General features: G+C 47.8%; 1 protein-coding gene across 2 annotated transcripts; it reads right to left on the bottom strand.

Moving 5' to 3' along the window:
* Positions 1 to 146,494: 146,494 nt before the first annotated feature.
* On the bottom strand, positions 146,495 to 255,010 carry SIAH1 (siah E3 ubiquitin protein ligase 1). 2 transcript variants are annotated; one of them, XM_069607049.1, is made up of 2 exons: positions 254,877 to 255,010; positions 146,495 to 148,311 (listed from the first exon to the last, which is right to left on the bottom strand). In XM_069607049.1, the coding sequence occupies exon 2, from the start codon at positions 148,307 to 148,309 to the stop codon at positions 147,461 to 147,463; it is 849 nt and encodes a 282-aa protein (XP_069463150.1). In that variant the 5' UTR covers positions 148,310 to 148,311; positions 254,877 to 255,010; the 3' UTR covers positions 146,495 to 147,460. The 2 variants fall into 2 exon arrangements, with proteins under 2 accessions (XP_069463150.1, XP_069463149.1); XM_069607048.1 differs by lacking the exon at positions 254,877 to 255,010 and adding an exon at positions 199,501 to 199,907.
* Positions 255,011 to 288,358: the final 33,348 nt, after the last annotated feature.

Genomic DNA, 288,358 nt, shown 5'->3' with positions numbered 1-288,358 from the left:
GCATCCTGTGGCAGGGAATTATTGATGTGTGGGGGAATTATGTTCTTGAGAGAGCGAGTAAAAAAAATATTTTTTTTAAAAAAAAAATATTTTTTTTTTTGGGTGGGGGTTTGTGTGCACCCACCATGTTTCCAAAAATTTCACCCACTTCAGGGGCTTCGAAGAGACTGGGCGGCAGTGTTATGCGTGTTGTCTCGTTCGTGTCCTTGTCGCCATTGTTAAGTTCCTGCCTTTGGACGAGGCGTCGGCGCAAAGCAGGGATGTAGGCCTACTTGTGCAGCTCCCGCAGGAGCAATCAACACATGGACACCTTTGTGGTATAACGGTGCCCCGGAACTGCCTCCGCGGAGCGGGGGCGGGGCCTTTATTCAGACGCCTTGCGTCACTGCGTAGCGTGACGCAAGGCGGATGCAACAATAGTCTTTCTTAGAGGAGAGTGAGCCAGGTGAGGCTCAGACCAACCGGCTTGCTCGATCTAGACTCAAGTCTGTGTGGATGCATTGAAGGCAGCATCTTCCTGCCATCCGTCTCGTCCTCGAAAATGTTCAATGCCCTCTGGGTAATCATGAACACACGTAGGGGAGTCGCCCGAATGAACGATTCAGCAACTAATTTGATTGCCCAGTTTTAGCTCATACTAGGTCCCATTCCATATGCTGTTTTAATCACCACACAGAATGTAAAATGTAATACACAGTGTTTATCATTTTGTACAAAAAAGTAATAATTTATTACATAGGCCATTGGTCCTACGTTCACACAATAAATACATAAAAAAACCACATGAATACATATATCAATATGGGAGATGTATATATACATCTAATAGTATTTTAGTGATTTAATCATAAAACGAAAGGTGACAGAAACAATTCTATAGTATGGAGGAAAGCGGGCACAAAACACTGTCTTCCTGGCCCTATCTGGCTAATAAGTCACAAAAATCCTCCAAAACATAGTGTCACCTAATACATATTCTAAAATTGGTTATGCATGACAAGAATTGTACATGACTGAAAATACACATCCCAGGTCGACGTCCATGGTGGCGATGTTAGACTACGTAGCATAACTCGTTGGTACAGAGTGATGCAAGGGACGTTTCGGCAGGACATCAGTTATACTGCCTTCGTCAGGACCCCAAAGGAGATGGAGCTCTGTAGATGTGATAAAGAGTTGACTTTACTATCAAAAAATAAAAACATATTGTAAGATCAGCGCCTAAAAAAAAAAACGGCTGCTGGGGAAATGATATTATCGAAACTTGAAGCTAAAAGGAAAAACCTCCACCAACGCAACACCAAACTACTGTGTATAAACAAAAAACCAACACCTACCCAGTGTGGTGATATCTACATTGAGAGCAACCTCCACCTAAAAACGGTGAAGGGCAAGAAAAAAATTAAAACAACCAATGAAATAAAATCCCCAACAAGGTTGTGTGTGGTGGTACTGTGCCCAAAAACCGGGGTGCCAAGTGCCCCAAAAGACCGAACCCAAGGCTAAAGACTCTGCAGTACCCCAAGACAGTGTATATAAAAAAAAAAAATGCCCTCTGGGTAATCTGGGTCGCGGGAGCCGAGAAGACCTATGTCTTTCTCATCCCGCGGCTAGCGCACCCTGTGGCAGGGAATTATTGATGTGTGGGGGAATTATGTTCTTGAGAGAGGGAGTAAAAAAAATATTTTTTTAAAAAAATATATATATATATTTTTTTGGGTGGGGGTTTGTGTGCCCCCACCGTGTTTCCAAAAATTTCACCCACTTCAGGGGCTTCGAAGAGACTGGGCGGCGGCGTTACGCGTGTTGTCTCGTCCGTGTCCTTGTCGCTATTGTTAAGTCCCTGCCTTTGGACGAGGCGTCGGCGCGAAGCAGGGATGTAGGCCTACTTGCGCAGCTCCCGGAGGAGCAATCAACACATGGACACCTTTGTGGTATAACGGTGCTCTGGAACTGCCTCCGTGGAGCGGGGGCGGGGCCTTTATTCAGACGCCTTGCGTCACTTGCCTCGACCAGTACATCCACAATATAATGGTTTGTACTGGTTCTGTTCACAATTTGAGACTAATAAAGCCAATGGTGACTTTACAAGCCCTGGGAGGCAGCAGTCAGTCCCAGGGCATGGAGTCTATGTTTGGGGGTCGCTACGACACCTCTGGGTTACTGCACGGAGGGTGCTGTGTAACCCACATATCAAAAACACATGAAACCCGGGGGGGCGCTGTTGCGCGCAACTAAAATGGCCTCCTGATTGGAGTGCTCCGATCCCGAGGACATTCTTATCATAAATTAATCCTGTTTAGGGCCGCAAAGATAGGAAGCGACTACATCTGCTGTTGCCGGTATTCCTACTGCACGTTGTGTGCAAATCCTGTGTGAAACCGCGGAGGCGCGGCTGAGTTCTGAACTCCGTTTCGCGGGGCGGCCCGCTCGGCTGCCTGCAGGCCACCCCTGAGATCCGGAAGAGTCACACGCCAGACCGAGGCTCTGCGGACGCCAGAGGCCCGTGTGGGGTAGGGGCGCTGGTCCCGGCGGCGCTTCCTTGATACGCGGGCCTGCGGGCAGACCGTGTGTGTTGGTGCCGAGGTCCCTGCAAGACGAACATTGGCTGCTGCTACTGCCCACCTCCCGAACAATGGCTAGGTCGACGCGCGGTCTCCCACGCAGGGCCCCAGCCAGTTCTGTGGATCTGCCGCCGATCGGGTTCTGACTGGTGTTACGAAAGCAGGTGAGGGGCTTGAAAGTGCACGGACCAGTTGCATCGGAATCTATATACAGAGTTAATATCCTTCTATCCGTCAATCAGAGACGCTGATTAACGTAGGAGAGCACAATACATCCGTAGAGGGGACTTTGCGCTATATTATACCGGCAAAACCTCTGTGCTGTTAACTTGAGGGTGCTGCTCCTTGTTTTGTCACTGGGAGGAGGCCTGTACATTTCTACTGATCCTTTAGCAGACCTGCACCATTGGGAAAAGTATGTGATCCGCGGCAATTTGGCTCCCTATCTCAGCTGGCCAGACTGCGCCACAAGTGGCTGGACATCAGTTCCCATGGATGAGCGCTAAAGGCGACCCGACACACTACCAGTAATCCGTTGGAGGGTCGTGAAGAGGCTGGCTGCTGGCGTGAGTGGTGGTAGTCCTCCATATATAAGGACACGTGCGATCAGAGGCGCTGCTGCTGCGCTGCATCTCAGCCCCAGACCCACTGTGATACTTTGGTTGGCAGCTCCTATAACGGGCATAACCCCCGCCTGTGAATCACCTTCAATCTACATTATCAGGCAGGATACATGGGAATATTACCGCATGCTAGCTCACCCCGGAACCCAGGCAACAACGACTCCTTTGGGTCTTGAGAGTCGATATACCGGCACTCATTGTGTACTGTAACAGAACCAACTGCACGAACGATACTATACCATCGTGTGAGTCTGGCCTGACCCACGTCATCGGTCCTTGCTCTGTAAAGACGGCTCATGGGTCGATACGCGGAGAAAAGCGCAGGGGGGAAAAAACTGGCCCGATGGACTCCTTTGCCAGCTCCCAACCTCAGGGGACGCCGGCAGCCACAACCATGGAAAATGACATGCTTGCTGAGACGGGGCATGACGCCAGAGAAGACTGTCTTATGACCATGGTGCAGAACGGCTTCCTAGCTGTGAATGTCAAGTTAGACGATATTGTTTCGAACATCAGCTCCTTCAAGGCTAGGGTGGACAAGAAAAGCTCTCGCATTACAGAGGCCGAAAGCAGAATCAGTACTAACGAAGATGCGATAACACAGCATGGCCGGGACATAGCACAGCTTAAAGGTGAACTGCGCAACACTTAAGCAAAATGCGAGGACCTTGAATCTAGATCCAGGAGAAACAATATCCGTGTTGTCGGCGTTCCAGAATCCTTTTGCAAGGGCCCAATGGAGAGACAGGTAGAGGCCCTGTTGAAAACCCTTCTGGGAACGGAATCCTTCTCTGACCATTTTCTGGTTGAGAGGGCTCATCGTACACTTGCGCCACCGCCCAAGCCTGGGGCACCACCGCGCACGATCATTGTCCGTCTCCTCAATTATAGAGACAGAGACACGGTGCTCAGGCTTTCCAGGGAAAAGGGCTCTCTGCAGTACGAAGGCAACAAAGTCCACATATATCCTGATTTTTCGACAAGCATCCAGATGCAGCGCAGATCCTATGAACAGGCCTAAAAGCTCTTGAGATTGCGCCGTGTCCCGTACGCCCTCATCTTCCCGGCGAAATTGCGGATCCAACATGGAGGCAGATTGCATTTCTTTGAGAACCTGGCGGATGCCATTTCGTATATTGAGTCGTCCATCCCCATGCTTATGGAAGATTATCTACGAGATCGAAATAGGCCCCCGCGACGGGGGATGACATCCCGGACTCAGCAGACTGAATTGAGATTATGGAAACATCCTGTTCAAGTCATGTTGCTGACCCTCCTGGGTATAACGGCCCCAGCTGTTATTGTTTTGGAAAAGTTGGGATCGTGAGCCTCTACTGATGGAGGCCTGGCGACTGCGAGTAGCGACCCTCAGGAACGTTCCACAGGTTATGAGGGAAGGGATACATCATCAGGTTGGGGTTGATGGTGAGGGTGGGGGTTGGGGAAGGGCACAAATGGTTGCCAAATGGTTTAAAATGCAGAGTCAGGTTGCAGCAGGTACGACAGTTACGGTTTGTGGCACGGAAGCAAACTACTTCACTCATTGACATTGACATTATACTACGGTACTGAGTGACAAAGTTGTAAGTGTTAAACTCCTTTCATGGAACATACGAGGCTTGAACAACCCAATTAAATCTAGGAAAATCGCAGCATATGTTACTAGACATAGCCCCCAGATTATACTGTTGCAGGAGATGCACGCACTAGGGCAGGTTTGCTCCAACTTCCTGTCTAGGTGGGGCCCTCTGAGATATTACACCGAATACTCCTCCCAATCTAGAGGAGTCCTCACCCTAATACATCCGAAACTGGGCTTCCGCACTCATGACGTTAAGATCGATCAACAGGGAAGATATGTGTTGGTATGGGGAGAGTTGGCAGGGCGAAATATGGTTTTGGTTAACACGTACGGCCCCAACTTGGATGACCCCGAATTCTATAATGCTATGCATAATATGTTGATTGAAGCTGAAGATAGTGCGGTGGTCTGGGGGGGTGATTTCAATACAATCCTTGACACATCTCTTGAAAGGTCTACAACGTCATACAGACCCTTAACCCGAGCCGCATTAGCCATACGACAAATAATGCAACAAATGACTATGGTAGACATCTGGCGAGAGTTACACCCCCTAGAGCAGCGCTTCACATTATACTCATCAGTGCATGATTCAGAGTCTCGATTTGATTACTGGTTAATGAGCTCCACACTTGTGATTATGGTCCAGCATTGTGAAATGTATCCCCGCACCCTCTCAGATCACTCCCCTGTGTCACTTACTCTTAGTGTTGATGAAGCTGTCCCCAGGGCCAGATGCTGGAGAATGCCCCATGCCCTGCTTAGAGACCCGAATGTCTGCGAATCATTGCGTACTGAAATAGAGGAATTTTTTCAACTAAACGAGGGGTCGGTGAAACGGTGCGCCACATTATGGGAAACATTTAAGGTGTGGGTTCGGGGTGCAATAATGGCTAAAACCACAGGCTTACTTAAAACAGTTAGACAAGAGTTGGACACCACAGAAGCCAAACTCAAGCTCCTGGAGTTTGAATACACCTGTACACATAGTAAGGAGGCCCTTCTAGATATCCACACAACATTGGCAGACTTTAATAAACTTGCTGCAAGGGAGGTACAGTAGATGGCTGCCCCGATCCGAGCTCGTAGATACGGGGAAAGTAATAAAGCAGGGAAACTTCTGGCCCAGACGCTCAAAACCGAGCATGGTCACCCCCCTATAGCAGCCATCCAGGCGCCTAGTGGGGACATAGTAAATGGTGAACAAGAAATCAATGACATGTTTGCTGCATTCTACAAAACATTATACTCTAATAGAGACACCAAAACTAAAGAAGAAATAGCAAGTTACCTGCATGTTATTGATCTCCCGACCTTGACCTCTGATACGTGCATGTTATTGGATACCCCCATAACACTAGATGAAATTACGGAGGCAATAAAAGCGTTAACCTCTGGTAAGGCCCCTGGTCCTGATGGACTCGGCGCCGAAATTTACAAAGAATATCATGACGTACTCGCCCCTCTTTTGCTGACAGTTTGGGAAGAAGCAATGGAATGTGGTATACTACCAGACACCATGCGAGAGGCAGTCATTACTGTTCTGCTTAAACCTCGTAGGCCCCCTCATGACATGGGGTCATATAGACCCCTTTCACTTATTAACACAGATGCAAAGATTTTTGCCAAAATCCTGGCCACCAGACTGCTGCCCTATATGCCCATACTGGTGGATCCCGACCAGGCGGGCTTTGTACCAACGAGGTCTACTGCTCTCAATCTGCGCAGACCCTTTGGAGTAATGGCACATATAGATCCGGCGGCAGATGCGGTTGCGGCCTCCGTTGATGCCGAGAAGGCGTCTGATTCTGTCTCCTGGGTCTATCGGTTTCAGGTCCTTGACAGATTTGGGTTGGGAAGCTACTTTGTCAACTGTGTTAAGCTATTGTACACCTCCCCGGGAGCGAAAATACTAACTAATCAAACCATGTCGTCCCTGTTTCGTCTGGGTAGAGGCACAAGACAGGGCTGCCCCTTTTCCCCAATCCTTTTTGCGCTTACCATAGAACCCATGGCTGAATATGTCCGACAAAACCATGCATGTAGAGGCCTTCGCATGACTGGGAAACCGCAAATCATCTCCCTATATGCGGACGATACCCTATTATACATTAGGAACCCGGAAGTAAACCTAGGGCCAATCATGTTGGAGGTTGAGACGTTCTCCGAATACTCGGGATGCAAGATCAATGTATCCAAGTCGGAACTGTTCCCGCTCACGCCCAGTACTAGAGAAATGTCGGACACACACGGATTTTAATGGTCACCTATACATATCCGATATTTGGGGATCATGGTTTCAAAAGACTGGAGCACACTGTACATGGAAAATCACTGTGAACTTTTACAATCCCTTATAGCTAAACTACAATCCTGGAACATGCTCCCCTTATCCCTATATGGGCGAATATCCTTACTTAAGATGACTGTGTTACCCAAACTCCTATATTTGTTTTGCAATATACCGATCTGGCCGGGCAGAGCCTTCTTTAATAAACTCAACACTCTAACCACCACTTTTGTATGGGGAGGGAAGACGCCTAGGTTGAAATGGTCCAAAATGACAGAGCCCTTTGAAAAGGGTGGGATTGCTGCCCCAGACTTTGAACTCTATTACTTAACATCTCAGGCACACTTTGCGAGACACTGGTTTGACCCGGAAGACACTGCTCCACACATTCCCCTGGAAAGATTTGCAGCTTCCCTTATAGAACTACCAGCGGTCATGTTGGATCTTAAACGAAAAGAGCCATGCAAATATGACCCTGTCAACGCCACTGTACGCGCATGGTCTATGATATGCAATAGGCTCGCCCTTACAACCCCGTATGGTCCAGAAGTGCCATTATGGAACTTCCCAGGCATAAGCCCCACGTATGATAGGGCCCTCCAAGGTGCTTGGGACCCACAAAAGCAATTTCGAATGCGAGATATGTTTCCGGAAGGGAAATACTGTGCTCTTGACGATTTTATTGGGCCGGTGGGTGGAGATCACCTTAAGCGATTTCAGTTTCATAGAATGAGGGCTGCCTTTGCCGCTAAATGGCCCTCGTTCCCAGAGGAACCGGCCACACATGAATGTATTGCAGCCATGACGGAACCGGGTGGACATAGTAAAAGTCTGTCTGCGCTGTACAGCCTTGTTCAAACACACTCCAAGTCAAGCAATGATATTAAAGGGAACTGGGAACGGGACCTGGGGGTGGAACTGGGTGAAGACACGTGGTTGAGATACTGCCAGTTGACCAAACATGTATCCATGAACTCAGGGATTCGACTCATTCAGTTTAAGGTTCTTAACAAGCTACACTATGCCCCAGCTAAGTTAGCCAAATTTGTACAAGGTCACACAGGAAAATGCCCTAAATGCGATGCCCCTGATGCAGACTCTTTTCATATGTACTGGGCCTGTCCACCGGTCACTGCATTCTTGGGGGAGGTGGCGGAGATCCTGGAAGACATCACAGCGATACCTGCCACACCTTCCCCACTGAAATATCTCTTTGGGGATATCGGTAACGCCGCTACCACCACTAGACGATTATTTAACTTGGCATGTGTGGTTGCAAAACGTAATATACTGAAATGTTGGAAATCAATACATCCTCCAAGGCGGCTGGACTTCTTGAAAGACTTGTCAATGATTAACGAACTGGAGGAACAATTTATTATAACGTTGCCATCGAGATGCCGTCCCAAAGATATATGGGCACTGTTCAGGCTATATTTATGTAATATGATATCTGATGGAGAAGATAATCCGACGTCGCCACTCTAGTACTGTTATGCAATGTGAAAACGTGCAACCTATACTGTTAATATGTATCTATGTTGTTGTGATCGATGTGCTTCGCCAACTGCCAACCAGTTTAGTACTGTTGTAACTCTCTGAACAAAAATAAAAATTATTAAAAAAAAAAAAACACATGAAACCCTATGGGGAAAAGGACCCCATAGCCCATAGAACACATACAAAGTCAAAGTAACACCTCAAATCATGACTAAGAGTGGGAGGAAAAGAGTCTCACTCTTAGCAGGAGAAAAAAATAAACCCCAAAAATCCAGCAAAGCTGCTGGGGGACTCACTGGGTTTGGGAAATTAGCCTTTACAGAGAATTCTCCCTAACAGTGTATCAACCCGTCACTACATGCCGGTGATCTTGTCAGTTTTGTTTTTTGCTGTTGTGTGCTTCATTGTAACTGTCCAGTAGATTTTGTATGCTGACATTCCTTTGCATTTTGGCACTTCTAGTCTTCCATTAAAGATGGAGAAGACAAAGCTACAATCACACTTGTTTTGCTTAACATGAGGATGTAAATGTTGTGTATGGTGGCATTTGTGTACTTCTCAATTCATAGCATCAATATTATTTTAGCTCTTTAAAGACATGTATTAACATCCATTTGTAGCAACAAGAGATGAGAGAACATGTCATAATGTTTCCAATGTGCAGACTGGTCTCAAATCCCAGATTCATCTCGTAACTGGAGTGCAATTCTGGGCAAATCATGTTATCTTGGTGTGCCTTAAGTGCAAAAATTGCGATGACAGATTGCGGGGTTTGTGGAGGCAGGGGGATGCAGAAATTGGTTGTTTTGCATTTTCGCAGCTGAGGGAGGATTGCAGGAATGGGTTTGGTGTGTGAGGGCTGGGGATGCAAGAAGCTAGGTAGGGGTTTATGCTATGGAGAGTATGAATGCAGGGAGCCAGATACAATATTTTGCCTATAGAGCTTGTGTTTTGCTTTTTGAATCAAGTCAGATAATTGGCTCAGCTCTACCCGTGAATTTTCAGCTCCCATACCTCTACTTTGGTAGTTCTTGTTTCATACTGTATTAAGCTCTCTAAAAATGAAAATGTGGGCGTAGTGGCACTATGGGAAAGCAAGTAATGCAGTTAAATGCCCCACCTGCCTGCACAGTTGTGCAACTTGCCTAACACAGGCCTGAAATTAGACATGATGGTTCTCCGAGTTGGCTGGTGGGCCCAGTTTTTAATTTGCAGGCAGAAGCAAGTGGTCAGGTACCAATGCCACACTACCACAACATGTAGTATTATGGTGTTCCTTTGTGAAGGGGTAGACTTGAAAGCTAACATATGTAGTTCATGCCTTGCACAATCTATTCAACTACTAGCACAGTCGAGGAGTTTTTCTGAGGGCGAGTACAATGAAATTATGGGATGTTTGAAACTTAATTTGACATTGCCTGCAAACAAGCTTTGTTTGCAGTAAATGTCAAACAAAAGTTGCACTGTGCATGGCTGGCCTCCGGGTGGCAGCAGTTTGCCAAACATTAAGTGGAGTTATGGTGACATGCACCATTTTACAGAATGTGCTAGTCAAACATTTATCATCCATCGCCATGGGTCGAGTGCATTTCTCTTACATCAAGTAGGAACATTAAGTTACTCGACCTGCAGGTCTAGAGGGAGTTTAGCCCCTTAACTCCTGAGGGTTTTCCCTCCCAGTGCTGGGCCCTTTTCTGGAGATTTCAGTATGTTATAAGGTATCCATCAGTTTTGTGCAAGGTAGGTGATTTTTCCCTTTTATTTGTAATACGACCTGCTTGGAAGGAATGCTAGGGTATGAAAGCTCGTTGGAAACCAAGAAAGGCATACATTTCTTCAAAATTCTAAGTTCAGGAAGGGGTGATTTGCGCAGGTCTGGCAACAACTATGTACCTAATATGTCTATAATTTGGGTCCTAATTGGAAAAGTGAGTGGAAAAAGGATATGTGCTGGACATGTTTGGAATGGTAACGTAATGGCTTGGTATGAAATGATAGTTTATTTATATAGCGCTTATACACAATGTGTTTCAAAGCGCTTCACGGCAAGGGAGGGAACAACGGAAAATACAATGACATTCTTACAGGCCATGAACAACAAGAATGTGAAATTAACTATCATACTCGGCCTGACGACATTTCAGATAGTGCAAGAGCTAAAACACAGATAGGAGGGAAATGGGAAACAGACGGGCGACTACCGTACAGGCCTGACGACATTTCTGGTAGAGCCGGAGATTAACAAGGGGTGGGAGAGGAGAAAGGAGGGAGAGGAACAAAACAAGCGACTATCGTACTAGGCCTGACGACATTTCAGACAGTGGTGGGGGGGCTATCATACTAGGTCCAGGGACAATTCTGATGGATTAAGTGCATAGAAAAAAGTAAGGGAGGGTGGGAAGAGAGAGGGAGAAGGGAGAGGAGGAGAAAACAGAGAATAAAACAGTGAGAGAAAAAATAAATATATAAATATATAAAATGCAGGTGCCAACCTTGAAGCTGTATTTCTGTGAGGTTCCAATACATCTGAACTTCAAAACTGTAATGTTCAGCCAGTGGGTCTGCATCACTGTTCTCATCTGAGGCTGTTCCTGGTATCACTGTTCTCATATGATGCTGTTTCTGTCAATATTGTGAAATGCAATGAACATCTACGTTCCCCCGGCTCATCTATTTGGGAAATCACACATGTATGGTAATGTTTCAGAAAACAAGCATTAACACGAGCCAAAAACTGAGCCATGGTACGCAGGATTTTTATGCTGAAGGACTAAACAGACGTATTTGGCATTTGAAAACAAGAAAAAGTATGTGGTGAAGAATGGCAAGCATACATTTTTGAAAGAGCACAGGCAGACCTTTTGATGGATAGGTGACTTGTGCAGGTTAGAAAAGCGCAGTGTGCCTAAAGCAGCGACTAAATGTAGGTCACATTTGGGAAATGAAAGGGCTGTGTAACAAAGTGCAGTAGGAAATGGGTAAAAAGGTTCTGAAAACCAAGAGAAAACAACAAATGTCCTACCTTCCCACGTTCCCACAGGTGTCCCGACGAAGACGGTACCTGACGTGTCGGTGAACTTGGCGAAGTGTGGGAATCCCATGCCCCCCCTTATTCCTCGGGTTCGTGAATAGGGCCGTTGCTACCCTTGGCACCTTCCTCTTCCATATTTATGAAATAATGGCCCTATTCAGGGAACGGAAAACACCTTGGGGAAGACTTGCAATCTGGACAAACCCACAGATTTGGGTCTGGGGTGTCGCAGCCACCAAGGAAAATGGGAAACCCCATACATTTCTGAAAAGAAGACACCCGAGGAAATCCAACGGGGTCTCACTTTCGCTAATGACCCTAAAAGGTATTACCCACAAGGCCTAGCAAACTCCAAAAAGTGGTGAAAAAAACACAATTGGCAGACAGTTGCACAAGGAAACCACCGAAACACACTGGCAACAACACATATCCTACCTTCCCACGTTCCCACAAGTGTCCCGACAAAAATAATACCTCACATTTGTCTGTGCACTTACCTGGGCGCAAAGGCAAAAGGCTAAACCACTGGTACACCAAAGGGTCTAGGAAGAGGAAATTCTTACGGTATTTGGTGTTGTGGACGACCCACAGATTTGGGCCTGGGGTATCGCAGCCATTAAGGAAAATAGGGAACCCCATACATTTCTGAAATGAAGTCACCCGGGGGATCCAAAGAGGTCTGACTTTCCCTAATCGCCCTAGAATTTATTACCCACAAGGACCGGCAAAGCCCAAAATGTAGGGGAAAAAAACTATTGTCGGCATTTGCCAACAGTGAACCACTGAAACAAGCCAGACAACAACACATGTCCTATCTTCTCACGTTCCCACTGGTGTCCCAAAATAAATGGTACCTCACATGTGTGGGTGCGCTTACCTGGGCAGCAAAGAAAAAGGGTATACTATCCCCAAGCCCAGCCACGGTCCGAGGGAGCCCCGGCAGGGTCTGCATCACTCACGGGAGAGAAAAGCTGTAACTGAGCCCAGCCAGAGGTCCAGAACGGCCGGGGGTGCTGCCCCTGGCCTTGGGTGTCTGTCTCCCATCTGGGTTGACCATCCCCATGCTCAGCAGTGATCCAGGTAGCCCCGGCAAGGTCCACCTCCCTCCCCGGAGGGAATAGCTGTAAGGCAGTGCAGCCCAAGCTCCAAGACGGTCGGGGGTGATGTCCCTGGCCTTGCATGTCTGTCTCCCATGTGGGTCGACTGTCCCCCAAGTCCAGCGGCAGTCCCAAGGAGCCCTGGCAAGGTCCCTGTCCTTCTCCTGAGAGAAAAGCTGTAACGCGGCACAGCCAGAGCTCAAGGACAGCCGGGGGTGCTCCAGTTGCCTTTGGCACCTGTCTCGCATGTTGGTTGACCATACCCAAGCCGAGTGGCAGTCCCAGGGAGCCCAGGTAGCGTCCCCATTCTTTCCTGGAGGGAAAAGCTCTAATGCATGCCCCGCCAGATGTCCAGGACGGTTGGGGTGAATTCCCCGGCCTTGGGTTCCTGTTTCTCATTTGGGTGGACAGCCCCAAGCTCAACGGATGTCTAGGGGAGCCCTGGCGGGGTCCTCTTCCTTTCACGGGGGGAAAAGCTGTAATGGGCTAGAGACGCCGCTAGGGCTCCCGGGACCACCGATGGACCTGGGGGCGGTTGACCCACATGGGAGACAGGCGCCCCATGCTAGGGACATCACCCTCGACCATCCAGGAGTTCTGGCTGGCCTCCTGGACTTGGGGATGGCTGCCCAACATAGGAGAAAGGTGCCAAAGGCCAGGGACATTACCAACAACCATCCTTGAGTTCTGGCTGGCCTGCGTTACAGGTTTTCCCTCTAGGGAGGAATGGGGACCCTGTCGGGGCTCCCTAGGACCGCTGCTGAACTTGGGGATGGTCACCCAACAAGGGAGACAGGCGCTCAAGCTCGGAGGCAGCACCCCCCCTGCCGTCCCGGAGCTCTGGCTGGGCTGCGTTACAGCCTTGGACCCTGCTGGGGCACCATGGGACAGCCGCAGAACTTTGGGATGGTCGACCAACACGGGAGGGAAGGTAGAAATTCAGTTTTCCCCCTTTTTCGTCATGCAGTTTCATTATTGTTATTGTTATTGTTATTTTGCATTTATATAGCGCCTTATATACCATTGGTATGGTCTGAAGGCGCTGGTAGGTTGAACGCCCTTGGGGAACCGAAGTTCAGATCAGTAGAGGGAGTAGAGAGTCAAAGGTGCGTGTGGGCACCATGTATGTGTGCAGCTTGTGCGGTATTCGTGTAATAGCTGCTTCTTAGCGGTAGGTGTGGTGGTTGAGGGGTCAGGGGTATGTGTTCGTTCTGGCAGGATTAATCCAGACCGGATGTGGCTGCGTTAGGCCTGAGGAGAACGCCTGGCTGGGGGTGTGTAACCAGCAGTGTTTACATAGAGTGATGTGGAGTATGAGACGGAATGTTGGTATGAGAACAGTTATACCGAATGGTGTCATAGTATCTCTGTGTTCTAGTTGAGTGGTGGTGTAAAGGAGAGAGTAAGCATATGGTGGGTTATATGGTCATTCAAGTGTTTTCTAAAATGTTCTAAGGAGGCTATTGGGAACACTTCTAAATTCAACTTTCACTATGAGGCTATTGGGCACACTTCTATAGTCAGTTTTCACAAAAGGCTATTGGGGACACTTCTAGGTTCAACTTTCCACAGAGGCTATTGGGCACATTTCTAAATTCTACTTTCACAGAGAAGCTATTGGGGACACTTCTAAAATCGACTTTTCACAGCGGCTATTGAGGACACTTCTAAATTCAACTTTCACAGAGGCTATTGGGCACACTTCCAAATTCAACTTTCACAGAGGCTATTGGGCACACTTCTAAATTCTACTTTCACAGGGGGTATTGGGCACACTTCTAAATTCAACTTTCTCAGAGAGGCTATTGGGCGCACTTCTAAATTCTACTTTTCACAGACGCTATTGGGCACACTTCTAACTTCAACTTTAACAAAGAGGCTATTGGGGACACTTCTAAATTCTTTCACAGAGGCTATTGGGGACACTTCTAAATTCAGCTTTAACAAAGAGGCTATTGAGGACACTTCTAAATTCAGTTTTCACAAAAGGCTATTGGGGACACTTCTAAATTCTACTTTCACAGAGAGGCTATTGGGGACACTTCTAAATTCAACTTTAACAAAGAGGCTATTGAGGACACTTCTAAATTCAGTTTTCACAAAAGGCTATTGGGGACACTTCTAAATTCTACTTTCACAGGGGGTATTGGGCACATATCTAAATTCAACTTTCTCAGAGAGGCTATTGGGCGCACTTCTAAATTCTACTTTTCACAGACGCTATTGGGCACACTTCTAAATTCAACTTTTCACAAAGGCTATTGGGCACACTTCTAACTTCAACTTTAACAAAGAGGCTATTGGGGACACTTCTAAATTCTACTTTCACAGAGGCTATTGGGGACACTTCTAAATGCAAACTTTAACAAAGAGGCTATTGAGGACACTTCTAAATTCAGTTTTCACAAAAGGCTATTGGGGACACTTCTAAATTCTGCTTTCTTGGAGAGGCTATTGGGGACACTTCTAAATTCAACTTTAACAAAGAGGCTATAGAGGACACTTCTAGATTCAACTTTAACAAAGAGGCTATTGAGGACACTTCTAAATTCGGTTTTCACAGAAGGCTATTGGGGACACTTCTAGGTTCAACTTTAGCAGAGAGGCTATTGGGCACACTTCTAAAATCGACTTTTCACAGAGGCTATTGAGGACACTTCTAACATGCTAATGATCCTATTTCTATCTAGATGCGACGCAGGCTAGGGTTCAGAATTCTAGGTGTGGTGCATGTTAAGAATACCAATTTTTATCTAGATGCGGTGCAAGCTAAAGCTCAGTTCCCTACACGTGTGGCACTAGCTAAAGTTGGCAAGTAAGTTCATGTGCATCGTAAGGCAGTATTTACAATCCATTTACAGTGGTCGCAAGTCTTCCTAGGTATGTCTTGATTTAAGTCTATGGCAGTCTATGCTATGGAAGGTAAGGTAGAGTGACAGGGGCTTTCTGGAGTAGAGTGATTGCTCTACACCCCACCCATGCCATACTCACAGTTTTGTTGGTGTCTGGCTTCCTTAGCTTCCCCTGCGGACACCTGCAGACACGTCCTGGAGCCGCCAATGTAGGAGCCGCCCTTTGCCCCGGGCCCTTAGCCGCAAGGGCTGCCGGGCAGGGGGCTGCCCTGGAAGGGTCAGACAAAAGGGGCCAGCAAGCCAATCAGTCCACGGGGGACGGCTGGGGGCGGGAGGAGAGGGGAAGCAGGGACACGGGGCGGACAACGCTGCAGGCAGGGCCCGGGGGGCTCAAGCACGAAGACAAGGCCCGGATCACGAGGCCCAAGAGGGTCGGGGTCTCACCCACGCTCACCTGAACACGCCCGGATGGAAAGGCGGTCGGGAGCTGGGACGGCGACTAGGTTCGCCGGCTGCCTTAGAGCAGCCAATCACATCACGGGGGACGGCTGGGGGCGGGAGGAGGGAGGAGAGGGGAAGCAGGGACACGGGGCGAACAACGCTGCAGGCAGGGCCCGGGGGGCTCAAGCACGAAGACAAGGCCCGGATCACGAGGCCCAAGAGGGTCGGGGTCTCACCCACGCTCACCTGAATACGCCCGGATTACACCCATTCTTCTTGTTCATTCAGGTATTTGTAAATATTGGCTACTATGCTTTTCGAGCCTGTGTTTGTTGTAATAAATTGTTCAAATGGTGTTAGTTGTCTTGTGGCAGGCTCTTTGATTTTTGGGGAGCTTAGCCAGTGTTTCAATTGGGTATATTTGAATCTGTCCCTCTCTGTCAGACCTATTTCCTGTATGCATTGCCCAAACGTTTTAAGTGTCTGCCCCTGAAACATATCCCTTATCTTCTGGCATCCCATTTCCAATATGTGTCTTTTTGCATTCCTTGTAGAAATTCTGGATTTCTGAACAGTGGGTAAAATGGGGAAGGTTTTACCAAAAGTGCTCCCCTTTCCGTTACTCTGTCCCAGGTCTCAACCCCTACCCCCCAGTATCTCACCGATCCTCGCATTCTGGTGTATCTTCTTTTTTTCCAGTCCGCGGTATCCCTTGTAGGGGGTACTCGCAATCACCCTGTCTGTCTTGCCCATATTTTGTGGTGGTCTTCCCTTAGCCATTCCCTGATGACCCGTAATTGTGCCGCCTCATGGTATCTAGCGAAGTGTGGGAATCCCATGCCCCCCCTTATTCCTCGGGTTCGTGAATAGGGCCGTTGCTACCCTTGGCACCTTCCTCTTCCATATTTATGAAATAATGGCCCTATTCAGGGAACGGAAAAAGGTTTTCGGGATTCTAATGGGTAATGCTTGGAAGTAGTACATTAGTCTCGGTAGTATCACCATCTTTAGTGTCGTCCTTCTCCCCACCATGTTATCGCAAGCGGGTTCCGTTTCATCAGGTCTGTTTTCATTTTTCCAGTAGCTCCGGGTAGTTTGTCCCATACGTATCTCCTGTCTTGTGGCCAATTCCAGTCTATTTGTTACCTGTGGGTCCACTGACAAATTTAGCATCTCAGATTTTTGCCTGTTTATTTCTAATCCTGAGATCGCCCCAAATTCTTCCAATTTTCTCATTAATATCGGTAGTGAGTTTTCCGAGTTCGACAGGGCTACTAACATATCGTCTGCAAATGCTATCATTTTGTGTGTTTCCCCTGCCATTATTATCTCCGTCAGCTGATCTGATTCCCGTATCCTAATTGGTAAGGGTTCTAGATATATAGCATAGAGTAGCATGGATAGTGAACACCCTTGTTTGGTGCCACGTCTTAATTCTACCTTGCCCGATACTAAGTCGTTCAGTGTTAATGCAAATCAATGGTGTCATATACTTAGCCTATACCGTTTTCAGATACTTTGTCCCAAACCCCATATGCCTCAGTGTGTTAAATAGCATTGACCATTCGACCCTATCGAAAGCCTTTTCGGCATCTAGAGATACCAAGATTGCTGGGTAATTGGTTATTCTATTAAGTGACAAACTCTGAGTATTGTTGAATGTGTGCCTGGATGGTGTGATGACCAATTGATCCTGACCTATTAATTTAGGAAGGGGATGAATCAATCTGTTAGCGAGTATCTTGATGTATAATATAACATCTATCTTTATTAATGCTATTGGTCGGTATGACCCTGGGGTTGTCGGGTCTTTCCCCAGCTTATGGAATACTACTAGTTTTGCTTCATTCATAGAGGAGGTTATATTTCCCTTAATTGTAAATGTATTACATCATTCATAAGAATTGGGCTTAGTATATTCCTGAATTTCTTGTAGAAACTGGCCGGGTATCCATCCGGGCCCAGGTCTTTGTTCTTTGGAAGCTCATTTATTGCCTTGTTTCCCCTCTTCTTCTCTTATGTCCTCATCTAGTAATGCCAGTTCTACTTCAGTTAACTGCAGAAAGGGGAGATTTGCTAGGTATTTCTCTTGATGTACACCTCCGAGGGGTTTTCTGATGGTTACAACTTTTTATAGTATTCCCTAAAGATTTCCCCCATATCTTCATTTGTTGTTTTCTCCTGAACCTGGCTGTCCCGAAGTTTTATTATAGTTTAGAACCCCTTCTTTTCCTTTAGTTGTCTGTCCACTTTATTAGCTTTTACATAGTACCACTGTTTCAGGTATAACAGTGCCTTCTCCGCCCTCTTCATTCTAAGTGTCTCTAACTGTCCCTGAATATGTCTTAACACCTTCTTTAATTTATTATTTGGGCTTTCTGCCATTTCCTCTTGAAATATCCCTTAGGTTCCCTTACAGGTCGTTTTCCCATTGTCTTCTCTGTTTCTCTTTCCCTGCTTTGATTGCTATGAGGTATCCATTCGTAACCGCCTTGTATGCATTCCATCATATTTCCTGTGCCACTTCTCCTGAGTCGTTCTCCCTGAAATATTTCTCAATCTGTTCCCTTATTGTTTCACACCGAACTGGATCATACAGAAAGTCTAAGGGGAAATTCCAATTCCATAAACCCCCCTTTCATTCTTCCACACTTCAATTTCCCTTATTTTCCCTAGAAAGCCTGGTGGAAGTCCAAATGTAGTCTATCCTTGAATTGGAAAGGGTGTGAATCCCTGCTCCTGGCCTCTAATTTCCCTTTGTACATCATGGAGGGCCAGTGTAGCCATCTTTTGTTTTAACGCTTTGGATGGGGCTGCTGTTTTCTGTGAGATGTTCCCACTCCTGTCCTGGGGCCGGGACCCAAGCTATATTGAAGTCACCCGCCAGTATGATATCCCCTTTTCGCAAAAATCTCAAATTTTGATAGGACTTCCCTGAAGTACCCATTTTGTCCCGTATTTGGTGTATATAATGGTGCTAAGGTGACCCCCTGGCCCCCCAGGTCTACATTTAGAAATATGTATCTTCCCTACTTGTTTGCTTCCGAGTCCAGTACTTGTGCTCCCATTTTGTCATGTAGTGCAATTAGCACGCCTACCTTTCCCCCCCCCCCGCGTTCGCTTGGTGTATTTGTGTGTATCCCCTGATTTTGTATTTCCCTTTGTCTGCTTTTTTAAATGCATAGCTTGGAACATCAATATATCTGCTTTTACTCCCCGTGTGAGGTGTTCCGCCTTTTTCTTTTTGACTGGAGTATTAAGTCCCCTCACATTGTACGTTAGTGTTTTTAGCTCCTTCATCAGGAGTTTTCTTCTCCCCTCCTACTGTCCACTGCTCCATGGCTTTCATTAGTTTCACTTCTGGACACCCCCTTCCCACCTCTAACCTCTCCCCTCTCCCCAACTTAACACCCTCATCCCCCAACTCGAATACCTACCTCCAACCCCCCTTCCGCTGAGGAGGGACCAAGTTCCTATGAATGCTCGGACGAAGTGTCTGTTGCAACTGGCCCTCGTATCTTCCCAGAGAGATCTTTGTGGGGATTACTAAATCCCACTCGCAATTCCAAGTTATGCCACTTCTTTCCTTTCCCCCTGTGCCGCATCCTATGTTACATGATATTGTCTTACCCCTTCCTCCTGGGTAATTTCTTTGTCACCAACTCCTCCTCGACTTGTAGCCTTCTGTTCAGCTTACTCTTATTTCAGTGTCCTTTTCCACTCATTGCGTTGCCTCTATGTCCCTTTCTTGCCTTTCCTTGAAATTGTTTTCCATTCCCATGGTTTCTGCGTGTTGCTTTCGCCCCTTTGCTGTTCCTCCATAATCCCTCCTTCTTCCGTTTGCATGTTTAGGATCTGTTCGCCCTCCTCACTCGTTGTTATCCTGTGGGTTCGCCCCTCCCATGTGAACAATAAGCCAAAGGGAAACATCCATTTGTATCTTGTCTGCTTCGATGTTAGGAATCTCACCACTGGCCCCATCTGTCTTCTTTTTAGGAGCGTGCTCTGAGATAGGTCTTGGTACAAGTGCTCCTCATTACTGTTTGTTCACAACTGCCCTGCTTCCCTTGCTTTCGTCAGGATCTGTTGCTTCTGGGCATAAGATGTTACTGCCACTAGGAGTGGAGCCCTCCTCTTTTCTAGCGTGTTTGTCTACTGCTCGCCTGGATCGGGAGGGGTATATTGTTCCCTCTGTCTGTGCTTCTTTTCTCTGATTATTGTCCGGAGTATTTCCCTACTGTTGCGGTCTGAATCCCCCGTCTCTTTTCATTTGCTTGATCCTCCCTCCACTAGCTCTCTTCGCCTACTTCTTCCTGTTTCCTATTTGGCCTGTGGGGGAGGGGAGGTGGATAACAGGGCCCCCCTCTCCTGTTGTTGTTTTTGCCCTGTTGTCCCCTCCTGGAGTTTATTTCCCTCTATGTTGCCCCTGTTGCCCTAAGACTGTGGGCTTAGTCCTCCTTTCAGGCTGAGTTTCTTAGTGGGGCAAGATTTCACCGCCCTGCTTCCTCCTCCTCCTCCTGTGACGGCTGACCTTCTTTTGTCTCTGATCACCCTTCTTTCCTTCCTGATCGCTGGGTCGCCTGGTTTATCTCTTCCTTTATCCCCCTTCGATTCTGGCTCCTCTGCGCACACAGAGCGTTGCCTTAAGCTTTGCTTTCCCCCTCACTCACTGGTGCTTTGTCTCCTACCGCTCGGGGGGGGGGGGGGGTGAGGGACGGCCTCGCCGTTACTCTTCCAGATTCTCTGCTGTGTGGTTCTGAGGTGCTCCTTGTGTCGTGGCAGCTTCGCCACACGTCCTGTACGTTCTTCACACCTGCAAGGCTGCTGCTTTGCACCGCTTGCCGCTGCTGTGTTCCACTCCTTTGCTATACCCGCTCCCTCACTGGGCATACCAGTTGCACCACAGGTTTGGCGCCACCTGCTTCCTCCTGCCACCTTATGCCAGCTGCTGGTGCTGCGGACCGGGGTGTTCCTGGGCAGCGGGATTCCCTTGCGTGGTTCTTTGCCGCGTGTTCTTTTGGCCCTCGGAAGGGTTCGTCCTGCTGTCTGTTGTGGAGGAGCTGGGTGTCGTTTCGTGCCATGTTATCTGCAATTTAATACTCCTTTTGTTGCGGCCCGGTGGGGAGAGACGTTCACACACGTCCTCCTCCAGCCGCCATCTTGGAATCCCTCTGACTTGGACATTCTTATCAGCTGTTTTTAACTCTGGGCAATTACTAGCGTTCTGTTAATTTCTAGAACAGCACTTGTTGCTAACTTTTTTAGCACTTCAGAGAACATTTCATAGTATGTGTGTTCTTATTGATTCTATTGGGTGGGACTTTGCTAGTGTTTTGCAAAAATGACTGGGGCTACATTTTGGTTCCCAATTTATTTTGTTCTCGTCTCCATTAATGAAGGTAGTCAACCTACATGTTTTGGAATCAGGGTTGGATTGGTACAATAAAGTCCTGTGTCAAACTGGCCTGAAATGGCTCCCAAAAGTCACACACGTTGGTCTTGCATTCCAACTATATTGTTATATAGGCCATCTGAGCCTGTTTGCATATTTAGAGCACTGAGTAGAGTAATGACTTTGCAAGGCAATACCATCATACTGTACTTACACTTTCTTCAGAACTGCATTTAATTACTTCTGGTATTGATTTATGGAAGTTTGATGAGGGCCCGCTATGACTCGTGTGAAAATCACCTAGTGGTCTCAGCAGAGAGGGGAAGGATTGTCTTGGTATGCAACACATTGATCTTTGGTAAGCATTGTGAGGATCTATCAGCACTTGATTCAGAGAAAATGCTATACTCAGTGACACAGTGCTAGCATTTCTCAGAAGAACTGACATATTTTGTCCTTTATCAAGACATTTTCTACACTTCCCAGCGGTTTTGTTGTACTTGTAATGGGCAACCAATGCACATTTGTTAACCGTTTCACCAGAGGGCCAAAGACCGGAATGGGAACAATATTTGAACTCCTCCTTCTTCATGGGCAAGTATTATGGACACTGGTGGACAGTGTGAGATACTTGTATTGCTGTAGTTGACATCCTGGCATTGGAGTCTTGTTCTGGTACCTTTCACAGAGTCTCCATCCAAAATAACTGACAAGTGACTGGTATGTCCCAAAACATATCAGGTTTTGGAAAGTACCAGCCTATTTTCAAATCTCCTCATTTTCATTAAGAGCCAACATTTAATTTGCAAATTGTGTTGGGGGAAGAGCCAGTCACAAGTTAGGCAATTGGTACATCCATTTAAAAACAGCACCCATCTGCCCCCAAAGAAGGCAAAGCATTGTGCCCCCTTTGTTTTATTATTTTGGTGGTGGTTGGGGCCCGTTTGGCTTTGGAGGGCCCACCACAAAAATTTGCTGGTGGTTCAGTGGGGATTGCTGGTCGAGGATCGAACAAGCCCTCACTTGGCCAAATCGGGCAAGTAATACTCTTGCAAGACGCAAAATTTACGCTAAATTTACTGATGAGGGCGGCGCACGTAGCGTAGCGCAGGGTCATACTGAAACATCCAATCACGACTAAGGGCATTCATGCAGGCAGGCAGCCAATTAGGCACACTGTGCATTCAGGCCATTCACTTCTCTCCAGACACTCACAAGGTATGTATATTGGGACAAGTACCGAGCCATTCAACACTTCATTCTGCATTCATACCAGTTTCGGGCAGGGCTGTCTCAGTCATTGCGCCAAACACCAGGTACTAGACACCCACAACATAGAATGCATATTCGTCGCTCACTCCATTCACCCAGGTCCCACCCACAGGCATGCCCACAACATACGATCGTTGAGAAGGCTCCAGCCATTCTTGTTGGCACTTCCCCACACTACCATATATGGAACTTCCACCCAACAGCCAGTCAGGGGGAAGGGACAGAGGCAGGGCTTCCTGGGACTTCGGGAAGATCAAGGTAACAGGTGATGGAAGGCAAGAGGCCATGGGGGCCATTTTGTCTCCATCAGGAATCTACCGATTCCAATGACAGGGCCAGGGCATCCCAAAATAGAGGACGCTCAGGGCACCAGTCATTTCAGCACGGAGCTGCCACCAGCCCATACCCTGCTCTGTGGGTCACACACAGGTGCTCAAAAACATACACTAGGGGCACTGGGTTGTATCTCATGGGTCTGTTCACCAAACCAAAAGAGAGAGCTGCACCACGAAGAGTCGCACATGAACTCCTGCGTGGAAAACACGACAGAACACACGATAAAAAGCAGTAAAGGACAAGGATACGGAGGCCCTGTTCCTCCAATGCATTTCCAGCATCACAGTCGCCCCCCTCAGACTGAGGTTAGGGTGCCTAATCGCCCACGAGATAGACACCCTCATCCAGACGGTCAACATACCTTCTGGAAAGGCCATCTGCATTATCGTGACTCTTCCCTGGTCTGTGCTCTATGGTGAAGTCTAGCCCTTGCAGGCTAATGGACCACCTGAGCAGTTTCGGATTTTCACCCTTCATCTGCATAAGCCACTTCAGGGGCTTATGATTGGTTTGGACCTTGAAGGTAGACCCGGTAAGGTAGGGTCTAAAACGCCTAAGGCTCCAAACTATACTAAAACATCCCTTTTCAACAGTAGCCCACCTAAGTTCTCTACCCTTGAGTTGTCTACTGATGAATATGATCAGATGTTCTCTTCCTTTGTCATCTAACTGGGACAAGACAGCTCCAATTCCGGTGTTGCAGGCGTCAGTTTGAACGATAAAGGGCTTGCTGTAATCAGGCGCACCCAGCACGGGTGCCCTACACAGACTTTCTTTCAAGCCATCAGAGGCCCTCTGACAGTCTTCGGTCCCATTAACCTTCCTAGGCTATTTGGGCGAAGTCAGAGCTGTCAGGGTTGCAGCTATGGTTCCATAGACTGCCATGAAATTGCGATAATACCCAGTGAGGGCCAAAAAGGCTCTCACGTGGGTTTGAGTAGTGAGAGTCTCCCAGTCATGTACGTCCTGTACTTTACTGGGGGAGAGGTTGGATTTGACCCCCTCCTACTTCATGACCAAGATACGTGACATTCCCCTGAGTTACCTGGCACTTGGTGGCCTTAATAGTGAGGTTAGCCCTTTTGTAGGCCTGCGACACCTTATCCAGATGAGTCAAATGCTCTTCCCAGGTGGAACTGTAGACGGCAATGTCGTCTAAGTAAGCCACACAAAAGGCTTCCAGCCCACTGAGCGCATGGTTGACCAATCTCTGGAAAGTGGCAGGGGCATTCTTCAACCCAAAAGGCATGACCCTAAACGGGTAGAGTCCCTCTGGTGTTGAGAACGCTGTCTTTTCCTTGGCATGGTCTGTCAGAGCTATTTGTCAATAGCCTGAGTTAAGGTCAAAGGTGCTCACAAATATGGCAGCACATATGGTGTCCACGAGCTCATCAGCCCTGGGCTCTGGGTGTGCGTCAGTTTTGGTGACGGCATTGACTCCTCGGTAGTCCACACAGAACCTCCAATCCTTGGTACCTGCCTGGGAACTTGCCTTGGGGACAAGGACCATGGGACTGGACCAGGGACTGGTTGAGGGTTCAATAACACCCAGATCCAACATCTTGGCGACCTCAGCCTGGATGTGGTTCTTAACAGTATCGGACATACGGTAGCACCTGCTTTTGACAAGCACACTGTCACCAGTGTCGATCTCGTGCCTACACCACGGTGTAAGGCCTGGCGTCAGTGAAAACAGAGAGGCATACTGCCGGAGCAAAGCCCTGCAGGCCCTCTGTTGCTCTGCTGTCAGATCGGGAGAGAGATGTACTCCCTCCACAGAGCCATCGTGAGGGTTGCTATGCAGCAAATCAGGAAGGGGCTCACTCTCATCCTCTTCTTGCCCTGAAGCTAGCAAGAGGCATGAGACTTTGGCTCGCCTGTGGAAAGGCTTGAGCCTGTTCACATGGAACACCTGAGGGGCCACCCCAGAGGCTTCCATGTCAACCAGATAATTGACCTCACCCATCTTGGAGATTATCCTGTAGGGTCCAGTCCATTTATCAGCCAAAGCCCGAGGCTTGGTAGGCTCCATCATGAGGACCTCCAGTCCCGGAGTCCAATCTAATTGCGATGATTTAAGGTCATGCCAGTACTTATTCAATTCCTGGCTGGCGTTAAGATTCGCTGTTGCCTGACCCATCATCTGTGTCATCCTCCGTCTGAGGCCTAACACATATTCCCCCACTTGCTTGGCGGGACCTGGAGGGGTGGCCTCCCAACCTTCTCTGATCAAGGCAAGGGGCCCCTCTCACGGGATGTCCAAAGAGTAACAAAAAGGGGCTGAAACCAACACCCTCTTGAGGTACCTCTCTGTAAGCAAACAGCAGGCATGGCAGGAGAAGATCCCACTTCTTAGGGGCTCTTCTAAAGCACCTAGCATGCCCTTGAGAGTTTTATTAAATCTCCCAACCAGACCGTTGGTCTGGGGTGGTAAGAGGTGGAGAACTTGTAGGTTACTCCACACTCTTTCCACATGGTTTTCATGTAACTCGACATGAAGTTGGATCCTCTATCAGAGACAACCTCCTTCGGGAATCCAACACGGGTGAAAATGCCCAGGAGAGCCCTGGCAACCACCTTGGCCGTAACCGTCCGAAGGGGTATAGCCTCAGGGTACCTGGTGGCATGATCGACAAAGACCAGGATGAACCGATGTCCAACTGACGTGGGAGGGTCAAGGGGACCGACGATGTCGATGCCCACCCTCTCAAATGGTGTGCCAACCACTGGAAATGGTTGCAGTGGGGCAATGACCCTGCCTCCAGTCTTGCCAGACAACTGGCAATTTGGGCAGGTCCTGCAGTGGGACTCCACTTCTACTCCCATCCGTGGCTAGTAGAAATGGGCAGAGAGCCTCTGCTTAGTCTTCTTGGTCCCAAGATGACCAGCTATGGGCACCTCATGCGCCAACTGCACCAACCTCTTGCAGGCACCAGGTTTAGGCTTAGTGGGCTCACTAACAAGGAGGTCACCCTCCGAATTAATCCGGAATGTCCTAGGCACTTCTCCTTGCGCCTGGGACAGGGCCTGTTTCCTCAGACCCGCGAGAGAGTGGCACTCTCTCTGTCCCTTACAGAAGTCCACCCGGGAGGGTCCCCCTTCAGCTAACAAGCATTGAAGGTCGGGATGATCCTGCGGGTTGAGAGCCTCTCCCACAGGAAAGTCTTCTGGCTCTTCTCCCACAGGAGTTGAGATGGGATTCACCACTGGCCCCAGCCCGTCCGGAGCATGGATCCCAATGGGTGCTGTCGGAATAGCAGGAAGAGCAGGGGCTCCCTCCACAGAGGTGGCCTTCTTACTTTTCCGTTTCCTTCGCGCCTTGGGTTTCCCCGTCAGCAAGGGTACCGGGCTCACAGCCGGACCCTGTGTGACCTGCAATCGGGTGACTGCCACAGCAGCCATGGGTAGACCATCCGTGATCATCCCCAACGTGACCAAATCGTTTCCCAACAAAATGTTCGCAGGCACGTTGTCCTGAACCAGGACCGGAAGCTTCGCTGTCTTGTCTCCAATCGTAATGTTGACTAAGGCTACAGGCGATAATTTGGGAGGCCCACCAGCTAACCTGGTGGTTCTCAGAGGAGCACCTATAAATTCCTCTGGCTTGAGCAGGGTTCTGTCCACCATTGTCATGCTTGCCCCAGTGTCTCTCAAACCAGTAGAAGGCTGGCCATTCAAGAGGACACTTCTCAAAAACCTACAAGTGTTTTGTGGGATAGTCGCCAGTACTTGTGCGTACTGGTCCCAGGCCCCAAGGGACACTAAGGAAATCTCTACGGGAGCACCGAATGTGATCCCGGTAGAGGAGGGGAGGACAGTGGCCTCCACCTTAGGTACGGAGTAGGGATAGGTCAGGCCTTACCCTTACACTTGGGGTCATCCTTTGGGTGGTCCAGAGCCCCACAGTCCCAACCAGTGCCAGGAGTGCAGGGTACGGTACTGGAGCCACTGGGACCCTGCTTTGCAGCAGGCGGACCACTACTCTTACTCCCACCCACAACAGACTTATCCCCACTAGGTTTTTGGGTCTTCGGGGAGGAAGGTTTTGGTTTACCCGACTGTGACTGCTTTTGGGACTCCTCAGCTTTCTGAGAGGCCCCCTTTGCTTTGTCCTTGTCCTTCCCACTGGAGTCCTTAGGGGACACCTGGCGGGGGACCCACTTGTCAGCCAACCTAGCCAGCTTAAAGGGGTCCAAAATGTTCTGGTCAGCAACATACTGACGCAGCTCTGGTGAACAGGCTTCCGAAAAATCCTCAAAAAACAAGAGGCGAGACAATTCAACAAACGGTTTCACTTTGTAACCATCAATCCACCCCATCATGTTCATGTGCGCAGCACTCAACCAGTCAATCCAAGACACATTGGGCCTCATTACGAGTCCGGCGGTAAAACCGCCTGGTTACCGCTGGACTCGTATTACCATTCCGCGTCCGTGATTCCTGGAATTACCGTGGCATTACAACCCCGGTTTTCCGGGAATCACGGAGGTTGAATGGTGTCAATACCCATTCACATCGAGTCCTATGGGACTCGATGGGAATGGGGATCATGGAAACACCGGCAGCATCTCGTAATGCTGCTGGTGTTTCCTCGTCTGCCTGCAGGCGGGCGGTGTTAAACCCGCCAGGTCAGACCTCGCGGGAACATCACCTCCCGCCTGCAGGAGTTGTGATCGCCCGGCATGGAAACAACGCGGCGGCGGGTTTACCGCCACCGTTGTTTCCATACCGGGCGATTTGTAATGAGGCACATTCTCTCATTTCTTAAAATTCCTGAATCGTTTAAGATATTGGGTAGGCGTCTTGCCAAACTTGGCAATCAAAGCAGACTTCATGCACTCATACTGACCCCTTTCTTCCACACTTAGTTTCAGAATACAGTCATATTCAGTTTGAGGCACTCTGCTTAACAAACACTTAGCCCAATCTCTCTTATCAACCTCATGAATTGATTGCACAAGCCATTTCAAATGCTTCAATCCATTGGAGCATATCAGAACCCTCCGCATACACACCAACCAAATCTTTCATAAACTTAGTTGCTGGGGACCTGACACTCTCAACTGGTTAAGCTGAAGTATCCACTCGAGCTTTCTCTAGCTGGATTCGCTGACATTCAGTGTCCTTCTCTTTGAGTCCAAGATCCCTATTCTTGAGTTCCACTTGCTGTGCCAACTCCTCTTTCTTAAGCTCAGCATCTATTTCCAACTTGCGATATTCAAAGGCCAATTTCATCCTTAATAACTCAAGCTCCAAGGAAGTGCTGGGGTTGGAACAGAGGCAGCAGGAATGGTGGCATTCCCAGAATCAGATTCGGCGATAACCCCCGGGGTAGAGTCCTCATTGGTTGCATCCCCCCCTTCAAGAGTTTCACAATCAATCTGGTAGTCCACCAGGGCAGCTATCAGCTCCACCCTAGACTTATCCACAAAGTCTAATTCCCTGGCTTCACAAGCACTCTGGAGAGCCTCCAAGGTCATCCGAGTCAATTTACCATTCGCAATAGATTCTATTGCTTGTAATGCAGTTCTCTTGTACACGACTAAACCTTAATTTAACAAAGTGCAGATATCCTTTGTAAGTGGCACGGTTATACACTGATTCTTAAAACCATAAGCATCCCACCGATGCCACCAGCTGTCAAGACCAGAGAGGGCGGCCTGCACTTCCGCTCTCTATATGGCAGAGGGGAGGCACAGAGACCCCTGCCAAGATTCTCTATTATTGGTACGTGGTCGAGCAATCAAGGCCTAGCTTCTCAGGAGGTGTGCAGGCTGGTTCTTAAGTACAGTGTAGTCCTCAAGCACCCACAAAGGAATGTCCACACACTGTATCGCTTAAAACAGTCTTTATATAATTAATATTCAAGGTCACGTACACCATCACGATAACTCACTTTGTACTCAGAAATCAACAATGGTAAATATATACAGTTCTAAAGTGGTACCACTAACGTTATTAGATCTCATTAAAGTGCATACGGTCAGAATGGCACACAGATCAAATAAAGAGCAAACCAGCAGTAGAGAAAGGAAGGAAAGCAAGATGGTTGAGCAATTCGCAGAATACTGGCCCCGTTTACCTAGACACAGTTCTGTGTGGAGATCCCCCCACTTGGGCAACCTGTAGAAGAAAGATACAAGCCCAGTCCATATATTGTTCACACTAGACTTTCCAATATTTCTGCAACCCCAAAGTACCTGGTGTTGTAGCGTTCCTCGTCATGGAATCAACGGCCCTTCTTGAGTGTCCTCCCTTTCAGGCAGGAGTCACGGGATGCCGAACGTCCGATGGAGAACAGGTCGAACTACGACGGTGCTTGTTGACGGGGAAGCGTAAACGTCCTGCAAGGAAGGAGCGTGCGGGGCACCTCGGTGTCGATAGTTCTGGACCGCAAAGAGTTGGAAGAACTGTGGCCCAGCAAGGGCGTCGAGTTGTCGGCGTCTCTGTGGTCTTTGGGTGGCGGGAAACCCACCGGTGGATGCTCCTCGGTGCGTCGACGGACAGGCCTTCTCCAGCAGGATACAGTGGCGACGTTGCGGAAGAAAGCGTCCTAATGTTCGAAAGTAATTTTTATGCAAACGGGAGCACGGCGGCTCCAGTCGGCGACGGACGTCGTCAACACTGGCGGGTAACAGTCCGAACGCTTCTCCTTGGAGTTCCGCATCAGTCCCTGTATCGGGTCGGCAGCCTGTTGAAGGTCTGTCTACCAGGGAGCTTAGGCAAAGATCAGCTGTGCACGATGGTCCCTCGTAGCTCAGGAAGAGGCCGTCTTACCAGGTCCTCTCTGGGTCAGTTCTTGGAGGCACACAGCTTTCAGATTGTGAAGGAGAGCAACAGCAATTCTTCTCGTCCAGCAGGGCTTCAAGATCAAGCTCAGTTACTCCAGTTACTTGTCGTGGACTTCAGCTTCTGAACACGATTCCTAGCAGTGAGAGGTCCCCAGATATACTGTTGATCCCCCATTCATTCCGCAGGGTCATACTGAAACATCCAATCACGACTAAGGGTATTCATGCAGGCAGGCAGCCAATTAGGCACACGGTGCATTCAGGCCATTCACTTCTCTCCAGACACTCACAAGTTATGTGTATTGAGACAAGTACCGGGCCATTCAACATTCCATTCTGCATTCATACCGGTTTCGGGCAGGGCCGTCTCAGTCATTGTGTCAAACACCAGATACTAGACACCCACAACATAGAATGCGTATTTGTCACACACTCCATTCACCCAGGTCACACCCACAGGCGTACCCACAACATACAGTCGTTGAGAAGGCTCCAGCCAGTCTGGTCGGCACTTCCCCCAAACTACCATATATGGAACTTCCACCCAACAGCCAGTCAGGGGGAAGGGACAGAGGCAGGGCTCCCCGGGACTTCGGGAAGATCAAGGTAACAGGTGATGGAAGGCAAGAGGCCATGGGGGCCATTTTGTCTCCATCAGGAATCTACCGATTGCAATGACAGGTCCTGGGCATCCCAAAATAGAGGACGCTCAGGGCACCAGTCATTTCAGCACAGAGCTGCCACCTGCCCGTACCCTGCTCTGGGGGGTCACACACAGGTGCCCAAAAACATACACAAAGAGAGAGTGGAGTCAAAGATGACCCGAGGTCATCATCAATACTGCCAGCATGTTATTGGGTGTTTAATACTGCACCAGTTCACCACCTTAGTAGTCTCAAAGCGTATAGCCTTGTGTGAGGTGTGAAAAACCAGAGGGCGTTTCACAGCCTAGTCCCCTGGAATCCCATAATCAGCTGGCCAGGGAAAGGCCATCTCTTTTGGATCCTGACTGTAGGGGTGGATAAGTGAGGGAGGGTCACCTGGGTAGAGGGTCCTCAGGGAGTAGGGGAGAAGCACCTAATGGTGCGACATGGTATCCCCCTTTTTCCACAACTCATCTAACCCCTATCCCTGTTTATGTTTGGGAAACTACAAATCCCATAATTCCTCCCAACTTTGACTTGACAAAAGTACTGCACAGAGGAAGATGAGGAATTAGATCAGAAGGGTTACCTCCCCTGACATGCATTGGCCCTGTCCCTCTAATGAGGCCAGGCAGAGTCAGGCATGTAGGACTGAGCGAGGCTGGGTACAAGAAGGAGCAGCTCTTCTGAGGCTGATGCGAACCAGGCTGTGGAAGTTGGAAGGCCAACAGGCTGATCAACAGTTGAGAGGATCGAGAATCGAGAGAAAGACAGGCAAGATTTCAAAGCTTTTGGGAAGCCATAAGTGTTTGAAAAGCAGAACTGAGCGAGCGGAGGAAAGAAACCTTCAAGGCAAGTGGAAACAAGGGAAACACTTACCTACAATAGAAGTGGACTAGTCACAGCTGGCCTGGACTTCCACGACAGGGGACCAGTGAAGGAACCTGGTTCCCTTCAACAAGCGCCCCTGCCAGAAGCAGCAGGACCGAGAGCTCATCATCATCATCATTTAGCAGGTGAGCCTCAAGAGTAGTGCAACCCTAGGGAAGCCTCATCCAGGGAGAAGAGGTCTGGAGAAGGGGTCAGGGACCACAGGCTGCATACTCATACGTCCCCACTTATATTCACGCAGGAACCGCACTGCCCATCACCGCAGTTCCGCACACAGTCGCAGAGGGAGGAACAGACAAGAGGAGTTTCATCCCTGGGAGGGCTGCGACCGGGCTGTCCCCGCAGCATTCCAATACTTTATGAACGATGTGCTCCGTGAACTATTGGACGTGTGCGCACTCGTCTAGATCGACGACAACCTCATTTACTCAACCACCAAGGAGGATCATGTCAAACATATCCGGGCTGTTTTAGAAAGACTTCGACAACATCGGCTGTACGCCAGGTTTAAGAAATGCTTCTTTCACGTGACAGAGGTTGAATTCCTCGGGTTTATACCCACACCGTGAGGGGTACACTTGGACACGCACAAAGTAGATACCATCCTCCAATGGCCCTCACCAACTTCCCCGAAAGGTGTACAAAATGTGCTCAGGTTCACCAATTTTTTATCGTTGGTTCATCCCACAATTCTCCCAGATTGTTCGCCACATCACATCTCTGCTGCGAAAGAACAAACCATTTCAGTGGACCACAGAAGCAGAAGAAGCCTTCCAGACGCTAAACGAGCTTTCACATCAGCACCCATTTTACGGCATCCCCGACCCAAATTGCCATACGTCGTCGAAACCGATACTTCCAACGTAGCAATGGGAGCGGTTTTGTCTCAGCGAGATCCCGAAACAGGACAATTACATCCCGTGGCTTTAGGGTCTCGTAAGTTCTCCGCTCCCGAATTGAACTATGCAATCACAGATAAAGAACTGTTAGCAATAAAAGCATCATTCAAGGCATGGAGGCATTACCTTCTTGGAGCCCGGCACACAGTCACCATCACTACGGACCATCGTAACCTACAATATCTGAAAACCGCAAAAGCACAATCATCACATCAACTTCATTGGGCTCTTTTTTGCAGAATATGACTTTGTCATTACCTACAGACCCGGAGTACGCAATGGAAAAGCGGACGCCCTATCACAAATGAGCGAAGATGAAAAGGCGTTCACCACACCAGACCCTGTGGCAATCATTCCTGAAGAACAAATTCTGAACACGATTGCAGCAACTGCCACTTTGGACAACCTAACAATTGACCTCCAACACTTGATGAACCAATCAGAACAGCAGGAATGGCTGTCAAGAGGAGACCAATACACTATTGTGAATGATCTACCATACTTTCAAGGGAAACTGTACGTTCCGGATAAAGACCTGCAAAACCAAATTATAGAAAACTAACATGACTCTTTAATAGAAGGACATCCAGGAATGGCTAAAACTCAAGCAAATTACTGGTGGCCCTCTTGGCGAAAAGATATTGCCTAGTTCATCTCAACCTGTGGTGTTTGCGCTCAGCACAATTCTCAAAAACAAAGTCCTGCAGGCCTTCTACGTCCTTTGATGGTGCCCCCAGCGCCTTGGCATATGCTGTCTATGGATTTTATTACTGATCTTGCCCCGTGCAATGTATACAACACCATGCTGGTCATCGTGGATCTGTTCTCTAAGATGGGCCATTTCATTCCTCTAAAAGTGGTCCCTACGGCCTCTACTCTGGCCACTGTCTTTTTGGAACAAATTGTCGGACAACACAGATTCCCATCAATATTGATATAAGACCGCAGAACTCAGCTTGTCTCAGCTCTTTGGAGGAGGTGTTGCAGAATCACCAAAATCGACATTCGATTGTCCACAAGTCCTCATCCCCAAACCGATGGCCAGACCGAACGGACCAATCAAACTCTAGAGCAGTACTTAAGGTGCATGTTACAACAAACCGAAGATACCTGCAAGGACATACTCTGGTTGGCCGAATATGCATACAATTCCATCCACACCAGTACAGGACAAATGCCTTTTTACACAGTATATGGTCGACATCCACGAACATCTGTTTTTGATTCGCTTGAAGCACTGGAGATGCCAGCGCAACAACCTTACATGAAACCATCACTCGAGTCCTTAAACAGGCAGCAGAACATTTGACCAGAGCCAAAGAAAAGCAGAAACAGTTTGCAGACCGACACCGAAAGGAGGCTCCAAAAATTATCAGGTCGGGACAAGGTTTGGTTAGCTTCCAAAAACATTTCTCTGAAGGGGCCACAAATCTTCCGTCCCAGGTACCTAGGACCCTATTCCATCAGAGCCATGATCAACCCTGCAGCCATGTAATTAGAATTACCGGCCCACATGCGGATCCACCCAGTGTTTCATGTCTCCCTTCTAAAACCATAGAGACCAGGTACGCAGATCGATACTCCACCGGATCCCGAAATAGTTGAAGAAGAACCAGAATACGAAGTTAAAAGGATCCTAGACTCTAAGATGGTCCGGTCCAAGCTATACTACCTTATAGACTGGAAAGGTTATGGACCCCAAGATCAGACCTGGGAACCCAGTGAACATGTCCATGCGCCACGATTAATCAGGCAGTTCGATCTCAATAACCCAACTAAACCAGGGCCAGCGGGGGTCCCCCCTTGAGAGGGGCCTTGAGAGGGAGTGCTGTCATGGCCACAGCCCAGAACACAAAAATCACACCATCTAGTGACGGAGGCAATAGATCACTTGACTCACTTATGTCCCTTTGGGACTCAAACACAGGGGCCATGTCTGGACTCAGTCCTGGCGGCTTTGGCGCCAGGCTCATATAGAGATGTGAGCAGGAACACTTTATTTCAGTGTAGGAGTGCTTTTATTTTACTTCAATGCACACTTTATTTCAGTGAAGGAGTGCTCGTATTTTACTTCAGTGCTGAGTGCTTTTATTTTACAAGAACTTTCCAGGTGCCGAAAGCCTTTATTCCAGAGAACATCCCCATGGGCTGACTCTTTGGGCGTGGCTCCCCAGGCCTGGTCTTCAGGTGCTGACTCATCGGGTGTGGTAGGGGGTGGCAGCAGGCAGGCCAGAGCTACTGGGCGTGGCTGGGAACAAGACTATATAAACCCACAGACCCCTCAATCAAATGCTTCACGTTACTTTGCACCTCCATGCAACGTGATGCTCACCGTTGCCTGGACCAGCTGCTTACCTCGTGATTCTGCAACAACAGCATCCTTATCTGGACCCTGGCTTACATCTCACGGCAACGCTCCATCTTCTTGTCAGATTCCGAATCGACGCTGCAGTACCGGCGCTCTGTCCCACAAAGCCGAAGTCCTGAAATGAGAAAAGAAGTCAAGACAAGGTTAGAACTCCCGAAAACACCCAACCCAGGGTCGCGCTGCATTTAAAACCCAACGCGCACCCTAAGGAACCATTAAAGGCTACTTACCAGCTGTTGGACCATCTCAGTCCCGCTCCTCCGTACCGCCGGGTCTGCTGATTCTACCGCAGCTACTGCCGGCACCGCTACACCACCTGCAAAGGGAGAGAGAGCAGAGATGAGAGACATTACATACAAAGGACAAAGAACGAACTTTACAAATACAATTAGAACAGTCGGAAGACAAGCGGGCAAGTGGAAACAAGGGAAACACTTATGTACAAGAGAAGTGGACTAATCGCAGCTGGCCTGGACTTCCACGACAAGGGACCAGTGAAGGAACTCGGTTTCGCTTAACAAGCGCTCCTGCCAGAAGCAGAAGGATGGAGAGCTCATCATCATCATTCAGCAGGTGAGCCTCAAGAGTAGTGCAACCCCAGGGAAGCCACATCCAGGGAGAAGAGGTCTGGAGAAGGGGTCAGGGACCACAGGCTGCATACTCATACAACCCCCCCCCTTATATTCATGCAGGAACTGCACTGCTTATCACCGCAGTTCCCCCACACAGTCGCAGAGGGAGGAACAGACAAGAGGAGTTTCATCCCTGGGAGGGAGGCGACCATGGCCCAATGCCTCAGCGGAGACCAGGTAAGCGTAGGAATTGGCTAGTGAGGGCAGCAGCTCTGACCTGGCTTTTAGGATAAGAAGAGGACCCCTGAACCCATTCTGCAAAGATCCTAGAGAAACCTGAGGGAGCCAAGCATCCTGTCCAGCTGTGAGACCCATGAAGAAAGCCGTGACATGACTGAAGGAGGCCTGGCAACCAAATTCTGCTGTGTCCTGGAGGAGCCCTTTCTTGCTCGTGATCTTTAGCAGTCCTGTAAAGGAGCTACAACCCTTAGAATGGAGGGACCATCCATTCCTGATGTTTGCTCAGTGCTCTGCCAAAGGAAGCCTTCACAAGTGCCCTGGAACCGTCCTGTGGCTGACCAGCTTTGATTTTGGGCTACCGTGCTACCGTAGTCACCGTTCTGAGTTTCGGCCTGAAACCTAGAGGATCTTCAGCTGGCACAATGAGACTGACCTCCACGGAATTTCGGTATCCTAGAATCGAGGGGACCCGAGATAGGAGGGAAAGTCTGACCGCGGCTGCTGAGTCGTTTTGTGTCGCCGTGCTGCAGTGACCACCATCCAAAATAGATTATCTTACCCAAGTCCAGTCCTGAGAGGGGTCCTGCATCGAGTTTTGCTGCATTCTTCAATAGAGTCCTTGCAATAGTGAAAAACACCAACCAAAGATCAGCTCCAACCTGCAAACCCTGTGAATCAAGGACTGCGACTTTTGGTGGGAAAAGCAACCTTGGACCCTCTTCCTTTGTCCTTCCAAGTCTGGGGAAGAATCGGAGTACAGGGGGTAAGTTACAGAGCTTCTAACCGACCCCTATACTCCCATTATAAGTCGATGGGCTTATAATAAACACTAATTCTAACATTATTGGCTTTGCCATTGCTTGCTTGTGCAAGACATCTGACTTTTGGGGCTACTTTTGGCATTAGTCGAACTTGTATACTAACCCTAATAACCCTTCACTGGACCCCAGAGACCCTACCTGCATTTTTTAATGCTTCATAACTTCTGTGGAGCTTTTATCTGAACTATTGGGCAAAAGGCCCCAGCCAATTTAGGGCTGGACATTTTTTGTTCAGGATCATCTCTGTGGTCCTTGTGAGCATAATACTATTGTAACCTTTCCTTTGCAGGAGTTTCTGATGTGTATTGTGCCCTATAACAAAGTGAACGTATATATGTATTTAGTTTAAATGTCTTGTGTGATAACCACTTGCTAGTAGTCATTTTTCATACTGTTTCTGGCCAATAAGTAATAACTGTATTTGTATACATCTAGTCTAAGTGTAATCTGTGATTCCCATTGTGTGACCTCATTGTGGACCCTTCACAAGCTCACCCCCTCTGAAGATCCTAGCCTAGACCGCCTGTCACTGCTACCAAAACTGGTTTGGATACAGCGTCCCAGAGATGTTCCTGTCGCAATATAGGTTGGCCTTCTATACATCTGTCCACCAGGCCAGAGTATAGAAAATCAGAAAAGGATCTGTATTGGGTACCACTGTGTAGATCACTGGTGGTGTGTGCAGATAATACTTAAACAGAACAGACTCCAACCTTTCAATGTCCAGGCAAGTGAACACCATTGCGTCCTCCGTCGCTTATCATGCCAAGCTTCTTAATGCAGCCAGACCTTCCCTATCTAAAGATAACTACCTCACCATAGCCAGAGCCATAATCTGGTCCCGACTTGACTACTGCAATGCCCTCTTTGTGGGCACGTCAGTAGAAAACATTGAGAAGCTCCAAACTATCCAAAATAGTGAACTTTGTGCTGCCATTGGCATTCCCAGAAGAGACCATATATCTGCTGCCAGGAAACAGGTCCATTGGCTACCCATCAAAGAGCGCATCATCTTTAAAACCCTGGCTCTCACCCATAAACGTGTTAACCACACAGCCCCTCAACACCTTACTCAAAGAATACACAGAGCAGCATCTCCCAGACCAACCAGAACACCCTATGTCAATCCGCTCACAGTGCCCAAAATTAAACAAGCCAGAGCAGGTGGCGCTAGCTTCCCATTCATCGCGGCCTTGCAATGGAACTCCCTTCCACCTCCCCTAAGAGCCAAAACCGCCCACCTAGACTTCCGCAAAGCCATCAAAACACTTCTGTTCGCCTGATCCTATTCAGATGACTGAGCTTATTCTATCCCATGTAACATTCCACATGCCTACACGGAGCTATATGCATGTAACTAGTACTGTTTGCTACACTTTACACTGCTATATATGCTCCATGTAACTAATTAATTTCCTGTAACAACCTAACGCACCACATGTAATGTTCCACACGATAACATAAAGCTGTATGGAAGTCATTTATATTTGTACTATGTTTGCCACATGTTACTCTTATATGTATGCTCCATGTAATTACGTCATTTCCTTGTAATAGCGCCTCGATGTCCCTGGGCTGTTTGTGCGCTTTATACATTTTAAAAATAAATAAACTAAATAAATAGAACACTATACTTTTTCATTGCCTTGTAGAAACAAGTCACCTACTGTACTAGATATCATAGAAACAATCACTTTCGCCACTTTAGGTGCCTCCAAAGTGGATCAGTTAAGAAAGTTGTGTGCTGACAGAGGCTTGACAGTCTCTGGTACTAAAGCAGAGTTGGTTGTGAACATTCTGCATTTTGAAAGAAATAAGGTTGTGCCTAAATTAGCAAATGGTCCTGATAGTGGAGCTGGAGATGGACCCAGCAGCAGTAATGCAGTTACGTCCACTGCAGTGGCTAATCTTGAAGATGAGGAGGAATAAAGTGCATCCTCTGAACCTTTGGCTGTCACCACCTCAGATGCCGTGGTATTGTTCAATTTGAAAAATGAGAAACTTAGGCTCAAAGAGAAAGAGCTTGAGTTTAATGTGGACAAATTGGAATTTGAGAGGGTTGAAAAGCAGAAAGACAGATCACCAGCTGGTGCTTGCCAGGATTCAGGCTTCACAAGGTTCTTCCATAGGATCTGGAGATGGTTCTGTGTTCTCTTGACATCCTAGGTTTCCAAATTATCTTTTAAGTATGTATGAAGAGAAGAATGACAATTGACTGGCTTGTAACTTTTGAGTGTGCATGTGAGGTACAAGGAGTGAGTGATGCTGACAGGATTGCATGGTTGATCAGCAGACTGCCCCCATTCTGACTGCAGTGCCATTATGAAAATGTCAAAGGCTGATAGATTAGACTCTGTGAAACTGAAGCAATCTCTTATCCTCTAGTTTGGGAAGACTCCTGCCCAATACTTGAGAACGTTTAGGGAGTACAAGCCAGACCAATCAGGGTAGTGATCGCGGCGGTCAAGACTAGGTCTCAAGAGGGGTGAGGGTGACTGAAAGCCTGCAATGAGCACACAAAGCAAGGACACTTACAAACTACTCCAAACAGGTGTTATATTAAAAATATATACACATTTATTCCAAGGCCTTTAAAACAATGACCGTAGCGAGAAATCACAATACAACTCTAGTAAACCAACACATACCGTACCAATACAATATATATACAAATACAAACAAGTCTCAAGCGTTAGATGCACGAAATGTGTAGTCCACCTAAAAGGGAAGGAAAACAGGCAGTGCGAAATAATGCTTAGACCCAGTCCGCCTTCAGAGGCACCTAACTAAAAGGAAGTCCGAGCCCTACGAAGAGTGGAGCCTTGTGCTCAAAAGTACCTGCACACGCTGGTGCCAACGGGCAAAAGGGGAGTCTCTTCGAGGGAAATCAGGCAGTTCAGTTTAGTGCACAAATGAAGAACAGAGTTCCGCGATTCAAGCGCAGCCTCCACTGTGGGCAGAAGCAGAGCGCGAGTACGGAAAGGCGTGCTGTTTTGACACAGCGGGGAAAAGCTATGGGCTCCTGCAGGAGGGCGACCAGTTCCTAGCTATGCTACTCACCGGTCCCCGATGCAAGCAGACCCAGGCTTCTCCGCGTCAGTTTCAGTCGCTGGCAGGTTCAGGAGAGCAGGGGACGTCTCGTCGTCGTGTTGAGTCTGCAGCAGCAGAGTTGAGTTGAAGATGTCCCAAACGAAGTGAACCCGCACAGTTTCTTACCACAGCAGGGCAACAGAGCGGCTGTGTGTATCTGAGCCAAATGTACACTACTCACTTCAGACCTGGGAACGCCAAGTGTACGAATCGTGTGAGAGTGACAAGGACTCGAAATACTACACAACCTGGCGGCGGTTACAGAGCAAGACTCCCGTGAAGGCTGGTCAGTCTGCTGGATGGCCCAGAGACGCTTCCGAAGGCTTACGAGCAGGAGATGGTGAAGATGCCGAGAATAGCTGTTCCCGCTATTCCAAGGGTCGAAGTACCAGTACAGGCCTTCTGGTTCGATCAAAGGTAAAAAGGGTTTCACAAGGCGACAGCAGTGCAGAGGAGCAGTCCTTCAGCGGGTCACCAGCGATTCCTCGGTTCAGCCTCTTGGTTGCAGGATACTTGGCTCCTGTATTCCTTCGTTCGTGAGAACTCAGGAGATCGACATGGTAGTGGTGTTTCCAGCCCCCTCTTATCCACGGTTCCCTTCGCGCCAAAACGGAGGGGACCCAATGGGAGATCCGCTTATCAAGACTCACACCATTCGTGGACCTATCACGGACCACGGTGGTCCCAGGCATTCACACCACCCTAGACTCTCTGGCACCCAGGATGTGTATTGGGACCAGACATCCCAGCCCACATCCTGGAGGCACACACCAGGCATGTAGAAACCCGCGAAAGCATCCGTGTTTTGCGGGAAAGTACATGCCCAAATAAGGAAGGCCCCGGGTCGGCTCGACCTGGGGAAGGTGAAGGGAGCAAGACGGTCAGCGGACAGGACAAAGGAGCCTCGTGGTCTGGCCATTTTGGGAGCCAGGCCACCATTTTGGGCTAAGCGCGAGAAACGTGCATAAAACGCCAAAAGGAGCTCAAAAAACGATCATTGCAACCATTCCCGTCCGTGAATCGCTTGCACCGATCAGTTACAATCCAAAAAGAGTATCTAGGGCCTGTAGAAGGCTAGAGACCTAAGAGAGCAGTAACTTAGCTTACAGTGTCCTCTTGTGTCATGTTGCACGAAAGCCGCAACATGATAAAAGAAACTACGGAAAACAGCGTTTCCCGGTACTGACTGTCTTAAGGGCATGTCAGTTTCCCCGTAAGAATGGAGCGAAAGCCCAGAGGAGTGCGGCAGAAGGCTGCACTTCTCTGGCAAAGTCGAGAGCAAGGTGAAAAACAACAGCAAAACGTTAAGGGGTTGCCACATGGAAGGAAAATTACCCACAATTACCAAATCTTTCCTAACAGCTGGGACCTAATGTGTGGAGATTGCAGGGGCAACTGCGTGGCTAGCTGTTTCTGGTAAACCTTAAACAAGGCATAAAATAAGCAGTATTGCATCACAATTTGCGATACGATACCGCTGGTTGCGTTTTAATTTTAGAATCATGTCGCAGAAACTGCAAAATGATTTATGGCACTGAGCGCAGAGCTTAAAAGGCACAGATTACAGTGCCTGTTTAATTAAACTCTGTGCTAGGTGCAGTGACAGTGTGCAGGCAGCAGGCAGAAGCTCCCGGGCTGAGCTAAATACATTGTATCAATGTATGAGCCCAGCCCGGGGGGCGGCGTCGAAGTCATGCGGAGAAGACTTCAGCAGGAGCACTCCAGCTCCACTCACAGAACCGGCTTCAATCCGAGGTAAGGAGTCATGCTGGGGTGCTTAAGTAGAGGGTGGAGGAGGAGGGTGCAGGCCTTCTGCGAGCCCCTTGTCTGCAGGGCTGGGTGTTAGCAAGTGGCCACGGCTAGGAAGAAATATTTTGCCTGCCCGTTCGTGCTTGTGGCACTTTCAAACACTAGACTGAAAGAAAATTGAAAATGCCCTCTGCAAGCAGGCTACGTTATTACTGCAGGCCAGGGTGCTTAGAAAGTGGCTGGAAATAATATTTCTCCCGCCCGAACGGATGGGAGAAATATTATTTCTGCCACTTTCGAAGCACCCAGGCCTGCAATAATAACGTAGCCTGCTTGCAGAGGGCGCTTTTAATTTTTTTTCATTCTCGTGATTAAAGGTGCGACAAGCGCTTTAATCACGAGACTGAAAAAAAAATGAAAATGCCCTCTGCAAGCAGGCTATGTTATTGCTGCAGGCCTGGGTGCTTAGAAAGTGGCTGGAAATAATATTTCTCCCGCCCGAACGGATGGGAGAAATATTATTTCTGCCACTTTCCAAGCACCCAGGCCTGCAGCATACTTGCCAACATTTTATGGCCAAAAAGATGTAGGATTTTTCAAGTTTCAAAACTAATGCTTTGCATAACAATTACATCACAGGAAAATACAAAACATTGTTGGCACCACTGGAGCGTTCTAAAATACATAACCCATCCAACAGCACAAGATGGAAAGATGTTCAAATGTTAAAAATGTATATTTCAGAACTTAAGTTAACACCAATTACCTACCTTCACAGAAGGTAATCACACAGAGCTGGTAGGCAACGTTTGCCACTGCTCAGCAGCCCAGGCAATACATATTTATTCCTGCAGTACAAGATAAATAACTGAACAACATGGAGACTGATACCCTCCTCAGTCTGATATGCAGATGATGTGTGATGGTGGCACGCTCTGCCACTTGCCTTCACTGGTGGTTCACCTAAGGCCTGTGCCGGCCAGAGTGCAGGGCAAAGTCATGTAGCTGTCAGGTCACTGGATTGGTCTGAGCCCATCACTCAAAGTAATCACTTACCCGCCCACCCCACAGACAGACTAATGTGTTGCATGTTTTGTCCTGGGCCGGTCTCAAGCAGCCTGCCTTGGAGTCACATAAATAACCTGCCCCTGTAAAAAGCAGTAGGATATGTCACCCACATCTTTAGGCAGTAGGACTGCTTTAAAAGCAGTAGCCTAGTGCCTAAATCAGTAGGGTTGGCAAGTACGCTGCAGTAATAATGTAGCCTGCTTGCAGAGGGCATTTTTAATTTTCTTTCAGTCTAGTGCTTAAAAGTGCCACAAGCGCTTTAATAACGAGACTGAAAGAATATTTAAAATGCCATCTGCAAGCAGGCTATGTTGTTGGCCTACGGTGACCAGACGTACCGGTTTTGCCGGGACTGTCCCAGTATTTGGTGCTCTGTCCCCCTTTATCAAGATTATGTTCCCATTGAAACTGCAGTGGTCTCTTTTTTTGTAGTAAGTCTTTATAGCTTGCAGGCAGGAATGCACAATCTCGCACAGAATACATGCTTTATTTTACAAATTACGATATTGCTGGTTTGTAATAAATGTATTATAATATGTGTTTCTTTGAACAGCAACACTATTGTATGTCAGATAACTGCAGTTTTAAAGCACACTGCTATCCATATAGATAATCTGATAGAAGACTGTGACATGCCAACATTCTGGGACCAGTTTCAAAAATAGTAATAACATATGATGACATCACAGTAGATGTCACATCAATTTTACCCAATGAAATGACAAAGAAATAATCTGGGGGGGTTAAACGGCCAGGCAGCAGGAAGTTGAAACAATAATACCCACTGAAAAGCTATAAATCCTATATAAAGCCTATGTCAGCAAGTGCCTGCTGTGGAGGAATCGCTGTGAAAAGGCAACAAGGTGATAACACTTCTGTATACCTCAAGGGAAGTGACGGCCGGAAAGGCTCCCGCAAATGCAGATAAGGCATTAAGCCCAGAACAAAATTATATATAAATTGCTGTGTTATTATATAACACTGCAACCTGGCAACATGGGTTAGTTGCTGTGGACATCCTTGAGGCTCATGGCCCTTATCAAATGAAAAGGATGAAAGGCCCGGATGCTGTCCCTGATTGCAGGGCTTGTTGTTAGCAAGTGGCTGGCAGTAATATTTCTCCTACCCGTTCCGGTGGGACAAATATTTCCAGCCACTTAAGCACATTGCTGTGGGTAATCAGTTGCTGTTTGTCTGTTTTGTAGACATTGGAATGTGTCTGTAGAGGACGATAACAGGAAAGAGTGAACCTTCACACTGACTCTGACAACAAACGAAGAGTCACCAGAGAGGTAAGAAAAGCGTAGCCCATCCTTTTATACTAAAAAAACATCTTTTGTGTTGGTGCCATAGGCAGCGCCTAACAAGAATGGAACAATATTTAAAATGCCTTTTGCAAGCAGGTTGTATTATGGGGCTGTCACTTGTAGTCTTATATTCAGGGTGGTGCAAATACTCCCCCAAAGATGGTTGCTTCGAGTGATTTGTGTTTTTTGCAAATAAACAACCATTTTGTGGTTCTTGAAACACTAAACAAATGTGTACTAATTAGAGCTTGGAAGGTATGTGGTAAGTTGCTGGCAAATTCTGGCTTCACTGCTTAACCAAACCGTGTGATCCTGGGCAAATCATTTGATCCAACCCAGCCACACCAGTGCGCTGGCAAGAACAGAAATGTGCATTATTTATCCTTAGGCAGTGTTGGTGGCCTGATGGGCCTTACATTGCACAATTTGCTTCTAACTTGCCACTCAGTACTTCAAACTCTGCCGTGGAGTCACAAAATGCAGTGCGCCTGTGCGCCATAGGTTTAGCGAAGAGATTTCTGACCTCTTGGGCACCCTGATGATTTTTCTGTTGGCTTTTAGGTGTCTGGGACGGCACTACCTCTTTAGGTCACTTATTTTGATCTTTTAAATCATCTCCGTTTTTGCTGTCTTGCAATAAACCAGACCACAAATGGTTGATTACATGTTAACTTGCTGGGCCTATTTGTCTTGCAGATGAAACTTTATGGCCCTAGTAACTGCTGGTGCTGCATCAGGACCTCAATGACCTGGGCAGACCAAGAGACCGGCATCTAGCCATTTGGTTCTGCAGAATAAGATAACTAATGTCCCCAATTTGTCATAAACTCATTGTAGCTGCTGTCTTCATCTTGGGCAGTTGCTTGTGACTGTTTTATGCCAAACACTAGTTAAATGAAACTTGATAATAAAATAAAAGGACACATGCACAATTGCGTCTTTATTGATGTCTTGTTGAGATGGACACTGCACTATGCACCACTAAGTGCTGCCTGACCCAGCTGCACAGAGCGTTGAACTGAAAAATGTTTACAGAGCTTTTTTTTATCAAATCCATTTGTAGTCCATTCATGCAGTGAACCTTTACATTTTACACTCATTGCACAAATGTATTACTTCAGAGGTACATAGAAATGCTGTATTCTTGCTAATTGTATGTTTTGGAGCAAAACTAACTTCTGGTGACATTTAAAATAGGAGTACAAAATTGCTAATCAAATAGGTTTATTTGCTAATCAAAAATATTTTCATTATCAAATTCTGCTAATCAATTTTTGAAAACTAATTTATGCCTTGTTAAACCATAGAAAATATAAGATATCTTTGTGCTATCCCCCCTAAATATTGATATTTTCTAGATAAAATCTATGATATTGTTAATAAAGCTATTCATAAATAAATGCATGAAATTCTTCATTCATAAGTGCATTCCCTATTGATCCTGGTTGAACAGCCAACACGTGTTTCGACAGAAAGATCTTTCTCAAGGCTGTTTACGTACAAGATCAGTAAATTCATTGCATTCCTTAAAACCAAACATAGAAAACTATAATTATAAATACATGATATTGATTTTCATGCCAATACAATTGAAAGCAAAAGTACATACCATTGATGAGTCGGGGGAGGTGGGAATGCAGAGGAAACAAAGTAAATATATGAACAAATTGGTTGGTTAACCACATACATTATGTTCATATTGTTATATACTATTAGTGTGTGGCCTCTCATGCAATATCTACCCCACAAGTGATCTTACATTCTTGCAAATGCTATTTCTTTAGCACATAAATTGAGTACAACTAAATATATATATGTTCAAACTGTAAATTGTCAGATTTTATCCCATTATTAAACCGCTGTGGGCAGGGTATTTGTGCACTCACAATAGTTATGCTATAATGCTTAAATGCTCACCCTTGTTTGTAGGGGATGCATGCTTGGATGATTGATACCCAACACCCCTCTTATTGTGTGAGCATGCATGGATTAATAACCTGGTGCCATTGCTCACCTATGCTCTTTCAGCGTGATCTGCAATAATCAGAACATGTACCATTACGCCTGTACATGACGTATGGGTGTTCTGTCACTTAGACCAGTAATTAAAAATGTATAAAGGGCATACCGTGTTATACATGAATGGTAGATATCCTTCAGAATTGTAAATGTAACTTCTGGTCAAAAGTATCAGATTACAGATTTTCTGGAAGCAAAATGTTTCTGGCTCCTGCAGTTATTAAAAGCCAATTGTTAGATAAACCTCTCTGTGGGATACGCTCTTAATATAACTATCAAGTCTATATAACTATCATATAAAATACCGGTTAGTGATAAAGGGTGTAACATTCACAGGCATCAGATTTAAATCTATTACAATATAAAACACTTGAATCTTCCTGGAGACTTTTCAAAAAGTCGAAAACAGAGGCAGATGGAAGGAGAATATCCCGCCTGCCTTACCTACAACATCTGCAGAGGTAGTTGGAAGTGTCCCTATTCGTAGCTTGGAAGAAGAACCCCCAGAACACCTTGAATCCTACGGGCCTCCTTAGCTGACTAGTATACAGGTAGAGGAGAGTCCCAGGAGAGAAAGAAGTATGGGCCAACAGAAAAGGAAACAATCACGGTTAGGCTTACGGATAAAGGCCCGCTTCCAATGGGAGGATTCTCCTCCCGTGCAGCACAGGATTCACAAGGAAGGTGGGTTACTGCAAAGTAAACTCACAGAGCCCACCAGAGAAACCCTTGGGAGGTTGGAGATTAACTCAGGTTGTGGGGCCCATCTTCCTACAGTTGGTATGTGACATTCCCCTGGTGATGCATCCCAGTGTCAGGATATCACCTGTGTGGTCAAACACACATTCTTGCTGGCCCATGATGAGGGTCCCAGAAGAAAACCATTGTAGGATTCTCACTCTCTGTAACCAGGTTGACAGGGGTGAGACAGGAATTCAATTCCTCAAGAGTTCACTTTTAGGAGTGAACTCATTCCTACCAGGGACAAGGCCTAATTTGATTAGCCCCTTCACTCTGGAGACCACAGGCAATAGGTTGCAAATTATGATTGCTGATCACAATCCCACGTGCCAGTGTGCCAACCCACAAGTAATGACTGCCAAGTCAGTCATTGACACCCTACTGTATGACAGTCCAAGAGGTAGCTGCTCTGCTTTGCTCAGTAGAGGTCATACCCAATGGAGGGATGGTGGGGTAACCTGCCAAGTTGACACTGAGCTGTCATCCACAGGATGGTCTAATAGAGTCAGTTCTCTCATGAGTTTGATTGGCACTCTGTGAGCTGCAGAAAAGGAGGTGGAACCTTCTCCTGTCAAACCTATTCTGCAAATCCCTGACCACCTGTCAGTGGCTTGGACCTTGCCATGTTTCACAGCTTGACAAGGTAAACAGAAGGCCTTGGTGGACTTGTCCAGGTTACCATACATTTTCCTATGAATAGTATGAAGGATTCCATCTTGAGAGATAGAATGGGAGCCCTACTTATGGCTATAGTATGGGGGCCAGAGAAATCTGTGTGTCAACCTGCCCTGTGCCAAAGCAGCCCTTCTAATGGCTTAAGTGAGGGTGACCTAGTGTCTCTGCACCTGACCCTACATCAGCAGTGTGAGCTGGAGATTTTGCTGAGCCAACCTCACACCTTGTTGTCACTGACACCCTTTATAACAGGTTGGTGTAAACCAGACTGTTTTCTGGTAGTGAGTGAACCCACCAAGTTTGGGTATTGTGGTGACTTAGAAGCAAGAGAAAGTTTGGACAGTTGGTGTGAGATCCAGCCTGTGTTGGAACAAAGAGTGAGTGCAGAGTCCAGATCTGAGGATCTGGAGGGGGTATACAGGTAAAGCCAGTTTTGGATTCTGTAAGGGCACTAGAGCTCAGTGTTCTGTCCCCATGGCAGAGACACACTCTTCACTAAGAGGTAACACCTTAGTGGCTCAGCGCTTTACTGAAAAGTACAGCTGCTGCAATTATCTCTCTGCAGGGTATGGCAACATATCCCTTGCAGTCTATGCTGAGGAGGCGACAGCAGTTTCGGCATTTCCAGAGCCTTGGACTTCTGGTTTGGTGGCTGCAACTGACACCTGTCAAATGAGCTTAGCCCCTGTTCTGAATGGGAAAATAGATCTCAGCAATACATATCTGGATGACATGACAGATTCAACCCCCACTTGGAAGGAACTGGGTCTAACTCAAGAGACTGGGTGTCATGACCTTCATCAGGCCAACTTGTTCAGGAGGACAGCCAAGTGTCGAACTGAACAAGAGCCAATGGCCTTCCTCAAGCATGAAGTTGGTGTATGTGGGGACAAGATGCAACCTAGGTAACCCAGTGGGCTGATAGCTTTCTGCTTGCATGCATGCCATCATCTTCTGGCAAGCATTTTTATCGAGCCCGTAGCTCCGAAATACTTTTAGCATCGATTGTTCTATTCCGTGCATAATTGCACTGGAGTAACTGCATCAGCTCATCTTTGCCATTTTCAAGGGTTCGACCACGAGGATTAAACCATTACAAGATGGCTGCCGCTGCATTGTGAATTACTCCGACACTCGGACGCCTTCCAAGTAGCCTATTGGCTATTGGTCTATACTTTATACCCAATCAGAGCGCGCCACCAGAACCCCTGCCAGCTACGTTACAGCTCCTTACGAACAACAAAGAACATCCTACTTGTGACCCCTGGAACTTATTCACACAACCGCGTTCATGGTAAGCACTGTGACAGCTGCTGAATGTATACCGCAATACCGTACGCTCTACCAAAACCCTCCGGGGGCCCCCTAAATATTGCTATATCTTTGTCTCTCAGTGCCAAGCATTTTTTGAATGCAGAGAAAGTGCTCACCTTCTAACTTTATACCATACTGCCTTCACTGGACTGTAACTGTATTGCTTCCACTGCACTTTGCTTTGTCTGCTAACTAATTGTCTTGTATCAGTCACTTGCCGTTTCAACCAAATACTACATTGAGCCTTGTTGGATGACTGCTGCATAATATGTGGCCTTGGGCCTGTGTGACTAAAGGTTAGATAGGCGACTGCCTGCTACTACTTCTGTATTCATGCCCACATACTAAGTCTAGCAATATCAGCCATAGCACGTTTGCTTATCACCTGCTGATCACTATCTGCTACTCTCGCACCTACCCCCTTCCCAATGTAGAGTCTAGTCCTGCCTGCCCTGCATCCCTATGTCAGCATCATAAACATTATATCTCAACACTAAAGAACTGTTAAAGTGCGCTCATAGTGGCACCTCTGATTGTAACTTGACTAGCTTGAGCCACGCACGCCCTCTTGTCTTGGAATCTTATGGTATATCCTTCCTGAATTGTTGAATTGCATGGTGTATACCACATCGCGCTATGACACCTAATTTGATGCAGCTATTTTTTGTATGATTGTGCTTTATCGACATACTCTGCTGGCACTATACTGTATACCAACACTGTACTGCTTAACTGTATGCCAACTGTATGCTACATACTATGACGTTATGGAGCTGCTCTTATTAACTTAACTATTTAGCACGACTGCATTACAACCACCTAGACATTTTCCAACTCTGGTTAACTACTACTAGCATACTAACTAACCTGGTAGTGTATATCCTTCATACCATGGCAGACCCTGCTTATGGCATTACTGCACCCGGATTTGCTAAATATTCACAATGAAATACCCAACCCACACCAACAAAACTGTGCTTCGTCCAGTCTATGTCAAGAAAACTGCCATGTTCAGGCAGCATAAAACCTTCTACCTTCCTACCCTACTTTGACCAACATGATATAAAATTTAAGAACCCAATCGAACACAGACCAGTTAACGACCAACCACTAACGCCTGACCAATGGATAAAACGATATGCCTCTAAACCCACACCTAACCTACCCTGTCCAACTGCAACCAGAAATCTCTAGATTCCCTAAAGGAGTTCATTCCGTACCTGATAGTCCTCATCGAACTACTACTAAACCTATACCTACAGGACAGAAACATGCTCAATCAGAAACCTCAATCAGAAATATCAGACTAGGCTATAGATTCCCCAAAGGATGTAATTCTGTAACTACTAGTCCTCATCTAACTACTACTAAACCTATGACTACAGGACAGAAACAGGCTACCACCACTAACAGGACACCTAGTAAAATGACCCACCTAAGTAAAAATCCTCAAGTAACCAAAGTGAACACGGAGGACAACGCCCTCACCATCAAAGGAGGCCTTATTAATGACAGATCATTAACAGCCCATGCAAGTGGCATTATCTCATACTTATTAATGACCTCGACTTCTTAGCCATTACGGAGACGTGGCTCCAACCTACATCTGGTCCCCTGCTTTCACTAGCTATTCCAGACCAGTACACCATTATTACGCAAGACAGATCTTCAGCCAAAGGTGGTGGTGTTGCCTTCATCACAAAAGCCTCCTTAGGCCTCAGGCAGACCCCCTACCCACACCTTCCCTGCTGGAGAACTCCTCTCAATCGTAATACCATTATCTCTAATGCAAACTATAATGGCTCACCTGATCTACAGGCCTCCTGGCCCTCTATCCTCCTTCGAGGAAGATATAACACTACTCCTCACAGCCAACTCCAAGCTAGCCTCACAAATCTTGCCCTTAGGAGATTGTAACCTAGGACTTCACTACTCTAAAGATGCCAACACATCAGCTATCAGCAATAGTATTGCTGAATTAGGCTTCACACAACAGGTCTCCCAACCAACCCCCAACAAAGGCAGACAGCTAGACTGGATCACATATACTAACTGCATCATTAACATCCTATCCAACCAGCCCTGCGCTTGGACCGACCATCATGCCATCCTCTTTACCATACAAAAGGGCACTAACCCTAACATTGACAGACTACTGGCACCTCCCAGACTAGCTAGAAATATGCAGAATGTAACAGCTCACAAGCTACTCCCACTTCTTCAACCACTCACTAACTCTTCTACCTTTAATGATCCCAATGAGGACCCCTCATCTTGTGGACTTTTACAATGCAACAATACCCAACGCTATCAACAAAATCGCACCTCAGAAAATGCGAAAAGCGAACCCTCGCTCTCACGTGAACACATGGTTCACCCCTCACCTAAGAGTCCTGCAAAAACACAAAAGAGCCGCCGAATCCATTTGGAAAAACCTCCCTCCTCACAATAGCTTCCTCCACTTATAAGACTGCGATCTTCCTAGCAAAATGTGATTCCTACAATGACCGGATTCATAAAGCCAAATCTAATACAAAAAAATTGTTTAGCATACTTAGAGAGTTAGAATCCCCTACTGCACCACCTGGCCCATGCTCTAAAGACGTCACAACATTCAAAAAGCTCTCTCTGACAAGATTGAGCTGCTACAAAAGAAAATTGAAACAGAAAAATCTAGCCTAGTCACAACCTATCCCAAACCACAACCCATGCCCCCACACCTGAGCAAACTGACCTGTTCAAATTCTCTACCCTTAATATCAAGGACGTTGAGGACATAATCCGAAGCCTAAAACGCTTCAGATACCTGGGTGATGTCTGCCCACCAACAATTATTAAAGAGACAGCAAAGGAACTTGCTCCCTCCTTTACCTTGCTAATAAATGCCTTGTTTACAACCAATACAGTAGCTACACTTAACTAAAGGACGCTTGGGTCCTGCCTCTTGTAAAGAAACAGTCCCTAAACCCAAATACACCGACTAATTACAAACCCATCACCACAGTGCCCTTCCTACTAAAAGTTCTTGACAGAGCTGCCTACTTACAGATTCAGCACCATTTGGAAAGTAAAAGCTAACTAGGGTTACGTCAATCGGGCTTCCGACCAAGGCATGGCACCGAAACAGCTCAGCTCTGATAGGTCTAGGAACACAAATAGAAACCATAAATGATAAAGGCAACCTTACCCTCCTTCTATTACTAGATCGATCAGCTGCCTTCGATCTGGTTGACCACAAAACCCTCTGTAACAATCTCTCTTCTGCGGCCCCGTTCTCCAACGACGCCACCACCTGGATCCAGTCTTTCCACAGTAACAGAACTACAAGAGTGTTTGCCCCGACAGCATCTGCCACACCCGCCCATGTCACACGTGGGGTCCCACAGGGCTCTTGTGTCTCCCCCACACTTTATAATATATTTACAAAGCCTCTATTCGACGCCTTAGACCACTTGAGTGTCTCATACACTAATTACGCCAATGACACCCACATTCTAATCCCTATCTCAGTTCACACAACATGACAGACTCCAGACAACTCAATGACATGTACTTAATCATCCAAGCATGGATGGCTAAACATGTACTCTGCCTCAATGACAACAAGACAGAGTTACTCCTTGTAGGAATATAAGCCAGACTTAACAGATTAGACAAACAATTCAACACTTTCAACATTGATGGCAACAACATCAAGGTTTCGAAGGATGTTAAAACCCTAGACATCTACATTGATTCGTGCCTCTCTTTATCAAGATAAATCAACACTATTGCCTCCCCTACAACCTCCACCTGCAAGCTCATCAATGCTTGTATGCCATTTCTGACCACAGACAACTGTATTACCCTAGCCAGGGCCCTGGTCTTAACCAAACTAGACTATTGCAATGCCTTATACTTAGGCACCAACCAAAACAACTGAAAAATTACAAATTTACCAAAGCAATGTGCTTAGAGCTGCAACCAACTTTCCGAGAACACTCCACATCTCAGAGCAGTGGTGTAGCGTTCGTTAGCTCTCAACCAAAGAATCAAATTTAAAACCCTTTCACTTACCTTCAAATGCTTGAATAATCAAGCAGCCATGTACCTCTGTGACAAATTCAAACATCATACAACGAATCGACTGACCAGATCGTACCAAGGTTTAAGCTTCAAAAGGCAGGCGGCAGAAGCTTCCTGGTCCTAGCAGCCAAAACTTGGAATGCCTTACCCCCAGCCTTAGAACAGAACCATCCTTCCACAAATTCCAAAAGAGCGTCAAAGCCTGGCTCATTATGAATGAAGACTAATCACCCCCTCACTATTCCAGTATCCCTGCACAAACCTAATTTCAATCTCTGCTAAGCATGCGTCTTATGTTATGTTACTTTGCATTTATATAGTGCCTTATGTATCATTGGTATGATCTCAAAGCGCTGGTAGGTTGAACGCCCTCGGGAACCGTAGTTCAAGTCAGTTGAGAGAGAGAGTCATAAGGTGCGTGGGTGCGCCGGATATGTGTGCAGCTGGTGTGGCACTTGCATGATAGCTGCTTCTTAGCGGTAGGTGTGGTGTTTGTCATGATCTCTGCTTCCAAAAGGTCAGGGTTTTCCCAACTCCCTTGGAAGCAGATCCATAACCCAGGTTCCGAGTGCCAACCAGTCCCAATTGGGACCTTTTGGACCCAGTCCTGGCGCCAGTGGCACCAGGCTCATAAATATGCCCAGTCCCAGCGCTGGAAGCGCCGGGCTCATAATGCTTGGGTGGACTTACCTTCAGCAGACCATGCTGCTTACTTGCCTGCCAGTTGAGCCTCTGATCCTCTTCTGTTTGGAACTACTTTTCCTGTTGGGTGGGGCTGGAGCCACTCCCTAGATTCAGAACACTGGAACTCTTCTGGAAGGCAGGAACTCTTTTCTTACCAGGAACTCTTTTCTTACTTAGGCGTGGCTGTGGAAGGAGACACCTAAGCACTACAGGAGGCTATTTAAACCACACCCGGTGGATGAATCTTGCTTTGCGTTATTCTGCAACCTCTGCAGCAGAACGCTCATCGTGTCTTCTGCATCCGGTCCTGGGCCTAAGGAAAAAGGCTTACCATCCTGAATCCAGTCTTCAGCAACACCTATAAAGACAAGAAAGAACAGGTTAGCATTCCGGCATCTGAAAGGCAAAGGCTTACCTACTCTTCGTGCGCTCCGGAGGTCTTCGGCGCTGCATCCCGCATCTGAAAGACAAAACAAGGTGCGTTTAAAGACATTGGGGAACTTTAATACTCACGTGCCATTACTCCTTTCCACATCTAATCCAGTGGGTATTCCGGCACCCTGCAGCCGCTCCGAACTCGTACCTGCAAAATAAAAAGACAGTTAGAGCGCATAGTGAAGCAGGCAACAAGCGCTTACTTACGTGCTTCCAGGCGCTTCTATTCATTACACGGGCTCCATCTTCAACTCACTTCAGCCCGTCATCCGCCATCGCCGGAACCCTGCAAAACAAGAGACATCATTACTAAAGACTTTAAAGACATTTGAATGACTCGAAACTTACCGTTCGTGCAGTAAACGACGGACAGCAGTCCTCTGAAGTCAAGAGGCCTGCGCTACCTATCCAGTGAAGAAACTGGTTACAGCACCCTGCCCCGAGGCAGATGGAGAGCTCGGCATTCACTTACCTAAGGTGAGAGCGTTAACCTTTGGGGGTCTACAGGAGAGGAGAAGAGGAAAGAGATAGGGACACCCCAATAACCCCAGTTCATTAACCCCATATTTTCTATCTGCAGACATCTTACTCTACACGTCAGGCATACAGTGCACAGAGGTCCAGCCCAAAGAGCCAACCGGGTGCTACACATCACCTTTGAAGATACGGTAGTCGCCCAGTGAAGACCGGCGCCTCTGCGAGAATCAGGTGAGCGTTACAGAACGCAAAGCCTACCGCAAAACTCTCGCCCAGGCGCTATGGAAACCTCGGATACTGACCCCCCTAGCCCGGTTACTTGGGGAACTAAGGGCAGAAGTGCATGCAGCTCGTCATGAAACGAATGCTCTAAGAAGGGAACTAATTATTTCCAAGGAGAGAACAGACAATCTTGCTAGACAAGTGCTACAGTCACAAGCCGGACAGACCCCGTTACCCGCATCAGGGGCAAATCTTCCTTCAACATCCTCTATGAATCCAGTGCAGATCAACCTACCTGGGAATGTACCTCTGGCTCCGCCCGAACGATTTTCTGGAGACCCAAAGAGGTTTGCAGTATTTATCAATCAGTGCCGGTTGCACTTCTTATGCCGGCCAGCAGCCTTTCCAACTGATCAAGCAAAAGTAGCTTTTGTACTTTCGTACCTTAGTGGCAATGCGGCAGACTGGTCGATCCCTCTAGTTAATCAAGATGATCCGGTTCTCCATGATTTTCAAGCCTTTCAGCTTAGTATGGAAAAACTGTTTGCAAGACATTCACAGGGGCAGGCCTTGGACAATGAGCTTCTTTCGTTGCGACAGGGTAATCAAGACCTTTTGGCTTATATTGCATCTTTCAATAGACTAATAGTGGAAACTCAATGGCCTGAGGACAAAAGGATTACGCTGTTTTATAGAGGTCTACGTGGAGAGCTCAAAGACGTTTTAGCCCAAGTAGTGAATCCCCCACAAGACTGTTCGGATTATATAGACTTGGTCGTTCAAATAGATCACAGGCTGCAGAACAGGAAGGCCGATCGTTCCAAGTTTGATGCTCGAGTATTTTCCAAACCGCCAACTCCTTCCAAAGGAGTAGACTCCGGGGAACCCATGCAAATAGGGGGTCTGAAAGGTCCTCTAACACAAAGGGAGCGGGAAAGGAGGAAACAGTTGCAATTATGCCTATATTGCGGAAACTCAGGGCACTTTCTTCGAGACTGTCCGGTGAAACCTGCCAAGAAGGCAGTAGGAGCTGCAGTTACCAAAGTTACAAACTCTGAGCAGGGAAACGACCTCGCCCGACAAGAATAGAGGTCCTCTTGCCGAGCGTGAAAACCAGTTCCGTGACCTCGCATTTCGTGATACCTATGGTCCTCATTAGCCCTGATAATCCGGATCGATTACATGCAATTGAAGCTTACGTCGACAGCGGTGCCATCGGCAATTATGTGGATCATGAAATGGTTTTGAGGATGAATCTAACTCTTTGTCCCAAGGCTGTAAAGGACGTCATTACTACGGTGGATGGTACGGAGATAGCCTCCGGGCCAGTAACGCATACCACTCAAGAGGTGACGCTAGTAAGTCAAGATGGACACCATGAGAAGATCGTGTTCGATGTGATCAAGGCCCCTCAGTTTCAGATTATTCTAGGAATACCTTGGTTAGAGAAACACAATCCTCTGATCGATTGGCGAGCAAGAACGGTCCAGTTTCCAGAATGTGTCTCTACTTGTCACCCTCCACCTGGTGTTGCACTGGCCGCAATTTCTTCAGAGACTCCCCAGTTACCTCCCGAATACCTAGAATACCAAGATGTTTTCCGGAAGGATCAGGCTAACTCTCTACCTCCTCATAGGTTTTATGACTGCCAGATAGACCTGATACCTGGATCTACTCCTCCTTGTAGTAGAATTTATGCCCTCACCGAGCCTGAGAACCTTCACCTTCGACAATACCTGGATCAATACCTGGCAAATGGGTTTATTCGTCCTTCCAAGTCCCCTGCTTCTTCAGCTTTGTTCTTCGTTCCAAAAAAGGAAGGAGACCTTAGAACTTGTATCGATTATCGCTCCCTGAACCAGATCACCGTTAAGAATAGATATCCGTTACCTTTGATCCCTGAACTCCTGGACCAAGTCAGAAAAGCATGCATATATACAAAGCTGGATCTTAGAGGAGCTTACCACTTGGTACGAGTAAAAGAGGGCGATGAATGGAAGACGGCCTTCCGCACCAAGTATGGGCTATTTGAATATCAGGTCATGCCCTTCGGACTTTGCAATGCCCCGGCCGCCTTTCAATATTTTATGAACGATGTCCTCAGAGAGCTCATAGATGTATGTGTTGTTGTTTACATTGACGACATCCTCGTTTATTCTTCATCGGAATCTGAACATCGGAAACACGTGAAAATGGTCCTCGAAAGATTGCGTCAACACAAACTTTTCGCTAAGTTGGAAAAATGTGTTTTCAACGTGACTGAAGTTGAATTCTTGGGATTCATATTATCACCTGGCGGAGTGCGTATGGATTCAAAGAAGGTCGATGCAGTTCTCAAATGGCCATCACCATCCTCCGTAAAAGGTGTGCAAAGCATGTTAGGCTTCGATAACTTATACCGCAGGTTTATCCCCGAATTCTCTCGAATAGTCCAGCCCATCACTGCCTTGTTAAAGAAAAACAAACGTTTTGAATGGTCTACCGAGGCGGAACAAGCTTTCCAGGATTTGAAGACTAAATTTATCTCTGCACCAATCTTAAAACACCCTCGCCCCGAACTCCCCTACATCGTGGAAACTGATGCTTCAAGCCTTGCCATGGGGGCAGTTCTATCACAAAAGGACCCGGTAACCAATCAGTTGCATCCCGTGGCATTTTGGTCCCGCAAATTCTCGCCTCCTGAAATCAATTACACGATTACTGACAAGGAACTTCTGGCTATCAAGTCTGCCTTTAAGGCTTGGCGGCATTATCTGCTGGGGGCCCGACACACCGTTACTGTGATTACGGATCACCGAAACCTGCAATATTTGAAGACCGCAAAAGCCCAATCCTCTAGACAACTCCGTTGGGCATTATTCTTTGCCGAGTTTGACTTCATAATTACCTATCGACCTGGTACAAAGAACGGTAAAGCCGATGCCCTTTCTCGGATGGGAGTGGAAGAACACTTGGTCAACCCTAAACCTGTACCAATCATTCCCGAACAAAGAATTCTGGGTGTAATCGCCACAGAATCCATAGAGGAAGTTAAGGATAAGGCCAGGCAACTTGTAACTCCAGCAGACATACAGAATTGGCATCTGCAGGGAAAGGACTTTGCAGTAAAGGACAACTTATTGTATTTCCAAGAACGATTATACCTACCCAGCACAGATTTACAGAAAAAAGTAATCTCTTGTTATCACGACTCTTTAATGGAAGGCCATCCCGGTATAGCCAAGACCTCAGAAAAGATCAAGCGCTACTTCTGGTGGCCGTCTTGGAAAAAAGATATCAGAGACTTTATAATGTCCTGTGGAGTATGCGCCCAAAACAAGAGTCAAAAGGAAAGACCAGCAGGCCTCTTACGCCCTATTGACATCCCACCTCGCCCTTGGCATACGCTTTCTATGGACTTCATCACCGATCTACCTCCATGCTCCGGATACAATACGATTCTAGTAATCGTGGACTTATTCTCCAAGATGGCGCATTTCATTCCGCTCAAAGGCTTGCCAACAGCAGCAACTCTGGCCCGAGAATTTCTCGAAAATATCGTCCGACTGCACGGTTTTCCTTCGGTTCTAATTTCGGATCGAGGTAGTCAATTTATTTCTCATTTTTGGCGAAGTTGCTGTCGGTCGGCTCAAATTGATGTGAGACTATCGACCAGTCACCACCCTCAGACCGACGGACAAACCGAGAGGACCAATCAAACTCTGGAACAGTATTTACGGTGCATGCTGCAACAAACTGAAAAAACTTGGAAAGATATCCTTTGGATAGCCGAGTATGCCTACAATAACTCTGTCCATTCGGGAACTGGGAAAACCCCGTTTTTTCTTTTGTACGGCAGTCACCCTCGAACCTCGGAGTTGGATCCCCTCCAAGATCTTGAAACACCAGCAATAGACTACCTGCATTCTACAATCACCCAAGCCTTTAAGGAAGCTGTTTCTCACCTTCAAAGGGCTAAAGAACAATACAAGAAAGGAGCAGATCAACATCGGAAGGAAGCCCCTCACTATCAAGTAGGGGATCAAGTCTGGTTATCCACCAAATATCTATCTCTAAAAGGGCCACGCACATTCAACCCAAGATACCTTGGTCCCTATTCCATCACTACCATAGTAAACCCAGTAGCGGTCAAGTTGGACTTGCCCCCGCACATGAAGATACATCCGGTCTTCCACGTCTCTCTATTAAAACCCGTGCAACCTCAAACCCGACTAACCAAATCTCCAAAACCTATCCTAGTGGATGGAGAACTCGAGTTTGAAGTCAAAAGCATTCTGGACTCCAAGATCTCCAAATCTAAACTATTCTACCTAATTGACTGGAAAGGCTACGGCCCCCAAGAGAGATCCTGGGAACCTGCTGAATATGTCCACGCTCCTCGCCTAATCAAAAGATTTCACCGAACATTTCCTGACAAGCCAAAACCCCCGGAGAAGCCCGGTTTGGGAGGGGCCTTGAGGGGGGGTACTGTCATGATCTCTGCTTCCAAAAGGTCAGGGTTTTCCCAACTCCCTTGGAAGCAGATCCATAACCCAGGTTCCGAGTGCCAACCAGTCCCAATTGGGACCTTTTGGACCCAGTCCTGGCGCCAGTGGCACCAGGCTCATAAATATGCCCAGTCCCAGCGCTGGAAGCGCCGGGCTCATAATGCTTGGGTGGACTTACCTTCAGCAGACCATGCTGCTTACTTGCCTGCCAGTTGAGCCTCTGATCCTCTTCTGTTTGGAACTACTTTTCCTGTTGGGTGGGGCTGGAGCCACTCCCTAGATTCAGAACACTGGAACTCTTCTGGAAGGCAGGAACTCTTTTCTTACCAGGAACTCTTTTCTTACTTAGGCGTGGCTGTGGAAGGAGACACCTAAGCACTACAGGAGGCTATTTAAACCACACCCGGTGGATGAATCTTGCTTTGCGTTATTCTGCAACCTCTGCAGCAGAACGCTCATCGTGTCTTCTGCATCCGGTCCTGGGCCTAAGGAAAAAGGCTTACCATCCTGAATCCAGTCTTCAGCAACACCTATAAAGACAAGAAAGAACAGGTTAGCATTCCGGCATCTGAAAGGCAAAGGCTTACCTACTCTTCGTGCGCTCCGGAGGTCTTCGGCGCTGCATCCCGCATCTGAAAGACAAAACAAGGTGCGTTTAAAGACATTGGGGAACTTTAATACTCACGTGCCATTACTCCTTTCCACATCTAATCCAGTGGGTATTCCGGCACCCTGCAGCCGCTCCGAACTCGTACCTGCAAAATAAAAAGACAGTTAGAGCGCATAGTGAAGCAGGCAACAAGCGCTTACTTACGTGCTTCCAGGCGCTTCTATTCATTACACGGGCTCCATCTTCAACTCACTTCAGCCCGTCATCCGCCATCGCCGGAACCCTGCAAAACAAGAGACATCATTACTAAAGACTTTAAAGACATTTGAATGACTCGAAACTTACCGTTCGTGCAGTAAACGACGGACAGCAGTCCTCTGAAGTCAAGAGGCCTGCGCTACCTATCCAGTGAAGAAACTGGTTACAGCACCCTGCCCCGAGGCAGATGGAGAGCTCGGCATTCACTTACCTAAGGTGAGAGCGTTAACCTTTGGGGGTCTACAGGAGAGGAGAAGAGGAAAGAGATAGGGACACCCCAATAACCCCAGTTCATTAACCCCATATTTTCTATCTGCAGACATCTTACTCTACACGTCAGGCATACAGTGCACAGAGGTCCAGCCCAAAGAGCCAACCGGGTGCTACACATCACCTTTGAAGATACGGTAGTCGCCCAGTGAAGACCGGCGCCTCTGCGAGAATCAGGTGAGCGTTACAGTGTTTGGGAGGTCAGGAATATGTGTTCATTCTGGAGGGTTGCCACCCAACTGATTTCTGGCTGCGTTAGGCCTGAGGAGACGCTTAGGCTAGTGGTGTGTGCTCAGCTAGCTGTGCTTAATTAGGATGTTGAGGAGTAAGAGGCAGGTGTTAGTATGAGAACAGCTATACTGAATGTGTCATAGTATCATTGTGTTCTAGTTGAGTGGTGGTGTATAGGAGAGAGTAAGCATGGTAGTGTGATATGGTGGATTTAGTTCCATCGACTCCGTTCGTTACATCCACTCCATCCGTTCCGTCAGTTTTGTGGACTCTATCTGTTCCATCCACTCTATCCGTTCCATCCACTCCATCCACTTCATTCGATCTATCCACTCGATCTTTTTTATCCGCTCTATTCGTTCCATCTACTCCATCTGTTCCGTCCACTCCATCTGTTCCATCCACTCCATCTGTTCCATCCGCTTCACCTATTCCATCTGCTCCAACTACATCTTTTCCATCCACTCCAGTACGCTACATTCGTTCAATCTGCTCTATCCGTTCTATCCATTCCAACTTTTCATTCAACTCCATCTGTTCATCCACTCCATCTGTTCCATCCCTTCTACCTGTTTCGTCCCTTCTACCTGTTTCATCCCTTCTACCTGTTTCATCCCTTCTACCTGTTTCGTCCCTTCTACCTGTTTCGTCCCTTCTACCTGTTTCATCCACTCTACCTGTTTCGTCCACTCTACCTGTTTCGTCCACTTCATCTGTTCCATCTACTCCATCAGATCGATCCAGACCATCTGTTCCCTCCGCCCCATTTGTTTCACCAACTCCAACTGTACTGTCTACTGTATCCGTTATATCCATTGCATCTGTTCTATCCATTTGATTTGTTTGTTCCATCCACTTCATCATCCGTTCCATCCCTTCGGTCCGCTTCGTCCCTTCGGTCCGCTTCGTCCCTTCGGTCCACTTCATCCGTTCCATCCATTTTGTCTGTTCCATCCATTTTGTCTGTTCCATCCACTTCGTCCGTTTCATCCACTTCATCCGTTCCATCTACTCCATCCCTTCCATCCACTTCATCCACTTCATCCGTTCCATCTACTCCATCCGTTCCATCTACTCCATCCGTTCCATCCACTCTCCCATTCCAGCCACTTCACCCGTTTGAGCTACTTCACCCGTTCCATCCACTTCGTCCCTTCCATCCACTTCGGCCGTTACACCTACTGCATGCGATTCATCCGCTTCATCCGTTTCATCCACTGCATCCATTTCATCCGTTTCATCCATTGCATGTTTTATTTGTTTCATCCATTTTATTTCTTTCATCCACTTCATTTGATTCTGTTTAGCTTATCCGTTTTAATTTACAGTGGCAGTTTTAGTTTTCCATTTTTCACGATTGGGTCTCGATGCTTTTTTGATTCAGCAACCTTAAGTTGCTGTTTATTGTTGCTGTTTATACTGTTTGTGTCAAGAGTCGATGTTTAGGGGAAGAGCCACGTTTTCAGTAATTTGCAGAAAGACATGAGGTCTTTAGTGAGTCCGATGTGGGGTGGAAGTGAGTTCCACAGAGTGGGGGCCAGGGCTGAGAATGATGATCCACCTAACCTAACTGTGTTGGTTTTTGGTATCACTAGGAGGCGGGCAGATCTTGATTTTAGCGTGCATGGTGGATGGTAGGGTCTTAGTTTGTCCTGTAGATATTGAGGTCCGGTTTTATGCATTACTCGGTGCGAGATGCATAAGGTTTTGAAGGTCACCCTTTGGCCAACCGGGAGCCAGTGCAGAGTTTTGAGAGCTGGGGAGGTGTGATCCCTTGGGCCAAGTGCTAGTAGCAGTTTGGATGCAGCATTTAGTGCTCTTTGTAGTTTTGTCAGGTGGTACGCATGGACTCCGAGGTAGAGGGAGTTAGCATAGTCTAGTATTGACATTACAGTTAATTGGACCGCAGTGAGTCTGTTGGGAAAGGAGAGGTATGGAAAAATGCACCTAAGAATTTTGAGGTGGTAGTGGCAGGACTTAGAGACGTTGTTGACTTGGTGCGAGAGGGGTAAGTCAGAGTCGAGAGTGCATCCAAGGTTTTTTTACTGAGGTTGAGGTTGTCTGGGAATTGCCCATGGCAGGTGGCCAGAGTAGAGGGTGCGGAAGAAGTTTGGTGTTGCCACACACCATGTTTTCGGTTTTGGAGGGATTTAGAAGGAGATGGTTTGTGGTCATCCAGTAGTCAATGTCAAGGACGCGGGCAGCGAGGTCGGGTTGGCAGCTGTGTTTTGAGATTAGGAGTTTTAGGATTAGTTGGGTGTCGTCGGCATAGTTGTAGCACAGGATATTGTGCAAGCGGATTATTCATGGGAGGGTGGCCATATAGAGGTTGAAAAGGAGGGCTGATAGGCACGCTCCTTGAGGAACTCCGGTATTAACTGGTCGGGCGGCAGAAGTAAAGGAGGAGAGTAGGGTTATTTGGTTCCTATTGTTGAGGAAGTATGCTATCCACTTGAGAGCGATTTCACGGATTCCAAGGGAGTGAAGGTGGTCGAGGAGGATTGAGTGGTTGATTGTGTTAAAGGCGGCAAATAGGTCAAGAAGGATTAGTGCAGCGCATCGCGCAGAGTCTGCAGTGTTTTTAAGGTCATCCCAAATTGAGGCTATGGTGGTTTCGGTTCCATGTGGGGGTCTGAAACCTGATTGAGCGGGGTCTAGGAGATAGGCATTTAGTTGGGAGTAGGCGGTTCAGTCAATGAGTTTAGCAAGGAACCTGGTGTTTGAGATGGGGCGGTAGTTTTTTGGGTCATGAGAAGGTTTTTTTAGAAGAGGCTTGGCATGAGCAATTTTGAACGAGTCAGGAAAAATTCCTGAGGAGAGGGAGTCGTTTATGATGGTTCTTGCATGTTCTCCTGCGCAGGTAAATGCAAATATTTCTTTGAGGGATGAGGCTGGGCAGGGGTCTAGCGGGGATCTGGATGGTTTGCGGGCGGAGAGATGTTTGAGAAATTGGTCAGTTGATATTGGTGTGAAAGAGTCAAAAGTCGGGTGGGTTGCAGTTGTGGGTGGTGGGTGGATTGTGAGGTGGGTGCAAGAGGGCCAGTTTGTTGATTAGAGAATATGTTCTTTCGAGAGCAGTGGTGTGGAAGTGGAGAGAGAGTGAGTCACAGAGTGATTGAGAGGGGCTCGATTGGGTGGTGGTACATGATGGTTTGGTGAATTCAGAGATGATTTTGTGGAGTTCTTTGCTGGGGTTTTCACAGTTCAGGATTCAGGAGTTGTAATGGACTTTTTTTGCTTTCCGTATTTCGGCTTTGTAGTGGCGATGGTGCCGGGCCAAGGTGGATCTGCTCAGGGTGGTTTTGTCTTTCCGCTATTTGCATTTGAGGGATTTATATAGTTGTTTTGCGGTCTTCAGTTCTGGTGTAAACCATCTAGGAAAAGGGCCAGGGCGAGTGGATGGGGGTGACCAGGATTAATGAGGAACGGAGCCATGAATCAAAGGCGTCAGAGGTTAGGTGTTCATTGCGGGGGAGTTAGAGGGCAGAGACTGAAGGAGCGCGTCAGCTAAGTCGGGAAGGATTTTTAGTTTCTTCCAGCATTTGCATAGATTTGGAGGTTCTGGTTCGGGTAGGGGGGCGGGTGAGCGAATGATGAAAGACAATGAAGTGATCGGACCAGATGATAGGGATGGGGGGGTTTAGAGGTATCTGGTCGTGGGAGCTGAAGATGGCATCAAGGGTGTGTCCTTTATAGTGAGTAGGCCCGTTTATGTGGGTATGGAGGTTAATCGCGTCTAGGCAGTTGACCAGAGAGTGGTTCATAGGGTTGGTGGGGATGTCAAGCCAAATATTGAAATTTCCTAGAATGGTGAGGGTGGGATGGTTTAATTGGATGGTGGCTATCGAGTCGCAGAGGTTGTTTGAGAATTGTCTGTCGTAGCCAGGAGGTCTGTAGATGATTAGGAAGCTGTGGGAGAATGAAGGGGGGAGGGACAGTTTTACGAGAAGCGATCCACAGGAAGGGATGGTTGGTTGGCTGTCGATGATTGAGGCGGAGAAGTGTGACTTGAAGGCGATTGCAACTCCTCCTCCTCTAGAGGGTCGGTTTACTGCGATGAGGGAGTAGTCAGGGGGGAAGGCTTCATTGGCAATAGGGGCAAAGTCGTCAGAGAACCAGGTTTCCGTGATAAAGACTAGGTCTGGTTTGTCAGAGGCGAGGAGGCCAAAGATGAGGTCTGTTTTTTGCTACAGATCGGGCATTAAAAAGGATGCATCTTACTTCGGTACCAGAGGATGATGTGCGTGTAGCAGAGCTGGAGGATGGGAAGGGAGGGGCAGTGGGTGGGAGGGGTGGTGGTGTGTGGAGGCAGGTGAAGGGAGAGAGTGGAAACTGGGGTGAGTGGGTTGGGGTGGTCGATGGGTAGGCAGGTGGTTGAGGTGGCGGGTGTGGGGGGGTAGGTGTTGGACGGGTGTGTGGGGTTGGTTGGTTTTGGGTCAGGGGTCTTGAAGGTGGGTGTAGGGGGTTAGGACTTTCAGTTGTGGTTGCTGAGAATTCAAGGGAGAGAGGTTTCAGGCAGGGTGGTGATGATCGAGGTTGGGAGTTTGAGGAGGTGTTCGTGGGAGGAGTGGTGAGGAGTACTGAGCGATTGAGGGAGACCTGGTACGTTTTCTCTTCAGGGCTTTTGTTACAGTTGGGGTGTGAGAGAGGGTAGGAGGGTGAAAGGGATGCGGCTACTGTTCTTGCCAGGGCGAGACGTGCAGTTTTTAGGGAGGGGAAGTAGTGGGTTCGCAGGGGGAAGTTGGTGGGAGTTGTGGAGGGGAAGGGCGGGGGGCGAGTTGCAGGGCTGGGTGTGCTTGGGAGGCTGGGCGGGCCGATAGTTTGAGGGGCTAAGGGTGTGGGTATGATTATAGAGGGTGGGTGGGTGTAGGGGATGGGAGGAGCAGGGGTCTTGGGGTGGTCAGCTCGCCATCGGGCTCCTCTTGCTTGGCGTTTGGATAGGGGATGGGGTAGGGGGGAGGCTGGTCTGGAATGGGATGGTTCTTCTGGCTTAAGGGTTGGATATGGAGTGGGCTGAGGATGTGGTGGAGGGCGGGATGGTTTGGGGCAGGGACGGGAAGTAGGGAGAGAGGGAAAGGAAGACCGTGCACATTATCCAATGTAATGTTGCTGCAATTGCTAACCACACTTTGTACAAATGTCCTACTATGTAAATATGTGCATCTGTAACTAACTGTAAATTGATTCATGTAATTTGAAAATAACGTATATGTAACTTCAAGAAATGTGCCCAGATGGCCCAAGCTTGGCGTGCTATATGCTATATAAATACAATACAATACAACCTCTTGTCAGTGAAGTACTTCATGTACAGAACTGGGCAACCCCCACTACCCAAGCCCAAGTGAGGACTTTACTGGGCCTCACTGGGAAACACAGGAGAGCAGTTGAAGCCTATATCAATATAGCTGTCCCTCTGACTGCCCTCACTACTCATAGGGCACCTAAAGAGTTCTTACGGATCCCCGAGTGTGAGAAGGCATTCACTGGCCTGAAAGAATCCTTAGGTCAGGCCCCTGGTTTAAGGGCACCTGATTGGAAGAGACCTTTCCTAGTGCAGACAGATGCCTATGACACTGGGATGGTTGAAAAACATTAAGGTGGGGAACATCCTATATGTCTAATCAGCTACCAGTTTAGTAGAGAACTTAGATGGCCCTAGGTGGAGAAGAGTTGTTGTTCCATTGTATAGTGCCTTAGGAAGTTGAGGTCCTACCCTCCATGGGACTCACTTCACCGTATATGCTCTCCCTAAGCCTTTGAAGTCGTTGATAGATGTTAAGGGAGAGAATCCAAAGAAGCTCAGGTGGTTCATGAATCTGCAGGCCCAGAACTCCACTATTGGGCACAGCCAGATCCCAAATGTAGCAATGTTGAGGGCTGTCCAACAGGGATAACAGACTGGAACAGAGGACCCATTCAGGGGTTCATTAGTTCCCCCTGTCCCTTAGTCTAGGGGGCAGGGGTGCATGTGTAGGAAAGATTTAGCTTTACTGCACATTTCCTTCCATCTTTTGCTTTCATTTTTTAATCTGACCTGTACTTTTTACAGTGAAGCCTTAAGCTTCACTGCACTGGGTTTGCTCATTTGTCATGGGGAAACAGACCTGTCCTTCAAGCTGTCAGTACTGGGAAAACTTGTTTCCCTTAGTCACGTTACGGTGTTACTACTTTTGGATCCCTTGTGGTAACGTTTTATCATTGTACAATGCAGCTTACACTGCAGTACAATGGGAAGCATTTTGTTTTGCTCTAGACTAACACTCAGAGAATTTTTGGTTACTCTATGTGTGCTAAAAGGATAAGCTGGTGGCAGCAGTGACCTTTTCCCACTTTTTTGGAATTGTAGCCTTACTGTGTTTACTGCATGTGGCTACTGGTCAAATATGGACGTGCAACGAGATTTTTTGCTTGTCCTTTTGCCATCTTGTTGTTTAGCCTTGTTCCTGGCCTGAGAGACCAGGAAAATCCATATAGGGACTTCCAGTGCTCGGGACAGCAGAAGCTTTTGGCAGGCTACTGGAGGGCTGTGTGCGTTTGCTGGCAGGATGTGGGCTGTGAGTGTCTGGTCCCAATCCACAAACTGGTTTCAATGTGTCTGAGTGGTATGCATGAATGTTCCCGCCAGTGGTCCTGATTGGACCACTGCTGGGGTGTGCGTGTGTGTGTGTGTGTGTGGGAGGGGGGGGGGGCTTGTCCTGCTATTGGCTAGTGAGAGCAGCAGCCCTTACCTGGCTTTTAGGCTAAGATGAGGACCTCTACACTCATTCTTCAGAGATCCTGGAGAAACCTGAAGGAGCCACGTATCCTGTCCAGCTCCGAGACCTGCAAAGAAACCAGAGACCTGACTGAAGGAGGTCTGGTGACCAACTTCTGCTGTTGTCCTGGAGGAGCCACATCATGCTCATGATCTTTAGCAGTCCTTCAAAGGAACTGTGACAATTGGAGTGGAGGGACCATCCATTACTGACATCTGATCGGTGCCCTGCCAAAGGAAGCCTTCGGAAGTGCCCTGGAACTATCCTGTGGCTGACCGGCTACCATGCTGCCGGCGTCACCGTTCCAACTTTTGGGCTAAAACTTGGGGGATCCTCAGCTGGCACTGAGACTGACTTCACGACATTTCGGCATCCTATCATCGAGGGGACCCGAGATAGGAGGGAAACTCCGACTGCTGATTCCTTTTGTGTCATCGTGCCTCGGTGACCACTGTCCGAAATAGCCTACCTGACGTGTGTCCAGTCCTGCAACAGGTTTTTCTGCATTCTTCAATCAAGAGTTCTTGCAACAGTGAAAGACACCAACCGGAGATCAGCTCGAACCTGCAACCACTGTGAATAGAGGACTGCGACTTTCAGCGGGAAAAGGAACCTCAGACTCTCTTCCTTTGTCCTTCCAAGTCTGGGGAAAAATCGGAGTACGGAGGTAAGTTACAGAGCTTCTAACCTACCCCTATACTCCCATTATAAGTCAATAGGCTTATAATAAACACCAAATTCTAACATTATTGGCTTTGCCATTGCTTGCTTGCGCAAGACATCCGATTGTTGGGACTACTTTTGGGAATTAGTCCAACTTGTATCCTAACCCCAGCAACCCTTCACTAGACGCCAGAGACCCTACCTGTATTTGGTTTTTCCTGCTTCATAACTTCTGTGGAACTTTTACCTGAAGTATTGGGCAAACGACCCCAGACAACTCAGGGCTGGACAATTTTAGTTAGGGATCATCTCTGTGGACCTTCTGAGCATAATACTAATCTAACCTTTACTTTGCAGGAGTTTCTGATGTGTATTATGCCCTATAACAAAGTGAATGTATATAAGTATTTAGTTTAATAGTCGTGTGTGATAACTCTACTTGCTAGTAGTCATTTTTCATAGTGTGTTTTTGGCCAATAAATAATAACTGTATTTTTATACATCCTGTCTAAGTGTAATCTGTGATTCCCAGTGTGTGACCTCATTGTGGACCTTTTACAAGCTCACCACCTCTGAAGTTCTTAGCCTAGACCACCTGTCACTGCTACCTAAACTGGTTTGGCTACAGCTTCCCAGAGTTGTTCCTGTCACAATGTAGGTTGGCCTTCTATACATCTGGCCACCAGGCCAGAGTATAGAAAATCAGTCCTAACCAGCATCATGTACGTCTCATCTTTAACCTTGCTAGAGGAAGGGCTAAGCTGCAGGAAGCCATTAAACCCAGAAGTCTCAGGAACCACCATGCTGACCTGTGGGTGGAGTTCAGAAATTGGAAACATATATGCCCTAGGTCTCGCATCCTGTCATCCGTTAGAAAGACTTTGGCACAGACTGTGTTCCATTAGAAACCCAGGAAAATCAATCTTGCAAGACTTCCTCCAGTTTACAGACAATCCCAGTTTGAAAAAAAGCTGAAGTAGCAAATGCATTTGTGGAGCTGCTTTCTGAGGACAGTGACTTGGGGAGCCTGTCATCCAAATATGGATAGACATGGACTCCTTGAAGCCTGAGAAATTATATTACATGTGAAGACTCTTGGCGATGAGCTCAGCCCGAAAGGGAGGAACTGCTACTGAAAATGTTCACAGTATTCACAGTGTTGAGGTCATATTGGTATATAAAGGTACGCATCCTAAAGATCCACCACACCGAGCCAATCATCCTTTACAAGGGAGGAATGGATTTGTGTGGGCATGATGTTTAATCTTCCCCAAGGAACGTAACTAATTAAATCTGAAGGGTTTAAAATAGTGTGCAGGCCAGCCTGGTTGGATGTTGGCACTGTAAAGATGCAGAAGCCCGTTCCCTCTTCTACCGGAAGGGCACGCTCTATCACCCTTAATTTCAGACGTTTCTGAATAGAGTGAGGGACATCCTGTCTGCTGGGGGGATGGAATGGGGGAAATGGCAGTCACTGACAGAACCCAAGGGTCTTTTGTGACAGTCTGCCAAGCCTCTAGGTGTAAAGAGATTCATCCCCATACTGGAGTCGAGTACGACCATACCAAACCATAACTTGGGATTTTCATGAGAAGGAGGTTGTATTGGTCCCCGAGTTGGAGGCTGCTGAGAGAAATATCCTGAAACAACCCTTTGACCACCTTCTGCACACACCAAGGGCCGCTTGAGGAGCGGTCTGGCTGGTGAAACTTTTGATCTTGAAAACCCCATAACGGATTTGTACAGAAGTATGATTTGGATGGTAAGCAGACTTCACAGCTGGAGGTTTTGTGACGACAGACAGCAATTTTGCCTTCAAAGTGCTCACCTTGGTTTTTGCAAACTCTTCATCAGTAGAGCTGTGGAAGAGTTCTTTACCCTCGAAGGGAAGATCCAGATCCTTCTCTTGGACCTCCTTCTTGAACATAGTTGCATGTAGCCACGCCTGGAGGGTGACATCAACACTAATCAGAAGGCCACACACTGAAGTGTTAATAAGATGTGCAGTGGCCTCAGACAGGCCCTGAGCCAGAATTGTCGCATCTGATAAACCGGTTTTGACGTGGTCAAGGTTCTCTGGGGGAATGAACTGTTTGAATTCTGAAAGCTCCTACAAGAGTTTTAAGTTGCTGCAGCCAGCACTGCTTCGGTATTTGCTTGACAGAGCTGGAGGGCTGCATATGCAAAGACCCCCTTCCCCAAACTCTTATCCTTCTTTGACAAGATTTGTGATGCTGAGGACGACGATGCCAAGGGCTTGGAATGGAGGGTAGCCGCTGTCACCACCGTAGAAGACGGAGTGGACATGTAGTTAGGTGAATTTCATCAGACACTTTTAGCATGTATCGATCATCTTTTTGTTTATGTGTTGGCCTGTGTGTGGAATTTAACAAACTTTCTTGGGCTCTGCCAAAATATTGTATTATAGTTGTCATTTATATAACGCCTTTTTCCATTATTATAGTCTGAATGTGCTGGTGATGGCAACGCCCTCAGATATTGAAGTGCCGGGGGGGGGATGGAGGGGTGGATAGATATATATATTTTTTTTGTTGCCAAATAAGGCTTAGCAGGACTGTCTGGGCTGCAGTAGAGAGCAAACCATGGGGTCAGATATGTGGATGGGTGCTGAGAGGACTCGGGAAATGGCGTAAATACTAGAGACTTGCTATACTTGAGCATGCCAGAATTTGTCATAGGTCTTCACTGCATTGTGATGTCAGAGGTGGTGTAAGCAGGCAGAAAATTATGTAACCAAATTTGTCATAGTCGTTGCTGTATTCTCATATGTGTAGGTAGCCATGCCTGCAGCACATGTCCACCGGAGTGGTGCGTTATACGTACCTGGCAGATTCAGTGGTGATTTGTTGTTGGTGCGCCCAATAACGTAGTGGCTTCCTCTGTCATTTCTTGCGGCTGCAATAAAACAGTTAGCGACAGTCTATACTTCAACAAATTGTAACTAGAGGACCACGGGCTATAATTAGAGGCTCTTCTAGGTGGGTAGCATGGCAAATCTACCCAGATGAACCTTGTCGAATGTTATCGTTACCATGGGCGGCCACCCTATATTTCATCCATGCAAGATAACCACCCATCCCTCAAGACCTTCCAGTGTGATTCCAGGCTATTTCTTCATTGCCTTTACAGAGTAATGCACAAGAAGCCCACACAGGGCCTTCTGGGGCGATACATGGCCATGGCACATAATTCCTTCCATGACAATGCCCCGCAGTACATCCCAAACTGTCTCAGTGCAATGGTGGTGGTGTTATATCCCAACCACTGAGTGCAATTTGCCCATTTTCCCTGTACATGCCAAGTGCAGTGACTAATCAATCTTGTGACATTTCATAGTATGAAAAAAGAGATGAAGGCCAGCGATTCAGCTGGAGGTGCTTGTGAGAACCAAGGTCATGATTGGTGTTTGATAGCGTGTGTGGGGTCCGGGCCGCCGCAATAGCAGTCAGCGCCGCCAGGTGCTGCGAGGTCAGGGCTGCCATGAAATCAGCCAGCGGCACCTGGAGGTGAATGTTCATATGCTTGGATTAGGAATTGAAAGATTAGGGACAGGTTTTAGGATAATGCAGCAAAAAGGCAAGTTTTGAGGACTTTTGAAGGAAGAGCATTCCAGATGGTGGGAGCTAGCATAGAGAAGACTGAGCCGCCAACTCTGGGGGAGTGGGTAAGGGGGAATAGCGAGGAGGAGTGCTGAGCCCAATCAGAGGTTTCAAATGGATTGTGTCCTCCCACGTATTCCTCATTTTATGATATCTTTGTTTCCAGCTTCGGCTGCTTTGGAAAAAATGGTCTCAGCAGAGCGCAAGGTGCGTCGAGACAGTTGATTCAATGTCCCTCGAGGACTTCCATCTCAACTGATGTCATTGTCTAGTACATATCCTACACGCAGCTGGCATGGGCTTCAGTTCTGTTTTTCCACAAATGCGATTGCTTCAAGAATTACGGTGCGCTTCATTTTTCTTCAAAAAGGTTCCAAAAATATCTCGTCTTCAGCTCCGAATATTGGCTTCAAAAAGTGCCTAAAATGAGGCGCCAAAATGTCCATCACAGACCTGCATAAAATATGCATCTGGTGCCTGTGCGTCAAGCATGTAACCGCTGTCAGTCGATGACAGGTAAGGCCTTAAAAAGAGCATAAAGCTAAACTATCAGTGGGTAGGATTGTCCCAAAATCCCTGTCCACTCCTTTGAAATTTGGGTTATCCCATGAGTCGAGAGATTCCTCTCTTCATAATTTTTTTTTTTTTTTTTTTTAAACAAACCCATCCAAGGAACAGACACTTGTCATCAAAAAAAATCAAAGAGAAGGCATAGATCACCTTCTTCCTGCTGCTCCTTCTCAAATGAAAGGAGCGTAGTCTGCCCGACCACCTCCAAAGATAAGTGGGAACTCTTAGGAAGAAAATGGTTAAAATCTTTGAGGAACAGGCCTTGACCTCTTCGAATAGCCATGTTATGGTTAATGACAAGCATAAGGCCAAGGCAAAATCCTGTGCGCCCTCGAGCCCGGGTTATAAACTCGAGTCTTCGAGTACTTGACATGACGAGAAATCATCAGAAAAAAACGCCAAATCAGGTGGTGTGTGCCTCGAAGTGCAAGGTCAAATCATCGACACTGTTGAACATACTTTTTTGTCCTTTTATTTTTACACGGGGCCACCGCATGTGACCGAAGCCCTGCCTTCCTGAGCTCTGCCCCACGCATTGCCCTTCAGTCCTTTTCTATCGCCAGGTCTAGGACCATTTAGCAACAATAGAGGATACTTATTAGAGGGGACGGCGGGTGGGCGTATGGAGGAAAGGGGACTATGGTCTAGAAGTAATATAGTCACTACGGTGAGTAACTTTGTCCTACTCCTACGTCTCGTCCCCTTTCCTCCATACTTGTGGGAGATTCCCAAGCACTGACCATAGGTATTATGGGTGGATGGAAATTTCCCTTATTGGAACAAATTCTTAAAAACAGCCTAGCCAATTTGGGCATCGGCCCGAGAGCTCAGGCCAAGAAAGTAATGTCTTCAAAAAGCCAAGGGGAGGCCCACATAGCCACCTTGGCAATGGACTCCCAAGGGACATATTTTTGGAAGGCAAAAGCAGCCTTGCACAGACCATATGTGCATGCATGCCCTTTGGTCGTTGAAGGCCTTGAACCTTATAGGCCTTGGAAATACACAAAGCTATTTAACGGGAGATGGATGTTTTTGAAGCTGGTTTCCCCTTGGAGTCACCAAACATAACAAAGAGTTGTGAAGAGCTTCAGAGTTCACTCGTTCTATCGAGGTAGAACTTCAGAGCTCGTCTTACGTCTAGTTTGTGTAGAATCCTCTCGGCATCAGAGATCAGGTTCTGGAAGAAGATCGGGAAAGATATTGACTGGTTCAAATGGAATTAAAAAAACACTTTAGGAAGGAAGAAAGGGTGAGTGCGAAGCACAACCATATCCTTATGGAAAGTTAGGAACGGATGTTCCACAGAAAGAGCTTGACGCTCACTTGACGCCTTGCAGATTTTACCGCAATCAAAAAGGATACCTTCCAAGAAATGTACTCATCTTCAGTAGTGATGATGGGTTCAAAAGGTTTATGACATACAGCCGCGAGGATCACGTTCAGATCCTATTTGGGGTGATGGGCCCGAACCGGTAGAAAAAGATGAAGACCTGCAAAGTGTCTTTTGATGACTAGATTAGCCAGCGAAAAAGAGCAACTGTCTAGACAGGTAAGACGCAGTGACGGACAGATAAGTCCTGCATGATAAGACCTGTATGCCAGAGGCTGCAAGATCAGATACAAAAGACAAAACAGTGTCAATAGAAGCATGCAAGGGATCAAGCTCTTTGGCAAGACACCAATGACAAAAACAGAGCCACTTGCTCCTGTATTGAGCTCTCTTAGAGGGCTATCATGCCACTTGAATTATACACATGTTGTCTTCTGAGAGGTTGAACTGCGCTAATAATCGGAACTCAGGCATCATGCTGCCAAGCTAAACGATTGTGGGTAGTGGTGCCACAACTGGTGATTGCTCTGGTGAAGAAGGTCGGGAATCTGCAGCAACCTGGTCAGAGAGGACACCAACAGGTGCTGCAGTTCCAAAAACCAGAACCTGGCTGACCACCAAGGAGCTAGGAAGAGGAGAGTGCAGTTCGACGCACTTCTGAGTTTCCAAAGTGACCGATGAAACAGTGACAAAGCGAAAGCGTAAGGTTTCTTGTTGTCGCACGGGATCTCAAGGACATGCCCCAAGGAAGACACTCCGAGCCTGTTCCTGGAAGCATAAAGAGGAGGTTTCCTGTTTGATGATGTCGCAAAGAGGTCCACCTCTGGAGTACCCCATTACCCCATTGCCCCATTGCTGGAGGATCTTGGTGAGAACATCTGTGTTCATCTCCCACTCATTTCTCACTGCAGATTGGTGGCTGAGGGAGTCTGCAGTCACATTGATGTGACCCAGCATGTGCACAGCTTGGAGCCAGACATTGTATTGAATAGCCCAATTCCAAATTTGGATAGCAAGGTCCACCAGGAGGGGAGACTTGGTGCCCCCCCTGTTTGCTGATGTAGAACATTGCTACGGAATTGCCAGTGCGAATTCGAACCACACCGTTGGTGATAGAGGGTTGAAAAGCCTTGAGCACCAGAAAAACTGCCAGGAGCTCCAGGTAATTGATATGGGACCGCCTGTCTTGAGGCGCCCACAAATCGTACACCTCAAGGTGACGCAGTGTCGCAGCCCAACCCAGAAGGGAGGAGTCTGTAGTAACAGTTACTTGTGGGCAGGGCTCCTGGAAGAAGGTCCCCACTGAAAGGTTGCTGGCGGATGACCACCACTGAAGATCCACCGTCATGCAGGATGGGACTGGAATCATCTTGGAATCTGGTTCTGTAGCCTGCGACCAGCATCTCCGAAGAGCAAGCTGAGTGTGCCTCATTTTCAGGCGTGCAAGAGTTAGAGCCAACACGAGTCTCTGGAACCACAAGGCCAACATGTGGGAGTACTGCAGGAAGAGCCGGCACGTGGTTGAAAGGTCCGCAATCCTGTCCTCCATCAGGAAAACTCTGGTAACGACAGTATCCCAACGGAAACCCAGAAAGATCAGGTCTTGAGTGTCCGTCAGACAATTTCCGCCAGTTCACCAACTGTCATGATCTCTGCTTCCAAAAGGTCAGGGTTTTCCCAACTCCCTTGGAAGCAGATCCATAACCCAGGTTCCGAGTGCCAACCAGTCCCAATTGGGACCTTTTGGACCCAGTCCTGGCGCCAGTGGCACCAGGCTCATAAATATGCCCAGTCCCAGCGCTGGAAGCGCCGGGCTCATAATGCTTGGGTGGACTTACCTTCAGCAGACCATGCTGCTTACTTGCCTGCCAGTTGAGCCTCTAATCCTCTTATGTTTGGAACTACTTTTCCTGTTGGGTGGGGCTGGAGCCACTCCCTAGATTCAGAACACTGGAACTCTTCTGGAAGGCAGGAACTCTTTTCTTACCAGGAACTCTTTTCTTACTTAGGCGTGGCTGTGGAAGGAGACACCTAAGCACTACAGGAGGCTATTTAAACCACACCCGGTGGATGAATCTTGCTTTGCGTTATTCTGCAACCTCTGCAGCAGAACGCTCATCGTGTCTTCTGCATCCGGTCCTGGGCCTAAGGAAAAAGGCTTACCATCCTGAATCCAGTCTTCAGCAACACCTATAAAGACAAGAAAGAACAGGTTAGCATTCCGGCATCTGAAAGGCAAAGGCTTACCATCCTGAATCCAGTCTTCAGCAACACCTATAAAGACAAGAAAGAACAGGTTAGCATTCCGGCATCTGAAAGGCAAAATCTTACCAACTCTTCGCACGCTCCGGAGGCCTTCGGCGCTGCATCCCGCATCTGAAAGACAAAACAAGGTGCGTTTAAAGACATTGGGGAACTTTAATACTCACGTGCCATTACTCCTTTCCACATCTAATCCAGTGGGTATTCCGGCACCCTGCAGCCACTCCGAACTCGTACCTGCAAAATAAAAAGACAGTTAGAGCGCATCGTGAAGCAGGCAACAAGCGCTTACTTACGTGCTTCCAGGCGCTTCTATTCATCACACGGGCTCCATCTTCAACTCACTTAAGCCTGTCATCCGCCATCGCCGGAACCCTGCAAAACAAGAGACATCATTACTAAAGACTTTAAAGACATTTGAATGACTCGAAACTTACCGTTCGTGCAGTAAACGACGGACAGCAGTCCTCTGAAGTCAAGAGGCCTGCGCTACCTATCCAGTGAAGAAACTGGTTACAGCACCCTGCCCCGAGGCAGATGGAGAGCTCGGCATTCACTTACCTAAGACATCTTACTCTACACGTCAGGCATACAGTGCACAGAGGTCCAGCCCAAAGAGCCAACCGGGTGCTACACATCACCTTTGAAGATACGGTAGTCGCCCAGTCAAGACCGGCGCCTCTGCGAGAATCAGGTGAGCGTTACAGAACGCAAAGCCTACCGCAAAACTCTCGCCCAGGCGCTATGGAAACCTCGGATACTGACCCCCTAGCCCGGTTACTTGGGGAATTAAAGGCAGAAGTGCATGCAGCTCGTCAGGAAACGAATGCTCTAAGAAGGGAACTAATTATTTCCAAGGAGAGAACAGACAATCTTGCTAGACAAGTGCTACAGTCACAAGCCGGACAGACCCCGTTACCCGCATCAGGGGCAAATCTTCCTTCAACATCCTCTATGAATCCAGTGCAGATCAACCTACCTGGGAATGTACCTCTGGCTCCGCCCGAACGATTTTCTGGTGACCCAAAGAGGTTTGCAGTATTTATCAATCAGTGCCGGTTGCACTTCTTATGCCGGCCAGCAGCCTTTCCAACTGATCAAGCAAAAGTAGCTTTTGTACTTTCGTACCTTAGTGGCAATGCGGCAGACTGGTCGATCCCTCTAGTTAATCAAGATGATCCGGTTCTCCATGATTTTCAAGCCTTTCAGCTTAGTATGGAAAAACTGTTCGCAAGACATTCACAGGGGCAGGCCTTGGACAATGAGCTTCTTTCGTTGCGACAGGGTAATCAAGACCTTTTGGCTTATATTGCATCTTTCAATAGACTAATAGTGGAAACTCAATGGCCTGAGGACAAAAGGATTACGCTGTTTTATAGAGGTCTACGTGGAGAGCTCAAAGACGTTTTAGCCCAAGTAGTGAATCCCCCACAAGACTGTTCGGATTATATAGACTTGGTCGTTCAAATAGATCACAGGCTGCAGAACAGGAAGGCCGATCGTTCCAAGTTTGATGCTCGAGTATTTTCCAAACCGCCAACTCCTTCCAAAGGAGTAGACTCCGGGAAACCCATGCAAATAGGGGGTCTGAAAGGTCCTCTAACACAAAGGGAGCGGGAAAGGAGGAAACAGTTGCAATTATGCCTATATTGCGGAAACTCAGGGCACTTTCTTCGAGACTGTCCGGTGAAACCTGCCAAGAAGGCAGTAGGAGCTGCAGTTACCAAAGTTACAAACTCTGAGCAGGGAAACGACCTCGCCCGACAAGAATAGAGGAGGTCCTCTTGCCGAGCGTGAAAACCAGTTCCGTGACCTCGCATTTCGTGATACCTATGGTCCTCATTAGCCCTGATAATCCGGATCGATTACATGCAATTGAAGCTTACGTCGACAGCGGTGCCATCGGCAATTATGTGGATCATGAAATGGTTTTGAGGATGAATCTAACTCTTTGTCCCAAGGCTGTAAAGGACGTCATTACTACGGTGGATGGTACGGAGATAGCCTCCGGGCCAGTAACGCATACCACTCAAGAGGTGACGCTAGTAAGTCAAGATGGACACCATGGGAAGATCGTGTTCGATGTGATCAAGGCCCCTCAGTTTCAGATTATTCTAGGAATACCTTGGTTAGAGAAACACAATCCTCTGATCGATTGGCGAGCAAGAACGGTCCAGTTTCCAGAATGTGTCTCTACTTGTCACCCTCCACCTGGTGTTGCACTGGCCGCAATTTCTTCAGAGACTCCCCAGTTACCTCCCGAATACCTAGAATACCAAGATGTTTTCCAGAAGGATCAGGCTAACTCTCTACCTCCTCATAGGTCTTATGACTGCCAGATAGACCTGATACCTGGATCTACTCCTCCTTGTAGTAGAATTTATGCCCTCACCGAGCCTGAGAACCTTCACCTTCGACAATACCTGGATCAATACCTGGCAAATGGGTTTATTCGTCCTTCCAAGTCCCCTGCTTCTTCAGCTTTGTTCTTCGTTCCAAAAAAGGAAGGAGACCTTAGAACTTGTATCGATTATCGCTCCCTGAACCAGATCACCGTTAAGAATAGATATCCGTTACCTTTGATCCCTGAACTCCTGGACCAAGTCAGAAAAGCATGCATATATACAAAGCTGGATCTTAGAGGAGCTTACCACTTGGTACGAGTAAAAGAGGGCGATGAATGGAAGACGGCCTTCCGCACCAAGTATGGGCTATTTGAATATCAGGTCATGCCCTTCGGACTTTGCAATGCCCCGGCCGCCTTTCAATATTTTATGAACGATGTCCTCAGAGAGCTCATAGATGTATGTGTTGTTGTTTACATCGACGACATCCTCGTTTATTCTTCATCGGAATCTGAACATCGGAAACACGTGAAAATGGTCCTCGAAAGATTGCGTCAACACAAACTTTTTGCTAAGTTGGAAAAATGTGTTTTCAACGTGACTGAAGTTGAATTCTTGGGATTCATATTATCACCTGGCGGAGTGCGTATGGATTCAAAGAAGGTCGATGCAGTTCTCAAATGGCCATCACCATCCTCCGTAAAAGGTGTGCAAAGCATGTTAGGCTTCGCTAACTTTTACCGCAGGTTTATCCCCGAATTCTCTCGAATAGTCCAGCCCATCACTGCCTTGTTAAAGAAAAACAAACGTTTTGAATGGTCTACCGAGGCGGAACAAGCTTTCCAGGATTTGAAGACTAAATTTATCTCTGCACCAATCTTAAAACACCCTCGCCCCGAACTCCCCTACATCGTGGAAACTGATGCTTCAAGGCTTGCCATGGGGGCAGTTCTATCACAAAAGGACCCGGTAACCAATCAGTTGCATCCCGTGGCATTTTGGTCCCGCAAATTCTCGCCTCCTGAAATCAATTACACGATTACTGACAAGTAACTTCTGGCTATCAAGTCTGCCTTTAAGGCTTGGCGGCATTATCTGCTGGGGGCCCGACACACCGTTACTGTGATTACGGATCACCGAAACCTGCAATATTTGAAGACCGCAAAAGCCCAATCCTCTAGACAACTCCGTTGGGCATTATTCTTTGCCGAGTTTGACTTCATAATTACCTATCGACCTGGTACAAAGAACGGTAAAGCCGATGCCCTTTCTCGGATGGGAGTGGAAGAACACTTGGTCAACCCTAAACCTGTACCAGTCATTCCCGAACAAAGAATTCTGGGTGTAATCGCCACAGAATCCATAGAGGAAGTTAAGGATAAAGCCAGGCAACTTGTAACTCCAGCAGACATACAGAATTGGCATCTGCAGGGAAAGGACTTTGCAGTAAAGGACAACGTATTGTATTTCCAAGAACGATTATACCTACCCAGCACAGATTTACAGAAAAAAGTAATCTCTTGTTATCACGACTCTTTAATGGAAGGTCATCCCGGTATAGCCAAGACCTCAGAAAAGATCAAGCGCTACTTCTGGTGGCCGTCTTGGAAAAAAGATATCAGAGACTTTATAATGTCCTGTGGAGTATGCGCCCAAAACAAGAGTCAAAAGGAAAGACCAGCAGGCCTCTTACGCCCTATTGACATCCCACCTCGCCCTTGGCATACGCTTTCTATGGACTTCATCACCGATCTACCTCCATGCTCCGGATACAATACGATTCTAGTAATCGTGGACTTATTCTCCAAGATGGCGCATTTCATTCCGCTCAAAGGCTTGCCAACAGCAGCAACTCTGGCCCGAGAATTTCTCGAAAACATCGTCCGACTGCACGGTTTTCCTTCGGTTCTAATTTCGGATCGAGGTAGTCAATTTATTTCTCATTTTTGGCGAAGTTGCTGTCGGTCGGCTCAAATTGATGTGAGACTATCGACCAGTCACCACCCTCAGACCAACGGACAAACCGAGAGGACCAATCAAACTCTGGAACAGTATTTACGCTGCATGCTGCAACAAACTGAAAAAACTTGGAAAGATATCCTTTGGATAGCCGAGTATGCCTACAATAACTCTGTCCATTCGGGAACTGGGAAAACCCCGTTTTTTCTTTTGTACGGCAGTCACCCTCGAATCTCGGAGTTGGATCCCCTCCAAGATCTTGAAACACCAGCAGTAGACTACCTGCATTCTACAATCACCCAAGCCTTTAAGGAAGCTGTTTTTCACCTTCAAAGGGCTAAAGAACAATACAAGAAAGGAGCAGATCAACATCGGAAAGAAGCCCCTCACTATCAAGTAGGGGATCAAGTCTGGTTATCCACCAAATATCTATCTCTAAAAGGGCCACGCACATTCAACCCAAGATACCTTGGTCCCTATTCCATCACTACCATAGTAAACCCAGTAGCGGTCAAGTTGGACTTGCCCCCGCACATGAAGATACATCCGGTCTTCCACGTCTCTCTATTAAAACCCGTGCAACCTCAAACCCGACTAACCAAATCTCCAAAACCTATCCTAGTGGATGGAGAACTCGAGTTTGAAGTCAAAAGCATTCTGGACTCCAAGATCTCCAAATCTAAACTATTCTACCTAATTGACTGGAAAGGCTACGGCCCCCAAGAGAGATCCTGGGAACCTGCTGAATATGTCCACGCTCCTCGCCTAATCAAAAGATTTCACCGAACATTTCCTGACAAGCCAAAACCCCCGGAGAAGCCCGGTTTGGGAGGGGGCCTTGAGGGGGGGTACTGTCATGATCTCTGCTTCCAAAAGGTCAGGGTTTTCCCAACTCCCTTGGAAGCAGATCCATAACCCAGGTTCCGAGTGCCAACCAGTCCCAATTGGGACCTTTTGGACCCAGTCCTGGCGCCAGTGGCACCAGGCTCATAAATATGCCCAGTCCCAGCGCTGGAAGCGCCGGGCTCATAATGCTTGGGTGGACTTACCTTCAGCAGACCATGCTGCTTAATTGCTTGCCAGTTGAGCCTCTAATCCTCTTCTGTTTGGAACTACTTTTCCTGTTGGGTGGGGCTGGAGCCACTCCCTAGATTCAGAACACTGGAACTCTTCTGGAAGGCAGGAACTCTTTTCTTACCAGGAACTCTTTTCTTACTTAGGCGTGGCTGTGGAAGGAGACACCTAAGCACTACAGGAGGCTATTTAAACCACACCCGGTGGATGAATCTTGCTTTGCGTTATTCTGCAACCTCTGCAGCAGAACGCTCATCGTGTCTTCTGCATCCGGTCCTGGGCCTAAGGAAAAAGGCTTACCATCCTGAATCCAGTCTTCAGCAACACCTATAAAGACAAGAAAGAACAGGTTAGCATTCCGGCATCTGAAAGGCAAAGGCTTACCATCCTGAATCCAGTCTTCAGCAACACCTATAAAGACAAGAAAGAACAGGTTAGCATTCCGGCATCTGAAAGGCAAAATCTTACCAACTCTTCGCACGCTCCGGAGGCCTTCGGCGCTGCATCCCGCATCTGAAAGACAAAACAAGGTGCGTTTAAAGACATTGGGGAACTTTAATACTCACGTGCCATTACTCCTTTCCACATCTAATCCAGTGGGTATTCCGGCACCCTGCAGCCGCTCTGAACTCGTACCTGCAAAATAAAAAGACAGTTAGAGCGCATCGTGAAGCAGGCAACAAGCGCTTACTTACGTGCTTCCAGGCGCTTCTATTCATCACACGGGCTCCATCTTCAACTCACTTCAGCCTGTCATCCCCCATCGCCGGAACCCTGCAAAACAAGAGACATCATTACTGAAGACTTTAAAGACATTTGAATGACTCGAAACTTACCGTTCGTGCAGTAAACGACGGACAGCAGTCCTCTGAAGTCAAGAGGCCTGCGTTACCTATCCAGTGAAGAAACTGGTTACAGCACCCTGCCCCGAGGCAGATGGAGAGCTCGGCATTCACTTACCTAAGACATCTTACTCTACACGTCAGGCATACAGTGCACAGAGGTCCAGCCCAAAGAGCCAACCGGGTGCTACACATCACCTTTGAAGATACGGTAGTCGCCCAGTCAAGACCGGCGCCTCTGCGAGAATCAGGTGAGCGTTACACCAACAGCCCAAGATGGAACAGGAGCTGAAGGAGTGGCTGAAGATTGGCTGTAGCGGCCTGTGGGCAAGGACTGCGCAGGAGCCAACCATCCAAGTATGGATATACATGAATCCCCTGCAGTCTGAGGAAAGCTGCAATGATCGACATAATCTTCCTAACGGAAGCACACGATACTGGAAGTGCCCCGATCCCACGGAGAACCGCAGATATTTACGATGCAGACTCCAGATCAGAATATGCATGTATGCACCCCGAAGGTCTACCACGCTGAGCCAATCACCCTTCCGGAAAGAGAGGACTTTATCTGGCAGGGCATAATCATCTTGAATTTCTCTTGGGGTAGAAAGAGATTGAACTTGGAGAGGTCAAGGATAGTGCGCAGGCCAGCCTGGTTGGGTTTGGCCGCTGTAAACAGATGGGAGTAATAGCCCTCCCTTTGCTCCCTCAAGGGAACAGGTTCCACTGCTCTGAGATCTAGAAGTTTTTATACCTCAGCTCTGAGGGAGGGCGACCCAGGCTGCCAGAGAGGAGGGTGAGACGGTGGAGTGCGGGGGAGGGGCAAGTGGAAGCCCGCCCAAGCAACAGACAAAACCCATTGGTTTTCGGTGATGGTCTGCCACGCCTCCAGATGAAGCGAAATTCATCCTACCACCCAACTCTCGTGTGACCGATGGAAAATATAATGTAGATGTTTTATCAGCAGAGAGACCACACGTTGCTGAAGAGGAGGCTGTTGGCCAAGAGAAAAACCGGCCACCTAGGCATTGCTGTTTACAGCAGGGGCCGCCAGCTGGCACTTTAGCCCAGCACGCACATTGGTCCTGAAAGCCTCTGAAACCAGAGAAGGACCTCAACCTCCAAGTATAATGTGCCCTTGCTGGTATTTTCGCAAGGACTGACATTGACTTGGCAGTTTAAGTGCTTGCCTTGGTCTTCATGAGTTCCTCATCCATGGAGGAGTGGAACAGTTCTTTACCCTCGAAGGGGGGATCAAGCACCTTGTCCTGAACTTCCTTTGAAAACTTTGTAGCATGCAGCCACACTTGGCAGGAGAGAACTACTCTGACCATAAGACCCCAAGCGGAAGTCTCTTCGTGATGGGCCGCATCCTAAGAAGATCTTGCACCAGAACCCGGGCATCAGATAAGACGCCCTTGAAGTCTTCGAGCGTATCAGGAGGAACACATTCCTGAAACTATGCAAGCTCCTTCCACAGTTTGACATTAGCTGCTGCCAGGATAAGCTCCGTATTAGCCTGACGCAGCTGAAGAGCCAAATTGGAAAAAGCCTAATGGCGTCAAGAAGCTTGTCCTCTTTGGAAAGGATCTGAGATGGTGCAGTGGAGGATGTATAGGCCCCCTTTGACTGGAGCATAGCTGCTGCCACCACTGTTGAAGAGGGGAGCGGGTGAAGGGGGCGTGGCTTGGCAGCCATGCGGTAGCAGCAGCGCTTCAAAGCTCCCGAGAGATCCTGAAGGCATATTGATCACGCTGGCTTGAATTGCTTAACAAAAACTGTGAAAACGCAATGAGGTGGTGTCTGAAGGTCCGGTGAGCAGTTGGGTTGATTTTCAGGTAATCAAAACCAATCCCATGGTCAAAACCAACCTCAACAGAACCAGGCGTTGAACCAAAGTGTTCCGAACCAAAACCAGGGCGGGCAGGGCCAACAGGGAAATGATCAGAGTGGAGGACACCGAGGGAGAAATGGGAATATTTTTGATACACAGCCAAACACGTATTATAACAGCAGCGGTGAATACACATCGGACGATGTGTTATTTTCACAATAGGACAGCCCACAGCCGGGGTCAGAATCAGTGTCTATTCCCGTGAATCAGAGAGGACCCTACGTAGAAATGAGAGTCGGGAATAAGGAGCACCGTTTCCTTGAAGATACAGGGGCACAAAGGTGTTCGATAGACCACCACTTGGTTCCGGAGATCCCACTGTCGGGGCAAAAGAATGTTTCTGTAGGGTTCGCAGGTACACCAGTAATTAACCCCGTGTTCGAAGCTGTCCCAATTACAATAGGACCATTTACGGAACAGTGTCCATTTCTTCTGAAAGAAAATTGTGGGGAGAACTTGCTAGGATTAAATTTGTTGAGAAAATTGGGGGCAGTTATATATTGTACGGCAGATGGGGTGTTCCTCACGATTTGGCCTCAAGATGCACCGGTGACAGAATTTATGTCAGAAGCATTACCAGAAGAGCTAAATAGTGTACCAACCTGTCTGTGGGCAATGTATGATAACAATGTAGGATGCTTGAAAACAGAGCCAGCAAAAATAATTTTGAAAGAAGGTGTTACATTACCACAAATTCCCCAGTATAAAATTTCCGTTGAAGGTGAGAAGGGATTAAAGAGTATTGTTACTGACCTGGTGAGATTGGGGGTGGTTGAAGAAATTGCAGGTAGCACGTGCAACAGCCTGATTCTTCCAGTTTACAAGAAAGGAGGCAATGAAGTACCATATAGTTTCATAATTGATCTGCGCGCATTGAACAAAGTGGTAGACCCACAATTCCATTTGGTCCCAGATGTCACAACAATACTGACAATGATACCGGCCACTGCAGAATACTTTAGTGTAGTTGATTTGAAGAACGCGTTCTTTAGCATTCCAGTGGATAAAATCAGTATATATCTGTTCGCGTTCACTCTAGGAGGTCGATCATTCACATTCACACACATTCCACAAGGATACACAGAAAGCCCGAGCATTTACAGCAGGGCACTAAAGGAGCAGCTAGATATGCTAGAACTACCAACAGGTTGTGCACTCTTGCAGTACATAGATGACTTGTTACTAGCTGCTGACACAAAAGAGATCTGCAAAGAAAGTACTATATTACTATTGACACACCTAGTGACCCATCGTCACAAGGCAAGTTTGAAGAAATTCCAGTATAATCAAAAGGAGGTGTCTTATTTGGGTTACCTACTTTCGGAAGAAGGGAGAAGATTAACACCAGAACGTATAGAAAGTATTTCTAGTATGCCTATTCCAAAAACTCAAAAAGGAGTGAGAGCTGTAATAGGCATGGCCTCTTATTGTCGGCAGTGGATCAGTAATTTTGCGTTGATTGTGAAGCCGATGATAAAATTAACTAAAAAGGATGCAGTGATACCTTTACAGTGGGATGAGGAATGTCAGAAAGCGTTTGAACAATTGAAAGTTGCATTATCTTCTGCGCCAGTTTTAGGCACACCAAACTACAAAAAAATATTTAGACTATTTGTGAGCGAGAGTGAAGGATGTGCATTGGCGGTTTTGACACAGGAACAAGGTGGAAGAAATAGGCCGTGCGGCTATTATTCTTACGCGCTGGACCCTGTTGCGCGCGCACTACCACGATGTTTGCGATCTGTTGCAGTGGCTGCTGCGTCAGTGAAACAAACGGAAGGAATGGTATTGGGGCATATTGTAATTCTGATGGTGCCACATGCCATAAACGTTCTATTAAACAGAACACAGACGCAACACCTCACCTCTGCTAGACCAACAAGATAGGAGCTCATCTTGTTTGCACCCCACATCCAAATTATGAGGTGTAGCACATTGAATCCTGCAGAATTAATGCCACTGCCCATAGCAGAAATTGGTGACAACGAATCACCACCCCATGATTGTTTAATGGTCACTGAAGAAGAGACAAAGGGAAGACTTGATTTGAGCGACACCCCACAGAAAGAACCAGATGGAGAGTTGTTTTGCGATGGCTCTTACTATAAGCTATCACTACTCTAGAAAGGAAAGTAAAAGAATCCCATATGATTCAGCACAAGCCGCAGAAATTATAGCCTTGACTAGAGCTTGTGAACTCAGAATTTGAACGTGAATATTTATACTGACAGCGAGTATGCCTTTGGCGTGGTTCATAACTTTGGCCGACTCTGGGCTGAGAGGGGTTTCTTGACATCACATGGGGCCAGGATTGCGAAACAAACAGCCACTACTGAATGATGACAGTACAGACTGAGGAAGTACCTTGTATGATAGAGAATGGAGTTGCCACAGTCAAAGAAATGCAGGCTGAGGCCACGACCGAAGAGATTCAGGGGTGGGCTGAGGGCTCTGCTGAGTTAGATTTGGAAGGATGTTGGGTGGACAAAGAGACCAAGAACTGGATGTTGACAAATTGTTACGTAACCGCAATGGTTACAATGGCGCATAGCCCTACCCACATTTGCGCGAAGAAGATGGTACAGCATTTATCCACAGTATGGAAAAATGAGCACATAAAAAAAGAATGCAGAAAGGCTAGTGCAGAATTGTATTACGTGCCTGAAACACAATGTAGGGAAGGGAACCGTGACTCCAGTAGGTAGTTTTGGCCCACCCTCTATGCCATTCGAGGTGATCCATTTTGATTTCATAGAAATGGAAGGTTGTATACGAATTGTTCGTTTTACAACTGCTCGAATGACAATTGACCTTTTCACAATTGACTGAATTGTGAAGGTCAATTGTACCATATATGTGGGGGGAAACCCCCCACCCAACGCCAAACCCCCCAAAACCTATATATATATATATATATATATATATATATTGGGTCAATTGTGAAAAGGTCAATTGTGACCCTTTAAATTAGGTCAATTGTTCATTCGAACAATTGTAAACGAACAATTTGGGTAATACCAAATGGAAAGGTGCCAGAACTACAAATATGTGTTAGTGGTGATTTGTGCATTTAGCAAGTGGGTGGAGGCATATCCTTTAAAAGACTGTACTGCCATGTCAACGGCAAAAGTAATGTTGAAAGAGTATTTCTCCCGGTTCGGGCTGCCCCGTGTCCTGTGGTCAGGTAACGGCCCACACTTTGTGGGCGCAGTAGTACTACAGATCTGTGCAGGTCTGCAGATTAACAAGCGATTCCACAGCTCCAGGCGTCCGAGTTCCGCCGGACTTGTTGAGAGACATAACGGTATCTTAAAGTCAAAGATAGCTAAAATCTGTGCTGGGAGCAAGTTGAGTTGGGTGGATGCATTACCCCTAGCGCTATTGTGCATGCGCACGTGTGTGCAGGCTAAAACTGGGCTCTCCCCCTAGGAAATTATAATGGGGAGATCAGCAAATGTATGGTGCGTGCCTCAGCCCAAAAGACTATGTGAGGTAGAGCACCCTGTGTTAAGCACGTACTGTGGCCTTTTAATGCAGAAGTTGCGTTTGATTCATCAGCAGGTGCAGGAGGCGTTACCAGTGCGATACACCGGACCGGGGCACACGCTGGAGCCTGGAAGCTGGGTCCTGATTAAAAACTTTCAACGGAAGACGTCATTAGCACCCAGGTGGCGCGGCCCCTAACAAGTACTTTTGGCGACACAGACAGCCATTCCAGTGGACGGTCGCAAGGCATGGATCCATGCGACACATGCCAAAAGATTCCCAGGACTGCTGACAACTTCCGACGAGACCAGAGAAAGGAAACGATCTTGGAAACGAAAGAAACTGTTGCCAGTCCACTGCCACAGCATCAGCCTGAGCGAGAAGTGAAAGTTGAAACAAAGCCTAAGCGAGAAGTGAAACTGGAAACAGAGCCTGAGGAGGCTGCCAGGAGGGGGAAAGGGCGAAAAGTGCCCCAGCGTTGCTCAGCAGAAACAACATCACCGCCGAGCGGCACAAACTCTGCATTGCAAACACAAGCAGAAACAACGCGTGTACCCCTTTGGCGCCCACCAGCTTCTGCAAACGCACCAAAGCCAAAGAAAGAAACTATATCATTGCCACGGCGCTCATCGCTACCCATCATTGTGCCGCAGGCTGACACTGAGCCTGATACTGGAAGTGCAACTGCACTATTCACGGATCATACAATACCAGGAGTGAAACGGTATAATTTGCGGCCTCGACAGGCAAAGTGATCCACAGATCTTTGGTGCTTTTCTTTTGCCTTTGGTTCCACTCACGGACGGAGTAGGAACCAGGGGCGTAGAGGAGAGAAGTGTGAGAGTTGTGCAAGTCGGACAATTCAAGACTCACAGCTCCTCGGTGCGCTTATAATAAAGTACATGTGTCAGGAGCCAGACCAGGACAAGCTGGATGCAAATAGTACTCTGTCAATAAAGAACTGTTCAGAAATCGTCTGAGCAGTGAGAGAAAGAACAACTAATCTTGCTCGGAGTGGATAAGTGATCTAGGCTGTGAAAGGGCTGACAGAATTGAACTGCAACATTTTCATTGAACTTTTCTGGCATCAAGAACAAGAGACATTTGCGACGAACTTTGCCAGCAAGAAGAAGGACGATTAACAAATCAAGACCGGTTTCAGCCTCCTCCTGCACCCCTACTGAAAAGATGATAGTTTTAGAGACTGTAAATTTAGGGAAAAAGCATGGTAAAAGGAATAAGGTACTGATTTGGACATTGGTCCTGTGTTCTCTAAGTATGGTAGTACCAACAATAATAGCTATTACACTATGGTTCCTGGAGTCCGCACACCCATTAGAAACACTTTTGCCAAAAGCAGCTACTGAAAGCTCAGTTCATGTAATCACTGGTACTTTGTCCCCAATGGAAGAAAGACAGAGAAGGATATGGCAACAATACATTGTTGCTCATCATGAACATGACCCATGCGGTTTTAAAGAAAAAAGATTGCTGGGTTTGTGCCCATTTACCACAGCACGGTGGGAAAGGGATAGGCTGGTATGTACAACCGTTATCATTGGTTTATTCATGTGAAGTATCGTTGAGTGCAATGTTCTTTGGGAAATGGAACAAGAGTAATACGGGTCAGCTACATGAGACCAATATGAATGAATTTGAGGAAGTGATCATGAGACCTGTGGGTTGTTCCATATTCCACAAAGCTTGCGTGTTTTCACCAGATCCCATGAGGAAGAATACACGAAAGACAACAAGACTAGATAGATTACATAGGCAGAATAGACCGAACCCGCCAGCAGAAGAAACATCAGTAATGACATTTCGAATGAGGGATGAATGGAATAAAGATGCTGTGCCCCCTGCCTATACAGTGGATCACAGCCCTAAAACTGCTCCCCTATGTGTCAAGAAAAAAGGTTCCTATAAAGTAGGAACGTTTAGCAGCTGCCTGAACACAGTGGTTTTAAACCATGAAATAGAACCTGTGTACGTAAGGGACCCCGTTTACTTTATATGTGGGGAAAAAGCATATCCATGGTAACCTAGGAACTGGGGAGGTACATGCTACCTAGGTCTACTGTTTCCAGGAGTGTTCCTCTTGGAAACAGCAGAAGTAGCCAGACAAACAAAAGGTAGAACTAAAAGGAGTAGTGAAGATGGAATGATAGCAATGCATGTAGCCAAATCGTTTATACCATTCTTGGCCCAAATAGAAAATTCCTATAATATAAGAAAACTGTCTAGAATATTAAAAAATACAATAGATTCAACAACGGATATTTTATTCAATATGACGTTAGAAGAGAAAGGAATAAGACTAATGGCACTACAAAACAGGATGGCTCTTGATATAATATTAGTTGATCGTGGGGGAGTTTGCAAACTTGTAAAAAACTGCATGCTGTGTGTTTATAGATGTTAATGTTAAAGGTCATTTGTACCGCGCACTATCACCACCGGAGTGGTCCCCTGGCGCTCTGGCGGCTCTGAAAGAGGGGGGTAGGGGGGGTTAGTGGGTGGAGGCTGGAAAAGTGCAAGATTGCAGTGATGTGCTGTTGGCAGCCTCAGCCCGGTGGTTCCGTCGGCTGGGCCTGGGGTGTATGCGGCCGGTAGTCGTCTTGTGCTGATGTGCGAGTCTATGTGTTTTTTGTTTGGTTGTTGCAGTGTAGTGAAGTTCGTGCGGTTTGCTGCGCTAGAAGTTTGTGGTTGTGTTTGGTTTGGAGTTTGAGAGGTGTATGCAGAGAAGGAAATTGTTAATGGTATTCGTTAGTCATCTCTATTTTGGACTGAACCGGTTGGGCTCGTGTAATCTTACCCGACGGGATGCTTGTACACCCTGAGCCTCAGGAGGTACGTGCCTGTTTTTCCATTCAAGGCCGTTTGAGGATCTAGCTGTCCCCTCCGCCCGCTCCCTTAATAACCTTGCATGCTCCTCACCCCCTCCACATGACTTGCGCCGATTCTAGTGTCCATACACCCGGTTGTGTGGTGATTGGTGGTATCTTGTCCGTTCCACAGCCCCGTGGAACCTAGTTGTGGCTGTAGAGGCGGTGGGGGATGGTAGGGTTGGCTGGAGTAGTTGTATCCGTTTCTCTGGGTCTCGCGGGTGGACCCCTGTGTCCAGCGTCAGCCCTACTGGTGCCCAGGGTACTTTTGTCAGTTCTAGGGTTTTGTCAATGTCCTTTTTTGATGAGTCGTTTGTCTTATTGTTGTTTCGGTTTTATTCTCCGGTGTTGAAGAGGCAGGTTTTTAGTAATTTTCTGAATTTAAGGTGGTCTTTGGTGTTCCTTATTACTTTTGGGATGTTGTTCCAGGTTTTCGCAGCTAAGTAGTAGAAAGTGGTGCCTCTGAGTTTCTTCTTGATGTAAGGTTTTTGTTCCAGTCAGATTTCGTTGGTTGACCTGAGCGGTCTCGTTGGCTTGTAGATTGTTATTTTTTTTTGTAGGAATTCTGCTCCTTGTCCGCTGATTGCCCTGTGCGTTATGCACATTGTTTTGAAGATGATACGCTGTTTTACTGGGAGCCAGTGTAGTGTTTTTAGGGCCGGGGTGATGTGGTCTCTTCTGGATAGTTTGAGGAGTAGTCTGGCTGCAGTGTTTTGGATCCGTTGTAGCTTCTTCAGTAGGTATTACGGTATACCGAGGTAGAGGCTGTTTGCATAGTCGATACTTGACATGATGAGGCCCACGATGGTGAGTGTTTTGTGTGTGAAGGAGAGGAAAGGTAGTATTTTTCTTGCCGTGTGGAGGAGGAAGAAGCATTTCTTGACTGTTGCGTTTATTTGCGGTTCTATGGTTAGGGTGTTGTCCATCAGGACTCCCAGATTTTTTACTACCTTAGATGGTGATGGTGTAGATCCCATTTCCATTGGACACGGGATGGCGGTTTCCTTCTCTTGGTCTTTGGATATGATCATGATTTCGGTTTTTCCTGGGTTGATTTTCAGGTTGTTGGCATTCATCCAGTTGAAGACTTCTTTTAGACAGTCGGTTAAGTTTGAATGATCGGCTTGGGTGTCTTCGATCTGGTCATGGATTTCCCAAACGTTCTCAACCTCGTGATGGCAAGAGGAATGACAGGGACTGGTGGGAATGCATACAGGAGTAGAAATTCCCAGTCCACATGAATGAGTCTCCCAGACCTCCTTGGAGGAAATTCCCTGGAGCAGAACAGGTTGCATTTCCTGTTGATAATGGATGCAAACAGATCCACTTGAGGGGGATCTCCAAAGGGTGACGATCTCACAAAGGACTTCCTGGGCCAACTCCCGCTCGTGTGACTGCTCTGCCTACTCATAGTGACCGCTGCAGTGTTTTCTTCTCTGGTAGGTGGACAGCCGACAGACTCCTTCTTGAAGATCCCAAAACTGGAGCTGCATTGCCTCTCTGCACCTGCACAGTGGTAGTGATCCTGCACTTCTCTTGTTGAGATAATGCATGGCCACTGTGTTGTCTGTCATTATCAGGACATTCTTCCCCCGCACAGAGGGCAAAGTGGCCATCAGCGCCAGACTGATTGCCCTCAGCTCTAAACATTTTGTGTGTAGTCTGGACTCCGATGGAGACCAACGACCGCCGATTTTCATATTGTTTGCATGTGCTCCTAACCTATGAGGAAGGTGTCCATAACTACTGCAATCTCTGGCCGGGGTTGCCAAAAAAGGTTCTTCATTCATTGCATTCTCCTTGCAGGCCCACCACAGGAGATCCTGTGCAACGTTACTCAGACCTGAAGTAGGTCTGTCATCCTGCCTGAGAACTGTGACCATTGGGATCCGAGGGACCACTGGAGGGATCTCCTCCTTAGACATCCTCTGTCACCAGGAAAATGCATGATGCCATGAGACCAAGCAACCACAGAAAGCCAGTAGAGGTTGGGCATTTTTAAATGTCATGACCACCTGCAGAATATGTTGAGCCCTCACCACAGGGGCAAAGTTTTCCCAGCGGAAGATTTCAGGACTGCTCAATAAATTGAAGCTTTTGGGAAGGTGTCATGTGGGACTTCTTAAAATTGAGGGAGACGGTGTAACGCTCACCTTAGCTCTGCGGGGGCACCTGGAAAACCTCCTCTGTCGGCAATCTGCGCTTGGGCTCACTGGAGGAACTGGACCTCTGGGCGTAGTTCTAGGAAGAATGCACAAGAAGGTGCAAGTAAAGATGGTGTTGGGTAGAATCCTCCGCCCAACATGTACCCCCCCTGACCTCCCAACCTCCGGGGTCTGTGCTCCTGTTTTAGTGAGAAGCGAAGCTATCCATCCTGCTATTTACTTAACAGGGGCGCAGTTGGTATGGAGCCAGTTACGTCACTGTCTGTGGAGTATCCCGCCCAGTCCTGCTGCAGCGTGAATAATGTCTTTGTATGCGCCTTTTGTGCAGTTACATACACCAGTTGTTGCCTTCTTGTGTGTGTTTTATAGCTTGTTTGGTAGTTAGCCACTCTTATTATTTTGCTGTCTGCTAATATCTTAAGGAGCAGATGCTGATGTCCTATGGAGCGCTACTACAACGTAGTGTTTGATGTTGCTTTCTGTTCCTTAATTGTTCCTCAATTCCACCAAGGTGGGCTGCGCTTTGTAATGCCTTTCAACGGCGCTGACATGCTGCTTTGTTGTTAGTGGGCGCTGTGTTCTTACAGCGCTGGATGTGACTTTCACCTGATTGGCGACAAACAGAAACTGGAGAGCTGCTGTTCTTTGAAGCATCCTAATAACCCATTAATGGCTGCCCATTAAAAGTTTATCAACCCATGAATCTTACATGGCGCCAAGCAAGCCATGCATGAACCCAGCTTTTCCTCCTAACCACTTGTAACCCGGCCCACGGCCCCCGGTAGTACTTTGGAGCCCTCAGATTGTGTGCCCTCCCTACTACTGGTGCGCTGGGACTGGGGCAGGAAACAGGACCCATGGTGCTAGGGCCTGTGGTCGTGACAGGCGGCCAGTCTGTGGAGAGTGTGGCAAGTGCATCTGAGATGTTCCAGAACCTGTTCGGGAGAATGAGCCCTGATCAGCCAATCGTCCAGATAGTGATAGATGCAAATCCCTCCCCTCCCTAGATTGTCTGCCACCACCGCCATCAACCTGAAGACACTCGGGCGGATGTGAGCCCAAAATGCAGAACACAAAACTGAAAGTGCGAACTGCCAATGGCAAACCCCAGGAACTTGGGATGCATGGGCGCATGCAAGTAAGCATCCTGAAGATCAAGTGAGACCATCCAATCCTGGAGCTGGAAAGCCTGGAGAGTCTGCAAAAGAGTTAACATCTTGAACTTGTCCTTCCTAAGGAACTTGTTCAAGTCTAAGTCCAAGATGGGTCTCAATCCTCGGTCCTTCTTGAGGGGGGATTAGGAAGTAAGGGGAGTACCAAACCTTGTTTCCCCCTCTGCTACAGGTACTGGTTCTATAGCACCTTATTCCTACGTCCCATCCCCTTTCCTCCATACTTGTGCGACATTCCATCCTTCGCGACAGGACCGGAGCACTTTTGTAAAAAAAAGCATCCAAAATGTTGCTTATTTTTTACGCAGGGCCACGGCACTTGGCTGTAACCCCGCCCTCCTGAGCTCTGCTCAGCACATCGCCCTTCAGTCGTTTTCTCCGCGTGGTCAGGGCTGGATGCACTAGCAACACCGTGAATTTTTCTTTTTATTCCCTTTGTCCTTCCTGCTCCGGTTCCACAGTCATCTTGTCCTCTGTCTATGCTGGAGCGTCTGGGATTCCTGTCCTGTTCTTCCCGCGAAGGCCAGCGATTCAGCTCTTTGGCTGGAGGGTCTAGGCCTGGAACATCGCTGGGACTCGTGTTTCTATTGCGACTCCCTCGCCGTCCGGGCACTCCAGCGTCGTCTTCTTTGGTGGGAGGAGGTGTTTCAACGCGTTCCTCCACCACATTTGCAGCTCTTCCTCGACGAGAAAAAGAAATTCCCAGTAAATTCTTTACTTTTTAGGGCACCCCAGCCAAGGGACTCCTTTCCGGGGTCTCCCAGGACCAGGAGGGGCTCAATTAGCTCTTCTGATGTTCCCTGCTTGGGGGGCTTAAGTTCAGCCCAGTTCTTCTGTGGCTCTGGTTACCGGGGTTCACCCCGAGGTCTCCATTTCTGGAGTTGCGACTCAAGGCCCCTTTTGATGGAGCTAAAACATGCCAGGTTAAAACCTGAGGTTCCTCTTCTTGGCGCTAAATCCGAAAACGGCAGAACCAAGGGATCCTTTTTGAGACTCCTGTCGGTAAGATACATTCCACAACCTGCCCACGCTCAGGCTTGTGGTGGTACCGGTTCGGTTGAGGGGGCAAAGAAGGCGGTCACGCATCACAGGCCTTCCACTAGAGGCCAATTCTGGGCCAGTCCCTAAGGTGTCGAGTAAACACCCTAGATCTGCCAGTACCATCGCTGCTGAGGTTCCTTGTTTCAAGGCTAAGATGGCCCACAAGGCCCTTGACTCCCCTGAGGAGCCTATTGCCTCACTTGCTCCTGTGACGCAGTTCACCTCGGGCGTTGACAAAAATGGACCACGGCTGCTATTTCGAATGCCTCCTTTACAGCAACAGTGTAGTTCGTGTTCACACTGACAATTCGGTGGCAATGTTTTACATCAACAAGCAGGGCGGCACCAATTCTCTCCTTGTGGATCTTGCGATACAAATTTGGGACTGGGCCATCCATCAATAAGTTTGGCTCCAGGCTGTACACATCCCAGGTCACATCAAGCTGGCCGCAGATTCACTGAGTCACCAGTCAGCAGCAGTTACAAACGGGAAACATACAGAGTTTAACTCGACCCTCTTTGCAACCAGCTGCCATTATGACCCAGTGAAGAACAATATTCCAAAAGAGGAGTAGATCAGAGCTCGTCGAAACTGTACTGGGACCAATACCTTCGAACAAGAATGTAAAATCCTTTACCACAGACTTAAAGAGCGAGGGTACAAGGCCAGGCATATCAAAGCAGCTTCTGAAAAAGCACATAATACAACAAGAGAATCAACTTTGATACCTAGAAAACAAGGCCCAAATAATAGACCTGATACAGTAAAATTCATTACTACGTACTGCAGCAACAATGGAACCTTGCGTGCAATCCAACGGAAAAATTGGCATCTCCTTAAACTAGATGAACATATCAGTAAGTTTATTGATGATCAACCTACAATTATCAACCGGAGAGCCAGGACCCTCAAATCGAACATTAGCCCATCCATGCTGCCGGAAGAAGACAAACCCCGAACTTCAACTTGGCTACAGACAACACCTCCAGGGTTCAGAAAATGTGGGATATGCACGATGTGTGAACACGCACATGAGCAGACTAACACATTTTCAGACAGTTTTGGAACAACAACAATGATCAAAGACAATATCAACTGCAAATCCAAATTTGTTGTGTATGCAATCATCTGCACATGCCATAAGATCTACGTAGGAAGGACCATACATGAACTAAGGGCACGGATACGTGAACATCTCTCTACAATAGGCAGCCAAAACCCTACATTGCGTCTTGCGGTACACTGGCAAAAACACAACCAAATGGACGACAAATGCAATATCAAAATTATTGGACTGAGAAAAATACGTCCTGGTAGACGTGGGGGCAATCAGGAACTGCGACTCAGACAACAGGAAGCACGTACCATATGGCACTGGAGAGCCACCTCGTGGGTCCGAATTCAGACAATGAGATGGGAGCCTTCCTGTGACAAGAACATACCAGAGCCTCTACTGCTGGGCTATATTTATTTGAATATCGTTGTAATTGTGTTATATATCATTCCAACCTAATGTTAAGTTACGAAGAAGCAGGACTCCTATATACACCATCTGCCCAAGTAAACTATATAATTCCGTACCTTATAATATTACATACTGCCTTACTGGAATATGCACTCTCCATGACCCTTGGATAGTGTATACCATTACCTTCTTAAGGCAGTATCTTAGTAGATTTCTGGAAATTATGGTTCAGCCCTTACTAACTCTTTTGCAAACTTCGCTTCAATAATGTAGTTTGTGTACATGTGTTACCAAATAGAATGCCTCGATTCCTGCACTCGTTAACTGAGTGCATCAACCCTGTACCTTATAATATTACATACTGCCTTACTGGAATATGCACTCTCCATGACCCTTGTATACTTTATACTAACACCCTGTTAAGGCCTTACCTTACTAGATTTCTGAAAATGACATTTCTGCCATTACCAACTCGCCACAAATGTCCTTTCTACAAATGCATATGTACACGTGTATTACCAAATAGAATGTCTTGACTCCTGCACCCCGTAAACTGAGTGCAATAATTAATCAGGAATGAGCCCAATGCCATATAATGATCAGTAACATAACATTTTGACTCCTTAAACATGGCGCTCTGCTTTCCTATGGCATCAATGGCGAGCAAAGGAGGACTGTGGTTACCATGGTTTCCTTTTCACAATACAAATCTCCAGCACGACATCTGCTTCTTTGTTGCCGACGCTGACGCTTGAGAAAGGATTCACCTCTTGCGAGGTAAGCCCTGAGCCACTCACAGCATCTGTATACTTATTATAGCCGGCACCTTACACACAGCACCCGCCGCACTGCAATCAATGCTGCGCGTATGCCGCCGCTTTTCTTTTAAAACTCTTGCAAATATAATTGAGGGGAAACCAAATGTGTATAAGACGCATTGCATAAGGTCTCCTAGCGCCTATTTATGAATGGTTCACACATTCAATATATAAATTAGAGCATCAGCCATTTGTGAATCACGGGAAACGTGATGGACGCCCATCCCGTGATTTAGCATGCCGAACACGAAGAGAATACTTTGGCCTATTTGACCACTTTTCAAATTAAAATGCTCTATTGCGCAGTTAAAGACATACGGACTACCCTCCGTTTTCAATGATTTATCAATGTAAGTGCAGGGTATGCAACCCTAAAACTACACCCGCGTAGAAAAAACCATGGCACTGCTGCACAGTAACCTATTTTATTTACTTGTAACGCTTTCAACTAATGCAATCACCCTTTCCACAGGCGGGATTTACCCCATGAACAGGGCAACCAACAAATTGCAAATCTGACCAATATCTACATGCATTAGGTAAGACTCTATTCTCACTGATGAGGTAAGGAACAAGTTACTTACCTGTAACTGTTGTTCTCCAGCATGGGTCTGGCATGGATTCACATGCTCATGAATATTCCCCGTCGTCAGGCTGGGAATCCTCGGTAAAGAAAAAACCAGTATCAGTTTCGTTTCTGATCTGTCTTTCGTAACCAATCACTGGTCTCTGCGTCATACTGACCACAGCCAATGACTGCCCTCTACCTAAGCACCGCCTCTGGCAGCCATCTTCAGATTTTGGAAGCACGTGAAGTGGCAGTATGACCAAGTGAAGAGCCGCAGAGGGGTAGGCGGGAGGGTTTGCATGTGAATCCATGCCAGACCCATGCTGGAGAACAACAGTTACAGGTAAGTAACTTGTTCCTTCTCCAGCATGGGGTCTGGCATGGATTCACATGCTCATGAATAAAGAATACATAGCAGTACACACATGCACAACCACGGGAGGTGGCAAAGGCTCAACATTAAGCATTACATCAAACTCAACATTAAGCATCTTACCTCCTCACCAGGCTCACCTCAGGCGAACAGGTTGCGCAGCACTGCTTGGCCGACCCCGGACTCCTCCCTGGAATCCCGATCGACGCAGTAGAATTTCGTGAAGGTGTGCGTCGACCTCCACGTAGCAGCCCTACATATGTCCAGCAGGGGCACACCAGAAAGGAACACCGTGGTAGCTGCGATCGCTCTGGTGGAATGGGCTCTCGGACGGCCAGGCAGCGGTCGGTTTGCCAACCGATGACAGTACATGATACAGCCGGAGAGTCATCTGGAAATGGAAGCCTTCGAGAGAGCCTTCCCCTGATTGACAGGTCCAAAGTTCACAAAGAGTTGTGACGTCTTCCGAAAACACTTCGTGCGGTCCACGTAGAACTTCAGCGCTCTAGCCACATCCAGCGAGTGCAAAGTCCTCTCAGCCGGCGACGAAGGCGACGGGAAGAACACAGGCAACACCAAGGGTTCGTTGAGATGGAAGTCCGACGGTACCTTGGGCATGAAGGAGGGGTGCGTCCTGAGCACTACCCTCGTGTCGTGAAAAGTCAAGTACGGGGCCTTGCAGGAAAGGGCCTGGATCTCTCCCACCCGTCGTGCGGAGGTGATGGCCACAAGAAACGCTGTTTTCCACGACAGAAACTTCAACGGGGCCGAGTGCAGAGGCTCGAACGGAGGTCCCATGAGCTTGGTCAGCACCACGTTGAGCTCCCACGCCGGGGCCGGAGCCTTCACCGGCGGGAACGATCTGAACAGTCCCTTCATGAACTCTTTCACCAGACGATGAGACCACAAGGACGCCCGCCCCGTGGTTCTGGTGTATCGGGAGATCGTAGCAAGATGAATCTTGATGGACGCGTGTGCCAGTCCAGCTTTGGCCAGCGTCAGCAGGTACGGCAGTACCTGGGGAGCCGTAATCCGTAGAGGGTTAATCTTCTGTGCGTGGCACCAGACAGAGAACCTCTTCCATTTGTGTCCGTAGCATTTAAGAGTCGAGGACGCCCTGGCCTTTGCAAGAACCTCTCTGCAGTCGGCCGGTATGTCGTATCCTCCAAACTCTAGCGCTGCAGGAGCCAGGCCTGCAAGTTCAGCGATTTCGGGTCGTGGTGGAGGATGGCGCCTCCTTCCCTGGAGAGTAGATCCGCGTCCACCGGCAGCTTGATTGGCGGGGACGTTGACAAGTCCAGAAGGTCCGGGAACCATATCTGCCTCGGCCACGCAGGTGCGACGAGGATCATCCTGCACGGTGACCTCTTCAGCTGGTTGACGAGCCGGATTAGCAGTGGCAAAGGAGGGAACGCGTAGAGGAACAGGCCCTCCCAGGGGAACGAGAAAGCATCGCCCATGCTCCTCGCCTGGGGAAACCTGCTGGCGAACCTCCGGCACTTGGAGTTTGTCGCCGTCGCGAACAGGTCGATCTGGGGTGTGCCCCACCGTCGGAAGAGGCGATCCACTAGATCCTGCCGTAGTTCCCACTCGTGGCACGAGCGCAGCTCCCTGCTGAGTGAGTCGGCGATGGTGTTTTTTATCCCTGCCAGATGAAACGGCACCAGAAACATCCTTTGGGCGACGGCCCAATGCCACAGGTCCTGCGCCTCCTTGGACAGTGCTGGGGACCTGGTTCCGCCCGGTTTCCTGATGTAAAACATGGTGGTGGTGTTGTCGGTGAAGATCCTCACCACCTTGCCCTTGAGGGACGGAAGGAAGGACCTGAGGGCCCAGAACACTGCACGGAGCTCCAGGACGTTGATATGGAGGGACTTCTCTGTCGAGAGCCAAAGGCCTCTCGCGTGTAGATTTTCGATGTGCGCTCCCCACCCTTCCAGGGAAGCATCCGTGGTCACTGTCTCCTGGTGGTCTGGGGTCTGGAAGTCCATGCCCGCCGTCAGATGCGCGCGGGTGCCCCACCACCGGACCGCACGGCGGAAACTCTCGTCGAGTGTGATCCTCTCCTGGAAGCCGCCCGTCGTTTGGATCCAGCGCGCGTCCAGGAACTCCTGCAACGGGCGCTTCCGGAGCCTGCACATGGGAATGAGGTAGATGCAAGAAGACATCATTCCGAGGAGGGACTTGATGGACCTCACCTTGGCCGCGTCGGAAGCCAACATCCGCTGTACCTTGCCCAGGATGGACCTGGTCATTTCCTCCGACGGGGAGGCCAGAAGGGACACTGTGTCGAGCTTCGCTCCCAGAAACAGTGCGTTTTGCGCGGGTACCAGGTGGGACTTGGCGTAGTTCACGGGGAGAATCCCAGGTCCGTGAGAAATTGGACGGTCCTTGCCGTGTGCTCCACGGCGAGCTCCCTCGTCTTGGCCCGGATGAGCCAGTCGTCCAGGTAGGGGTAGACGTGGATCCCCTTGCGGCGCAGCTGCGCCGCCACCGGTGCAAGGCACTTGGTGAATACCCTGGGTGCCGACCGTAGTCCGAAGGGGAGGGCTTTGAACTGGTAGTGACGCCCTTGGACCACAAACCTGAGGAATTTTCGGTGCCCCTTTAGGATGGGAATATGGAAGTAGGCATCCTCCAAATCCAACGACGACAGGAAGTCTCCTTCCTCCAGCTGACCCAGGACGTGCTGGAGGGTGACCATCCGGAACTTCTGCGCCTTGATGAATTTGTTCAGACGTCGCAGGTCTAGGATGGGGCGCCATCCTCCCGTCTTCTTCTTCACGAGAAAGTATCTCAAGTAAACTCCGGAGCCCCGAAGCCTCTTTGGAACGAGTTCGATGGCGCCCTTGCTGAGCATCGCCCTTACCTCCAGGAGAAGCTGAGGGACGTGAAGCTCTTTTCTGGCCACGGGGGGGGACGCGCGGGCACCTTCTTTGAAACTCGAGTTCGTGGCCCCGGGCTAAAGCGTCCAGCACCCAACGGTCGGTGGAGATGGACTCCCACACGCTGACGAAGCTCGCCAGCCGGCCTCCCACCGGGGTGCATCGGTGGGGGCCCGACCCCACGGTCGGTTCAAGCAGTAGAGACAAAAGGAGTGTTCGTCCTCCTTAAAGACGTTCTGCAGCTGGCATCCAGGGCAGACCCTGAACAGCTTTCCGGGCGTCGAGCTTCCCTTCTCCTGGGCCATGTCCGGGCCTGAGAAGCTTCTGGAGTCCTCCAAAGCGTAGCTCGACGAAATCTTCACCCTTGAGGGGCGCAGACGAATCCGACACGGGTCCCCGTTGATCGGATGGAGAGTCGGTGGAGCTTGAGGCTCTTTTGACCGAAAAAACGAAGTTTTTGAGCAAAAAACGTGAAAAAATAGCACTAACGCTCGAGAGCAATAGCACGAGGATCCCAACACATGAACGTGCGGTAAAAATCTGAAGATGGCTGCCAGAGGCGGTGCTTAGGTAGAGGGCAGTCATTGGCTGTGGTCAGTATGACGCAGAGACCAGTGATTGGTTACTACTACGAAAGACAGATCAGAAACGAAACTGATACTGGTTTTTTCTTTACCGAGGATTCCCAGCCTGACGACGGGGAATATTCATGAGCATGTGAATCCATGCCAGACCCCATGCTGGAGAACGTAGACTGACAATGTCAAACACTGCATCATGCAGTAAACTTAGTACTGCTAGATGTCACCACATAATGTACCATTTCTCTTTTTCTCCTCACTCCCATTTTATCTGATTACCTACAACAATCCTTCCCCTACCCCCTCCCCTACTTCTCTGTGATACAATATATGTTATAAATAATCTGTATGTATATCTGAATGTTTGCTCAACCTTGGATATAACTTTGCCATTTCTTTTTTTGTTTTTATGAATTTGTGCTGTTCACCATTACAATTGGAAACTTAAATTATTTACACGATTGCCTTTTCTAGCCCTGATTGAAAAAGGCGAGTGTCGCCGAAACACACGTGTCTCAGAAAGGGCACACTTAATACACTCTGAATTTCTCACAATCTTTGTGTGTGGACTATTATTGATTTTTGGCGCTGCAGTTTAGGTGGAGATGGGTTCTTTGAGCCCTGAACACATCTCATACGAATGGGAGATGAACAGCAATGTCCTCTCCTACATTTTCTATCAATGGGGCACTCCAGAGGTGGACCTCTTCACAACTTCTTCAAAAAAGAAACATCCTCTTTATGCGTCCAGGGACAGGCTCGGAGCATCCTCCCCGGAGGACACCCTCGAGATCTTGTGCGACATGAAAGCTTATGCTTTTCCTCCATTGCCTCTGATCCATCAGTCGCTCTGCAAACTCAGGAGCACATTGAACTACACACTACTGTTCATAGCTCCTTGGTGGCCAGCCAGATTCTGGTTTTCCGAACTACAGCATCTGTTGGTACTTCCCCCAATCAGATTGCCGCATATTCCCGACCTGCTTCACCAGAGTAATCACCAGATGCGACGGCACCCCTCCCTCAATCGTTCAGCTTGGCGGCCTGGTGCCCGAGTTCAGATCGTTAGCACAGTTTGATCTGTCCAAAGACAATATGTGCATTATCCAAGCGGCCAGGAAGCCTTCTACAAGGGCTCAGTACAGGAGCAAATGGCTCCGGTTTTTCCATTGGTGTTTAGCTAAACTGTTCAATCCCAGGCAAGCCTCAGTTGACACTGTACTATCTTTTGTGTCTCATCTGGCCGTTTCTGGCATCCGTGTTCTGTCATGCAGAACTTACTTATTCGCTATTGCGGCCTACCTGTTCATGGACATCTGTTCCTTTTCATTGACCAATCCAGTCAAAGGACATTTTGCAGGTCTTCATCTCTTCCCGACGGGGCGTACCCATCATCCCAAATGGGATCGGAATGTGGTCCTCACTGAGTTATACCATAAGCCATTTGGACCCATTGCCACTACCGATTCATATACCTCTCTTGGAAGGTTGCTTTCTGATTGCAATAACATTGGAAAGGTGAGTAAGCGAGCTCAAAGCTCTTTCCGTGGAACATCCGTTTCTCACTTTTCACAGGGATAAGTTTGTGCTTTGCACTCATCCTTCCTTCCTGCCTGCCTAAGGTGGTTACCAATTTTCATTTGAACCAATCAATCTCCTTACCAGTCTTCTTTCCTAACCCAGCATCTGATGCCAAGAGAGTTTTACACAACTTGGATGTCAGGCGAGCCCTGAACTTTACCTTGATAGAACGAGGGAACTCAGAAGCTCCTCACAACTCTTCATCACATTCGGAGACCTGAAAGGGAAACCAGCTTCCAAAGCAACCATCTTCCACTGGATTGCCTCAGTATCCAGTAACATTTTCGAAAACACATTTTCGAAATGCCATTTTGTTGAAACAAAATTGGCGAAAAAAAAAAGTTTTTTAAAAATGTTTGGAGGGGGGGGCAAACACCCCCCCATTTAAACAATAAAATAAAAAAAGAAAAATTCCCCAAAAGAATTCTCGCCATTTTGGCGTTGAAAAAATGGCATTTGAAAATGTCACTATACACCGGATTACCTCACGTATTTCAGAAGCTTATAGCATTCAAGGCCTTGAACCTCTGAAAGGCATCCATGCACATCTTGTATGGCTGCTGTTGCCTTCCAAAAGATTGCCCCTTGGGAGTCAATCGCCAAGGCGGTAACGTGGGCTTCCCCATCAGCTTTTTGTAAGCATTACTGCTTAGACCTGATTCGGCCAGGCTGTTCTTAAGAACTTATTCCAGTAAGGGAGGTTTTTCCATCCACCTGTACTACCTGTGGTGTGTGCTTGAGAATCTCCCACAAGTATGGAGGAAAAGGGACAGGAAGTAGGAGTATAACAAAGTTACTCACCATAGTGACTACCTTACTACTAGTCCATAGTCCTCCTTTCCTCCATACGCCCACCCGCCGTCCCCTCTAAAAAATATCCTCTATTATTGCTTCAATGGTCTCAGACCTGGCTATAGAAAAGGACTGAAGGGCGATGCGCAGGCCGGAGCGTAGGCGGGCAAGGTTACGGCCCCCACTCCTTATTTCCTGTAAGGAGCGGATCCGGAACTTGGACAGAGCAGTTCCTCGGTGGATGACCCAAGGCTTCTTTAGAAAGGGAATGCAGTAATCCCTGGGAAACCATTTCCAATACCCATGCATCGGAAGTAATACCCTGCCATTCTTTCATATGCTGCGAAAGTCTGCCTCCCACTGGTGTCTTGTGGACTAAGGTCTCAGAGAGGTTTTGAGGTGGCTGATGGTAAATTAGCCGTTGCCTGGGCAGTCATAGTACCTCTTCTCCATCGACCACGCGGGAATCTTTTGACCTCTTTGATTTGTCAGTCCTCTCCTAAGTGAGCAGTTATAGCGAAAGGATCTCTGTCTCCAAGTTGTTTCAGTGGGACGAGTTTTTGGTTGTCTGATTGCAGAACCAAGGGATTTGGCTGCTGCTTTGGAGGTCTGCAGCTTCTCCAAGCTCTCGTCCGCGTTGCTGCCAAATAAATGTGTGTCGTCAAAGAGCATGTTAATAAGTCTGGACTGCACATGTGGAACAAAACCAAACTCTTAACCAGGAAAATCTAAACATTACAGTACTAGCCGCCATATCCCTGCTGATACGGTCAGCAGAATCAAGACCAGTCTGGACGGATTTGCACATTGCATCCTTGACAAGGTTTAGTAAGGAACAAGTTACTTGCCTGCCACTAGTGTTCTCCAGCATGGATTCACATGCTCATGAATATTCCGTCAGACGGAGAATCCTCAGTAAAAGAAGAAAAAAAAATCTTTCACTTACAAAACTGTACTTCTCCTTTAAACCAATCACTGGCCTCTGGGTCATACTGCCTCCATCCAATGACAGTCCTCTCTCCAAGCCCCTCCTCTGGCAGCCAACTTCAGATTTGGTAAGCACATAAAACGGTAGTATGACCATAAGAGCCGCAGAGTGGATTTCACTCAATGACTAGTTCCGGCAGGCAATAGTATGATGGAGTGTTCGCTCCAGCATCGCCAAAGGCACAGGATTCCAGAACCCGCTATACCAGGAGACAGTCACCACGGACACCTCCCTAGGGGGATGGTGAGCACACACCAGATGTCTGCATGCCAGAGGCCTGTGTCTGCCAGAGGAGAAGGATCTTCATATCAACATCCTGGAGCTCCAGGCAATGTTACAGGCCCTCAAGTTGTTCCTCCCGTCCCTGAAAGGCAAGGTGGTAAGGATCTTCACAGACAAAACCACCATGTTTTATATCAGGAAACAAGGGGTCACTCGATCCCTGGCGCTCTCCAAGGAGGCGAAGAACTTGTGGTGATGGGCCATCGGACAGGGGATGTTCCTCATCACTTCAAATGGCGGAAACCCTGTGCCAGTGATGTCCAACACCATTGTGATGGCGTGATCAAACACTAAATCACCTTCCTAGAAGAGAGCAATTGCCTCAATCTTCTTATCATTGGTGAGGAACTCCAAAATCAAAACTGGACCCGGCTTATATCACAAGTATCTGGGTAGGATTGCCAGTGTGTTGGCCACCTTGATGGTGGATGCCGTGGTGTAAATCACCTTCCTTCCCATGGCATCCATCTTCCTCTCGCTGTCTAGAGGGACCGAAGAAAATGAGGTCAGGTTAGCCGAGCATTTCCTCAAGGCCACCAAAACCACCTAATCCGGCGATGGTTGCAATCTCAGGCACTTGGGTGCAGATTCCAGCACCTGGTACTTCTCCAGCCTATCCCGTTTTTACGCTCACCTGGCTCCCACAGGGGCGTCGGTCGGACCCAGACAGCTGCGGTCTCCACCCACATGATGCGTAGTGCAGTGATGACTGACTGGATCTGCCCTCCTAATCTTGTCTGCTTAACCCGTAGAAATATTCTCCTGCAAGTGGAGAGATGGATTTAGCCACTTGAGGATTCAAGTGATGGCACCCCCACAGTCCTCCCCAACTAATCACCTCTGAAATGCCCTCACAGCAATCTCACCTTATATTCTTGAAAGATGAGCTCTCCATACTGCGTGGATTTGCAGTGGCGTGTCGATTCCAGTTACTTCACTGGTTTGAAGGCTGGGGAGAGTTCCGGAAAGTATTGACTCGGAGGTTCCTGGTGAGGACCATTAAGTATTAAGTTCATAGAGTTCAATATGTTCACTCTTGTTCCCCCCTTCCTTGTCTTGCAGCTGGCTCGCGAAAAGATGCTCTTGTGGCAGCTGGTGGCGCTGAGGTAAGAGTCTGTATTACCCAGCGCTGTCCTGTAAATGCTGCACGTGGAAAACGTGTTGTTTTGTCTCACCAGCATGAGTCACAAAAGGATGCCTCCGGTGGTAAATCAGGTAAGTATATGGTGGTAAGAATTATATTTGTTGGTTCCCTCGGCTCACCTTGTGGTCTTCTTTTGTCTCCTAGGTGCCGAAGTTCGGCGAAGAAATGATGGAGGCAGCGCCGACCCGAAGGATGCTGTGAAGACTGGTGAGTATGGCACGGCGCCGCAGCTGGAGGTGCGGCGCGTGCAGAAATGTTCTTTACAGGTCCGGAGACGAGATGGATCCAGAATCAGGTGTGGAATAGAAATAAGTTCGTTTTCTAGCCTTGTCCCTTTCTTTCCTCTTTGTTTTAGGAGCTCTGGATTCGAGGCGGGCGTGGCAGAAGACTGGATGCAGGCTGCAGGCACGGTGAGCATTACGCTGCTGGATGCAGAATAACACGAAGCATGTGTTGCTGGTCGGGCGTGGTTTAAATAGCCTCAAAAGTAGTCCCAGGTAAGAAGTCCTAGAACCACACCCGAGTAAAAAAGAAATAGTCCCTGTAGAAAAATAGTCCCTTTCAGGCTTCATGTTGGATTGGAGTCATTTGCAGCATGGTCTGCCTCAGGTAAGTAATGACTATGAGCGTGGGGCCTAAGGTTCCAGGACTGAACCCAGATTGCCCCTTGCCGGGGCTGCTGAGGTTTTACTAAATGTCTAGATGCCTGCTCCCGGGGCTGATGGGCTTGGTCCGGATGCCTTGGGGTAGGCATCATGACACCCATTTGGAGAGAGCCATGCAAGCATTCTTCATGAGGGTCAGGCCCCCCTCCCACTCGTCATCCAGAAAGGGCATCGCCATGATTGTCTTCCTCTTGGCTTTGCGCCTCTGCTACAAGAAACCCTCCTTCCTGGTTTCTTCAGACACTAGCTGGAATAGCTTGGAGACTCTGGTGATCACGGAATGGACTGATCTCATCCGGTGGGGTCGCCCTAGGTGGCATATCCAAGTGGGGAGAACCACCACAACAATGTCATTCTGTCATGGCCGTAGCTGTCCCTGTGTCTGGGTCCGCTGGGGGAAAGGGAGCCTGACGCGGATGTGGAGGCTGAAATGGGGGTGTCGGATGACAGCTGATCAGGGCCTAGGGGACCATTTGGAACCAGGAACAGTGGCAGCCTCTTCTGGGTCTCCAACACCAAGGTGTGAAGGGTCAACAGAATGACCAGAGACATCCTTCAGCTCAGCTGGCAGGAATGGAACACTAGGTGTCACAATCTATATACCTTTCTATTCCAAAGGTTTGGTGTTCACAGTCCCTACTGCAGATATCAGATAAACAACAAGACAACACTAACCTGGTCCAGTAGAAATTCGTAGAGAAGAATGGAAAGCTCACCTAACCTCCTCTCCCCGCGCCGGAGAAACCCAGGTCGAGGAGGGGAAGTCAGGGAAACCCTTGTGGGGGAAAAAACCCTGTTGTACCAGGAACTGAAAAGAAGCGATGGGCGAGTCTTGATTCCCAGGAGTGACTTCGGGAGTTGGACTTGCGATCGCGAACTATCCTGAAGAGAGAAACCAGATGGTGTTTAGAAAAGGGAGAGGTTGCTGCAGTAGGACTCTGGTGAGCGATATACCTTTAAATCTGAATGTCTGTTGAGGGGGTGTAAGACGGCTTGCACGAAGGTTGTATTCTGTTCAGCGCGTGGTAGAAATTAACTCCCTGTCCTTGCAGAAGAGACTGAAGAATGGAGAAAGATTAGTTTTGGTATGAATGAAAGTATGTTGTATGCTGGGGGGGGGGGGGTACAGAACTATACGTACTGCAGAGTGTAGAACCAATGCCTTCGGTGTAAGTGTATGGAGAGCTGGTAGGGAAGAGGACCACGGGTAGAGGAGTCTAATAGTGAGAAAAGGGAGAGACGGTTGAAAGATTACAGACAAGCTGAGTATTCGAGGGGTAAAGAGAGCTAGACTTGAATTACGAACTCACGGAGCGTTGCCTCTGAAAACAGTAGCAACGCGCTGGACCGAAGACGCCGCCGAAGGAAATCCATTCTGCGAGGTTGGGGGCGGAGTCATCCGACACTCTCGGATTCGGAAGGCTGGAGCGCTGCTTTTCCTTGCTACCGCCATGTTGGAGGGGGTAGAGGCAATGCATGAAATTCGTCTCCACCTGTGCCAGAAAGTCCACGTGAGCCGCCCCCTAGAGGGAGCGGACATGACAGTATGCCCCCTCCGAAGGGCGACGAAACCCGGTTTACCAGGATGTAGCCGGTAAAACCTGCTAACCAAACGGGGAGCATGAACCGCTGAGGCGGGTTCCCAAGAACGTTCCGCCTGAGAATATCCCTTCCAGTCTATAAGAAACTGTAGCACTCCTCTTCTATAGCGTGAATCACAGATCGAGGAGACTTCGTATTCTGGTCCTTCACTTGTCAGGACCGGAGGGGGAGTTCCCTTCTTGGACACATGGAATCGGGATTGTACGTCAGGCTTCAACTGAGAAACATGGAATGTAGGGTGTATGCGTTTCCAAGAAAAAGGGAGACGTAACTTGAAAGCAGCCAGGCCTTTATTTTCAAGAACCAAAAAGGGTCCAAAGTATCTTGGCGATAATTTTGAAGGTTTCAAACTCTTGGGGAGATATTTACTCGACAACCAGACCTTGTCACCAACTTGAATGGAAGGTATGGGACTCCGATGTTTGTCGGCTTGTATCTTATAGCGTTCATGAGCATCCTTTAGAGCTACCTGTGCATTTCGATGTCCTTGTTGAATGGAGGTGATTAACCCGTCTAAATCCGGAAAGGAAGTATCCGTGGGAACAGTCGATGGGTACACCTCTGGATGAAATCCAAATGTACTAAAGAAAGGACTAACACGTATGGTGGAATGAACCGCATTATTATAGGCAAATTCTGCTATAGGCAGTAAAGCCTTCCAATTATCTTGTAAAGCTGATATATAACATCTTAGATATGCTTCCAGGATTTGATTTAAACGTTCAGTCTGGCCGTTGGTCTGAGGGTGGTATCCTGAACTGAGCGCCCTTGAGATCCCTAGTAAACAACAAACATGTTTCCAGTACTGTGACGTGTATTGTGGTCCTCGATCCGAGATAATGACCTCCGGTAGTCCGTGGAGTGAAAAAATGCGTTCCACGAATACCCTGGCCATAACAGGTGCAGATGGAACAGATGGGAGAGGGACGAAATGCGCCAATTTGGTCAAAGAGTCTATCGTCACCATGATGGTATTACAACCCTCTGACCTTGGTAAATCCACGATAAAGTCCGTTGATATTATTTGCCAAGGTTTCGTAGGAATATGGGTTAGGATAAGTTTGCCAATAGGAGAAATCCTTGGGGTCTTGGTTTGTAGACACACCGGACAAGACGCGACATAGTCCATTACATCCTTGCGAAGTGTCGGCCACCAGAAGTGCCGTTGAATTTGTTCTGTAGTATTGAGAGTACCTCTATGCCCGGCTGCCTTGGAGTCATGACACATTTTAAGTACCTCTAATTGTAGTTCTTGATCGGGAAGGTACATCTTGTCTTCCCTGAAAAGAAGACCCCGATCAGCAGTAAGTCCTAGTTCTCGCAGGGTATCGTCCTGATCCAAGTCTAGATTTCTCGTCCTTTGTGCTACCTTTTGAAGAAAAGAATGGACAACAGGCACTGTGACCAGGTTGGGAAACATAGGTTCAGGCTGAAAGGGAGCTCCTTTTAGTGGATTACTGCGGGATAAAGCATCCGCTTTGAGATTAGTCTTGCCCGGTATGAAAGTGAATGTAACCCGAAAGGGTGAAAAAAAATGCGCCCATCTAGCTTCTCTACTATTGTTAGTTTGGGCATATTGCAGTTCTCGGAGGTTGTGATGGTCGGTTCTTATTTCAATAGGAAATAATGCTCCCAAAAGCAAATGACGCCATTCTTCAAAAGCCCTCTTGATAGCGAGCAACTCTTTCTCGAGAACCGTGTAATTTACTTCTGCCGGGGACAGAGTCTTCGATAGGTAAGCAATGGGTCTTTCGAACCCCCTGGCGTCCGGTTGTAACAGAACCGCTCCAATACACTGGTCTGAGGCATCTGATTCCACTATGAATCTGTGAAGCTGATCCGGCATTGCCAAGATAGGAGCTCTAGTAAATAAGGCTTTTAGCTCCTGAAAGGATTCCTGAGTTTCATTTGTCCACCGAAACACAACCCCTTTCTTTAGCAGATGAGTGATGGGTTGGGTGAGGGTAGAAAAATGAGGAATGAAGCACCTGTAGAAATTCGCAAAGCCAAGAAATCGCTGTATTTCTTTAACTGACTTGGGGGCTGGCCAATCAAGGATAGCTGACACCTTTGAGGGGTCCATGGAGACTCCTTGATCGGACAGGATATACCCTAGATATGCCACTTTGTCTTTATGGAATTCGCATTTCTCTAATTTACAAAAGAGGTGGTTCTTCTGTAGTCTGTGTAAGACTTCTTTAACATGAATGACATGGTCTGCAAGGGTGGATGAAAATACCAAAATGTCATCTAAATAGACAATGACAAAATGTAGGGCTATATCTGCAAAAATGTGGTCCATAAACCTTTGGAATATTGCCGGGGCATTGGCTAATCCAAATGGCATTACACTATATTGGAAATGACCAAATGGTGTCCGAAAGGCGGTCTTCCATTCGTCCCCTTTTCTTATGCGGATGAGGTGATAAGCACCGCGTAGATCCAGTTTATTGTAGAGGCTAGCTCCTCTAAGCGCTTCCAAGATATCCGGGATAAGCGGCATGGGATACTTGGACCGGCACTGTGATCTTATTTAATCCTCTGAAGTCAATGCAGGGACGTAACTCGGTTGTGTTTTTTTTTGGAATAAAGAAGAGTGACGCCGCTGCAGGAGAGGTGGATTCCGTGATTAAGCCATTTTCTAGATTTGTCTTCAGATATTCTTTCAGTGCCTCTTTTTCCTTGGCGGACAATATGTACATGCGGCCAAAGGGAAGAGGACTATTCGGAATCAGATCTATACAACAGTCATCTCTGCGGTGAGGTGGTAATTCGGTGAATTCTGTTTTTGCAAAGACCTGGTGGAATTCCTGATATTCCTGAGGAAGAGTGTTTACTTTGTTAAGAATCTTATTTGTGACACAAAAAGACTCTTGAGAGTGCTTGTTCTTGGAGGTGGAGGTGACTAAGTTATGGCAGTTGTGAACACAATGTTCTGACCCCAAAAAAAGAGTTCCAGCTCTCCAGTTAATAAAGGGGTTGTGAAATCTCAGCCATGGCAATCCTAAGATTACAGGATAATGTGCAGTCTTGATTAAATCTAATTTCAGGATCTCTTGATGTGCCGCTATAGTCATCGTGAGAGGAGAAGTGTGGTCTTTTATGGGACCGGAAGTAAGAGGGCTACCGTCCACACTCTCAACTGGGATCATTAATGCCTTGGGTACTTTTGGAATCCCCTGTTTAGTAGCAAAGGTGTCATCCAAAAAATTTCCTGCGGCTCCGCTATCGATAAGTGCGGGCACGTTTTCCAATCTTGTGCTACCCCAGGCTAGCGTAACTTCAAGTACTATCATCTGATTTTCTGTGGATAAATCTTGTTGAACCCTGGGAATGCTTTGAAGGGAACTAGTAACTCTGGAACCCTGCACCGTCGTTCCCCTTACGGTCGGGCGCTGGCGTTTCCCGCCTTCCTAGGGGGAGTATGGGGACATTCCTTAACCAAGTGAGAGCTCTCTCCACAATACATACAAAGACCCTGAGTACGCCTTCTGGTACGTTCACCCACAGATAAAGGACCTCTAGTATTGCCTATTTGCATCGGCTCCTCGTAAGGAACTGGTCTAATAGGAGACAGGGTACCTTTGGTGGTTTGTCTGCTCTTTCCTTTTCTTCTTTCCTTCTGTCTTTCTTGCAGTCTATAGTTTAATTGCATAACCAGTGAGATGTATTCCGCCATGTTATGTGGACGTGGGGCTCGGGACACCTCGTCCTTTAAATCCTCAGGAAGTCCTCTTCGGAATATGGTCATCAAAGCTTCATCGGCCCATGCCGTGTCAGAAGCTAGTTGCTTAAAGCGTGTGATATAGGAAAGGAGACCCTGACTACCCTGTTTAAAATCCAATAACTTTTCTTGTGAGGCAATGGTTATCTCCTGTCTCCCAAATATACTCTTTATGCTGTTACAAAAAGCAGGGTAGGAATCAAGTATGGGATTGTTACTGGTAAACAAAGGAGTGGCCCAAGCTAACGCAGCCCCTGACATTTGGGCAATCATATGGCCCACCTTGTCTCTATCTGTTGGGAAAAAGGCTGCCTTAAAGGCGAACTGTACAGAACAGGACTCAAGAAATTCCTTGACTGCATGGGGATTACCATCGAAACGTCCTGTGGGTAATGGGCCAGGAGGTACTTCCGAGCTATGGGCTGCTCGACCCACCTGTTGCCTCAAGCTGGTATTCTCTAGCTTCAATAGCTGTACCTCGGATGACAGGGACTGAACCGCTGCCATTAATTGTTGTATTTGTTGTTCCATAATGGATCCTCTGATTCTGTCAATAAAGACTGTGAGGCCGGTATATAATTGAAAAATTTCAGGCGTTGCTAACTGTCACAATCTATATACCTTTCTATCCCAAAGGTTTGGTGTTCACAGTCCCTACTGCAGATATCAGATAAACAACAAGACAACACTAACCTGGTCCAGTAGAAATTCGTAGAGAAGAATGGAAAGCAGACCTAACCTCCTCTCCCCGCGCCGGAGAAACCCAGGTCGAGGAGGGGAAGTCAGGGAAACCCTCGTGGGGGAAAAAACCCTGTTGTACCAGGAACTGAAAAGAAGCGATGGGCGAGTCTTGATTCCCAGGAGTGACTTCGGGAGTTGGACTTGCGATCGCGAACTATCCTGAAGAGAGAAACCAGATGGTGTTTAGAAAAGGGAGAGGTTGCTGCAGTAGGACTCTGGTGAGCGATATACCTTTAAATCTGAATGTCTGTTGAGGGGGTGTAAGACGGCTTGCACGAAGGTTGTATTTTGTTCAGCGCGTGGTAGAAATTAACTCCCTGTCCTTGCAGAAGAGACTGAAGAATGGAGAAAGATTAGTTTTTGTATGAATGAAAGTATGTTGTATGCTGGGGTGGGGGGGTACGGAACTATACGTACTGCAGAGTGTAGAACCAATGCCTTCGGTGTAAGTGTATGGAGAGCTGGTAGGGAAGAGGACCACGGGTAGAGGAGTCTAATAGTGAGAAAAGGGAGAGACGGTTGAAAGATTACAGACCAGCTGAGTATTCGAGGGGTAAAGAGAGCTAGCCCTGAATTACGAACTCACGGAGCGTGGCCTCTGAAAACAGTAGCAACGCGCTGGACCGAAGATGCCGCCGAAGGAAATCCATTCTGCGAGGTTGGGGGCTGAGTCATCCGACACTCTCGGATTCGGAAGGCTGGAGCGCTGCTTTTCCTTGCTACCGCCATGTTGGAGGGGGTAGAGGCGATGCATGAAATTCGTCTCCACCTGTGCCAGAAAGTCCACGTGAGCCGCCCCCTAGAGGGAGCGGACGTGACACTAGGCCCCACGCCATCGGCATCCTCTTCCATATCCTTGTGGACAGTGTGTAAGTACTCCAGATCATCATCCGTGGACGATAATTCCATGGCCTGGGAGGGCTGTTCTGGGGCCTCCTCACCCCCCACTCACTCCTTTATTCCCCCCCTGAGGGGCTAGAACTAGGTTCTGAGCTGTTCCCCTTTCCGGCATGCGAGCAGACTTTGTCAGAGTCACTCCAGGAGTTTTGTGCCTCGGCGGCAGGGATACCTTCAGTGATGTGGGGGCTACCGTCTCAGGGTCAGCCCCCTTAGCCAGCGTGAGCGCAGCCACCACCAACTCCATCGTCGACAAAGTTTTATCCTGTGCCAATTGGGCCTTCTTGGGCAGTTAGGCCTTCTTCACCTCCGTCCACAGCTTCTCCTGCAGTTTAGCCAGGTTGGATGATTTCCTTTGAGGACGAGCTAGATTGCCATCAGGCAATTGAGGCAGCGGGTGATTTTGATCACGCCCTGTACACCTTGGGACCCGCTTCCGCTGCGAACCCGGTGGACTCAGACTTCCAGTTCTTGGCTTTGTCGTGGGCCCCCACAGATGCGGCATGCTCAAAAGTACTTGGAAGACCACTCCTTGGACCAGCCGGTCCCGGTGTGAGGCATGACTCAGCTCGGAGCACGGGACAGACGCCTTGGCATTCAGCCACATCGCCAGTCTACCATGCCTATCCCTCATCTTCTTGGAGAAAACCAACCCGAGGCATATCTCACACTCCACTTCCTTGTGGTCCAGATGCTGACATTAGAGGCATTGCAGGTGCTTGTCCTCAAACACATTCCATATCCCACACTTGCTGTATGGCTTGAAGAGGGGCCTTCCCTTCTCCTCCGTCATGGTTGGAGAGCGCGAAGTAGGCCCAACAGCCTTCTGGAATCTTCAACGATCTTTGCTCTTGAGGGGCACTGAAATTCACCAACAACAGATCCCCACTGTAGGCAGATGGAGCAGAGAGCACATAGGCTCTTTCGAAAAGAAAAAAGAAAACATACAATTAGCTTGCAGAGCAAACTGGAGGACTACCCAACACTGAAGCGTGCAGTAAAAATCTAAAGATACTTGTATTTTAATTATGTTTTATAACGTGCCTTAATCCAAAGCACTGCACATTTTAAAACAGAATCCGGTACAATAAGAAAATGGTTAAAAAGTTACACAATCAAATCCAGATAGCAATCATTCAGAGGTGTGGATTTTCAGAGAAGCACGAAAAAGAGTAGGCCGTGATAGATCGAAGTGAGAGTGGAAGAGCATTCCAGTTAGGTCAGCAAGCCACTGAACAAAGTGGAAGCAAATTGGGCACACGGAGGACAAGGAACCACAAGTCTAGAGAGCGAGGAAGACCATAGAGATCTGGCCAAGGTGTAGAAAGATAAAAGCACAGCGAGTTAGTTAGGCACAAGTCCATAGAGGGATTTCAAGACCAGACAACATTTTATTTGGCAATAGAAGGGAAGCCAACCAAGTGTAGCAAGAGGAGGCGATGGAATCACAATAGGTAAGAAAAGAGTAACCGAATAGAAGAGTTCAAGACTAACTTTAGTGTGGCAAGACGAGAGTTTGGAAGACCAAAGAGTAGTAGAACAGTAAAAGAGTCGAGAAAATCAGTGAAGAGATTAGGCGTTTAGATGCCTAGAAGGTGAGAAAGCGACGAACTGTACAAATATTATGAAGGTGAAACAGCATGAGTGTGAGGTGAGAGAAATATGGCAAGAGAAATATGGTGAGAGAAGGAGGGATTGGAATCAAAGTGGAGACCAAGATTACAAGCAGTATTAAAGATTGGAAGATTAGAGGGAAGGAAGAATAGAACCTCCACCTTCCCTGCATTAAGAGTGAGAAAGTGAAAGGACATCCAAGATTTAATAGCAGTGAGACAGACTGAGGGTGTGGTGGATTTCAGGAGTAAAGGAAGAGAAAGAAAGAAAAAGTTGCGTATCATCCACATAGAAGTGATGTAAAAGACCAAAGGAAGGGATAATAGCCGCAAGTCATGAAGTGTACAACGAAAAAAGGAAGGGGCCTAGGATTGACCTTTGGGGTACCCCATGGTCAAGGGGGAAGATGCAGAGGTTTTGCCCACCCATGAGACAGAAAAGGTCTGATTGGAAAGATAAGAACTAAACCAAGATAAAACAGAACCCTTAAACCAAAAGAAGAGAGTGGGGCCAAGAGCAAAGAGTGATCCACGGTGTCAAATGCAGCAGATAAATCAAGAAGAATGTTTAGAATATCCAGCCAAGAGAAGGGAGTTGAGGACAGAAATCAGGGCAGTTTCACTACAGTTGAGAGGACGAAAGCCAGATGGAAATCAAGGGAGAAGAGAGACTAACAAAAAGATGAGATATGAGAATACACAAGATGGTCTAGGAGCTTTTAAAGATAGGGTGGAAATTGGACACACAGGATTGCCTGTAGGTTTTTAAAAAAATGGGAAGTAGTGAGGCAGACGTCAAAGAAAGAGACAAGTTAAGGAATTAGAAGAGGATTGACCTTAGATATGATAGCAGAGGGAATTGGGTAGCAGTAGGGTGGGCTTTAATACATAAGAAAAGAAATTCAGTGTTGGAAATAGGAGCAAAGTGAGAGATAAAGGCAGAAGGGGTAGAAAAAGAGTAGAGGTTATGTGCCTAGAGGAATGGAGTCTTCAGTATCTTGACAGAGCGAGCACCTTCGATGAGAAGAAATGAGCAAAGTCAAGAGAAGAGACAGTTAAGGGAGTGATCGGGTGTGGGTGGAGATAGAAGGCGTGCAAGAGTTGAAACCTAGGATGGGCAGATTGAGTATGAAGAAGATCAGAAAAGTAGACACTTAGAGAGTAGACGGTTGTCATAGAGAGTGTGGTAAGAGAAATAAGAGGAGTGATCCAGTCCAGATTTAGAGTTGATCCACCATCTTTCAAGTCACCAGAGAAAGCGATACATAGAGTGAAGGTAAAGGGAAAGCAAAGGTTGAGAAGGGTTTCATGTAGGATGGAAAGCAGATGAAGAATAGAGTTGATCTAGGCAGAGAGAAAGATGAGGAAATGGCAGAAGCCACCTCATCAGCATTAAGAGAGAAGGAAGTCTCACAGAACAGGTGAGAAAGAAAAGTGTAGTGTTAAAGCTGCGTTGGTCACACCGAAAAGATGTTTTTTTGGAAGAGAGGGAAGGAGGGAGCTCTGAGGAATGGAGGACAAAACAAAGTAGATAGTGATCTGATAAGTAAACAGGCAGAGCTAACCCAGAGGAGGCAGTAAAGGTTGAGAGGAAAATTAAATTGAGAGAAGAACCAGATATGTGCATAGGCGGGGTCACAAGAAGCAAAAGTAGATGGGAGTCAAAAACAGAAGGAATGGGAGTAGTGGAGTTTACAGAAGAGAGGTGGAGATTAAAGTCGCCCAGTAATGCAAGAGGAGTGGGAATAGGCAAGATATGGGATAGGAGATGATCGATATAATTATAGAAAGAGCCAAGGAACAAGTTACTTACCTGTAACTGTTGTTCTTCAGCATGGGTCTGGCATGGATTCACATGCTCATGAATATTCCCCGTCTTCAGGCTGGGAATCCTCAGTAAAGAAAAAAATCAGTATCAGTTTCGTTTCTGATCTGTCTTTCTTAGTAGTAACCAATCACTGGTCTCTGGGTCATACTGCCCCCAGCCAATGACTGCCCTCTCCCTAAGCCTCTCCCCTGGCAGCCATCCTCAGATTTGGTAGCACGTAAAGTGGCAGTATGACCAAGTGAAGAGCCGCAGAGGGGAGGGGAGGGAGGGTTCGCATGTGAATCTATGCCAGACCCATGCTGGAGAACAACAGTTACAGATAAGTAACTGTAACGCTCACCTGATTCTCGCAGAGGCGCCGGTCCTGACTGGGCGACTACCGTATCTTCAAAGGTGATGTGTAGCACCCGGTTGGCTCTTTGGGCTGGACCTCTGTGCACTGTATGCCTGACTTCAAGAGTAAGATGTCTTAGGTAAGTGAATGCCGAGCTCTCCATCTGCCTCGGGGCAGGGTGCTGTAACCAGTTTCTTCACTGGATCGGTAGCGCAGGCCTCTTGACTTCAGAGGACTGCTGTCCGTCGTTTACAGCACGAACAGTAAGTTTCGAGTAATTCTATTGTCTTTAAAGTCTTTAGCAATGATGCCTCTTGTTTTGCAGGTTCCGGCGATGGCGGATGACGGGCTGAAGTGAGTTGAAGATGGAGTCCGTATGATGAATAGAAGCGCTTGGAAGCACGTAAGTAAGCGCTTGTTGCCTGCTTCACGATGCGCTCTAACTGTCTTTTATTTTGCAGGTACGAGTTCGGAGTGGCTGCAGGGTGCCGGAATACCCACTGGGGTTGATGTGGAAAGGAGTAATGGCACGTGAGTATCAAAGTTCCCCAATGTCTTTAAACGCACCTTGTTTTGTCTTTCAGATGCAGGATGCAGCGCCGAAGGCCTCCGGAGCGTGCGAAGAGTCGGTAAGCTTTTGTCTTTCAGATGCCGGAATGCAGTGTGAAGACCTCCGGAGCGCACGAAGAGTAGGTAAGCCTTTGTCTTTCAGATGCCGGAATGCTAACCTGTTCTTTCTTGTCTTTATAGGTGTTGCTGAAGACTGGATTCAGGATGGTAAGCCTTTTTCCTTAGGCCCAGGATCCGATGCAGAAGACACAATGAGCTTTCTGCTGCAGAGGATGCAGAATAACGCAAAGCAAGATTCATCCACCGGGTGTGGTTTAAATAGCCTCCTGTAGTGCTTAGGTGTCTCCTTCCACAGCTACGCCTAGGTAAGAAAAGAGTTCCTACTTTCCAGAAGAGTTCCAGTGTTCCGAATCTAGGGAGTGGCTCCTGCCCCACCCAACAGGAAAAGTAGTTCCAAACAGAAGAGGATCAGAGGCTCAGCTGGCAGGCAAGTAAGCAGCATGGTCTGCTGCAGGTAAGTCCACCCAAGCATCATGAGCCCGGCGCTTCCAGCGCTGGGACTGGGCACATTTATGAGCCTGGTGCCACTGGCGCCAGGACTGGGTCCAAAAGGTCCCAATTGGGACTGGTTGGCCCTCGGAACCTGGGTTATGGATCTGCTTCCAAGGGAGTTGGGAAAACCCTGACCTTTTGGAAGCAGAGATCATGACAGTAACTTGTTCCTTCTCCAGCATCGGGGTCTGGCAAGGATTCACATGCTTGTGAATATAAGAATACATAGCAGTACACACATGCACAACCACGGGAGGTGGCAAAAGGCTCAACATTAAGCATTACATAAACTTAACATTAAGCAACTCTTACCTCCTCCTCACCAGGCCCACCTTCAGGTGAACAGGTTGCGCCAGAGAGCCATCTGGAAATGGAAGCCTTCGAGAGAGCCTTCCCTTGGTTCACAGGTCCAAAGTTCACAAACAGCTGTGATGTCTTCCGAAAACTCTTAGTTCGGTCCACGTAGAACTTAAGCGCTCTAGCTACATCCAGCGAGTGCAAAGTCCTCTCGGCCGGCGACAAAGGCGATGGAAAGAAAACTGGCAACACCAAGGGCTCGTTAAGATGGAAGTCCAACAGCACCTTGGGCATGAAAGAGGGGTGCGTCCTCAGCACCACCCTCGTATCGTGAAAAGTCAAGTATGGAGGCTTGCAGGATAGGGCCTGAATCTCTCCCACACGTCGTGCGGAGGTGATGGCCACAAGGAACTCTGTCTTCCACAACAGGAACTTCAACGTAGCCAAATGCAAAAGGCTCAAATGGCGGCCCCATGAGCCTGGTCAGCACCACGTTGAGCTCCCACGCCGGGGCTGGAGCCTTCACCGGCAGGAACGATCGGAACAGTCCCTTCATAAATTAATTCACCAGTCGATGAGACCACAAGGACGGCCGTCCTGCAGTTCAGGTGTATCGGGAGATCGCTGCCAGATGCATCTTGATGGAAGCGTGAGCTAGTCCAGCTTTGGCCAGCAACAGTAGGTGCCGTAATCTGTAGAGGGTTGATCTTCTGTGCACGGCACCAGACAGAGAACCTCTTCCACTTATGTCTGTAGCACTTGAGGACGCCCTGGCCTTTGCAAGAACCTCTCTGCAGTCAGCCGGGATATCGTACCCTCCAAAATCTAGTGCTGCAGGAGCCAGGCCTGCAAGTTCAGCGACTCTGGGTCGTGATGAAGAATGGCACCTCCCTCTCTGGAGAGAAGATCTGCGTCCGTCAGCAGCTTGACTGGTGGGGACACTGAGAGGTCCAGAAGGTACAGGAACCAGATCTGTCTCAGCCACGCCGGTGCGCTGAGGATCATCTTGCACTGGGACCTCTTGAGCTGGCTGATGAGTCGAAGCAGCAGCGGCAACGGAGGAAACGCATACAGGAACAGGCCGTCCCAGGGGAACGAGAAAGCATCGCTCATGCTCCTCGGCTGGGGAAACCTGCTGGCGAACCTCTGGCACTTGGAGTTCGTCGCCGTCGCAAACAAGTCGATCTGGTGTTTGCCCCATCGTTGGAAGAGCCGATCCACTTGACCCTGGCGTAGTTCCCACTCGTGGTACGAGCGCAGCTCCCTGCTGAGTGAGTCGGAAATGTTTTTTATTCCTGCCAGATGAAAGGGAACCAGAAACATCCCCTAGGCCACGGCCCAGTGCCACAGATCCTGGGCCTCCTTGGATAGGGCTGGGGATCTGGTGCCTCCCTGCTTCCGGATGTAGAACATCATGGTGGTGTTGTCGGTGAAGATCCTCACGACCTTGCCCTTGAGGGACGGGAGGAACGACTTGAGTGCCCAGAACACGGGGCGGAGCTCCAAGATGTTGATGTGGAGGGACCTCTCCTCCAGGAGCCAAAGGCCTCTTGCGTGGAGATCTCCGGTGTGCGCACCCCATCCCTCCAGGGAGGCGTCCGTCGTCACCGTCTCCTAATGTACTGTGGTCTGGAAGTCCGTGTCCGCCGGGAGTTGTGCATGGGTGCCCCACCTGTGAATCGCCTGCCGGAAAACCTCGTTGAGAGGGCTCTTGTCTTCGAAGCTGCCCGTCGCTTGCATCCAACGGGCGTCGGGGAACTCCTGTAGAGGACGCATCCGTAGCCTGCACAGGTGCACTAGATAGATGCATGTGGACATCATTCCGAGGAGGGATTTGATGGATCTCACCCTGGCCACGTCTAGCAGGCGCTGCACCTTGCCTAAAATAGTCTTCGTCCTTTCCTCCGACGGAGATGCCAAGCGTTCCACTGTATCGAGCTTCGCTCCCAGAAACAGTGCCACCTGCGACGGAACCAAAAATGGGATTTCGGGTAGTTGGAGAAACCCAGCTCCGTGAGTAAGCGGATGGTCTTCGCTGTGTGCTCGACAGCGAGTTCTCTTGTCCTTGCACGGATGAGCCAGTCATCCAGGTAGGGGTAGATGTGGATCCCCTGCAGGCGCAGCCGCGCCGCCACTTGTGCTAGGCACTTGGTGAACATCCTGGGTGCCAACTTCAATACAAATGGCAGAGCTCTGAATTGGTAGTGGCGCCCTTGGACTACGAATCTGAGGAACTTTCGGTATCCTTTTAGGATGGGGATGTGGAAGTAAGCATCCTCCAAGTCCAACGACGATAGGAAGTCGCCCTCCTCCAGCTGTCGCAGCACGTGCTGGAGAGTGACCATCCTGAACTTATGTGCCTTGATGTATTTGTTCAACTGACGTAGGTCCAGGATGTGGCGCCAACCGCCTGTCTTCTTTCTGACTAGGAGGTATGTTGAGTATACTCCGGAGCCCCGGAGCCTCTGGGGGACGAGCTCGATAGCACCTTTCAGCATCGCCTTCACCTCCAACAGCAGTCGAGGGACGGGATTTTCCTTCCTGGCCACGGGAGGAATGCGGGGACACTTCTTTTGGAATTAGAGTGTGTGCCCGTGGGCCAGGGCATCCAGCACCCAACGGTCGGTGGAGATGGACTCCCACACACTGACAAACTTCGCCAGCCGGCCTCCCACCGGGGTGCTTCGGTGGGGGTCCGACACTACAGCCGGTTCAATCTTGCTTGGAGGTGGCCTTGCCGCCTTGGCCTCCTTGGCGACGACGCCGAGATCCTCCTTGCTGGATGCCACCTCTGTAAGCCTCCTGGGATGATGAGCGGGCCGCCTGGCGGTACGTAGAGGAGCCACCGCCTGATCCCTTGGAGGCCCCCTGTGTGCCTCCGGCGCTCTGAAAGGGCCGTCGTTGCTGAAGGACTCCCAGGGCTCGGGCCGTCTCTGTGTTGGCCTTGATGGCCTGCCGCGATTCATCCACTGTTTTTCCAAACAGGTTGTTGCCGAACGGCATGTCCAAACCCTGGTCTGCACATCCTGCCAGAAGTCTGTTGCCTTGAGACAGCCTCGTCATCGAAGGCAAACACCGTTGCTTAACTGGTGAAACCCGGTGTTGGCAATGTCCGTTGCCACAGTTATGGCGTGGTCCGACACCATCTCACCTTCCTGCAGAATCTCCAGGGCCTCCGCCCTCTTGTCCTCTGGTAGAAGTCCAGTAGGGGGGGGCTATCTTGTACCATAGCTCCCTGTCGTAACGGGCCACAATCGCTATGGCGTTGGCCGCTTTAATTGTCGTTGCTGCCGACGAGATGACTCCAGAAGCTTACCCGGGTTCTTGGATTTCCTCTTCCGCGAACCAGAGCGTTGGCTCGTGGTCGATGGTGCCGGTGAAGGTGCACCCTGCCTGGCAGCCGAAGAGCCCAACAGTTTGGCGCTCCCAGTGCCCACAGATTCACGGTGCTTAGCCTTCTGTTGTCCTCACAGGACTTAGAAGACCACTCTGATCTTTTCTTCTTCTCACCTGCTGGGCCCTTCTCCAACCAGCTGGCGAGGCGGGAACGACGATCCCTCATGGCCAGTTCCGATAGGTTCTTGCAGAACCACAGTCCTTCTCCATGTGCGTCTTGTCCTCATGAAGGCAGTAGAGACTCGTCCTCCTTGAAAACATTCTGTAACCCGCATCCAGGGCAGTTCCTGAACAGCTTGGATCCGGGCGTCGAGCTTCCCTTGTCCTGGGCCATCTCCATGGTAGGCCTCATATCTTCTGGAATCCTCCAAGAAGCGTAACTCGATGAAAACCTCACCCATGAGGGTCATAGAAAATTCCGAAATGGGTCCCCGTTGATCAGAAGTAGAACTGTGGAGCTTGAGGCTCGATTTAACCGAAAAATGAGAAAATCTCTTTGAAAAAAGCACGAAAACGCAGTGAAAGCTCGAGAGCTATAGCACGAGGACTCCCAACACTTGAACGTGCAATACAAATCTGAGGATGGCTGCCGGGGGGAGGGGCTTAGGGAGAGGGCAGTCATTGGCTGGGGCAGTATGACCCAGAGACCAGTGATTGGTTACTACTAAGAAAGACAGATCAGAAACAAAACGGATACTGATTTTTTCCTTTACCAAGGATTCCCAGCCTGACGACGGGGAATATTCATGAGCATGTGAATCCATGCCAGACCCCATGCTGGAGAAATGCAATAGCGCACAGTGACGTAAAGATTTTTCAAAGGAAGAGTAAGAGGGAATAAACAGATTAGTTTTGTCATTTGCCATCTTTTTGTCATGTTTGTCGACATGGCTCTCATTTCTTCGAGGGGTTCAAGGCTGCAGTGTTGAATACTTTGAAGACCTTCCAGGATTTTGCGGCATGAAATGGCAAATTTTGCGGCACAAACCTTTATCTATTGCAGCATTTTTGCGGGACATTTTGCATTAACTGGAGGGTGTAAGATTGCCACATTGCAGGAAATAGGCAGAGTGCAAGGCTACAAGAGAGCCAGGGTATCATTATTATGTATCTTTTGTATTCATTTAATAGGAAAGAGTCCCAGATGTCTTTGGCTTGGCAGAAAAGTGTTTGATTTGGCTCCATTTCGGGTTTAATGTTCATGCCTATTTAATAGTATTAACTAAATTGATCATTATCAATTGTAATGCTGAAAATATTCCCCTTCTATGTTCTCCAATCCCCCCCAAACACCCACACACCTGTCTCACCAACTCTCCATCACAACTTACATTCCTTAACCTCTCACTCTGTCATACACATACTCACGTGCTATGTCACACTGCCAAGACACAATTTGCACTGCCCAGCCCCTGCCACACTCCAAATCATATTCCCAATTCACACCTTTACACTCTACAATTCCTCCCGCAATATACAGTCCTTCATTCTTTTGTGCTGCTTCTGCATCTTGCATCCTTTCTCCCATTCTATCGCACTCTTCCCTCATCCTTTTTCCCAATCTGCAGCTCACTGCCTCTTTCTGGTCAACCACTTCCTCTCTGCTTTCTGTCTCACTGACCACACACTCCCTCTACTTTCTGTACCTCTGCTCGCTCTCAGATTTCTGGCCCACCGCCTCACTGCTTCCTCTGCTCTCTTGTCCAGCGCTTCCTCCTCTGACCCACTGCTCTCCCTCTGCTTTCTTGCCTATCATTTCACATCTTACCCATCACTCTCCCTCTCTCTCATAGTGAGACTTTTTTTTGTCTTTTTTAAATGTAGATTTTGACCCAGTTCCTCAAATAATGGGGCATTTAAAAAAAAAGAACGGAGAATATGCTATTTTTAGACAACCCATTTTTGGAAATGAGCAGGTCACCTTATTCTCACTGGTGACCGGCGCATGTAGCACAAACTGTGTGCTGGCCAGCTGCCTTGAATGGTGTTCTGGGTTGTTTGACCGAAGTGTAATTATTTGCGGCGGAATTGACCATAGTCAATTTCGCTGTGAATTGATTTGCACTTCAGCCAAACAACCCAAAATGTACCTTTCACCACCACCCCACCCCCCCCCCCCTACTTAACTGCTTGGTCGCTGCTGCTTCCCCTGCAACCCTGCGGTGCCAGATCCGTCCCTCTAACGCGGGTCGGATCCGACTCCGCAGGGTCCCTTTTTCATTATTTTCTTTTTTTTCTGTCCCCAACTCCAATTTTGAGGAAAAAGGGAAAAACACTTCTGCAACCACCCTAGACCAAAAATACTGAACATGGGGAGCGGGTGACAACCTTGCAACACATGTTCAGTATTTATAAAAATTGATCGAATAGTACTGGACGAAATAGGTCAAATTGTAACATTCAATAGATTTTTGTCATCAAAATGGGCAGTACTTTGAATAGAATCGCTCTCCCAACAGTGTTCTGCAAGCTCCCAGTGCCTTTCACAGGGACAGGCCCTCCAGGTGCCTGCCGCTGTAAAATGCGACCCAAAAAATGCATTTTTATCCTGTTTGAGGAACAGAAATGCAAGCAACACAGCAGCGGTTCATACCTTAAAAGAAATGCATGACAGGGTCAGTAAAGACCGTCATGCAGTGGCAGCCCCACATCCCGTGCGCGTAGGGGTGCCTACAATTTCTGCAGATTTAAAAGTGCATCTTGCTTGGAAATGAGGAATGCGCTTTTAAATTGACAGAAACGCCATTTTTATTAGATCAAGGAGGTGAAAAAAGCCATCTGAATGGGTGCGCATATAAAATGTGCCCATTCATGTGTCCCTTGTGGATTGGGCTGCACTTTTTTGGGGAGCAAGTGATGAGATTTGTTAGCACATTTCATTTCATGTGTAAAAAAAAAGTTGAGAACCTGGCACCACGAGTATTTTTTTTAAAACAGTAATTTTTGCAGATTACTTAAAGTAAAACAAATTTTTTTTAAAATGCTGTTTTTGCACAAAACAGCCGTTTTCACGGCATTGTACGGGATTGCAAAATCGCTATAAGCTGGAGGGTCTGCTTTGAGCATTTTAAGTCTGAATCTCTGCCATTCAGTCGGTGAGGCTGTTTTGGTCAGGTAAGTAACCCATTCCGGGGAGGAACTCTACGACAAAGATGACGATTTCTTCGTCCGCCTTGAGGATGACTGGTGTGAACCACTTTGTGAGCAGGACCTTTTAGCGTTCTTCCGATAAGTAGAGAGACCTCTCAACTCGGAGGATCACTTTTTAGATAGAGTTGTGAAAGCGGATTTATGACACCTACATGCAGCTAACTTCCCTCTATGCTCTTTCAGGGCTTTCACTGTCATCAATAGGCAGGACTCATGAGTGGATCCTAAACACAGACACACCTAATGGGGGTCCATAAGGGACACTTTTTGAACCCTGATTTCTGAGTTAATGATGCTGACACCATTCTTTATCATTGAACTCTAAGGTTTCCAGTCAAGGAACCAAAGCGCACCAATTTCCAAAGCAATAGCTCTAACGGAAAAAAATAACTGAAGCCAACAGTCACTGCACACGCTATATACTAACCATGACGTCAACATCGAAACAGAGGCCTTCGAGGGACATTGAGCCGGCAGGCATCAACATGCAGCGGCCTCGGCTGCAAAAAATTCCTAAAGCAGCTAAAGCTGGATATGAAGATATCATAAGATGGGGAATACGTGAGAGGGCACAATCCATTCACAAGGGTAATTTGAGTATGTAATGGGCAAATCAAGTTTAATAACTTGTCTTGCACCCAATTGTTTTAGTTGACACCAAAGAGATTTCTGCTAATCCTTTCCAAGGCTGCAGTCACGTCAAGAGAGGAAATGTGGTTTGTTCTGCTTGGCTTAAGTTCTGAATGGAAGAAATACCTCTGAAACTCCCGGGAATAAAAATTGTGTTGGGCCCCATTATGATAATTATAGGTAGACATTATTGATCACTTATAATGTATGTGGAAGTTACATTGCAACAAGAAAGTGGCCACTTACTATCAGCCTTGATATTACGATGGATCATTTTACTTGCAACACAGAATTAACTTACCATTTGATCACCATGAGATGGACTAATATGAAACAGGATACGAGAATGAACATTTGCAAATATTGCCTATCATGAACCGTGCGGTTGTCTTAATACTGATACACCAGTGCAACAACTTGTAGGCAAACTGTTAATCTTAATTTAATCTTAATTGCAATAACGTTTCTGGTGGTAATCAGAACATGACTAAACCTTCACTAAGGCGGTTAGATAGAAATTGTGCTAGAAATACTCATGGAATCATTGAAGGGAGTAGTTACCTAGAGCCAGACAAGTTATTACTAATAAAAGAGTAGGAACTAGCAAGGATGAAACTTACCAAAACAAAAAAGGCGACGAGTGGAAGGGTTTGAATGAATCTAAACCTCAGGCATTGCTCTGGGCAGCCCTCCAGAACATCGTTCTTCACCTGCCAAGCCATTACAAAAGGGAAAAGACCATGTGAAAATCAGGCTTGGTCTTACCCCAAAACGTACAGTCCAGCCCTAACTGCTTGGTCACATCCCTTCTGCACGAGACCACAAGCATCCCAAGACATGTTCCAGCCGGTCGGTCCATCCAACCATACATCCTCTCTTGTTTTGCGTAAGGATGAAACTTAAACAGGAATTGATAACCAATTAATTGTCACAGCTAGAAATCTTACACCAATTTCTCTAAATAGTTCTTCAAACATATGCTCCGGTATTATTACAACAAGTCTGATCACTTGGGTTGATACTCCATATTAGCAAATATAAAAGTTAGCTTCAGACAAGAACTGGGAACCATTGAGCAGCAACTTAACTTGATGCAATGAACAAGTTAGCTATAATGTGGATAATGTTCTCCCAGGATTCTCCACTAAAGCCATTGAAAGCAGATTGGCAAATAGGAAAAGGGTGCTTCCGACTTGCACCCATCAATTCAGTTTTTCCTATCTGCCTCCCACTGCCCCATTAATGACACCCCCCCTTTTTTTTCTTACAGAGCCACGCATAGCACAGCCAGTGGGGCAGGAGGCCACTACACATTAGTTTATAATAGAATGGCAAAGTATTTGGCATTTACAGATCGATTCACTGCTTTGGATTTGGTGAATTGTCAAAGGCTGTGGAGGAACCTTCCTGCAATGAAGTTGCCTTCCAAGTACTGGTCATTCTGGTAGCAATACTGGACAGAAAATTGATTTTTATTCAGGCAGCTTGGCCATTGTGAACGTTGGTAATTTTGATTACTTAGGTATTCAGAACTTATTGGGTCACATCCCATTGAAATCATGACAAAGGCATATTTGTTAAAGGTCAGATCTATTGCTCAAACATCTATCCAAGCTGTGGCAAATTCTATGGGTAAACCTTACTAGGATTGCTTCAATCAGCCCTAAGCTTTGCACTGGGAGCTGGGTATTGAATATAAAGGAGATCATATCACTGATGCCCACGGTCTACTAGGGTTTTAAGTTTGGGGTAACAAAGCTGCCAGTTTCTCAAAACAGAGATCATGGGTTGTCAATATAAGGAACAAGTTACTTAGCTTTAACTGTTGTTCTCCAGCATGGGTCTAGCATGGATTCATAAGCTCATGAATATTCCCCGTCAGGTTGGGAATCCTCGGTAAAAGAAAAAAAAATCAGTTTAATTTCTGAACTGTCTTTCTCCTATAAACCAATCACTGGTCTCTGGGTCATACCGCCCCCAGCCAATGGCTGCCCTCCATCTAAGCCCCTCCTCTGGCAGCCATCTTCAGATTTGGTAGCACGTACAGTGGCAGTAGGACCAAGAGAAGAGCCGCAGAGGGGTAGGCGGGAGGGTTTGCATGTAAATCCATGCCAGACCCATGCTGGAGAACAACAGTTACAGGTAACTAATTTGTTATTTCTCCAGCATGGGGTCTGGCATGGATTCACATGCTCATGAATACATAGCAGTACACCTATGCTCAACCACGGGATGTGGCAAGGCTCAACATTAAGCAATTCAACAACTCAACATTAAGCATCTCTTGCTTCCTCACCAGGCTCACTTTCAAGCGAACAGGTTGCGCAGCACTGCTTGGCCGACTCTGGACTCCTCCCTGGAATCTCGGTCGACGCAGTAGAATCTCGTGAAGGTGTGCGTCAACCTCCACTTAGCAGCCCTGCAGATATCCAGCAGGGGCACAGCAGACAGGAACGCCGTAGTAGCAACGATCACCCTGGTCGAATGGGCTCTTGGACAGCCAGGCAACAGTCAGTTCGCCAACCAGTGACAGTGCATGATGCAGCCGGAGAGCCATCTGGAAATGGAAGCCTTGGAGAGGGCCTTCCTTTCGCTCACAGGGCCAAGTTCACAAACAGCTCTGATGTCTTCCGAAAACTCTTTGTGTGGTCCACATAGAACTTCAGGACTCCAGCCACATCCAGCAAGTGCAAAGTCCTCTCAGCCGGCAAAGAAGGCGACGGGAAGAAAACAGGTAACACCAAGGGCTCGTTGAGATGGAAGTCCGACGGCACCTTGGGCACGAAGGAGGGGTGCGTCCTTAGCACTACCCTCTTCTCGTAGAATGGCAGGTACGGGGGCTTACAGGAGAGGGCCTGGATCTCTCCCACTTGTTGTGCGGAGGTGATGGCCACAAGAAACACTGTCTTCCACAATCGAAATTTCAGCGAGTCGGAGGCTCGAATGGCGGACCCATGAGCCTGGTCAGCACTACGTTGAGCTCCCACACCGGGGCCGCAGCCTTCACCGGCAGAACAGTCCTTTCATGAACTCCTTCACCAGGCGGTGGGACCACAGCAATGACTGCCCCAGAGTTCTGGTGTAGCGGGAGGTAGCCGCCAGATGACTTTTGATGGAGTCATGTGCCAGCCCCGCCTTGGCCAGCGACAGCAAATACAGCAGCACTTGAGGGGCTGTAATCCATAGACAGTTGATCTTCTGTGCACAGCACCAGACAGAGAACCTATTCCATTTATGTCCATAGCACTTGAATCGAGGAAGCCCTGGCCTTGGCAAGTACCTCCTTGCAGTCCGCCAGGATATCATAGCCTCCGAACTCTAGTGCTGCAGGAGCCTGGCCTGCAGGTTCAGTGATCCTGGATTGTGATGCAGGATCACGTCGCCTTCCTTGGATCATCCTGCAACTGGACCGTCTGAGTGGACCGATAGTCGCAGAAGCAACAGCGGGAATGCATAGAGGAACAGGCCGTGCCAGGGTGAAGGAGAATGCATCCCCCATGCTCCCTGGCTGGGGAGACCTGCTGGAAAACTTCCAACACTTGGTGTTCGCTGCCGTTGCAAACAGATTGATCTGGGGATTGCCCCACCATCTGAATAGGAGATCTACCTGATCCTGCCAAAGCTCCCACTTGTGTCAAGAGCGCAGCTCCCTGCTGAGTGAGTCGGCGACAGTGTTCTTCCCTCCTGCCAGGTGAAAGGGTACCAGGAACATCCCTTGGGCGACCACCCAGTGCCACAGATCTTGCACTTCCTCAGAGAGCCAGGGGATCTGGTGCACCCCTGCTTCCTGATGTAGAACATCGTGGTGTTGTCTGTGAAGACCCGGAACACCTTGCCCTTGAGGGACGGAAGGAAGGATCTGAGAGCCCAGAATATGGCCCAGAGCTCCAAGACGTTGATGTGCAGCTCCCTCTCCTCCAGGAGCGAAAGGCCTTGCGTGGAGCTCTCCGGTGTGCATGCCCCATCCCTCCAGGGAGGAGTCTGTTGTCAACATTTCGGTGCCCCACCACCAGATAGTTGTCAGAAAGTCTTGTTGAGGGTGATCTTGTCCTCAAAGCTTCCCGCCACTTGCATCCAATGGGCATCAAGGAACTCCTGCAGCGGCCGAATCTGCAATTTGCACAGCCATACGAGGTATATGCATGACATCATGCAGAGCAGGGACTTGATGGGACCTCACCCTGACAACTTCCATGGTCAACAGTCGTCGTACCTTGCCCAGGATGGCCTTTATCCCCTCTGCTGACTGTGAACCCAGCCGTGCCACCGTGTTGAGCCTGGCTCCCAGGAACAGGGCATCCTGCAATGGCACCAAGTAGGACTTTGCATAGTTTATCGAGAACCCAAGTTCCGTGGGCCAGGGCATCCAGCACCCAACGGTAGGTGGAGATGAATTTCCACACACCGACGAAGTTCGTCAGCCGGCCTCCCACCTGGGCGCTCGGGTGGAGGCCCGATGTCCCGGCCGGTTCAGACCTGCTTTGCCAAGGCCTTGCCACCTTGGGCCCCTTGGCGATGATGTCCACCAGCCTTGCTGCGGCCCCTGTAGGCTTCCTGCGACGAGGAATGGGCCGCCTGACAGTACGACAAAGAGCTGCCGCTGAATCCTTGGGAGGCACCTTGAAACTTGCTTCCGGAGGTCCAAAAGGATGGCCATCGCTGATGGAGCTTGCCCAAGGCATTGGCCGCCTGTGTCTGCCTTGATGGCCTGCAGTGACTCGTCCACTGCCTTGCCGAACAGGTTGTTCCCGTCGAAGGGCATGTCCAGTACCCTGGTCTGTACGTCCCAAGGGAAATCGGTGGCCCTGACCCAACCGCGCCAGCGAAGGCAGACATTGTTGCCCATCTGGCAAAAACCGATGTCGGCGATGTCCATGGCTACCGTGATGGCGTGGTCAGAAACCACCTCGCCCGTTCCGTCGTCGCCACCGTCACCCGTCATCTCAGTCTCCATCGCATCCCTCGGTAGAGGGGATGGAGGTTAAGGATGGAACGGTGGAGGCGGGCGGATTCTCCTCCACTTGTTCGGAGGGCTCCCCTACGGTCCAGGCACCGCTGGATCGTACGACGGAGGTAAGGGGAACCTTGTCCTCTGTGCACAGGGTGTGCAGCGCCATCAAGAGGTCTTCCGACCTGTCCAGCGGTTGTGGCGGGAGCGTCCGCAGAGGCGTGGTATCCTCTGGTTCCTCATCAACCTGCCATTCGTCGGCTCCACCCTCACTCTCCACATCCGCCTCGTCGGGATCCTTCCCGCAGGCCCAGACCTCTAACCTCTTGTCCAGGACTGACTTAATGACAGACAGCTCTTCCTCGGAGGAGGTATCGGAGTCTGCTAGGACTCCGCACCCTTACCCCCGTCCTCAGCCCGGGGCTTCACAGGAGTCTTTTCGATCGGTTGGAAAGACAATGCCCTCCAGGATGGCAGGGAAACTCTAGGCCTGGAGGTGGTCTCCACTGGGGTCGCTTACGCAGGCTTTGCCAGGGACGCCACGACTCCCAACACTTGAACGTGCAGTAAAAATCTGAAGATGGCTGCCAGAGGAGGAGCATAAGTAGAGGGCAGTCATTGGCTGGGGGCAGTATGACCCCAGAGACCAGTGATTGGTCATTAGGAGAAATCCTTTTCAGAAACGAAACTGAAACTGATTTTTTCTTTTACTGATGATTCCCAGCCTGACGACGGGGAATATTCATGAGCATGTGAATCCATGCCAGACCCCATGCTGGAGAAGGATAGGATACCGATGCGTTAGAATGTAAAGAAAAATCTTTTGACATTTGAGAATCCAACCCTTACTTTTAATAGGATAGGTTTACTTAAAGGTAAGCCAATGGCAATTTGATAAATGGAGACCTACAAGAGAGGAACATAAAGACCAAATCCATGTTATTGGCCTCTTTGCAAGACAGAGTATTATAGAACTGACCCATAAGCTCCCTACGTGATTCTGGCTAACTAGAATACGTTTGTATTTGCTTTCCAGTCAAACAATTTCATAATACACCAAATCACCACTGCAATTTTTCACAGGGATGGGCAACTCCTGGGAAGAATGTACCAGTTCGCCCTACAAAAAGATGGTGTTTTCTTATTCTGTAAGGCTTACAGACAAACCAACAAAACCATCAGCAAAGTTACTCACCATAGTGACCCTTGCTCCCAAGTCCATAGTCCCCTTTCCTCCATACTTTTGGGACATTCCATCCTACAGGACGGGAACATTTTGAAGCATCAAATAACTTTACACTGGGCCACCTCATATGGCTGTAACCCTGCCTTCCTTAGCTTCGCGCCGTGCATTGCCCTTCAGTCTTTTCTATCGCCAAAGTCAAAGGACCATTAGAAAATAGAGGAAACTTATTAGAGAGGAAGGCGGGCACATGGAGGAAAGGGTACTAGGAGTAAGATAGTCACTATGGTGAGTAACTGTTATACTCCTACATCCAGTTCCCTTTCCTCCATACTTTTGGGGATTCCCAAGCACTAACCAAAGAAACAGGAGGATGGACATTTCCCTTACTGGAACTTGTTTTTAAGAACTGCTTGGCTAAACTGGGCATCAGCCTGGGAGCTCAGGGCAAGAAAATAGCATCTACAAAAAGCCAAGAGAGGGCCGCGTAACCGCCTTGGCTATGAACCCCCAATGGACATTTCTGGAAGGCAACAGCAGCCTTTTTGCCTCAAACCAAAAGTGCATGAACACCGTTTGGGGCCTGAAGGCCCTGAACTGTATAAGGCTCAGATTGTAAAAGCGATCAATCGTGAAATGGAATTGGGTCCACAAAGGTAACAGTTGTGGGGAGCTTCGGAAACCGTTTGTTCTTTGAATATAACAAACTTTCGAGCTCTCCTGACATCCAGGTTATAGAGCGCTCTCAGCATCTGAGACCAGGTCAGAGAGAAAAAAAAACAAAAATAAAACAAACAAAAAAACAGTAAGGATATTGACTGGTTGATGTGGAACAGATGATTTTTGGAAGGAAAGAAGGCTGAGAAAGCACAACCTTATCCCTGTGAAAGGTCAACAACAGGTGTTCAGCAGAGAGCTTGAAGCTCGCTTATTCTTCTAGCAGATGCAACTGCAATTAAGACCACTTTCCAGAAAAGAAACTCGAGCTCTGTAGTGGCCAGTAGTTCGAATGGTTTGTGACAGAGTATGGACCACGTTTAGATCCCATTTTGAGTGAGGAGGCCTGACCGGCGGAAAGAGGTGAAGGAGATCCACAAAATGCCTCTTGATACTGCATTTGTTAGAAAAAAAGAGCAATTATCCATTGAAAGATAAGCTGCAATGGCTGAAGATAAGTTCTGCACAATAATGCACGCAAGGTCAGATCTTAATGACAGGACAGTCAACAGAAGCATGTAGGGGATCAAGCTGTTTGGCAAGACACCCAGGACGAAAACAAAGCCATTTACTTTTGTACTGCACTCTTGTAGAAAGCTTATGTGCCGCCTGGATTATGCACATATTATCCTCTGAAAGATTGGAGACTACCTATTCCAGGCGAGGAGGCTGTTGGCTGAGAGAAAAACCAGCCACCTTACTGCTGGGGCCTGACAGCCGGAGCATCAGATCGGCACGCACAGCAATCCTGAAAACCCCTGAAACCAGAGAACGACCGTGTTTGGGACCATGATCTCTGACTAGAAGGCACCTTTGCTGGAGTTTTCACTAGGACCAACAGACTTGGCAGTTTGAACGCTTGCCTTGGTCTTCGTTAGTTCCTCATCCGTGGAAGAGTGGAACAATTGCTTATAGTCAAAGGGGAGATAAAGCACCTTGTCCTGAGCTTCCTGAGAACTTTGTAGCATGAAGCCACGCTTAGTGGGAGAGGTCTACCCAGACCATGAGGCCTGAGCAGAAATGCCCACATGATGGGCGCAGCCTCCAGAAGATCCTGTGCCAGAAAGTCCTCCAGCCTAACTACAGGAATATATTCCTGGAACCTAGTTCCCTCCACAGTTGGCAGTCACCAGGATAAGCTCAATGTTAGCCTGACAGCAGCTGGAGTGCCGAATTGGAAAAGACTTTCTTTCCAATGGCGTCAAGAAGCTGGTCCTCCTTGGAGAGGATTTAGGATGCTGAGGTGGAGGATGTAGAGGCCGGTTTGGACTGGAGCGTAGCTGCTGCCACCATAGTCGACAAAGGGAGATGCCCCCCCCCCCCCCCCAGACCTTGCGGGCCTCTGCCAAAACATCCTTCTGGAGAGCAGGCCGGTGTGCTCCTGTGTCGACTTAGTGAAGGCTCCAGAAAGCTCCCCCTCCTGTGGAGCTGGGACCTTGGGTACTGGGATGTCCAGGATACGGTCTTGGCAGGCTCAACTAGAGCAGGGTGGCTCATCGCTGTCCTGGTTCACCTGGTCCTCATCCAGTGAAGCAGGAGCAGAGGACTGATCCACTGCATGTGGCGCCTCAGGCCCTAAAGTGTTGTTTGGTGTTTCTCTACCAGAGAAAGCAGAGGAAGAGGTAGGGGAGGTTCGGCAGCAGGTGGAGGAGGCAGCACCAACGGGGCCTGCGTAGGATCTGCCGGCACCGGAGGAGGTACAGGTGGCCTAGGGTAGATTTCTTTAAACAGATCCTTAAAGTACGCCTTCATGGGATCAGTGCATAAGCGTCTAAAACATCCCAAAAAAAAAAAAAAACTCAGATGAAGGTCTAGGCGCTGGAGTGGACAGAGGCCGCTCAGAAGGGGCATACCCCCATGAATGCAAGGAGGATGGTTGCCAGGATGGACCTCCACCAATTGGATCCACATAGCTCAAAGGTGCAGACGCAGGAGGGAGCAAGACTGTATGAGGCAGCGGTGTCCGAGCACACCAATCCATTGGAGGGCGGAACAGGTTTTTATTCTCCACAGAGCTTGGAAAAGGCTGCTCTGCACCAGCCCCAGCGAACGTTGGTGTAAGAGAGGTAGTTAAAATGGCCCCCTGTGGTCTGTGGAGGTTGAAGCAAGGAACCTCGCCTCGGCAGAGCAGGTACTGACATATCTAGGGTGACACCTTAGGGACTGCCGAAGAATAAGACTCAAGTGGGCGTGACCACCTTCTTTGCTCCCTCAGCAGAACAGGTGTCACCACGGCCTTGAGTATGAGAAGGGTGAGAGTTGTACCCTACAGCCAGGACCTTCAATTGTGTTCCCTCAATTCTGCCGGTGTTCGATATAGCCCCAAAAATGGGGACCTCTGGTTAACTCCAGTACTTTGGGCCTCGAGCCAAGACTCCGTGCAGTTGGTTCCTGATGTGGAAGCCTCAGGGTGAACCCCAGTACCAAGAGCCCCAGAAGAACTGGGCCCCACTTTAGCCCGCAAAGGGGGAACCTCAGAAGACAATCTGGTTTTGGCAGCCCCACTGCAGGGGGTCCTCTGAGGAAGCTCTGGTGCACCTATTATGCCCCTTGTGAGACACCTCAGGGTTATCCCTGGTAATAGAGCTACTCGAGCCCCTCCCGGTCATGGAAGACCTTGGGAAGGAGTCCCCTGGCCGTGGTGCCCTAAAAAGGAAAGCGCTTACTGGTCGTTTCCTTTCTTCGTTGATGAAGAGCTGCAAATGTGGTGGAGGAATACGTTGAAACACCTGCTCCCACCTGACAAGTGGACACTGGCGTGCACGGACGGAGAGGGAGTCACAATAGAAGCAAAAGTCCCAACTGTGTTCCATGCCTTAACACTCTGGGCAAATAGTGAGGAGTCGCCCCAACTAAACGACGTTCACAGGATGAACAGGACACGAATCCCAGACACTCGGCATAGACGGAGGACAAGATGACCATGGAACTGGAGCAGGAATGAAGGATAAGGGAATAAAAAGAAAACCTCCCAGTGATGCAAGTGCATCCAACCCAAACCACACAGAGAAAAGGGCTGAAAGGCGATAGGCAGGGCGGAACTCAGGATGGTTGATATTTTATTTCTATCGCGCTTGTACACAGGTGTTTCAGAGTGCGACTAGGCAAGGGAGGTGAACAGGGGAGAACAAAACAGCAATCTTACTAGGCCTAGTGACATTGAGAACACTCATGTGCATGGGAGAGGGTGGAAGTGGGGGGGGGGGGTGCATGGAAGGGGGGAGAAGTGGAAAGTGCGAAGCAGAGGAGAAACAGATAAATAACAATAAATAAATAATAAAAGGCAACAAACAGTGGTAATGCAGCAAGCAATTTGCAAGTGCTAGGTGTGACGGCTACCTACATTGGCCCCGTGTAAAAATTGAAAAAATTAAATTTGATGCTTTTTAACAAAAAGTGCTCCGCCCCATCCCAAAGGATGGAATGTCCCACAAGTATGGAGGAAAGGGGACGGGACGTAGGAGTATGGGGGATCTGCGGTAACCTGATGGGTCGGACATGGTGCTGAAGCTCCAATAACAAGAACCTGGCTGGCCAAGGAGCTATGAACAGCAGTGTGCAGTTGGAGGCACTCCTGAGCTCCCAGAGCGAACAATGAATCAACGGCAGAGGTAAGGCATAAGTCTTCATGTTGCCCCACGGAATTTCAAGCACGCCCGCCAAGGAAGATGCTCCGAGGCCGTCCCGGGAGGCATAGTATGGTAGTTTGTTGGTTGACGTTGCAAAGAGGTGCACCGTTGGCGTGCCCCATAACTTGTGGTTTGCCATAGACTGGCTGCTCAGGGAATCCACTGCAACATTGTTCCAATGTGCATGGCTTGTAGCTAGACACCTGGTGCCCCTGTTTGTTCACATAGAACATAACCATCAAATGGTCTGTGCGAATTCACACTACCTTGTTGAAGGAAGGCCGGAAAGCTTTCAATGCCAGGAAAACTGCCAAGAGTTCCAGGTAGTTGATCTGTAGACAGCCCAAGACAGGATGTCCCATATCGTAGACTGAGATGACTCAACGTAAATGCCCCCCCCCCCCCCCCCAACCCACAAGGGAGGAGTCTTGTGATCATGTCCTGCGGTGAACGCTCCTGGACAGAGGTTCCCACTGAGAATGGCAGATAAGTAGGTGCTGCAAGACATGAATGCCCGAAGCTGTGAGGTGAGACACGAATGACAGAACAGTGTCCACCATAGCGTGCCTGGGGTCAAGCTGTTTAGCTAAGCACCAGTGGCAAAAATTGAGCCATTCACTCCTATATTGTGCCCTTGATTAATGTGCATATTGTCCTCGGACAGATTAACTGCACTAAAGATCTGAATTCAGGCACCAGGCCGCCAAGCTGAACAATTGTGGGGAGGGGTGCCACATCTGGCGATCGCACTAGTGACGCAGGTTGGGAAACAGCAATCTGATCGGAGGAAGAATTGACAGATGCTGCATTTCTGAAAACCTAAATCTGGCTGGCCAACAAGGAGCTATGAGCAGATTGCAATTCAATTCATTCCTGATCTTGCAGAGTGACCGATTAATCAGGGGGAGTGGAGGAAATGCATAAGCCTTCATGTTGTGCCATTGAATCTCAAAAGCGTCTCCCAGGCAGGACACCCAGAGAGTCTTTAGATGCATTCAAAGGAGGTTTCTCATTTCTAAAAGTCGCAAAAAGGTCCACTTCTGGAGTGCCCCACTGGCAAACAGAGAGAACATCTGTGTTCAATTCCCACTAGTAACTGGCTGCCAACTGGCAGCTGACGGAGTCTGCAGTTATATTGATGATACCCGGAATGTGTACAGACAGGAGCCAAATGTTGTGCTGGAAGGCCCATTCACAAATCTGTATGGCTAAGTCCACAAGGAAGGGTGACTTGGTGCCAACCCTGCTTGTTGATGTAAAACATCACCACAGAATTGTCTGTATGAATGCGGACTACCTTGTTCATGATAGACTGTTGAAAAACTGAGCGCTAGAAAAATAGCCAGGAGTTCCAGATAATTGATATGAAACTGCCTGTCCAAAGGTCAAATCTTTGGAGGTGAAAAAGCATCGAGCCCCACCCCAGAAGGGAGGAGTCCATGGAAACCAGTCACTTGAGGGCAGGGCTCCTGGAAGGAGGCCCCCACTGAAAGGTTGTCAGTCAAGACCATTGTAGATCCACCGTCATGCAGAACGCAACTGGGATCATCTTGGAATCTGGGTCTGAAGCTTGAGACCAAGAGCTCAGAAGATCAAGCGGAGTACACCTAATCATCAAACGTGCAAGAGGTAGGGCTAACACACAAGAAGCCACAAGGCCCTGAAGTCTCTGGAACCACCAAGCTGACATCTGCGAAGACTGGAGGAAGAGCCAACACGTGGCCGATAGGTTTGCCATCCTGTCTGCTGTTAGTAACACTTGGTACTGATCGTATTCCAACAAACCTAGGAAAATCGGTCTTGAGAAACCGTCACGGAAGATTTCCGCCAGTTCGACAACAGCCCAAGGTGGAACAGGAGCTGGAGGAGACAGGAGATTGATCAATGCAGTCTGTGGGCAAGAACTGTGCAGGAGCCAATCTTCCAAATATGGGTATACATGAACGCACTGCAGCCTGAGGAAAGCTGTGATGACCAACATCTTTCTGAAGACACGCTCTGCCGAGCTGAGTTCAAAAGGGAGCACACAGAACTGGAAATGTTCCCCTCCTAGGGAAAAACGCAGATATTCCCGATGCGGCCCCCATATCAGGATGTGCATATATGTGTCCTGAAGGGTAACCACACTGAGCTTGTTGCCCTTCCGAAGAGAGGACTTTATTTGGCAAAGCATGATTATCTTTAATTTCTCTTGGGGCAGAGAAAGGCTGAACAGGGAAAGATGAGGATAGCGCACATGCCAGCCTGCTTGGGTTTAGGCACTAAACAGACTGTAGTAGAAACCCTCCCATTGCTCCCCCGAGGGGGAACAGGCTCCACTGCTCTGAGGTCTAGAAGTTTCTGTACCTAAGGAAGGGCGACCCGATCTGCTGGTAGGGAGGGAGGGTTGAAGGGTGGGGTAGGAAGCGACAGCTTGCCCGCCCGCCCGAGCGAGCGAGGGACAAAACCCACCGGTCTTTGGTGATGGTCTGCCATGCCTCCACATGAGACTATATTCGTCCTCCCACCGGAGTCTCCTGCGACTGACAAAAAATAATTGAGGATTTGTTGGCAGGGAGACTACCTGTCCCTAGAGAGGAGGTTGATGGCTGAGAGAAAAGCTGGCCACCTTGCCTCTGTTGCTTTCGGCCCCACCCCCGGCCAACCTTCAGAGATGGGTATGGTTAAAGGGCTTGCTCTTAGGGAGGATCCCCCACTCTCCAAGGACCAGGCGGTGCCAGTTATTGGGTGATGCCCCCTCCCACCCCCATCCGCAGCTATAGTGCCTGTCCCTAAGGTGATGTCCAATTTAGGGGTATTGTTGGGATGGGTCTTTCCTAGACTCCCTCCCTGGCTTCTTTATTCCATGTATGCTCGCTTTCTGTTTCCAGCGATGTCTTCATCTTTCCTAGTCGTTTCCATCCGATTCTGAAGCGAATAGCCAAGTTAAGTAGTTTTCAGAATTTGAGGCTTTTCCAAGTTTTTGCTGCCAGGTGGGTCAATAACTCCCCTACTCCCACCCCACCCCCCAGTTTTTTTCCTGGTGTACAGTTTTGGTTCTAGGCGAATGTGGTTGCTTGATCCGAGTGTCTTGATGGTAAGTAGATGCTATTTTCTTTTGTAGGAATTCTGCTCCTCGGCCACAGATCGCCAAGCATGCATGAAGGCGTCCAACTTCAGACCTGAAGTGCAGGCACAGGTCCTTTGGCAAAAAGGTTGCCCATCACCTGAAGCGTATTAAATCAGACACAGATACAGACAGGGCCATCAGTTCACAGAGACAAGGACACAGAAAGGCATACCTAACCTATATGCATGTTAGTGTAGTTGGACTAATTATGTAATCATGGGTCATGGATATTTTATTACACACTTTAAGCACTGTACTTTTATGAAAAAAAATTCCTTTTCGAAATCAACTTCGAAAATGAAATTCTGTCTGGGACACAAATTGCCATTACTCAGTAAACTAGGAGGGCCAAAGGCTGTTCAGCTGTATATGGAAACAAGCCTTAGGAATCTTGAGTTTAAACCAGCATTCCAACAAGTGAGAACCGGGAGGCTATAATAAATGTTTGTACCTTGCCTCCATTAAAAAGGTTTTCACATTTCACGAATTCAGGAACATTATGAAAGATCAGGCAAGGTTCTTGCATTTGCATCACCTTTGTATAGGCGTGTTATAAATGCCGTATCATATCATCCGGCGTGTGTGTATAAAATAAAAACACAGGCAACGAGGTCAGTGTAGTATCAGATAAGGATGATGTGGTTCTCACCACTAATCGGTACAAGGTCACCGTCCGATGGCTTCCAGACCCTACACTCGGAGTGAGGCGCCCAACAGACTAGTTTGTTCTTTTCAGGGACCAAGATCCAAACAAAATGTGCCGTAGTTTGGATGAATTTTATAGGGTATTTGGCGAGATGTTGCCTACTTTGGAGAGGATGATGCATACCCACTTAGATTATTTGGTTAGACTATTCAAACATTTTTTACTTTGATACAGAAACCCATTAAGACTAACGTCTGCACATTTTCATCACAACTGCTAACCAAGATTAGACAAGATCATGCACACAAATTGCAACACAGTGGGTTTCATTAAGGGTTATGGTAATATACTGAGTACTCTATACACGCTATATTGGGCTTCTGTCATCATAATGCTTTCCCTTTGCCTTTTGAATTTCCTTCTTGTATGCGCGAATGTGCTTCTGGAACATTGTTTTTTTGTCTGGATTGTAATCTTTCCTCCATTCCGTTTCCATCTTTTTGTTTTCTTTTTTCATGGTGCTTAGTAGTGGGGTAAACCATTTTGCCATTGCTCTTTTTTTGATGGTGTGAATGGTTTTTCTGGGGCCATCTTGTCGATTGCATCTGCAATCCATTTGTGTAGTATCTCCGTTTTCCCGTCTAGGTCAGCTAGGTCTAGTTCTGTTGTTGAGGGCTTGGTTAACTCCAGTTGTTCGAATAGGTTGCCTTTTTTGACATCTTTCCAGTTTCTTTTTGTGGTGGCTGTGAGTTTGGGAGGTTGGATGTAGACTTGAGTAGGCAGAGTGATTACGAATGGGATGATGAGATGGTCACTCCACAGTATTTGTATCGGCAGTGCCATGGTGATGAGTTGTTCCTCTGCGAATATTGCGTCCAAGGTGTGTCCTGCCGAGTGAGTTGCCCCTTTTACTAGTTGTCATAGTTTCATGGTGGCGAGTTGTTCAATCAGTGAGTTTTGGGAGTTGGCATGACTGTCTTCGAACCAGATGTTGAAATCCCCCAGTATGATTAGGTGTTCGTGGTTGATGGCTATGTTGGTTATGGCTTCTATGAAGTTGTCGACGAAGGATGCATCATAGGTTGGGGGTCTGTACACCAGGATGAATGTGATGTTGGTTTTTGGGCTAGTTGTTAGGTGTATGACCATGGACTCGCAGTTGGGGATGTTGAGTGGTTCGTCTGTTCTTATTTTCAGCTGCTCTTTAAATGCTATTGCGATGCCTCCTCCTTTTTTGTTTTTCCTGTTTATTTGAAGGCATTTAAAGTTTGCTGGAAGGCAGCTTTGGAGTGTGATTTTGTAGTTGTCGTCCAGCCAAGTTTCTGTGATGAAGAGGATGTCGATGACGTGGTCGTCGAGTAGGTCGAAGATCTCTGTAGAGTGTTTTGACATGGATCTTGCATTTATTAGATTGCAGTGGAGTTGGTGTAGCTTGGTTTGCCCTTTTTTTGTTAGGGTTGTTTTCTGATCTTGTTCAGGAGCAGGTTTCAGGCGTTCGAGTAGTACTTCTAGGTTTAGCCTAGGGTTTTTGTTTTCATCTGGTTCATCTTCCAGGGGACAGGGTTGGGGGTTCTTCTTGCTTTGGTGATGTATGGTGTTATTGCTTCAGTTGTGTGCTTGTTGTATCTGGTGGGGTTTGTCCTTCGTGATGTTGGTAGGTTGTTCAGTGTAGTTGGTTTTGGCGTCGCGTTGGTTTGATCTGGTGAGTAGGTCTCAGTGAGGTATGGAGTTAGGTAAAGGGATTTGTCTCTTCTTTCAGTGTTGGTCCGATCTTTGAACCCGTTTGTGGGGGGTGTGTTCTGTTGTTGCGGTTCTTAGTTGAAGTTTCGGGGTGTTTGTTCTTTCTTCTCTTCTTTCCCTCTGGGTGGGTCGTTTGCGCAGCATTGTACGATTCCGAGTTGTTTTAGTCTAGTTGTTGTCTTGGTCGGGGTGTAAGGGTAGAGTTGAGGGTTGTATAGTTATATAGTTGGGTTCTAACAGTGTCTCTCTTTAGTCTCCGTCTCCCTTAGCGACAATGCAAATTTGGGCACAGCGGCCCCGCTAGGTTTGAGACACCTGTATAGTGGGAGAGAGGTCCGTCCAAGCAGTCCGGACAACAGACAATGCAGTTTGGGCACGGCTGCCCAGCCAAATTTGAGACAACTGCATAGAGGGAGAGAGGCCTATCAATGCAGTTTGGAGAACAAACAATGCAATTTGGGCATGGTGGCCCTACTAAGTTTGCGACACCTGTATAGTGGGAGAAAAGCCTATCAGTGCAGTTTGGAGAACAGGCAATGCAATTTGGGCACGGCGGCCCTTCTATCTGCTAAGTTTGAGAGACACCTGTATAGTGGGAGAGAGGCCCATCAATGCAATTTGGGCAAGGCGGCCTTCTATCTGCTACGTTTGAGAGACACCTGTATAGTGGGAGAGAGGCCTATCAATGCAGTTTGGAGAACAGGCAATGCAATTTGGGCACGGCGGCCCTTCTATCTGCTAAGTTTGAGAGACACCTGTATAGTGGGAGAGAGGCCTATCAATGCAGTTTGGAGAACAGACAATGCAGTTTGGGCACGGCGGCCCTGCTAAGTTTGAGACACCTGTATAGTGGGAGAAAAGCCTATCAGTGCAGTTTGGAGAACAATCAATGCAATTTGGGCGCGGCGGCCCTGCAAGGTTTGAGACACCTGTATAGTGTGGGAGTGGCCTATCAGTGCAGTTTGGAGAACAGACAATGCAATTTGGGCACGGTGGCCCCCTCTATCAAATGCAGTTTGGGGCAACGAGGTTAGGTATCTGGTGTAAAGCTGTACCTCTCCCAACCCCGCCCCTCCTACCTTCCTGGTCCTTGTAGTCACTGGTTGACGGCTGGCCACTGGGGTGGCTTCCCCTGCAGACACTTCCTGGAGTCGCCTCTGTTGGAGTCGCCCTTGGCCTCGGGGCCCTTAGCCGCTGGGGGCTGCCGGGCAGAGGGCTGCCCTGGGGGGACCGGTGATAAAGGCTGGAGGGACCAATGAGAACGGTGCTGGGAGAGGAGGAGAGGCGTGGGTTTAAACGTGGGTTAGATTATGTTATGATCGCAGTCAGAGCAAGATCTTATTGCATGCTCAATGGGGAAAGGGAAAATGGAGCCTATGCTCCCTACCAAGCATATGCAAATGCTGTGCCTCTGCTCTCACCTCCATCCATTTTTTTTTTAGCTGACCGAAAGTTCACTGCAATCTAGGGTTGGCTACTATTAAATGGGCTTGATGTGGCTCCAAACACCCTGGAGTTCCACTCCCTGACAATTGCACTGATCGATCTAGCCCACTGCCCTCAACCTCCAATGCGGTTAAATCATGAATACTGCTGTTCTCTATGGGCAAATGTTAAGTTCCTATAGCGGACGCCTTTCGCAGGGGCAGCTTTGTGTTCAAGTTGAACAGACAATTTTACTTGGCGCCTCCTATGCCCCAGCGAGTGTTCTAGCAATTCGAGATGTATGGCTGAACGGCACCTCACTGTCATAAATTAAGTCTTATACGCACCCAGCCTAAGAGGATTCCCGCCTCACACACCAATATAAAAAAGGTTTATAGCAGGACTCTGAAACCTCCAAGAAGGCCAGACTGATTCTATTCCAGAGAAAGCTGTGGTCAAAATTCCATCCTCAGTTAAATGTGCCCATATTTTCCCCTTCAGCTTTCCTATATGTAGAATCTGGCAGTTTAGGGGGTTGGGGAGCACGTAGAGTGGCTTTGCACATAGAGTTTCTTGGGCATGGTTTTACACACTGCTTGGACTCCCCAGGACACAGCGGAAGGCTCAAGGCTGACCATGAGCACTTTTGTCTGGGTTATCAAAACCCTAGGCGTGTAGACAAACTAGTAATCCAGACAAACCTGCTTTGCTCCCTTTTCAGTGATCTTTTGCAAACTTGGCAAATTCGAATTTCTGACATACAATCCCACCCAAATGGTGTTGGGGCTCAGGGAATTAAGAGCAAAGGCTTTGGCGCACAAGTTTTCTTGGGCATGGCTTCAAACATGCCCAGGGTCACCATGTAGTGAGTAATTTCCAGACATCCACCCACTTCCCCTGTGTAAAAGAACACCTCTCCAACTATTTTTCCTCTTGGCGCTGCAAGCTATACAATACAGATGGATCCACAATAAATTCGGTCCAATTGTACACCTAGCTCTTTTACCTTTTCATGCATTCCTGTGAATCTCATCTATTCTTCGCCCTCATCCCAACTATCTACCCAACTTTGTTTCCCCTACCATTACTGAATGTTCGATCATACTCCTCCTTTGCCTCCGACAGGAAAAGCACTTAAAAGCTGCAAATTATGGCAGGAGGAGTTCTACAAATGCACGATAACATAGCATGACTTAAAGCTTTGACAGGTCAAAGCTAAATATGAAAGGTCCCTGTTCTCGGTGAAAAGATTTCTCATGTTAACTTTTAGAATACTGACTTCTCTCATTGATACGATCGATATACATTTCTTATAGACAGCTATGACAAGGCTCTTAATCGCTCAATCCTTGAGGCTACATGTTTGGAAGCCTGTTAAAGCACTAAGGTTAAAATGAATCTCAGATATGATCTATTGGTTGCCAGTCAAAATGGTGTGATTTGTTGGGCATTTACGCATTCTGTAACAAGGAGGTAGGATACACATGGTTTGTAACTGAAGGATCCTGTACGGGAGAGTAGATCCTAATTGGAGTTGGCATTGGCTTGCGCTATCCCCGAGGACCCCCTCTTCCCCCCCTCCTGCTGTCCCTCTTTGCAGTCTTCTCACACATTCTAGGTCATACCGGGGAGCTTGAAAAAGAAGTTGCACAGAACATTAGTTGTTGCCAAGTATGGAAATGTAACTGGAAACAGTCTTCAAAGGACTGGAGTGACTCCAACCTCAACCGCCAAGGAGAACATAGTTGGCAAAAAACAGAGTGGTGGGGATAAGCTACAAATCAATGTGGGCAGCTTTGAATTACCCTTCCATCTAAACCCCTGCAGCTAGAATTCCTCATTTTTTTGTCTGCACCCCTTCCTTAGTGTTTGGTTGGGTTCCATGTGTCATTTTGATTACTGGGATGTTATATGCAGAGTGTAGATGAGGTACAGTTTGGAGAATGCAATGCTTTTCATGTGCTGCAACTCCAGAAGAGATGCAAGTCACCTTTGAAGGTAGCACTGCTTTGGGAGTTGAATCTCTCCTTACACTCATGCAGCCTGGGAGCAGAAGGTAGGTGCCATAAAACAGACTTGGTTTGTTCCATTGGCAAATATGCAAAATCCTAATGACATTTTATGATAATTCGACTTCCTCTTGTACTGCAGGGGTAAAAAAAAGCATTGCAAAGGTGCTGCGGCACAATCTGTGGTAATTCTACCTTTAGTAATACTTCTGCGGTCTTACAACTTTCAGACTGATAAACTCGTCTTTTTTAAACTCAATTTGAGCATCCAAAGCATCTGCATTTACGCTTACATTTTTGTTATCCGTAGGAACATGCAGTAAAACTTTTTTTGCATCTTCACTTACACCATGGAGTATCTGGAACAATAATTGTGAAATAAGTTTCTAATTGTTACACTATGGGTCAGGCTCTAACATTTTTTTTATAAAGTTGACCATACAAATCAGGGATTTTTTTTTTAAAACACCCCTTGTTCAGCATTTGCCAGCCTCTCCTCAATTCTGCTGGCTGTCTTCTTTAAAGAGGTTGTTTTCTTATTTACATTAAATGCCTGTTCCGAAGCAGAAACTGAATAAAAAACAATTTTCCAACTCATACAAATGATGCATTGTGTTCTGAATTCTATGTCGATATCCTACCAGGTTCTCTCCGCCCCCAAAGAAATCATACAATTACAAAGATCCTAGAATGGAAAATTGGCAATAATCAGACATCGGCAGATCACTGAAAAAGTAGGTTGTCAATTAAAATACTGAGTCGTAAGATTGTAAAACCTGAATATAGAAAAATAAAACGGATTGTTAAAGGGCATACAGGTTGACAGGTTTAGATCTACAAGTCATTTTCTGAATAATAACTTCAATACATAGACTGTTCTCACAATAAGGTAGATACAGTGTTCGTGAAGGCTTAAACCAAATGTGGAGTAAAAACCATACTTCATTTAATCAAATATGAAAAACTAGCTTTATTTTTGACAAGTGCTTAATCCATGTACAAACCTTTGGTGCCTTGCATACCAGCCAAAAAAAAATAAAAAGTATACAATTTAACAATTCAACTCAAACTGCAGCAAACAAATAGAATTTAACCAAATTAAAAAAAATTACTTAGATGCTCGTAAGGAAGATAAGAGTTTATTTAAAAAAAAAATTAAAAAAAGAAAAAAAATCATGTTTGTGTTAGGCCTTCAGGACCCTAATAAAAAAAGAATTTAGAGTCCAAGCATTTGAACTCAAATTTCAAACGTTGGACGCTTTCTGCAAACCAAAAAAAAAACACAATCTTGCATGTTTTCAGTACAAATAGTTGGGTTAAATGTCCTCATTGGAATGGCTAACTTGAAAAAATGAACATTACAGCATCTCTCGAAGACAGTACGTTTGCTGAACAATGCTGACAAATTAAGAAAAAAGGGTTGGCTACAGGGTTAATTGATGGACATGAGCCTTCATGTTTTGCTTACTACGTGTGAAACCCAAGGAATGTTCCAACTTTAAAAAAAACTAAAAAAAAACTGAATGTTTGCTTTGCCCTTTTCTCAAGATCACTAAATATTCAAGCATTGGAAATTGGCTATAGAAGTAAAATAGTTTAACAATGCAACCTTGTTAAAAATAACTTCGAGCTAAGAGTTTGCAGTTTGACAGGTATTACTTTAATGACAAATATAAAAGATCTATTAACATCTAAACTGAGACTTGATTTTTGAGCAAAGAAGAATGTGTAAAGAAACCATGTCTCATGCCGCAAAGTAAATTGATACAAGAAAACAGTTGTTAGTCAAACCTTAAGCCACTTTGCAAGTACCTCAATGTATTAACGTCCACCTCCTATTATTGTACCAAACTGTTTGCAGTCAATCACAATCTTTAGCTAACAAAATGTATGGAACATCAATTTATGCTGAGTCAATTAAATTCATCTGCCTCGGATGTCTGGACATTAACAATGTAACTGAGTTTGGTAAAAATGGGACACGAAAGAAAAAAGTATCAACCACAAGATATGATGCACAACAAATAAATGCATGTAATCAAATATGGAGGCACAAAGAATAGATCTGCGTGTGAGAAGAAACCTGAATTACAGAAAAGTCAAATTTATTGATGAAAAACTGGAAGTTGATACAAATGAGATACACAAACTGTACACAAAACAGCAGCAAATACTATGTAGTGAATTACAAAAAGGGAATAGGGAGAAAAGCAATGGCTAGAGGCCACTGAAAATGGCTTGTGGGGGGAGAGGGGGGAAATAAAAAATACACAAACGGCATCCTTTACACTGTACAATCTACAAACACAATTCCGAACTATTTTACATCATTTTCTGATTTAGACTTCTTTTTAATAGAAAAGACGCCCATCTCAGGGTACATATATTTATAGCAATATATATATATTTCAGTGGTTTACTGTTGATTTTAAATATATTAGTGTTACTACATGCAACTGGTTCCTGTAACCGTCTTACCTTTCGTTACCCTTCATATGCCAAACGATATAGCAAATAGTTTGTGCCAGGCAGTAAATGTCAATGACGGTTAACTTGATTTAAATGCAAGGAGTTGAACACTGGCCTGAAAACAGACTGCCTCTTCAGCACATTGATATTGTCACGTTAATGCCTAAATTGCCATTTTCTGCAAAGAGTTGTGCAATGCTGGTATCAAAGACAAGGCAGTCGCTATTCATTATAGCTGTAGCAATTCCTTCATGAATAGATCGAGGTGTTGCTTCCCAAGTCAATCGTCGCCTATGACCATTAAGCTCCAACCGATAAGCAAAATTTTCAGCTTGTTTGCGCGTTCCTATCAGTTGTACAATTGCAAAGAATTGCTGGTGTCCATCATATTTCTCTTGTTTCTCCAAAACCAACATGAAATGAAAGCCAAAGCAAGACTGCATCATAACCCAGTCAACTGCACCAGGAAGGTTAATGTCTGTAGCAAGAAAAACAATATCCTCTCCTTGTAATGTTGTAATGGACTTATGTTGATGCATAAGATGTGGCATTACTGCATCCAGGGAACCCTGCCACTTGCAAGAAGCACCAGGACAAGGACACGAATAAGGCCTGAATTCACAGAGCTCTTCATGATCCGCTTTTTCTGTATGTGGCAAGGTTATTTCACATCCAGAAGAGGCATATTTGCATGGAAATAACACCGAATTGGCAACCTTCTCCATAGCCAAGTTACGAATAGAGCCCAGTGGGCCCCTGCAAGTCGGACAACATGTAAGTTTTGGTCGACAGTTGCTACAAACCAAATGACCACTCTGGCACTGAAGAATGGGAGGTAAGACATAGTCAAAACACACCGGACACTCAAAGAGGCTAGCCAAGTCATTGTTGGATGCTGTAGTGCCAGTCAGAGCAGGCACTCGCTGAGATGGTGTACACTTTGAAGTACCTGTAGGAAGTGCTGTAGCTGTCTGCCGGCTCATTTCTGTACAAACGAAAGAAAAACAAAAACATGACTACACAGGAGTCTACATGAAACACGAAATTATCAAGCAATGGTTGAAAGAACAGTGATGGCGGTTAACACCCAAGCATACGTGTGTGTGGAATTCAAAAGTGCAGGGACATGCCAATCTAATCATCTTGCAATTCAACGTGTAAAAGACTTGCCAGATACTATCTATAACGTAAATCTCTGCAACCATGCCACTGTATTAGGCATGGCTGTGAAGCCCTGTTCCTGTGCTTCTAAAGTATTTGTGGTTAAAGGGCTTTAAGCACAGCAGATGCAAAGAAATTAGATCATTGTGCCTGCAAGTTATAAATATGGAGACATTTTTGGTGCAAAAGTGGAACAAGCACTGATGTAAATTGCTAGCCAGTCTTATGAATAGAAAAGTCTCGCTCTTTAAAACAAAGCAGCGGTTGTGCCAAACTTCGAATACATTTACTGCTCTAAACTATTTGGTGGCGTATTGCATAAATGTACCTGAATTGAACTGCTTCCAATCAGAGGCAAGCTACAAACACCTGTCACCTATGTGAAATTGAATTTCAACAAACCGATGCCTATTCACAGACCGGTTGACTCTGATTTGTATTACTTGCAAACCCAAGTAACACACAAAACAATTAACATTTTCAATGTCATTGGGCGCGTGAACTAAAACACATACACTGCAAGGGACATGGACTGTGTTCCCATAACCATAAAATATGTTCCATTTAAAATACACATTTTCCCATGCAAACTGCAGAGCATGAAAACCTGCAAAGGTTTATTTCAATCTTGTTTTGCATATTTACGTAGCACACTATGGAGCCATGGCATAATCTTAATGACAAAAGGATAACGCACGGAGCAAGTGTTCTGTAATCATTTTATTAGATATGCACAATTAAAATTGTGGCAAAGAGGTTTAAACATGTCATTTTGGAAGGGCTCATTGCACACAAAAAAAGGTTCGACATTTGCTTACAGAACTAGTACATTTTAACATGAACATTTTAATGTGATCCATTAAAAGTGAAGCTGGAAAACCTGCAACCTTAAAAATGTGACAGCAGGAAAGGATAAATGCTTAGTCATGAATGTCAGTCCTACGAATCAGATGCCATTGGTTGCAACTTTAAGGCTTACACATTATAATCTGAAGTTTAAACCATTCATATTTTGAAAGTTCAAGATTACTACAATGGGCTAATAACCTCACCTTTAGGAACAACTGTTAAACAGCAGATAGTAGCTGGAAAGGGGACGCCACTCCTCTTTGGAGGCGTTTCCGAGAGCATTTGAAATGTAAACATTTTGTAAACATACGGTTATGCCACACAAGGAGCTCACAATGATGGGCAGCAGTTTGAGACATGTGAGAAATGAATGACACCCAATAGTGAGTATAGGCAACCAAGGAAATGAGGGTGGTTCGGATGCGCATAAGGTGTGCTTTAACCTGTGTGGGACTTGCAAACCTTTTAGAAGCTACAGAAGCACCGAAGGTCAGGTCCCTAAAAACATTTTTTTTAAAGGCAGATGGCGGCAGAGTGCGTATGGCCCAGATGGTTCACAATCTGAAATGCGTGGGTGAGAAAACAAGCAGCTAAATGCCAATGAGAGTAGTTCAGTCTATGGGCCGAGAGTTGGCACTTGGTTCCAACTCTTGTAATGCCTGCTTCAATAACGAGCTGAACTTCTTTACGACGAAGCAAACTGCTTTCAAATACCTTCCACATATTACAGTACATCTGCCAACGGGTCTAAAATTTGAAGAAATTCGTGAATTTAATCTTTTGGAGGCTGAAATAAGTCATCCGACTCATTATGAGAACATGATAATTTTTTTCCAATTAAGCCATTCAACTATATCTTTGCTGGTGAAGTTTAGGTTATCTTCAAGGGTTTTGGCACAGTGCACATCAGCCTGTGCCACCCCTTGTATCTTTGGCTAAGAAAAGTGAACCCATCAAAGCACATATTTGAGGCATCCTTTTATAGGAGGATTTCAAATGCTTTACCTGTAACCTTAAACCTATGATAATGGGGTTAACAAGGATTGGTATGTATAACCTCACCTGTCCCCCTAGCTGACCAGTGCAAGCGACACCACAGTTTCCTTGCACACCAATGGCTATTCACACATTGCTTTAACATTTCAAAGGAGTATGATACTAGGGCTGCATTACAACAATTTTATTGCTAATAGTGGGAAACGGTCAATGGTTCGACCATACCATCTTAAAGTACACTCCCTACAGAGAATAAACAAATGCTAAACAAAACTGAAAGCATTTTAGTATGCTTCTATTTGGGAGTATAGAAGACACGATTACCAGTGTTTTCACTCAACCAGCAAATGTGAACAATAGGGGCAGATTTATTAAATCTAATGTTTAACACACCACAGTATTAGGAATTGAGCCCTAGATACTCTAGGTCGACCCACAACAATACTGTTGTCCAATAGTAAGCAAGGTACTAGCTAGGGGTGTCACAGTATTGATTTTATGGCAGTACGATAACCTTCTTGCCAAATGACGGTATATCATGGTTAACGCAGTATAGCAGGAGGAGTTAACTAATCTTAAATATTTTCTAAAGATCATAAATGTCAGCATTTTAAAACTTGTCTCTGCACATTTTTAGCTGATCCTCCAGGAATCTAAGGTGGCTGCATGTTTGGTCTTTCATGGCGCTCACTCGTTGATCGCCTTAAATGTAAGAGTGACTAGTGGAAGTGTTAAAATTCACATTTTGAGCAATGAGCTTGCTGCTCAGTCACAGGTCATCGCTTTGAAAAAAAAATCTGCCTCGACCTGCATTATTTTGGAACCACATGGCATGGGCATCATGACCCCTCGCAGCGATCAGTCAAAAGTTTGTTTTGATAAGTGTTATAAAAAAAATCACATGTGTGGTCTGAAAGCCCATGTCAGTGTTTCTTTTGTCAAAATGTCATAGTCAACACACTCACCGAAATGTTGCATATTGATCAAATCACTATATCTTGTTTACCATCTGCCTGGTGTATTATAAAGGTCTGATGTTGGAGTCACCACTGACCATGTAATCCTAACATGACAGCGTTCAGTGGGCGCTGTTGATTTCTTTCTCGATTCTTACAATACATGATTTACCTTCTTAAAGAGTGGCACAAAAACGTTTTGAAAAATGACAAAGTTAAAATACATAACGGCACAAATATGGTCTAGACCACCACAACACCATCATTGCCATTTTCCCCCCAGGTCTGAACGCATTAGGACCCTTGTCATGTGAGTTGAGACAGAGGAATGCTTTCATGGGTGGTGTCAAATCAAGGATAGACCTGAGAAATCCCTCACCCCCATTGCTCTGGATACTTCAAATTGAATGTAGAATCTGTCCTGCCTGCTTGAGACCAGTGCCATATGCAGAAAACAGGGGAAGGATCAATCGAAACAACAACTCTAGTGCCAATGTGTAAATCTACGCAGAGGACAGTTGGGGGTGCAGGGCAGTTCATAAATTAGCACAAAGCACCGATAGCTTTGTAGGCTGTATTAACACTGGGCCTAACATTTTGTGGACATGCATCAGAAGGGCATCCAGTTCATTCTCTCCCCCTCCCCCCCATGAATTCTGGGATGTGTAGTTCCCCCATCTTTCAAATTAGTGGTAAAACTACAAATCAGCTGATCTTTAACCCTACTCTGATCACAGAGAAAGAGCGGTCACAGCATCAAAGAACAAGTTACTTACCAACTGGTAACGTTCTTTCGATTGGATGTTCCTCCATCGTATTCCAATCGAACATCCAATCGAAAGAATGTTACTAGTTGGTAAGTGTCCAACGTATTCCTCATCTTAGACTCCCAAAGCAGTATGGGCAATTTCTCTGGAGGAGGTAGATTTTTTTTTCGATACCCTCGATGGCTGAACATAGTACTGCTTTACCAAAATTCAGCTCCTTAGACTGAAGCATCCAGGCTATAGAATTTTAAAAAGTATGCAGCGAAAACCAAGTTGCTACTTCACAAATGGACCTTATAGGAATACCTCTTTGTAGGGCTGTCTAAGAGGCGATGCCTTTGGTGGAATGAGCCCTTAGACCTTCTGGTGGGTCTTTTTGTGCTAATCTGTAGCATTCTGAAATACAAAGCACAATCCAGCGTGATATTGTTTGCTTTGTCACCGACTGACCCAATTTCCTTCCTTTGTAGCCATTTATTGTCGACTCCAAACTTAGAAAGCCTAGAGATGTAAAAGCTTAAAGCTCTTTTCAGATCCAACCCGTGTAATCTTTCCTCCTCCTTACTATCATGAGGTGGAGGATAGAATACGGGTAAAACAATTTTCTGACTTAAATGAAAATCACATACCACTTTTGGTAAAAATTAGCGTTTAACCCTCAACACAACTCTGTCCTTATGGAACACAGTATAGGGAGGCCCAGAAGACAGTGCCTGCAATTCGTTCACTCTTCTTGCAGATGTTAAAGCAACTAGAAAAGCAGTTTCCCATGTCAGTAATCTTTACGGACAAGTGTGCAAAGGTTCAAAAGGAGCACACATTAAGAATTATAGGGCCAGATTGAGATCCCAAACTGGTACTTGAAATGGGAAAGGAGGAAACATTAGTGAGTCCTTTTAAAAATTGCACTCCCAAAGGAATTTTGAAATAGGAGCATTCTTCCAACGAGCGCTTGAAGATGGAAAGCGCCGCAAGGTAACCTTTAATGGTTCCAACATTTAGACCTCTATGTGCTAGAGTCAGGAGGAAGGACAGTACTTCCAGAATAGAACATAGAAAAGGATCGACATTCTTTTCTATTCACCAGTTGCAAAACTTTTTCCAACGGCAACAGAAGAGAGACTTTGTTGCTGGCCTTGCCGAAAGCAACACCTCCATGACGTCATCTGGAAGGTTCCAATCCTTGTATCTCAGCCTTTCAGATACCAAGCATGAAGGTTGAGCGTTTTGACCTCTGGATGGAGAACCTGACCCTCCATTTGAGAGAGAAGGTTTTCTCTCTGAGGGAGACGTACTGGGGATAGATGGACATGTCTAGAAGGTCCGGGTACCACATTCTCCTGGCCCAATCCAGGGTAATTAGGATCATGCGGCTCCCGAAGGGTCTTCAGTCTCCTGAAGACCTGAGGAATGACTGGAATCGGAGGGAACGCGTACAATAGTGGGAAATTCCACTCCACCACGAACGCGTCCCCCGGGGCTCCTCTCGGGGGAAATTCCCTTGAGCAATACCTTTTCGCTCTTCCAGTGGATTCTGGTGGCAAATGGGTCCACTTGAAGGGTGCCCCAAAGGGCGAAGATCTCTTGAATGACTTCCTGAGCCAGTTTCCATTCACGTGACACTGTGCTCTGCCTGCTCAGAGCATCTGCCGTCATTCTCCTCCCCGGCTAGGTGAACTGCTGTTAAAGAGAACTTCTTGAATTGCCCAATACCAGAGCTGCATTGCCTCTGCACAGAGGTAGTGACCCTACACCTCTTTTGTTTAGATAATGACGTACTACACAGTGGCCATGCATTATCAGGACATTCTTTCCCTTGACAGATGGCAGGAAAGCTTTCTGATTGCTCTCAGCTCCAGAAGGTTGATGTGTAGTTTGGACTCCGATGGAGACTGACCGCCGATTGTCAGATCGTTGGCATGAGCTCCCCACCCCCTAAGTGAGGTGTCCGTCACTACTGTGATCTCCAGCCATGGTTGCCAAAACTGTTATCCTTTCAGGATATTCCCTGAACAAGTCCACTATAGAAGATCTTGACGAACCTTGTTCGGAATCTGGAGACGATCCGTCATTTGACCTGAAAACTGGGACCATCGAGTCTTTAGAGCCCACTGAAGGGATCTCATTCTCGGACGTGCCTCCGGCACCAGGAAGATGCAGGGAGCCATGAGGCCGAGTAAACTTAAGTCGTAGGCCTGATGATTTTGGGCATTTTGGAATTTGGAAACCATCTGAAGAATGTCTCGAGCCCTCGACCTGGGAGGCGAGCGCTTTCCCAGGGATGCATCTAATACAGCTCCTATATATTGGAGCCGTTGAGGTGTCATTTGTGACTTCTTGAAATTGAGGCAGAAGCCCAGTCTGTGGAGGAAGTGGTAGGTGACTTTCAGGTGATCCAGAGCCTGTTGGCAGAACGGGCTCTGATCAGCCAATCCTTCAGGTAGGGGTAGACGTGAATCCCCCTCTCCTGAGGTGCGCTGCCACCACTACCATCAGTTTGGTGAAGACCCTCGGGTAGAGGTCATCCGAATGGCAGGACTCGAAACTGATAGTGTGAGTCGCCAACTACGAACCTCAGCTATTTTCTGTGCTTGAGATGAATCGGCACATGAAAATAAGCATCCTGGAGGTCCAAAGACACCAACCAATCCTGAAGTTGAAGGGCCTGAAGGATCCGAGAAATGGTAACCATCTTGAACTTGTCCTTCCTGAGGAAGTTGTTGAAGTCCAGGAGGGGGCTCAGTCCTCCGTCCTTTTTTGGGGATCAAAAATACGGGGAGTACCATCCCTTGTTCCTCTCCGCTGCAGGTACTGGCTCTATACCACCTTTCCCCAGCAGGGTTAGAAATTCCTGCTGTAGGAGCGGGTCTGAAAAGGGTGGCTCCCCGGTGGATTGCTTTGAGGCTGCGTTAGAAAAGGAAAGCAGTAATCTTGGGCTATTATTTCTAGAGCCCAAACATCTGAAGTAATGGCTTGCCATTCTTGCAGATGCTGTGACAGCCTGCCTCCTACAGGTGTCTTGTGATGCAAGTCCTCAAAGTGGTTTTTTGGCGGTTGCTGCAGCCGCTGATGGCAAGAGGCTGTAGCTGGCTTTGCACGTTTTCCATGTCCAACGCGAGTGGCCTTTCTCTGGCCCCTTTGACTGGCCATTCCTCTCGCCTTTCCATATGAGGAGTAGTAACGATAGGATCATCCCCTCCAAGATTGACCCAGTGCACGAAAAGGCTGAGGTTGCCTAATGGCAGCTCCCAAAGACTTGGCAGCTGCCTTTGAGGTTTGCAACCTCTCAAGGTTCTCGTCAGCCTTGCTGCCAAAAAGGCAAGACCTGTCAAAGGACATGTTCAGGAGACGGTTCTTCCAACTTCCATAACCATGCAAATCTGCACGCATTACCGTGCTAGTGCACATGGACCTGCTCACACTATCTACAGTGTCCAATCCAGATTCAAGGGATTCCTGCATAGCCTACTTTCCATCTCCAACGATGGCTAGGAATCCTTCCCTTTCGTTCCCTTCTGGTATGTGCTCCACTGGCATTGCAATGCACTCCCAGAGTGTACGCAAACCTTGCCAAGGCACATGTGGAGTTGGCTGATTTTAACGCCATACTCCGAGCTGAAAATACCTTCCGTGCCCAGCCATCCACACGCTTATCGTCCCTGTATGGAGGGATAGAAGGGTACGCCAGTTTGTTAGAAGCTGTGGCTGCCTGTATGACCAAATTCTCGGGAGTGTGATGTTTAGACAGATAGCCGGGGTCGCTACTGGCAGGGCGGTATTTTGAAGTAAGGGATTTATTCACTGGCGGAATAGAATCCAGAGTCTCCCAATTTTCTGCCACCTTATTTTGCAAGGCTACGTGAAAAGGTAGTATTGGGTCTTCAGTAGGACCATTATCCAATATGTCTGTTATATCATCTTGGATGAATTGGGCTGGAGGTCTGGCCCATTCTAAATAATCTATTACCTTTGTCATTAGCTCACGGTATGATGGACTGGCATTTTCTCCAGGTTCTGGCCTACCAAAGTCATTTTCAGGAGATGTATCAATACCACTTGCATTGTGTAGTGATTCAACCAAATCCCTCATCCTGCTTTCTTCTGAAATCAGGCATTCTGGGACATTTGGGGTGCCATAGTCCAGCCAAAAAGGTAGATTCTCATCAGATTTCTCCTGTTCCTCAAAAATTGAGGTCAGAGACTTTAACTCCTTTCTAGGAAGAGGTTTGAAAACCTTTTCTGGGAGAGGTGGAGGAGGGGTATTAATGGGTCCTGAAGGCATTACAGGTCTTGTAGCCTTCTCTTTCCCTTTGTCTGGCTGATTTTGCCAAACTGGAGGTTTTGGCGCCGAGGGCTTCGGGGTCGACAAAGGCGATGTAATACCAGTCTTCGAGGGCGTGGTGGCGCCCTTCGAAGACTTGCCCTTTAAGGTGTGTTCGGTCTCGGTGACCTCGAGCGGTCGACTCGAGCAGCTTTTCTCTTTCGGCGCCCTAGAAGTTTCTCTATCCTTCCTCTTTCGATCACCCGTGCTCGAGGGCGTGCGAGTGTCGGAGCGACGACACTCCCGGCCAACACACCGAAGACTTCTGCGAATACACAGTGCCTATGATTTGCCAGCACTCTGGATATGGGTGAAGCATATTCCACAGCCATCAGAATCATCTTCTGCCAATTCACATTGCCGTTAAGTCTGAGTCGCAGTATGACATCTTGTAGGATTGTCATCCTGAAAATGTGAGGTTTAACGACTAGTCTCATTTTCGGTGTATAGGAAGTAAGTGGAGTGAATTCTCAATTTCCTCTGTTATGCCCCCCCTCCCCAAGCTGTGCTGCTAATAATAATTTAGCATTTATATAGCGCTACGAACCCTGAGGTATCTGAGCGCTGCTTATGATTACCCACGGTGTGTGGTGCTCATTTATCTACCTCGGAAGGATAAAAGGCCGAGTTTGGCCTTGCCGGGATTCGAACCTGCATCAGCAGGCTCGCGCTCTACTCGGTGTGCTATCGGACCAGCTACTTCTGCATCTACAACTTAGAGGCAGCAACATTTGTCAGTTTGGTGTAGTGGCGTTTGGCTCCCTCCCTAATACCCTAGTGAGCTGCCTCCAATATCAACGGGTCGGTCGGAGAACATCCCCATACATGGTTGAATGTAGTTCCGCTTCCTACTATGGGGAAGCTATAAGAGGGACCCTGGGGTTGCAGGACATGGCTTTTGAGCTGCTGTAACTTGGTGGCAGTACTTCTGCTCATCCCCTTTGCTGCCTGTAAGAGGGGGCGGGGGGGTTCTTGATGGCGTCCATGTGACTAGGACTGCTCTCCTTAGAGCTATTGTGTGTGGGTGATTTGAATATCTCTGTAAGCTTCTTGGGTGAAGCCATATTCCTTCTACTATCCCATGTGAACAGAAAAAAAACAAAAAAAAAAAAAAACCACAGTCCCATTAAATGGGCCAGTGATGTTCATGCCATGCTCGATTTTTGCCTTTCATAATGCCTAAACATTTTTATTTAAGTTTTTCACCGTTGGGTACTTGCATTGATGTAGCAAATTACAGACTATGTGCAACGCATGTTGGTAGACCCACATAATGACAATCATGCACCAAAAACCTATTCGAGTAGCTGCATATTTTAAAAATCTCAAAAGTCTAATAATCTTAATAGCTTGGATAGCAGACTCGAACGTGTGGTTTCTGTTGGGAGGGGCTGCAGTTTGTGTTACTCCAATATGGCAGATGCTAGATAGGGAGAGTTGTGTCTGTGGGATTGATCACCTTAGGAGCAGCCCAATGCACTACGCCGACTGTCAGTGCAACCTTCGAGTTGTGGTGGGCGACATTAGGGTTTCAGCTTGTTCCATCTTTAGTGACTGGGTTAGTTCTTGCCTCCAATTCGAGGAAATCGTGGGGTAGGAGAGGAGCCAAAACGTGATAGTGGAAACAATTACAGCAGTGTGAAGTATTTGCAGCCAAGAGTCAGAAATAAATATGGATGAAGCAATAGCACACCATCGTGAGATGTGTTGAAAACCACCTGCAGCACCTGGTCGTTCAATTGCCATTCGTAATCGTCCGCTCCCAGCCTGCTGAGTCGGTCTGCTTCCAAGTTTGCCTCCCCTGGGAGATGGACGGCCCAGGAGGTAGATGTTTTCCAGGGCCCATTCCCACATACTGACCGCTAGGTTGCACACTGGATGGGACCTGGCAACCCCACCCCCAACCCCCCCCCATCCCCCCTGCTTGTTGACATAGTATATGCTGGTGGAGTTATCGGTCTGGATCAGGACAGTTCTGCCCTCGATGAGCGGAGAGAAGGCCCGGAGGGCTAGCCAAATGGCTCCGAGCTCCAGCCAGTTGATGTGCAACTCCTGCCGGGTCCAGTCCATGGATGCTGTGGGTGTCCAGAGTGTCTCCCCAGCCCTCTAGGGAGGAGTCCGTAGTAATAGTAACCTTTGGAGCAGACTGCCGGAATGGCCTGCCTGTCCACAGATGGAAGTCCTTGGTCTACCACGTGAGGTCCCAGTGGAGAGAAGGCGGTATGCTAACCAGCTCCGCTTGGGAGCCCTTCTCCTGATTCCATGAGGCTGCGAAGTGCAGCTGCACTCTCCTCTTCCATGTGTGGCACAGCCAAGAGGACACTGCCATGATATCCAGTAGGTGCTGGTACCACCAAGCCAAAGTCACTGGTCTGGTAAGGAAGTGCGTAGAGGCCCTCTTGATGGCTGTAATCTTGTCCTCAAGAGGGGAAAAAACCTCTGCCCTGGTATCCCAGATGAGGCCCGGGAAGGTGAGAGACTGCAGGGGCTGCAGCCGATACTTGAGGTTCATTGTAAACCCCAGGTCGTAGAGTGTACTCCTAAGTGCAGAGGAAGTGTGGACAACCCCACCCGGTGATCTCTCCCCGACGAGCCAGTCCTCAAGGTACGGGTAGACATGGTGGCCTTGGGCCCTGAGGAGGGCTGCCACTGCATTCATGAGTCTGGTAAACACCCTGGGGGCTAAGTTGAGGCCAAAGGATAGCACCTTGTACTGGAAATGATAGCCCATGATCCTGAAGCGTAGGAAGGAGCGATGGGGCTGCCAAATCGGAACATGTAGGTAGGCGTCCTTCAAATCCAGGGGGCACATACAATCTCCCTTGTCTAGTGTCTCTGCAATGAGTGCTGGCATAAACATCTTGAATTTTTGAAAAGGGAGAAGTTGAGGGTGGAGAGGTCCAATACAACTCTCAGGTCAGCTGGGTTATTTTGTATGGTGAAAAGCCTGGAATAGAAGCCTAATCATCAATGGGAGACTGGTTCTTCCACTGTTTGGCTCTCGACGAGCGATCGGATGTCAGAGTTACCGTCCCAATCTGTGGGAGGGGAGGAGAGCATAGGAGGAAAGGAAGGTATAGGTAGGCTGTAACCAGTGTATACTACCGAGACGAACCAAGGGTCTGCAAAGTTGTGGCGCCAGAAGTGCACGCGAGAGGCTAGCCTGCCCCCCCCCACTGGAGACACTTGGACTCTGAGGGACGCGTCACGTCTTTTTGCTCTATGAGGCTGCTGCTGCTTAGGAGGGGGTGGGGGGGGCTGGAAGAAGCCCTTGGCTTCCCCCCTTTTTGTTGCATGCGCCAGTGTCGAGTCGGCAGGCGGTCAGGTTTTCTCGACCTCCGTCCCTGGAATCCCCGGAAACCACCAAACGCACGCCCCTTATCGGAGCGCTGATGCGAGTGGGTGTACGCCTTGGGCGTGGCTTTCGTAAGTATAGACAGACTTTGCGGTTTGCGAGCTGTTCTTCTCCAATTCCTCGTTGGTGGTAGAGTAGAAGAGGTCACTACCCTCGAAAGAAAGATCCAATATGTGATCCTGGACATCTGGGGTTAAACTTTGTAGCCCGAAGCCAGGCCGTCCTCATGTCCGTGGGAATGCAGAAGGCACAGCCAAGAGGTGACTATGTGGGCCACTGTGGACTCCATGTTGTCTTGTGCTACCAACTTAGCTTCTCCTAGACCTGCCTTAGCGTGCCTGGCTCTTCGCCAGGAGTTCCAGAAGGAAGTCCGATATTTCCCGCCACAACCTCTGGCTGGCCGCTGCAAGCATGGCATCCGCGTTGGCTTGACACAGATGCACAGGCATTGGAGTACAGCTTTTTCCCCCCGTACGCCTACAAGATCTTCTCCTTGCCTAGCAGCGCAGAGGATGAGGTAGACAAGGACGACTGAGGCTTAGAGTAGAGTGATGCCACAGATCACCAATGAGTGCAGCTGGGGGTGCGTTGATAGCAAGAGTGTATCACCCTCCATCTGTCTATACTTGGCATCAAGGCGCTGTTTAACAGGCTGAGCCGAGTGTGGCTTGAGCCAACCCTTCTTGGTCAGAGTGACAACATCCTTCTGCATCGGGACATCCGTCTTGGTAGGGGGGACTTCGGGAGAGGACGTCTGCCAAGACTACCTCATCGGGCTGTCCTTCCTCGGGATGAGGAAGGCCCAGATATTTATTCTGCCAAACTTACAAGCCTGTTGTGAAAGGCCTCGCGGAAGACAGTGTGTCAGGGTCCTCCTAGTCTGTATCCGCCTGGTCCACTGCGGGAGGAGGGGTGCTGGGCGCAGTGGGCTGCAGTGTGGAGACCAGAGGCTGCTGTGGAGGCTGGCTAGGAACCGGCTGCACTGGGGGCAGATTCGAAGGAGCCAGCAGCGGGGGTTGCGCTGGGGCCTATGGTGCTGGAGCCATGGGAGGAATGACTAGGCACCGGTGAAGTGACCAAGTCCCTGGCTGCACCTGTAAAGTCCCCAATTTGGGGGCGAGTTCACATCAGCCCCAAAAACCTTTCGAAGACCCCATCCTCTGAGGCAGAAGAGACAGGTGATACTGATCGAGTGGCTGGGAGCTGCTGGGGCCAGAGCTCTCCGTCTGGGTTGCAGGGGGAACCTGCCCTGCGCTACGGATGGATACACTGTAGGCCACATACCTGGTTGACACCAATCCCACCATGAAACTCGTTCACCTGCCTGCTCTGTTCCTAGGAGTGGCATCGGACGAGCACCCATGTTGTCTGGCATGGCAGTCATTTTGTCGGGCTGCGTGCCAGTCGTAGTGCATGGCCCTCCGGACACTGCCTCGCCCAAGACTCTGTGTTTGAACATGAGGCCTATCCTGCACCTCAGGTCTAGAAGGCGTATTACCCTCGGCACTGTAGCTGGTAATGCTGCTTGTAGGCGCCCCTCGGACATGGAGCCTGTACTAGGGCATAGCCCCTCGGGTGTAAACCCGGTAGAAGAACCTGCGGCCCCTCAGCACTGATACAGTTAGGGTCCGAAGACCACCTCAGCCATAAGGCCGGTAGCAGGGTTAGCCTTGGTGCATGAGCTGGTAACAGAACCCGAGAGGTACCTCCCGCTTGGGCGTTTCCTGGAAAATAACAGCCCCCCTTTCTGCCTCGATCTCTGCTGGACCAACAAAGTCATCTGGAGGCGACGCTTCGAAGAGTTCCCTCCACCTAGCTAGCCTGTTCTTCAGTGCGCGTGGAGTCTGAGTCGCACGCGGTGCAACCTTCCCAGCCGTGGTCAGGGCCAAGGAAAATGAGGCAAAGAGCGTGGGGAGTCAGAGTCAGACGTGGGAAAGAGTCCCTCGCAGGCTGGACACCAGCTGAAACCCGGTGAAGTCAAGATGCGCGGGGGCGGGTGGAGGAGAGGTTCGGGGGGGGGGATGAGGAAGGGGGTTGGACAGGCAGGCAGGAAGCGCGGCGTCGGAGGACCAAGTACCGAGATGACAGACAAAAAGAAAAATCTGGGGTAGAGCGTGTGGAGTTACATGGCAAGGCCAAACCCAGGAGCACTGGTGAAATCGGCCCACTTTGGTCGATGCAGAAAAGGGGACTGAAGTGGCGCCAGTGGGCAGAGTCAGGGTAGCGCATGCTCCCAGGTCCACGCACCTCTAAATTTAAAGGGCAAGAAGGTTTTTAAGGGGGAAAAAGGTTCTGTCTCCCGTCCCTAGGAAGGGACACCCATACAGTATGGAGGAAAGGGGACGGGACGCAAGAGTAAAATCTCTGAACCAACCACCAGGTTGCAAATACCAACGCAATTCTTCAGGGTGAAAGCATCACAGTACAGGTCAGCCAAATGCAGACATCCTTGTGTAAACCTAGTAAGGCGTCAATCTCTTTGAAGCAAACTGGGAAGAAAGATCCCAGAACAGCATACAGCATGCATCACGGTAAAAATAGTCAGGCCCAGACGATAGTTCAAAACCACATGGAGCAAATATTACAGAAAAAAATAGCATGGTGCAATCTCAGTCCAAAACCAGTAGGGAGAAAATATGTCAGCAGTTGCTCAGTTTAAGGTTGGTAGGGGGGAAAGTCTAGATTAAACCAATAGTGAGCAGAGTTCGGTTTATACACAAGGCACGCTGGAGGACGAGGAGGAGGCGGCGGAGGAGGAAGAGGGGGGGGGGAGGGGGGAAGAGAGTGCCATGATATTTGGGGCAAAGGCAATTACCTGGTCAGCGATCAGGCCAGTGTCTAAAGACAGGAGAGAGCAACACAGGGCAAGGGCAAACAGTCAATGCAGTCAATAACCTCCATGCATGTAATATGAAAATCTAGCAACTTACCACCCAGGAGTAGCGCACAGCAAGCCAGGAGAGGGTTAGAGGGGCTCAGAGTTGTGGGTCAAGACTCCAAAAATTCCTTGCCAATAAAATTACATTTCATGCATGCAAGAACCCAGCAGGTGGCCTCTATCATTCACCTGGGGTCCCCATACCTTGCAAAACCGACCCAACTACTAACATAACAGAGTACGCCTTTTCAAATGGCCGAATGCACCAACTACACTGTCCACAGCTGCCATCTAGGTGGCAGCACTGCACCAGGGTAATCCCAATTATGGGTAATCTGCCATTCAGGCCTGATGGAGAAGGTGGTCTTTTGGGAGAGCGTGAAAGGGGGTTGGGGCAGAGGGTAGGTGTATAGAGGGGACTGGACCACCTAGTTGTTGAGTCTGCCTGCGAGTGGGGTGGGGTTTCAGGCTGCTTGTGCCTTCTCTAAGTGATCAGAGGGGGGGGGGGCACCCCCAAAGTCTAGCCTGCACATTGCTCGATTGTGTTTTGGCTACATGATCCAGGCTTGTATGGGCTTAGACTTTGAGAATGTTTTTTATAGCATTGATGAGGCAAATATGATTGTCTTTCAATGCATGTATGTTTGGGAGTTAAATGAGCTTGAACCAAGAGTGCGTCACCTTTCCATTCTCGAAAGACAAGATGCAATACTCTGCGGTTACCAATGGATGTCGGGCCATATGCAAGACATGCGATTCTAAGCAGATTAACAAGCATCAGAACAGTACTTACCTTAACCCCATATCTCCCTTTTAAAAGGGAAACTTAAGTGTTTTTTTCAGCAGTTTGGTATGCCATTGCTTGCTCAAACAAGCATCCCAAAAGTGGGAGGAAACTTATTCACTAGAACCTCTTGTACTCTACCCCTTGAACTCTTCACTGGACCACACCCCCCCACAGAAGCTCCACCAACACAACCCAAACTAACTTTTTAGTGTCTTAGTGCAGCATCCTAATACTTACCTTTCTTTGCAGGGGGTCTTACGTATTATGTGTCATGTATTTACTTTGTGTGATATTACATGCTAGTAGTCATTGTTCATAGTGTTATATGGCCACAAATAAATATTTTCATCACTGTCTAAGTGTGCTCCTTGACTTCACTGTGTTCTCATTGAGGGGCCCTTAACAGGCTCAACCTTCCGGAGACATAGCCATGACCACTCGCCTAGCTACCTTCAACTGGTTTCGCTACAGCTCCCAGGTGTCCCCGTCAGTAAACTAGGTGGGCCTCCTATACATAGGTCCACCATGCCAGAGTATAGAAATACAGTCACAACAGGCATCCTACGCATTAGGGAGGGACAGCCCTACAGCCAAGGGGTGTACGGGCACTTTAACCCACTAAAATTGACAAATATGCCCCCAATATTTTTTATATGTATGATACATTACTCACTGTAATCGTATTTCTGATGCTTGTATCTGCTTAGATTCAAATGCTATGCATAGGCCGACATCTAGTGGAAGCTGCAGAGTATTACAGTTGTTTTCAAAACTCGAAAAGGGATGTTGCCAATAATACCATCCCTAGTGTGACGTCCACTGTACCCATGGTCCTTCACGCGTCGAGGTCCCTCAGATAGTTTTGTTTCGGACAAGTAGTACGAGTGCAGGTGTATCCAAGCAGATAAATATCAGAGAAACTCATAACATCTATGCACATTTTCTCAGGCGAGGAAGGGTGGGCGCATGTGAATCTAAGTAGATACAAGCATGCAAAATACGATTAGAGTGAGTAATTAATCCCTTCTGAGGCTTGGGGCATCTGCTTAGATCACATGCTATGCATAGCGAGCAGTGTTAGGAGAAGGTGGTGGGTTGTGAGAAGGATCAGCGGCAAATAAATATTTTAGAACCGCTCGTCCCATCTGCTTTGGAATGCGTGTCAATGCAGTAGTGCAGAGTGAGTGTGTACTGAGCTCCATCTAGCAGCATTTGCAAATGCGGTCTAAAGGGATATTTGCGATAAATGTCATACTAGCCCTGTGCTCCTTGTGGAGTGAGCTCTTGGTGTGAAAGGCAGTGTCTTGTATGATAATGAATAGCACAGTTGTATGCATCTGACAAACCTGGAGATGGCATTTTTGGAAATGCGGTCTCCTTCTCTGCCTGGTGCTACGGAGACAAACAGTTGTTTTTTCTAAGCAGTCTGGTCTTGTTTACGTAGTAAACGACCGCCCTCCTCACATCCAGTGTGTGGACTTTTATCTCAGCTGAGCTAGATGGGTTCTTCAAGGCAGCCGGCAGCTCAATGGATTGGTTCACGTGGATTTTGGAAATGAATTTAGGAGAGAACCCAAGCTATGTACGTAAAACCAATTTGTCCTGGTGTATGACAAAGAAATGGTCCTGCACCGACAATGCTTGCAATTCACTAACTCTTAGTTAGGCAGAATCCTGTGCAGTTCCCTTATGGAGCACTACAGAAGATTAAGACTACAGGTGAGAGCAATAAATCCCCTTTGGTATCAGTCCGTACCACAAAGATTTAGTTGGTAGCTGTGGCTGACCCGTCAGATTTCTCTCAAGAGGGAGAAGAGTAGAATTCAGGGTTTACACAATAGGCCTGCAGTTCTATGGCACAAGGAAACACTGACCAAAGCTTTGTATTAAAAAGTAGTTACATATTTATTTTATACACTAATAAAAAGACATGTATCACAGTCATCAAGCAAGTTAAATTAAGTCAAAGTAAAAATATACACACTCCCAAGTTAAATTGTAGACCAAGTGAACCAGAGTGAGAACTGTGCAAAATGGCACAGTGAAAACCACACACAAGGGATACTATAACAATTCCTTACAAGGGAGGGAAAGGGCGTTCCCCTTGGATTCTGGTTGGGGAAACCTGGATGCGAAGTCTGGATGCGAAGTCTGGGTATAGTGCGTTTAGGATGGTGGTGAATAAGTCTATATGAGGGTGACCACACGGAAAAGATTGTGTTAAAGGTCCTCATTCATTTTCCACTCGTGTTGTTCGGGTAGAGGATTTCTGCTCACTTTACTTTAAATTGGGCAAACCATGGACCCGTAGGCTTGAGGGAGCAACAACAAGAAAGACCAACAACAAATCAGAATTTTAAAGTATCAAAACGCACAGTAGTGGATCCAAGATGGACACCAGCACTGAGTAGACGTGCTGACGGCTGCTCCAGGGCTCTGAGGCCTGACTGCCGGGGACCCCCACCAGAGATGCAGTGATCCGGAGCCTGGCGGCAGTGCCCCCAGTCACGCAGCGGTGCAACGGGGGTGTTTCGTGCAGAAGCCATGTCAGCGCTGGATTGTGCGGGAGAGCGCCCTATTCGTGAGCCCCCCCACGAGCGAGGAGAACAGACGATCCCGGCACGGAGGATGGAGCTGCTGGGGGCTGGGCCGGCGAGTGGTGAGGTGCGCTCCGGGAGGCATCTGTGCTCTCGGGTGGGCTGCGGAGGTGCTGTGGCCAGGCGGACCCGGCGAGAGGCGGCAGGGATCGCCAGTGCTATCATGTGAACCTCCCCCACCTTGGCAGGCCACAGAGGTGTTGCGGCCGTACTCAGCGAGTGACAGCAGGAACTGGTGGGTGCACGAGGAGCTCGGGAGTAGTGCACCCTGAGCAGCTGCAGTGCTACGCCGCTGGGAGTGGAGGTAGGAGACGCCGGCTCCCTGGCTGGAGGGTGGCGGGTGCGGGATCCGGGAGGAGAGCAGAGGGGCACCACAGGCCTGCCCCCCCATATTAAAGCGGGAAAAAAGGAAGAGACTTTTTTCATCTCCCTCTCCGCACTGAGCAAGTGCAGGCCAGAGACATTGGGCAGAACTCGGGGGAAGGCCAGCCCCAGTGTGAATTTGTTGCTCCTGCACGCACCTTCAGTGGTCTAAGTGCAGGTGCGTGGCGCTGCGGGCAGGGCCCCCCCCCCCCAACCCGATAAAGAGAGCTGCTCCCCAGGGCCCTGGAGTTGGAGTTGGAGCCGGACGTGGCAGGCCTGTGGGGCTGCAACGCATGAAGGAGGAGTCTATTGGTGTGTGAGGTGCGACACCCCCCGCTGTCTCCATCTTAAGGGAGGGGGGGGGAGGGGGATCTGGCTGACACCCCCCTCCCTGGGGGCCATCAAGGAGAAATGTATTTTCCCAGGAACAATTGGGCAAGGCGCATATGTGCCCAGCAGGCTGTGGTCTGACATCCATAGGGTCAACCACCCGGAGGGTCAGGAGAGAATGAAGGGGAACTGTTGGGGGCTCTCCCATCTTCCTACGGGTAGGCACGCAGGAACTGGGTTGCCCTTTGTAGGGGTCTGGGAGGCGGGCTCATTCAGGCAAGACTTTGCAGAGGTGGTGGATGTCCTCCAGGGCCAGGGGGAGAAAGCCAAAGCCCGGCCGGCGCCCCAGTGACCTCCAGGGTACCCTCCCAACGGTGTGGCCTGCAATGGAGGCCAGGGACCGGAATAGAGAGGGGGAGGGTCGGGTGGACGGGCTGCAGGAGCGGGAGGAAGCAGCAGACCCGGCTTATATGACGAAGCAGGACCTTAGAGGGCTTTGGGGGAGACTCTAGCTAAAACATTCCAGGACCAATTTCAGCTGGTGAGAGCTGATTTGAATGTGGCCCTCGGGGAGCTGAAGCAGGAAATGGCCCAGCTGGAGGAGCGAACAGACTTGTTGGAGAGAGGACTCCAGGAAACGGAAAAGGACGCATCGGCCAACAGTGAAGTGATCGAGCGATTGGACATCACAAGAAACCTGGACGCTCAGGTGGAGGATCTGGAAAACTGATCGAGAAGGGTTAATATAAGGATAAAACTTCTTCCGGAATCAGTGGCGGACAGGGTTCTGAAGAGGGAGGTCCAGGGTGTCTTTGCGGACCTCCTGGGGGAGGGTGGACCTGGCATTGATAGAATTGGACAGGGTGCACAGAGTGGGGCATCCCCCCCAGAGGCGCCAATGCTAGGCCCCGCAACGTCTTGGCCGCTTTTGGCAGATATGGGCAGAAGGAAGTGGTGCTGCGGGTGGCCAGGCAGCGAGAACCTGTCCATTACAAGGGGCAGGAGATCGCCCTGTTCCAGGACTTGGCATATAGCACGCTTGTTAAGAGGAGGAATATGGGCCCAGTTTTAAGGGAGCTATTGGTACTATCAAGTACAAATGGACATTTCCCTTTGGCTTATTGTTCGAATGGGAGGGGGCTCAGAAATGTGTGACCACGCTTCATGAGGCTGCAAGTATACTACATCTGGAGCTGGAGGGGGCGGTCTTTCAGCTGCGGTGGGGCCTTGAGAGAGGCCCAGATCGTGGGCATGGTCAACAGCGGGGGAAAGGAACAGGAGAAGAGCCTCACTGAGGGCGTCCCCGGTGAGGGGGAAATGTGCAAGGGGGACTGGAAGTGCCGGGTAAAGGATCTAGTTGAGCTCCTAGGCATGAGCCCTGGAATCTGATTAGTGGGGGTGGTGGGGAATGGGCATGCTACGGAGCCAGGGAGGGTGGAGCAGAAAACATGTTGGATCAAGAAAGGAGTTACGTCCGGGGGGTTAGTAAGAGGGGGGGATAGAAGGGGGGTGCTCGGGCACACTCCAAGTTGGAGCAGGGGTGTGAGTGAGGTTGGGTTGTACCGGAGTATCTCACAGACAGAGGAGTCTAATGGGGGTAGGGCACTGCAGCGGAGCCATAAGAGGAGAGGGGGGGAGGGGGGCCTGATCCTGGGGCAAGTCCTCGAGAGGGGGGTGGAGGGGCAAGTAGTAGGGCTGCTTTAGTCCTTTCCCGCTGAGTTCTGATGGATAACTCATAATGTAAGGGGGCTTAACACCCCCCCTTAAACGGGCTAAATTGGAAAGGTTTGTCAAATTGCACACCCCGGATGTGCTCGCCCTACAGGAGACCCATCACCTGAGAAAGGACCAGGGGCGGTTGTGGCTAAGGGGCTTCTCTCAGATACATTTTGTTTCCGGACCTACGAAAGCAGGGGGCATCGCACTAGCCTTTGGGGTTGGATTCGACTTTAGAATGCAGGATATCCTCAGGGACAGGAACGGGAGATATGTCTTGGTTCAAGGGGAACATGCGGGTATGCCCTTCACTATAGCCTCAGTGTATGCCCCGAATGTGGGACAAGATCTTTTTTTACGCAAAACTTTGGGTGTCCTGGAGAGCTTTGCGAGGGGACAAATTCTAATGGGGGATCTAAATCTGGCTTGGGACAGATGCCTAGACAGGCCGGTGCAGGGGGAGGGGCAGTAGCTTCGCCCCAACTCCAGGATCGAGTTGAGGAGGTGGGACTGCGGGATGTATGGAGGGTCCTCCGCGGGAGGGAGGAGGGTCACATTTGTTTCTGGGGTTTACGGGTCCCAATCTAGGATTGATTATATTTGGGTCTCAGCAAGTCTGGTGGGGAGAGTGAGACGGTTGAGTCAGGCCTCCTGGGTATAGCGGACCACAAAATAGTGCAGATGAAGATGGGCCTGGGGAGAGGTACTCGGGGCATATGGAAGTGGAGATTTCCCAAAGAGCTTCTGAGGGATCCGGTGGTGCGGGAAGAGATCGAGGGGGAGGGGGGGGGGGGGAATGAAGACTTTCTTTGAGCTAAATAGTACTGACACAAGCTTGGGCCCGAGGTGGGATGCCTTCAAGGCAACGTTGAGGGGAGAGCTTATTGCCGTGAGGGCAGATAGGAACAGGCAATTAGGCAGCTGGAGGCACAGCTGGAGCGGGAGGTGGAGTCAGCGAGACTCGGGCTGGGGGGAAGCGCCATCCAGGAAAGCATTCAGGGCATGCAGGTTAGCCGATAGCCAATTGCGGTTGTTGAGGACTAAAAGCGGAGATAGCCATGCTCATGGTCAGGCAAAATTAGTATGCGAAAGCCAACAAGGCTGACTCCTTGCTGGCCCGTCTCTTACGGGGAGCTCAGGAGCGGAAGGTAATTTCGGCTTTGAAGGATGAGGAAGGGGTTCGTCTCACTCGCAAAGAGGATATAGCGGACCGTTTAGTTGGCTTTTATAGTAGCCTTTACTCCTCTCAGGCTCCACCGCCCCCAACGGCAGAGGGACTTCCTGGAGGCTCTGTCCTTACCTAGCTTACCCCGTGCGGTAGAAGAGTTGGGCTGCGATGTAACAGAGGACGAGGTGAGACTCACGATAGCTTTGCTGCCGCACAATAAGGCCCCGGACGGCTTCCCTGTGTCTTTTTATAAGACTTTCTCCCAGATTCTCACTCCTCATCTAACGCAACTGTTCAATTCCTTCAGGGCGACCGGCAGAATCACACCGTCTATGGAGGAAGCTAAAATCACGCTTATTCATAAGCCTGGGAAGGATCCCAAAGAGTGCACAGCCTACAGGTCCATTGCGCTTATTAACAGACGCAAAATTGTACACAAAGATATTGGTGAAGCGTCTCGAAAGGCATCTCCCGGTGCTGATCCATCCGGATCAGACAGGGTTTGTTCTGGGGAGGCAGACCTCGGATAATATTAGACGTGTAGACCACTTGGTAGAAAAAACCCAAAAGATGGTCACTCCAGCGGTGCTCCTTGCCTTAGACGCCGAAAAGGCATTTGATCGGGTGGAGTGGTCGTTCCTGTTCCAAGTCATGGAGAGGATGGGACTGGGGAGGACTTTATTCGGATGGTCCGGGGCAACTACCAGAACCCCTCCGCTCGTATTTCGGTTAACGGGGCGATCTCAAACCTATTTAGCCCAAGACTGGGAACAAAACAGGGGTGCCCGCTCTCCCCCCTCTATGCAATCTACCTCAAGCCCCTATTGCAGGCGATCCGGGAAGCAGAGTTTATACAGGGCATAGCGTTCGGGGGGGGGGGGGGGGGGGTGTCCAGCACAAAGTGGCAGCCTTTGCGGATGATATGCTTCTCTCCCTTACAAACCCAAAGGGGTCTATTGAGGTGAGCATTGACCTCCTGGCCAGGTTTGCTGAAGTATCGGGGCTGCGGGTCAACTGGCAAAAGTCCGAGCTTACGAACCTGGCTCTACAACCTACAGAGGCCACCGAGGTCAAGGAGGGATCCTCTTTTAAATAGTGCCCCGGGTAACTAAGATATCTGGGGGTGTAAATTACTCCCGACGCTAGAGGGGTGGTATGCAGCGAATTACGCCCCCATGCTGCAAGCAGTCAAAAGGGAATTGAGGAAGTGGAGCTCTCTCAAAGTGTCATGGTTGGGGAGAGCAGGAAGCACTAAAAATGGCGATTCTTCCGCGGTTGCTTTATCTTTTTCAGGCGGTCCCGCTTCGGGTGCCCCCTAGTTTTTTCAGAGATCTAGACAGAGCGGCGAAGGAATTCATATGGGAGGGTAAGAAGCCGCAGCTGGCCCGACGCCTTATGACTGCGTCGAGAAGGGACGGGGGATTGGAGGTTCCGGACTTCGCCGGTATTATGAGGCGGCTCAACCAAGGGTGGTAAGGGAGTGGTTTTCAGGAGACTATAGGCAACAGTGGGTTCAAATGCACAGGGCAGTTACTCGGCATCATTTGGGGCAGGTGCTTGGCTCCCGCGCCACCTTAGGCCGCCGCACATGTATCTTAGTGCTATAACGAAGGAACTGGCGGACATCTGGGATGGGGGTGTGAGGAAATGAAGGATCACAACACATCCATCCCCTTTTACCCAGATTTTTGGCAATAAAGACTTTACCCCAGGTTTGGAAAGTGGGGCCTTTAGGAAATGGGAGTAGGGCGGGTGCAGGGTCATAAGGGATATGTTCTGGGGCCAGCAGGTGAAAACTTACCTGGAATGCAAGCAGGACTTCGCCCTGGGAGAAGGGGAAAGGCTCAGGTACTTTCAGATTAGACATTGGGTGATGACGGAGGAGATACAAAGCGCGGCTACATGGGCAAATACCCAGTTTGAAAGGTTTCTACTCATGCATTATGGGGCTAAGGGGTTAATTTCAGACCTATATAGAATTTTTGGGGATGCCTCCCCTAAAACTGCCTGGGCATACATGGATAGATGGGAAGAGATTCTGGGAAGGAGAATGGAGCGAGAGTGGGAGAGGCTGTGGAGGGGCTTACCGAAGTGGGCCAGGGCGGCGCAATTGCAGGAGGCGTGGTACAAGTACATCTTCGGCTATTCCATGCTCTAGGAGCTGTATACTGAAATGAGCCCTTTGTGGCTTGATAGTCCTACATCTCGGAAGAATCAGCTGGTCCGTGTTGCTGGATCTAAGTGGTCTGGTATTGCTTTTGGTCCTGAAGATAACAGGGCACCTTGCCTAGTCAACATTTTTGTGCAATCATCAATAGGCGGAACAGAAACCTCGACTACACAGGGAGCCAGTGCAGGGAACATCTAGCCTCAGCGCACTGCACTGTTTTGTATTACGTGCAGATGGTTAGTCTCAGCTTTATTGATGCCAAACAGTAAACTACTGCAATAATCAATTTTAGCACCAACAATAGCATGTGCAATGGTCTCAGCATTCACCCGAGAAATAAAAGAACGAAGATAGGCCAAGAACCTGATCAAATAAGCAGAGGAAGACACCAGGCTACTCAGATAAGCCATCAAAGTGTTGATCAAGAAAGACGCCCAGCGTCTTAACCTTTAGGACCACTATTCCCGTATCCTCAATTAGAAAACTCTTGTACGATGGACCCAGTTTCCTAATCATGTTGGGAGTGCCAACAACCAAGAGCTCTGTCTTAACTATATTCAGAGCCAGGTCATTTTTAACCATCCAGCCCTCTATAAGAGTATATTTTATTCAACTGCCCTTCATCAAAATCATACCAGTAATGGGGATGACACTGTGCATCATCGTCATAATTCATAAACACTACCCCACTGTGCTCTAAAAGAGAAATGAAGGGTAAATATGTCGTAGACACAGCAAAATACATGACCCCTGGGGTGACCCCAAATTTCAAGGTCATGGGCAAGGCCTCTGCCTCCTCACAGTAGACTCTGTAGTCCCGATTACTCCAGAACAACAAGACCCATTGAGATGCTTAACTCGAGAAGTTAGCGACGTCCCTCAACCTGGTGCGCATGATGCAGCGATCCACCAGGTTCAAGGTTGCCGACAAGCCCAACAGCATCAGGACAGATGCTGTTCCATTATCCACATGTTTCAGCAATCTAGCTTTAAGTTCAAGCAGCGCTCAGAGTGTTACAGTATTGAGTTCCCCTGCTACATGTTGAGGACTAGGAACCTGTTCAGCTTGAATGCTCACTTGCACATTTTCTGGGAGTGTGTGCATCCTTGCTAGTTTATGTAAAACATGGCAGTGGCGCTGTCTGTGAGGACTTTCACTGTTTGACCTGCTAGTTGCTGCTAAAAAGCTTGCAGAGCTTTGTGAACCACTAGAAGTTCTAGGCGGTTGATGTGGTGTTTGGGTGTGTGACAGGCCGTGAGCGGTGCGGCGAAGGTAGTGGGCTCACCAGCCAGAGATTGAGGTGTCTGTAGTTGCTATTGCTTGAACTGGTGGATTGCGAAAGGGTTTTCCTTAATAGATTGACCTTGGACCACCAGCGAAGAGCCTGTACCATGGTTAGCAAAACCACTAGGTCGTCCCACTGACTGCTTGCAGGAGACCATTGTTTTGCCAACCATTCTTGCATATGCTGCATGCGCAGCCGAGCACGTGGGACTAGATAAATGCATGATGCCATCATACCAAGCAGGTGCATTGCATTGCGTACTGTCGTCTAGCAGCCAGCTAGATAAGTAGGTACTTGCAACAGCATGTTTTGTACCCTGTCATTTGAGGGGAAGACTTCTTGTTTTATGATCGCCACCAGGAATGGTTTTGTTTGACTGGGTACGATGCTTGATTTTTTTTCTCTCCTTGATAGAGAATCTCAATCTCAATGGGAACAGAAGGTCAATTGATATTTTGAAGCGCACATATTTTCTGTGCGCTGGGAACATTGAAATATGAAAGTGTGCATCTTTCATAACCAAGGTTGTCATGTAATCCCCTTTAAGAGGGGATTACTTCCTAAAGCATAGTCATGTGAACCTTTTGTGGCTTGACATGCGTTTGCTGGGCGCAGATCTAGTACTGGGTGAGTCTTTATTTGGCACAAGGAAGTACGTTGAATAGATGCCCTTGTTTGCTGGGACAATTTCTATGGCACCCTTTTTCCAGCAGTGTTTTCCTCTAGCCGAAAGTGCTTGTCCTCTGCAGCCATCTGTGTTTTGGCAGGGGGTTGGATGGTCTCTGTAGAAGTTCTATACAATAACCTCCCGCCACACCGGATAACACCCACTTGACTGAGGTGATCCCCCCCCCCCGCCCATACGTGGGTGAATCACGAGATACATCCTACTGGAGTAGCAGGGGAGAGGACTTGAGTGGGGTTTTATTGTTTTGGGGGGGGGGGTTACCCCTGGAGGATCTACTACTGGACCTTTTGCAGCCTCTTTGAAAGCTGGAGGACTGTCCTCGAGAGGTGCCCCAGGAAAATTACAGACTACCCACTAGAGGATCGATGTGAACCCTGACCACGGAAGAAAATTCTGGTATTAATAGGCCCCTCTTTGGACAAAGGGCTTGTTGGAACGCTGGCCGGGAGACTTAAGGGTATCAGATTCTTCTTTGGCACTCTTAAGAGCATTCTCAACTGCCTTACCGAAAATGGCACTGAGGTCAATGGGCATATTTAATAGTGTGGCCTGTGTTTCCAACTTTGATCCAGACTGCCTAAGCCAGGCATGACGTTTTATCAAGGTGCCCTTGGCTATGATGCAGCCTGCGCCGTCTGCGGCATCCAAGTTGTTTAAGATGCAGTTGGTCACTTGCTTGCCCTCGAAGGTCATAGGAGCGGTGGTTTTAGAGGCTCTGGAATTTGTTTTTCCAGCTGGTCCCATTTGTGGGAGCTATAACTAGCTATAATATTTTTTTTTTTAATTAAAAAAAAACTAAAGTGGTATTGTTGGCTATTCTAGTTTGGTAGGCTGCTGAGGAAGCCACCTTTCTGCATCTGTTCTTGCTCTCTTAATCAGGCAGAGCCTCAGTGGAGGCAGGTGTGCCTGCTCTCTTGTTGTGGTGACAAAGCAATCTGGTTTGAGCCGACCCCTGACGTAGAGGGTTGGACTAAACATTTTTTCAATAAGGGGGTTGACGGCCATGTTAAGGTTGGGTGTAAGGAGGGAAGAGCTGTATGCACCTTTGGACGGATTGCAAGAGGATGAGAACTGTTGCAATTTGACGCCAATGATATCCTCCACGAAATCCTTGTAGATCTGTGCCTCCTGGGTGTCAATTTGAAAATTATGGGCGGCTCGAGAAAAAGGTCATTGTGTTGGCACCGTTATCAAATCAATTGGTGAATCAGCTAGTGGTTGATCCTGGTGGTTATCCGGGGATTAGATGATGCAGACGTTCTCGTCATAATATTGATCCAAGCCATACTGGTCTCCTTGGTCACCCTGGGAACTGGGGCCCTGACCACCCGAGGGGTCCACAATATAGAAGTCGAGAGGGTTCAAGAGCCAATGGAGTGGAGCAGGCCAGGCTAGAGGTATTAGGCCCGAGAGGTGTCTAGGAGAGGCACCTTGGCAGGTGGTGGTTGTCCCTACTCCCCGTGTGCCGGCATGGGGATTTTTAAATGCGGGTTTGTCCATAAATTTACAAAACAGGACAGCTGCCTCATGATCCTATCAAAGCTTTCTGGGGTCCACTCAGTTGATATTGGGAAGAATGAAGGGGTTCTACAAGAGTGTTGGTTCCTTGTTACTTAGGGTATTAGAGAGGGGGTCCTGTCCTGTGTAGTATAGCTACTGTCCCTAGAGTTAGAGGCCTGTGAAGTTAAGGGCGAAGACTTGGGTGTTTTAGGTTAGAGCCCGTAGAAGGGTTTGTTTATTTATTTATTTATTTATTTATATCGCACACCTTACCCAGGGGCAACAGGGCGCAGGCAAAAGATAATTCGAAGCTTACAATGTTGCAGAAATATACACTTTGAGGTAGTGATAAAGATAATCAGAATTACAGGCATAAGAAATGTACAAATCTTCATGCATACAAAGTCAATATCTATGCAGGGGTAAATATACAAATATGTACAGGGCTGTTAAAGGCTGGTACTCCTGAGAAAAATATTCAGGATTACAGGAATAAGAGGTATACAAATCTTCAAACATAAAGGTCAATATCTATACAGGAGGTAAATGTACAGATGTGTGCTGTAAGGACTGTTAGAGGCGAGGGCGAAGTCGCGAGCAAGGTATCACTATCTATGCCTAGGTATAGAGAGTGCAGCTACATACAAGGGTTATTGAATTAAGGTGACTGATGAGGTGTCTTCTAAAGTGTAAATATGGTTGGTCAGCTCTTAGGTTGTGTGGCAGAGAATTCCAGAGTATGGCAGCTTTCACCGGGAAACTGTTGCCACCAATGGTGGAGAGTTTGAATCTGGGAATTATCAGGCGGTTGGAATTGATAGTTCTTGTTTGTCGGATGGAGGACTTTCTCTTTACCTTGTCCATCAAGTAGCTGGGGGCGGCATTGTTGAGGGCTTTATGGGTTAGGGAGGCCAACTTTAGTTTGATTTTGTTGTCTGTGGAGAGCCATTTCTGTTGGCGTCTGGTGGTTGAGATATGATCTCTCTTATTAATGCCGAGGGCAGCTCTCAAGGCATTGTTTTGTAGGATTTGAAGCCTGTGGATAATGGCTTTGTTAGCGCCACTATAGAGGCCATTACAATAATCGAGCATGGATAGTATGAGTGCTCTTGCCAGGATCAAGCAGCTGTCATTGGATAGGAATGGTCTGCCTGCCCTTATTAATTTGCAAGTGTACGCAGTGGTAGATGCTAGTGAGTTGACCTGTTTAGTGAATGACATAGTGGCATCTAGATAAAAGCCGAGGGTTTTTACTTCCCTGGATACTCTGATGAGATTGCCATCTATGTTGAATTCGGCATATTCAAGGCCTAGTTTGTTGATATTAGCGGGGGAACCTAAGATGATGAGCTCTGTCTTGTCATCATTCAGGCATAGACCATGCGATGCCATCCATGCCTGAATGATGAGATATACCCTATTCACCAACTCTCCGTCCTTACTGTGATCCCCTGAAAGTGGGAGGAGAATCTGAGTGTCATCAGCATAGTTAGTGTAGGTGACACCCAGATGGTCCAGATCGTCGAACAGGGGTTTGGTGAAGATGTTATATAGTGTGGGGGAGACGCATGAGCCCTGCGGGACTCCACAAGTAATAGGAGAGGGGTCTGCTGCTGCTGAAGGGGAGAAGACTCATGGTTCTCTCGCTCAGAAAGGATTCAATCCATTTGATAGCTTCTGGGGAGAAGTGAGCAGCTGAGTCAAGGTGTCTGCAGAGGACCTTGTGGTCGACGAGGTCGAAAGCCGCGGAGAGGTCGAGTAAGAGGAGGAGTGCTGTCTTGCCCTTGTCCCTCAGATCATCAATTTGGGTTTTCAGATCGATAAGGGCTGTTTCCGTGCCGTGTAGTGGGCGGAAACCTGATTGTCTGGAGCCTAGTAACTTGTGTAGCTCTAGGTATTTTTGAATCTGGACGTAGGCAACTTTGTCCAAGATTTTCAGTAGGAAGGGTACCGTGGTGATGGGTCGGTAGTTGGTGGGGATGAGGGGATCAAGCGACCGTTTTTTGAGGAAGGGGGGGGGGGGGGGGGGGGAGTACCCAAGATTGTTTTAAGTTGGCAGGGATGCTGCCTGAGGAGAAAGAGCCGTTTATGAGTTTAGAGATAAAGGGCGACAGGTCTCTGGCTGCATCCTTTATTATGTGTGCGGGGCAGATATCGCCTTTACAGTTTGATGGTTTAAGAGAAAGGATGATTTTCTCAACCTCCAGGGTGGTGGTTTTAGAGAAGGTGAATGAGTTGATGTGTGTACTTGGTGAGGCATTGGGCGGAGGTATGGGAGGGATAGTGAGGTTTAGGGAATCTTTTTTTAGTTGAATTTTATTTTGTAGGGTGTTTATTTTATTTGCTAGTGCTTGTTGAATGTCTGTGCACCAGGTCTGGTTCTTAGTGCAGGTGTCTGGTGTGGCAATGGGTGACTCAAGTTCCTTCAGTATGGAGAAGATCTCCTTCATACTTGAATTGGAGTTGGCAATGCTGATGTTATAGGAATTCCGTTTGGCTAAGCAGATTTCAGCTTTGTAGTGACGAGAAATCGTGTCAAGGATGGCTTTCTTTTCGCTGGAGGGGCATAGTTTCCAATCAGCTTCACATTTTCGCTTTTTTATGCGGAGGGCTTTAAGTTCGGGTGTATACCATTTGTTTAAATGGGTTTTTGGCTTACTGGTGCGAAGTTTGAGTGGGGCAATTTTATCCATAGTAGTTAACATGATTTCATTATATTCGTGAACTAGTGTGTTGGGATCTAGATTGTCTGGCAGTGCGTTTAGGGTTGGAAGGATAGCTGGGATGATTTTTTCTATTGAGATATTTTTCTTGTTTCTTGTGGGGCAGGGTGGTGCCAGTGACACGGTTGTGGTAGGTGATCTAGAGGTCAGTAGGTTAAAAAAAACCAACAAGTGGTCGGTCCAGGGTAGTGGTGTGGTGGCAGTGATGACTGCTGAGCAATTAGCATCAGCAACCCAGTCTAGGGTTCTATTTTTGAGAGAGTCCGAGTGATGAGATCGTATTGGCTATGGTAGATGCATGTATGTCTGCTGGGTTGTGAACCATAGGTTGAGGTCCCCTAGTAGCAGTAGTTGTGAGGTGGTTTTCGCATTGTTAGAGATAAGTTTGTGTAGATCTTCCTCGAATGTTCCAAGTGGACCTGGTGGTCTGTAGATCAGGTGGATAGTGAGGGATTGGGTGTGATTTATGGGGAGTTTGGCAGTGAGGGATTCACACGATTGCAGAGTTTGGGTCGGGGCTAGTCTGAGAGCTAAGCTTACTTTGGATATGATGGCGATGCCACCGCCCGGATTACCTACCCGGTCCTGCCTAGATATAGTGTAGCCGTCTGGGATGGCCAGCATTAGAGATGGGCCTGCTGCATTGTGGAGCCACGTTTCGGTTAGAGCGATGAAGTCTAATTTATCTTTGATAATTAGGTCTGCTATATCAAGGGCATGTGCGACCAATGATCTGGTATTGTGGAGAGCTCCTTTGTAGGAGTGTACATCTGTTTTTACCGAGATGTTTGTATGAGTGATAGGCTTGGACTTGGTTGTGGGGATAGTGGTGCCTTTGGTGGACCTTTTGGCTTCGCATATGGAATCAGACAGGGATCTTCGGGGCGGCTCAAAGTTTAGAGAGTCTGGCGCGAAGTTTGTTTCTTTCGGTGGTAGGGCAGGGGTGGGAGGCAAGGGTTATGGGTCCTGACTTGCGATAATATCTTGGGTAGGAAGGGGCAGGATAGTACCTAGTTGTGTAGGAGTTGTGGGTGAGATTAGAGCCTGGCTGGGGAGGAGGGGCTCCTGAGCCAGTCTCCTGGATGGGAGTGTCTGGGGATGCGGGCGTGGTCATTGCGCAGAAGATGAGTAATATGGTTAGCATTTTCTGCAGTACTGCGCTGGCGTTGTGTGGGAGTAGCAATGTAGGTGTTATCTGGGAGATGGGGTGGGCAGGGGCGAGAAGCAATACAAATACGTATCATTCAATTCAGGCGAGGCAGTAAAGGTGCAATAAGCAGATAGGGTAGTAACACCTAGATTCAGTTTGTGGTCAGGGGGTGAATTTTGGGTTGCGGTAGGAGCTCAGTAGTCTCTGGGAGGACATGGGTGGCTATGTAAGCAGAGCATGTGCAAGAATAGTGGTGGACAGCGAGTATGCGGTGGGGTATCAACTAATTCAAATAACACAATTTGGCAATAGTGCAGTGGGGTATCACCTAGGTTCAAATAACACAATTGGCAATAATACAGTGGGGTATCACCTAGGTTCAAATAACACAATTGGCAATAGTGCAGTGGGGTATCACCTAGATTCAAATAACACAATTTGGCAGTAATGCAGTGGGGTATCACCTAGGTTCAAATAACACAATTGGCAATAATACAGTGGGTTATCACCTAACAGTCCTGCACACGGGTTATGCATATGGTTACTATTTCCTGGGGTTTCCTGGGGTGTCACAGACACACAGTGCTGGAGGCAATGGTAGCTGGGAGTAGTGCAGTAGTGAAGGCCAAAAGTTACCTAGAATAAGGTGGGCATAGGGTATTGCAGACGGCAGATTTAGGCATAAACAGGCACAGAAACAGGTGGCAGCGTTGGCTTACCTGGAGCGGTAGGGGCAGAGTTCCTGGCCCCTGGCTCCAAACAGGCACCCAACAGGCCTTAGTGTGGCCTTCGTGAGGGCCGGCGTATCCGCCTGCCGGCGGATGCCCGAAAGTAGAAGGAGGCGGTCTCAGCCTCGTTTCGGCGCCGCGATGCGCCCGGCATTGGGAGGTCAGGCAGGCCTCGGGACCTGATCAGGCAGGTCTCTCGGGACCTCCTCGTCGACGCTGGCTGCTTGGGCGGCTTCAGGGAGGGGGAGAGGGCTCCTGCCCTCTTCCCTAGGCAAATAGTGAAGAATGGGGGAAACACAGGCACCCAACAGGCCTTAGTGTGGCCTTCGTGAGGGCCGGCGTATCCGCCTGCCGGAGGATGCCCGAAAGTAGAAGGAGGCGGTCTCAGCCTCGTTTCGGCGCCGCGATGCGCCCGGCATTGGGAGGTCAGGCAGGCCTCGGGACCTGATCAGGCAGGTCTCTCAGGACTTCCTCGTCGACGCTGGCTGCTTGGGCGGCTTTAGGGAGGGGGGAGAGGGCTCCTGCCCTCTTCCCTAGGCAAATAGTGGGTGGGTGAGCTCCCATGGACTTGTTAGGGGGGGGGGCATTGAAACGTACGCACGTCCTCCAGTGGGAGCAAGAGACTTTAGGCATGATGTCTAAAACGGGTCGTGTTGGCACCTGTTTAAAAGACCGGTCATGCAGCGACTGCGATGGCCCAGAGGACAGGGATAATTTAGAGGACTACTCCTTAGACACTGCAAGGCTCGAACCGGTCGACTGTCAGCATCGAGCCGTGGGGTGTGTGCTTAGTGTGGCATGGGTGCCTTTGCCACCGGGTGAATTCTCTGTCACAGGACTGCTGGTCTGCTTTCTGAAGTCGGGGGCACGCACATGGCTGATTGCCCATGGCATCACTTAGGACACAAATGCTGCCTTCACTGGATTCCCCCACCACGTCTATGGAGGCTTCAGCCTGCATGTCGTGGGCGGCCCAGCACTTTGTGCAACAGTCCATTAGTGTTTTTGGCCTGAAAGGTTTGCAGGACTTGCAAGTCTTTTCGGGGTCGTCCCTCAGCAGACAGGGATTGCACACTTTGTGTGTGTCCTTCTAGGGGTATTTCCGGTTACAGGATGGACAAAATGTAAATTGAGTATTCAATGGCAAACAGGAAAGGCAGCGCAGCGATGAAAAGGAAGATAGGGGTCAGAAAAGGCATTCACAACAACTAATGTAAAACCTCCACTGCCCTCTCCCTACTGTGAGGGGCCAAGGCCTGCTAAGGCCTAGGAAGGCCAGTCGATCGTCGAGGCGGTTGTAGTAGGCGATGTTGCCTTCCGTCGAAAGCCACTGAAGCAGTTGGTAGTGCAGCAGGCAATGAACAGTTGAAAAAAGATAGGAAGATATTCTAAAGATAAACGGTCGAGCAAAAGGCATTACGCCTGAGAAACTGCGCAAGTTATCAACCTACCACAATGGGGGGAGGGGGGGGGGGGGAGAAAAAAAAAAAGGGACCTCGACACATGGACCATGGGTACAGTGGACGTCACATAGAATGACTGACACGCCCAGTCGACGGGCAATGCAAAGCATGTGATCTAAGCAGATCCACAAGCCTCAAACTCACACACAATCTTCTGATGATTGTATCTGCAGATTGGTTATTTTTCTGACCTGAGGTTGCATGAAGTGTGAATGTGAAGAATGGTTTGAAAAAAAAAACAAAATAACACGTTGTCCATGTGCTTCTACTCCTAAACGAGGGGAGGCTGGGTGGGCGCATGCAAATTCAAGCAGATATAAGCATCAGAAAGACAATTCGATGTATGTAATGTTGGTCTTCTGAGGCTTGTGGATCTGCTTAGAATTGCATGCTGTTCATAGACTAGTAAGCAGTACAAGAAGGTGGCGGGTTGACAGAAGGAACCATTTTTTTTTAGCACCGCTTGTCATACCTGTGAATCATTCCTGGTCCGAGTGTCAACACAATGTTGTGTGAACCTGGGCACCAAACTCTTATGAGGCAGCCTTGCACCTTGCTTCTAGTAGCACATTAGCAATGAATGCTAATGATGCACCTGCACCAGATGTGGAGTGCGATTTAAGTGTAAATAGCAGTGTTGCGTTTGACAGTGTGTTACAGTGCTGGATGCATCGTACGAACCACAGTAACCATTGAGTGTCACCTTCTCTACTGGATGGAGTATCACGCTCTTTGCCCTTAACAAGTGGTTTAGTCTTATTGGAGGTAGTACGTGACTGCCCTTTAAAATTTAGTGTGTAAAGAATTCTTTCTACTGAATTTGTGCAGAGCTAGCAGCTCTAGTACATTTGTTTAGGTGAGAATTGTGGGTGTGTTCCTGAAGCTCACTTACTCTCTGAATAATCACTGAGAAAAGAGACCTTGTAAACAAGATCCTTCAGGCTTGCTTTATGCCCCCTTTTTCGCCCAATGCATAAACTTTGTTATAACAATATAACATTGGGGGTAAGGGGGTTGGCAATCGAAGGGTAAAGTGATATTACCCCCTCCAGGAAGGCTGATAACTAAACTCTGCACCAATAAACCATACTCTGAAGTGGTATAAGCAGATAGAGCTGCAAGATAAGTGCAATAAGTAATGCACCATGTGTGATGGTATGATACAAGACATTTATAGTGCGTCTGTACACAAGTGTTTCTAGGGGCAACCCGACAAGGGAGGGAAGACAGAGGACGAAGACAAATGATCTTACTATGCCTAAAGGAGGCAAGGGACTGTAGAGGCTACTGTTACAGCCCCTAAAATGCGACTGGGTGGTGATGCAGACAGGTAGGTTGACAGATTTTGAGCTGCTTCAGGGGGCCCGGTTCAAGTTTCAGAGGGGCAGGGAGGCCATGCCCGAGGGAGGCACCTGCAGAAGGGAGAGATCCACCCCCCACTCTCTCCCTGGAGAAGCACCTGACCCTTACAGTTGGAGGTAGCTGAGCGAAGGGCTTGAGAAGGAAGGTATAGGAAGAGTGCGCTGAATGTAGTGCAGGCCCCGGCACCATAAAGCCTTGTGGACAATGCAAAGGGTCTTGAACTTGATCATTGCAGCCACTGGGAGCCACTGGAGAGATTTCTGGGCTGGAGAGATACGGTCTCTGGGCTTGAGGCCAAGCATAAGTCTTCGATTCTAGATTAGTTGCAGAGGGCAGAGACTAGTGGAAGGCAGATTGAGAGAGGCTGTTGCAGTAGTCCAGCCTAGAGAACCAGCGCTCTGGAGACATTGAGCTTCTGGGTGAGGAAAGGAAGAGTACCTTTGAGGAGATGCAGCTGTTATAAGGACTTCTTGGTGACGTCCAAGATGTGAGGAGAGAAAGAAGGTCGAGTCGAAGATGACAGCAAGGTTTTTTTGTCTCACAGCAAGGCGAAGGAAGAGGGCCCAAGGAGGGCAGCCAGAGAGAGGGGAAGCAGGAGCAGGAGTCCCAATGAGAAGGATCTGTCTTAATGGTATTAAGGCAGAGATTGTTCGAGGTGCACCACTCCTGAATTGCAGATAGACAGTCAGGATGAGATAGAGAGGAGGCTGAGGAGAGCAGACTGTCATCCACATAAAACTGAAAGGTAGAGATCAGGTGGGCCAAAGGGGCCAAGTAGATGTTTAAAAACCAGGATGAGAGGATAGAGCCCTGCGGGGCGCACAGGTGGAGAGAAAGGAACCAAGTTGGACCTGGCAGCGGCAGTCCAAGATGAAGGAGGTCAACTATTCCAGGGCGTGATCTGTGATGCCCAGGGTTCTCATGGAGTGCACTGATCAGGTCAGCGTGGGTGACCGTGTCAAAGACGGAGGAAAGATCAAGGAGGACGACAGAAGGAATGCAAGAATCGTGGTTAGAGAGCAATCTTCACAGGTGTTCAGGAGAGCAGTTCTCGTGCCTCTGGCAGCTCTGAAGCGAAACTGACGCATGGAGACAACAGATTCTGCGTGGAGAGTGAGATGGGAGATGTTAAATGGATTTGTACCGCGCACCGTCACCAACGGAGTTGGTCCCCAGGCGCTCTGGCGGATCTGCAAACAAGAAGATGGGATGGGTTAGTAGGTGAAGCAGGAGTAGGATAGTGAGGGGAGTGGTGTTCTGTTGGCAGCTTCAACTCTGTATACACCGGGTGCTGAGCTTTGGTGAGTATTGGATCGATGTCAGTCCTCGTGTGCGGTTGGTGCGGCTTATGTGTTGTTGCAGTGTTGTGAAGTGCATGCGGGTTGTTGTGCGAGAGATGGTTGTGCGAGTTTGAGTGAGAAGTCTGCAGAAATGCTGAATTTTTTGCTAGTGGGTTATATGAAATTTAACATGCTAACATTCAGAGCCATGTCCGAGTGTGGTGCTCGCTAATCGTCTCAATCGCGTCAGGATGGGCGAAGGGGTTACGCCTGTCAGGGTTTGTGTAACGTGCTCCTTGTGCTATTCTAACATGCTCTTAAGTGTTCTAATTCTGATGGATTAATTAATGTGGGTTTGGTGTCTATTCTCCTCCTTGGGTGTTGGAGAAGGTGTTGTGGTCTCCTCTTACAAACTTTCTATCTAAATGTGTCTGCTAGGAGTTTGGATATGGTACGGCTGCGAGGCAGTGGATGAGTCATTTAAAGGCGTTCGTCTAGGTCTGAGTATATGATCAGTTTATGGTGTCCTCTTTTTGTGGTTATTACTCATAATGTCTTATTGTCTGTCGTGGGGTCTGTTCTTTGGGTTCTCTGTTTGTCCATTTTGGGGGTGACCGAGGTTGGTATCTTTATACATCGTTGTTTGGCGGGTGGGCATTCTTGTGCGTCGCTGTTGTAGTTACGCTGTGAAGAGCCACGATTTGAGGAGTTTCCTGAATGCTAGGTTGTTTGTTGTGTTCTGTATATTCTTAGGTAGGTCATTCCAGGTTTTCGGTGCCTGGTGCGAGAAAGAGGATCCTCCAAGTTTGTCTGTTATAAGGTTTTGGTTCCAGACGGATGTCACTGCTTTATTTCAGTGTTCTTGTCACTGGATGTAGGCGTAGTTTATCGCTTAGGAATTATGCGCCTTGTTTGTGTATTGCTCTGTGCGTGATGCACATGGATTTGAACTTTATTCGCTGTTTTAATGGTAGCCAATGTAGTATTTTTAGCGCTGGTATGATGTGTTCTCTTCTGGGTAGCTTGAGGAGGAGTCAGGCTGCAGCATTTTGTATGCGTTGTAGTTTTTTTTAGAAGTCATTCGGGTATGCCCAGCTATAGGCTATTGGCGTAATCTACTCTGGACATGATCAAAGGGATAAGTGTTTTGTTGGCGAACGACAGAACGCTAGGATCCTTTTTGCCGCTCGCAGGAGGAAGAAACATTTAAGTAGAGCGTTTACTTGTGGCTCTAGAGTGAGGTTGTTATCCATCAGGACCCCTAGGTTTTTTACAATTGATGATGATGCTGGTGTGGTGCCAAGCTCTCTTGGCCAGGGGATGTAGTTGATGTCTTCTTTTTTTGTAACAATTATCATCCGTTTTGCCTGGGTTGATTTTGAGGTGGTTGAGGTTCAGTTCAGTTGAATATATCACGAAGGCAATTCTCTAGTGTGGCGTTTTCTTCTCGGGTGTCTTGTATGTTGAAGATTATTTGAGTATCGTCAGTGTAGTTGTAGCATGTGAGGCTGTGTCTTTTGATGAGTTTGATTAATAGGTACATGTAAATATTGAAAAGAAGCAGGGAGAAAGATGATCCTTGTGGTACCTCTAGGTTTGGACTTAAAAGGTCTCATCCATATGGTTTTGGTTCTGTTAGGAAGGATTTGATCCATAGTAGGGCGGTGTCTGTTATTTCTAGTCCTTCTAATATCTTTATGAGGATGTCGTGGTTGACCGTGTCGAATGCTGCGGATAGATCAAGGAGAATCAGGGAGGTACTGTTGTCTGAGTCTGCATTCGTATTTAGGTCGTCCCATATTGAGAAGAGCCGATTCTGTTCCTCTCATTGGTCTGAATCCAACTTGTGCCTGGTCTAGTAGGCAGTGCTCTTCTATGAATTTGTACGTTTCTAGCAGTTTGGCTATGTAAGGAATGTTGGAAATGGGTCTGTAGTTGGATAAATCCTCTACGTTTCCTGTTGTGTCTGAGTAGCGGCTTGATGTAAGCCGATTTGAAGGCCTGTGGTACTTTACCTGTTGAGATTGAGGAGATTCCTGTGATAATACATCAGGGTTCCTTGTTTGAGAATTGTTTTGTTTAGGTCCAGGGGACGGGGGTCTTCAGGAGAGTCCGATTTGTTGCTTTGGTTTACCAGTTTGACGAAAGTCTGCTATTTCTGGGAAGCTTCGTAGTTTGTTTGGATGTTCCTCGTGGGTGTCAGAGGGGTTTGAGGTGTGATGACTTGGTCTGCTTTGTATGGTGTGTTGGATGGAAGTTATTTTGTTTATGAAGTCGTCTCCTAGGTCATCGCATAGTTTCATCGATGGGATTGGCGTGTTATGGCAACATGTGGTTTTTTTTATTTTGTTTATGATTTTGAAGTTATTTTTGGGTGTTTGGTGCTTTGGATATTCGTTTGTTGTAGTGTTTCCTCTTTGCTTTTTGTACTTCCTTTTTGTACGAGCGGATTTTGTTTGCAGTGGTGTTGATGGTCGTCCATTCAGATTCTAGTTTTCGTTTTTTTTTTCATGGCGCCGAGTAGTGTGGTGAACCATTTTGCGGTTTTCTTACGTGATGGTGTGAAGGGCTTTTCTTTGGCGATATCATCTAGGGTTCTTTTCCCTGGGAAGGTGAGAGCTTGGGCGATAGTTTGCCTGACAGGTAGGGTCGGCAGACGACTGTGAGGAAGGGGGTGCACAAGGGAATGCTTCAGGAGAGCGGGGGAAGTTCCAGTGGCGAAAGTGTGATTACAGAAATCGGCCAGGGCTGGAGCAAGGGTGTCAAAATGTTCCTCGATACTTCTGGAAGAGCAGGTGAGCACCTATTTGGACAACACTTTCATAGATCAGATTAGTCTAGAAACCTTGTCAGGTGTTGAGAGAAAGAGGGAGAAGAGAGTTGGCCAAATGGGGACCGAGAGAAGAGGGAGCCGGAAGAGGAGATAGAGGTCAGGATGTCCTGAATTTTAGTGGTGAAGTGAGAGGCCAGAGCAGTTAGAGGGCCTGGGAGTGAACAGGATAGGTAGAGAGTGCAACAGGATTGGGCAGTTCCTTGCAGAGTTTGGCCATGTTGTTAGAGGCCGCAGAGACGCGGGATTGAATGCGGGCTCTCTTCTTGGACAGGACAGAGTCTATTGCCTTGGAGCAGAGGATGTATGCAGGACCCGCCACTTCCACTCAGCCACCCTGCGCTTGCCCTTCAGGACAAAAAGGTCTGAGTCATACGAAGAGTTGCACTTGGAGGTAGGCTTCAGCTGGATTCTCATGACAGGGGCAAGGATGTCCAGAGTGTTGGAGATGGAAAGATGGAAATTAGAGAGGGCTGTGTTTGAGTGCGAGTCAGCCGCAGGAGTAGGAAGAGCAGAGAAAGAGGCAAAGGCATACACGGACACACGCTTCATGGGCCGAATGACCGCAAAGGTAGGTGACAGTGCTGGGGTGGGCTTTGCCTGAGGGATAGAGTTTCAGGTGAGAGGTGAAAGTGGTCAGTCCATGAGAGAGTAACTAGTTAATACGGTTGACTTTTTTTTTTTTTTTAAACACCTTACTATAAATCTTTCCCATTTGATTAGAAAAGCAGTGTCTAGTGTTGGGTTAGTGGGCTCCTTTTCAAATTCCATGTTTCCAATAGGTAAATTAAGGGGACCAAACTAGGACTTCAGAAGCAAAGCTGCTAATTTAGTTGAGGATGTAGGGTTAACCCCCAATTCTGTGTTAACACATTGTAAGGACATGCGGGCAAATTGACATTTTGAGGAGGTGGGAAAACCACGTCCGACGAGCCCACGTTGGAGCCATTAGAACTTCTCCAGGTGCATTTTGTGGGTGACTTTTTTTTAAAAATAGTGGGGTCGGAGGAAAGGCTTAAGCAAATATCCCTGCCGAACTAATCCACAGTACGTTCAACCTTGGATTCTTTCTGTGGGAACCTGGAGGTGCAATTTAAGCATTTCAAGTTCTCTCTTGTGGCAAATGGAACTATGGCTGGTTGCCCCCAAAGTGTTGCTTAGAATGTTCAAATGCAACTCACTCCTGTTCTGAGGGCTGATGCGTGCATCTGCTTAGCGTGTCTGCTAGGCAGTTAGTTTCCCTGGAACATGTTGGGATTCGAGATTTTTTCCTGTGCAGGTAGGTTCCAGTTCGATGATCTGTGCTTGTGTGTACAGACTGAGGGAGTAAGTCCCCGCCCTGCTCGGATATTGTACTAACAATTAGCACATTCTTGCCAATTAACTGATGTTGGAAAGCTTAGAGTGCTTTGAAAACTGAGTGTTGTTCGATGTTCATAGCAGGTTTGCGTGACCACATCTCTGTGGAGGCAATGTGCTCCCCAACCGGAAAGTGATGTATATGTTGTAATTGTAAGGTACGCTGGTGGATTTATAAAAAGGTTTTCCCTGTAATACGTTTTCTTTTGTCCACCATTGAGCAGACACTAGTGTTTGCAAAGCCACCAGTAACCCGAAATGTATTTATTGGACATTTGTATAGCGCCTATACCCAGGTGTCTCCAAGTGCCACAAGACAAGATAGGAGTCAAGGGGGTAACATGGGCATCATAAGAATAAACAAAGAAACTTTTGTTGGCATTGTAACAACCCTACCATGCAAGTGCATGACAAGTGCAAGGGTGTGGGGTAGAGGGCTAGAGGGAGAAACGCAAGAGTGGGTTAGCCCCACGGGGGGGGGGGCAGACAAGTGCTGGTCAGGTTAAGGCAACACATGCTGAGGAAAGGGGAAGTGTGATGCTGGAAATGCATTAGAGGGACAGGGCCTCTCTGTCCTTGTCCTGTAGTCCTTTTTCATTTGTGTTCTGTATCGTTTTCTGCACAGGGGTCCATGTTGGACTCCTGGCAGTGCAGCTCTTCCCGTTTTTGGTTTGGTGTACAGACCCATGGGATAGCCTTATAGGCCCGTGGGTGGGGTTACAAACCTGTGCCCCTAGTGTATGTTTTTGGGCACCTGTGTGTGGCCCCACAGAGCATGGTATGGGCTAGTGGCAGCTCCATGCTGAATTTGACAGGTGCTCCGAGTATCCTCCATTTTGGGGGATGCCCAGGCCCTGCCATTGGAATCAGTTTCTCGATAGGAAACAAGAAGGCCCTTGTGGCCTCTTGCTTACTATTGCCCGTTACCTTGTTTTCCCAAAGTCCTGGGAAGCCCCCGACTCTGTCCCTTCCCCCGACTGGCTGTTGGGTGGAAGTTCCATACATGGTGTTGTGAAGTCCAGGCCAGACTGGCTGGAGCCTTCCCAGTGACTATGTTGTGGGTACACCCTGTGGGTGGGACCTGGGTGAATGGAGTGTGTGACCAATATGCACTTCTTGTTGTGGAAGTCTGGTATCTGGTGTTTGACACAATGACTGAGACATCCCTGCGCGAAACTGGTATGAATGCAGTGTAGTACTGCATTACAAATACACAATACACATTCCTTGTTGTGAGTGTCTAAGAGGGAGGAGAATGGCCCGAATGCCTGATTGGCTGACTGCCCTGAGTGATTGGTTGCCCGAGTGTGACCCCAGCAGAATGAATGGGAGATAACTAGTATATCTGGGGGGCCTCTCACTGCTAGAAATCGCTCAAAAGCTGAAGTAGAAACAGATGCTTAATCTCAAAGCTGATTTTTGTAACCTTAGGGATAGCCTGTGGTCGGGCAGGACATAAAGGCTGGAATGATATTTAGTACAGCGGGGGGGGGGGGGGGTTAGTCCTGACCTCATACATTTAAACTACAGTAGTTTGCTGTAGTGAAAAATTCTAACACATCTCCATATTATGTTTAGAATAAACAATCAACTATTAACCTGATAACCAGCTTGTGAGTTTTGTAAACAATACAGGGCATTTGTTAACAATGTTTAGTGCATCTTTGAATAGCATTACATGTCCACTGGTGACAGGAGGTCACTAAATTAAGCCTGTTATAGTCCATACAGTGCAGAATTCAAAAGTGACTTTTTAACCATGTGCCTACGTTTCCAAAACAGAATGTTTGTAAGATTAGTATAGGGTGTTACCTCCACACTCCTATACTGGTACTGTGTTATATTGCCTGTGTGCAGTGTTACCAAATATTACTTCATATTTGTTAACCTAATCATGTCTTATCACAGTTGAAACCTATAATTGCACAGTACGTTATTTGCTTCAAGAAACCTAAAAATAGGGTCTGCTGAGAGGCGACGTCAACATTAAGGTGGTAATAAAGATTCAGGTCATAGGTCTGTATGATGTGAGGGCCAGATGTGATGACGTGGGACGTTTCAGCTGTAAGAGGGTGGCAGCCTTCGTCTGGGGCCAGATCAAGCAGGTCTCCCTATGATTAAAACACAATATAAAAGACATTGTGGTATGTTCCAGAAAGGGGACCATATATGCGATTATTAAAACAGCCATTGAGAGGCTACACTCTGAGGAGGACCCTCCGGTCCCAGGCACGGACCTTGCATTCGGAGGTTTAGGTATACGAGCTGTTAGTTGGAGTTCTCATGATAAGCAAAATGGTGGTCCGCTAGCTGAGGGATGCAGGATGGTAACACTGCACACAGGCAATATAACAGTACCAGTATAGGAGTGTGGAGGTAACACCCTATACTAATCTTACAAACGTGCCGGGCCCGATCAGGTTAATTGTTGATTGTTTCTATGTGTCATTTTTTCAGCCATCAATATTGAATCATCTATGCTGAAATATGCGACCCAAGTACATAAAGGTCTCCACAACTGTTTTTTTCAGTTTTTCCAGAATTTGGATTTGTACTTTCCTCCTATGATGCATACTTGTGAAGATGGATTAAACATAATATGGAGATGTGTTCGACCTTTTCACTACAGCAAACTACTGTAGTTTAAATGCATGAGGTCAGGACTACCCCCCCCCATGTACTAAAAATTCATCTCAAAGCTGAGCCTGAAGAAGAAGGTTGACCTCTGTCTCCCTTCACCGAAAGCCGTTGAGACTGATCCAAGAGAGGACCTGGTTAGGCGCCCTCTTCCCGTACTGCGAGGGACCATTAAGCATAGCTAATCTTCACCGAAGCGCCCTAGAAGTCAGACCCTCGACAGGCTGCCGACCGACACAGGGACCGCCGAGGAGAACGAAGATAAGCACCAGACATTCCGTTCACCCTCGTCGACCAGGGTTCGCAGCTTTGCGTAAGCGCTCAAGGCCCGTCGAAGCTGTTGCCCAGAAGAGGGGACCGATTAACGCTCTGTCATCGATGACCAGAGCTGCACGCTCCTTTGTCTAAGACTTTTGATTCACGGACACGCTCGTCCGCACCGCCGCCCGCCTTATCCCGCCGGAGAAGGCCAGGCCATCAACATGCCGAGGAGCATCCGCCGGTGGGTTTCCCACCACCCAAAGATCATAAAGACGCCGGACTCCTCGACACCCTTGCTGGGCCATAGTTCCACAAACTCTTTGCAGTCCGGAAATATCGACATTGAGGTGCCCTGCACGCCTCTGTCTTCAACGAGCACCGCTGCGACCAAAGCTGCTGCCTCAATGTCGAGTTCACTCTTTGGGGGATCTCGACAATCCGTGGCTCCTGCTTCAAAGGGAGCCGCTCAAGAAGGATCAGTCGATGACTGGTCGTCGAATTCTATTCCAGGTACATTGGGGTGGTAGAAACATTATAGAAGGACTTATAGAATATATGGACTGGGCTTAGGGATGATCTCCACAGAGAACTGTCTAGCGATAGGGGCCAGCATTCTGCCAATTGTTCTAAGCAACTGCTTTCCCTTCTATGTCTATTGTTGGTTACCTTTATTAAGTGATGTGACACATTTGACCAGAGTACAGTTGATGCACTTTAATGAAATCTGATAATTTTGGTACCACTTTAGAACTTTATATTTGCCATTGTAGATTTATTGAGCACAAAGTGAGTTATTGTGTACGTAACCTTGAACTTAATTATATAAAGACTGTTTTAACTAATACAGTGTGTGGACATTCCCTTGTGGGTGCTTGGGGACTACACTGTACTTAAGAACCAACCTGCACCCCTCCTGGGAAGCTACGCCTGGATTGCTTGCCCATTGCTACCGTAAGAGAATCTTGGCTGGGGTCCTCTGTGCCTCTCCTTTCCCATATAGAGAGCAGAGGTACAACCCCCCCCCCCTCCAGTCTTTACAGGAAGAGAAGAGTGCAGTGGACAGGAGGACTGGGTTTGGATAGTCCAGGACAATGAGTCTGAGGGAAAGTGCTGTGAGGGATTGGTGGGGGGGTGGTTTGGTTCATGTACAACTCTGAAGGGACCCGGAGCAGTTGCAGCTGCAGGTGGAGAGTTTAGCACAGGAGGGGGGGGGGGGTGGTGGGGGGAAGGAGGAAGGTCTTGAGAAATTTCTGGAAGTTAAGAAGATCCATCTCAAGTCCAGTGGGGGGGGGGGGGGGGGGGGGGAAGAGCGGGTGAGTTGCAGGCTGTTCCAGAGGAAGGCACCAGCCGAGGACAGGGATCTACCACCCACTCTATGCTTGGAGAAACCTTTTACCTGCAGAGAGTTGGAGCCAGAAAACCAAAGAATTCTGGCTTGGGCGGTATTTCAGGTGAGAAAGCTGGATGTAGAGAGGTCCCAGGCCCAGACAGCCTTGTGGATGATTCAAATGTTTTTTTCCATTTGATCATTGCTGTCACCAGGAGCCAGTTGAGACACATTAGGGCTGGAGAGATATTAGGGCTGGAGAGATATGGTCTTTGGGCTTGAGGCCAAGGATAAGTCTCGCAATCCTATTCTGGATTAGTTAGGGGGATAAAGGGAGAGGAAGGGGCTATTGCATTAGTCCAGCCTACAGAGAACAAGGGCTCTGGAGACATTGAGCTTCTGGGGAAAGGTGAGGAAAGTAGAATGCCCCCCTGAGGAGGTGAAGCTGAAAATTGGACTTCTTGGCAAGGTCCATGATGTGTGGAGAGCAGGAGAGAAGGGAGTTAAATATGATCCCACGGTTAAGGTTCTTTGCCTAAAGTGGGTGTGGGAGTGGACCCAAGGAGTCTGGCCAGAGCGGGCCGAGGGTGGCGACTAGGAGTCGGTCTCCAAATGAGAAAGATCCGTCTTGCTAGCGTTGAGGCAGAGATAATAGGCAGAGCACCATGCCAGAATAGCAGTCCGGTGTAAGGGAGGAGGTAGGGGAAGGCAGCAGGAAAGAGCTGTGTTTCGTCTGCATAACACTGGAAAAGAAGGGCTTGAGTGGAGATCAGAGGGGCCAGGTAGATGCTGAAAAGCCATGGCGATAGGATAGATCCCCGAGGGACGCCACAAGTAGAGAGTAAGGTGGGTCTGTTGAGAGGAAAGAGGTAAGCCAGGCCAGTGTTCTGTCTGTAATACCTAGGGTATCACAGACGTTTATAAGGATGAGTGGATGACAGTGTCAAAAGCAGAGAAAAGCTTGTGAAGCATCAGAACAGAAGGCGTGTTGGAGTCCAGATTAGGGAGGTCTTCTCAGGTATTCAGGAGAGCAGTTTCAGTGCGTCTGGCTGCCCTAAAACCAGACTGGTGGTCATGAAGGCAGCCAGACATTTGTGTGTGGAGGGTCAGTTGGGGGATGACCACCTTCTCCAGGTTTGCCCAAGAAAGGGGTGCTAGAGATAGGTCAATAGTTAGCCACGCAAGAGGGGTCAGTAGATTTTTTTTTTATTTTAGGAGAGGGAGCACAGGAGGGGTTGAGGGGATGAGCCTGTGACAAAAGTGGTTGCAGAGCTCAGCCAAGGCAGGTGCAAGAGGGTCGATGTCTGCAATGGTTCTGGAGGAGCAGGCAGCACCTATTTAGAGGGACCTTTCATAGAGCTGACAACTCTAGATATCTCATCTGGTGCAATGGGAGAGGGAGGAGAGCATGGGCCTAGGGGGCTCAGAAGTGGTGAAATAAGGAGGTAGATGGGGGGAGTAGATGACAGGAGGATTGTAAAACCATGTGCATATAACAGCTTAGCCCAACTGTGTCCCTTGTGATATTGAGGTATTGTATTTTTGATTTGGGGAGTAGCATTCAAATATCTTGTGCATAGCTATCCATGTATTTTGTAGTTTAAATCGCCAGTAATGAGTTATCACCGTATTGTACAGTAAGTGCTTCTGTGTTTAAAATGTTCAGGTGACCATGCGCTGTAGGAGGATCATATGTTAATCACAAGTTTCTTATGGTGAATTCCTTTGTGGGTTTGTGTAGTAATTCACCAGCCAAGAGTTTGCGTTTCAATTTGTTTGATGTGATGGGTATTCCCAACACTGATGAGAAGGCCCCCTTCATGCCCCTTTGTGTCTACCATCAATGGTGAGTCAGAAAGTTAGCCAGGTTTCCTGAAATGTTACTCTGCTGAATCTATGAATGTGATCTAACGAGCATCTGAATTCCTCTGCGTATTCCAAGACAGTAATGTGAACAGTCTATTAGGGACGTAATATCCGGTGTGGTTGTAACATCAGAGGTAGCCAACCCCAATTAGCAATGGGTTTGCGATCTTCCTCCTAGGGACCAGTACATTGCACACTCACCTTCCCAGCACCCGTGATAACCTCTGCCACAGTACTATATCTGGCAGAGGCCCCATACATATGTTCTTCCGGTTGCCCAATCTCGTTCTACCACAGATCAGCACTAGCTAAGACTGAAAGCAGTCTAGCAGGTGTCTCCTTACAACTGTCCCCCCAACTTCACAGGCCAAGCATAAATTATCTATGGTGCAGTTGTAGCCAAGTCTCAGTTCTAGATCACAAGATTTCATATTCCAGAACCTTGTAAAAACATTTTTTTTAATCCACCATTGCAGTGGCAGGCGTGCTTTCCTCCAAGATAAATCGAGATGGCCTCTGAGGTAATGTATTGTAACGAACTCATTAAGAAACAATCACACAGCATAAACTCCGCTGCCCACACCATTGTTTTTCAGCAGAGGCAGTGAAAAGGCTAAACACAGTAACCAAAGCGAAGGCCCAAGCACTGTGCTGTGACCAGAAGCTCTACCGCTGGGTAGCTTAATCTCAGAGCACTGCCGATACAGTTCTGAGCCCCATGAAAACTTTGAACGGCCAGTGCTTTTACCATCCCCCCTCTCACCCCCCCCACCTATGATGAATTTACATGCCAATATAAATCTTACTTCTTCCTTGAATACTACAAAATATGGATTTCTAATATTAAGAATGTTCACATGCCAGTGTGAGTCCGTAGAGGTTTGCTATTCACTTCAGCCTAGAGAATGTGTTGGGACTCGTCAATTCCAGCTCAAGACTACTGGCAAACCAGTTGGCGAGCCGCCCCTCCCCCCCCGCCCTCCCCAATCAGGTACGGTCAGTTACTTGGTCTACTATCAAAGTCTGAAATGCCCACATGCGCTTCTGAAAGGAAAGTGAGCTATGCATCTGGAAATGGGGCCTGAACTTGTTTTGATTCACGTTGCCTTGCGGCCCTTCAGCATTGTTCTACCAAAGGGACGTCCCCTCTCGCAAGCGACATCTCAGTCCTGGCGCTTCTAAAGAGATACATTATGACCCCGGCATCCAAAACCATCTCAAAGTTGACCGACGGGTCCTTTATCCCGGTCCTTCCCTCCCCAATATGCGGTCATGTGTATTATGCTAAACCAATGGCAGGCGAGGAATAGCCACTGACCCCGGATCCTGCAGCTGAAGCTAAAACCGTGCCATTCCAACCATCCCTTCTGACCGCTCCAATGAAGTGACCTGGCCTAAACCGTCACGCAGTCTAATTTGGTCTTCTGCCATCTTTCTCGGTTGTATTTTGTATACGGCAGTCAGCATATGGAAAGAATTATCCTCGGTCACCGATGACCTGGAACACTTCCTAGAAGACAAACAATGTAGAAACTGGTGATGAAACAAACCACTAATGACAATTTCTTATTTGATAACCTATACGAACTAGAGTGACACTCTAATGAACTATGAGAGTCCCATTTACACAGTCCAATATTGGAGAGAGATAGAACTTTCAGCATTCGCCATAATGAAGTGTCTGAATTTTAGTGTGACTAGACAAACTCAATCCATCTGGTTTGATGCAGTTAGTGAGATAGATGGGTCGGGCTGTATATCTACCATTGAATACATTGTTTGGTACTGAATTCTCGGCCTTCTCGTCGACATCCTAGTGCCAAAATCGCTCCACAGGTGCATCAATCAAATTAGCCCAGCAGTGGAAAGTATCGAGTAAGGGAAATATCTGAAGTAGTGGGATGGAGAAAATACAGGAGTGTGCATCAGGGGCAATTCTCTCAAGGACTGCTTAGGTCAGACTGAACGCACCACAAAGCTGATTACTTGGCCACAGCTCACAAACCGATTGTAGGTGAGCTCTGCATCATTTCCACCCTCAGATGAACTACAAGAGAAATCCTCACTCCGCTCATTTGGAATATCACAGCGTCAGTACAAGGACTAGAATGTGACTTTGCCTGTGCAGCAGTGCAAGACTTCCTTAACAGACAGCGCATAAGCATGCGAGCCATCAAACATGGCCATTTGTCTACCAAAATTGATTTGCGAGCCTCGTTTCTGTGACAGAACCCTCCTCAGTACAGTAATAGACAAAATATACAGACTTTTGGACGAAAGGAGGCACTCTAGTTACGCGCCAGTGGACAATAGGCCAGTTCTTTGCTGTAATGTTCAAGGTCAAAGAATGTGTGTTTAAAAAGGGAAGAAAAAACGCCACTCCAAAAAAAATAAAAAGGGACGGGGGTCCAGTGACAAAAGCAACGGAAAATATTACATCTTCGTGGGTACTCGACAGTAGCGAGCCAGGCTTCTTGGTGCATTCCAATTGGTGTCGAGACGACCCTATCCAGTAATGCAGTTCTGAACCAGTCTTCAGCTAGAGAATAGCCAGGGGACAGTAAAATCAGAGGCTTGAAACAGAGTCCTGTGTCTCTGAAGGCTTTGTGGGAGCTGGAAAGTTAGTCAAAAGCAGTTTGGGGCAGGACAAACACCAAATAGTGCTCTTTCTTCAGCGTTGCACTGAGACCCTGTCCAGGGTCTGAGAATAAAGTATGACCCCCCCGCCCCCATCTAGGAAGGTTGCCATAGAGCAGGGGCTGCCCCTTCTTTAGGCAGTGTCTTGGGAGGCAATGTCTCCGGCGGAAGGGGTGGCTACCCCCAACCCCACCAAACATCTGCCCACTACATGACAGACTTACATCGAGACTTGGTATTATCTACTTGGTGTGGCTTTCCCTTTGTACTGGGCGGGCTTTCTCAGAAGCAGTGGTTCCTCACCCCAGCCCCTGGGGGCAGATTCTGTTCACCTGGGAAGATGCTAAATTTTCACAGAGAACCATGAGGCAACCCGGGATGGGATCCTCCCTCTGGTGTGGGTGAAGTCCCATCACTAGACAGCAAAACAAAGTCACAGGAAACCAGTTGGCTAAAAAGACATGAACTAGTTCACAACTCTTTCTCCATAAGCTACTGTATCAAAACAAAGCTTTATTTTGTATCTAATCAAACAGCCCACCGAGCATTGGTGTTACAGTTATTAGGTCATGGGTGTATTAATCTAGCTGCCAGCACAAGGATTGCCAAGAAAGGACATGTTACTCCGTTGCTGCCATGACGCCAATCTACATGGTAGCTGCTTGGGCGTCAGAGCGTTCCACAAGAGATACGCGTTTGTACTATATTTTTTAGCACAGAAAATTAAGTGAAGTCCGATTAGCGGAGCTCACCACGATAACAATTAGCAAAAGCACAGCTCGCCATTCCAGTCAGACGGCATTCAGTCACAGTCTAGGATTAAACATTGTCAACCTGCAAGCTTGTAGCTCGGCACAAAAAGTCACTCGCCACCTCAGGTAACCATACAAACCATTTCTTACGCGCCACTGACAATGTGCAACTTTTTAGACCTGCACAGACGCTCAAAGGAACTGGCATTCAAGCCTTAACACTGCAAGGGCACTTCTGAACACAGTGCGTCATACAATCAATAGGAGCTAGTACATAGCGTTCTGTAAATCTAACTGCCACATAAAATGCAAACTTATAATTTTGTCAATTGATGGCCTTAAGTTCTAAATTTTGTAAGATGTGTCCCAATGTTCATTTATAGATTGTCCCAAATACACAGATCAGTTAGCCTGGGGAGCCAAAACGTAGCACCTGGTAGCAGTTGCCGCCAAGCTAACTAGGCTACAAGCAAGAGCAAAATAGCTCCCAACTCCCCTCAATTTCGAACCCAGTACAGGGCACTTTGCAGTGAGTCCAGACACTTGAGGGTGCTACAGGAATTCAAAGCATCATTGCAGGGTTCGAAATTGTGGGGAGTTGGGAGACATTTGCTTGGCTGCAAGCAGGAGCTAGAGCCTAGTTAGCTTGACACCAACAGCCACCAGGAGCTACGTTTGACTCCCCAGGAGAACTGACGCCAACAAACACCTATGTGAATATTACTCTGTGCATTTGGGATCATCTAAAAGTGAACATTAGGACACACCTACACAACATTTGAAAGCATACGTGGTCATACATTAGACAAAATTACAAGTTAGTATCTTATGAGGAAGTTAGATTTGTGGAACGCTGTGTACTGCCCTCCTTCCCCAGTGGTAGCACCTGATCACTGATTAATACTAGCTACCCAGGAGTAGGGCTACCCAGGAGTAGGTTTCTAGTTAACCAATCTTAATTTCGATCCCTGTCTTGTATCATTCAAACTTTGCAACAACGTCACACTTATCGGGAGTCTGGAGAAATGTGTAGTGGAGAAATGTGTAGTGCTGAAAAGGGAAGCCCAACAATGAAAATGGGTGTGCCATTAACCCACAAGACCACAAACAAACTGGCAGAAGATGTGAGGGGTTTCAATAGTATTAGGGCACTAAAGAGGAGTGGGTGGGTACGTGGGATGGGGCATGCACTGTAAATTCCGTTCAACTATTAGCCTGGCTCATGTAATTTAGGGCCAACTGGATACAATGCAACTTTAGTGGCTTTGAAAGGAACTATAAAGGCAGGGGTCAAAATAAGTTGCAAGTTACTTGTCAGCCAGCTCGATTCTACGAATACACAAGATCATATTCGCCAGATGACAATTATCACTAGCCAATGGCTAGTGAAGTATGCCCATTTTGCACTGCTAAAAAAGGCACCCATTCATTTTACAGAATTCATCTGAAACCCACGTCTAAGGACATGTGTTAATGACTAGCATAGTAACAAATAAAGTTAGCAACATTTAACCACAATAGAATTAAAAAAATATATCGCTCAAGTTCTATGTCCATCAAACTAAATGGTACGGGATGAAATAAATACTAGTCAGCGGCTTCTCGGTGTATGATAGTACTGCTTCACGGACTCTAAACTTCTAGAAAAGCGCTAATCATGTCAGAGAAGAAGGAATCGCATTGCAGGGGGGCTGCTTAAACTGACCAGCAACGTGGAAGTGAAACACGATTCCAATAACTCCGAATCAAACTTCTTAATACGACTTTATGAAATCCATAATTATGAAAAAACTCGTAAACTCGCACTATTTTGATGTAAAATAAATACAATTATTGGCTACGAAAAAGAAAGCACGTTCAGCAGAAATATCAAGATCCTAGTTATATGCCGCAATTAAAACGAAAGGTTACCTTTTCTTTTTCGGTTTTTACTTCCCGATAAACATGTTAAAAGGACTCCTTTCCACGAATACAAAGCGCTGAAAGCAGATTTCCCCGTCATGAGTGAAACAGTTCATTGCGTTTCACCTCAGAAACTATAGTTTTAAAAACAATTCCAAGAATCCGATGGACGTTAAAAATTGCGTCGTTTTTGAATTGTAAACAGATCCCCGTCAAAGAACGTAAAACCATACTTTTGTAAAGAAGCCAAACGGAATCCAAAAAAGTAATCTTGATTTAGTTTGAGGTTGTACGTCAATCGATGTTGCATAGTTTCAACGCTTTCAGCAACCCAGACTACTCCACACCCCAGCGGCAAATAGTCACGAAACACAACGGTGCAGAAAGCAAGAGCAGAACACGCACAAGGCAATTCGGCGAAAAACATTCCGATGACCGTGGTAGTAAACTAACACCGCCCAGTCCTTCCCACTTATGGCACGATAGGAGGAAAGTCACAAGCTGTTTTCCTCCTCACTCTGCAGTTGGGCCAACTCCCTTTAGCAAAAAACCCACAATAGCGCCATCTAATGGACGGAACTTGCCAGCTTTCACTTTTGTATTCACGAAGAAATTTATTTTCCATCACACGCTTTTAAGAGTGAAAACATTAACGTGCTGCAATACCGGCATCATAATTTAGATAAATAATGCACTTACAATTTGTCAGTGTGCAATAAAATGCAGCCCATTCACAAAAATGTGGATATTCCAGGAAAGTCAGAAGAAAGGTTAATTATGCCGCGCTCGGACGGCCATCCCAGTAGGAACAGCCCGACAACCAACTGGCTATGTCGGTGTGAAAATAAACGTATAACGGGTTAAAGGCGCTATACTGGTGTGACTCAATGGTCTCTGGAGCTAGGTCAAGAAGACAAGAACCACCTTACTTTTGTTTTATTGGTTAAACAAGTTAGCATTTAATTCTTTGAAAATGTTAAAGGTTATCAACAAGATTAAAGAGAAAAAAGGAACACAGATTAAAACATAACAGTATTAAAAAAGAAATAAAAAAGCACTTATTTTTCCATACTCCCAAACAGAATCTTAGATAAAACGGAGAGATCATAGCAAGTGCTAAGGAGACAACTGACCCCTCCTCAAGCTTGAGAGTCCAGGAATGCCACCACTGCATTAACAATAGATGCAAGGTTCCCAGACAAGCAGCAGTGCCAAATTAAATCCTCTCAGTTCTTTCTGCCATACATTTTTGCAGATATTTAGTCCGTGCTTGTAAAAAGGCAGGACAGCGTAACAGATGCAGAGTTGTTTCTTTAGCCATCAAACCCTTACAAAACCTACAAAAGGACTCTGTCTCATTGGCCAACCCGTATCTTAGTAGGATCTCTCTTGTTAAGAGATTTAGCCTAAATCTTAGAAAGGTAGAACGGGCCTTCTAGCATATATCCATAAATAGGGGGCCAAGCAACCCTGCTTTTTGTGATCAAAAGCAAGATGAGATGCAGCAGGGTGTGCATGGAAGTCCGCAACTGTTTGCCCCCCCCTGCCTCCGTCGCCTTGAAGTTTTTTTCTGAGCAACCAACCTCCTGCAATGCCAAATAGGCAAGATCTTTTATTTCCAACAGGGCACTTCCCCCTCCCCTCCGACACCTCACCAAACATCTCCCAGAGAGAATCTCTTGCAGGAATAAGTGACTTCCTAAAGAAATAAATAGATTGCCACAATGCCCTGGTTTTGCAGAGAAACTAGTTCTAGTTCATATCTAATGCTACAACGATGGACGAAGGAGGGAGACGCAACACTTTGGGCCAGATGAGAGCTTCCAGAGTCGGCAAGTATTCAATCAATCTAGGATTTTAGATCTCAATTCCATAGATTAATTTTGAAATAATCTCACCCGTATAGAATTGAATACGGAGTTACAAGGAAAACGTGCCGAATCTAGCATCCAGCTGTTGCATTTGTTTTGCAAGTTTTACTGCCATGGTATGAAGCCAATCCTGAATCGGAATCAAAGACTGTTTGGCTTTAATGAAAAAACAAAATAAGAGACTCACTTCTCTCAACTGGGGTATCTTGTGTGTTCCATCTATAGAAAGCTGGCCTCTGCCCATTTGAGATTTCCACAACTAGTTTTGACTGGATTCACATTCAAAGCACTCTCATAGAAATGTGGTGAAGAGAGTACCCGCTGCAGACCCACAGGAGTCTCAAAAATAAGAAAATCATAGGCCTACCCTGTCCACACCACCTTATTTTGAGCAATCTTGGGTAAAGCCAAAGCAGCAGCTTGCAGATGGGGTCCTAAATCTGCCACATATAAATTGCAAAGGAAAGGGGCCAGGATACACCACCCCCCGCAATCACACTCCTCTGTTTCAATTGAGCGAGATAGGTTGCCATGTTGATAAGGCAAATGTATAGCGGAATCCTTGTGTATCCCCATCAGAAATCTTAGAAGCCCCGGAGGGATTCCCAATCTCTGTAGCTTACTACACAAAAGTGCTTGGTTTACCAAATCAAAGGCCATGGCCAGATCTAGAGGCCAGTTATACCGGCACACCCCCTGAACCCATGCCAGCCCCTGTAGAGATTTCACTATATACCATTTAGGAGCATTCGCATTCCCTTCCTAAAGTCCATCTGCCATTTAGGCAAAATATGATTACCGCCAGCCCACCCCCTCCAAGAGTTCTAGGAGTAATATAGAAAACATTTAAGTATCTGCATTGAGGATAGCGGTGAGCCTAGAATTTTGTGGGTTCTCTCTCCCCTCACATATATCGGGATAATGTGAGCAGTATCCCAAGGGGGGCTGAGGGGAGAAATTGTAGAGTATGAACAATATCTGTAAATAAGTAGTGTAGCATTTCCAAACACACACGTGGGTTAGTTTTCAGCAGACTACTTGAAAGACCATTTGGGTCGGGTGCATTCGAATTACTACATCTACTTATTACAGTCATCAATTTCCCGATTGACAGGTCCAGAGACCTTTCCCTTTACTCGCCATCTGACCCTCACTTGTCCAACCCCACATTGGAGATGCATACAGACCCTCAAAATGCTACACCCACTTCGCTTCCCCCACCGCATTCACCAAAGTTCCAACCAGCCCATTTCCTCCAGATTTAATGCGAGATCAAAAAGGCACCAGTGTTTTTTTGAAACAGCAATGCCAACAGACTCCTCTGTAGACGCTGCGCCCTCTTGTGTCAGACCCAATTCTTCTGGGTCTGTTGGATCTCCCCAATTCTTTCCTGCAGGGGGTCTAGAGGGGCATCCTTCTTAATGAGTCTTAAACATTTCCTCACTTCCTGATCTTTCTTTAACCAGGTTCAGACCATAAACATGAGGGGGCAAGTGCCTGTGTAGTATGTCCCCCCGCACCCGCTTCACCGCGCGATGACTCCCCATTACATTAAAGATAAAGGGTTCAAAAGTTAACCGCAAAAACAACCTCCTTTTCATTACCTGACATTTCTGCCAATTTACACACAAGACCCTTATTTGCTCCATTAATTCAGGATGGTGACCAAAAGAGTCTATTCCCTTTCAGCTTAGCTGTAACCATACCTCTACCTGAAGACAATTGCTCCACCTGCAAGATTGACAAGTGCAGATCTTCCAAAGAAAAGTAGGCAACTAAGGGTGAATGATCGCCGATATTGATTGGCAAAACCTCAAAATTTACATCTTTTCATCCCCTCCCCATCCACAAAGGCTAAACCAATTGCAGAGGAAGGCCTTCCATTAATCCATGTGGATGAGTATGGAATGGCTCCACTAAAGGAGACATTCGACTTGGTGGACCACAACACCCTTTGCCATCATCTCTCTACTGCGGCTAACTTCTCCCCTAAGGCTTGCGCATGGATCACATCCTTTCTCCAAGAGATGCCCATGAAAGTCGTCTCCCACTCAACATGTGCCATGCCAAGCACATCAAATGTGGAGTACCTCAGGGTTCCTGTATCGCACCCACTCTATATAACTTGTTCACTAGGCCCCTGTTCAGCATTCTTGATGCCCTGTGTATTTCATATACGAACTATGCAGACGACACAGGTGCTTATCCCACTCACAGGTGGCTACAATGCGGACATTAACACCTTCACCACCACAATCCACAATCCACTCCTGGATGGCAGATAACTGGTTATGCCTCAACGGCGACAAAACCAAACTTCTGTTAATCGCATCACCCACCACCCTGAACAATCTGGACAAATTTTACATGTCCTTCACCATTGACAATATACCCATCACGTTATCTAAGCATGTCAAGACCCTCAGCGTCTACCTTGACTAGAACCTCACTATGGATAAACAGGTCAACGCCATTGTCTCATCGGCCTACTACTCCAAAGTTCTCAATGCAGCTAGGCCCTTCTTATCTCGACAAAACTGCCTCACCATTGCTGGGGCAATCGGGTCAAGACTAGACTACTGCAATGCCCTCCTTGTAGGGACCTCCAGTAAAAACGTGACTAACTCCAACTGGTTCAAAGTATCGCACCTCAGCGCGGCAACAGGAACCTCAAGAAAAGAGCACATTTCTGAAGTGAGAAGGCAGGCCCACTGGCTCACTGTCAGGGTGAATTGTCTTTAAAACCCTAATCCTCACGCACAAGGTCTACACGATTTGGCACCCCCATACCTGGCCCAATGAATTGCCAAGAATACTACACCAACCTGCACCATGCCTAATACACGATGAGTCCATGCTGGGGGTTTGAGCTTCCCCACTATGGCGGCATCACACTGGAATGCTCTTCCCACTCACCTACGCAAGAGCGACTCCCACTTAGCATTCCGCAAAGCTATTAAAACTACACTTTTTGCCTAATGGTGCTCTGTGCACCTTCTACATCTTCCTGCACTGTGGCTGGTGATAGCAGCTTCTCAGAATGCCTGCATACAAGAATACTACTCTTTCTAAATGTAGGCCTTCCCTGTAACTTAGCGTCACAGTTTTCTTCTCCATGCTTCTATAGTCAGGCCTGTAACCTGTGCGTCACTGCTATCTTCTCACCTTTGTTTTTGTAATCAAGCCTATGACCTGTGTTTCTGTAATCAAGTAATCATGCCTGTTGACCACTGTCATTTGTAACCACTGAATCAAGTCTACTTACAAATTCATGTAACAGCGCCTCGATGCCACCGGGCTGCAAGTGCGCTATACAATTGCAAATAAAATAAAAGGCACCATCAAGGGGGGATGGGGGGGGGGGGGGGGGTGACGACCCAAGTTCAAGAGACAGTCCAACCAAGCTATCCGATTTTTCATTTTTTGTCCCCTCCTTACTGTGCCAGGAATGACGGCGTACCCAGGCCCTCATACAATCCGAGTTTAGGTCCCCTACCACAATAAACTGGCCTCCTGAAGTAACATTAAGCCAATCCGCCACACACACTTATTAGATCCAAACAGGGTACCAACTGCCCCATATCACTATGCAAGTAGATATTTCACATCAAGCTGTTCCGGAAGTGGAATCTAATATAAGTGACCAGCACTCCAAATTAAAGATCACGTGAGGAAATAATTTCACAAGGAGGGGATTTGTGAGTAACCAGACCCCCCAAAAGGAAGCCAGTGCACCCCCTGGTGTGCTGCTTGTTAAGACTGTATAACCATCTGACACGGGTGCCTTCTTTAGCCAAGTCTCTTGCAAACTAATCATCGTGTATTGTTTCATGCAGGCTGCCAACTCTCAGTTATTATACAAGTGAGTATGGCCTCTCGTGTTGAGATTGGCAACTGAGAACAGCCTTGCATTATTGGCTTGAGGTCCAGGCGCAGGCCAAATATTGGAAGGACATCCAATGCAGGTCTAACTCAAATTAGACGGTTACAGCCAAGACCAAGCTCTAGATTCCTCAGATTCCATTATTTTCCTTTCCAGAGACGGGACTTGTTCTTCAACTAAAGCCCGTCTCGGCGGATATTGCTGGGAGTGAAATCTTCCCCGTTTTAGCAGGTCAACTCGTCCTGCCTGTCCAATTGATGGTTTGGGGACAGGTCGTATCTGAGGCGAAGACCCTTTCTTTCAGGACAGTGTCCGTAACCAGTTTTGACTTAAATTACCTGATCCAATCTAGAAATATTTGCAAAGAGAATCCTAGCAATGTCATTCGATTTAATACCTCAGAGCTGGGATCCCTTGAAAAAGAGAATCGTGTGAGTCAACTCAGGGCCATAGCACAAGTTTAAGACGCTTTCCAAAAGCATGGACAGCGATTCCTCTTAAGGCAGCGATGACTGTCTCCCATGGCCCGAGACTAGTTAGTCAGCCCCATAGGAAAACGTTTGGGAGAGGGGAAGGAGTGGGGGGGGGGGAAATGGCAGGAGTTACTAGTGGAAGCAATATAGTGACCAGTGCCATTACACATGCAGTCAGTGCCACTAGATTGGGCTGGATCTGAGGCACCACCTCCATGTTATTCACTTTGCGGAAGGACTGGCAAATCCTCCCCCTGCCCTCCCACCCAGCCCCCTCCAAGCAGCTTCCTCCATTCACCTGCTTCCAAATAAGGAGTTTCTGAAGGGTCTAGTTCCCATATTCCTCAGTTTTTTGTGGGCTATATTTTTTTTCTTTTGCAGGGGCCCCTTCAGCTGTTTTCTTTGTTGAGACCCGAACTTCGCCCTTCACGTTTGTTGGAGCTATAGCTAGTATCTCTTCCATGGAGGCCTCCTCCGACACTTGTGTGGAGCCGTTCCTTGCTTCAAAAACCACATGCTTTTGGACATTGTCAAATTAAAGCAAAGATTTCTAATAGGGCTGTGTTTGAAATTGCTGGCCCTCATTTCACAAGACCAGAATACACAGAACCGGATTGTTTTCTGTACACAGATCGGCCTTCTCAGCCTGTAAACCCGGTCCAATCTCCTCAACACTGCAGATAGCCTCCTTGCCTCCTGGGGGAGGAGGGAAAGCGGATTGGGAGCCGGGGAAGGGGACGAGGCAAAATAAATAAATCTGTGCCCGAGTTCTGACCATTCTGGGTTCCGAAGTGTGAACAATCCTGAAGGTCCCCCAAGTCTGGAGTAGGGTCTTCCACGAATGTTCCCCGATTGATGGTATTACTATTCCTCCAACTTGAACAGCTCCCTACAGTCAGCAAACGCCACTCAGTTACTGGATAGCCTATACCCGCTTCTTGACTGGGCAAGGGTAGACTGCCCACATTGTCCACGGCATCGGATGCCCTAGACGACTCCGGTAAGTTCATGATTTCACTTATCTTGCATGACCGTGGGGCTCCTTGTTGCTCTGTTGAGCCCCATTAGCCTGGATCTCTGTCATGATCATCAGGGCTTACGGCTATTTACTTTTGAAACAGCCACAGCACCTGCCTGCATTAAACACTAACCGCACACCATGCATGCTCTGTGCGGTTTTAAGGGTTTTTAAGGAAAGTCAGCCTCTAGAAGAAAAACAGCAAGGAAAGACTCCACAGGATCATTCCGACAATCACCGTACACCATTGCCCACAGCCAAAGCCACAGGTAAGGGCCACACACGCTCACTCCAACATTTACTGAATTTTCTTTTTTTTTTAATAAAGAAAAGCAAACGCGCTAGAGTGCATTCGCCCCTGGACTGCTTCCTGCTTGCTTTCCCATCTCCTTCCACCCCGCCCACCAACCAACTTGATGATTTGCCTGTGCACCCTCTTAGTACATCCTCCCTGGGCAGCCCCACTGCCCGTGCAGCCCCAGTGGCTAAGGGCCCCTAGGCAAGGGTGTCTCCCATAGTGTCTGCAGGTGTCAGCAGGGGAAGCCAGCAGAAAACCGTCAACCAGCAGCCACTATCAAGGTAGGTGTAGCTTGGGTGGGGAGTAGAGCAATCACTGCACTCCGGAAGCCCTGCCACTCCACCTACCCTCAAACAGACCAGGCTACGAATACTAACCGGCTTCACAGCTGGTGATGTTTGCGATTATGGCCTGTGCCACATTGGGAAATTACTGTGCATATTAGCCTGTGTCACACGCCTCGAGTATTGTTAATGTTACATTGAATCACACCTTGCCACATTAGCCTGTGCCACATTGAGACAGTACTGGGACACACGTAATCTAGCAAGTCACACCACCACACATCCCGCAAGATTGTATCGCACAAACCCGCCAAACCAGACTAACCAGCGAGACAGCCAGATTAAGAACGAATAACCAGGTTACTTACCGTAGTGACCACCTTACTCCTAGTCCATAGTCCCTTTCCTCCATACTTATGGGACATTCCTCCAGCCTGTGGGACGGGACCGGAGCACTTTGTAAAAGCATCAAAATTTTGCTAAAATGTTAGTCCTTCCTCTTTTACGCGGGGTACTGCATGCGGCTGTAACCCCCCCGCCCATCTTAGCTCCGCCCCACGCATCGCCAGGTCAGAGACCTTTAAGCAGACCATCCACCTTATGGCGATTTTGCGATTTGCAAAAAAAAAAAAAAAATTGCCTCTATAAATCATTAAATGAGCGCAAAAAAAGACACGTTAGCTTAGTGTGTCTTTTTTCGCGCTCATTTAATGATTTAGAGCGAACACAGCTGGCTGCTGATCGCAGCAGCTTGAGGGTTAACACCTCGGCTCTGCGTTGCAGGCCCAGGATTGGGGGAGGGTCACGCAGGCCTGGGAGATGCACAGCATTGGGCTGTGACCCCAGGCACCTCCAAGGCTCATTGAGTGCCCGAGCTGACAGTTGGTGAAGCTAGCCAGGTAAGCACTGGCCTGTCCACTCATCTGCCCCCAACTCAGAGCACCCAAAGAGGCCACTGGACTGTTTTCATTCCCGGCGCTCGACAGGAAAGTAAATTACTTTCCTGTCGAGCGCCGGAAAAGAAAGCATAAACTTAATGCTTCCTGACGCTCGTCTATTGGTATCATGCAGCCCAGCCTCAAGGCTGGGCTGCATGATACCAATTGAAGACTCTCGTAGCTGTATTAATTTCAAATTGCTTTACAATTGGTATCATGGGCTGCATGATACCAATTGTAAAGCAATTTGAAAACGACTACAGCTACGAGCGTTTGTATCATGCAGCCCAGCCTTGAATCAAGGCTGGGCTGCATGATGCCAATTGAAGACTCTTGTAGCTGTATTCGTTTCAAATTGCTTTACAATAATTGTAAAGCAATTTGAAACGAATACAGCTACGAGCGTTTGTATCATGCCGCCCAGCCTTGAATCAAGGCTGGGCTGTATGACACCAATTACGCACAAAATTGGGTGTTAAAATTTATGAAAGGCAAATGCCATTCGTCCTGTGCAATTTTGGTGGTTATGCAAAGCCAATTTAATGATATATGCATATTTCACCTGGATATGCTAATTTCTGACGACATCACATGCCATTGCATTTGATAATGAGTTCCCTCCCCCACTTTAATTTGTAGGACTTGACCCCTGGTAGTGTTGTGATGTTTCATTTCTGTTTGTGGGTGTGTTTAGTCACCATGTGTGGGTGGCATAACCAAGGAATTATGACGACCCAAGAGAGTTCATTGTTTGGGTAGGTATTATGGGCTTGCAGTTACTGCCACTGCATTGCCCGTGTCTTGGCCTCATGGATTCCTTCCATGGAGAAGTGTAGAGTTGTTCCCCCTCTCTCCTGGGGTCATAGGACAAGCGAAAAGCAAACCTATGGGCTTCAACCAGGGTTACACTTTTGAATTCAAGCCTGTTTATTTGCTTTCCACTTGTCTGCTGGAAGTAGTGGCACAGCACCATTTCCTTGGAGCTCATCAGGCTGTATCCCCCTTCCCCCACCACAATCCAAAATGTTAGGCTGTGGTGACTCGACCTGGCTATCCTACAGAGCGCAGCCAGACAGAACACATTTTGTTCCTCACTAACAAAAGCCTTGCAATTACTTGGTTTTAGGCTAAAAAAGATGTTAAACGACATATTTTTCAACGTTAGAAAATGCAGCAAAAAACGCAGTTGGGTGCGGCAATTTTTTTCTTTTTTGTGCCGCAATATTTTCCATTTCATGCCGCAATTTTCTGGAGGGTCCGTTTAAGCAATAATAGAGGAACCTTATTAGAGGGGACGGCAGGCGTATGGAGGAAAGGGGTCTATGGAATAGGAATAAGGTGGTCCTACGGTGAGTAACCCGGTTATACTCCTACGTTCCGTCCCTTTCCTCCATACTTATGGGAGATTCCAAGCACTCCTCACAGGGACTGCGGGTGAATGGACAACCCCTTACTGAAAAAGGTTCTTAAGCACAGCCAGGCCAACCTGAGCGTCGTATCTGGAGCTCAGGTCCAGACAATAGTGTTTACAAAACACAGATTGGGCCCACCCCCACGTAGCCGCTTTTGCGATGGTCGCCCAGGGGACATATTTCTGAAAGGCAACTGCAGCTGCCTCGCCCCGCACCAGGTGTGCATGAATTCCTTTAGGAGGCTGAAGACCTTGGACAGTGTAAGACTCCGTAATACGGGCAGCGATCCATCCAGAGATAGTCGCCTTAGAGGCCTGCCTACCTTGTGGATTACCAAAGGTCACCAATAGTTGAGAACTCCTAAATTCAGATGTTCTGTCCAGATAGAACTTAAGAGCCCTTCTAACATTCAAACAATGCAAAACCCTTCCCGCTTCTAAAGCTGGGTTTGGAAAGAAGACAGGCAGTGAGATTGACTGATTCAGATGGAAATCAGAGACCACCTTTGGCTGGAAAGAAGGATTTGTCCACAGGACCGCCTTATCCTTGTGGAAAGCCAAGAAGGGATGCTCCTCCGACAGAGCTTGGAGCTCACTCACACGCCTAGCTGAAGTAATGGCAACCGAAAAGGACACCTTCCACGAAAGGTGCTCAAGGTCCACCGTGGTCATTGGTTCCAATGGCTAATGGCACAACGCCGTAAGGACCACATTCGGACCCACGTCGGGAGCGGCCTGCGAACCAGAGGGTAAAGACACGTCAAACCTGTGAAGTGTCGCCTAATCACTGGATTTGACAGTGAAAAAGAGCACTGGTCCGTGGATAGATAGGCGGATGCCGCCGAAAGATCATGTTCTGTCATGCAGAACTTAATACCCAATTCCGCTAGGTGAGACACGAAGGACAGCACTGTGTCAATCACAGCCACCCTGAGGTCCAGCTGTTTGTCTAAGCACCAATGACAGAACCGAAGCCATTTGTTTCTATACTTTGACCTTGTCGAGGGCTTCTTGGCCGCCTGGATAATGCGCATATTGTCAGCAGACAGCTTGAGAAGCTCTAAAGACCTGAACTCAGGCACCATGCTGCCAAGCTGAACAATTGTGGGGACGGGTGCCACAGCCGTCGATCCCTCTGGTGAAGCAGATCCGGAATCGCTGGTAGCCTGATCGGTGCACACAGCGACAGGTGTTGAAGTTCCGAGAACCAGAACCTGGCCGGCCACCACGGGGCTATGAGCAGGAATCAGAGGCAGGAAAGCATAGGCCCTCATGTTGTGCCAAGGAATCTCGAGAGCGTCCCCCAGAGAGGAGGCTCCCAGACCATTTCTGAAGACATACAGAGGAAGTTTGTTTGACGATGTTGCGAAGAGGTCCACTTCCGGAGTGCCCCAACACCGGACTATCTTAGAGGATTTTCCCCTTTCAATTCCCACCCGTAGCTGACCATTCTCTGCCAACAGAGGGCATCTGCCGTGACGTTCAGCTGGCCTGGGATGTGTAATGCTACCAGCCAGACACCATGACGAACCGCCCACTCCCAAATCTGGATGGACAGATCCACAAAAGGAGACTTGGTGCCCCCTGCTTGTTGATGTAATACATTGACACCACATTGTCCACGCGGACACGGACCACTTTGTTGGCAATGACCGGCCTGAGCGCCTTGAGCGCTAGGGGAAAAAAAAAATCCACCAGAAGCTCCAGATGATGTGAAGGAGTTTGTCTTGGGGCGACCAAAAGTCCGACCTGAAGAAAATCCAACGTCGCACCCCACCCCAGAAGGGAGGAGTCCGCGGTGACAGTCATCATCGGAGCGAGGTCTTCAAACCCTGCACCCAGCGACAGGTTGCTGAGAGACGACCACCACACCAGGTCTGCTCTCATGGAAGCCGAAATCAATATCATCTTGGAGTCTGGATCCACAGCCTGACGCCAAAGACTCCGAAGAGCCAGTTGCGCCCGCCTCATCTTGAGAAGAGGAAGAGCCAATACACATGAGGCCCAGACACCTCTGGAACCACCAGGCCGACATGCTCTCCCACTGCTCAAACAACTGACATGTGGCCAACAGATCCGCCATTCTGTCCCCGGTCAGGTAAACTCTGCGACAATCGTGTTCCAGCGAAAACCTAGGAAAAATCAAGTCCTGAGAGATCATCATGGAAGATTTCTGCCAGTTCACCGACAGCCCAAGATGGAACAGGAGCTGGAGGAGAGACTGAAGATTGCACACGGCTTTCAGCGGGCAAGGGCTGCCTAACAGCCAATCGTCCAAATACGGATACACATGGATACCCTGCAGACGAAGATAAGCTGCAATCACCGACATCTTCGTATAGACACGCGGTGCCGAGCTGAGGCCAAAGGGAAGCACTCTGAACTGAAAATGCTCCTTTACCACAGAGAAACGCAGGTATCTTGTGTGGATTCCAGATTAGAATATGCATATACGCATCCTGAAGGTCCACCACGCTGAGCCAATCGCCCTTCTGTAAAGAGGACTTTATCTGACCAGGCGTGATCTTGAATTTCTCTTGGGGTAGGAAAAGATAACTGGGAAGGGTCTAGAATGGTGCGCAGGCCAGCCTGGTTGGATTTGGGAACCGTAACAGTCAGGAGTAGAAGCCCTCCCCTCGTTCCTAGGTTCCACTGCTCTAAGTAACTTCTGAATCTCGGCTCTGAAGGAGGGCGACCCCGACTGCTGGAAAGGAGGATTGATGGGTGGGGTAGGGCGAAGGGGTAAGCGGAAGTCCGCCAGAGCGACGGACAAGACCCACCGGTCCTCAGTGATAGGCTGCCACGCCTCCCAATGAGACGCAATGCGTCCTCCCACCGGGGTCTCTTGCGAGCACGGAGAACCCTTATTTAGCTTGTTTTTCGGTGGCTGTGCCACCTGAACTTGAGCAAGAGGCGGCCGAGGTGCGAGAGAAAAACCGACTCAGTTGCTGCCTCCGGACGGAATTTCCCAAAGGGGTATCGACACTGGGATTTTCGATCTAGAAAACCCCTGAAACCAGAGGAGGGCCGGGGTTGCGACAAAGTCTGTGTCCTGAAAGGTGGTTTTACCAGGACAGACAAGTACTTGGCAGTCTGAGTGCTATCCTTCGTTTTGGTCAGCTCCACATCCTTTGAGGAATGAAAAAGCTCCTTGCCGTCAAACGGCAGGTCCAAAACCTTGTCCTACACCTCCTTAGAGAACTTGGTGGCGTGCAGCCAAGCCTGCGTGAAGTATTCACTCCAAGCATAAGGCCCCGGGCCGAAGTGTCGACATTATGCGCCGCAGCCTCCAGCAGAGCCTGAACCAGGACCCTGGCCTCCGACAATTCTGCCTTGAAGTCCTCAAGCTTTTCAGCGGGGATGAACTCCTCAAACTCAGACCTTTCCACATTTTCATATTCGCCCCCGCCAACACCAGTTCTGCATTGGCTTGACGCAATTGCAGGGCCGAGTTAACAAAAATCTTCATCCCAAGGGAGTCAAGAAGCTTATTCTCTTTGCCCAGGACCGGTGTAGCTGTCATGGAGGAGGCTGCCGCAGGTCTGGACTGCCAAGTGGCTGCAGCCACCACCGTGGAGAAAGGGGGGGGGGGGGGGGGGCGGACATGACGCTAAGGCCACCTCTTCCGAAGAATGAAACCTGTAGCGCACGTCAACTTTCTTATTGACAAACAGTCCAGAGTGTGGTTTCTCCCAGACTATGGACCTCGGCCAAAACGTCCTTCTGCAAGAACAAGCCGGTACGCTCCGAAGGAGACAAGGTGAACGCCCCCGAAAGCACGCCCTCCTGCAGAGCGGGTGCCTCGGGTACTGGAACATCCAACCGACATGTCCAGCACCCGGTCGTGAAAGGCTATGATAGAGCGGGGCTGGTCTTCACTGGCCTGATCAGCCTGCGCGTCGTCCGACAGGTCCGGCTCAGGCTGAACCACATTGATCCCGAAGGCAGCAAGACATTGTGCGGAAGGGGCATCCGGGCGTTCGTCATAAATTGGATGAAACGGATGTGCACAAGGAAACCGATGTTCACCTACAGAAGCAACCCCTACACCTAAAGCCGATTGCGTAGTTGTAAGGGATGTATCCAAAATGGCCGCCGTGGTGTTGGCAGGAACGGCTGTCATTTTGTCAGCACCCGAGGAGAACTGCGACACGTGTCAAAGTGAGGCAGGGGTCCCCACAGGCGGGTCAGGGGTCTTCATTTTAGCCATAACACTGGCTTGCAGAAGCCGAGACAGTACTGTGTGGCCTAGGATGTTTTTGTGACATGCTAATAGCCAAACTAGCCTCCACAGGAAGGACCTCGGCACTGCCGGTAAATGAGGAATTACAGTTCGAAACCCCACTCCTTGCCCACTCAACAGTTCTGGAGTCACCGCAAGAGCGGGAGTGATGAGGAACACCTTTCACCGACAAGGTGTAACAGGCCTCTCAGAACTGTTGGTCACCTTCGCCTCTAAACGAGGGACCTCGGACCAGAGTCCTGTAGAAGCCTCTTCACGGCGGGTCTCGAATTTTCGTTCGGTATCACCAACCCTAACCAAGGCCTCGGGGCACACCCCAGTACATTTAAGGGAAGCTCCAATCAAGGAGGCCTCGGAGCGAGCTTCGGTGCCCCACGACTCAGTAGAACTGGGTCTACAAACAGCCCCCACAGGAGGGGGCCTCGGAATGTAATCCGGTGTCCCCCTTACGGAGACACTCTGAGAAAACTCTGGTACACTTTTTAGGCCCAGACGGCACCTCCAAGCAAGCCCCAGTAACAGAACCCTTGACGCTCCTCCCAGACCGGGAATACCCCGGAAAGGAGTCCCCCCCCCTGCCGGGGTGCCTTAAAAAGTAAGGAACTTACCGGGCATTTCTTCTTCTCGTCGATGAATGATTGGCAATGCGTAGGTGGAGTGCGCTGAAACACCTCATCCCACCGCTCCAACAGACGTGGAAGCGCCCTGACCGAAAGGGAATCGCAATAAAAACACGAGTCCCACCGGTGGTCAGGACCCAAACACTCTAGAGGATGGGGATGCGCCCTAGCAAAGCGTCACTGACAGGAAGAACAATTTGGGAAGTCTAGCTGAAACGGCATAGACAGACCATCACCCGATCACAAGAAATTGGAAGAAAAAACCTTCCACAGATGCAAATGTATCCAGTCTCGAATGAGCAGAGAAAATAACTGATGGGTGATGCGCGGGCGGAGCTAAGATGGGCATGGTTACAGCCGTGTGCAGTACCCCGTGTAAAAGAGAGGAAGGACTAACATTTTCTGCCAAATTTTGATGCTTTCAAAGTGCTCCGGTCTTGTCCCACAGGACGGAGGAATGTACCATAAGTATGGAGGAAAGGGGACGGGATGTAGGAGTAAGACTGACACTACGTGATGACAGCACCACCCCACCACAATCATACAAGCAAGGAAGCAAAGAACTGAACGATACCAAACAGGAAAAACACGCACAATCATAACAAAACCGAGCCAGCCGGCAAAAGCACTGCATGTGGGCTGCCGCCACTGCAACCGCAACCTCGACCCCGAAGGAAACTGCAAGGAATTATAAACCTACAAATCTTTTCAAGGAACCCGACAACCCAACCGAAAACCAAAGGGAGAAAAACTCTAACACCAACCCCACAAACTACAGCCAAACAAAATGCAACGAAAACAAATAGGACCACGACAAAGACAAAGTGAAGAGAGAACATCCCAAGGCCACCACAGACCCACAACTGCAGAACACACCCACATCAACAGTACCGAAAACAGAACTACCGCTGAGAGAACAGAAAAGTCACTATACCCAACACCATACCTCACAAACAGCCACTCGCTGGAACGAACCAACCCAAACTAATCATGAAAGACCAATAACAAAACCCAACCACGCAGAAGAACCGACAAAGCCAGGGGAACAAGAACACGACCGACACACTTACCCCATTGATCACCAAGGAACCGGATGAAAACAAAAATCCAAGACTTAACCCAGATGAGTTATTCAACGACTCAAACACAAGAAAGCCAAAGCACCAGTCAGAAGACAACACCGATAAAGCACAAACTAAATCATAACAGAAGAATCCACTGCAACCCAATCAACGCAATATCAATTTCCAAAAACGCAGATCTTCGATCTGCTGGGCGACAACAGTATCAACATCCTGTTCATCACAGACACATGGCTGGATTATAATTACAAAACCACAATGCAAAGCTGCCTCCCCATCATCTTTAAATGCCTACAGCTAAACAGGAGGAGAAATAAATAAAATGTGGCCGCCTCGCAATCTCATTCAAAGAACACGAAAATTAAAAAAGATACAAACCTCTAAACATAGAGAACTGAAAATCCATGGTCATACACCCATCAGCAATTCCCAAAACAAATTCATACTGGTTTACAGACCGCAAACATACGATACAACATTCGTCGACAACTTCACAGAATGAGCATCCGATAATCCTGGTGGACTTCTACATATGGTTCGAAGAAAAACACGCCAACTCACAAAGATCACTAGTTAGGCAAATAACTGGTGAAAGGAGCAACACACTCGGCAGGGTACACAAACAATGCAATTTTTCGCCAAGCACTGCACCACCAAGACAGACACTTTGGAGCGACCATCTCATCCCATTTGTAATCACGCTACCAACCAAATCTATCAACCAGCCCCTCAAACTCCCAACCACCACAAAAAACTGGAATAACGTCAAATCAAGCAACCTAATCAACTGGAGCTCACCAAACCATCCCCAACTGAACTTGCGAAGGCAGAACTAGATGGAAAAACAGGCCTAAACAGCTTGCTGACAATCGAAAACAATCGCCCCGGAAAAACAGTATACCCACTCAAGAAAAAAATTTAAAAAAGCATTGACAAAGCAACATGAAAAAGATCAACAAGAAGCTGGAAGTAGAATGGAGGAAAGAACATGACCAAGACAAGAAAACTCTGTTCCAGAGACAAATCCGATAGTACAAGAAGGAAATCCAAAAAGCAAAGAAAAGGCACAACGATAGAATCACCAACACAAAAATAAATGTTCAACGTCAAACAAAAGGAGAAACCCACCAGGTTGCGACAACACCCCAATGCCTTCACAGAAACTAAGCAACCTAGACAAAAACAGACAAATCACAAAAACAGACCACCAATCCTGACACAACTACCCGGATCCAACAAGGAGCCAGAGCTACAAAACTTCCCGCAAATATCAATGGAGACATTCGTCAAGCTGGTAAAACAAAGCAAGAAAGCGGGCTCGCCCATGTATCCCCCAGCCCCCCATGACATCTACAAATCAAAACTCACACAAGGAACGCCATCAGAATACTACAGAAATCTCTTGAATCTGTCGCCCGCGACAGGGACCGTGCCACAATCCTTCAGATCAGCATATATTAAACGACTTAACACAAGTTTTGATGTGGAAGATGTATCCAACTACAGACCCATTTCAAACATCCCATAGCCGGCAAAACTCTTAGAAACCTACGTATACAAACTGACCCAAGAGCCCGCAGAAAAACACAAGTTGCTGGACCAAGCACAAGTCCGCTTCAGACCCGCAAGAGGAACAGAAACGGCACTCCTATCCTCTGGGACGACCTAAAGGCCAACATAACCCCAGAGCCCATTCTGCTCGACCTTTTGGCAGATTTCGACACAGAAAGCCACGACACCCTCATCAAGAGATTAAAAGATAGGTATAACGGACTCGGCACTACTCTGGGTAAAATCATTCCTAGCAACAGAACGGAATCGGTCTGGATAAAATGCTTCAAATCAGCTCCAAGGATCCAACGACTGAATTACCACAAGGATCCTCACTATCACCACTAAAGAGGGAGGATCAGAACATGCCCTCTGTCCCGGAAAACCCTCTAACAGAAAGAAGCCTCTGCGACAATATGGTGGTCGCAAGAGATGCACTCCTCCCCACCAGCAGACCCTACAACCCGGCAGCAGTATGGACTTTACCCCAAGTGAACCAAAAGACACAAGACTGAGCTGGGGACAGTTATATGGATAGACTCGACTAAGCACTAAGAAACCAAGCTACTTGTCAGACACCACGACGACTTAGCTAGGTCAGACATGAAGCACACGTGCTATCCACGCACTACACTAAGAACACACACAGGTATACAGCTCTATTAGTTAGAGGACAGTGATATATACAGTCTGCACATTTATTATTTTGCCATTAGGCCTGCTACAGCACCATGTTAATGCCAGAAGAGTTTGTGTACATGCTTGCAGACACTTATATGCAAATAACCCCCATGGGGTGGCAGGAGCACTCAAAAGACCAGACAGCCATAACGTACTAACCTACAGACTATACGAAGATCTGTACAGTACAAGCCAGGCTATGATTTAGGAAAGCTACTAGGCTGTGGTTGACTCAGAAAGGGACCTCAAGCATCACAGAATGCTGTGCAAGCAGAACCACTGTGGCAGGAGCGAAGCCATCCACAAGGTCACAATGTTGCAAATGACATGCCTCACTCTGAGCCAGAGTAACACTGGCTGCCGGAGAGGTCTGCTCTCTGACAAAATACAGAATAATTTGAAGATCCTGGGCTCACAAACGTGGTCTCCAAGGACGTGATATGGCAGAGCTGACAAGGTTGGTGTCCGAGAAGAGCAACCTGTGCCACCGTCCAGACAATAGCTGCAACAAAGTTGTTACATCCACACTACAGTTCTGCGTTGGGATACGGAGGGCGCTCATTGCAGCTATGGGCTACAAGCAGTTACGATGCCGACAGTTGCACCTTGCAGATACATAATAGCACATAGTACTACTCACAGGTGTTCCGCAGGCTGGAAACAAAGTTTGTCCCAGGCTTGGGGGCTCGAGGCTCATCCAATCACAAACAAGGACCCTAGGGGTGGCCAGTGGGGGTCACTGAATAATCGCAGAGCTGGCTCAGTAACAAATTCCAAGTAAAAACGTTTTGGGAAAGGCCAACAAGCCTACCATCTGACACTACCTCGTCCAATAACACAGCACATCTATAGGCTCCTATATGGGGACCTACTACTCAATGGCCTATCCCAAGTCAAAAATAGGTTTTGAGACGGTTCCCGATAATGACGCCAACTGTGACTTAAGGTGTTATGAAAATTGGCCTGCGAGCCAATGTTCGCCGAGAGGTGCGTGGATGCCCTTCCATGATCCCTGTGGTTCTTTGGCTGTAATAAACCACAGTAATTCCTTGCTTCTTGTGTGGTCCTGGCATTCTTGATTGGGCAGGGGGAAGGAGCTAGCCCTTCCACGAGTTTGCACCCAAACAAGTTGGAGGTCCAGAGGTCCCACCAAGATGGTTTGTGGAGTCAGCCCAGCCAGAAGCTGCCTCCTTATCGTCAGACCCAGAAGGCTGCAAGACCCTTGTGGGAATTGCAAGTTAACAGGACAGCACAACCGGAGATAGGTTGTCGGAAGCCACCTTGAGAAATCTACACCGCCCAGTCGCCGAGGTGTCGATGCAGTCCAGAGGGGAGAGACTAATGGTTAACGAGCAGCATCAATGAACACAAAAGAACATAAGTGTGGTCCACATAACAGGCAATGTGTTGTGTGGGTTTCATGTAGGAGGGAGGTGTAACTTGTGATTAATAATCACTGCCGCTCCCTGTAAGTAAGTTCCCTTCAAGTAACAGTGCCTCGATGCCCAAGGGCTACTATGCGCTATACAAATGTAATAAATATCGGTGTTGGAGTAGCTCCATCATGTGCATGGTGGTAGGGACCTGAGCTGTGGTAGTAGTCCCTTTTCTGTGTTTGGTCAAGAACCACGGCGGTAGGCTCTGGTGATGAGCAAGGACTGTAGGCTCGAGATTATACACACACACACACAGACGGTGTTTTATCTGGCTAAGCCTCCCTGGAGAAAGGAGTCAGGCGATGCGTCGGTTGCAGTGAAACACGAGAATTAAATAGAATACTCCACCCCAGAGTGGTGGGAAGACATCTGTGGGGTTATTTTAAGTTTGAACTTTAGATTGGTGACGTCACCCATAGGTTGGTGCATAGGACTGTGTGTTGTAAAGGTGAGTGGAGTGAAATTGGGTTTGGAGGACAGGTGAACAAGCAGCAGTGTGCGGGAGGCATCTGTGCACAGTTGAGGTTGTGTGCTGGACAGCGGCAGTGCTGGTGAAGCCGGGGCTGAATACGGAGCCCGCTGTGTAAGGCGCAGAGCTGCGGAGGCTCATAGTGGAAAACGTTGATAAACCGTGTACTGTATCCTTTTCCCTCCCTTGACAGCACACATTGAAAACCTCGACTAGAGGTCAGGTAAAAAGGTTGCTAAGTATTTTTATGGTGGGACGGGGACCATGTATATAGGGATGTAACGGTATAACAGTATACCGTTAAAGATACCGTGAACCACTTAATTGAACAATAATAACCGTCACATTGTTTATACCGTTTATACCGTTAAGGGTGCTTTTCAATCTGATTTGGAAAGGCTGCAGTAAGCAAGTGCTGCACAGTCTTGGTCTTGCACTGTTGGATGTGCCATCTGCCAAGTAGTTTCAGTTGGAGCAGTTCTTAATGCCATTCCATACACCACACGTGCCTGACACAAAATCAATAGGTTAGCAATAGGAAGAATAGATACAGTGTCAAGAAGGAAAAGGGTTTACTTTGGGTTGGCGGCTTTGGGGTTTATATATTTATAATGGATAATGTTCTCTAAACATATGACAATGGGGGATTTCCCTGGTTCTATCATTGAATTTACATATAATAAGTCACACTGCGAAATTCACTAATCTCTGTGGGTATTCCCTGCTGCCATACCAAAGGGTAACATGTCTGTGATTACTTAACACCTTTTGGCCCGAGCCTAAATTACCACTTAAGAAAAGCAATTCAGTTTGCTTTGCCAGTCGCCACAGGGCCCCCCCCCCCTCCTCCTCCTCGTCCTCCTCCTCCTCCTCCTCTCCACACGTGTGTGTGTGTTTGGTGGAAGCAAGGGGTGGCATTTCAGTGGAAAGTATGTTGAAACCCCCAATTCTGTCCCTGGGTGTCTGGTTTTGTTTGTGATGATAAATCTGACAATTTATGACCTTTTAGAAAATATTTGTTAAGGTTAGTCAACTCCACCTGCTATACCGTGATAACCATGATATACCGTCAATTGGCAAGAAGGTTATCTTACCGTCATAAAACTAATACCGTGACACCCCTACATGTATAGCAGGACGGTAACCCCCATACACCATCTCTGCAAAACCTTGCCCCCATATAAGGACAAGATAGTGAAATACAGCATACAATGGTCAAAAAGCACAGAAGGGAAAACAGCGAGGCCTAACGGCAGTTTCTCCACAGACATGCTGCAATCACTTTTGACCCATTTACAGGAGTACAAGAAATTAGCTAAACAAATTGATATATTCGAACTGTGGCGTATGTTTCAGGAAGACAGGCATGAATGATGAGCTTACGGGAGGAGGGATTGGATCCCTCTCTGGCACTCCCATGACCCCCCCCCCCCCACCACCCTCCTGAGTGTAGTGTCCGATAACATGCAAGAGAACATGGCCTATATCCATTAAGGGAACTAAAAGCAGTAGAGGCAACCCCACATATAAACCACCCCCAACAACCACAGGGAATAGGACAGGCGGTGGACAGCCCCGATCCAAACGAGGAGGGGCTGTGGCACAAGGAAAAACGAGTTTGCAGGTATAAGACCAGAAAAGTGGATAGCTGCACATATACTATTAAAAGGGGCCACAACGGGAAGCAGCTGGTGCAATGAATGCAATAGAAAGTTCGGAGCTGGGGCACAGGTGCAGCGGAAGGCAAGATAGGCCAGGGTTAAGAGGGAAACTAACAATTTTAAGAGGGCGAAGAAGCAAGATTAGAAAGGGAAGATAATTGCAGAAGTGAGAATTGGCAAATGAGCTTGAGCTACGAGAGGAAAGTAGGAAAGAGCCTTTTGTACCATTAGAAACAGAACAAAGGGACATAGTAGCTGGAGAGGTGAAGGAAGAGGGACAACGGGAGGAGATGGAAGGGAAGAAATAAAGACGTTCAGAAGGAAAAGGAGATGGCATTGTGGAGAAAGAAAATATTACTGCAGTAATCACACGAGTATGAGGTAAAACGACTGAAGCAGTTGAGGATGGAAAGGTGGGCAAGGGAACGATGTAGGAAGGATGAGGAAGCATGGGGGTTAGTAAAGTTAAGTGACCAAATTAAAGCAAAACTATTAGAACCAAAAGGATGAGGAAAGCACAGGCGAGTACAACGGAAGGACAGGTGGTCACAGCACGGCACGCCTGGGAGGATATATATTGATCTTGTACCCGACGACCCTAGCCTAATAACACGGGAATGGAACTTCTCCACTAGTTTTTGTAGTAACATGGATGGTGAATATGACCAAGACCATGACCAGTGTGACTAGGAGCGGGGAAAACTTTCTCACGAGGACTAGTGGAGGGAACATGTGGGAGTGTAGGGCACATGAACAAAGGGGTAGAACACACAACAAACCAGCAAACGACAGCAGAGGAGGGACCCCTACGCCCCCTCACCGGCACTGTATAACAGACTCAAAGACCTCCCAGGACGCAGAAGGGACGGGACAACCATCACGCAATCAAGGGGCGATTGTCAGGGGTGCGCAACACTCAACAGGCACACGCAATAGAACCCATAGACCTAGGTGTATAAATTGAAGAGTGGGACCATTCAAGTAAGGCAGTATAGAAGAATACCCGAGGGAAGGGCTGCATATTCACAGATGCAGCCATTGGAAAGGGGAGGGACGAGACCACAGTACATACCCTGGAAGCATACAGACAAGGAAAACAAAGTACAGATTACCCTCTCTAAGTGGATGAGCAGGGAAATGGAAAAAACAGCGGGACACAGTTTAGCACTGGGTGATGTTAAGGGGCTGCTGGTTGCCATACTGGCAGATGCAGCAGATGACATTTGGAAGAGGGCGGGGCCCCCAGAGGTAATCACTCAAAACACCACACACGACGGAGCACCATTTGCAAACTGTAGAGCTGCAGTATAGCAGGTGCTGCGGACGCAATACCCCATACGTCAGACATAGGGACCATCATGTCGCCCAAGATGAGGAACTATGAGGATACTGTTAATTACATTCAGGAGATTCAACAGGCAGATGAAACGAAGTCAATACAGAAAACAAATATATGTCCAAGTATGCACTAGAAGGAGCACCAATAACGAGCCCCGGCCCACAAGCACAGACCGCAACCTCTCAACCACAGCCTCAGCTCCAACCACAACAGCCATACAGTATCCTGCCGACATACGCACCACCCATGGAAGGAGGGTACATGGGGAGAGGCGGCTACCTACAGAATTTCAGAGGGAGAGGAGGCTTCTAGCGAGGACAGCGGCTTGGACCACTATTGCACCCACATACAAGGGGTTTGCAGGGATACAGCAAATGTCGCAGGGACCAGGTTGAGGTGACAGAGGATTTCCATGGAAAGCGAAGGAGCCACCACAGTGCTGGACCTATGGACAGCTAGAGCACATTTCCCGAGCATGCAGGAACAGGTGGGTGCAACAAGGTTGGGGAGAACAAGGATACCAGGGAGGCCAGAATGACTATGTTCTAGACATTCAACATGGACAGGTGCAGCACACTCAGCAGCAGATGCAGCTACCCCCACAGGCACAACCCCAACAAGTATCCCCACTCACAGCACCACCTCTGACGATTGTGCCTCGGTGGCACACCCTCAATATCTACCGGCGGCCCAACAGCTAACACAAGTACATGCACACTCCCCAGAGCCCATGGATAAGACAGCAACGGTACCAATACAGAAAATGGGATGAGTGCCCATAGTGGGAAAAAACACCTACACGGGGAACAGATTATCCCCATTTCCCCACTAGCAAACAGCCCACAGATGAACTTGCTGTGTCCCATCCTGTCAATCACACCCAATCCTGCGGAGGAACCTCGCATAAGGGTGATTGATAGGTGACAACTTTCCTTTGTTGTTGACACTGGGGCGACTAGGTCATGTATCCGGGAAGGGACTTTTGCGCTGTTAGGCGATGGGCTCGAGAAGTGGTTCCATTTACTGATCACATCTCATCTATAGGAGAGCACGACTTGGCTCTACCCTTACTTTACTCCAAACAAGCGCCTGCAAGTATACCGGGTCGCGAAATAATGAGCAGACTCACCATGACCATCTCTTTCACAGACAAGGGCATAGTATGCTCCATGCCAGGGATACACATGCTCACGGTAAAACAACTTGTTCAGGCATATTGCGGGAAACTAGTATAGAGGGGCGCCAACAGACCCCAAATTGTTCCAGTACGGGACAGACATGGCCCTTGCATGGTTGCCAGTGATCGCAGGGCAGGTATGGAGGAGACCAGGTGCGTACTTCTTCAGACCAGAGACACCATGAGATGGTGAAGGAACAGTTGTAGCTATAGACATTGAAAGGGTTGTGGCAAGAAAGAATTGGATCGCAGTACATGAAGCAGCAGAAGGTTGTAGGTTAACTTGCGTGATAGATGAGAAGCTGTTTTCAGAATACAGTTCGTCATGGCCTTTTATTCAGGATTTAAACCTTCTTAACCACTTTGTAGAAGCAAAATACCCTGTAGCAGCAAACCCGGCAACAATCTTGTGTTGGAATACCAGAAGAAGGAACATGCTTAACTTGACGGTTATCGATCTCAAAAAAGCTTTTTTCTCTCAATACCATTGCATCCAGACTCACAAGATTTGACCAGCTTTATGTATCATAACAAGAAACAGAAACACACTAGGTTGCCACAAGGGTACTGCGGGTCACCTTCCATCTTTAACAGAGTAATACAAATGGATTTAGGGTATGTTCAAACAGACAGCACAGTGTTGCAGTATGTAGAGGACATATTCATCTGTAGCGAAACAGAGGGGAAGGGTACAAAGTAGACTAAGCTAAACAAACTCCAGTACTGCCAAACTGAAGTATTATACATTGGACAATTAATATCAAAAGATGGGAGACACATAGCCAAGAAAAGAGCACGAACAATACAAAACACTCCAACCCAAAACGGTAAGGGAGCTGCAGCAGTTCCTTGGATTATGTAATTACTGCAGAGCATGGGTTTTAGACTACAGCTCCTACACCCGCCCACTTCTAACGGCCCTTAGAAAAGCACAAAGGGAAGCAAAGCCACTGGGTTGGACAAAAGAAATGACTGATGCATTCAAGGAGTTGAAGGAAGCTATAAGCAGAGCCCCAGTGTTAGCGACACCAGACTACAAAAAGGAATTCTTCCCGTTCACACCGATGACATAGTGATGAAAGCAGTACCGACTCCGAAGACAAATATGGGCCATAAACCGATTGCATACTACAGTGGGCAACTGGACCCCGTAATGAGGACACTCCCCATGCAAACAGCATTTGGCTGCAGCCGCATTTGCAGTAGAAAGGGTTGCACAACAATACTTTACGTGGAACATGCCCTCTTTGCGATATTGCATTGACAACACAAAGCCACAGGTTATGAAATATTATCCAGACCGGAATTAAAGATGTTCAGCAACCAGGAGAATGGGCTCATGACTATACAAAAAAAATAAAAAAAACGACATTTTAACTGAAACACGCATGGTAGAGGAAGATGGGGGGGGGGGGTTGTGGGGAGGTACTGTATATTGACGGTTCCTCAACAATCAACCTGACTGGATTAGGTGAACTGGAGCAGCTGTGGCAAACCTAAAGGAAGATTGGACAAGTGAAGTAGTATACAGTGTTAATTCACCCACTCATTACTCAGCACAAGCTGCAGAACTGGTGGCACTACAAAACAGTGTAGGGAAGAGAGTGACAATGTATTCAGACAATGCTTATGTCACCTCCACAGTACATTCAGGGTCAGCAAGATGTCTCAGAAGGAGATTCAGGAGAGCAGATGGGACCCCGGTGCAGCATGCCCCTGCCCTGCTGCTGGGGGAGCCAATAAACATAACATACCAAGAAGAATTAGCACTAGTAAAGTGCCAGGCGCGCGCCACACACACACACACACACACACATTATGAAGATCCCATCTCAAGGGGAAATGAAGCAGCAGACTCATGCAAAACATGCATCGTATTTTGGAGAATTGTGGGACTTTAAAGAGGGACAAAAGCAAAAGGGGCGTTGTAAGACAGATGATGCTACACTCACTTACCAGAAACACAGATAATGGTGTTGCAGGCAGCTGCACCAGGACATGAGAAGGAACTATGGGTAAAAAGGGTGTTAAGTGTCCCCTACTCAAGCCCAATGGCGACAAAATAACAGTGAAAGTGGTTATGCCACCTACACTACTAAACAGCATTAAAGCAATTGCATTATCCCACACACAGGGAAAGAGGTAATTGCAGCACACATTGGAGAATCATGGTTCTGTCCCGATCTGACCTCCCATGTAGCAAACTTTATTAGTAATTGCTTGACGTGCCAACAGTTCACTGCTGGCCACAGTGAGGGGAACCATACCTTGACCCCATGGGCCCGTTCCTGCACCTCCATGTGGACTACATGGACATGATCCATGTATGTCAAGGATACCGCTACATGATCGTGGTGATCTGTCCCTTCTCAAGTTGGATAGACGCTGGTTCATACTCCCATGCCGATGCCCTCAGAGCAGAAAAGTTTCTAGTAAGAGAAGCATTTCCAAGTTGGGGCGTCTGCGAGGTCCTAGGGCCTCACTTCGCCAATGAACTATTCCAGCACATCACTACCCTGCTAGGAATAACACCCAAATGTGCCTGTGCGTACCACCTGCAAGCAAACTGGGCGTGTAAACGCCTCAATAGTCCCCTGAAGGAGTGTATTGCAAAAACTAAGAGCACAAAGAAGAACTGCCTTTACTGCGAACCCTTATTTGAATTACGCAACAAGCCAGGGTCCAACCACCATTTAACACCCCATGAGGTGGTGACAGGACGCAGGATACACCTCCCATTAGCTCCACCCACAAGGGCTCTGAAGGATTGTCAAAATGCAGAAGTATTGGGACAGGAAATGTAGGATTACGCAACTTCACTTGTATCTAGCATTTCTTTAATCTCTCAACAGATACGACAAAGGGGTGGCCAGAAGACGACATGCAGGAGGACACCAACAGCACGGACACACAAATAAGCACCTATCCAAGTAGGAGATCAGGTGTTGCTATGAAATTTTGTCAGGCGCTGGAACGTGCCTCGGTTCACCGGCCCCTACATTATGATGAAGGCAGTGACAAAGCTGCAAGGCAAATCAGTATGGATTCAACATGAAACTCTATAAACCATCGCCTCACCCCAATGCACGGCTGCAGAAGTGGACAGGACCAATACTACAGTAACCAACCACCAACAAGACAGCACAAATACCCCCAAACCACAATGACCCAAAGGCCATTGGGCATGCTATCCTCAGACATTCTCAAGTGACTGAGCCTCCCACAGCAACACTGGTGCAGATTGACTAGTGACGAACATGGCCCCTCCTCCCCCATCGCCAGGACATTCATTAACTGAAAGTATTCCTCACCCATTTCCCCCTATTCCCATCCACAAGGTGGAACATATCAAAGAACTGCATGGTAGCAACGCGTTCCAACTTGTCATTCCGCCGCACAGTTTGTACTACCGACTATAACACTACCTTAACATTTCTTGATGTTGCCCCCTATTGATCACCCCAAAGCACTCTCCAACCAATTGTCCAAGCCATAAGATGATCCAGGCATTTTAGGGCTCGAACATCAGGAATTTACTTCCTTGGGTTTATAGAATACTTATCCCAAACATACACAGCACATGAGCAGAGTGCATATCCCGTCCTACCCACACTCCGACATCGCTCCATACAGAAAAACTGGGAACAAGTGTTTGCCTGGGCACTTACTGATTATTATGCAGAGCTCGACTACACTTACAAGTACTAACATCATAACCTTTTATCGCGATTTTCAAGAGAGCAAGGTACAACAGCTGCACATTGGCAGCATAAGTAACAATGATGAAAGTAATGCAAATAATTGTGTGGTTACTGCCATCTACTGGGCTCTTAGCTAATGGCCTCTGGCAGCTTTTCTTGGCTTTGCACAGCTCCGCTGTATCCCACACTAACACTTACCCAACCTAAGCTGCACAGACTACTGCGTCAGGTGGTAGAGGCGATGCTGCTGAAAAGGTAAGGAGAGGCAAGCGCAGTGTTGCAACAGACATGAAGGGGATAGAAACATCTTGCAGACCTAACCAACAACATTTGTACAAACATGTCCAAAATTGGGAGGGACACAACCGGGGAGAGCTGTTAAATCTGCTCGCCAATCCCCTATGCCATGAGCGCCTCCAGGACCTCAACAGAAATACCTGCAGCAGCAGCACAATGCCTCATGTATCTGGCTACTTTCAAACACGGGGAAAACTCCAAGGGAAGACAGCAACCCTCAGATGGATTGGATGTCCAAGGCGATTATGAAGACAGTTACCTATGATGAAAAATGTACTGCAGGCTCTCAACGAGTTGCCAGTCATTACAGAGGGACCCGAGAAGGGAGAAACTAAACAACCTTAACTACCTGCCATGCAAGTGGAGAGCAAGAGAGATGGGAGGAGAACCAGGGTGATGGGAAAGACCACAAATATTGATTTATGGACAAGTGTATACAAATGATGGCTGGGCGGACGGAGTAGTAGGGAGCGAAGCAGTAACATTGGCCAAGGCAGCAGTGAATAAAGTACAAGAACAAAATGTCAATTGCCTCAAGATGGTTTGCCCATCTCTGGTCACAGATTCCTTCCTGGCTGGCAGATAGCCTGAAGGTACTGGCGGGAGGATGGATACTGGGAACAGCATCACTGCTTTGGATAAAGTTGTGCATTGCAAGGTGTCCGAAGACAGCGGAAGAAGTAGCAGGGATACAACTACTTATGGAACCAGAAAAAGGAGAGCAAATGGATATCAAGGAACGAGAGAGGTTGAGACAACAGATAGCAGCATCTGACACATTCCCGCCTGGCATGAAGGTAGAAAGTCTGCGCAACCTGAAAATGTACACAGGGAAGTGGGAATACTGCAAGCCCCAAGGAGGCTGCGTCTACATGTACTGGTCATTTGAAATCGCTTCAATTACTATGGGCACTCTGCCGGAATAACGAAGGTGTTGCGATTGGTAGACAATGGAAGAGATGATGGTGGTGGGGGGGGGGGGGAGGGGGGATCAGAACATGCCCTCCATCCCGGAAGACCATCTAACAGAAAGAAGCCTTAGCAACAATATGGCCGTCGTTCATATGAACTTACATCCATTCCCACTGCTCCCACTATAGATAGTTATTGCGAGAGATAACCCCACAGCAGACCCTAAAACCCTGCAGCAGTATGGACTTTACCCCGGATGGACGAAGAGACAAGACGGAGCTGGAGACAGTTACATGGATAGACTCGACTAAGCACCAAGAAACCAAGTTACTTGTCGTTAGAGACACTGCGACTAGGTACGTCAGACATGAAGTGCACGTACTACTAATACTGAACTACACGAAGAACACCGGTATACAGCTCTATTAGAGGACAGTGATATATACATACTGTCTGAACGTTTATTATTTTGCCATTAGACCTGCTACAGCACCGCAAGAAAAGTGTGTGTACATGCTTGCAGACGCTTATATGCAAATAACCCCATGGGGTGGCAGGAGCACTCAAAAGACCCAACAGCCATAACGTACTAACCTACAGACTATACGAAGATCTGTACAGTAGAAGCCAGACTATGCCTTAGGAACTCTACTAAGCCACGGTCGACTCAGAAAGGGACCCCAAGCATCACAGAATGCTGTGCAAGCAGAACCACGGTGGCAGGAGCGAAGCCGCCGCCAATGTGGCAATGTTACAAATGACATTCGTCACTCTAAACCAAAGTTATCACCGGCTGCAGGAGAAGTGAGCTCTGACAAAATACAGAATAATTTGAAGATCTTGGGCTCACAAATGTGGTCTCCAAACACGCGATGGGGCAGAGCTGAGAAGAGCAACCTGTTCCACCGTCCAGACAATAGCTGCAACCAAGTTGTTACATCCACACTACAGTTCTGCGTTGAGAATAAGAGCATGCTCATTGCAGCTATGGATTACACGCAGTTACGATGCTGACATTGTGCAATTTTATGTATCTACACAGTGCAACTAAGTACAATTCACAGGTGTTCCACGGGCTGGGAACAGTTTGTCCCAGACTTGGGGGCTTGTGGCTCATCCAATTACAAACAAGGACCCTAGGGGTCACCGACCAATCACTGGGCTTGTTCACCAACAAAATAACTTTGGGAATGGCCAAGCCCACCACCTGACACTACCTCGCCCAATAACACCACACATCTATAGGCTCCTATATGGGACCTACTACTCAATGACCTCTCCCGAGTGAAGATAGGGTTTGAGACGGTTCCCAATAATGACGCCAATTGTGACGTCAGTTGTTATGAAAACTGGCCTGCGAGCCAGTGTTCGCTGAGAGATGTGTGGACGTCCCTCCATGTATATGATCCCTGAGGTGCTTTGGCTGTAATAAACCGCAGTAATTCCTTACCACGTGAGGACCTGGCGTTCTTTATTGCATGGGGTGGGGAGTTATGCCTTCCACAAGTTCACACCTGTGGGCTGGGCTCCCCAAGTGGCTCGGTCGGAATGGGGGTCCGCCCCCAACACCACTGTACTTTAACATCTAGACTGCTAATCAAGATCTTCAAAATATACAATCTTACATGCTACAACTATGCAGACGACACTCAACACTTCTACAAAATAGTAGATGCACAAGTAGAACACTCAAATAAGAGAAGGTCTCAAGAAAGCTATAACTGGATGAAGGCCAACTGACTGGATGAACGCCAACAACCTAAAAATCAACCCAAGAAAGGCAAATCATGATACCAAAAGAACACCATCTACATACCGTGGCCGATAGAACTGGGAACCGCGCCCACACCAACAGTCAAAAACCTGGGAGTCCTAATGGACAATGCACCAACCTTAAAACCACAAGTAAATGCAATCATTAAGAAATGCTTCTTCCTCCTTCACTCAACAAAAATAATTCCTCTGCTTCAACCACAAAACACTGACAATCGTCGCCCTCATCATGTCAAGAATCGACTGTGCCAACAGACTTTACCTCGGAATGCTGAACACCTTTTGAAGAAACTACAATGCATCCAAAACGCAGCGGCTAGACTCCTCCTCAAACTATCTAGAAGAGACATCACACTTCAAAGTGAAAGAGGATCAGGAGGAAAAGGAAGAAACTACCTCAGGCAAGGAAAAAATGATGGAAGTTGGCACGCCTACAGCCCAAAGGGAGGAACAGGGAGGCAGAGAAGCAGCTATGACCTGATTGCAACCGTGGCTGCTGGCAAATGTAACAGCCTACCACTAAATTGGAGATTAGACCCTAACCTCATGTTTCCGAAAAAAAAATTGAAAGCCCATCTATTTAAGTAATTTACACACCATCCTGCATAACGGTTCAATTGATTTGTGCTCTTGTTGTCTTGTTAATGTTCGTCCCTATGTTTTGGCGTCTGTTGCGCCCTGATGCCTGCGTGCAAACGTTGCAAGACAAATAAAATGGAGAGTGGGCCTTGACATTATGAGATTATGCTTTGGGATGGATTCCTGATACTAGGGTTGAGGGAGGACAGGGGAGATAATCCGGAGTACCCGTCATCCAGAGCAGCCCTCATCCTGTGTGGTGCCGATACCCAGTGGAGGATGGTCAAGCACTTATGGGGAGGTTGGTTTCCTAGGGATAGTGGGGGAGGCTTGGTTTATTACTCGAGGGGCGGGGGGTCATTGCAGGAGTCTAGTGAAGGCACAGACTCCGATTGGTTGATGCAGATCTACATTTGGTTTCTTTAAACATTTAGGCTTAAACTCGCTGGTCAAGAGACGCTCCATATTGAGGTGCTTAACCGAGTTGTACAACACGATTGTCTGGTTCCAGGAAAAACACTTGCTCTCTAAAGATGAGGTGCGTCTCAGACATACAGCAATTCCCAAACAGTATTTCGCCTCCAGTAGCACAAAGAGGGGAGTGGAAATACTGACAGCTAAGGAGGTAGAATTCACTAATCAGTTTTCCCACAGAGACCCGGAGGGGTCGTTTTGGTGGTGGGAGTGGAGGGGGGTGTCTACAAGGCCAGTTGGGGACAGTTTATGGTCTCAATGAGAAGCAAGAACACTTTATTGCAAGTCTGTGGGGGAAATTGTCGGGGGTGGTGTAGTTCATAGCTAGGACATCAGCTTTCGTGCCAGAAAAAGAACTGGTAGGTAGCTGAGGGTACGTGCAAGGATACAGAGTCCAAGAAAGCTTGGCAGAACTTGATGAGGGCCAGGGCAAAATTAGAAGCAAGCCTAGCAGACACATCAGTGCATTACTCCAAACAAACCTATTCTATGAAAGGGGGCCAAGCAAATTGATTCCAGGCGGCTAAATTTAGGAAGCAGCGCGCAAACATTTTTACAATACAGTTGAGGAATGAGGAAGGGGAGCTTATGAGGGGAAGCTGAAAAAATGATCATGCACGACTTACTCAGGGGCACTGGCAGGGCAAGGACTAACTGAAGACCAACAGGCGCTCCTGAGGGGACCCGACCAGCCACGTATCGAGGAGGACGTAAGTTAGCAGGTAATAAGGCTCCTGGACCAGATGGATTTGGGAATGAGTACTATAAAATGTTTGACTATGCAGAAGTCCTACCCAAAATTGTATATCCAGATCAGGCAGGGTTCATTATGGGTAGGCATACACAGGATAATGTCCAGAGGCCAGTGAACCCAACATGGGGCAGGAGAACGGGCCAAAGGTTTGCCATGCTGGCTTTGGATGCCACGAGGGCCCTCAACAACATGGACTAAGAAAAAACATGGCTTACACTTGAGGGGTTCGGATGCGGGGGAAACCTTCACGCAAATTATGGAGTATTTTCAAATTCCAACCATGAAACTACTAGTTAACATAAATCTCTCTGAACCATCCATATTCGGAGGGGAACCAGGCAGGGTTGTCCACTGTCACTCCTGGTTTTTGCTATGGCAAATGGAGCCCCTTGTGCACAGCTAATCAGATCATAATAGCATTCCTGATGATTGCATCTGCTTAGATTCCCATGCTGTGCATATAGTCCGACATCTAGTGGTAATTGCGGAGTATTGCATCTTTCGAGGATCAAATGGGGACGTCAACATGGGCACGACTGTAACACTATCCCCAACGTGATGTGTAGTGTATCCAAAGCCCTATAGTCAGCGTGAGCAAGTACATAGGATAGGTGTAAGATGTCCATGTTCCTTCTACTCCATGAGGGAAAGGAGGGATGGCGCATGTGAATTTAAGCAGATGGGCACATGTGAATCTAAACAATTACAATCATGAGAAATGCTATTACGGTAAGCAGTGCATGTCTTCTGATGCTTGTTAATCTGCTTAGAATCACATGCTGTGCATAGACTAGCAAGCAGTACCCAGAGATGGTGGTGGGATGTGAGAAGGAACAGTAGCAAAGATGTTTTAGCACCTTTTGTCCCACCTGAGAATCAGACCTAGAGTGTGTACTAAGGCAGTAGTGGTGTGTAGAGATGTGTACAGAACACCAGGTTGCGGCATTACCATTGGATTCAAAACATTTGCAATGAATGCGATGGGAGCCCCTGTGCCCAGAGTAGTGTGTGCTCTAGGCTTAAAGGGAAGATCTCTATTGGCAAGTGCACAGTGCAATTTACGATCCACTTTGAAATGGCCGATTTGGAGACAGGATCCCCTTCTCTACATGCAGTTACTGAAACAAAACAAAACAAAAAAAAGTGGTCTTAGTAACAGATCACCACACTCCTCACAAAGTGTGTGGAGGCTTCTTTCCGCCACGTTAGTGGGGTTCTGGAAAAAGGTGCGTAGTTCCATCAATTAGTTCACATGGAACTTTGAAAAAAAATGTAGGCGCAAATCGTGGTTTAGTGTGCAGGACCACCTCATCTTTGTGAATTGTGACAAATGGGGGCTTGCAGTTCCCCAACTTTCCTTGTTGATGTAATTGCCAGGGGAGTGCTTTAAGGCTAGCCTTATGCATAGGTCCAAAAGGAGGGCCAATTACTAAGTACAACGTTCAGGTCCCACCTGGGAGCTGGGTTGGAAAAAGGGGGGTTGGGGTGGGGGGAGGGAGGGGGGCTGAAGTCTCTTTACCCCTCCATAAATGCCTCGATTACTGGAACGTTCCACCACGAAATGACCTTGTGGGACGTGGTGTGTGCTGAAAGTGCAGGGCGCCAGGCTGCAAAGTTGAGAGCTTGCCGGCATGGACGTAGATTCTCCCCCCTGTCGTATGACAGCAGGTTGTATGTGCATGGCAGCTTCCTGGGAGGGTAGACTACATTGCCATGCGATGAGAGAATCAAGGTTGGCGAACCCACATCGGGGCCACAAGAATCATTGTGACTGGGAGGGGGGGGGGAAGGGTGCGGGGAGCAGACATTTCCCTGACCAGGTTATCTAGAGCCCATTCCCCTCCGAGCATTCTGAGGGTACCTGGAGGCGCAAGCTGGGCATTGTGCGTTCTCCAGAGTTGCGAACAAGTCGATCTCTGCGAAGTCCCAGTCTGCGAAGGCGTTGAGAAGAAAGTCTTCATCTAATCGCCGCCACTCATACTCTACGGGTAGTGGGGAAGTCTCTGCTGAGTACATATGCCTGACGATAGAGTTCCCCTGAAACGTGTTGCGACAGAAGGAACATCTTGTGTTTGAAAGCCTGTTAGGCAGATACCTGTGCAGTGCCCTAGGGACCACTACACGCAAGACTACAGGTGGCAATACAAGTTTTACCTTTGGTACAAGCCTGTACTACTATGTCAGAGGGGTAGCAGTGGCGGAGCAGCCAGGCTTATCTCAAGAGTATATGAGCAGTAGCAGAGAACACAAAGGGAGCATGATTACTGTGACTCAACCAAACACTGACTCAAGGTTTCAGGTAAAAAAAATATAAGTACATTTATTTTTTAAACCGTTCGTTATTAACACTTACGTTAAATATACAACTAAACAATTCACTTTGTACAGTAAGTCTCAAGGTAAGTACCCTGTGTTTGAATGAACCGGTGATGATAAAACACGTTACCACAAATACGATTGCGCGATCACTTTTCAACAGTTCGGTCTACTAAATAAACGCGTATCCGGACATGAAATGCTACCGGGGCAAAAACACACTTAGCACCTGAGATACCCAGAGGGAGTTGGAGGCAAAAAAAAATCACAGGCAATATTTTGGTTAGGCAGGCAGAATCAAGAAACGCTCAGACAGGAGTTCAAAAGTCAAAGGGCCGGAACCAGAGTCGAAAGACACCAGGGCCTGTTGCCGAAGATCACACAGACAGTTCACGATTCAACGTAGCCAAAAGTACTTCGATATTGTCGATGTTCAGAAGCAAAAGTCATAAGGAGGGAAGACAAGGGCAAGCCTGGGAAATTAAGCAAAGGGATTCACCCAGTTTCCTCAAGTAGAACACAGTACCTTGTTCCAATGGTGCAGCTGGTGCTCTGGCAGTTGTTCCTGTTGGTTTCCTGCAGGCCCATGATTCCTGGAGCTTTGTTGTGAAGGAGGACATCTGAAGGGGTCTGCACCACACAGGGATGAAGCCTGCAGCAGCGACGAGGAATAAAAGGTGCGCTCCTTAAAAAAAAACAGGAGAGGCTCCTCAGGTGGCTATCCGGACCACTACAGCAGCATGCAGCAATTTCGACCAAGGAAGAGGATCCTCTGGCTGTGGAAGATGAGCTGGTTATCCCCACCAAGCTCAAGGGAAGACGACTCCGGACTGGATCATCTCTGAGTCGTTGAAGAGTAGATAGCTCAGGATTGCAGCATGGCTTCACCGGCACGGGGTAGTTGCAGCAGCCATCTTTCTCTTCGGTTCCTTGTAGTTCCAGTGGCGACTGACTTCTAGCCCAAGAGACCTGCCTTTTATGCAAAAAAAAACCCATTCACACAGCCTGGCTGTCAATCACCCAGCAGCGGGGGAGGGGGGGAGGGGCTTGTCTAGCCCGAACTACTACCCTGGCCAATCATAAAGTGTGACTTGGGTTTCCTAGAGGGGGCAGGGGGCGACTACACCCCTCCCTCACATTCAGCCCACCTAGACACTCCGGCGCCTTGAGGAGGCGCCAAAAGACAGTGAACAAAGAAGGCAAACCTAGTTTGCCGCGCAAAGGCAGACTAACAAAAAGAAATGGCAATAAACCCAACCGGAGCCAAAAGAAAGACGATTTGGTCAAGCGGGTTTATGTTCGAGGCTAATATAATAGGCAAGAACAGTACCTTGTTTATCTAATATAATCGCGGTAGAAAAGTAAGGGTAGATACCACTGCCACCAACAAAGTCTAAATGTTAAGAGCGAAACAACGCTCTAGGAGACACAGATAAAAAGGGATACAAATTAACCCTTTCCAGTACTCCATGGAAGATGGGGTGTACTGGATCTGTGGTAGATTGACCAAGTAAAGTTAATGGTAACTTTACCCTTTTCTGGGGGATGGCAGTCGCCTCAGAAATGGAGTCGAGAAGTCTCAAAGACTTGTGCCACGGCACTGAAGGTGCTGTGTGACACAAAAAGAAGGGGGCTACTGAAGTGGTGTACAGAGTCCACAATCACAAAAACAGGTAGAAACACATATCAAAACACAGGTAAGAGTGGGGAAAAAGCTCTCTCTTACCAAGTGGAAAAAAATAAACTCCAGAAGTCCAGCAAAGTTGCTAGGGAACTCACTAGGTGAGGGAAATTAGCCATAGATGAGAATTCTCCCTAACAGAGCCCATTTCCATATGTTCTGTGACAGTTTGGCTAGCCCTCTTGCTTTTTCAGGTAATACATGGCTGGGGGGGGGGACAAGGACGGTCCCCTGAATTCCCCTGGAAATCTGTCTGGCACGTCATCAGGGCCTTGAACACTGCTAGCAGATCCAACAGGTTTGATGGATACTACCGCTGGGGACCACACGCTGTGTGCCATCTGATGAAGGCGGTGAGCCCCCAAACTGGCAGATAATCCGTCACATGCATCTGTTCTACTGCAGGGGTGGTGAATGTTTTTCACTGCAGAAGGTTTTCCCTTGACCACCATATCGGACAACCATTATTTCGTCCCATTGTCCGCTGGCCTGACACCATTGGCTTGAGAGCCACTACTGCATGGGGCGCATGCGCAGACATGCATGAAGAAGTAGGTAGATGCTGGAAGCCATCATCCCCAACAGTCGCATGGCTTTGCGTACGGTCAACTCGTAACTGGCTACAAAGCGAGGGATCTGGAATGGCATGGTTTGAATGGCATGGTAAGCAGCTACAAATCTTCCACTATGCTGACAGAGCCACCCACATCTCACCCCCCACCCCTCCAAACCCACCAGCAACTCCACATCCTGTTCCGGAACACCACCCACCGAGGGTTGTTTCACTGAATGTTAAAGGACTAAACTCTCCGGCAAAACGCAAATCAATTTTGCAAAAACTCCCAAGATGAAAATGCAGCGGTGGCCATGCTTCAGGAAACTCACCTTTTGCAAGTAGACTTTGGGCGTCTACGTTCCCAATACTTTCCTAAACTCCTCCTCACCTCCGAGAATACCAAAAAAGGAGGTACAGCGATCCTCTTCAGGAAAGGGTTAAACCCAGAGATTCTGGACACAATTCTTTGCCCAGAGGGTCAATTTACTGCCGTAAAGTGCTTATTGCTGGGAAAGCTATACTCCCTCACCTCAGTCTACGGCCCAAATACGGGCCAAGCTGCCTTTTATGAGCCATTGAGCTCCACTCTCTTCCCCCTTTCTAGAGGGGCAGATAGTAATAGGCGGCAACTTCAACAGAATTCCAGATCCCACAAAGGACAAATCACAACCACCCTCCTCTGGGGACTTCACTTCTGCATTGGCACTTTTACAGCTATTCAGGACCCTAGGTGTTACGACGCATGGAGGATACTGCATCCCTCAGAAAGAGATTTCTCTTTCTATTTCTACGTCCATAGGACATTCTCCAGAATAGATGACCTCCTGGTATCCCCGCACACACTCACTTCGACAATGATGTCACCATAGGCCCAAGGATCCTGTCTGATCACGCTCCGGTGTCCCTGGAAATGCGAGTGCACGAGCCATTCCCCCAACGCGCAATGCAGATGGACGCTGTACGACCCAATACTTAACGAGATGCCGCTCAGGGACTCAATAGCGATCGCAATTAAGAATTTCTTTAAGGAAAACCCCCTAACGAAGACACTTCCCCCGCTAACACATGGGACGCTATGAAAGCGGTAATTCGGGGGGGGGGGGGGGGTTATCGGGGACGGGACTGATATCCTTCCATAAGAAAAGGCATCAGACCCGCCTGATCCTCAAGGATGACCTCCGGAAAGCAGAGAGGATCCACAAGGAAAAAGGTTGGTCCTCAAAATCACGACGAGCTATCCGCTTGGTGCAAAAGAGGATTAAAGCCCACTATGCCGAACACACCGCACACCAACTGGTGAAGGCCGGCCAAGCAATTCTACTATGCCAAGAACAATGAGGTGAACAGACTTTTGGTGGCTGAACTCGCTAAAGCAAAAAGAAATACAATCATTGGTCTGCGGGACACGCAAGGTAGAGTGCATTATGCCGATCAGGACAAACAACGCCTGGAGCAGAACATCTGGAACAGGTCATGACCGCCCCAACACAAGATCTGGGGGAACAGAAGGAATAACTACAGAAAGCAGCACTTCCCAACTGAAAGAGTTACCTTGGAACACCTTGGACGCTCCAATCTCAAGCGAATAGGTAGACGAGGCCATAAAGTCCCTCAAATCCCAAGCCCCCGGTCCTGATGGCTTCACCACCAAATTCTATAAGATCTTCAAGCAGCTGCTGGCACCGTTGGTACAACTATTTAACTCTTTCAGAGCCATGCAAGAATCAATCACAATTCTCCTACCTAAGCCTGGGGGTGGTCTGAGAAACCCGGCCTCCTATAGACCGATTGCCTTGCTGAACATTGATGCCAACGTTTCCTCTAAGATATCCTGCCGGACATAATTCACCCCGATCAGAGCGGGTTCTTCAAGAACCGATCAACGGCCGACAACTTCTGCAGAGCCTCGAACCTAGTGGACCTAGCTTCCCGGGACTCCCAAGGCCTAGTGCTAATGGCGCTTGATGCAACCAAGGCATTTGATAAGGTGGACCGGACCTTCATGAGACTCACTCTGGAAGCATTTGGGTTTGGGCCGGAATTTCACACCATGGTTCTGGCTAACTACAAAACGCCCCAAACCCCCCTTCGAATTAATGGTACCCCCTCAACCCCCATCGCCTTGACTTGCGGAACCAGACAAGGATGTCCACCATCCCAACTCCTATTCACACCGATTTCCCCAGCGGATTAGGCTGAATTCCCTGGTCAAGGGCACCAGGGTTGGCACCTCATACCACAAACTAGCTCTCTACGCAGATGACGTCCTGTTGACCATCACAGAGCCCCGCTCCTCCTTAACACACGCTTTGGCTGAAATAGCTAGCTATGGAAGGGTCACAGGATTCTCCATCAACTTTAAGAAATCAGCGGCATTGGGAATTGGGATTCCTCCGGGGGAGCAAGAGGCCTTGATCCCAATGTGCCCAATCCAATGGAAGATAAGGGCTATCAGCTATCTTGGGGTCCAGGTTCCGGCCGATCCAAAAGAAGTCTACCATGCAACTTTTCCCCACTTTTAAGGAGCTGAAAGCCGACCTAAAACGCTGGGAGACCCAGGAATTATCACTAATGGGCCGGATGTCGGCCTGTAAAATGAATCTGCTGCCGAGACTTCTATACGCATGCTCATCCCTTACAGTTGCAATCCCAACTCCAGCTCTCCGCAACATGCAGAGAAAAATGCCACAATTCATTTGGAGGGGTGGAAAAAAGCTAGGATTCCTGAAGACACAATGTCAGGCAACGCAAAGCTTGGTGGCCTAGTACCAGATGGCAGCGCAGTTGGCATGCATCCAGGCGTGGCAGACTCACTAACAGCCCTAGTTGGGTGGACCTCGAACAATCACACTTATCCCTCCCTCTATGCTTCCTCCCACCACCAATGTGGCGGCAATGGTAGGGTTTGCTTGCAGCTACTATACACACCATTTCTGTCTGGGATAGGACCTTAAAACAAAAAGGGATGCCTTTGGGATTGGGCCCCTCCTCTCCGGTGTTCTTGAACCCAGCTTTCTCAACCGGGGCTTCCCTCCAAAACTTCAGAACCTGGAGCACAGGGGGACTGGAGTGCCTGGGACAGGTTTTCAAAGGAGGACAACCCTGTACTATTGAACGATGCAAAGAAATCTCGGCTCCAGGAAAAAGAAAGATTTACATACATCCAGCTACGTCACTGGTGCTCCCACCCACAGACTAACCCCTCCCCACCCCCCACAGCGACAGAACTGACTCTTAAGGAGCTCCCGACCCAGGTCAGGATCTCCATGCTATATAAACGCCTCCAGAGGGATTTTCTAATCTCAAAAACCCGATCCATGGCACAATGGGAGGCAGACTTGGGCCACCCGTTGGAGGACCAATCCTGGGTGGACATCTGGTTCCCGTGTCCACTCATCGGCATACATCACAAACAGGGAATGCGCATGCAAAATTTTACTGCGTTGGTACCATCCTCCTCCAAGACTCCACCAGATGAACCACACCCTTGACCCGACTTGCTGGAGACAATGTGGCCAAGTAGGATCCTTCTTCCACACGTGGTGTCGTGCCCAAAAGTCCAAAGCTTCTGGAAGCAATGCCTAGCAACCATCGCAGAAGTTACTCCGATATGGCTTCCCCTAGACCGCAAACCCATTCTCTTGGGCGCCCCAGTCCCTGGTATCTACCCAACATCAGGAGCTAGAGCCAAATTGCTGTCTCAATGCCTCCTGGCAGGTAGAATGGTGGTAGCTCGCACATGGAAATCAGTGGAGGGGGGGGCCCCCCTCTTGCCCCTTTGGTGGGTGAAACTATGGTACATACCAATGTCAGAAAAGGTGACGGCGGCCAGGACAGGTCTGCTTCACCGCTTTCAAAACATCTGGGGCCCAATCCTTGACTCTGATCGGGACTTGCCAGCCTTGACCTATAAGCCCCAGTTGGCCCAGAGGGTCTTGGCCGACGGAGACACTCCACAGGAACAAGAATGAAGTGCGCAACCCTAGATGGGCCAACAACCACAGGGAGGGAGGTGAGGGTAAAAGGATTGGGATCATTATGATGCATAACATGCTGTGATAAAAATTCTGTAATGTTGCTATCATGCCTTTGTTTTAAAAAAAAAAACAAAAAAAGCAATGCTGTGGGAGGAACCAACAACTTGCGATTGAAAGAGCACCTTCCAATGAAACCACCCTCTAAGAGGCACCAACCCCAACTCAAATCTCTGGGCCACAATTGGTAGGGAGTGAGGAAGATTCAGGGCCTTTCAATTAAATTCCAGTCAAAAGATCTCACCACAGAGGATATTGCCGAACCATAAACATGGTATGTACTATCATCATTTAAAAAAAAAACAAGAAGTGGAAAAATGGTAAACCTACAATACCTGCAGTAGTTAATAGACAGCTAACAATGTCACACGAGTGTGTGTTTCGTTAACCTGTAAATATCACCCAGTTACCCCATCACACATGCTATGTCCCAAAGAGATTGGTGAAAGATGCCTAGACACACACACACACACACACACACACACACACACGCAAAACAAACCCCTTGTGTTATTTGCCTAACGTACATACTTACAATTCAACCCCTAAAAGAAAAAACAGAGAAAACGTGAGACCCTCTCTGTCGGTGATCAAGGGGGTGGGGGAACGACAATATTTGTACTCTGGTTGGACTCAGCATAAACATGTTGGAATACCACTGATCTAGGCTATAGTATGTAGGGATGTAACGGTATAACGGTATACCGTTAAAGATACCGTGAACCACTTAATTGAACAATAATGACCATCACATTGTTTATACCGTTATACCGTTCATACCGTTAAGTGTGCTTTTCAATCTGATTTGGAAAGGCTGCTGTAAGCAATTGCTGCACAGTCTTGGTTTTGCACCGTTGGATGTGCCGTCTGCCAAGTAGTTTCAGTTGGAGCAGTTTTTAATGCCTTTCCATAAACCACACGTGCCTTACACAAAATCAATATATTAGCAATAGGAAGAATAGATAGTGCCAAGAAGGAAAAGGGTTTACTTTGGGGTGGCGGCTTTGGGGTTTATATATTTATAATTGATAATGTTCTCTAAACATATGGCAATGGGAGATTTCCCTGGTTCGATCATTGAATTTACATATAATAAGTCACACTGCGAAATTCACTCATCTCTGTGGGTATTCCCTGATGCCATACCAAAAGGGTAACATGTCAGTGATTACTGAACACCTTTTGGCCCGCAAGTAAACTAAAGGCTGTAACGTAAAGTGTAAGAGTGTGTAAGAGTGTGTAAGAGTGTGTAAGAGTGTGTAAGAGTGTGTAAGAGTGTGTAAGAGTGTGTAAGAGTGTGTAAGAGTGTGTAAGAGTGTGTAAGAGTGTGTAAGAGTGTGTAAGAGTGTGTAAGAGTGTGTAAGAGTGTGTAAGAGTGTGTAAGAGTGTGTAAGAGTGTGTAAGAGTGTGTAAGAGTGTGTAAGAGTGTGTAAGAGTGTGTAAGAGTGTGTAAGAGTGTGTGCGTGTGTGTGTAAGTGCGTGTGTGTGTAAGTGCGTGTGTGTGTAAGTGCGTGTGTGTGTAAGTGCGTGTGTGTGTAAGTGCGTGTGTGTGTAAGTGCGTGTGTGTGTAAGTGCGTGTGTGTGTAAGTGCGTGTGTGTGTAAGTGCGTGTGTGTGTAAGCATATACTACCATCAGCCTCCATTGATCTGTGGCACGCAGGTTATCAAGATGGCAACATGTTCATCTTCACCAGTAGCCAGTGGGGAAGCAAAAAGCCTAAATGACCACTTAAGAAAAGCTATTCAGTTTGCTTTGCCAGTTGCAGCAGGCCTCCACCCCACCCCCTCCTCTCCACACGTGTGTTTGGTGGAAGCAAGGCGTTTCAGTGGAAAGTATGTTGAAAAGCCCAATTCTGGCCCTGGGTGCCTGGTTTTGTTTGTGATGATACATCTGTCAATTTATGACCTTTTAGAAAATATTTGTTAAGATCAGTTAACTCCACCTGCTATACCGCGATAACCATGATATACCGTCATTTGGCAAGAAGGTTATCGTACCGTCATAAAACGAATACCGTGACACCCCTAATAGTATATGCACCTTCCTTGTTGCTTTCAATCATCTCCTGTATCCATGTTGTAAAACCAGTGCATTCTGCAAGGTTGACACTTTGTGCAGGGATCGAAATGCTGAGAGCAATTGGTGATGGGATATTTAAATATTGCATAATATATAAAACAGAGACATGGCTAGAGTTGCATCTTGTGCACAAGTTGGATTGGATGGACGCTATGTACTAGCACCTGTCTCCCCGGAGATCGCTCCAGCTCAACGAGTGATGGCTAATAACCAGGGGCAGCTTTTTGATCCTGGTCAAGAAATGGCAATTTTCGACCCCTGCTGTGCCCAGCATATATAAAAGGTTTATGTTCATTTACCCTATATCTTGCAATTCTCGTTTTTATGTTTGCTAGAGCGTGTGTTCCTCTTTCATGGCTTCATATCTGTATCCTGTGGCCATGCTGTACCCTTTTCGCGGCTTCAAACAATGTGTTGGTATCCTGAACGTCCTTGGGGTGCCTAATCGCAATTCTGATTCTATGCCACAGTATGCGTACCTTTCTCCCCAGACTACAGATGCGCATCCTGGATATGGTAGCAACGCTACAGGGGAAACGTCAACAAGTGTGAAGTACCCTTGTTGTGGACTGCTAATGTTGCCCTTGAAACGCCATGTTCTTATTAGCATTCCAGCATGATCACATGCAGAACAGAAGATCAAAATACCCACCGAGGCCTAGGTGGTGCGCCCCTTCCCCAAGTTTGCCTGTGACCAATTCTCCAGGTTTTATATTTACAATCAATTTTCGAGGTTCAGGGATATGGACTGCCAGTACAAAACAAAGATTTGAGGATTTCTCAAAACGTGCAGAAGTTCATATATCTGCCCAATTATATTTTTGCCAATGTCTCATTAAAAGAAAATAAGGGTGAAATGAGTACAAATAAAATTTCTAGAACGTAACTTTCTTATTGTACCTGGGGGCGATAAACAACCAAATACAAATTGTGCAAAACCCGTAATGCATAAAATACGATGGGTTGCACCTCGGCAAATTTGAAATTTTCAACAGCATTGCTTCTAATAAAGTACATGGAACAATATACAATGTTTTAGTGTCCACGCTGCGTTTTAAGGTGGGACTCTCAAACATAAGTACGTGTCATTTTCTTTGTTTAACCCGAGGAAAGGATGCAACATTTCATCTTTCAGTGCTGTTCCGTTTTCCTAATGGATTGGGATTTAAATAGGTTCTTGTTATTGCAGGTGCTACTCAAGTTAAAGCATATTGGTTTTAAATGTGGCGTGCGTTTACTAGCTTTTAACGTGAAAATATTCACCTCGACTATGAGGTAAGCGGGAGAAATAAAAAGCAAATGTAAACTAAACTGGCAAAATTGAAGGTAGTACCTGGGGTTAAGTCTCAATTATACGGCTATTCCCATACCGAGATGTGGCTTAATTGACATCCTCAAATAACGGAATTGTATGATTTTAGGCAAATAATGTTCCTGCATTTTCACTTTACCATATTTTATTATCCTGGCAGGTTACCAAGTTGGGAGCGCCTAAAACAATATGCAAATGCTGGATAAGAAAGCATTTGCTCAAGAGAAACAAAACAAGAGCACAACTGTAACACGCAACACTTGAATTAACAGACCAAAACATCTGCACAATCCAGCAAAAAGCCAGACCTATTGACTTGGCCAGTGCCGCAATTATTGCAATGTCCGTCCCTCAACTGCCACCATAACGCAAGGCATGTAAGGGTTCCATGTAATAGTGTCCCTACAAAAATGTTGCCTGGCAAATTTATTTTTTTTTACAAAAAAGACACCACAAAGTGACGGTTTTTTGCAGGGACATTGTATTGAACATGCGGGGGCACCCCTTCGTCCCCCAAAACCTTTTTTTTTCCCTCAAGGGTGCAGTGACACCCCCGCTCCACCTTATATATGGTACCATACATAATGTCGCCATAACCTTTTCCTGGGTACATTATAAATGGCGACCATATGTATGTAATAAAATGCAATTCCGTAGGTTTGCTATACACTTGTAAAGCAGAGCTAGCTATTTAAATGACAGTTCATTGAAGGCACTGCTCTCCATGCATTCCTTTCTTGCATCAGGGCTCAATGTATCCTCTTTTCTCTGCAATTTTAAAAGGAGCCAATGAAGAGCAAGTGCAGCATTAGTCCTGTTGTCCACAAGTGGCAAAGCCCCGTGTGGGAGGGTTAGGCAAGAAACATGTTTTCAACTCGTTGCAAACCAGAAGTAATCTGGCCGATAGCTTCCTAAAAACGAACTATACTATGTTTGGCAAATGCCAGCATGTATTTACTTTATCTTTTAAAAGGCAGTCCTTCACTTCATTTCCCAAGAGTTACATAATGCATCTTCGACTCCACTCCCTCTCAACTCACATTTCAGACATTTCTAAAAAGTCCAACTACCAACAGCACCTCAGAGGTATTCTTCCTTCTCTCACCATCCCCCAGTGGCTCACTGTCTCCAGAGCACTGGTTCTCTGAAGGCTTAACTACTGCAACAGCCTCTTCCTCAACGTACCTGCCTCAGCTTTGCACCCTGTGCAACTCATCCAGAACAGAACTGCCAGACTTATCCTTGGCCTCAAGCCCAGGGACTGTATCTATCCGGCAGTGAAATCCCTCCACTAGCTCCCTGTGGCTGCAAGGATCAAGTTCAAAACCCTCTGCATTGTCCACAAGGCTTTCTGGGGCCTGGGACCTACCCATCTCCAACAATCGATGCCTACCTAAATACTGTCCTTCCCAAGCCCTCTGCTCATCTACCTCCAACCTTCTGCGAGTGAGCCGGTACTCCAAGCAGACATTTGGAGGGAGATCTCCATCGCCAGAAGGGGCATCCCCTGGAATAGCCTCCCTGCCACCCTACCGTCTGGAGCCCGATCCCCAAGTTTCCCGGAAACTCCTCACATTACTCTCATCTCTCCCTCCTTTTCCACACAGCTTTCTGACTGGCCGCCGGGTGTATCTCAGCCTCACAGGTCCCTGGCACCCTCGCCAGTCTTCTCACACTTGCCTCTGGGTCGGCACTTTCCTCATCGCTACCGCACTTGGTCAATGACCCATGAGTGGGACATCTCTCAGCACGTAATCCAGTTTGACTGACTGTGCGTACTTGGACTCCCCTCCCCCTGGTCTCCTACCTCTCCTCTCCCGTACCGTCTGTGTACTTGCCTGATCTGAACATACCATGCCTTAAAGATGGTCTACATTCCCTGTCTCCACTCCCTGCATGGTGGCACTTCAATGCACTAGGAAAAACTGCAGAATCGTCATCAGACCCATTTGCTGGTATCTACACTGTAATTGTATGCATGTACTCTGCCTATGCAGACTTGTATCGTTCAAAAATTCCATGGCTCTGAATGACTTGTTCCCCCCCCCCCTCCTTGAACACTTATCTTGTGTATAGGCGCTTTACGAATAAACATCACCATACTGTATTGCTACTGTAAAACACAGCATTGTCTGTTTTTGTATTTGTTTATTTATATTGCGCACTGAACCTTGGGGTAACTGGGCGCTGGAAAACTTAAGAGTTACATACATGGAGATAATGAGTGGCATATATGGTGACCAATGGTTACAGGTAGGTCGGGCTCAGGAAACATTTACAACATAGCATAAGCACAATCATAAACAGAAGTTCGGGGTGGTGGCCAGAAGCAGTTGAAGGGTGCCTCATTGGAGAGGCTTGTTCAACCAGTTTTTGATTCCAGATTTGAACGGCAGGAGAGCGAGTTCTTGTCTGAAGTTCAGGGGTATTTTCCAGCGTTTGGCTGCTTGGACTGGGAAGCTGGCTGCTCAAGCAGTTTTTAGGTTAAACCTAGGTACTGCCAAGCAGTGGGATAGGGCGGATCTGGTGGGGCGAGAGGAGTAGTGCTTGCAGATATCAGATAAGTATTTGGGGGCTGTGTTTGCAAGGCATATGTGCGCGATTACCAGGGAGAGAAGCTTGATTCTGTCACGAACTGGCAGCCAATTGGCGTTTCGTCTGAAAGTTGATTGTGGCAAGATCTTGGTAGGTTAAATGCTGCTCTCAATGAGTTGCGTTGAAGGACCTGAAGCTTGGTAAGGTTGAGTTCAGAGGATCCTAGAAAGTGTGTTACAATAGCCAATTTTTGATAGTACTAAGGCTCTGGCTAGCATTAGGCAACTACTGGTGGACAGGTAGGATTTGCAACTATAGATTTGTTTATTGCTGTAGGCTGTGGAGGCAGCTATAGAGCCAACTTGTTTCTTGAGGGACAGTGTTGAATCGCAATAGACCCCCAGAGTTTTTATTTCTTTATCATATTACCGTCTATGGTGAAGGATGTGTACCTATGGTCAAGTTTGTTCAGGCGTGCTTGAATGCCGACAATCATGAGCTTGGTCTTGTCGTCGTTAGCGGTTTGTAACCATCCAGGCCAGGAATTCTAGGTATATGTCGTTCAGTAGTTTAGAGTCTCGATCGTAGCAGCCTGTGAGGGGAATGAGGACTTGGGCGTCATCTGCGTGGTTGGTGTAGATGACACCCAAGTTGTTCAAGTGATCAGATAGGAGCTTTGTAAATCTATTATAAAACGTGGGTGACAAGTATGAGCCTGGAGGGACTCCAGAGTGTAGGGCTCGGGTCTGCTGAAGCTGATCGAGAAAAAAAACTCTGGTGGTCCGATTGGAGAGAAAGGAGTTGACCCAGTACGATGCATTGGTGAAGAAGGATGCTGCTGTGGTGAGGTGTCTAGTTAGAATTTGGTGGTCGACAAGGATGAAGGCCGCAGACAAGTCTAGGAGCAAGAGGATCACTAGTTTGCCTTTGTCCCTCGCCTCGCCCATTTGGATCTTCAAGTTTAAGAGTGCTGTCTCCGTCCCATGCCTCGGCCTGAGATTGTCCGAGACCTAGCAGGTTGTTCTCTTCTAAAATTTGCAGATATGAAACTCGGTCCAAGATTAAGGGGACGGTAATAATGGGCCTATAGTTTGTTGGAATGTAATGTTTTGTTTTTGTTATATATTTTTTTTGACATAACCCAGGCTTCCTTGAGATTGTTGGGGACTTGATGGAGGTGAAAGATGAGTTTATCAATGAATGTGGTGATGAAGGTGGCCAAGTCTTTAGCTCCTTTCTTAATGACAGCAGCTAGACATGTCACCTTGACAATGGGAAGGTTTCAGACCTTTTTATGCGGTCTTCTCCTTCCTTTGATGTTACTTGGGAGAACTCGAAAGGTGTGCAATGCGGCCGACTATTCACTGGCGCTTCAATTTTACTTTAGTAGGGTGAGATGTTTTTCAGTAAAGTTTAGGCTACTGTATCTGAAGCTCAGTGTCAGCTATATTTAATTAAGATGCATCATACCGACGAGTGGACAATTGAAAATGAACATGATCACACGGCCAGATGCTTTTGATGGCAAACCTAATTCTGTGACAGGCTGGTTGTAAACATGTGTTCAACTAGTGCTCAACCCATAAGCTGATCCAAGCTCCTTGGCATTCCATATCATCACTGTTGCTTTATACCAGCTAACCTGAGTGGGATGGCCGCCTGCACCATATACCCAGCTTACATAATTAAGATAAAAGTTAACTCGATATTTACGCAAAGTAGTGATCAATAGTTCCATCCAGTCAGTGTCACTACAGATCTGCCTGTAGAGCTAACTTTGCTCTAAGATTATGATTGCATTATATATTATAACCTGCAGGGGAGAGCTGGCTAATCTAGAGGAAAGGACCGACAGGCACAATCTACAAGTAGCCGCACGCATTTCAGGACCGCCCGCTGCGCCCCTGCCCAGCCTCACTGTCTCCATGGAGGCGGTGCCCCAGGCCGAGTTGCCACACCTCAACTCCCCTGCTACATGACCTGGAAATAGTTACTTTCAATTGCAGATGTGTGCAATTTCTTTTTATGGGAAGCACGGCTGCACAAAGCCTTGTTCCCTTAAACCAGGAACAAAGAAACAAAAAAAGTATTGGTACCCCAGATGGTGGCTATGGGTGTCAATAGTGATAAATACCGCTTTTATAGGTGCGCAGGGCTGGAATGCTGTGCTTGGGCCTACCCGGCTAACGCATGTTAGCTATTACAGGCCATGCCCTACCCCAAAAGTGGCATTTAATGCTACATTGAAAACAGTTGGTATCGATGAATGGCAAGTGCCATCTTGCTCACCTAAAGTGGACTGTTGCGCTGCTTGCAACATCATACTAAGCCTTTGGCTCGGACTTTGCTTCAACATCAACATTGTAAACTTCTTGATTTATGAAACGTATGAACTTCTCCTTGCAGAGAAAATGATGGGTCAAGCCTATAACATATGGGACATTGCACAAATACAACTAGCTGCAAACAGCAGTGCACTGAAAACCGTTTTCAGAGCCTTCCATCTGTCCAACCGTGCAACTAACCTTTACATTTTACACACTCACTTTTTACTTCAGCGGCATACAAAAAATGCGGTGCTGGTGCTCATTTTAGGTCGCATAACTTCTGGTGACTAAAAATATTAGCACACAATTGCTAATCAAATACATTTGTTTGCTACTCAAGGAAATTTTAATTAACAAACTTATCCATTTTTGAAAACTAATGTATGCATGGTTGTGTGTCTGGCAGTGATAATTCAGGTTTGATTTAGATTCAGTATCTGAACCCAACAGTGTGATGACTTTTTTTTTTTTTAAACAATGGTGCACAAGCACCTCATGCAAGTATAGTGCCCAATGAATTCTCATCACAACCAGAGCAAAATTTATTTCAGCACCTAATTGAAAGGTAAAACATGTAAAAATGCTCTCATTTTCGTATAAAGAAAGTTTACTTTTGACAGTACGCCCAATGCATGATCATGGTACAGCTCAAACAGGCTTAAAATTCAGAATGCTTTTAAGCTTTTTGAACACTACAAAATAAGACCACGATTGCATGCGTTAGAAGGGAAAAGGTTAAGAAAGTGACTATTTTAGACAAGTTAGCAGCACTTGCCAATTACCCCAGGCTCACCTCGCTTTGCATTCAGTTACTGCAAACTAGCACCAAGGATGGGGAACGGGAAAAAAAAAATGTAAAAACGCCCCTTTTGGTCTAAATTTTACAAAAAATTCACGATTTTCATTGCCATTACACCCGGCCGCCACCACGGCTTTCGGATGGATGCAGTTAACGCGTGCCCTGGTGAGGACAACAACACAGTGGGATTCAGTGGCCATCGCAAACATTTCAGCAGACCTGGGCTTGCAATAATCGCATATTTCCTATCAGCGGCCTCTGGATCTCAGAGGACTCCCTATTATCCAGAATACGACAACACCCTTACTTTTATAACTAACACTGAGCGGCATAACATCCCTCAGGGAAAATATTGAGCCTTGTCTCCGTCTGACATTGCCTTAACATACCTAAGCCAAGGAATCGTCAGGTAAGGGTCCCTAGGAACCAAATGTTTAATTCGCTCCTGGGCCAAAATCGGCTCTACTGTTACCCTAGACTCTAAGCCAGTGATCAACAGGCTGGGATGCGATCCTGCAGCCCAATTCCTGATTGACTGCAAAATTAGGGGGAAGAGAGCAAGGAAGGAGGAAGCCCCAGTACTGGTTTCAAAAAAGTGTTACCACCTTGATGGGTTCAACCTTGCTGTATCCCCACAACTCCATACCATACATGGCAACAGAAATAGCGTTGCCATTATAAAAGCCCCCCCGCAAGTACCAGCTCGACCAGTTCAGCCTAAAACATACACATGGATCGTGTGCCGTGCCCCCCAACCCCCGAATCATCTGTTTGAACCTAGCAGTCTGCTTGGCAACATGGGCTTCAGCACCAAGGTTTGACGGAAATCTGACCCCCCCGAATAGTGAAAACTAGAGACTCTGGGGATCAAGGCCCCTCACTTAACATCGCCTGAAATTTTGGAGGAAACTTGCCCCGGCTACAGACCATAACTGCCTATTTTTGGGCATTAGCCTTTAGATTCAGCGAATCCATGAATGAAGAATAATCAAGCACCGCAAGGCTATCACAGTCTGTGCCAACAGACCTGTCTACATAAGCCAATAATGGCACACGCCAACTTCCCAAGTAAATGGGCATAAAGCCCATTTATGTACAGACAGAAAAGCAGGGGGGCTAAGCACACAACCTTGGCGCACCCCTTGCTCCACCTGGAAGAAAGCAGTGCAACGACCCTGCATGCTGCTCCTTACACAGGCCACCATAGATTAATGCAGTCTCTCCAGAAGATCCACCAATGCACCTGGACAGGTCATAGATCTAAGCACACACCACAATTTATTACTATTGACCTTGTCAAAGGCGGAGCTCAGATCCATGAAAGCAAGAAAAATAGGTTCATCCTTCATTTATAAAGAGCGAGCCACCACTAGATAAATAAAGCCTGGTCTAAACCAAAAAATTTTTGGGTGAAAGAATACAGTTACATTCCACCCAAGACTCCAATCTCCCCAGGAGAAGCCGCCCCATGATCTTGCACACTGAGCCTTTATGACGTTGGTAGCGCCCTCAGCCCCTTCTTATTTATTGGCTGAATTACTCCCTGAGAACAGGAAACGGGGAGCACACCCCCAGCACAAATAGCGTTAAAACCCCTAATCATAAATTGGGGCCGAGATCCGGTTCCGATAGGAACATTATCAGAACCTGGACCTCCATTTATTTTTTTGACATTTTATGTGATTTCCCCTTCTTTTAAAACAATTTTCCATTCACTGAGTATGGCAACTGCTGGGATCTATAACCAGCGGGCGTTCAATGGCCACAACCACATCACCCACACTATGTACAGCAGAAAAATTTGCCACCTAGGCCTGATCAGAAACCATGACATCAGCTCCGCTTGACTTAGATTTATAAAAAGGCCCATTGTTCACCATGTCCCCAAAAAGCTTGGGATCATTAGTGACAGAAGAATAGACCCAGACCCGACTATGATAGCCCTTTTAAAAACAGCTAGGCACCAACTATATTCCTTTTTGGAGGACAGGGGATTCTCACAGGTTTCAAGCAAAAATACCCAATTTCGAACAATCTGAGTTAAACCAACCCGGCTGCCTCTTCAATTTTTTTGATAACCTTCTGCAAATGTCTCCCAGCACACTAAACTTGATAACAGGGTCCCAGAATTGTACCCAGACACATCGATCGTTGAGCGACCCAAAGTTGACGAGAAAGTAAAATTGCATGGGATATCATCAGGGAAACGGCCACTGGCCGAGCCTTAACAGCATGAGCACCTCTGTGCAAATTCTAACATCCCTCATAATGGAAATCGAAATTCCAGCCAGATTGTTTTCTGAGGAATCAAATGGGGCAGTTTGTGAACCGCTACCCATCTTGGCGTTAAAATCGCCACTCCCGCCCACCCAGAATAAGGAATAGCCCATTAGCAGTAGATAGATTGACAAGGCCCTCCATAACTGAAGATAAACACCAAGAGACATACCCATTGGGATTATAAAAGTTGACCACCAACCCATCTTTCGGATTCTAACCATCTGCAAAAAAGGACAAGAAAGAAGCAGTTTGCTAGATGAGTGAGTCTTGACCAAAATAGACAAACCTCCACAGCAGTGTCCCGTATATAATAATTATTAAATGTTAATTTATTACACACAACAAATGCCACTTTCCATGATGCCATCAAGTATCAGACTGAAAACAGCGCTATATCTTCTGTGACAATCAGCTTCCATTATGTCAACACATATACAAATAAGAGGGCCTGTGTGTGCAGTGCTGCACAAAGTCAGGGAAATCCTTGATCCATCCCTAGAGAGAAATCCAACATTGACATTAGTAAATTAGAGCAGTTAATGAAAAACGTTTGTGGACACTTCTTAAAAATACATTGAGTGATGAAAGGGAAAATACCCTTTACAAAAGTTGACGAATGGCTCTAACCCTGTCCATTAGCCATTCACAATTTACATGGAGTTACTTCTTAGATTTGATGTTACCAATATGTACATAGCCAGTCTTTTGCCGATCGGTTGTGTTCTCAGAGCCAAGGCAGTCCAAGGGAACAACCCCCACACCCAATCTCTAATGCCCAGTGAGATGTGGCTACTTTTACCGACATAAACTGTCGTCTGGCAGCTTTGCGCTTTAAATTCACACAGATGACAAGGGAACCAATACTACGTATCAATAGACTGCTATTGCAGCACAAAAATAATATCTGTCCAGGTTTGCATGCCCATCATTAAACGCTTTTAGGGTAAACTACCATTAAAATGCAAAAAGCATGGAAATGGTCACTCTGGAAACCCAACTCACGGTTAAGGGAGCAGATTTCAAAAAGGTTACATACGGCTGATACCAAGTATAATACGGCATGCTGGTGAAATTGCAGGAATATGCAAAAACATTGGTGTTCGTGCACGGGAAGGCAACTTACCTTCTCGGTATGCAAGCACACAATTGTAATATGCCACAGAGGCCAAGAACGGGGTTCGTAATTGAGGGGAGCTGGGAGCCATTTAGCTCCTGCTTCTAGCCAAGAAGAGCCTAGTTTGTTTGAAACCAATGCCAAGAGAAGCTACTTTTGGCTCCCCATGCTGATGCAAAACGAGCACTTCCATTTGAGTTTAATTGTGCATTTGTGGTAGTCTATAAATAAACATGAGGCCAAATAAGGGGTCATAAATAAATGGACAAAAGTTAACATCTTATGTGGAAGTTAAACTTGCAGAACGCTATGCACTAGCTTCGAGTTCTCCAGTGATAGCTCATGGTCAATGCTGAATACACAAAAGCTGCTTTTTGCTCCTGCTTAGCCAACTTTTATTTCCATCACTGCAAGAGTGAGCACGCGCGTGTAATGTGTCCGTCTGGTGTAATCAGAATCGTTGGTAGTCATGACAGAACAAGTACGTTTTTGTTGTGGGTAGTTGAGCTCAGTGTAAACATAACGTCCAATTATTAATACTGCAGTAAGTAATAAGTTAGCCCATAGTGGATGTTACCTCGGCGCTTGTTGCCATGGATGCTAGCACTCACATTGCATTCAGACTGGGCGTCAGGTAGCAGGAACAGTATTTTAAGTTACTCTGTCACGCAGATGATCATCCAGCGACTCAAACTGGTAACCAGTTGGCACACCACGTGCAGTTAACTGATTGGTGCCATAGACCACCAGCATTTGAGGATCTCTACCGATTTCAAGCAGGTTACAACATTAAAGCCTCGACACTGTTAAAGGCTGGAATTAACCGAACCGGCCTGTAAAGAAACCAAGTGTTATGGTCCTTGCACTGTTTCCAGGCTGCAACATGGCCCTGCCTAAGCACCCACCTACGGGGGTAAAGGGTGGCATCAGCATTGGCCTGAAGGGGGACAGCCTCACGCACACTGTTGTCCCTGCGTCTTTAGAGCTGGGCTGCAGAACGGCCTTATGAAATGCGATGGGCCTTGACGGCCACTGACCAGATACGCTGCATCGTTGCTGCAGGCCTGCCTGCCCGCCCGCCCTGCGGCAATGCAACCACCACACCCTCGGGTTGCCCCAAGTGCTCAGTGAGGCCTTTATGTGGCATCTTATAGACACGATGTGCTGAGGAACTTTCCGGGATGCTACTAGTTGGGCCTGGACTGTCTGGGGACTTTATCCCCCACCGATCATGTTTTGTTTATTGTCCTCTACGGGGCGGTCATCTTACCCTGGTGGGACAGCCGAGAAAACAAAAAATGGCCTTTCCGGTTTCAAGAAGTTCTTAGATCACACAGGGCACCGGAGACAAAGAGCAAGGCCTTGTCCGGCACCGAGGGGGCCCTCTGTCCCCGTTTCTACTGTGATCTCGCCGCGCCACACATACCTGTCCGTGCTGTCTCCAGACTCGACCTGACGGTGCCCTTCGGTTCGTATGTCCGGGTCCGTGAAGCCTCCGCCCCGCCTCCTCCACCTCCTCCCCCCGCCGCCGCCGCCGCTCTCAGGGCTTCTACTGCCGCCTCATCCACACAGGCCGCGCGCGCACACGCTGTTGCTCGGGGGGACGCGCAGCGACGGTTGCGAGGTACAGCGCGCTGCCGGTCGGATGAGGAACGCGCGCGGCCCAGAATATGGAAGGGGGGGGGGGTGTAAAACTGAGAGCGCGTTGAAGACTGCAGACAACGTAAAACATCGCGTACGTCAGGATACGTAAATAGGCGAGGTCGCGTGAAACATGCGTTCCATGGGGGATGCCCATAACGTCACTAGTTCAGTAATGGTTTACAGGGATATGGGCGGAGCAAAGCTCTTCCTGGATTGGAACCATAGACAAGTCAAGTCAGCAAGTTGCCTGATTCCATAATGGCCGCAAGAGAAGTCTGTTTGTTCGTCTTTATTAGCAAAACGTGTCCGTTCTTTTCGTGGTGTACAGGGTGGTCGGGCCCACTCCTCGTTGTAACTCTTCCATTTTTGGGAACTGAAAACCTCGATCAGGCCGAAATATGTGTATTGCCGAGTGTCACGTGCACGGAGAAATTGACGTTTTTGCCCTTTTCTAAAATGGTCGACCTCATTATTCTGATCTGTAACCTGCAATTGCTGATCGCGGAGCGTTTCGGCTAAACCAAAACTCAGCGGGTGGGGTGGCACTCGCTAACACAAAGGACAGGCTTGGCTGTCACACATTTCATTTAATTTCAAGGCGTGCCAACGTTGTGATGTGTCATGGAGATCTGGCCGTATCCCCAACAGCAAACCGAGCCCAGAAGAATAAATAAGCATCGTTCCCAAGTTTTCGTAATTTCGTATTGCAGTCCCTTAGTGCGCAGATCCAAACAAATTAGAATATCCAGTTGGACAGGAGAGCGTGCGATTCTGAATATATCTCATGCCCACAAGTACTGCAAATATGACAATAAAGGATCTATGTGATTTTTTTTTACAGAAAACAAATTCAGAGAATGATTTTTTAGCTAAAAAAATTGAAAATTCACCGATTTTTTTTTGTATTTGGAGGGGGGTTTCTCTCCAATCCCCCTGTTTCCCTATGTTGAAACTCCCCTCCCGCCCGTTTTAACCCCTTACCCCACCCCTATATATATATATATATATATATATATATTTTTTTTTTAATCGATATTTTTTCGATCTTTTTGTTTCATTAAAAAATCATTCTCTGCAATTTTTTTGTTAAAATCACTGCTTACAGATAATAAAGATTACAGTCTAGAATAGTCCAGGGAGTCGCGGTAGCTGCCCTCGTGGAATCTTTGAGAAAGTCCTGTGTTTTTTTTCTCGCACTACGTGCTGGCCCACCTGTGCAATGGGGAAAAAAACGAAACTACAATTTCCACCATGCAATTGGAAACAAAAAGCAGGACTGCCTCGAGGTGTGATGCATGGAACTGGGAAACTTGCCAGGGAGGAATCTTAATTCTATTAAAGACACAGAGGCGAGCATTATACTTCACTTTCTTTACTAACTCCGCCATTACCTCCACGTCCCTCTTCCTCATCCCTGTACTTGTGAGGTCCCGACCTCCACACCAGGAATCCATTCCATGTTTTAACTCGTACACATACCTGCCCCAACCCTCCAGAGAGTACACTACTCCCCATGTGTTTTTTCCCTACCTATCTTTCAGGATCTTTGGTGGGTGGCTGGGCCACCTGCGGCTCTGTTGATTCCTCTGCCTACGGAGCTTGGAGGGGCACCTATACTTTCCCCTCCATCTGACTCCCTTTTGAGCTTTGAGGTACTTGGGGGTTGGAATGTTGGTCTCCCAGGCCTACTTGGTGAGCAGGGGGCCTGGTTGAGCTAGTGCTCAACATACTGGACCGGCTGGGCTCGGGTATCGGTAAGTGGTGGTTGGGGGCAGGGCCCTTGGTCCTTGTACGAGGTTTGGTAGGGGGGGGCTTTCTGCGGCCTCTTGTGCATTCTCCTACTGGGTCCAGTCCGCTCCGGTACCCGTCTCCGATGCTGCTTTTCGTGGCACATGGAAGGGGATTCTGGTGTGCAGACGCTTCTAAGGGCGGTTGCATTGTTCTTAGGCGCGCAGGGATACAGGTGTAACCAAGTGTCTCTGCGAGGTTCTTCCCTTTAATACAAGAGATATTCAAATATTGCACAAGTGATAAGTGCTTGGAATGAAAGTGAATGAAGGTGACCTGAGTTCAAGCACCACATGCAAGCTACCACTGTGCAGCTCTTTCCGTGGCCGTTTTTGGATGCTGGGGGTTGCCGTGCCAGGTCAGTCAGGTGGTGGGCCCAGGTGCAGGGGAAGGAGGCCACAGTGTGGGTTTGCCTGATTGCAATTGGGTGCACCTGGTTATCTTTGGTGCCTTAGTTTCTTTGCCTTCTGGTCTTTTTGACTGTGCTGATGCTCTATTACAATATAAAAACCAACTCAAAAGGATAGAATTTGCTCGACTTCTGGCATACAACCAAAACATGATCTCCCATCTTTGTAAACGTGATGTAAAAAATATCTGAACAATAATGAGAAATCCAACTGGTACATACATGCCAACATTCTGAGGCACCTAGGAGGGAGATTTCACGAGAGAATTAGGGAGAAATTAATTTCCCCATAGGCATGCATTGGGGCTAGAATTATTTTAGGCGGGAGAACGTGAAAAATAGCAATATTTTGCAATATTTTTTCGGTTCAAAATCGGGCGTCTCCCGCCTAAATCGGGAGGGTTGGCATTTCTGCTGGTAGCACTTTTTCATCTTTTGAAGCTGCCATTTCGGGGGGTTCTTGGTCACATTACATTAAATTTATGTATACCTTACCAAATGGCTTTTTTTCCAGCTGCTATAAACTCCCTCTCCACAAAGATTCCATTAAAATGTCCTTGGTCACTGGGAGATCTGCAATGGGAAATCAAAAATTGAAGTTTTCAAAGGCCGCAGGACCAGATGGATTACCTCCTTGTTTCCTGAAGGATGACACCCTTTTCTGGGCTAAAACAAAGATTCGATTTGATTTTTGAAACCAAGGTTATTCCTCCTTCATGGCTAATGGCTATTATTATTCAATTACATAAGAAAGGGCCCATTGCTGATTCTTCCATTTATCAACCTATCTCTCTCATCGATGTTTCCGCAAAGGTATTTGCCACTCTCCTACTACACGAACTTGAGCAGTTTGTCACCGTCAAAAATTTGCTGTCTCTATTTCAAGTAGGATTCCGGAAATCGATGGGCACCACTTTAAATGCCACCATCCTTGTGCACCTTTTAGAAACCTCACATAACACTCAATGCGGCTCGATCTACATGGCATCGTTGGACATGTCTGCCGCTTTGGATAGTGTCATAAAAGGGATTCTTTGGCAGAAAATGTTATCATATGGCATACCTGACTATATTGTAGGATTGATAGCGTTATTGCTTGACCAAACTAGTTATAGAGTTCTCATCAATCAATCTAGCCTTTTGACGGATCCTGTCCCAACAGAAATTGCAGTCAAACAAGGCTGCAATCTTGCTGCAATTCTTTTGAATTTGTATATATGCGACATTGACAAAATTTGGAACAGCCCTGACCTTTTCCCAGTAAAACTTGGAGGCTTCAAGATACATTGGCTTGCATTTGCAGACAATGTTATTCTGTTTGACTGTACTCCTTATGGACTGCAAAATAAACTCAAGACTATTTTCCACTTATGCCAAGTGTCATAATCTTGTAACTAATCCCACAAAATCTAATATAATTATATTCTCCAAAAAGAAAAAATGTGCAGATTTGAATGGAAGATCGACGGCTGTAAAATTCAGCGGGTCCGCTCTACACGTTACTTAGGATATAACCTTTGCGATTCTACTTCTTTTTCAATGTGGGAAAAGACCTTAAAGACTAAGGTTGCTCAATTGGTATCCCAAATGAAAATCATATGTCACAAGTACTGTAAATTCTCGCTACTTTCTGTAAAAGATTTTTACATTTTAAAGATTGAAGCAATCATACTATTTGGATTGGATCTTTGTTTGTTGGATATCAGCAAAATACTAAATAAATTACAAGGGAAAATTTGGAAATCAGTATTGGGGCTTCCAATCGCTTTACCCAATTCCATTCTTTTGCATGAGTTTGGTCTTAATTCCCTGGCCTCGAAATTTTACTGGAGGATGCTAATCAATTATTCTAAAATGTTGCACCCTCCTGGTAATTCTTTATACGACAACCTTGCAAAAATGTTGTACAGTGCATATCCTGCTTCAATCGCTCGTTTTGCTAGGAAAATGAATTGTATACTTCAACTGATAACGATGCAGCCTAAAGATCTATGTGAGCGCCCCAGTCTTGTAAAAAAAAAAAAGGTATTATGAACTTGACTGGGCGAACATCATTGACTCTAATGCCGCATATAAATCCTATATTAATATGCATGTTTTAGCCATAAGCAACTCCCTCGGCTATCATACCTGCAAGTATTTCGTTGCAACAAGGAAAGAAACCTAAAGGTTGCAACATCTGACGGTCCCTGGAGATTTTGTAAGAAGCTTGATGTCCAAGAAATGCTAAAACATCTTGTGATATTCTGTGTGCAATGGGAAAATCAAAGACAGATATGCAATAGTAAATATTTATGCTATGATTCCTTATATTCCAGTGAACTGTTGTGGATGCAATGTATGTGGGGCACACAACAGTCCCTTATTTTATCTTTGACACGTCTCTTTACAGCGATTCAAGTAAAGCTATATGAACTGGAACAATGATCACCGTAACTCATTTTAACAGGAGTAATTGTCCATATATGGTTGTAAACAGACCTAGTTGGCCATCAAAGTGGCATCTTTGTTTTTGCTGCTTGTTTAAGAATGATGTCTTCTATAATAGTTCTTTGTAAACTGGCTTTTAATATTGGTGTTATGAATTATTCTTATCTTGATGTTTTAGGAATATTAACTTTTGGTGCTGAGTTTTATTATCTTTGTATTTTAGGAACATTGTGGTGTTTGATCTTGTAAAAATAGCTGGTGCTGTGTCTTTTTTCTTTTCTCTTAAACCCAATGTTTTAGGAATAGTAACTTTTGGTACTATGCTTTATTATTATGCTGTTGCTTTGGGAATATATCTTTTTTTGTCTAATGTTTTGTTTTATGTTCTTTGCCATTTTAGGAATATTAAGGTCTTGAGATTGTTAAACATGACATGAGCATTTATGTTAATGTTTGTTATGTTTACAAATACCTTTTATGGAAATGTATAATGATCGTTTTTACAAGTCTTTAATGTGTTCTGAATTTTATTCGTATTTGTACTGTCATAAAAGAATATGTATTTGTAAAGATTGAGAGCCAAATGAAAAATAAAATAATTAAAACATTTTGCTACAGTTTTTTGTGGATTTCTGCTGCTTCCTTGCAGGCATATTGCTTGTGGTTGTGTGAAGTTGTTCTGCCTGCTATACATGGTTCCTGGAAAAAAGTGGTGTAAGCTGAAGTATGTGGAGATAGAGGGTGACACAGCAAGTTCCCTGTTGTCATCAACGGACTTGGACCGACACCCGTCCTGCAAGCATAAACTCTTGCCGCTCCCAACTCTTGCTCTGCTGTCAAACACTCTTCTGACATCTGCTGTCTCCTTGAAGAGCTTGACCTCGATGTCCTCGGTCTCACCGATACATGGTTCACGGCCAGCTCTGTTACAAGCTTTGACACTCTCCTCCCTGATGGCTACAAGATCCATTCCGCACCCAGATCCAACCGTTCCGTAGGGGGTGTAGCCCTGATCTTCCCTGAGTGGATCCCTGCCTCTGTCATTCCTTTGCAGGCCCACTCCTCTTTCGACTGTCTCGTCTGCAGGCTCTCTCTATCTCTCCTGGCCATTCCCTTACAGTGGCTACCATCTATCAGCCACCCGGTCAGATCTCCTCCTTCCTCTCTGAGTGGGCTGACCTCTCCTCTTCCCTTCTGGTCTCGACCACTCAACTCCTCCTTCTTGGAGACTTCAACATCCACCTCGATGCATCCTGTCCTTCCTCTGGACTCTTTCGCAACCTCTGTGACTCTCTCTCTCTATTCTCCCCTCTGGCCCGACTCACTCTGCAGGGCACACGCTGGATGTTCTGATCTCTTCAGACCTTCCCTGTTCTATCCCTCTCACCACTCCTCTCTCCTGGAGTGATCACTATCTCCTTTCCTCCCATCTCACCCTCTCTACCCCTCAGGCCAAGCCACCCACCTTCTCGGTTATCCGACCCATGAAGTGTGTGTCAGGTGAGACTTTCGCCGCCACTTTCTCCCCCCACCCCCTGCCGCTTTGGCTGACTCATACCCTGACACAGCACTTTCCATGCTCAACTCTGCTATATCTGATACTATCGATGTTCTTGCCCCTGTCATGAGGATCCGCCTGAAGCCCAAAGCCAAGTGCAACTCCTGGTATGACACTGACCATGTCACCCTCAAACTCAAGTGCAGGGTGGCTGAGAGGAAATGGTGTGCTTCCGGTACATCCTCTGACAAACTGGCCTGCTGCCTGCCCCAAAGGCAATACCGGCTCTTTGTCCGCACCAAGAAGAGAGCTCACATCCAAGCCCGCGTCTCTGAGGCATCTAACAACTCGGCCAAACTCTTTAAAATTTGCAAGGAACTGGCCAATCCTGCTGCAGTCTCTACCTCTCGTGTCCCCTCCCAGGCCCTCTGCACGGCTCTGGCTCCTCATTTCATCTCTAAAACTCAGGACACCCTGTCCTCTCTCTCTTCCTCTCCCTCTTCCCCCTGCTCTTCCTCTGACCCTTCTTCGGCCACCTCTCCTCCCTCCTTCTCTGCCTTTCCCCTGTTCTCCCCAGATGAGGTTTCTAGACAAGTCCAATCTATGAAAGTCTTGTCAATACAGGTTCTCCCCTGTTCCTGTAAAACCATCAAGGACCATATTGACACCCTGGCTCCTGCTCTGGCTGACTTCTGCAACCACTCCATTGCCACCGGAGTCTTCCCTTCCCCCCCTGAAGCACTCCCTTGTGCACCCTCTTCTTAAGAAACCCTCTGCCGACCCTTCCTGCCCGGCAAACTATCGGCCAATCTCCATCAGCCTTTTACTGGGCAAACTCCTGGTAAAGCTGGCCATCTCCCAGCTGAATCTTCACACAGAACCTGTTGGTTGTCTTCATGAGCAGCCAGAAGCATGGAAAGTGCTCTCCTGAACATCGTGAAGACCGGCTCTCCAACCTTGATTCCAACACCCCCTGTGTCCTCGTCTTACTTGATATCTCTTCTGCCTTTGACACAGTCAACCATGCCATCCTGCTCAACCGTCGCCATGATAACCTTGGTATCACCGATCAGGCCCTGGCTTGGCTTACTTCTTTCCTCTCTGATCGACCCTCCCAGGTCCAACTTGGGTCCTTCCTCTCCTCTATCTCTACCTGTGGTATGCCCAGGGGTCTAACCTCTCTCCCCGGTTGTTCAACTAATACTTGGCACTTCTTGCCCACTGCATTGCCGCTCTCTGTCCCAACTTTCAGTTCTATGCGCATGACAGCTCATTTTCAGGCTCCCTTCAGCCAGCTCTTCTCCTTCTCTCATCTCTGACTGTCTGTCTGCTATCCAGGAGTGGAGCGCCGCCAATTATCTCTGCCTTAATGCCAGTAAGACTGAGATCCTCCTCATCAGCACACCCGCTCCCTCCTTTCCTGTCACTCTCTGGCCGGCCTCTCTTAGCCCTCTTCCTGCTCCCACCTGTGAGGCTAAAAACCTCAGGGTCATCTTCGACTCCACACTCTTCTTCTCTCCTCACATCGCTGACGTCTCTAAGAAGTCACACTACCAGCTGCACCTCCTCAGAGCTATTCTTCCTTTCCTCTCCTTCCCCTAGAAGCTCACTTTCTCCACAGCTCTGGTTCTCTCTAGGCTGGACTACTGCAACAGCCTCTTTCTAAATCTGCCTGCCTCTACTCTCTGCCCTCTGCAGCTCATCCAAAACAGGTCTGAGAGACTTGTCCTTGGCCTCAAGCCCAGGGATCATATCTCTCGAGGACTGAAATCTCTGCACTGGGTCCCAGTGGTGGCGAGGATTAAGTTCAAAACCCTATGCATTGTCCACAAGGCCTTCTGGGGCCTGGTACCTCAATACCTTCAACTCTCTCTTCCTAAATATCTTCCTTCTTGAGCTCTTCGCTCCTCCGCCTCCTACTCCCTCTGGGTCAGTCGCGTCTCCAAGCAACGAGTTGGTGGTAGATCTCTTTCTTCGGCCGGGGCCTCCCTCTGGAACAGCCTCCCTGCCTCTCTGAAAATTGAGGAGAACCATCTCTGGTTCCGGAAACACCTCAAGACCTTCCTCTTTCCTTCTGCTTTCTCTCCTCCTCTCCACTGTTGAACTCCTGGATGAAACTGCACTGGTCACCTGGCTACCCTCTGTTCTCGGGCCCAGGTCCCCTCCCCGCCAGTTGCACAACTGCACTGCCGCTTGGAAACCCTTGCAGTCTGGGGCTGTCTCTGTATCCCTACGGCCTCTACCAGCACTCGATAGCTGATGTCTGCACTTACCTTGCACCTGCCACCAGCTGGACTCACCTCTTATTTATTGTTTTGTTTTATTTATTTACTGTCTATCCTATATACGGCACTCCCCACCTAAGCTGTCGCGATCTCAATGTCACCTTGCCTAGTAAGTTCGTTGTCTCTGTCTTCCCTCTGTTCCCCTCCCTTCCCTCGTCGTGCCTTGAAACACTTGTGTATAGGCGCGTTAGAAATGCCATATCGTATCAAATCATATCATAAAAGGGTTCCTGCACTGTCTGATAAGTTGCTGATCCCCATTTGTAGAAAAGCTCTCACAATGAAGGCTGGTGTGCGGAAGAAGTCCAGGCACTCCATGTCCCGGGTGCTATCGTTTGCTTGTTCTTCTGACAGGGAGTCCCCCTTGTCTTCCTTTGCGGTGCAGGCCACTACTTAAGATCCTAAAGGGAAGTATCTGGATAAAGAGGCACTGGCTGTAGTGTTTGGAGCAGCTGGCTGAGTACATGGGGTTTGATCAACGCCCCCCTGTGCCTAGTGTGGTATCCGTATCCAGGCCTCCTCCACGCCAGTTCAAGTATACTATCAGGACAGGACTGCCATTGCTACCTGAGATTCGGGAGGAAGTCCTCAAGACTGGCAGGAACCTGAGAAGGTGGCGATTCCTTGATTTATTACCACGCTTTATCCCTTGTAGGGCAAGGGGGATGCGCTGCCACAGGAACTTCAAGTGGATACTATCCTGTCCAACTTTCTGCATCTCTCGTTGATGGAGGCTGAGGAGGCGGCCATTCGGGATCTGCTGGACAAAAAGGTGGATTTGGCCCACCAAAGTTCTTGTGCTGGAGCACACATGGCCTTTCAGGCTGCCACATATGCATTTTACACAACAGAGTCTGCTTTAGGTGATTTTCATAAATTGGCTCAGGTTCTGCAGGACAGGGCGGACTGTGCTCCCCTGTTGCAGGCTGTGCAGTCTCAGGTGGAGTTCTTGTCGTATTTTGCCTATGGCAAGGTTCGTGTGCCGGCAGTGACCCTGGTTACTACAGGCTCAGGCCACCGTCACTGCATCTCTGTGACTGGCATACGGATGGGCATCAGAAAGCTTTGGCCATGAAGATTCCATTTGAGTGCAAGATGTTTGGTCATTCTCCGGAGGACAGGTAGTTGATCTGTGCCAGTACGTAATTGTTCAGGGTCAGTGGGTGTCAAAATATGCAGTTACAGTGACTGCGGGGTGCTCGGAGGTGCTCTCCGGACGTCCGATAAGTGATTCCAGTAGCAGAACTCCTTCACTTAACTGCAAGGGGATCAGTGGCGTAACACAAGGTCTGGGGGCCCCCCTGCAAGCCATGCTGAGGGCTCCCCCCCAACTGGGCAACAAATCACGAGACGCGCCACACTCTGGGCCACCCTAGATTACCACGCTTGCGCAATACGCACAAACGTGTTGCTGAAGGGGTATGCCACACACTGCACTAGGAGAAAGATATAAATATGCGTTTTAATGCAATATACAACACACTTTGTGAGAAACATTTACTAAAAAGCCACAGTGTTTGCTATTGTTGTGTAGGGTAACAGCAATCCAAAACAAGCAAATCACCAACAGTGCACATGAACATGAATGCTTTGCTACTAAAAATGCCATGCCACGCCACAATGAAAACATGTCCAACTGGCTGCACAATGAAGACCAGTGTAGACACATAATAACATTACAGTAACATTAAGACATACCTAGAGTGGTTGCACCAAAATGCCAGTCGAAGCAATAAGACTCATCAAGAAGAGAGCACACATTCAAGCCTGCGTCTCTACGGGCTCTAACAACATAGCCAAACTCTTTAAAATCTGCAAGCAACTGGCCAATCCTGTTGCGATTTCTACCTCTCCTGTTCCCTCAACAGGCCCTCTGTACGGCTTTGGCCTCTTGCTTCTCGGCTAAAACACAGGACATCCTGTCCACTATCTCCTCTTCCTCTCTCAGCCCCCTTTGGCCATCTCTCCCTCTCCTCCTCCTTTTTCCTCTTTCTCTCTAACACCTGACAAGGTTTCTAGACAAGTCCCATCTATGGAAGTGTAGTCGAAACAGGTGCTCGCCTGCTCCTCCAGAACCATCAAGGACCACATTGACACGATCCAGCCTTGGCCGATTTCTGTAATCATTCTTTTGACACTGTAACTTTCCCCTCTCCCAAATTCTTGGAAAAGCTGGCCAACTGCCAGCTTACTCTCCACACTGAATCTGTTGGTTGTCTCCATGACCATCAGTCTGGTTTAAGAGCTGCCAGAGGCACGGAAACTGCTCTCCTGAACACCTGTGAAGATCTGATCTCTAACCTTGATTCCAGCATTCCTTCTGTCCTCAACATCCTGGAACTTTCCTCTGCTTTCGACACAGTCAACCACACCATCCTGATCAATTGACTCTATGAGAACCTGGGCACCATGGATCAGGCCCTGGAGTGGCTGACCTCCTTCCTCTTGGGCCGCCCCTCGCAGGTCCAACTTTGGCCCTTTCACTCCGCACCGCTCTCTACATGTGGCGTTCTCCAGGGCTCTATCCTCTCACCCTGGTTTTTCAGCCTCTACTTTGCCCCTTTGACCCACCTGATCTCTACGTTCTCCTCTAATTTACAGTGTTATGCAGATGACACTCAGCTTTCCTTCAGGCTCTCCTCAGCCTACTCTCCTCTCTCGCTCATTCCTGGTGTCATCTTCAACTCCACTCTCTCTTTCTCTCCTCACATCTTGGACGTCGCCAAGAAATCTCACTGCCAGCTGCACCTCCTCAAAGGGACTCTTCCATTTCTCACTTTCCCCCAGAAGCTCACTGTCTCCAGAGCTCTGGTTCTCTCTAGGCTGGACTACTGCAACACCCACTTTCTCAATCTGCCTTCCTCTACTCTCCACCCTCTGCAACTAATCCAGAACAGGACTGCGAGACTTATCCTTGGCCTCAAGCCCAGGGACTGTATCTCTCCAGCCATGAAATCTCTCCACTGGCTCTCGGTGGCTGCAAGGAACATGTTCAAGACCCTTTTCATTGCCCACAAGGCTTTCTGGGGCTGGGATCTGCACTACATCCAACGCTATCTTCCAAAATACCTTCCTTCTCGAGCCCTAAGGGTTAGATACTTTTCCAGGCAGAGAGTGGGGGGGTAGATCCTTCTCCCCTGCAGGCGCCTCCCTCTGAAATGTCCTCCCTGACCCTCCCAAACTTGAGCCGGACCACCTGATGTTCCGGAAGCAGCTCAAAACGTTCCTCTTCTCCTCTGCTTTCTCTCTCTCCCTCCCCTGGTGACCTACCTGTCCGCTGCACCAACTGGTTGCTTGGATACCCTCTGTCTCACTGAGTCCAGGCTCTTTCTTGATCAGTCACCCTTGCACTGCCTCCAGCCCTACCACGCAGATAGGGGCTGTAATTGTAACCCTACAGTCCCTTGTTCTTCTTACACTACTCAGAGCCACGCTGCCCTGGCGGCACTTACTCAGAGCATTGCTGCCCTGTTTTACCCTCCCCTCTCCCTTGAACTTCCCCCCTCCCTTTCCACTTGCACTTCTCCTTCTCGCACTTGCAAGATCTGAATGACACAAGGCTTAGTGAGATCATTTGTCTTGTCCTCCCTCAGTTTTCCTTCTCTTGTGTTGTTGTGCGTAAAAACACTTGTGTACAGGTGCGTTATAAATGATTTATCATATCATAACATATCATTTTATCACAGATGCCCAGAAAAATATACAGTGCCGCAGTAAGAAACGGCTAGACTGCCAGAACCCAAATGCCAGTCTAGCCAGGTAATTACACTTAGCAGGACTGCTTTATCAGAAATGCCCAGTTAAAAAAAGTCATACCAAACTGAGGAATGACTAGACTGGCTGCACCAAAATGCCTCTCTAGCCACTAATACCACATATCATGCCTGCTTAGCATGGACATGGACGATCATTATGATTTATTGCACAATCCCAACCCCCCACACATCCCTTCTCCCTCCCATCCCCTACCCCAACCTCCAAAATCAGCTAATTGGCCCAGAATTACCTCCACGTCCCTCTTCCTTGTCCCAGTGCTTACGTATGAGGCTCCTTGCCTCATTGGTAAGTACTGGAGGAAGAGTGGGACTGGCAGTAATGAAGATTACAGGTAGCTAAGTCAGGCATTACCTTCATGTACCTCTACCTTATCCCAGTGATTGTGTATGAGGCATAGTGCCTCATACACAAGTACTGCCTCATACACAAGTACTGGGATGAGGAAGAATAGGGCTAGGTGTAAAGAAGATTACCAATAATTAATCAAGGCATTAAACACAAGTAGTGGTGCAACACCATTGAGCTGACTGCGCTTCAGCACTACCCCTACCCCACTGAAATTGTGGGCTATGTTGACTTGACCTGGCTGACCTTCAGAGCAGTTGCCGGACAGAAAAGGACACAGATGTTAAATGGCACCTGGGTTTTGCCGTTAACAACGGCCCGGCCCAGCAATTACTAATGTACATCATTTCACTGTTAGTACCTGCATTCAAATGCCACATTTTTTAAGCAATTGAAATTGTGATGTGGGTTTAGTACTTGCAGGCCAGGGGAGTGATTGGAAGGGTAGAGCGGAAACAGGAGACCAGTCATTCTCACAGCAGCCCATAAGTGGGTGCTTTCAGACCTAAAGGAGAGAGTTAACTGCTTGTAACATTGCAGCTGCACTAGAATAGTCTCATTAAAATGCGTAAAGAAGTTAGATGCCCCCACACAAATACGTTTGCTCCTCCCCACCACACGTGAAGTTAGCACCTCTCCCAGCATTTGAAAAGTTAGCCCCCCTGAAATGTAGGTTTTGTTGCGCCCCTGAACACAAGCACACACACCATTCACCATATATACGCACACACTTGCCCTATCAAAACTTCCGATCTAAGGTTGTCTTATGGTTGAAAACGTAGGCCTTCAAACACATCCAGGTCTCAAGTCCTTTCATATTCCTGCTCTATGTACATACTGTTCCTACATGTGTTTATCGGTATATATGTATATAATTGTGCTATTACTATTACTGTGTGTATGTATATATTGTTGTTGTAAGTAAGCTTCGCATATACATGTAACTGCTGCGCCCTGTTACCTTAGGGTATTCTTGTGTATTACAAATAATAAAACAAACAAACAAACAAACACGCACACCCAACCATCCATATATTTACGAGTGCTTTCTTACACCCAGGCAGCCACCCATACATTTAAGTGTGCACCCTTTCACCATACAGACACACCCAGGCAGCCACCCGTACATTTAGGTGTGCAACCTTTCACCACACAGGCACACACCCAGGCACCTACCCATACATTTAAGTGTGCACTCTTTCACCATACAGCCACACCCAGGCAGCCACCCATACATTTAAGTTAGCATCCTTTCACCGTACACCCACAGCCAGCACCCCATGCATTTGTGTGCACCCTTTCTCCATACACTCACACAGGCAGTCACCTATACATTTAAGTGTGCACCCTTTCACCATACCCTCACACAGACAATCACCTATACATTTAAGTGTGGACACTTTCACCATAAAGGCACACCCAGGCAGCCACCCATACATTTAAGTGTGCATCCTTTCACCGTACACGGACACACGCATACCCAGCCACCCATGCCTTTGTGTGCACTCTTTCGCCATACACTCACACACGCACACGTCATGGTTGAGGGGAGCCATAACACTTCAAAAATACATTGGGCCTCACTAGGACCATGGTGGTGACGGTATGAACAGTGCCGGTAAGGCACCGGCAACGTTCATACCGTCCCGCCGCATTACGAGTTCTGCTCGCAGGTTCCTGACAGCCCGCCAGGTCTTACCTGGCGGGCTGTGCGGCACCCGCAATCATAACTCGTAATTGTGCCGGCACCGTTATCAACGGTACTGGCGCAACCATGCTTCCCACCCCCATTCTGCCCTATTGGGCAGAATGGGGATCGGGAGCCCAGCAATACCGCCACCCGCGAATGGGCAATTACCAGCCCATTCATCTAGTAATGTGCCGGTTATTGCCCAATCGCGGGAGGCGGTGCCTGTAGCGAGCATGGCGGTAGCCGTGCCTGCCATACAGGCACGGCTACCGCCATGTTCGTAATGAGGCCCATTGTTTCTTTTTGAAGTCACTGTGACTTCATAAAGAAATTATTTCCGTTAAGGACTGAACCATAACGGAAATAATTTCTTTATGAAGGCAGAGTGACTTCAAAAATAAACTATTTATTTTTGAAGTCATAGGGCTTCCCCACCCCATGACATGGAAGCCTCCAGCCTAGGGTCTTCATGTCATGGGGTGGGGGTAGCCACGGGATCTTTTGTATTCACTCGGCCTTCATAAAGAAATTATTTCTGTTACAGAAATAATTTCTTTAGAAATGCAGAATGAATTCAAAAAGAAAATGTAAAAAAATAAAATTAAAAAAATATATATATATTTTTTTTACTCTAAGTGGTGCCCCCTTCCAGAACATGTGGTCGCGGGGCCCCCCGCACCGCGGGGGTTGCGGGGGCCCCTGTTACGCCAGTGAAGGGGAGTGGAAATATAACCTGGTAGGGCCCGTTCTACATTGGGGTAGCTCGGCCTGCGACAATTAATTGAAGAAGAGTGTGTGCTGTTGTCTGATCTTAATACATCGGCACACACCCCATCTAGGAAATACCTCACCCACTAACTAAAAATGTAGCTGCCCACTTGGCATCTGGATGTGCACAAGGTCCTGCCTCCACCCATCGGGAGAAGGGGGAGACAGCAACAATCAAATATCAAATATGCAACTCGCAGAACGGCCCTGTAGGGCGGGGCAGAGTGCCTCTGCTCATTTGCAGTGTCATTCCCGTACTGTAACTCTGATATGTGATACAGTGGATAACCATATTTGCTAAATGCTCCTGGAGATTTGGGACAAGCCAGTCGTCCTGTATGTCCACAGCAATGTGCTGCTTGGAGACATGGGCTGGGTGATGAAACTGGTCAAATGCTACTAGTAATAACTCGTGTGGCATAACTGCCTTTCTTGTTACCTCCTGTCTCCATATTACATCAGTTGGGGACTGTTTACACCCTCTTTTCACCCACAATTGCTTTTCCTTCTCTAGTGCTCGTCCCTGTAGCTCAATAATCTGTGCGGTTGGCAATACATTACAGGGGGCTGCTCGATGTTAGGTGTTAACACAGGGCATTCTGTTGGTTGGGGTACAGGAATGTAGGCGGCCATTTTGGCTGGCACATCTACGGCAGCATTTCCGAGGAAGATATCGTCTGTGTTATTGGTGTGTGAGGCACATTTTACAACCGCCACTGTGGATGGCTGTGAGAGCATGAAAATGAGCCTATGCAGCATGTAGAACTGGCGACCCATCAGCCCTCCTGAATCCACTCTGCTTCCACTGTGCAAGACTGGAGTGGACTGTTGTAGTGGCGTATGCCGAATCTGAATAGACGGCCACGTGGCACCCCTGTGATGCTTGTTGCACTTCTATGAGCGCTATAAGCTCTGACACCTATGAGAAACCTGAGGGTATTTTCCCAAGCAGACCTTGAGAATCCATTATTCACGTGGCCAGGGAGGAACTGGTGCTCTCAGATCCCAACACTGGGGGCGGACGAGCGATGGGGGATCACCTGGATTAGGAACCCAGGGCTATGCTCTGGGAAATTCCCCAGGTGAGGTGTGGTATTATACCAGGGAGGAGGATGAAGTCCCTGAAGCCTTTATAGGCTATTCCAAAGGAAAACCCCTCCCCCACAGTCATTCTCCCTTATCAGAATCCAACAACCCCTCCTTGTCCGTGAAACCAAGTACCTACCCGAGTACTCCCAATAATATTTCTCCATGTCCCTCTGATTGTCATTTTCCGAACTCCAAGTCGATCATAACAAAACACTATAGCTCCCACAATCCCTCCTACTCATTTCACAAAAATGACCATTCCGCGCAAACCCAACCCCTAGGACGAGGGAGATCATTTCTTATGGACCTTTTTCCCCATCCTGCCCAGCAGGATATTTAGAAACTCTAACTCCCCCCTTTTCCAACATGAACATTTTCTCACACTGTGATAGACAACGAGTTAACACCAAAGCCGTTCACCTGATATGTCCCAAAGCAAGGGTTAGGCAGAGTCAGACAGTTGAGAGTAACCACACACACCTGACAACCATTTACCTTCCCTACTGGGATAAAAGGCAGAACACAAAAGCACACAACGAGCATGGCAGAATGCATGAGAACACAGCTATACCGGACCGGCAGTTCAAACAGAGGAGAAAGGCGACGAGACCTGGAAGGACGACGAAGGTGGAACTGTCCTTACCCCTTTCAACTCAGACCTGCCAAGCCTCCGAAAGGGACATAATAAGACTAGGAGTTACAGCTGGCTTGTGGAGCAGATGTCAATGGTGCACGGGGGCCTCCCGCATTGATAGCACAGACGGGGAAGCGTGCTGGTTACCGTGGTACCGTCCTTGACTCCAGAGGCAAGACCAGCCAACAGAATCAACACAGCAAGTGAGTCGGAGGAAGCTGATAGCAAACCGACATGTGTTGAGCCCAAGGTTGCAAGTGGCAACATTAGATGAATGCAGCAACTTGGAATAAAGAACTTGTGTGTATTTGAACTTTTGTGGAAGCCCAGAGAAGGGCCTGCTGCAGAGTGGTCAGGTGCCATAGGAGTACTCAGCTGAAGGACTCTCGCTGGCCCCTTTTGTATTGAAAACTGCAAGTACCAGAAGGCCCTAGGAAAGGGCGACGTGAGATGCCAGAGTGGTCCTACAAAGGTCACGCCAAATCCTTTGTAGAAATGAAGGTCTCTAACCCATTTTTTCAGAGAAAGCTAGGGGAAGGGAACCCTGCTTTCTGATAAGATTGTGAACTGTGAAATAAGGCAAGTGTGAACATGACAAAGGGATGCCGAATGAAAGCTAGGAGAAGGGAACCCACGCTTTCTGATGAAATTGAGCAAATCATAAACATGGCTATGTGAATCCGACAGAGGGATGCCAAGGGGAAAGCTATTGAGAGTGAATCCTGCATTGAGATAAAGCAGACACAACTCTATATTGGGCAAACGTGAACCCGCCCGAGGAATGCTTGCGAGTTGGGGTGAAGAGTAATACACCTGGGAACATTGTGTCAATGAGAGTGAACCCAGTTGAGAGTTGTCCACAGTGGTGTTTGTTTAAAAAGACATTAAAGCTCCTGAATTTTATGAACTGTGTTTGAAAGGCTGTAGTGGGGCGAAGGGCCATCGCCGATGGTGCAAGACCACCGAAGGAACATTTTTTTGTTGTTTTGATCCAGCAGGCCTTCTAAGGCAAGAGACTTTGAGGAAAGAGACTTAGCCCCTGAAGGTTCTGGTATCTCTCAACTGGAATTGTGAGCCTTGAGCTGGAGAGGCCCAGGAGTGTGCTGTGCTCAGGAAATCGGCCTTGTCCCGTGCTTGAAATGTGGGGAAGGGAGACCCAGCCATACCATCCTGACTTTGGATTTTGAGAACCCTTCTTTCTTTTCTGTTGAACATTATCCCACACTCTTTTTGTAACTTAGTGATAAGGATTGTGTCATAAAGAGGAGGCTTTGAGTAAAAAAGCTTGCACAAAGATACATTCCAGTAACCTGGATCAGATGGCAGTCACCGAAGAATGGAAAACCTCCCTGGAGACTCTGCCTCCCTCCACCTGTAGACAAGGATCAGAGAGGTGCAGAGACCCAAATGAAACCTTATGGGGAGCGTGGCACCTGTTGATGATCTTCTGGGTGTTCAGGATGTGGCTGTGGAACCCTCAGGGGTGGACTGCAGTCAGCGTGTCTATCAACAAAGAAGGACAGGTAAGTGGTCTGAATGAGTCTGTTAGAAAAAGTCAAAAGAAAGACAAGTACCTTTCGGTAAGAACGGGAGGAGAGTATGGTTGGAAGATTCCAGGAGGAGGACGTGTTTCCTGCTGTGCGAGGGAAGACTGTTACTGGAACGTAAATGCCGTTAGAAAGAACATATCTCAGAAAGGATGGTTCTCAGCTTGCCTACCTGCTCAGACAGTTGTGTCAGAGCAAGTGTGTGTTTGATGGCCGTGATATGCGGGGAGTGAGCACACATGGGAACCTGCCCCAGACTGTCTGTTAATCCATAAGAGATGTTTGGCTGAAAGTACAAGAGAGGTAAATGCGACTGGTCGCAGGTGAAGAAAAAGAGTGAGCAAGGCAACAGGAGAATCCTATTGTGTTTTGGTGAGGGAAGAAAGGGAGGGATGGTTTGAAACCGGCTAAAGTGAGCTAAGGCACAGGTACGCCTTTGAAGAGTCGTAGGTCAAAAGAGGGAAACCGGGATGCAGAAGAAGCCGCAAAGTTTAACAGGGGGTCCTGGGCAGAAGATCTGTGGAAACAGCAGTGTTCAGAGCAAGAAAAGACAAAGAACAATGGCATAAGAATTACTTAGGAGTCGTACTTATGAAGCATCTGAAACTGGCGTAGCGACGTGAGGAGCCCTAGCAACGGGCTGTTGATATTCTGCTTCTGGAAGCTGCGAGGGTGCAGCCTGACTGCCTGCACACACGTTGAGACGAACCAGGGAGGAATGGGGAATACTGTATAACTGAATCTCCCACAGCACCACCACAACCTGCGCCGGTAGTGAGATATGACAGTATGCCCCCCTTTCAGAGATGCCCAACCCGGTTAACAGGGGTGAAGCCGAAAGAACCTACAACCAAAACCTACAAACCAGATGAGGTGCGTGAGCCTCTGAATCAGACTCCCAAGACCTGTCAGCAGGAGAATAGCCCTTCCAGTCCACCAGGAACTGGAGACGACCCCTGAAGTAACGGGAGTCACAAATACCGGACACTTCAAATTCGGAATCCGGAGGAGTAGCCACAGGAGGTGGGCAAGAAGCAGCTCCACGCTGGAAATGATCAGGGACATCGGGCTTGATCTGCGAAATTTGAAAGACCGGGTGAATCTGGGACCTTAAAGGAGGGAGTTGAAGACGAACCTCAGCCAACCCCACTAACTGCAGGATTTTGAAGTGACCAAAAAAGCAAAGGATACAATTTAGAGAGAATGAGATGACGAGGTAAGAAACGAGAGGCCAACCAGACCGAGTCCCCGACCGATAGGGCCGGAGCAGGCAGCCTTTTCTGATCAGCAAGCGTTTGACACGATCTTGAGCTTCATGCATAGCCACACGGACAGACTGATGGCCCTGTTGTATGTCGTAAAGCGTCGATATCCGGAATCCTGGAGAACAAGGGCATTGTTGTAGGGAAGTAGGAAGGATGGAAGCCATAAGTACAGAAAAAAGGAATGGACTTCAATACCAAATGAGGTGTGTTATTATAAGTGAATTCGGCCACAGTCAGAAGAGCCAGCCAGTTGTCGTGTGCTGCCGATTTGAAGCATCTCAGGTACCCATCCAGGGTCTGGTTAAGCCGTTCAGTTTGCCCATTTATTTGTGAGTGGAAGCCGGAGCTGAGGGCACACTGAATGTCAAGAAGAGAACAGATCTTCTGCCAATACTGAGAGGTGTATTGCGGCACCCGGTCTGAGATGGTAGTGTCTGGTAACCCATGTCGTGCAAAGATAGATTTGATGAAAACCCGGGCCATCTGTGCTGCTGTTGGGACTCCAGGCAGGGATACAAAATGAGCCATCTTAGTGAAATAGTCCATGGTGACCATTATAGTGCTATGATTATCAGAAGGAGGAAGGTCCACTATGAAGACCGTGGAAATTATTTGCCATGGCCTCACGAGATACAAGACCCATTGGGAGGGAATGTGGAGATTTAGTCTGTAGACAAGTAGGACAGGCAGATACATAATCAGGGACATCAGAGGCCAAGGACGGCCACCCAAAAAAGTGTCTCTTTATGAGTTCTGTTGTGTTGGACACCCCTCGGTGGCCGGCAGCTCGAGAGTCATGACACATGTGCATGACTTCTGTTTGTAGAGTAGCAGTTGGGATTAGTACCCGGTGCCCATAGAAGTAATATCCCTGTTCAAAGGTCAGATTGTGGTTTTGCATGAGTTCGAGGCAGTCAGTCTTGTGTTCCAGGGAAGTCTGCTTGACTTTCTGGAGAAAGTCGGTAACAACATAGAGAAAGATCGCCTTTGGGAATATTTTTTCAGAATGAAACTTGATGGTTGGAAGATCCTTTCGGGAAAGTGCATCGGCCCGAAGTTTCTGTCTTCCGGGTATGAAAGTAAAAAAGTATGTTGTATGTAGAGAAGAAATGGGCCCATCGAGTTCGTTGACTGTTACTGGTTTGGGCGTACTGGCGCACCTCCAAATTCTGATGATCTGTTCGCACTTTGATGGGGAACTGTAATCCTAGTAGGAGATGTCTCCATTCTTCAAAAGCTTTCTTTATGGCCAGTAACTCTTTCTCTAGGACTGAGTAATTCAACTGTGATGAGTTAAATGTTTTCGATAAATAAGCAACAGGGGATTCCATGCCGGAATCGTTTTCCTGTAACAGGATGACCCAAGAGTGTGATGCGAGGCATCTGTTTCAAGAACAAACCTCTTTTCTTGGTCTGGAGTTATCAGAATCGGAGCTGAGCAAAACAGATGTTTTAGTTGATCGAAGAATGCTTGCACTCGGGCATCCTGCAGGAAGGGGGTTCCTTTCTTGAGAAGCCTTGTGAGGGGAAGAATGATTTCTGAGAAGCCAGGAATCAATTTTCTGGAAAAAATTGCAAAACCGACAAAACGTTGGATCTCTTTGATGGAAGATGGAGGAGGCCAATCCAATACTGCAGACACTCTGGAGGGGTCCATAGAAATACCTTGAGCAGACAAAATGTAACCTCAGTAGGAAACTCGTGACTGGTGGAACTCACACTTTTCAGGCTTGCAGTACAGATTAATGGTTTGAAGACGGTCCAACACCAGACGGACCTGGTGAATATGTTCAGCCTCATTTGGGGAGAACACCAGGATATCATCCAGGTATACTACCACAAAATGAAGTAACACTTCAGCAAAAAGATGGTCCATGAACCTTGAAATATTGCAGGGGCATTGGAGAGCCCAAAGGGCATCACATGATATACAAAGTGCCCAAATGCCTATAAGACAGCCAACATAACGGAACCAGGACCCTAGAGGGGGGTCAGGAACATTGACATTAGCCTTGATAAAGACCCCCAGGGTCAAAACACGTGTCGGCTGACCACCCAGGCGCACAAATGCCATCAAGTGTATATGACACTTATCAATGTACTACGAGAAACTATTTGATACTAACACCAATAAAAGCGAAAATTATATTGCACTAACTATTGTGTTAAAACAATCATTTCATTCACTGAAGCAAGATAACCAGGAGAAAACCTACTTTATCCACTTAACAAATTGGGGCTCTGGCTAAACCCCAACAAGCTTCTGTGATCTTGCGACACCAGAACACTCATTAGACTCGGACAAGAGCGGAGCTTAGTGTAGGCTGGTTCCACATCTAGAGCCAACCCAGATCCCTTATATATGAGCACATAGGGAATCCCCGATACAAGGGATCCACTACAAACCCAAGCGGGTTTGATGAGTCTCAGATAGATCATCCCTTCCTCTCCCCAGAAGATCCAAATCTTGCAAAGCAGGCATTGAAAGCCCTAATAACCCACCATCTCCCTTGGCATAGGAAGTGTAAAACCCTGTTGCTAGAGAAATTTCTCGCTAATTCATTTCGGGGGAAAAGAAAAGGTGTAAGGGATACATCAAGTACCTACACTTTCATGCCAGAGGAAGATAATCATTTGGGAAGTGTAGAGAACAAAATACCCAAAGAGAACCCAATATATGAGACCCTGGGGGAAATATCATCTCATGAAACATCAGAAGGAGCTCTAGAGACCCCTTCTACAGAGAACAAAGTCCCAGAAACACATCCTTACTACTCAGAGGGGATAATAAGGAGTAAGCAAATGAGAGAAGAGATGAGAAACCCAAACTGGAAGATGCAAGAAGAACCCTATATGAGCCAGAAGGGGCAAAACTCGGAGGGCGGTCATGTCACAAAACATTTTTTTAGCCCCCTGAATAAGGATAAGAGAGGATAAACATCTACTATGTCTCTGAATGATTCAGAAGCCTCTCAGGTTGATCAATGTGTATTTTGTGGAGAGTGGGGCCATGTTATGGAGATCTGCCCTGACAGCCTAGATGAAGAGTTGATGGTATTGTTGGTATAGTATTGTTTATTTGTAAAGCGCCTATACACTAAGCAAGTGTTTCAAAGCACTCTAAGGAGGGAGGGAACAAGGGGAAAAACAAAAGTCATTCAGATCCCTTGAATTTCTGAACAACATAAGTCTGCACGGGCATAGTGTGTGCATGGAACAAGTGCACATAATATTTAAAGGTGTAGGTAACAGCAAATCAGTCTGATGACGATGCTCCAGTTTTTCCAAGTGCATTGAGGTGCCACCATTCAAGGAGGGGAAACAAGGGAAAACAGATGTTCTTCACAGCATGGTGCATTCAGATTGTGTAGGTCCAGGAGAGGAGCGGATGTGGGGGTGGGGACCAAGTGCACCCAGTCAGTCAGAAGCTGGGGTAAGCGCTGAGAGATGCCACTCTCAAGGGTCATTGACCAAGTGCAGTAACGATGAGGCAAGTGCAAGGCCCGGAGGCAAATGCAAGGGGACTGGCGAGAGTACCAGGGACCTGTGAGACTCTGAGGTTTACCAGGCGTCCAGTCAGCAGGCTGCACGGAAAAGGAGAGAGAGAGGGATAGAGCAGAGAGAAAGGTTAGCAGGGTAGAGGCAGAGAGAAGGAAGAGAAGAGGAATGTCTTAAGGAGTTTCCAGAAATTAAGGAGATCCGGCTCAAGACGGAGTGCGGCAGGGAGGCTATTCCAGAGGGAGATCCCTGCAGAGGAAATAGATCGCCCTCCAAATCTCTGCTTGGAGAACCGGCTCACTCACAGAAGGTAGGAGGTATATGACCGGAGGGATCGGGAAGGACAGTATTTTGGTAGGCAACGTTGCCAATAGGTAGGTCCCAGGCCCCAGAAAGACTTGTGAACAAAGCAGAGGGTCTTGAACTTGATCCTTCCAGCCACAGGGAGCCAGTGGAGGGATTTCAGTGGCGGAGAGATGCGGTCCCTGGACTTGAAGCCAAGGATAAGTCTTGGTGTTCTGTTCTGGATGAGTTACAGAGGGCGCAGAGCAGAGGCAGGGAGGTTGAGAAAGAGGATTTTGCAGTAGTCCAGCCTTGAGAGAACCAGGGCTCTGGAGACAGTGAGCCGCTGAGGGAAGGTGAGAAAAGCAAGAGTACCTCTGTGGAGGTGTAGCTGGTATGTGGATTTTTTAGAGATGTGTGAAATGTCAGTGGAGAAGGAGAGAGTGGAGTCGAAGATGACTCCAAGGTTTTTTGCCTCGCAGGTGGGTGTGGGCACAGGGCCAGGGAAGGCCAGCCAGAGTGAGAGTGGGAAAATGGGAGCAAGAGCCGCAATGCGAACAATCTCAGTTTTACTGCCGTTGAAGCAGAGGTCGTTTGCAGCACACCATGATGGTTATCACGAGTTTGGCGGAAACCCTTAAATGCGGTGGTAACTCTATTACCGCCGCATTTAAGGGTCCACCAAATCACGGGTTTGGCAGGATTTACCCCCAGCTCTGAGCTGGGGTTAAGTCTGCTGCGAATTACCGTAATACCACCAACGGTAGTCGCGCCGACAATTCCCCATTGAGCCCAATGGGAAATGGGGAATTTTCGATTGGGTCCAATAGTGAATGGGGAATTCCTGTTCCGCCAAACCCGTGATCTGGCGATAAAAGCGCTGGGGGGTACGGCAGTAACGCTATTATCCCTGGCGGCATCCTGGCGGTAATACCACTGGGATACCGCCGAACTCGTGATGAGGCCCCATGGCTGAATTGCGGACACAGTCAGATATGAGCGAGATAGAGGAGGTGGCGGAGGGTAGACTGAAGGAGAGTTGCGTGTCATTTGTGTAACACTGGGGGGGTGTGGCCAAGCAGCCATGGCATAAGACGTGCTTCAGACCATCTCCTGCCGATCCGTGATGATCCTGCGGTTTTATGGACACCTAAAACTGGAGCATTTGCAACCAGCAAAACACCTGAGGCTGTGGGAACCCCTGCAGCACGGAATGAACGCATCCTGGCTGAAATCCGTAAAGTAGCTGAGCAGCTACAGCAGAAACTGTGCCAAGAGCGACAGACGGCGCTCCAGGGGGAAGATGGCGGCCGGACCCATCCGCCAAACAAAGACGCAAGACGGTCGTTGAGGAGGAGGGCTCGTCGAGCGCCTCGAGTGGAAGCACCCGCGACCAGCCGGGAACGCAGTGCATGCTGCGAATACAAGGCGCACGCACATCCCGGGAACGCCATCAGCGAGCGAAGAGAAGCGGAAGCTCCAACTGGAGCCCCGAAGGTGAATATTACAGAAGGACGCGGCACGCCCCATTCTTCATTGCAGCGCGCCCCGGTGAAGAGGAAGCGGGCAGACAGCAGGATCGGGCGCATGTACTTGCTCCATAGCCTCGGTGGGGCGCCTGTGGAGCGGAGTGCAAGTGGACAGGCAGAGCAGGATAACAACAGGGGTAGACATAGCCACCCCTGCGTGAACAGCAGCCTAATACAGGGCAGCCATATAGAAGCCACACTGCCCCAGCTGTGAAAGGAGGCACAACAAAGGAGGGCTGCACAGGTACACAAGTCCTTACACTACGGTGCGCCTATGAGTCAAACAGAAAGGAACAAGAAATCCCTGAACTAAATACACCACGAACAAAGGAAGAGGGCGGGACTGGAGCTGCCCAATACACCGGAGTGCAGATTGTCACCGGCGAGGGACAGGGACCAGCGTGAGGTCCTGAGGCACAGCTGACGGGAGACCGCACCCGACGCTCAAAAGCAGCGGTGGGGACACAAGATCCTGAAACAACCGCGAGGTAGGCCGTGACACCCAGCCCTGGCCCGGGAGGTAGCCAGCACCAACGTGCAGCACCCCGCACACGACCCTGACACCTGGTCCGGGAAGTTGGACTGGAAGGGTGCAGAGCCAAAATGCCAGGTGCCTGGCGGACACAGCGTGGCACGGTGTGCACAGTACAATTACAGATGGAAGCACCATTGGGCAGGTGGTGAGTGGAGCAGAAGGGCTACAGGAGTGCCCACGGGAGCGGACTGGAAGGGAAAACCATGGTGCGGCAACATAACAGGGAGGCACGCATAATAGCTATCAAGGCTAATACAGCAGGACAGTGAGAACCCACAAGGCCTTAAAGAATTGGGGGAAGCCTAAGACGCCCATCCAGGGGGAAGCACCGCAGACGCATACAAGCACGGCTGACCCCGCCTCAGAGCCGGCACCTGAAAGTTGTAGGTACTGGGGGTGTAGCCAACATAAGGCCCAATACGGGCCAGTACACCAAGGTAAACCAAGGCAGTGGTGGCAACAGCAGCCAGCAACATGGGAGGACACAACTCACTCGAAAGCCAACACACAGCGCAAAAGGGGGCCAAACCACAGCCTTCCGCCGGTGCCACGGCCGGCCATAAATAGGCCTGGTAACACCGGAGGTCACACTCAGGACAGCCAAACTGCAGCTTTGGGGCAGTAGCGTGATGGCCGGCAGACAGACCAAGATCAAAGCGAAACAACCCACGCTGGAGGAGTTTCCTAGGTCCCCGCAGGCGGCAGAAGGAGCCCGGAGTAAAGACAAGACTGTCACAAAACCAGTACACAACAATGGGGTGAGATGTGTCGACACTCTTCCCCGAACCACAAAAGCTGAATGAAGTCAACCCTCCACCCGTGGTTGGCACAGATACCTGATATGCAAAATACAGGATACCACGTGGCAGCCAGTGGGGGGAAGAGGGTTAGGGAGAGGTTGTGGACGGGGAGGGGAATATTAGGAACACCGGATAGAGGGTTAGGGAATGCCTAGTTTGTATAGGACCTGGGAAGAGACAGGGAAAAAACCCTACCCTATCTAATACCTTCAAAAATACCATAGAACATCAACAGAAATTCAATGCCAAGCAGAACCCCTTAAAATGGGTCCTTGTTACACTTTCCTTGAGCAATTATCCTCTAGTACCCCTTGATACAGCACTGGTTGACATAGAATTGTATAGAGCACATATAAGCAAGCAAAAATGGAACATACACCTTGGGAGGTTTTCCCAGTATGAAGAACGTAACACATGGCCCTATGGGCAAGCATTAGCACACATACAAACATAAAACATAAAGTGGCATGGACATGAAACAAACATAACCATTGTGTTGTTTTTCTGAACGCCCTCTGAGTACTCTAGTTACACACTGATACTCAAGTGCCACCCGTGCTTCTTCTCAGAGCCACTTGCATTTTAAGAAGCAATATTATGAAAAACCTGTGGCGAGAGCAACGGTTCCCCTCTAACACAATTACTGGTAAATGAGGAGTTCTGCATCCACTAGCAATGCCCATTGAAAGTCAATACTTTCAAATATTGCAGAAAAAATACAACAACATCCAGATTAGCTTGTGTAACACTGAGAGTTCAAAAACCCCATCCCGCACTTATCTTTCGTCCGGGAAGCTCAGAAGCCTCCCCGGACGCAATCTTGTGTAGCCGTAGAAGACGCATGTGTCCTTCCTTACTGCTGCGCATCCAGTGCCTACTCCTCGAAAATAAGCACTGACACAGAGCCTTCTTCTGTTCCTGTTGCTGCTGACAGTTCATGTTGCCTGCCTATAAAAGAATAAATACAGGCGCAAGCAGTCTCCCTGTATCCTCCGGCATGGCTTCGTCCCAGTAACCAAAATAAGCCACACCTGCCGTGCGCCGTTGGCCCTTGATAAGCTGTATTAATGAGTGTCAGCTGGCCACACGCCCACACGGCAAGAACTACCAAATGTCCCAAGGACTGCTGGGTAATGTAGTTAATTTCCTAATATACCGTCTCCTGAGTCCCTGACCCTTCTTCCACCTCCTCCATCCCATACTCCTGACATTACCTCCTCTCCCAGGGCCCTTCCCAGGACCTGGTTTATCCAGATGATGCCGATGAAATTGTGTAACCAACCCCGAAGCATGTACTGCATCTGCCGGCTCCCAAGAGCAATCCTCCGGTCCATAACCCTTCCATTGAATCAAATACCATAATTGACGATTCCTTTTCTTTGCATCCAGAATGCGTTGCACTTTATATTCTTCTTGACCTTCTTTCATGATCGCGGGAGCCCGCTTCATAGTTACTCCCGGAGCTGCGGGTTTAAGTAAAGATACATGGAACACCAGATGTATAGGTAAAGATTTAGGCAAACTCAATTTCATAGCAGTTGTAGAGATGCATTTACTAATCTCATAGGGCCCAATGAACCGAGGTGTAAATTTTCGTGCCCCAATCAAAGACAAATTCTGAGTAGACAACCAAACCCTGTCCCCCACTTTATAGTTAGGACCTTCCTGACAATGCTTATCAGCTTGATTCTTGTACTGTCTCTTGGCTCTCTCCAGATTTTCTTGTGCCTTCTGCCTAATCTCGAGAACAATTGTTTGCGCTCCTGCAACACTGGCATACTTTCCATTTCTGGCAAATGTTCCGGTATCATATTCTGTTCATGACCATACAAACATCAATTCGGTGCCATTCCGAAAGAAGTGTGGTAAATATTGTAATAGCTAAATTCTGCCAACCATAAAGCTTGCACCCACAAATCCCTGCCATCAGCCAAGTAACCTCGTAAATATTGCTCAAGTGTTTGATTCACTCTTTCCGTCTGTCCGTCTGTCTGGGGATGATAGCTTGTGGAAAGAGCACAACTGATTCCCAGCATTTGACAAAAAGCACGCCAAAATCTGGAGGTAAATTGCGAGCCCCTATCCGAGACAATACTCTTTGGCAACCCATGCAGTCTCACCACATGTTGTAAAAATAGCTCAGCCAATCTCCCTTTCCCAGGTATTCCCTCACAAGGAATGAAATGTGCTTGCTTTGACAGAAAATCCACCACTACCCAAATGGTATCACATTGATTATCGGGTGGTAGATCGGTGATAAAATCCATAGAAATATGCATCCATGCTTTCTCAGGAGTTGGTAATGGTTGCAGTAAACCTCTTTTCTTAACATGCTCTGCCTTGTTACATGCACAATTCTCACATAAATCCACATATTTCTCCATGGGCCTCATTACAAGGTTGGCGGTAAGGCAAAAACAATGCCGGTATGGTAATACCAGCATCGTTTACCGCCCCGGTGTATTCTGACCCGGCAACCCGGTATTAGCGGCACCCTAAATAATGGTGCCACTAATAGCAGCATAGGCGCGTACATGCGCCCCTCCGGGGAGCAAATACCGGCATGCGGTAATAGGGGGACATCCCAACCCACGTGGACATGCAAATACCGGCATCATGAACACGGTAATCACGGGCTGCACGATGCCGGGCATACAGGCATCGCGGACCACCTGCAAACAGCAATCAGGAAACAAGCCAACTGCCACAGGTGCACACAATCCCCACAGGTGGAGGCAATGGAGGCTGGGCCAGTATAAAATGAGCACACCCACACACCACACCCCTTCCAACACCAAAATGCCACTACTAGCTGTTGCAATCATGGCGCTGGAGGACATGCCAATACTGCTACAACTACAGCAACACCAACTACAACAACTACAGCAGCAACAACAGGCAGCACAGAGGAGATGCAGGAGGAGAAGGAGGGTGAGACAGGCCCAGCAAATACCACCAGTGCAGCCAGCAGTGCCTCGTAGCCAGCCACCAATCCCTCGCACCAGACCCAGCCCATTCAACCTAACCCCTGAGCAGATCCACACCCTGTAACGGTTGGACCGGGACACCATCACCACCATAGTGGACATGATACACAACGACATAGGCAGCCTCATAGAAATACGCACTGCCACCCCCCCCCCCCTACTAAAGGTGGTGTCCGTGCTCCACTTCCTGGCCACAGGCACCTATCAACACACAGTGGGGCAGCTGCATGGCATTTCCCAACCACTTTTTTCACGCATGTTGAACCAAGTGCTGGATGCCCTCCTGAAGCATGCAAGCACCCACATATCCCTACCACGGACTGGCCAGGAGATAGCCGACACCAAAGTAGGCTTCCATGCACTGGCAGGCATGCCCAATTGTGTTGGTGCCCTGGACTGCACCCATGTTGAATTGGTAGTCCCCCATGCCATAGAGGCGGTGTACCGCTGTTAGGGAGAATTCTCTGTTTAGGCTGAATTTCCTAACCTAGTGAGCCCCCAGCAGCTTTGCTGGATTTTTGGGGTTTTATTTTTTTCTCCTGCCAAGAGTGAGACTCTTTTACCCTCACTCTTGGGCATGATTTGAGTGCGTTTCTTTGAATCTAGATGTGTTTAATGGGCTATGGGGTCTTTTACTCCATAGGGCTTCATGTGTTTTTGTGATGTGTGTTACACAGCACCCTCAGTGCAGTGACACAGGGGTGTCATAGTGACCCCCCAGTATAGACTCCATACCCTGGGACTGACTACTGTCTCCCAGGGCATGTAAAGTCACCATTGACTTTACTAGTCTTAAATTCTGAACAGAACCAGTACAAACCATCATATTGTGGACGTACTGGCTGGGGCAATTCAATTGCCCCGGGGTCTGTTAGTCGAGGGGGCACGTCTCCGTCCCCCCTGATCGAGTTTTGGCTGGTGGCAGTGGATACTACTTTTTACATTCAACCGCGAATATTCTCCTATGGGATTTCCCATTGTTTTAGGCTAGTATCTCTATTTAATTATTTACGCTAGCCTCGAACATACCGCCGGTTTATTTAATTAATATTAATTCTCTGGTTGGTATTTTTGCCAAAACTTGATTCTAAAATGGCGTTTGTGTTCCCTTCTGTGACTCCAACCCAAGTCGAGCCCTTTGTTCCACTTTTTGGCGGGCTTCTCCACAGAAGCCCTCCACAGTGGTGCCACTATGTCTGGGGTACTTAGGAGGGGTGGAGGGGAATTTAGGCACCCTGGACTGAGTTGCCTAGGCAACTCAAGTCGCACTCCGTCCTGATTGGCCCAAGTGGTGAGCCGGCCGGCTCACCACTTAGCATGTTTGAGTGACAGCTAGGCTGAGTGAATGGGGGTTTGCTGCATAAAAGCAGGGCTTTGGGGACTGGAACTTCAGAAGTCGCCACAGGACCTAAGAATCCGACGAAGGAGAAGCTGAGCCGACCTGCCACGACACCACTACCGGTGGAGCCCTGCTGGACCGTCTCACCACTTTTCCCAACGACAGAGGAGATCTCCCGCCGGAGAGTCTTCTTCCTTTAACTGGTGGGGATAACCAGTTTCACCGTCTTTTTGCTTTCCCGACGTATCTCGTGGCCGCCTTGCCCGTGCCAACCACCCCGGCAACCGGGATACCACGTTTTACCACGACCGCGAGACAAAGGTACCACCTTTAACCGGGAAACTCTGCGGCTGGTTTCTGCCCTGGTAGTGCAACGACCTTCATCTTTCCTCCAAGTCGAGATCTTCTCTTCCCCCGGACGACGACGCAACTTGGACCCACTACCAGGAACAACTGCCACCGCTGGAGGATCCTTCCCACTTAAGGTACCGTGTCCCGCCTGGCTTCCCTTGCTACCGACTGTACGGGGTAGATTTAGCCCCCGGCTTTCGAACCTGTGTTAGCCTGGGACACCCTGGCTAAACTTTTCTAAGCCTCTCTAAACTCTTTTCTGAACCCTCTGCAAGACTTTCTAAGCCTAGTGTAACTGTGTGATCTTGGGCGCATTTGTGCTCCGCTCTCTCTAAGAGTGTGCCCAGCCTTTGGACGTTGGCTCACCAGTGACTTTTCGCTCTCTGCCTTGCTAACAGTGTTCTTGAATCGTAGAGTGGTGTACCTCTTCATATTCTGTCTTTTCCCCTCCCTTTTTCACAAACTTATTAGAGTGCAATCTAGTTAAGCTCTCACCTCTGTATGAAAATAAGTGGTGTTTTACTGTGACTTTTCTAATAGGGAAAAAGGGGTGTATATATCATAATAGTAACCATGTGTAGGAGATGTTACAATAAGAGTGCTGGAGTGTTTCAACTGTGTGTTTTTAAATAAATAATTATATACTTTGATAACAAAGCTTTGGTCAGTGTTTGCTTGTATTATTGTATCTGAGTGCCTATTGAGTATACTTTGCATACTGCCTAACTCTTCTTGAGGGAAGTCTGACTGCTCAGCCACAGCTACCAGGTAAATCTGGGTGGTACAGACTGCCACCAAGTTGGTTTACTGCCAACACCTGTAGTCTTAAATCTTTTGCAGTGGTCCCTAAGGGAACTGAACAGGTTTCTGCCTAACAACCGCAATCGCAAGCAATACCACTCCATCAATGTGCAGATGGCATGTGACTCCAGCAAGATCATCACACATTGCTGCGCCCGATATCCCGGATCAACACATGATGCCATGCTACTGCGCAACTCCACCCTACCCCGTCACATGGAGCTACATGCTGGACCACTTGCCTGGCTGCTTGGTGAGTTGCACAATTGGGCCATGGCAGTGCTCTGGCGTACTGATGTGTAGGGGTGCATACTCCACCTGGTTGGGAAAGGGGTGGGGGAATGCATATCCCACCTGGGTGGCAATTGTTGGTGATTGGAGAATGCATGCAGAGCTAAACACTCCAGACCTGAACCTCACAAACTGAACATGACACATCACTGGCACAAATTAAACAAATAATGCATATCGATGACAACAAGTAAGAGGCACAACCTGGCCACCATGGTGATGGCAAGCAATGCATGACTTTACAGGATGGCAACTGGGCCAATGTGGCTAGTGTTTCCATGCATAGAACTAACTGCTTGAATGGGAGGCTAAACATTGTCGTACTACCACAGTACATCCGCCTCAGCATGCATGATTACACCCTGCATCATCTATTGAACGCCATCCAGACTACCATACCTCATAACAGTTTAGAATGCATCTAGGTGACAATTTTGCATATGTACAGGGACATGTGCATGTCCACACCAAATTGCTGCCGCCATGACTGTGCTTCCTGAAGGTGCCAGCTCAGAGTGACACACACCTATTTGTATCTGCTTGCAGGTGACGGAGGATATCCCTTGAGGCCGTGGCAACTTACCCCTGTGCGGAACCCGCAGAACAGAATTGAAGAGGAGTACATTTGTGTGCACACCTGCACCCCTGTTGTGATAGAGCAGACCATTGGCATGTCTGGTGGGGCACTCCTATATAGGCCTGAGAAGGTGGCAAAGATCACCATGGCCTGTGTCATGCTGCACACCATGTGCGTCCGGAGAAATGTACCACTGCCACCTGACATTGACATGCATGCCCCGGGTGAGGATGATGAGGATGGAGACAGAGGTGAAGTAGCCCCCCTGCTAGTACATGATTTATGGGATGGCCATGCAGTATGCCAAGCACAGATTCACAAATACTCCTGACCCACAGGGACTATGAAAGACATGCGTCAGTCAGACACTGGGCCAATGTGGACATGCACACAGGGAATGTTGGGAGTTGGCCACTGAACACCGTAACACATTAAATGGATGCACACGAAAATAAAAATGTCCAGCCATGGATTTTTCTTATCACAACGTGTGTATTATTTACAACAGCAAAAATGTGTCCACTCCCCCCTCCAAAACCCCCCCAACAAACTCCCAGACCCCCCCAACAAACTCCCAGAGCCCCCAACAAACTCCAAAACCCCTCAACCAACACCAATACCCCAAATAGACTCCACAAGATGCACCCCTTCACCCCCAGCCTTGTGTCCCACTCCCATTGTCCGCCCACACTACTTTCGGGACTTCTTCCTGTCCTGAGGCGGCATTTCAGTGTGCCTTGCACTCCTAC

Source organism: Ambystoma mexicanum, chromosome 1p (assembly GCF_040938575.1).
Source record: "Ambystoma mexicanum isolate Mex_15411 chromosome 1p, UKY_AmexF1_1, whole genome shotgun sequence".
In the NCBI taxonomy this organism is placed as follows: Eukaryota; Metazoa; Chordata; class Amphibia; order Caudata; family Ambystomatidae; genus Ambystoma; species Ambystoma mexicanum.
This window is presented reverse-complemented; position numbering and strand designations above follow the sequence as displayed.

Bases quoted from the DNA above. Each gene is read 5' to 3' on its own strand.
- SIAH1 (XM_069607048.1), bottom strand. From the start codon at position 199,591: ATGACGGGGAAATCTGCTTTCAGCGCTTTGTATTCGTGGAAAGGAGTC. The intron at 148,312-199,500 runs GTAACCTTTCGT...TCGTTTGTACAG, and splicing joins TAAAAACCGAAAAAGAAAAG to AAATGAGCCGGCAGACAGCT.